This window comes from Bufo bufo, chromosome 8 (assembly GCF_905171765.1).
Source record: "Bufo bufo chromosome 8, aBufBuf1.1, whole genome shotgun sequence".
NCBI lineage: Eukaryota > Metazoa > Chordata > Amphibia > Anura > Bufonidae > Bufo > Bufo bufo.
This window is the reverse complement of record NC_053396.1, coordinates 184,630,397-184,866,517: the sequence shown is the minus strand read 5'-3', so window position 1 is coordinate 184,866,517 and position 236,121 is coordinate 184,630,397. Positions and strand designations below refer to the sequence as shown.

The following is a 236,121-nucleotide window of genomic DNA, read 5'->3' as shown; positions in this document are numbered from 1 at the left end:
GAAGGGGCCACTAAGTGACAGTGATGTGAATTCTCCTGGCCTCATGAAGCCGTAAAAGGCCAAGTAGATGGCATCTTTGAGTACTAAGCTTTGAAGAACCCCGAAAGGGCTTAGGTCTAACAAATCGGACATGCCTCTGAACACTGGGTCGGAAATGGGCTGTCTACGGGAGCTGACGCCTGGGGTACAGTTCTGTAGACCTTTCAACGTGGCCTTGACCACGTGACTGGAAAACAACGATGTTCTTTCTGGATGGGAGCGAGACAAATGATGTTGGACCCCTGACAGGTAAGTTTTGACGGTGCCATGTGAAAGGTGCATATGCCCATGACAGTACCCAATGAACGACAATATGAAGTCAATATGGTCAAGGCCGCCTCGGGGGTGTTCCTGCTGGAACTTGCAGTACAACCGCCAGCCAGTGTTGTACGCCCTGGTGGTATTAGCCGAGAGCGACCTGGCAAACAGCCCATGGGCCGTAGCTAAGTATTCGTTCAACTGGGAATGAGCGCGGTCGGATGAGGAGACGGGGTTCTCGATGTATCGTCTTCGGGGCAAACCTGAAAAAACAAAGAGTAATTCTGCTTAGCTAGTGCGTCAACTGCTACTACCTGCGCATCATGTATGAGGGAGCCACAGAACAAGAAATTGTGTAGGAGTGACAATTGTACCAGACGTCTCATCAAGGACATGGCCAGTTGAGACCTGGATTTGCCACTGTCAAGGATAGCCATGGTGGAGGGGCTATCAGAGACAAAGACCACGGTATGGCCTGTCCAATGGTTACCCCAAACATGCGCCGCTGCCACCACGGGATACAGGTCCCTAGCCTCCGTTGAGTGGGAAATTCCCGTGGCCTCGTAAATCTCCTCCGGCCACACCCCATTCAGCCAATGGGGGCCAAAAATAGCAGCGAAACCAGTGCTGACCCCGCTGCTGGAGAATATGATGGGGGAGTTGTGTGAGACCGCCGGGACAAACATGGACACGCCATTCCAATGACTCAAGAAGTGGTCCCACATGCTCAAATCCGCTTGCGCTTGACTGTCCAGGAACACTGGACTATCCTGACAGGGGGCTGCTGAGAGGAGTGGTAATAATCTGGCTACGAAAGACCTACCCTGAGGAATGAAGCGCATCACAAAATTTAACATGCCTAACAACGACTGCAGTTCTACCTTGGTGGTGACCCTACCAGTGACGAAACTGTGAATGACTGCCCGGACCCTAACCAACTTGTCTTCCGGCAACCTAGCTGACATGCTCTCTGTGTCCAACACGATGCCCAGGAAGGTGATGGTGGTCGCAGGACCATCCACTTTTTTGGGGGAAACGAGGATCCCTAATTGAGTGAAGCATGCTAACAGGCTCTGGAGATCGCGCCGCGAGCCCTGTGGAGATTCGATCAGCAAAAAATCGTCCAAGTAATGTATAACATGTTCGCAACCAAATCTATTCTCGAGGATCCAATGCAAGGCTTTCGCCAGCTGATCGAAAATCCAAGGGCTGCTACGGGATCCGAAAGTCAACTTTGTTGCGAAATAATAAAGGGAATTCCACTTGATCCCGTGCCACCGCCATAGTTCTGGCCTGATCGGCATCAACTTGAAAGCGTCTGATATGTCCGCTTTGGACAGGATCGCCCCAGGGCCTGTGGCAAGGATGAGTGCAATAGCCTGATCGATGGAGGCGTACACCATGCTGACCTCCTCCGCTGGAATGAGCGAATTCAGACTGGGTGTAGTTAACCCATGGGGCGCTGACAGATCGAAAATCAACCTTTCTTTGTGGCTGCTGCTGCCTTTGCGGAAAACGAGCAATGGTAGTCATAAAACCCGAACCCTCTGTACTTGTAGCCCAACTCAGTGACCCTGAACAGATACAGGTCCAACTCTTCTCTCCTATCTGGTCGTACTGAACAGATGATATCTCGGTAGAGACTAAAGGCGAGTACAAACTCCGGAATCGTTAACTTCCTGCTAAGCCTGAGATCGCGTCCCTTCAGGACGACAGAAACATCGCCGCATGCAATGACCCTATTGTCCGATAGGTCACGAGTGGCAATTAGGAGGGAGGCTAGGTTCACGTCTCTGCCATCGAGGATGTTCTTTTTGATATTTGCCGGAATGAAATGGGCTGGAGTGACGTTGGGCACTGTAACAAAGTTACCTGAGGTACTGGCAACAAGTGCCGTTGCTACTAGTAACAGAGTGGCGGGTGAAGATAAGCCAGCGACTCTAGCCTCCACCGACTCCAACCTGGATTGCACACCAGACATAGAGGAGGTGAGGCTATTCAGCATGACGTGGAGCTGCGTCAAGAAGGTCTGAACCGTGGCCATAGAGACCTCTCGCTGACTAGGTTCTGCAGGGGTGGACCCCAGCAGCCGATACAATTCCGCCTTCCGGGCAGCGGCCGGGAAAGGAATGCCTCTTTTGGTTAGTTCAGACATGAGTTTGGGCACAGTCCAATTGCGCAGAGACGGAATACTGCCGGATTCCGATGCCCTGGAACCCAAGTCTTCGCCAGAAGCATCCACGATATCTGACACATGAGACATGACCAGACTGTAAAACAAGCAAAAATGACGGACCGTCACTACCACTGTTCAGCCACAATTTGACTACCACCCGTGCCTTGACACCACCACCGCCACTGCAGAAACCGTCATGCAAAGGTAACTGACCCTGGTGACCACCTGACAGCTGAGGTACGGAGAAAGAGGAGACGTGTGACAGTGGAAAATAAATTGGAGCCAAAGAAGGAGGACCTTACCGGAAACAGGACACTATGCTGATATGAGAAGAACACAAGGAATCAACCGTGGAAATAGACCTGTCCGCATGAATTAAGCAGAATAAGTATTTTTTATTATTTTTTTTTTTTTTATTTTAACAACGCTTGCGCCTGCGTTCAAGTGGCCCGAAGCTGGGCGACGAGACACGATTGTCAGATTGCCGGGGTTCTCACGGAGTTGGCTGAACGGCTGACGGGCATATGCAAAAATAAAAACACAGCTATCTATGTAGCAAGCAAATTGCGACAAGTGTATGAAGACAGGCAAATGAGAAACCTGCCCATCTGAAACAGAACAATGAAATAAAATGCCATACAATGTGAAGGGTCTGGCGTGCCCCTGCTGGCCTACGTCTAGGGGCGCCTGTTACTAGGGGAACTACCCCCAACAACTCATCACCATCCCGCTGTATGGCATTAACCCCCTACCTAACTGACTTTGCCCCCCATACAACAGTCATGGTGATTTTTACAAAATTGGTCTTGACAGAAAAGTTAAAACAGCTAGGCTGTGATTGATCAGGCAGATTGAACATCCGCCCTCAAAGATTACCCTTCACATTGACATTCCCCCCCCCCCCGTCCTTACTCCCTTACAAGCCTCCCCCAATGCAGAAAGATAGAGCCTAATGCGAGTTGCCCCAGCAAATATACGAACGGAGTCCCGCTGACTCCTGCTACCTGCGTGCAAGTCACGTGGGAGCGGGGCGTGCTGCCAGACTGCCATTCCGGTGTGGGGATGTCCCTCTCATACCTTAGAGGGACCGACCCCACCGACCGGACTAACGAGCCGATACTGCGCTGAGGCAGGCAGCAGCTACTTACCCGCCGCACGAGGAGGAACAGGACGCCGGACTGCAGGAGGAAGCGCCGACCGGAAGTGACGCTCTGTCGCCTAGGAGATGCTGACGCCGCGGCTGTAACAGGAACACTGCTGCCGTCCGTCCCCTCTGGAGAAAGGTGCGTGCCAGATATAGGGCAGGGCGCCCCTCCCACAAATGCAGGCCAATGAATCGGCCTTGATACATGTCTCAGTCAGGCAGCATTACACACATGAACATACGGTGTGATGATGATGATATTGTACCCGCTGCTGCTTCCTTTGCTGAGTTGTCAGATACAAGTGAAGCGGTTGATGACGATGTGTCCGTGGATATAACGTGGGTGCCCGCTCGAAGAGAAGAAGAACAGGGGGAAAGTTCTGATGGGGAGACAGAGAGGAGGAGGAGACGAGTTGGAAGCAGGGGGAGGTCGTCGCAAGGAGCTAGTGGCACAGTCAGACAGCATGCATCGGCACCCGGGGTCAGCCAGACAGCACGCCAATCAACGCATGCTGTTGCCACCACCAGAATGCCGTCATTGCAGAGCTCAGCAGTGTGGCATTTTTTTTGTGTGTCTGCCTCTGACAACAGCGATGCCATTTGCAACCTGTGCCAAAAGAAACTCAGTCGTGGGAAGTCCAACACCCACCTAGGTACAACTGCTTTGCGAAGGCACATGATCGCACATCACAAACGCCTATGGGATCAACACATCTTCAGCCACGTCAACCACTGCTGTCCTCCTTGCCCCCTCTCAACCATCCGCCACTCCGTCTCTTGCCTTGAGCAGTTCCTGCTCATCTGCCCACAGTCAGGTGTATGTCAAGGACATGTTTGAGCGTAAGAAGCCAATGTCACAAAGTCACCCCCTTGCCCGGCGTCTGACAGCTGGTTTGTCTGAACTCTTAGCCCGCCAGCTTTTACCATACAAGCTGCTGGGGTCTGAGGCGTTCAAATAATTTGCAGTTATTGGGACACCGCAGTGGAGGGTACCCGGCCGAAATTTCTTTGCACAAAAGGCAATCCCCAACCTGTACTCGATTGTGCAAAAGGAAGTAATGGCATGTCTGGCACACAGTTTTGGGGCAAGGGTCCATCTGAGCACTGATACCTGGTCTGCAAAGCACGGTCAGGGCAGGTATATCACCTACACTGCGCATTGGGTAAACCTGCTGATGGCTGCCAAGCATGGAATGCATGGCTCTGCAGAGGAGTTGGTGACACCGCCACGACTTGCAGGCAGGCCTGCTGCCACCTCCTCTACTCCTCCTACTCCATCCTCTTCCATAACCTCCTCGGCTGAGTCCTCTTCTGCTGCTGCGTCTTGCTCCACATCAACTGCACCCCCCCAGCTCCCCAGGGGCTATTCCACATCCCGGATGCGACAGTGTCACGCCGTCTTGGGGTTGACTTGTCTGAAAGCAGAGAGTCACACCGGACCAGCAATCCTGTCGCACAGGTGGATCAGTGGCTGACTCCACACCAACTGGAGATCGGCAAAGTGGTGTGTGACAACGGAAGCAATTTGTTGGCGGCATTGAATTTGGGCAAGTTGACACATGTGCCGTGCATGGCACATGTGTTGAATCTGATCGTACAACGCTTTGTGCATAAGTACCAAGGCTTACAGGACGTCCTCAAGCAGGCCAGGAAGGTGTGTGGCCATTTCAGGCGTTCCTACACGGCCATGGCGCACCATTATTCAGCGGCGAAACAACATGCCAGTGAGGCGCTTGATTTGCGACAGCCTGACACGTTAAAATTCAACACTCCTAATGTTCGACCACCTGCTCCAACAAGAAAAAGCCGTCAACGAGTATTTGTATGACCGGGGTGCTAGGACAGCCTCTGCAGAGCCAGGTATTTTTTTGCCACGTTACTGGATGCTCATGCGCAATGCCTGTAGGCTCATGTGTCCTTTTGAGGAGGTGACAAACCTAGTCAGTCGCACCGAAGGCACCATCACCATCATTTTTCTGGTATTTCAGCGGCTGCAACAATACCTAATTTTTCAGGTATGTGTACATGCCTAATTTTTCTGGCCTCTGGTGCTGCACTGTGGCTGCAAAAACAAAACAAAAAAAAAGGCACATACATGTGTCAATTCCCCTTCGTGATCGTTACCTTGTAGTGGTGAAGGGGCTTGCGTATCACAATGAAACAATCACCTCTATGAGTGTGTTGGCAATGGCAATGTTGGCACACCCCAGATGATAAGGTCGTTGTTTCATTGTGAACAGACCAAAAGCGATCGGCTGATAATTTTGCATAGAAAAAACATTAATTTTCTTTGTGATCATCTAAGGTGATTATTAAAGCCTACTAGGCCAACAATGGGCCCACACTGCAGAATCATTGTTTTCTGCGTCACTTAAGTGTCACTGAACTACCTCCGCACGACCATAGGCTTTGAAAAACCGCCATCGCCTGCAATCTCCCAAACGTGCGCACGAGCACAGTCATCGCTACACCATGACTGTGCTCGTGTAGTGACTGTGCTCGTGTAGTGACTGTGCTCGGTGTAGTGATGACGAGCACAGTCATCACTACACCGCATAGAGGAATAAAATTTATGTCATGAGTGTGTCAACTATTGACAACTCTTTGCAGTTGTCTAAACTCTATTCGATACACGTCCCCTGATAGGGGACGTATCAGGGATTAAACTGATAGGAATAGTACTACTTAACATACCACTCATATAGGGTGGAACAGTACATTGCACGGCGCACGCGCAGTGCCCCAAATTGGAAGTAAGAGGACCAACCAAGCATCTTTTTCCATCTCCCGGTTCCTATAATCTATTTCATACACCGGCCCCTGATAGGGGACGTAACAGGGATTAAACTGATAGGAATAGTACTACTTAACATACCACTCATATCGGGTAGCACAGTAAATTGCACGGCGCACGCGCAGTGCCCCAAATTGGAAATAAGAGGACCGACCAAGCATCTTTTTCCATCTCCCGGTTCCTAAAATGTATTCCATACACCGGCCCCTGATAGGGGATGTAACAGGGATTAAACTGATAGGAATAGTACTACTTAACATACCACTCATATAGGGTAGCACAGTACATTGCACGGCGCACGCGCAGTGCCCCAAATTGCAAGTAAGAGGACCGACCAAGCATCTTTTTCCATCTCCCGGTTCCTAAAATCTATTCCATCCACCACACTGGCCCCTGATAGGGGACAAAACAGAGATTAAACTGGTAAGAACAGATTTATTTAATTTTAAAAAAAGAGGACAGCCTCTGCGGAGCTGGGTATTTTTTGGCCGCGTTACTGAACGCTCATGCACAATAGCTGTAGGCTCATGTGTCCTTTTGCAGAGGTGACAAACCTGGTCAGTCAAACCCAAGGAAACATCATCGACCTCATCCCATATGCATTTTTTCTGGAGCGTGCCCTGCGAAGAGTGCTGGATCAGGCCGTAGATGAGCATGAAGAGGAAGAGTTGTGGTCACCATCACCACCAGAAGCAGCCTTGTCGTTGCCCCTTTGGTAGAAGACAAGGAGTTCATCAAGATTACGAATGAAGAGTTTTTCAAGGACAACTCCAACAGTTGGGTAGCTCCATTACCCTTCCGAATACCAAGGCTTACTCTCCCTAACAATCGAGAACAAGCTTTAGCCAGATTTGCTGCACTTAAGAGAACTCTCTAGAGCAAACCTGAGATGCAAGAGCACTTTCTAGCATTCATGCAGAAAATTCTAGATAACCATCATGCTGAGCCAGCACCAGACCTTAAGGAAGGTGAAGAATGCTGGTACCTTCCATCCTTTGGAGTCTACCATCCTCGCAAACCGGGGCACATCAGAATCGTCTTTGACTCAAGTGCTCAGTCAAGGGAACCTCTTTAAACAACGTTCTTCTAACTGGTCTAAATCTAACGAACAGCCTTGTAGGAGTGTTGATGCGGTTCAGGAAGGAACCCATTGCAGTGACCGCTGACATCCAACAGATGTTCTACTGCTTCTTAGTCAAAGAAGACCACATAAATTATCTCAGATTCTTGTGGCACAGTCAGGGGAGGGCTGGCAGCCTTAGTCATGGGGGGCAAATCCAGTAAAGTGGCCCATTTTAGCCCGCCCATTATTAAAAGCCCCTCCTACATATAATAGGCCACTCCCAACAAACACTGTACAGCTGACATTCTATAGTTGAGGCCTGTCTCTACACATCATACGGAGAGGGGAGGCCTGTCCTGGCTGCACTGCCTGCTTCACATTATACAATAGACAGCAGGCTACAGCCAGGAAGCTCCTCCGCTCTCCTGCCTCCCCAGATCCTGCTCATTGCCTGTGGTTCCCCCCACCATCTGCCACCCGCCCGTGGCCTGCTGTCCCCCTTTGCCGTCCTCACCTAGCTCTGAATCCTCCTTCTGCAAATGGCAGGGGGAGGAGCCGGAGCATCTCCTCTCCTACATAGCACCACATATCTCTTACATCCAGTGATGTCACCTTTGTTGTAGACGTTCTCTTTCCTCATCTTCTCCATTCAGACTAGACCGCCATGATGATTTTTCTGCCATCTCCCGTCTCTGCAGAGATTGAGAAACAGACATTAGTTTCCCACATTTTCATCATCTTCACATCTTCTGAACACCCTTTCCTGCCACCCCCAATACTCTACTGCAGAAACAGTCCCCCTGGAAATACTACTACCACACAGATAGTGCCCCCAATACTGTGCCCGCTGTGCCCCCAATACTATACTGCAGAAACAGTCCCCCTGGAAATACTACTACCACACAGATAGTTCCCCCTTCAACAATTATTGGCACACAGTGCTCTAAAAAATAACTGCGCCCAGACACTAATAGTATAAAGATAATCTCCCCCAAAAATAATTGTGCTAAGCTGATACTATGCCAGGGTGCCCCCAAAGTAACAGTGCTCCCCAAAATTCCAGATACCCCATAGTGCCCCTCTCCCCTATAGTGCCCCCCATAATGTGCCAATAATTACAAAAAGTCCCTTTAGAGCCCCCAGATACCCCCATAGTGCTCCTCTCCCCCATGGTGCCCCCCATAATGTGCCAGTAAGAAATGCCCCCATAGTGCCAGCTCCTCCCATAGTGCCAGCTCCCCCCCATAGTGCCAGCTTCCCCCATAGTGCCAGCTCCCCCATAGTGCCAGCCCCCCCATAGTGCCAGCCCCCCCATAGTGCCAGCTCCCCCCATAGTGCCAGCTCCCCGCCATAATGCCAGCTTCCCCCATAGTGCCAGCTCCCCCATAGTGCCAGCCCCCGCATAGTGCCAGCTCCCCCATAGTGCCAGCTCCCCCCCCATAGTGCCAGCCCCCCCAATAGTGCCAGCTCCCCCATAGTGCCAGCTCCCCCATAGTGCGAGCTCCCCCATAGTGCCAGTTCTCCCCCCATAGTGCCAGCTCCCGTATAGTGCCAGCCCCCCTATTGTGGCAGCCCCCCATAGTGCCAGCTCCCCTCCATAGCCATAGTGCCAGCTCCCCCCCATAGTGCCAGCTCCCCCCCATAGTGCCAGCCCCCCATAGTGCCAGCCCCCCCAATAGTGCCAGCTCCCCAATAGTGCCAGTTCTCCCCCCATAGTGCCAGCTCCCCCCATAGCCTTAGTGACAGCTCCCCCCCATAGTGACAGCTCCCCCCCATAGTGCCAGCCCCCCAATAGTGCCAGCTCCCCTCTAGTGCCAGTTCCCCCCCCCATAGTGCCAGCTCCCCCATAGTGCCAGTTCTCCCCCCATAGTGCCAGCCCCCCCTATTGTGGCAGCCCCCCCATAGTGCCAGCTCCCCCCCCATAGACATAGTGACAGCTCCCCCCGCAAAGAAAGAAAAAAAAAACCACTAATACTTACCTCCATCAGCAGCGATGCGATGCAGGCCTCTTCCGGCCTGTGTCCCTGCTGTGTGCTGCCCGGCTCAGGCAGCGCGATGATAATGACGTCATCGCGCTGCCTGAGCCGGCCTCTGATAGGCCGCAGGCATTAGTGCCTGCGGCCTATCAGAAGAACAGGGGAGGGACACGCCTCTCCCTCCCCTGCCCCACAGCACAGCCATCTGTATCGCTGTCCTGAGGACGGCGATACAGATGAATATGGAGATGAGCGCTTCTACAGTGGAAGCGCTCATCTCCTACTGCACAGTAACAATGACATTAATGATCGGGTGGTAGATTATCGCATGAGAGTCCATGTCTTTGGCAATAGTCCTTCTCCTGCCGTGGCAACTTATGGACTGAGAAGAACAGCGCAGGAAGGTGAAAGGGAATTCGGATCTGACACCAGGCAATTCATTGAGAGAGATTTCTATGTAGATGATGGCCTGAAGAAGCAGTTAATCTGATAAAAAGAACTCATTAGCTCCTGTTGACTGCTAACTTAAGGCTTCATAAGATTGCATCTAATAGCAGTGAAGTAATGAGAGTTTTCAATCCAGAAGATCATGTTAAGGATTTGAAGGATTTGGACTTGGGAGTAGAAGCCCTACTCACGCAAAGGAGTCTCAGTCTTCTCTGGAATGTAACTTCAGACACATTCACCTTTCAGGTCTCTGACGCCAAGAAGCCATTCACCAGACGAGGAGTCCTGTCAACTGTTAATAGCCTTTACGATCCCCTAGGCTTCGTGACTCCAGTTACCGTCCAAGGGAGATCCATACTTCGCCAGCTTACTGAGAGAGTGACAGATTGGGATGCCCCTCTGCCAGTAGACCTACTGCCTAAATAAGAGAAATGGAGAAACTCCATGAAGGTACTGGAAGAACTTAATATCCCACGCTGCTATTCATCCACTTCAGTTTCAAGAAGTCTGAGGAAAGAGATTCACATCTTTTGTGATGCATCTACCGAGGCGATAGCGGCTGTGGCTTATCTCAAGATCATAGATCCTTCTGGAAGATCCCATGTCGGTTTTCTACTAGGAAGGGCTAAGATACCTCCAAAACCTGCTCACACTATTCCAAGATTAGAATTGTGTGGCGCAACCCTAGCTGTCGAAGTCGCAGAATTCCTGCAAAATGAAATACACTGAAATTGATCAGGTTAAGTACTACACTGACAGCAAGGTCGTACTTGGCTACATATGCAACAGTGTAAGGAGGTTCTATGTGTATGTGGCAAACAGGGTAGAACGTATAAGGAAAATCAGTAGACCTGAATAATGGAACCATGTCCCGACTGGTTTGAATCCCGCAGACATTGCTACGAGGTCAGTGCCAGCAGTTGTCCTCACGCAAACCATTTGGTTTTCAGGACCCAAGTTTTTAACGGACCGGTCTTCTAGAAACTCAGAAGAAGATATCGATTTCCACCTGGTGGATCCAGATACTGATCCAGAATTCCGCCCCGAAGTAATAACATTGAGTTCCAACATCTGTTCAAGAAGAAACTTGGAGGTGAGACGTTTTGAACGTTTCTCTTCTTGGAAAAGATTGGTGAAGACTATAGCAAGATTGAGTCATATTGCAGAGACTTTCAGCAAGTCGAATCAGACATCGTCTTGTCATGGATGGCACACCTGCAAGGAGTCACCTAATGCATTAGAGCAGTGGTAGGCAACCTCCGGCTCCCAGCTGTTGTGAAACTACAATTCCCAGCATGCTCCATTCATTTCTATGAGAGTTCTTAGAAGAGCAGAGCAAGTATGCATACTGGGAGTTGTAGTTTCACAACAGCTGGGAGCCGGAGGTTGCCTACCCCTGCATTAGAGTATGAGAAGGCAGAGTTATTCGTCATAGGTCGTGTGCAAGAAGAAGTCTTTGCAGAAGAGATTAAGTGCCTAAGAGGCAATAGACCAGTCTCAAAGGGTAGCCAACTATTCACACTGAACCCAGTAATCGACAATGATGGCATGCTTCGAGTCGGTGGACGGCTGAATAAGTCAAACCTGCTAAGAAGAGAACAGAACCCCTTGATAGTACCAAGAAGCCACCATTTGGCAACCTTGATTATCCGGCATTACCATGAGAAAGTCAGACATCAAGGAAGACACTACACAGAAGGTGCAATCAGAGTTGCAGGGTTCTGGACAGTTGGAGTGATATGGGCTTTGTTTTGTTGCTCTGTGCCTGAAGGATCGCGATATTTAGTGTTCCCGCTCATGCGCAGAGGTTGAATGGGGACGCTGATGAGACCGCGATGCTCCATGTGTGCAGTCTATCAGCTGATTTGTGAGTTTTTTAATTTACACTAAGGCTGCTTCTGGTGGTGATGGTGACCACAACTCTTCCTCTTCATGCTCATCTACGGCCTGATCCAGCACTCTTCGCACGGCACGCTCCAGAAAAAACGCATATGGAATGAGGTCGATGATGTTGCCTTGGGTTTGACTGACCAGGTTTGTCACCTCCGCAAAAGGACGCATGAGCCTACAGCCATTGTGCATGAGCGTTCAGTAACGCGGCCAAAAAATACCCAGCTCCGCAGAGGCTGTCCTCTTTTTTTTTTCTTAAAAAAATCTGTTCTTACCAGTTTAATCTCTGTTTTGTCCCCAATCAGGGGCCAGTGTGGTGTATGGAATAGATTTTAGAAACAGGGAGATGGAAAGAGATGCTTGGTCGGTCCTCTTACTTCCAATTTGGGGCACTGCGCGTGCGCCGTGCAATTTACTGTGCTACGATATGAGTGGTACTAGATATGAGTGGTATGTTAAGTAGTACTATTCCTATCAGTTTAATCTCTGTTACGTCCCCTATCAGGGGACGTGTATGGAATAGATTTTAGGAACCGGGAGATAGAAAAAGATGCTTGGTTGGTCCTCTTCCAATTTGGGGCACGGCGCGTGCGCCGTGCAATGTACTATGCAATCCCGATATGAGTGTTATGTTAAGTAGTATTATTCCTATCAGTTTAATCCCTGTTACGTCCCCTATCAGGGGCCGGTGTATGGAATAGATTTTAGGAACCGGGAGATGGAAAAAGATGCTTGGTCGGTCCTCTTACTTCCAATTTGGGGCACTGCGCGTGCGCCGTGCAATTTACTGTGCTACCAGATATGAGTGGTATGTCAAAGGGTTTCTACCACCTCGTTTTCACATAATTAGCTTTCAGACACTAGCGATCCGCTAGTGTCTGCTCTACCAAACAATGCTATTATAATAGCTTTTTGTGCAGCCGTTTCCCAAAAACCAAACTTATATTGATATGCTATCGAGCCTCTAGGTGCTATGCGGGCGTCTTTTTAGCACCTAGAGGTCTACTCACATAAAATGCCGCCCAGCGCGTCCCTCCAGCCTGCCCATCTCCTCTGGAATGCGATCCTCCCTCTGAGCCAGCGGACGAATTCTCGCGCCTGCGCCGTGCGCGTCTGTATTCGGCGCAGGCGCAGTGAATGCCTGACCGCTCCCTGCTCAGACATCTCCACTGTGCCTGCGCCGATGACGTCATAGTGCTCCGAGGAACAGGCGACGCCCGGCAGCAAGCAGAGGAGGAAGCATTGTGGACGATCGTCGCTGGATCTTTGGACTAGGTAATTATTTAGTGAGTTATAGTAGAAATATTTTCCACTTATACCACCAACGAATGAAGGGGTGATATTATAATATTAATAAAGAAATTATAAATGAAATTTTTTGTACTTTTCTTATTATAACCACTTTATCACCAACGATCTAAATATGAAAGGGGCATATATATATACATATATATATGACATATTAGGATTATATAAAGTTTTATATATATATATATATATATATATATATAAAGATGAAAAACGGACAGCACTCCAAGTAAAAAGTAGTGGTGTTTATTCACCCATGTGGAAGGCAACGTTTCAGCTCATACAAGAGCTTTTTTCAAGCAATGAACACAGTGCAACCCCTATATATAGTCCAACCCCTATTACATCACAATATAATCAATTAACAAAATTGTACAATAAAAGTGCACATAGTGCATATATTAAAAATCAGAATGCATATACACCAGTGTCATATTCATCAACGACAAAGCGCATCACTAATATATCCAAAATACAATATAAAGTGAGTACATTATATCATAAACATGTATTAATAAATCAATAGAAAATAGGTGCATAGAATGTGGGAGGGACAAAAACAAATGATGCTGCCAAAGGGAGGGGGGAGCGATGACATACCCGGTGCCGTTTCCCGCAACATACATGTCGAATACCGCCACGTCCGGCGTTCCGATTGAAGCAGTGCGCAGGCGCCAAGTCGCATACAAATCACAGCATAGCCTCATCGCCTGAAGTAGCCGGAGCATGCGCGCAAGGATGAAAACGCTTCGTCGGCCATCTTGGAAGAGGTGACGAGACTTCCCAATGAAGAAAAAGCGCAGGCATCACCGATGCGGTATAGTATATTGTCATCGCATGTAATAGCGAAAGCATGCGTAGACCGAAAAAACACTTAGTCAGCCATCAAAAAAAGGAAAAAGAATATAAAATAGAAGACAACCACTAGTGTGCGTGCGCATGGCCATGTAATAAATAGACAGGACAGCGCAACACGGAATAGCTGCCGTGTACCATAACATGTACCCATGAGGGACAGGGTAGAGGATGCAGCTTAATAAAGATGCAAACCCGCCACACAGATGAACATAATGTAGCAGTGACCGCAGTGAAATGCGCTGCGGACATACCACAATACGACAACAATCCCCAATGGGGACACATTCAATATAGGACACACAATAGGTGGCGTCAAATTGCTGGCATAACTAAAGAGTGAAAACAAAGCAAAAAACATCATCTACACTGAATCAAGACATGTAGGTAAATATGGGACACACCAGGTACGTCCTACTTCTCCAACCCGCAGCATCATTCTTATCTGTGAAAGTAAAAAAGAGAAAGAAAAAGAATGAAAAATGGCTTAATAGTGTTCATAGTACACTATGTAGCAACAGAAGAGAGACACATATCGCATAGAAAACAATGTAGGGCAAACTGCTCCTCTAAACATATATCCCCGGATTGTAATCCACATTGAGCCCATTGGGTCTCAAACTATTGAGAGTATAGATCCAAAAGAGCTCTCTCTTTCTAAGGATTAACACCCTGTTGCCCCCACGTCTCAGCATGGGTATATGGTCAATGGCCCAACATTTAAGGTCTTTCTCGGAGTGTTGAAGCTCCGTAAAATGTTTAGCAACAGGGAGGTCCTTCCTTTTTTTTGCGTATAGACAATCTATGGTTGTTCAACCGCGATTTGAGATCCGTCGACGTTTCACCCACATATAATAATTTGCACGGACAAATCAAAACATAAATAACATAATTGGAATTACATGTAAGGTGAAATTGGATCGGGTATGATGCTCCAGTGATGGGATGGACAAAAACACTGCCACTGCCCATATATTTACAATCAATACAACAAAGGCAGGGGAAGCTGCCCCTGCCATGTATGGTTAAGGAGGTTTGGACGGACTTGGACCTAGGTCCAATATCTGCTCTAACAAGTTGGTCACGCAAGTTTCTGGACCTGCAGTAAGAGAAGAGGGGAGGAGATCTAAATTCTGAAATCTCACTGTGGCAGCCACCCAAAATCCCCCAATGTCGCTTAATGATGCGATTGATTTCCTTGCTTTGTTCCATGTATTTGGAGATGAAGGGAATCCGAGTAGAAGACCTGTCGGACATCCCCTCTCCAAAATACTACTCCTGTCTAGACTAAGAACCTTGTTTTTGTGGGAATCGAGAAGTTGGACAGGGTACCCCCTTTTTTGAAATTTCCTGGCCATGTTGTCCAAAGCCAGGTCAACCTGTTCAGGTTCAGAGACTATGCGTTTGACCCTAAGGAATTGGGAAAAGGGGAAATATTTAAGCATACTACGTGGATGACCACTGTTGAAGCAAAGGAGAGTGTTTTTGTCCGTGGGCTTAGTGTATAGCCGTGTATGTAACTTGCCATAGCTATACATGACTGTAGTGTCTAAAAAGTTCAGTGCCAGAATGGACCAGGGTAAATTGGAGGTCCTTATTGACACTATTAAGGAACCCATGAATCTCATCCAGTTGGGCAACACTACCAGTCCATATGAGGAAGATGTCGTCAATGTATCTCCACCACCGCAGCAAATGGCTGCGGTGGTGTGACACATGGACGACATCCTCCTCAAAGCACCTCATGAAGATATTTATGTAGGTGGGTGCTACATTAGATCCCATCGCCACGCCCCTTTTTTGTTAAAAAAACGTGTCCTGAAACAGGAAATAGTTATGTCTTAGAATAATCTGTAATAAATCAACAATGAACTGCCTAGCAGCTGTAGAATAGGTTGAGAAACCAAGCATACGTTCAATGGCATCTATACCTAAACCGTGATCAATCGAAGTATATAAAGAGGTGACATCAAAAGATGCCAGATGGACCTCATGGACACCAATAAAATCAATCTTGTTCAACTTGCATAGGAAATCAGTCGTATCTTGTATATACGACTCAGCCCCTATAGCAAAGTCATGCAGAACCTTATCAAGGAAAATGGCAATGCAACTAAAGATGGAGTCCGAGCCGGAAACAATCGGACGTCCGGGCGGATCCCTAAGAGACTTGTGCTCTTTTGGAAGTATATATAGAACCGGCGTAACCGGATGGTCTACAGTGAGAAACGCGCACAAGTCATCATCAATAGTGCCTGCCAAAATGGCATCAGCCAGACATTCCCTGATTAGTCTAGCTATCTCAAATTTAGGGTCAGTCTGAAGGACAGAATAAACATCCTTATCATCCAGCTGACGTTGGATCTCACTTACATATTTACTGGTGTCCATGACGACCACTGCGCCACCCTTGTCCGCAGGTTTAATAGTGGATTGCAATCCGGGGATATATGTTTAGAGGAGCAGTTTGTCCTACATTGTTTTCTATGCGATATGTGTCTCTCTTCTGTTGCTACATAGTGTACTATGAACATTATTAAGTAGGGATGAGCGAACCCGAACTGTATAGTTCGGGTTCGTACCAAATTTTGGGGTGTCCGTGACACGGACCCGAACCCGAACAGTTTCGTAAAAGTCCGGGTTCGGGTTCGGTGTTCGTCGCTTTCTTGGCGCTTTTTGAAAGGCTGCAAAGCAGCCAATCAACAAGCGTCATACTACTTGCCCCAAGAGGCCATCACAGCCATGCCTACTATTGGCATGGCTGTGATTGGCCAGTGCAGCATGTGACCCAGCCTCTATTTAAGCTGGAGTCACGTAGCGCCCCACGTCACTCTGCTCTGATCAGTGTAGGGAGAGGTTGCAGCTGCTGTTAGGGCGAGATTAGGCAGTGATTTACTCAGCAAAAACACTTAATTCAGTGATCGATCTACAGCTGTAGATCATTGAACTGCTGCTATTTAATTGCTCACTGTTTTTAGGCTGCCCAGAGCGTTTTTATGTCACTTTTTTCTTGGGTGATCGGCGGCCATTTTGTGTCTTGTGGTGCGTCAGCACAAGCTGCCACCAAGTCCATCAATAGTGTGGTTATTTTTTTGCTATATCCTACATCAGGGGCTTGGCTGTGCTTGCTATTTTATTGAGGGGTAAAATAAAATTGCCAAAATAGCAGTACCCTAAATCTGGTGTTTCAGCTGTGGCTAGCCAATTGTAATACTGTCTGCTGTCTGGCAAAGGATATATTTTTGTTCTGGGTTGAAATACAATTCCCAAGTTAGCAATTCCCTAAATCTGTGGTTTCTGCTGTATCAGGCCAAGGTTTAATTCGATCCATAAAAGGGTATATTAGATTTAAGGTGCGATTTAAGGTGCGGATAGTGTCATCCTCAATAACTTCACACGCTACCGTGCATTTCCAAGTTTAATTCTGTCCGTAAACGTATACCTGTCACCCAGCGCCTAAATAATAGGCCTAAAATTTATATTCAGCTAAATCTGTGTTTATTGCTGAGGCTGGTCAATTCATTTAGTGTCCGCCAAAGCACAGTTTTTGTTCTGGGTTGAATACAATTCCCAACTTAGCAATTCCCTAAATCAGTGGTTTCTGCTGTATCAGGCCAACTTTAAATCTATCCATAAAAGCATATATTAGATTGAAGGTGCAAATAGGGTCATTCTCAAAAACTTCACACGCTACTGTGCATTTCCAAGTCTAATTCTGTCCGTAAACATATACCTGTCATCCAGCGCCTAAATAATAGGCATAAAATTTATATTCAGCTAAATCTGTGTTTATTGCTGAGGCTGGTCAATTCATTTAGTGTCCGCCAAAGCACAGTTTTTGTTCTGGGTTGAAATACAATTCCCAACTTAGCAATTCCCTAAATCAATGGTTTCTGCTGTATCAGGCCTACTTTAAATCTATCCATAAAAGGGTATATTAGATTGAAGGTGCGGATAGGGTCAATCTAAATAACTTCACACGCTACCGTGCATTTCCAAGTCTAATTCTGTCCGTAAACGTATACCTGTCACCCAGCGCCTAAATAATAGGCCTAAAATTTATATTCAGCTAAATCTGTGTTTATTGCTGAGGCTGGTCAATTCATTTAGTGTCCGCCAAAGCACAGTTTTTGTTCTGGGTTGAAATACAATTCCCAACTTAGCAATTCCCTAAATCAGTGGTTTTTGCTGTATCAGGCCTACTTTAAATCTATCCATAAAAGGGTATATTAGATTGAAGGTGCGGATAGGGTCATTCTCAATAACTTCACACGCTACCGTGCATTTCCAAGTCTAATTCTGTCCGTAAAAGTATACCTGTCATCCAGCGCCTAAATAATAGGCCTCAAACTTATATTCAGCTAAATCTGTGTTTATTGCTGTGCCTGTATTAGTGTAATACGGTACCTAAATAGATAGCCAGATAGTGTTAGGTGTCTGTAAAAAAAAGGCCTGAATTTGAATTCATTACATTGGGCCAAATAATTTTTTTCTTATTGTGTTGAACAGTAAAAATGAGGAAAACATCTAGCAAGGGACGCGGACATGGTCGTGGTGGTGTTAGTGGACCCTCTGGTGCTGGGAGAGGACGTGGCCGTTTTGCCACAGCCACATGTCGTAGTGAACCAACTACCTCAGGTCCCAGTAGCCGCCAGAATTTACAGCGATATTTGGTGGGGCCCAAAGCCGTTCTAAGGATGGTAAGGCCTGAGCAGGTACAGGCATTAGTCAATTGGGTGGCCGACAGTGGATCCAGCACGTTCACATTATCTCCCACCCAGTTTTCTGCAGAAAGCGCACAGATGGCGCCTGAAAACCAAGCCCATCAGTCCGTCACATCACCCCCATGCATATCAGGGAAACTGTCTGAGCCTCAAGTTATGCAGCAGTCTCTTATGCTGTTTGAAGACTCTGCTGGCAGGGTTTCCCAAGGGCATCCACCTAGCCCTTCCCCAGGGGTGGAAGACATAGAATGCACTGACACACCACCACTTATAAGTTACAGATAAAACAGAAAGTCAGTCCTGTGTCCCAACACGGACACTATTAGCGCTGCTGCTGGTCCCGGAGTAGTGCGGTAGGTTTCACACAGGTAAAATCAAAGTCAAATAGGTTTTGGAACCGCGCTGCAGGAAAATACGTATTCCGGTCCCAAATGGATGATGTACGGGTGTCAGCCCTTCTCCTCGACAATCAGAGGGTACGGTCCTCCCAGACCCCCTCCTCTACAAGATTTAAGGAGATAGGCAAGATAGTGAAGCACCCCTGAGAATGTTATATTAAAAGGTTTTATTCTACTTACAACAGGTCAGTAGACAAAAGGCATAAAATTACAAGATGATCGTCACGTTTCTGCCCGACCCGGGTTTCGCTACCTCGCTTCTTCAAGGGCGATGACTGAGCATGCTCTCACACGAGCCTTTTAAATAGCCCAGCTGTCTCATTATTCAAGCGGGTGTGGTTCCGATCCCAAAATAACAGTTTTAGAAATTCCATTCATACATTCATAAATACAATCACTTTTAAAATGTAAACATAAGATACATAAAATACACATACAATACACATTGATGTACATAGTCATTGCCAATTTATAAGTAAAACCCTTTCGAGTTGCCGCACATATCCAAAATCAATATATTCATTAGTAAATTCAGCCCCTTTCTCTGTATCCTCTCCCACAAGATCTTCTCATGTCCTAACATTTTCCACTCATTCTAATATAATGGTCCTATTACTCTATGCATGTTATCCACTCTTGCAACATTATACAGGTATCCTCCCCCTATTCCCGGAGCGTCATTCATCTAGTCTCCGCCCCCTCCTGAAGTGTCATTTCCTCAGACGTCATCCGATCCTGGCGCGTCATTCAGGTAGTCTCCACCCACTTTTAGCGCGTCATTAGAAAGAACGCTATCCGCTATGGTAGCGTCATTCGTGTGTTCTCGACCCCGCCTCCACCTGTGACGTTCCAGTCACGAGGCATCAAGGTCCAATGGAGCTGCCAGATAGCTGACGTCACCCAAAGGTCCTTAGGAGGCCCGGTAAAGAACAAAAGAAAGACGCCACCGGTAAGATCGTTTCACAATAAACATGGTTTTAGGTCAAATTCAATATTAAGCCCTCTGGGTTGTAGGGTTCCTAGCTGGTAAATCCACTCCACCTCTTTTTTATTTATTTGTGCCAGCGAGTCTCCTCCACGCCAGTGGGGATTAACAATTTCAACTCCTGCAAATTTTAACCCTTGCGGATTTTTTCCGTGCCTTAATTTGAAGTGTGCTGATACACTGTGGGTCATTAGGCCCTTTTTGATGTTACGTAAATGTTCTTGTATTCTGACCTTTAGCTTTCTAATTGTCCGTCCCACGTACTGGAGCCCGCAAGGACATTCCAATACATAAATTATGCCTTCATTTTCGCATGAGCAGTTACTCTTAATACGAAATTCGACCCCATTACTTTTAGACATAATGTGCTGGATATTTATTTGGCGATCTTTGGAATTCCGGTTCTTACAACCTGCACAGAATCCACACCAGGTGAACTTTCCTTCTTTTTTCACCTTTATACTAACTGGCGGTATGGCACTACGTACAAGTTTTTCTCTAATGTTAGTTGCTTTCTTAAAAATAAAAGAGGGATTCGCAGGTATCATTTTTCCTATTGTTGGATCGTTTCTCAAAACTCCCCAATTCTTTTTGACCATTTTCTTGATATCACCTGACATGGAGCAGAATTTAGTAACAAATGAAAATCTGTAGTCCCTTTTTTCTTTTTCCACTATTCTTTTTATATTCTCCTTTTTTCCCCTTGTTTCTATCTCTACATTCTGTATGCATGCTTCCAAATCAACCTCATCGTATCCTCTCTCCACAAATCTGCTTTTTAACACCCCACATTGTGATCTATACTCGCTCTGTTCTGTACAGTTACGGGACATCCTCTTAAACTGCCCTTTCGGAATGTTCCTGAGCCATGGGCCGTAGTGGCAGCTCTTCATATCGATGTAGGAGTTCACATCGGTTTCTTTGAAATGGGAACTAGTGAAAAAGCGCCCATTTTCTATCCGGATGCATAGGTCAAGAAAATTGACGCTGGTGTCACTAATTTCCCCCACAAATCGTAGATTCCAACTATTATGGTTCAATTGGGAGATGAATGACTCGAGTCCCTCCCTCCCTCCTTCCCACACTAGGAGACAGTCATCAATATACCTCCTCCAGAAGGTCAACTTGCCCCCTGGAGTGTCCGCTCCCAGTGTGGGAAGGATGAAGCTCTCCTCCCAAGCTCCCAAGCCCTATGTTTTCTGATGATGAGGACATGGGGATACCACCTCAGCACGTCTCTGATGATGACGAAACACAGGTGCCAACTGCTGCGTCTTTCTGCAGTGTGCAGACTGAACAGGAGGTCAGGGAGGAAGACTGGGTGGAAGACGATGCAGGGGACGATGAGGTCCTAGACCCCACATGGAATGAAGGTCGTGCCACTGACTTTCACAGTTCGGAGGAAGAGGCAGTGGTGAGACCGAGCCAACAGCGTAGCAAAAGAGGGAGCAGTGGGCAAAAGCAGAACACCCGCCGCCAAGAGACTCCGCCTGCTACTGACCGCCGCCATCTGGGACCGAGCACCCCAAAGGCAGCTTCAAGGAGTTCACTCGCATGGCACTTCTTCAAACAATGTGCTGATGACAAGACCCGAGTGGTTTGCACGCTGTGCCTTCAGAGCCTGAAGCGAGGCATTAACGTTCTGAACCTTAGCACAACCTGCATGACCAGGCACCTGCATGCAAAGCATGAACTGCAGTGGAGTAAACACCTTAAAAACAAGGAAGTCACTCAGGCTCCCCCTGCTACCTCTTCTGCTGCTGCCGCCTCGGCCTCTTCCTCCGCCTCTGGAGGAACGTTGGCACCTGCCGCCCAGCAAACAGGGGATGTACCACCAACACCACCACCTCCGTCACCAAGCATCTCAACCATGTCACACGGCAGCGTTCAGCTCTCCATCTTACAAACATTTTAGAGAAAGCGTAAATTCCCAGCTAGCCACCCTCGATCCCTGGCCCTGAATGCCAGCATTTCTAAACTACTGGCCTATGAAATGCTGTCATTCAGGCTGGTGGACACAAACAGCTTCAAACAGCTCATGTCGCTTGCTGTCCCACAGTATGTTGTTCCCAGCCGCCACTACTTCTCCAAGAGAGCCGTGCCTTCCCTGCACAACCAAGTATCCGATAAAATCAAGTGTGCACTGCGCAACGCCATCTGTGGCAAGGTCCACCTAACCACAGATACGTGGACCAGTAAGTACGGCCAGGGACGCTATATCTCCCTAACTGCACACTGGGTAAATGTAGTGGCGGCTGGGCCCCAGGCGAAGAGCTGTTTGGCACACGTCCTTCCGCCGCCAAGGATCGCAGGGCAACATTCTTTGCCTCCTGTAGCCTCCTCCTCCTACTCGACTTCCTCCTCCTCTTCTTCCACCTGCTCATCCAGTCAGCCACACACCTTCAACACCAACTTCAGCACAGCCCGGGGTAAACGTCAACAGGCCATTCTGAAACTCATATGTTTGGGGGACAGGCCCCACACCGCACAGGAGTTGTGGCGGGGTATAGAACAACAGACCGACGAGTGGTTGCTGCCGGTGAGCCTCAAGCCCGGCCTGGTGGTGTGCGATAATGGGCGAAATCTCGTTGCAGCTCTAGGACTAGCCGGTTTGATGCACATCCCTTGCCTGGCGCATGTGCTGAATTTGGTGGTGCAGAAGTTCATTCACAACTACCCCGACATGTCAGAGCTGCTGCCTAAAGTGCGGGCCGTCTGTGCGCGCTTCCGGCGTTCACATCTTGCCGCTGCTCGCCTGTCTGCGCTACAGCGTAACTTCGGCCTTTCCGCTCACCGCCTCATATGCGACGTGCCCACTAGGTGGAACTCCACCTTGCACATGCTGGACAGACTGTGCGAGCAGCAGCAGGCCATAGTGGAGTTTCAGCTGCAGCACGCACGGGTCAGTCGCACTGCGGAACAGCACCACTTTACCACCAATGACTGGGCCTCCATGCGAGACCTGTGTGCCCTGTTGCGCTGTTTCGAGTACTCCACCAACATGGCCCGTGGCGATGACGCCGTTATCAGCGTTACAATACCACTTCTATGTCTCCTTGAGAAAACACTTAGGGCGATGATGGAAGAGGAGGTGGCCCAGGAGGAGGAGGAGGAGGAAGAGGGGTCATTTTTAGCATTTTCAGGCCAGTCTCTTAGAAGTGACTCAGAGGGAGGTTTTTTGCAACAGCAGAGGCCAGGTACAAATGTAGCCAGCCAGGGCCCACTACTGGAGGACGAGGAGGACGAGGATGAGGAGGAGGTGGAGGAGGATGAGGCTGAATCATGTTCACAGCGGGGTGGCACCCAACGCAGCTCGGGCCCATCACTGGTGCGTGGCTGGGGGGAAAAACAGGACGATGACGATACGCCTTCCACAGAGGACAGCTTGTCCTTACCTCTGGGCAGCCTGGCACACATGAGCAACTACATGCTGCAGTGCCTGCGCAACGACAGCAGAGTTGCCCAAATTTTTTTTTTTTTGATTTTCAAATATTTTTTATTGAAAATTAAATCATTACATATGTTTAGTATGAAGAAATACATACTGGTATCAAATGAAGACATATGAGTAACATTAAATAACAAGTGGTATGACAGGATTTTACATCTATTCCATAGGATGGGCAGTACTATAAAGCATACAGACTCTCATCAGCATTTAGAATACATATAAGGGTTATGTTAGAGCGCAGTTCCATTAATTAGATTTTATTCCAGAAGGACATCAGATTAAGTGGTACTTGAAATGTTTATGTCTCTATAGGTGAACCATTTTTTCCATTGGGCCCTATATAAATGTATTCCTCTGCTTTCCCAGGCAGCGATTTCTTCAAATCTACATAGCTGGTCCATCTTCCCTATCCAATGAGATACGGAAGGAATTTCTTCGGATAGCCAAAATTTAGGTATCAGTAAACGTGCAGCACTTAACATAGTTTGGAATAGTTTAGTTGGTACTAATTTTGTTGTAGATGGGGGTGAGCCCAACAATGCTAGTTGAGGGGAAATAGGGATGTTTGCTTCACAGATCATGTTAGCTTTAGAAAAAAATTCTTTCCACCATTTTTGCAGTATTGGGCATGTCCACCATGTATGAAAGAATGAACCCTTTTCATTATTACATCTCCAGCACGTACTCGTGTTGTTTGGATTATAGCGGCAGGTGACCTCTGGAGTCTTATACCATCTTGTTAATATCTTATATCCGTTTTCTTGGGTACGGATGCACCTAGAGGATTTATGTGGTATTAATAATAGCTTTGAGATCTCGGCCTGGGTGAAACTACACTCAAGATCTCGTTCCCAGAGTCCCATAAAAGCTGGTTTAGTCATTGACACTGGTGTACTTAGTTTTTTATAGACTTGGGAGATTAGTTTAATGTGTTTAGAGTGGTCATTAAGTATACCCTCAAACCAGGTCAAGGGGCGTAATAAGTCATTCAAAGTGACATTTTTAGATATAAAGGAACTTATGAAAGACAGTAAGAAGGGGAATTGTTTGCATTCTGGAAAAATTATTAAGATATTTTCACTATTCAACACTTTTCCGTTTGCGTAAAAAAACGCGCAAAGAGACAATGTGGAGTTTCGGACTGAAATTGGTAGGCATTCTCTTAGTGTTGATGGGGCAAAGGCTATTATGTCCTTTACTTGTATCAGTGGTGAGGGCAGTGGAATTGCATATTGTGATTGTTGGAACCATTTCCATGTCTCAATCGTTGATTTGACCAATGGGTTAAGGGGCTTATCAAGGGGTGGGAAATATTTTGCTCCCACCAGGAGACCTGAAGGAAACGAACCCAGGTCGCCCCGCTCCATGGAGACCCAGGGCTTAGAGCTTGGATATGTCATCCAATCCACTAATCTAGATAGTATTACAGCTCTCCCATACAGTTCTGGGTTAGGTAAACCTATACCCCCGTTGGCCTTAGGTCTGCAAAGAACAGAGCGAGCTAGTCGTGCCCTTTTCCCGGCCCAAATAAATGCGCCAATATGTCGCTTAAGTTTGGTATAGTATGTTTTGGGGACTGGGATCGGTAAGACTTGTTGCAAATAAGTTAATCTTGGTAAGACCAATGAGGTTACGATATTTTTTCTTCCAAACCATGATAACATTGGATATTTAAACCCAGCTAGTTGATCAGACATAGACTGAAGGAGAGGAGAATAGTTAAGTCAAAAGAGAGAGGACGGATCCGGACTAATCTTGACTCCTAGGTATGTAATATATGGAGCGTCCCAATTAAAGGGGGAATTTGCCTTCAATGTGTCTCTAATTGAGTTTGGAAGGTCTATACTGATGATGTGGGATTTGCTCATATTGATTTTGAAGTTAGAGTAAGAGCTAAATTGTTCCAATAACTTATATATCAAAGGTAATGCTATGGTTGGATTAGTATTCATTATTAGCAGGTCGTCTGCGAAGGCTGCCACCTTATGTTCCAATTAATTTATCTTTATGCCCTCAATCCCTTTTTCCAACCTAATAGCCTGGAGCAGAGTTTCCATTATGAGAACAAATAGCAGGGGTGAAAGTGGACATCCCTGTCTGGTGCCATTTCTGATGTCAAAAGAGGGGGACAAAGTATCATTAATAATGATGGTTGCTGAAGCATGGGTATACAGGGAGAAGATAGCATTAATATACGGGTAAGGGATTTTTTATAGTTTTAAGAACTTCTCTCATATATTCCCAATTACCCTGTCAAAGGCTTTTTCTGCATCCGTGGTAAGGAGGATCAGAGACTTTTTAGACTTTTTTGCAAAGTAAATTGCATTTAACACCTTAGCGGTATTATCTCTGCCCTCCCTACCACGGACGAAGCCCACTTGGTCATTTTTGATTAAATATGGAAGGAAGGAGGACAAACGTGTGGCTAACATCTTGGCTAATAACTTCAGGTCTAGATTCAACAGGGAAATTGGGCGATAGTTAGAGCAGTGGTAGCTGTCTTTCCCCTCCTTCGGGATCAGTGTGATATGTGCTCTAGTCATATCTATGGATAATAGAACACCAGACAGGGAGCTATTAAATATGGGGATGAGATATGGACCTAATATATTCTGAAAAGTGCGATAATATAAGGCTGGATATCCATCAGGTCCAGGACTCTTTCCATTAGGGAGTTGTTTGATTGCCGACAATAACTCCTCCATCTTAAAGGGAGCCTGTAGTATCTGAGCTTGAGAGTCCGACAAGGTCGGCAGGGTAAGGGATTTCAAAAAGGGAGCTACTGATTCCTTTAGGGGGTGGGGAAGGGGGGTATCAGTTTCCTTATCCTCTTCTTTTATGTTGTATAGGGAGTAATAAAACTTTTGAAACTGTTTGGCTATCTCTGTTGTGGAGGATACTACTTCCCTCCCAGAACCTCTGATTTTGTGTATGTAATTCTGATATTTCCTTTGTTTAATACGCTGCATCATGAACTTAGAAGCTTTATCTGATGCTGCATTAAGTAAGTTCTTTAGTGTATTTTTCATATCTAGGAGCTCCTTCAAATGAGAGTCTAATAAAGATCTTTTATGTATGGCTTCTAGTCTATGGATCTGGTTTAAGAGATCTTCTACTTTTTTTTCTTTCTTTTTTAATTCTTGACCCCATATTAATAAACTGGCCTCTCATATAGGCCTTGTGTGTATCCCATAATACATGGGAGGAAGTCTCAGGGAGGGAGTTAAAGGAGAAGAATTCCTCCATAATCTTTTGAGTGCATTTTCTATTCTCTTCTGTGGAAATCAACTGTTCATTAAGTCGCCACCTGAAGGCTTTGGGTTCTAGTGAGGGGGCTTGAATTTTAATGAAAACTGGTGCATGGTCGGATAGGATTATATCCCCTATATAGGCTTGGGAACACAAATTAAGATGTTCTTTTGACATAAATATATAGTCGAGCCTTTGGTATGAATTGTGAGGGTGAGAAAAAAAGGTGTAGTCCTGCCTGGAGGGATTATGAATACGCCATATGTCATAAAGAGCACCTTGATGCAATTTATTCTTCAAATGTCTAATTGCTCTGTTAGAAAGGGCTGATTTTTTAGACGATGAGTCCAAAAAAGGGTCCATTGTTAAATTCTGATCGCCTCCAAACACCACTACCCCCTCCCTAAATGATTCCAAAAGTGTAAGCGTCTCACTCAGCCATGAAATCTGATTAACATTTGGAGTGTAGACATTTGCAAATGTATAAGTTTGGTTAGCCACCTTTACCTTTAACATTAAATACCTGCCATCTACATCCTGGACATGTGATATGTATGTAAAAGGCAGTCCCCTCTGGAACCCTATGCTCACGCCTCTGGATGCTGCTGAATTCGAGCCACAGTGGTACCAATGTGGGTACAAGGAATGGGATAGGTCTGGGTATTTATTAAGTTTAAAGTGCGTCTCCTGGAGCATTAAGACTGAACAGCCTTCTTTTTTAGCAAAGGAGAACACTTGACTACGTTTCGATGGGGCGTTAAAACCCTTAACGTTAAAAGAAGCAATGCACATGTCAGCCATCTGGTAATAGAATGACTTAGTGTGTACCGCTGAAAGTTTTTAACATAAGATGTGTATTTTTATGTGCTTTTGTTTTGTACTTAGCCATCCAGGGCGGAGTTACAGGGCCGCAGAAGTGCCCCTCTTCCTTCTGATGAAATAAGGTTGATTTCCTATGGTACCTGTCACGGAACCAACAATAAAATATAAACAACAGTGAGAACAGTAAGAAAAATTTATCAATTATTAAGATCAATAACATTAGAGTGAAATTACTCCAAGAGTGGTAAAGGGAGGTACATGTACACATTGTAATGTGACAAATTTCCGTTCCCTCATAGTTATTTTCTATTTGGCACTTAGTAAAGGTATACTTTAACTTAAAATAAAGTGTTATGCTCTACTTAGGGAGAAACTTTTCTTAGGTATTATTTAGGTGATAGAACTATACAAGATAATCATAATGCATATCAAGCAAAGCCCAAACTTAAGCCTTGAGTCCTTCATGCATCGTGAAGTGGGAGTCGTCTTGAAGTGGAGTGTCGGCCTCTCCTGGTTCTTTGAGGTTTGCCGGGACGAGGAGTTTCCCATAGGTCAGCAGATGGAAGTTCTGGAAGTGGGTTATTACTTTGGATGTAGTCCCAGTTCTCAATGGGTAGATTGTCGATGTGACGAAACCAACCTCGCCACTGGGTTTTGGAGAGGACTGGCTGCTGGCCTCTTGCCCCTGGATTATGGGCCATATACTAACTTTTAAACCCCTGAACCTATTCAAGTGAATTTTGGATAGGTTTGTCCCCAAGTTATACTGTTTAAATTGATGTAAGTTATATGTATGGCCAATGTAAACTCACAAAGTTGTAACAATTTATAATAAGTGTAACTTGTCAGCTTGGGAGGAAAATGCTGGGTGTGTTTCTATTGTGCCATTGTCCCATTGTGTGTTTAAATGGTGATGTCTGTTCTGTTGTCCTCACATGTGTATTGGCGATCTCCCTTTGTCCTCAGAGATAATTGGATTGCTCCTCAGGTTGTCTCCGGGACAGAGAGGATGAGACCATGATGCATTGTGGGGATATGTTGTCCTATGTCACAGTCTTCATTCTGGTCCTCTGGGGGTGTGAACGATTGGTTGCTGTAGTTACATTGTATGTGTTGTAAATTACTGATTGGTTGTATTTCAAACCCCTGTGGGCAGTACTATGTTTGTGGTTTATGAATAAAAGAGGCTGTACGTGAAGTACAGTCAGACCACTGCTTGACCCTCAACACGGAGCCTTGTCTCGTTATTGGGGGGATTCACTGTATGCTGTTAGAGGACCGATTGCCAGAAGTGTAAGCTGATTCCTGTTCGTCTGCTAGCAGCTATTCGTGAGGTTCCAGTTTGGAGTGCTATTTTGTATCCAGTTCGGGAGTTTGGTGTATCCTGCAGTAGCTGTGCCTGTCTCTCAGAAAGGGGCTTATCGCCTAAACGGATTTTAACCCCTCTTCTGCGGAAATGGTCAGTTACAGTCGACTTGTAGAATATCATATGCTTTAGGTAGGTCGGTGAAGGAAGATATAGAAATACGTTGCTGTGACGAAACCAACCTCGCCACTGGGTTTTGGAGAGGACTGGCTGCTGGCCTCTTGTCCCTGGATTATGGGCCATATACTAACTTTTAAACCCCTGAACCTATTCAAGTGAATTTTGGATAGGGTTGTCCCCAAGTTATACTGTTTAAATTGATGTTAGTTATATGTATGGCCAATGTAAACTCACAAAGTTGTAACAATTTCTAATAAGTGTAACTTGTCAGCTTGGGAGGAAAATGCTGGGTGTGTTTCTATTGTGCCATTGTCCCATTGTGTGTTTAAATGGTGATGTCTGTTCTGTTGTCCTCACATGTGTATTGGCGATCTCCCTTTGTCCTCAGAGATAATTGGATTACTCCTCAGGTTGTCTCTGGGACAGAGAGGATGAGACCATGATGCATTGTGGGGATATGTTGTCCTATGTCACAGTCTTCATTCTGGTCCTCTGGGGGCGTGAACAATTAGTTGCTGTAGTTACATTGTATGTGTTGTAAATTACTGATTGGTTGTATTTCAAACCCCTGTGGGCAGTACTATGTTTGTGGTTTATGAATAAAAGAGGCTGTACGTGAAGTACAGTCAGACCACTGCTTGACCCTCAACACGGAGCCTTGTCTCGTTATTGGGGGGATTCACTGTATGCTGTTAGAAGACCGATTGCCAGAAGTGTAAGCTGATCCCTGTTCGTCTGCTAGCAGCTATTCGTGAGGTTCCAGTTTGGAGTGCTACTTTGTATCCAGTTCGGGAGTTGGTGTATCCTGCAGTAGCTGTGCCTGTCTCTCAGAAAGGGGCTTATCCCCTAAACGGATTTTAACCCCTTGTCTGCTGAAACGGGCCGTTACAGTTGCCCATCATATAAAAACGACAGCCCGAAAGGGAATAGCCACTTGTATAGGATTTTTTTGTTGCGGAGCCAATCCGTAAGCAGTTTCAATGCCCTCCTTTTTTTTAAAGTGGATTGGGCTAGATCTTGATATATGGTGATAGGACTGTCCTCTAAATTTAGATGTTGCATATTTCTTGACTTGTTAAGAATCGAGTCTTTAACTGGATAGTGCAAAAATTTGCAAATGACATCTCTTGGAGGTTCCGCTGGTCTAGGCTTGGGTCTTAGTGCTCTGTGTGCCCTCTCAATGATGATTTCATGAGATGAATCCGGGCCAAGCAGTTGCAGGCAAATATTTATGACAGCTTCTGGGATCTCTTTTGGGCCTACAGACTCAGGTATGCCCCTGAACCTTAGGTTATTGCGTCTGCTCCTATTTTCATGATCTTCTAGGAGCGTATAGAGGGAGTTCATATGTGCCTGGTGCAGGGTCAGTGTGGAAGAGACAGCACTCTGGTGTGATATAATAGCAGACTGGTTGTCTTCAAGTGTCTCAACCCTCCTCCCAATGTGACGCATGTCCTTTTTTATTGAGGTGAGATCTGACCTGAGCAGTTCCAGTGCTTTCAACAAGGCATCTTTCAGGAATGCTCTAGAAATGGGTAGGGTATCGGCCTCAGGGGAGACCCCCCTTACCTTTTCAGCTGCCGCTGTATGTTTCTGTGCGCTCCCAGCAGCTTTCGGCGTTCCGGGCGCCATCTTGCTTTCTTTAGCCACATGTATCTGAGCGGCTTTTTTAATGAATTTATCCATAGATTCTCCACTGGTCTGAGCCTTGACGGTTCCCTGGGCTTCAGTGGGTCTGGGGCCACCTATTTTGACCATTTTCAAGCTTAAAGGGACACTGACAGGGCCAAAAAGCATATTAAGGTATATATATGACCGTACAGGTCTTATAAAGTGTATAAGAATCATGTAAGTATCCCCCCTGTCCACCTTATAACTACAGTAATGTGAAGTTTTATAACCTGCTGGAATCGGGTTCAATCTGCCCAAGGGGCGGTGTTTCACCTCAGCTTGCGCCCAGCCAGCCTCGCCACAACTGCCGTTTGAAGCGCAGCCCAGCTCATCAATATTCACTTCGCTGGGCGGCGCTGGGCGGCTACTAGTGTCCCCGGCTATCTTCAGCGCATGCGCCCGGCACTCTCACTGGCCGGGATCGCATCGCACCTGCGCACAGTCTCATTCTCTCTGAGAATGAGACTGTGCGCAGGCGCGATGCGATCCCGGCCAGTGAGGGTGCCGGGCGCATGCGCTGAAGATAGCCGGGGACACTAGTAGCCGCCCAGCGAAGTGAATATTGATGAGCTGGGCGGCGCTTCAAACGGCAGTTGTGGCGAGGCTGGCTGGGCGCAAGCTGAGGTGAAACACCGCCCATTGGGTAGATTGAACCCGATTCCAGCAGGTTATAAAACTTCACATTACTGTAGTTATAAGGTGGACAGGGGGGATACTTACATGATTCTTATACACTTTATAAGACCTGTACGGTCATATATATACCTTAATATGCTTTTTGGCCCTGTCAGTGTCCCTTTAAGTGCCGCTGTATTAAAGCTGAAAGGGATACGATCACAGCAGAGCCTCACTTAATGCTGCCTCACAGCTCCGGTGCAGGCTCCGCCCCCCCGAGTTGCCCAAATTTTAACGTGTGCGGACTACTGGGCTGCCACCCTGCTGGATCCACGGTACAAAGACAATGTGCCCACCTTACTTCCTGCACTGGAGCGTGATAGGAAGATGCGCGAGTACAAGCGCACGTTGGTAGACGCGCTACTGAGAGCATTCCCAAATGTCACAGGGGAACAAGTGGAAGCCCAAGGCGAAGGCAGAGGAGGAGCAAGAGGTCGCCAACGCAGCTGTGTCACGCCCAGCTCCTCTGAGGGCAGGGTTAGCATGGAAGAGATGTGGAAAAGTTTTGTCAACACGCCACAGCTAACTGCACCACCACCTGATACGGAACATGTTAGCAGGAGGCAACATTTCACTAACATGGTGGAACAGTACGTGTGCACACCCCTCCACGTACTGACTGATGGTTCGGCCCCATTCAACTTCTGGGTCTCCAAATTGTCCACGTGCCAGAGCTAGCCTTTTATGTCTTGGAGGTGCTGTCCTGCCCGGCGGCCAGCGTTTTGTCTGAACGTGTATTCAGCACGGCAGGGGGCGTCATTACAGACAAACGCAGCCGACTGTCTACAGCCAATGTGGACAAGCTGACGTTCATAAAAATGAACCAGGCATGGATCCCACAGGACCTGTCCATCCTTTGTGCAGATTAGACATTAACTACCTCCCCTTAACCATATATTATTGTACTCCAGGGCACTTCCTCAATCCTATTTTTATTTTCATTTTACCATTATATTGTGGGGCAACCCAAAGTTGAATAAACCTTTCCTCTGTCTGGGTGCCGGGGCCTAAAAATATCTGACAGTGGCCTGTTCCAGTGTTGGGTGACGTGAAACCTGATTCTCTGCTATGACATGAAGCCTGAATCTCTGCTATGGGACCTCTCTCCTCTGTCTGGGTGCCGGGGCCAAAATATCTGACAATAGACTGTTCCAGTTTTGGGTGACGTGAAGCATGATTCTCTGCTATGACATAAAGCCTGGATCTCTGCTATGGGACCTCTCTCCTCTGTCTGGGTGCCGGGGCCTAAAAATATCTGACAGTGGCCTGTTCCAGTGTTGGGTGACATGAAGCATGATTCTCTGCTATGCCGGGGCCTAAATATCTGACAATGGACTGTTCCAGTTTTGGCTGACGTGAAGCCTGATTCTCTGCTATGACATGAAGCCTGATTCTCTGCTGACATGAAGCCTGAATCTCTGCTATGGGACCTCTCTCCTCTGTCTGGGTGCCTGGGCCTAAATATCTGACAATGGACTGTTCCAGCTTTGGCTGACGAGAAGCCTGATTCTCTGCTATGACATGAAGCCTGATTCTCTGCTGACATGAAGCCTGAATCTCTGCTATGGGACCTCTCTCCTCTGTCTGGGTGCCTGGGCCTAAATATCTGACAATGGACTGTTCCAGTTTTGGCTGACGAGAAGCCTGATTCTCTGCTATGACATGAAGCCTGATTCTCTGCTGACATGAAGCCTGAATCTCTGCTATGGAACCTCTCTCCTCTGTCTGGGTGCCGGGGCCTAAATATCTGACAATGGACTGTTCCAGTTTTGGCTGACGTGAAGCCTGATTCTCTGCTATGACATGAAGCCTGATTCTCTGCTATGGGACCTCTCTCCTCTGTCTGGGTGCCGGGGCCTAAAAATATCTGACAATGGCCTGTTCCAGTGGTGGGTGACATGAAGCCTGATTCTCTGCTATGACATGAAGCCTGATTCTCTGCTATGGGACCTCTCTCCTCTGTCTGGATGCCGGGGCCTAAAAATATCTGACAGTGGCCTGTTCCAGTGTTGGGTGACGTGAAGCCTGATTCTCTGCTATGACATGAAGCCTGATTCTCTGCTATGGGACCTCTCTCCTCTGTCTGGGTGCCGGGGCCTAAAAATATCTGACAGTGGCCTGTTCCAGTGTTGGGTGACATGAAGCCTGATTCTCTGCTATGACATGAAGCCTGATTCTCTGCTATGACATGAAGCCTGATTCTCTGCTATGACATGAAGCCTGATTCTCTGCAATGGGACCTCTCTCCTCTGTCTGGGTGCCGGGGTCTAAATATCTGACAGTGGCCTGTTCCAGTGGTGGGTGACATGAAGCCTGATTCTCTGCTATGGGACCTCTCTCCAATTGATATTGGTTAATTTTTATTTATTTTATTTTTATTTTAATTCATTTCCCTATCCACATTTGTTTACAGTGGATTTAACTACATTTTGCTGCCTTTTGCAGCCCTCTAGCCCTTTCCTGGGCTGTTTTACAGCCTTTTTAGTGCCGAAAAGTTTGGGTCCCCATTGACTTCAATGGGGTTCGGGTTCGGGACGAAGTTCGGGTCGGGTTCGGATCCCGAACCCGAACATTTCCGGGAAGTTCGGCCGAACTTCTCGAACCCGAACATCCAGGTGTTCGCTCAACTCTACTAATCAGTTCAAAGACTTGTGTGTGTGTTAATGTATGGGAAATATTTATTTATGTCTGTGTGAGCGAAATCAGCTTTACTGATGGAATTATTACAAAAACACAGGGAGGTGTGTGTTTTTAGGTAAAAAAAAGGAGTGAAATTATTCTATTATGGATATAAAAAAACTAAAACAATGATGAACAGACATAGGGAAACTCACTATGTCTCTGGTTACTCTGTATCTTAAGTCAGGATGTCAGTCCCCTCAAGTGAAGGAGTACCCCCCTCCGTACACCCCCTCCCCCTTAGTCATGCCCAGGAGAGAGCAGTGGCCAGTCCAATTGATGCTTTTCTCTAGCCCTGAGTATTCCAAAGCATGATGAGTAATTTAACCTGTTCTGTTCAGAAATTCAGGGTCACAGTACTGCTGTGCTTACTCAGAAACATGGTGAACGTCAACGCCCAGTGGCATACTTCTCAGCTAGATCAGATCCTGTTGCTCGAGCGCCCCCTCCTGCATCAGGGCAGTCATGGCAGTGCAGGCAATGATTGAAAAAGCCTCAGAGGTAGTGTTGGTCTAGCCGGTGATTGTGCAAACCCCCCCATGACATAAAGGGCATTCTCACAGGTGTAACCAAAACATTTCTGTGGCTAGACATCTCAGACTCCAATGTGCCCTCCTCATGCCAGATAATATTTCTTTCAAAAGGTGTACTACTCTGAATCCTGCTACTTTGTTATCAATCACAGATTCAGAAATGGGGGAGGGTAGAACAGGTAGCCTTTTGTCTGATTTTGCTGAAAATGATCCTCATGTTTGTATACAGCTGATGCAACAAGAAACTTCTGTATTTTTCATGTGCATAAAAAGCCTCTTGATAATCCTGATGTTGAGTGTTTTGTAGATGGAAGCAGGTTTATGGGAGAGGATGGCCGGTTCCATACTGGATATGCAGTGGTCACACAGCATGAGGTAGCCGTTGCTGAACCACTCCCTCCACACATGTCTGCGCAGGAGGCAGAGTTGAAGGCACTCACTTAGGTGTGTAAAATGGCCGAAGGGAAGAAGGTGAACATCTACACGGACTCCAGGTATGATTTTGGTATTGCACATGACTATGGATCCATATGGCAGGCTAGAGACTTTTTGACTTCTGCAGGTCAGCCCATTAAAAACTCTGTGCTTGAACTAATGAACTCTTTACTGTTTCCAGAAGAAGTTGCTATTGTGAAAGTAAAGGCTCACACAAGGTGTACCACGGCAGAGGTAAAAGGCAATGACAGAGCTGATAAGGCAGCCAAGCTAGCTGTGTCCCGGCTACTGAATGCTGATGCCACCCCGGTAAGACCCTTAAAAACTGTGAATATATCCAAAGACACTCTGATAAAATTGTCTAAACAGGCCCTACCTGACAAAAAAGAACTATGGACTAAATAAGGGGCTGGGCCGGATGACCAAGGACTATGGAGAAACAAAGACAGAAATCTGCTTGCCAAGGCCTCTGTACCCGGTTATGGCTCAGGAGGCCCATGGGCCTACACATCTGTCAAAAGGTGCCATGGTAAGTGATGTGGTAAATATTGGCTAGATTGCTCCAGGGTTCTCTACAGTTGCAGCCATTTTGTGCAAGGAAGTATGGTCTGTGCATTGAACAACCCCGGCCAAGTGGTGAACACTCCAAGCAAGCACACCCCTAGGCCACTTTACCCGTTTCAGAGACTGCAGATAGACTACATACAACTACCAAAGGTAGGAGTGTATGAGTTTGTTCTTGTGTGTGTTGATCTCTTTTCAGGGTGGCCGGAAGCTTATCCCGAGTCTAAGGCAAATGCAAAGAACACCACAAAGAAACTGGTCACTTCAGTGAACTGATATGCAGGTATGGTGTTCCTGAAGTTATTGAGTCAGAGGTTCCCACTTTACAGGTGAAGAGATGAGAGAGGTTATGCAAGCTTTAGGGGTGACCCAAGCCTTCCATACAGTTTACCTCCCACAAAGCAGCGGCCGTGTAAAACACTTGAACGGGACAATAAAACAGAAAATTCAGAAAGCCATGCAGGAAACAGGTAGACCATGGACAGAGTGTTTGCCTTTAGCCTTGTACTCAATAAGAACCACACCAAACAAGAAGACAGGGTTGTCCCCCTTTGAGGTATTGTTTGGTAGTGCCCCAAGGCTAGCATTGTATTTCCCTCAACAGTTGCAGTTGCAGGCTGACAGTATGGTCAGTTACACGAAGGCCCTCACTGAAAGGTTAGATCACACTCATAAACAAGTGTTTGCTTCCATTCCAGATCCCGACTCAGTAGAAGGTACACACAGTCTTGAGCCTGGAGATTGGGTGGTGATAAAGAGGCACGCGAGGAAAACCTTTGAGCCAAGATTTGATGGTCCCTTCCAAGTCCTGTTGAAAACTGCAACCTCCATAAAGGTGAAAGGAAAGCTTAACTGGATTCACGCCTCACATTGCAAGAAAGTGCCAAACCCTGAGGATGGAGATCCTTTACACTGCTACTGTAGTGTCCCACTAGGTAAAGGTGGGCGCTACACAAGGTATAATATGTCTTTTGTATTAATGTGATGTTTAATATGCATTTCCCTGTGTTATCTGGGTGTCAGGCCTGTCAGGGTGCAGTTTAGCCTCCTAGACGTTAGAGGGAGCTAGAGAGCCCTAAGTATATATAGGTAGGCCCAGACAGGGGAGAGTTAGTGTATGCCAGGGAACTATAAGCGACACCTAGTCACCCTGAAGCTCCTGAGGCTAATCTAGCTCAGTAGAGATACCCCAGTAGCAGGACAGCACCTCCTGGGAGAAACCTGCAGCCACCTTTCAAATCCAGCAGTGAAGACAGCTAGGAAAAGAAGGTATTGTAACCTTAAGCAAGTGCCAATACTGGAGGAAGGATTTTTATACCAAGGATTTAAGCCAGCACTTAGGCATCCGGGCCTTGGGATCCAGCCAGCTAGAATAGCTGTGGGCATAGAGCAGCATTGCACTGCAAAGTATTAACTGTTTGCCCTCCAAGTATCTTGCAAGATTGAAACCTGCTGTGAAGTAAACCTGCTGTGCATTTGTACTGTCAAGGACTGCATTATCATCTACTGCAACTGCTTGTATAAAGTTGGACTGTTTCCTGAAGTAAAGCAACGTTTGGTTTACCAACTGTGTACTCTATTAATCCTCCTACAAATCGGTGTGCCACCGTTACAGGCACTGGCGTCGCGATTCTTAAAGGGACCTTGCCTCAGGCACTCAAAACACCTGCAACATCCAGGGCACCTCACCCAACATCAGGCCAGGTCTCTACATCCAGAGTGTGCCCCAGAGGAACTTGTGTCTACCTCTCATTCACTGCCGCATGCCTGCCCAGGGTTCTCCTCCAAAAAGTGAATAACCCTCGATTGCCCATACTGTGACCTCACTGTCACTATACCCTGCAGGTCTGGCGTGCTGCACTACTCCTGGCTCTGAACATCCAAGCTCTACATGTGACTGGGACAATGCTCTTATTAGGCATCATCAGGTCATGTTAAAGAATATGACAGATGCGGACACTTATAAAAACTGTTGGATCTATATTCACATTCCTGTGAGTTCAAAGACTATGTCTTATTTAGTGATCCCGGTGCCGTGGTTAGAGCTTGCTGACATAAACTGTAGAGACTTTTTATCCATTTGAAGATCAGAGAATGAAAGTGTAACCATTACTTCAGTTGCTTATATACTCTCCTTTATCATGTAACCTATAATTACACTCTTCATGGTGATCTATGTTTTGCTTGTGGAGTGGCAGCATATACGTGGATTCCACCTGGAGCTTCCAGAACCTGTACTCTTGTCCGACTGACTCCAGCCACATTTATACTGTCACATGATAAGCTTAATATAAATGCTGTGCCTAAACATACATTATATAAAGAGCTGCAGACAACAAACCCAGACCAAATAGGAAGCCTCATGAAGAAGAGATGAGTATTGCAAATAAGTTCTTTAGTACTCTGTTTATTTACCCAATGGTTATGCAGATGTGCGATAAGCTAGTAGTAGCAACAGATTATCTAGATGACCAGATATGGGATGTGCTAGGCCTTGTAAATCAAACTAACCATGTACAATCTCAGTTAATCATAGTCACTGACCAGCATACTTTAGTTCTGGATTATCTCCCTGCCAGGGAAGGAGGAATGTGTCAAGTGATAGGACCACCCTGCTGTCATTACATAGATCCACAAGGTAACCCCCAGATAAGGGCAGGTATTGAAAAGATGAAGGAAATGTGAGATAAGTGGTTGGATTAACATAATGCGGATAATGATTCTTGGTGGTCAGATACTTTCTCTTTCTTGAACCCAGCAAATTGATTCAAAAATATTGGTGGATGGCTTGTGGGTATAGTGCAGGGGATAATACAGATTTTGTTGATTATTGCACTTATTTACATCGTGATTAGGCTAGCATTAATGTGCTTGAGTAAAGTGTGTAACAAAGCCAGTAGTAGGAGAGATTATTAAAATGTATTGAGATTATCCCTCATGCAGGAACAGATATGCAGAATCTGGGAAACCAGCAGCAAAGGGAAATGTCCGGCTGAAGTACAGTATGTGTACCTGTTGCCTGCAATGAGTGAATATCTCAAAATTGGGGAATTGTGAGGAATTGCACCTTCATTTTGTATCCTGGGTTCCATTTTACTTTTCTGGTTTATTTTAGGTCAGAATTGAGAATTGCTGAGCCGTGTGTATTTAAGACAAACAAAGTTAATTGCTTATTAGTTCTCAAAAGTATGTGTGCCTGATGTTCTGGGAGTATAACTGGTGCTAGGTACTATTTAAGGCTAAGATAAGTTTTTTTGTAATCAAACATGCTTGACTTGCAAGGATCAAAAAGAAGTTATTATTATTATTATTAATCATGTGATGCTTACGTAAAATGACGATATCTGTGTTTGGCTTGAGCTCTAGAAAAAGGGTATAAATATTTTGTATCCGCCCAATAAAGATGAGAGAGATCATTCTGATACAACCTTGAGCCTCCCGAGTATACTCGTACTTTTATCTGATTTGGACCTCAGCACTTCATAGTGCATAGTGTGTAAATGTGACAGTGACTGCATAGTGTATAGTGTGTATATGTGACAGTGACTGTATAGTGTGTATATGTGACAGTGACTGCATAGTGTATAGTGTGTATATATGACAGTGACTATATTGTGTATAGTGTGTATATGTGACCGCGACTGCATAGTGTATAGTGTGTATATGTGACAGTGACTGCATAGTGTATATGTGACAGTGACTGTATAGTGTATAATGTGTATATGTGACAGTGACTGTATAGTGTGTATATGTGACAGTGACTGCATAGTGTATAGTGTGTATATGTGACAGTGACTGTATAGTGTGTATATGTGACAGTGACTGCATAGTGTATAGTGTGTATATGTGACAGTGACTGCATAGTGTATAGTGTGTATATGTGACAGTGACTGCATAGTGTGTATATGTGACAGTGACTGCATAGTGTATAGTGTGTATATGTGACAGTGACTGCATAGTGTATAGTGTGTATATGTGACAGTGACTGCATAGTGTATAGTGTGTATATGTGACAGTGACTGCATAGTGTATAGTGTGTATATGTGACAGTGACTGCATAGTGTATAGTGTGTATATGTGACAGTGACTGCCTAGTGTATAGTGTGTATATGTGATAGTGACTGCATAGTGTATAGTGTATAGTGTATATATGCGACAGTGACTGCATAGTGTATAATGTGTATATGTGACCGTGACTGCATAGTGTGTAGTGTGTATATGTGACTGTGTCTGTATAGTGTGTATATGTGACAGTGACTGCATAGTGTATAGTGTGTATATGTGACAGTGACTGCATAGTGTATAGTGTGTATATGTGACAGTAACTGCATAGTGTATAGTGTGTATATGTGACAGTGACTGCATAGTGTATAATGTGTATATGTGACATAGAAACATAGAAACATAGAAACATAGAAACATAGAATGTGTCGGGAGATAAGAACCATTTGGCCCATCTAGTCTGCCCAATATACTGAATACTATGGATAGCCCCCGGCCCTATCTTATATGAAGGATGGCCTTATGCCTATCCCATGCATGCTTAAACCCCTTCACTGTATTTGCAGCTACCACTTCTGCAGGAAGGCTATTCCATGCATCCACTACTCTCTCAGTAAAGTAATACTTCCTTATATTACTTTTAAACCTTTGCCCCTCTAATTTAAAACTGTGTCCTCTTGTGGTAGTTTTCCTTCTTTTAAATATGCTCTCTTCCTTTACCGAGTTGATTCCCTTTATGTATTTAAAAGTTTCTATCATATCCCCTCTGTCTCTTCTTTCTTCCAAGCTATACATATTAAGGTCCTTTAACCTTTCCTGGTAAGTTTTATCCTGCAATCCATGTACTAGTTTAGTAGCTCTTCTCTGAACTCTCTCTAGAGTATCTATATCCTTCTGGAGATATGGCCTCCAGTACTGCGCACAATACTCCAAGTGAGGTCTCACCAGTGTTCTGTACAGCGGCATAAGCACTTCACTCTTTCTACTGCTTATACCTCTCCCTATACATCCAAGCATTCTGCTGGCATTTCGTGCTGCTCTATTACATTGTCTTCCCACCTTTAAGTCTTCTGAAATAATTACTCCTAAATCCCTTTCCTCAGATACTGAGGTCAGGACTGTGTCAAATATTCTATATTCTGCCCAGTGACTGTATAGTGTGTATATGTGACAGTGACTGTATAGTGTATAATGTGTATATGTGACAGTGACTGTATAGTGTGTATATGTGACAGTGACTGTATAGTGTATAGTGTGTATATGTGACAGTGACTGTATAGTGTGTATATGTGACAGTGACTGTATAGTGTGTATATGTGACAGTGACTGTATAGTGTGTAATGTGTATATGTGACAGTGACTGTATAGTGTGTATATCTGACATGGACTGTATAGTGTATAGTGTGTATATGTGACAGTGACTGCATAGTGTATAATGTGTATATGTGATAGTGACTGCATAGTGTATAATGTGTATATGTGATAGTGACTGCATAGTGTATAATGTGTATATGTGACAGTGACTGCATAGTGTGTATATGTGACAGTGACTGCATAGTGTGTATATGTGAGCAGTTCAAGAGTATTAGGCTAGGGCTACACTGCGACTGATTGATTTTAACTATTGAATGACTGCTGCAGTCCATAAGATTGCATTCAACTGAACGCTTTGATTTGGACCGCAAACAACATGTATCAGGCAGCCTGCAAGATTTGGGGTTAATGTGACTCATTAACCCCCATCTTGCCAGTACCATGTTTTAAACACGATTTTGGACTGGACCCCATGTGCCTCACATTAATAGTAAGTGAGGGTTTTCTGTTTAATTCAATCAATGTTTTACGTTTAAATAATCAAAAGGTTTGTGTTTTATTTTAAAAAAATTCTGCGTGGTATCGAATTGGTATCGAAACAACCCTACTTGCTGCCAAGGAGGTAAGCATAAGTATTTTATTTTTTTTATATATATACAATACTTTTACTGGCACATTGGGGGGGGGGGGGGCAGTTATTACTGGCACATAATGGGGGGGCTGTTATTACTGGCACATAATGGTGGGGGCTGTTATTTCTGGCACATGATGGGGGGCTGTTATTACTGGCACATAATGGGGGGGCTGTTATTACTGGCACATAATGGGGGGGCTGTTATTACTGGCACATAGGGGGGGCTGTTTTTACTGGCACATAATGGGGGGCTGTTATTACTGGCATATAATGGGATGCTGTTATTACTGGCACATAATGGGGGGGGGCTGTTATTACTGGCACATAATGGGGGGCTGTTATTACTGGCACATGAATGGGGTGGCTGTTATTACTGGCACATGAATGGGGGGGCTGTTTTCACCAGAACATAATAGGGGGGGCTGTTATTACTGGCACATGATTGGGGCGGCTGTTATTACTGGCACATGATGGGGGGGCTGTTATTATTGGCACATAATGGGGAGCTGTTATTACTGGCACATAATGGGGGGGCTGTTATTAATGGCACATAAGGGGGGGCTGTTATTAATGGCATATAATGGGGGGGCTGTTATTAATGGCACATAAGGGGGGGGGCTGTTATTAATGGCATATAATGGGGGGGGGGGGGGCTGTTATTACCAGCACATAATGGGCGGGCTGTTACTACCGGCACATAATGAAGGGGGGCTGTTATTACTGGCACATAATGGGGGGCTGTTATTACTGGCACATGAATGGGATGATGTTATTACTGGCACATGATTGGGGGGGCTATTATTACTGGCACATGATTGGGGCGAGTGCTTTTATTACTGGCACATGATTGGGGGGTGATTTTATTACTGGCACATGATTGGGGGAGTGCTTTTATTACTGGCACATGATTGGGGGCACTATAGGGGCATCTACTGAGGCCACAAAGAAGGGGTATTTTATATGGGGGGGCTCTGTACAGTAGAATTTTATACTGGGACACTTTATGGTGGGTACTATGGGGAAGGGGGGAGAGGAGTACCATGGGGTCATCTACGGGGGGCACTAAGAAGGGGTATTTTATACTTGCAAATTATGGGGGACACTGAGGGAATCTACTGGGGCATTTTATACTGGTACATTATGGGGGGCACTAGGAGGAAGGGGGGAGAGGAGCACTATGGGGGCACTGTATAGGGGTATTTTATACTGGCAAATTATAGGGGCACTATTGGGACATTAGCTCAATTGGGGGCATTACAAGGGGGTATTTTTTGCACTGTCACATTATAAGAAGAATTATTTCTATTGGGGGGGGGGGCATTATGGTGGGCTTTATTACTCCCCCATGGTATGACCCCCTAGTAGCAGCACCAGCCTCTCCCTGCTCTGCTATCCCTCTGCCCCTTCTCCAAATCCTTATTATGAAATCTTTCTCATTAGGATAAAACACAACATCAGCTCCACCGAGCCCCCCAGCCAAGTGTTGAAGTGGTGTCCGAGATCCCCAAGGGCCAAGCCAAGTAACTGTAAGTTTTCATGTTGGATATGTTTGTTATACACATATAGCATACACTGTGCCACACAATATACAGTATACCTCTACACTGTGCCACACAATATACAGTATACCTCTACACTGTGTAGTCTGTTCTATAAGCACCATTATTTTGTGGCTGTGGACAGAAAATAATCTGGAAGTGCCCCTCCCGAGACCAGGCTCTGGATCCGCCACTGGGGCCACTGGGTGGTGCAGTGGTTGCTGCGTCAGGCTGTACTACTACAATAGTGCCACTGTTTTCCCAGGCCACTTAATGGTGACGCTGCATGTGTTGACGCAGGGCCATGGTTCAACATTGGCACCCTGGGCACACTTCACCTTCTGCCCACAGATTCTGCAAACGGCCATGCTGACGTCCTCTGGCAGCTTGATGAAAAATTGCCACACTCTCGAGTATGGCATTTCCCCTCCCACCACTCTATGCTTACTGCTTGCTACCACTTCCTCCATAAAACCCTGCACCGCTACTTCTTTCCAGACAGGTAGGCTCCTGCGTAGAGGGCGGTCTAGGCCGGGTAGGCTTGGCTTCCAACCTCCCACTGCTGCCACTCTGCTAATTCATGGGCATGCTACCATCCGGCTGGCTCATCCGATGCCTGTCACGCAAGCTGCCACCCTCTTCTCCTTATGATGATGAAGCCCCCTCTTCACCCAGCTCCCTTGTGTGATCGAAAAGATCATCTTCCACTAATGTCTGCATGTTACTGATGTTACCCTCACCACTCTTAGGGCTAAATGCCTGACCAATCGAAAACATTAGCTCCCGCGCAACTCTCATCATCACTACTTGCCCGTCTACCAAAGAAAGCAGCGGATCTCTCCTCCAGATCTTGGCTGGGCAGTATCTGCTGACTGTACTCTAGAATCTCGCCCTCGATGAGAAGTGGAGCCGAGACGATGGCATATACTACTTCTCGAGCTGTGGGAAAAGAAAAAGACAGAGGCACGTTTAGAACTGGTGGGGGAACACAGCTTATTCCTGGGCCATGCCAACTAAGTGTCATGTCAGAGGAACCCACTGTCCCCTGGCTAGGGGTGTCTGATGTCACTTGTGATGAAGTAGAAGACCGAGTCAACCATTCAAGGACCGCTGGGTTGCTGGTGAATAAATGAGAGCTAGATGAAACTGGCAGCTCAAGCCTGTCGCTGCAATTTCTGCTGCCACCCCCCTCCCTCTTCTGCAGATACTTCTGCCTGCTCCAAAAACATTTTGGTCACTGCCCATTCCTTTAGAAGGGTCTGTCACCTGTTTGTCCGACATACTGTAAATTAAAAGAAACTGCAAGGAGAAAAGAGCAATACTATCAGATGGCAATTTCACCCCAGAAGGATGAATGGAAGTAGTTATATATATGAAATAAATACACCCCAAAACTGTTTGTATCAGAGCACACTTTCAGCACAGAAGCAAGGGTGAATGGAAGTACTTATACATATCAAATTAACACATCCCAAAACTGCTTGTATCAGACTGCAAGGCTGGACCCCAGGCTTTGTCTCCGAAGCAATAAATAGGGGGAATAATTGAGGGATAAAAGAACAACTGGAGTCCAGACCTTGAGATGAAGTTCAATGACCGCTTTACTTTGCATAAAAGTTCTCCAAAATGGTTTAGGCTACTTTCACACTAGCGTTCGGAGCGGATCCGTCTGATGTTTCATCAGACGGATCCGCTCCGATAATGCAGACGTTTGCATCCGTTCAGAACGGATCCGTCTGCATTATTACTTAGAAAATTTTCTAAGTCTGAAAGTAGCCTGAGCGGATCGGTTCAGACTTTACATTGAAAGTCAATGGGGAACGGATCCGCTTGAAGATTGAGCCATATGGTGTCATCTTCAAGCGGATCCGTCCCCATTGACTTCCATTGTAAGTGTGGACGGATCCGCTCGCCTCCGCACGGCCAGGCGGACACCCGAACGCTGCAAGCAGCGTTCAGGTGTCCGCTCACTGAGCGGAGCGGAGGCTGAACGCTGGCAGACTGATGCATTCTCAGTGGATCCGCCTCCACTGAGAATGCATTAGGGCCAGACGGATGCGTTCGGGGCCGCTCGTGAGCCCCTTCAAACGGTGCGCACGAGCGGACACCCGAACGCTAGTGTGAAAGTAGCCTTAGAGTCTTTGTCTTGGTTCCAGCAGGCTTTAGTATGAAACTCTGCTGTACTGACAGGCTGGCTGTATAACTCAGCTCCTTATGCTGCACTTCACTTTGTATTCTGACTCTAGGTTATGCCAGGGAACTTTCCTCCTGGCTCCTGAGGCTTCAAGCTTTGGCCTCCATGGCCAGCAGAGCTTAAAGGGACACTGACAGGCCCAATAAGCAAATTTAGGTATATATATGACAGTACAGGTCTTATAAAGTGTATTAGAATCATCTAAGTATCCCACCTGTCCACCTTATAAATACAGTAAAATGAAGTTTTATAACCTGCTTGAATCGTCTTCAATCTGCCCAAGGTGCGGTGTTTCATCTCAACTTGCGCCCAGCCAGCCTCGCCCCAACTGCCGTTTGAAGCGCCGCCCAGCTCATCAATATTCACTTTGCTGGGCGGCTACTAGTGTCCCCGACGCAATATCCGGCGCATGCCCAATACAATCCTATGGGCATCGGCCTCCGGCTCATCTTCAGCGCATGCGCCGGCACCCTCACTGGCCGGTATCACATCGCGTCTGCGCACAGTCTGCATCTCAGAGGCCGATGCAGCCTTTGCTTTATGCGCATGCGCCAGGCACAGTTCATAGCAGCGCTTCAGAGCGCTGCTCTGTTACATCTCAAAAGGGGTTAATTAGTGCGCAGGCGCGATATGATTAGTGCGGATTAGTGCACCGCCCAGCGAAGTGAATATTGATGAGCTGGGCGGCGCTTCAAACGGAAGTTGGGGGAGGCTGGCTGGGCGCAAGTGGAGATGAAACGCCGCCCCTTGGGCAGATTGAAGATGATTCAAGCAGGTTATAAAACTTCATTTTACTGTATTTATAAGGTGGACAGGGGGGATACTTAGATGATTCTAATACACTTTATAAGACCTGTACTGTCATATATATACCTAAATATTCTTATTGGGCCTGTCAGTGTCCCTTTAAGGTGCTCTGGCTGGGGTGGACTCGTCCAGCAAAGATGTGCCCCTGCACACCTTTCCCCTAGCTGGGGGTAAACTAGACTGACTAGAACTTCTGCCCCACCCTTCCTGCAGGAAGTAGAACTCGCCCACCTCTCTCCAGAGGGGGTTTAGAATGGAATGGAAGGTTCTATTCTATCTAAGTACAGCTCTGACATATTTGCTGCCACCTGCTGGTGAACCAAGCATATTACATGTAATAAAACGATAACATTCAAAATGCACACTGTTCCAACAGCTCCATTGCACAGTGTGGAGGACCTGGAAAGACATATATAAGATTACATTATATTAGCCTATTAGAGATAGTAGCAGGGTGCAGTAGTGGTAACACCACTCTGGGGTGTTACATACAGTTTCCATAAACATGTACACCTGGCATCTTTCCTGAGTACACTGCGGAACGTGCAGTTACTGGGTACATTTTGTTTTGCACATCTTACTTGTTACAGTCCTTACCCACAAATATTATGAGAGCGTTGTCTGAAGTCACTCTTCTACCTACTCTGTGGGGGGTATTGTACATGTGCTGGTAAGGTTGGCACTGGCCTGCCGAGACTGTTCTGTAGGCATATCAAACAGCTCTAACTGAATGTAGAAGTCACTGCGGTAAACAAACTAAATATTGCTGACAATCTTTATAACCCTAAAAGAAAAAAGCAACTTATCGTGTCTACAATAAAAAAAAAAAAACATAAAGGTAAATATGGAAATAACCCACCACACCCACCTATAAAAGAACAGGTACATTGTGGGTCAAAGTAATGATGTATAAAAATGCAATCTTTATTGAGTTACATTATGCAAGACAGTAAAAATCACAAAAAAGCTGTACTAACCCCTTCAGGACCCACCCATTTTTTTTTACTCCCAGCCTTCCCAGAGCCATAACCTTTTAAGGTTACATACAGTGTATTGGGAAGTGGTATAAAATTCTAATGTGGTGGAATTATAAAACAAAAAATATAAATCACCAGTTTTATGGGTTTTTGCAGCGTTTCCTATGCTTTAAAACTGACCATTATTTCCATTCTCCGGGTCAACATATTTATCTACTTTTTCTTGTGTTTTAATACTGAACAAAAAAAATATTTTTTTCTTTGCATTGCCATAGTAAGACCCCCATATCTTTTTTTTAGTTATATGTCTATTGAGCTGTGTGAGTGATAATTTTTGGGCAATCTTCAGTTTTTATTGATACCATTTTGGAGTCTGTATAAATTTTTGATCACTTTTTATTACATTTTTTAGGAAGGTAAAGTGCCGAAAAAATGGTGAATCAGCGATTTTAATGTATTTTTCCATTCGCCATATGGGATAAAGATTTTTAGATTTTAATAGTACAGGTGTTTTTTTTTTTTTTTTATATTTTTTAAAACTTTTTGGGAACCTGAACAAGCAATCATTAGATTGCTTGTCTCATATACTCCAATGAATTAGCACTGGGGTCTATGAGACCCAGCACTAGGGATGAGCGAATCCGAATTTCAAGATAAATGTGATTTGCCACTAAGCCGAATTTCCTCGTGCTTTGCGGTAGAGAATCGATTTAACCTGATATAGTTTAAAAACAACAACAAAATAATAATACTTACCTGATCGATTTGCCTGCCGCCATCTTGCTTGAAGATCTCGGCCGAAATCCAGTGCGCATTGATGTATGAAGTCACCACGCCAGCCGGCTTTTTGATGTCATTTCAGGCTGCTCGATATTTCGCGCCAGACCTTCAAGCAAAATGGCGGCACCCGGCCCACCGCGAGCAAATGGATCAGGAAAGTATTTCATCTTTTAGTTTTCTTTTACTTTTACACTTTTTTTTTTACTTTTTTGTATATCAGATGGCATGATCATGTATGAACGTGGCATCTGAAGGGTACAATGAAAGGGGAGCAGTGCAATCGCCGCTTCCTGTCATTACACCCACTACTTACAAAGAAATGCGCTTTGTGACTCATCACGAAGCAGATTTTTTTGTAAAATTTGGCGAAGCATCCGAATCAAATTTTTCCAAATTTCACTCATCATTACCCAGGACCTAGAGACATCACAAACACATCACGCAGTGACACGTGCATGACGCTTTCACAGGGCGGCAGGTCAGAGTTTGAGAACATGAACACAAGAGCAGGACATTTGAATATCATTCCTTCAAACCCAAAGATATGCCGATTATCTTTCTAAGGGTAGGTTTACATCAGCATTATGGATTCCGATTTTGTTTTCCGCTATAACATGGTTATAATGGGGAAAAAAAGGAATCCATAAGACGGAAGTCAAAACAGACGCCTTTAAGAGGCATTCCGTTTAGATCCTTCATAATACAAGTCTATGGGCAGCATAACAGATCCTTTCTGGTTTCCATTATGTAGGAGTCCAGTCCTGCATAACGGAAACCAGGACTGATCCGTTGTGCTGCCCATAGACTTGCATTATGACGGAATGCAAAACGGAAGCCTTTAAAAGGCATTCCGTTTTGCTTTCCATCATAATAGAAGTCTATGGGAATCATAACAAATCCATCTGGTTCCCTTTATGCAGAAAGCAAAAAACTTTGTTTTACGTCCTGCATAACAGGAACCAGACGGATCTGTTATAATTGCCATAGACTTCTATTATGATGGATCAAAACGGAATGCCTCTTAAAGGCTTCCATTTTGACTTCCGTCTTATGGATTCCATTATAATCATGTTATAACGGAAAACAAAAATGGAATCCATAACACTGATGTGAGCCCACCCTAACAGAAGTAAGATAAGTTAATTTGCATTTAAATATTAATTTAAATATTTATTTCCCACAAACCCAAAGCAGAGTTGCCTGGCCTAAAATACTTCTCATGCGTACTAGGCGCTCTCCATAATGAGAACAAATACTAATCCTACAATGCACTCTCTCTCCTGTTTGGCTGTCTCTTTCTCTGTGTCTCTCCCTCTCTTTGTCTCTCTCTGTCTCTCTTTCTCCTCAACATTCTCTTTGAACAGTTTCAGTGTAGCTCTCGTCTTTCACCTACTATTCACCAATACAATAATAAAAGCAGCACAGACATAGTTAAGTAAACTGCAATGCTTGGATAAGTTTTTTGAAATGAAGCCATATTGACTGTTCTGAAAGAAGTGTAAGCACTTGCCAACCAATAGTCAGTTTGGAGAAAATGCTCTATATATTTTTTTTTCAACACAGAGGATGACCTCTGTTAACTATATAACCAGCTATCACTGTCTAACATAACACTGATGATCTAGTGGAGCAAGCATAACATACTTTGCTGCTATCAAAGATGACTCTTACCTTGGTTGAATCCCTTCTTCTGACCCTGATTATTTCAGCACTCATCTACTCTACATGGAATTCCTTATACCGAAGACGTAACTTGCCTCCAGGACCAACACCATTACCCATTGTTGGAAATGTCTTCCACATTAAGAGAGGAGAGATGGTCAAATCATTGATGGAGGTTAGTTTTGAAGAATAAGATCTGAATGATAGATGCACTATGTAGGCTGTGACTACACCTAGACATTTTGCAGCAGGTTCAATTGATTTTATCTATCAAGTAGCAGCAGCAGTCAAAAGTAATAAATTGATTTGTATGCTAACTATCTGCAACTGCAGATATCTAGAATCAATCAAATTTGCCCTAGCTTTAAATAGTTAGTGGGCTGAAAAAGACAAGTCCATCAAGTAAAACCTGGTATATTAACAAACCCCAGTTCACCCATAGGAAGGTGAACCTCGCTTAAATGTCATAGATCAATTTGTCAGACAAATATAAACCACCACAGGATTCTCTTATCTGGGGCAAATACTTGTCATTTTGAAAACTATTCTTCATAACTGAGATGTTTCATAACTGTTATAAAGCTGGTTCAATTGACTTTCATTGAACTTTTCTCCAGTTCTCTGATATCTTTTATGGACTGGATTGAATACTTGAGGAACGCTCACACCAAAGATTTATGAAGAGTTTTAAAATAATTATATATTTTTTACTTTACAAGCCACATACTTTTTAACATCAGCCTGATATTTTGTTAGCTTTTGATGCAGAAGACCGGCATTGGTTACTGTAGTTCAGTTTTGTTAACACCCAATAGAAGTCCAACTTATAACTACAATCATAATTTCTTCTGGCAGTACATATAGTGGCCAGTTTATTCTGAGCACCTACTTAATATTATATTAGGGCTTCTTTTACCCACGTCCATATATTATGTCCAGCATTTTATGGCACTTTGAGAACCTGGGACAGGATCCCTTATCTGTTGTGTATGTTCGACGCCCGTTTACCTGTACAAGTCTAGAAACTCTATTCTCAGCCCCAGTATCTAATAACAAATTACTAGCACAGTTATTACATTCTGTCACAGTCTTTGTCCACCTTCTGAAAACTTTCACAAAAGCTGCTCTTGAACAGCTTTCTAGCTCATAATCTGAAAAGTCATTTCTATGGAGATGGGCATGCTTCAATGTGATATCTGTTGCCCATGGGATAGTATTTTTCCATGAAATTCCCCTAGCTGTCCTTCTCGGATAACGGAGAACACAAAATGAAACAGAGTCATCATCCTTCTGCTTTGCAGGGTCTGCAAGTATTCTTTAGATGTTGTTACCCCGCCAGTAGATTTAGTAGACAAAAGTCAAAAGTTTGTCTATGCTTTTCAACAGAACTGTGCCTGCCACATCTATACAATTAGAAGGGTTTCACCAAAAATGCTATTTATGAGACACCAGAAGACTGTTATGACAACTTTTTTTGATTAATAGAGGGGATGGCAAATATAACTATTTTTTACTAGTTCCTCTACTTTTCATATAAGAAACGTGGTGGTAAAGAATGGAATGTTCAACTAAAAATGACTGATCTTGACATGAAGAAATGTGCCAATGTTAATAAATCTTTACTCGCACAGAGTGACGGAGGATCCAGATTAATGGCTTAATCACTTCTTGCAGCAATAAAACAAATAACCTGTAAATTCTTATCAGTTGTAGCACAGGATTTACTAAAGGAAAGGGCGAATCTTTATATCTTTAAAACATTGTGTATTTTTTTAAGGTAACGTTAACTTTTAATTGCACAAACAGTATAAGTTAAATATAAAGTGTAGTATTGAGCTAATCGAAGTTAAAAAAGTAGAATTTGATCCAAATTTCAGGAAAAATTAGATTCGCCACAAATCAGTATTTCTTGGTGCTTCGTGGTAGCAAATTCATCTTTCCTGAAATGGCGGTAAAAAAAAACTAACAAAAACATATTAACCTCAACCATTTGTTCGTGGAGAGGCCGTCGCTACCATCTTCATTGATGAAATCGAGCCAAATCTAGCATGCGCTGCCGTAAATACTCATCAAATGGATGAGGTGAGTTTGTATTTTTTTTAACCCCTGTTTAACTCTAAAAGGCTTCAATGTGACTCTTAGATCAATCCGCGTTGAACAAGGTATCTGAGAGGTTCAATGACGGGAGGGGGGGGGATGATGCCGGAACAATCCCCATTCCTTGTCATTACTCCCGTTACATACAATGAAATGCAATTTGTGACAAAACAATTTTGAATTTCTTAAAAACTTTGATCATCACTAATTATGTGTAATTCGTTCACCCTAGCTTAAAAAATAAAAAAAGGAAGGAAAAGTGCACTAGCAATACTCCTAGTACACTCAAGAGAAAAAGGACAGAGCTGTATTGAACAAGATAGCTGGCTCCCAAAGCATAACATGTAAACAGAGTCACCATGCAGTAGAAAGATATATATAAGATAGAAATGTAAATAACATGAAAATAAATGCAAAGCAAACACACAATACAGTAGGTTATGTGCAGGGAACAACACAGAATAAAATCAAATGTTAAAATACTGTAAGAAGGAGATACCGTAGGCTGCTGAACCCTGGCCACAAATGCATAGATTACATATGGTATTGTCCATTAAGTGTTGTAGGTGTTATTTAGCCCTAAAATTAATTAAATGGACCCAGTTTAAATAACTGACAACCATTTTAGGAATACAGTAGCTTTGTAATCATAGATGATAGTTCATAAATTGTATTGTATAAGCGATATGTGGCTTTGGAGGTAATCCATAGCTCACCCGCCGAAGTCAATGTCACTTGACAATATATACTCACTGTTCGCATCAACATTGTAGACACAGTTATACAGTATGTACTCACTGTTCACAGCAGCAGTATAGGCACAGGTATACAGCATATACTCACTGTTCACAGTGGTGTGGTGTAGTGTTGAGTGCGAATATTCGATTTGCGAATTTTAATCGTGAATATCGCCACTTCGAGAATTCGCAAATATTAAGGATCTAGTGCTATATATTGGTATTCGCGAATAGTGTTGATTGCGAATATTTTAAATCGAGAATTTATTCTGAATTTATTATGAATATCGGCACTTAGCAACATTCCTAGCAACCAATAGAAAAGTTGCCTACCCCTTACTGTTGATCGCAAATATTCTAATCATGAATTTTTATCGCGAATATACAACATTGCCTATTTTGCAATCAAGTGAATAATGACTGGAGAGCATGAATTCTCGAATTTGCGAATTTATGGCGAATATTCGGCCAAAAATTAGCAAAATATCGCGTATTCGAATATTTCCTATGCCGCTATTGTGGTGTAGCGCTAGCCATTTTGTATAGAGACACTAGTGTAAAACGTGCTCCAATGGTCTGCATGCGAACTAAAAACAATAATTTCTGGAAAATACCACGTGGAATCTACTAATTTACTGCAATGGTCCAGCAGCCCACATACATAAACTCTACAGAATTTTTATATTTGATTTTATAGCATCTTCATCCCATTCATCTTTTTGTCTAATCCTATTTTGTGCCTTGTTTTTTTTCCACAGTTTTCAACAATTTTGGCTTATGTTTTGAATACAAATTATTCCAGCTCCAAGAGGATATAGAATATGGTGTAATATTCTGTGATAGTATAAAGACCTGTGGTGCTATGTGCAGCAAATAGTGTTTTTTTTTTTTTTTTGGTGCATTGTTTCATCTTCCTTTCACCACTTTATAAAACAACATCACAGATTTAGATACGTTTAACAAACCAAATAGGAAATTTGACGCAAATTAAAAATTGAGCAGGCACAATATTCTGATGCAAAATAAACCTCCACCACTTGAGGATCAGCACTGTACATGTACAACAGACATCAACACTTCATAGATGGCGCCCGCTTGTTAGAGCAATGGGCGCCATAGCCACCAGATTTCTGCTGTTTCAAACAGCAAAAGTTCGAGACTAATATCTTCGATTGACCATAAGGCTGATCACAGACATTTAACCCATCAGGTGCTGTGGTCAGAGGAGACCATGACATCTAAGTGGTGAAAATATGGGAGCTGTGCTCTCCCGCTCCAGTAACAGACTCCCCCCAGCTGAGACTGGGGAAGCTGTTACATTGCAGGGATAGCCTGGAGCCTGATTAGGCTCCAATACCTATCACTGGTATTTTCCAATACAGAACAACTTCAAAATAAACATTTATGGTCATCTCACCTTGATTTCTTAGTCCCCAAACTAGAAACCTGAGGGCAAGGAGACAATCCTGGACTGGAAACGGGGTATCCATAGTTTTTGCTAATGCCATGATTAGGGAATAGACTTCGTAAGCCTGAAATATTTTGGCTACTAATTGCTATCAAACAATGTGTTTTTAATCATAACATAATAAGGAAGATGTTTTACAGAAGTACTGGAGAAGGGGATGTATTTTACTGAATAATTCTAATACAGGATTGCAGGTAGCAGCACTGCATTGGAATATGCTGAATGCTGCACTCTAGAAATATTTCTGAATACAATTGGTATTCTAATGTTTGCTTGTTATAGTCACCTAGGGTGACAAAAAAAAGAGAAAAAAGTTTTAAAAAATAAAAAAAATTAAAAATTGAAATCACGGCCTTTCCTTAAAATTAAAAAATATATATATATTTTTAAATTGGCATTGCCTTCTCTGAAAATGCCCATTCTATTAAAATAAAAAAATTCTAAATGGCCAACTCCCACAAAAAAATGAATAAAAAGGGATCAAAAAGTCATCCCAAAGTGGTATCAATAAAAAGTACAGGTCTCCCCACAAAAAAAAGCCTTCACACAGCTCCAGAGATGTAAATATAATAAAATTAAGGGGAATAGCTTGGGAGCAGGCTATCTATTTTATTACAAAGAAGATTTAATAGGTTACCCTAGTAGAAAATGCTTGGCTCCAAATGGGGCTTTTTTTGGGTGGACCTTTAGGCCCATTATTGTGGCAGTAGCCACTAGCCACTGGGCGCTACTCCAGTACTGTGGTGTCCAAGTTGGTGGTATGGATCATGCCTGGAATGAGAGTTGATACTGTGACAGAATTGTCTGGTGGATGAAGGCTCTTGTTCTGACAATGGTATTATAATGATATGAGAGAGCCTTATATAGCAATGTATAATGGATAATATGTTTTAATATTTTCACATTTTATGCTTTCCTACAGTTAAAAGAGAAATATGGCTCAATATACACTGTGTATTTTGGACATTATCCTATAGTTGTCTTGTGTGGTTACGACACTGTCAAAGAAGCATTAATTGACCGTGCAGAAGAATTCGGGGGCCGGGGAAGGCTTCCCACGCTTGATCAGTTTGTGAAAGGATATGGTAAAATTGTCTATACTCTATACTATTACTTGTTTTACGCTCAGTAAAATATACCGTACACACATTGGTTGTTTTTTTTTCTTTTTTTTCTTTCAGGGGTCGTTTTTAGCAATGGGAGTAGATGGAAGGATTTGCGCAGATTTTCCCTTACAACCCTAAGAAATTTTGGCATGGGAAAGAAATCCATTGAAGAAAGGATCCAAGAAGAAGCCCATTTTCTTATAGCAGAGATCAAATCACAAAAAGGTATTTATATACCCACTATCCAACATGACCAAATCATAGTATAGTGTAACCATTATAGACCAGCAATGCTATATGAAAAGGTAAATGCACTAAAGAGGTTGTCCGACCTTGGAGCTGACAACTAGAGATGAGCGAATCGAAAATGATTAAGTGGAATTCAATCCGAATTTCAGGAAAAATTTGATTTGCACCGAATCAGAATTTAGTCACTCTTCGTGTTAAAGAATCACATTTGTTTCTTAAAATGGCTGCTGCCCGTGTTAAGACATGGGGCAAGGAATTCTGGGAAGGTGGGATAACCCATAATGCCATGTATGAAGCCAATCAGCAGTCAGCCAGCCCTGTGATGTCACAGCCCTATAAATAGCCTCAGCCAGGGGCGTTGCTAGAGTCTGAAGAGATCTGGGGCATGAGCGCACGTGAAGCCATGCCCCCACCCCATGAAGCCACGCCCTCATCACCACGGGGGGGTGGCTTCACAGTAGTTATTAACCCCTTTCATCAGTCCCCCCTTCACTGAATGGGGGACTGCTGAATGGGGTTAATAACTACAGAGAAGGGCCTAGTCGTCTGGGCAACCCCGCAGATCATCCATAACAGTGCCATCCACAGATCCCCCATAAGTGCTATCCACAGATCACCCATAAGTGCCATCCACAGATCCCCCCATAAGTGCCATCCACAGATCCCCCCACAAGTGCCATCCACAGATCCCCCAAAAGTGCCATCCACAGATCCCCCCACAAGTGCCATCCACAGATCCCCCCATAAGTGCCATCCACAGATCCCCCCATAAGTGCCACCCATAGATCCCCCCATAAGTGCCACCCACAGATCCCCCCATAAGTGCCATCCACAGATCCCCCCATAAGTGCCATCCACAGATCCCCCCATAAGTGCCATCCACAGATCCCCCCATAAGTGCCATCCACAGATCCCCCATAAGTGCCATCCACAGATCCCCCCATAAGTGCCATCCACAGATCCCCCCATAAGTGCCATCCACAGATCCCCCCATAAGTGCCATCCACAGATCCCCCCATAAGTGCCATCCACAGATCCCCCCATAAGTGCCATCCACAGATCCCCCCATAAGTGCCATCCACAGATCCCCTCCCCGCCCAGCGCCTCCTCCTAGCTAATTTATTCACTTCACTTGCCTCTGTGTAATCTCGCACAGGCGCACTGGCAGAGGCATCGTCGAACGAGGTGCGCTGGAAGACGGCACATGCGCACTTCGATCGACGATGCCTCTGCCGGTGCGCCTGTGCGAGATTACACAAAGGCAAGTGAACTGAATAAATTACCTAGGAGGCGGCGCCGCGGGCTCCTGCCGGCCCTGCATTTGGGGCACTGGTCAAAACATCCGGGGCTCCAGCCATTTACCAGTGTACTTAGTGCAGGGAGAGACGTCTGCAGGCGCTAGGGACAGGGAAAGGAAACATAGTAGCATAGTGAAGCACACAGCAGCTCTCACCTTCCCCTCCACCAACCGAACACGGATGACGCACCTGCATGCGTTACGATAAGTCAGGAAAAGTAGAAATATCCAGCTCGAGGATGATGAAAAATTGTAGCTTTATTGTGGTATAAAATCGTCGACATACAGGACAAGTTCAGTAACGCGTTTCAGACCATAAACAAATAGCAGTCCTTCCTCATGACACATCGAACTTCTGAGAAAACCGTACCTTATGGGCTGTTCACACAGCTGACCATGCAATCAACCGGTCACATGATCATGGAAAACAGCACACATGGTCAGATGTGTTTGATTGCGCCATCTGTGCTGTTTTCCATGATCATGTGACCGATTGATTGCATGGTCAGTCGTGATGATCGAGCATGCTCGGCCGAGTATCGGTTTGGTTCGAGCATCACTATGCTCAGCAGATCCGAGCGCTCGGCCGAGTACCACATGTGCTCGAGTGCCATGCTTGAGTCTCCTCCTCGCACGTTTGGCGCCTTCTAAGCAGCCACTAAACATGCTGGTAAGTATTGCCATCACTGTAATGCCAGTAGCCATGTTTTCTACTGGCATTTGAGTGATTGGCTGGCCGGAACACGTCATCGGGTGCTATATAGCACCCCGTCACGCGGATTCGGCTCATTGCGAGTCAGGGAGAGCTGCTGTTAGGAAGGGTCAGACAGTGTAGGGAGATTGGGATGGCAAATCACTTTCTTTATCAAGACGTTTCAAAGACCCAAAAGTCCTTTTAAGGACTACTGTGTGTGTTGGCAGCAATTTAAAGTGCAGATTTGCACTTTTTTTTTTGTTTAAAATTAAAAAAAAAATGTCTTCATTGGCTGTCTTAATAGAAGGTGTCTGCAGTGACTTCAGACATCTGTGCAATACCTTCTGTGTATCAGGGGCATAGATAGGAAGAATATCAGTGAAAACAGCACCCAGTTTTTTTGTCTGCGGCAGAAACCGTTTATCACAGCGCATTGCTTTTCTATACCATCTGAGTGTTCAATCCCATATATTGGGAAAAAGTGAAAACCAATATATATACAAATTTCACTGAATCTGCACACAGTTTTGTTGTCTGCGGTAGAAACCATTTATCGCAGCGCATTGCTTTTCCATACCATCTGAGTGCTTCAATCCCATATATTGGGAAAAAGTGAAAATCAATATACAGGTTCTTCTCCAAAAATTAGCATATTGTGATAAAGTTCATTATTTTCTGTAATGTACTGATAAACATTAGACTTTCATATATTTTAGATTTATTACACACAACTGAAGTAGTTCAAGCCTTTTCTTGTTTTAATATTGATGATTTTGGCATACAGCTCATGAAAAACCAAAATTCCTATCTCAAAAAATTTGCATATTTCATCCGACCAATAAAAGAAAAGTGTTTTTAATACAAAATAAGTCAACCTTCAAATAATTAAGTTCAGTTATGCACTCAATACTTGGTCGGGAATCCTTTTGCAGAAATGACTGCTTCAATGCGGCATGGCATGGAGGCAATCAGCCTGTGGCACTGCTGAGGTGTTATGGAGGCCCAGGATGCTTCGATAGCGGCCTTAAGCTCATCCAGAGTGTTGGGTCTTGCGTCTCTCAACTTTCTCTTCCTAATATCCCACAGATTCTCTATGGGGTTCAGGTCAGGAGAGTTGGCAGGCCAATTGAGCACAGTAATACCATGGTCAGTAAACCATTTACCAGTGGTTTTGGCACTGTGAGCAGGTGCCAGGTCGTGCTGAAAAATGAAATCTTCATCTCCATAAAGCTTTTCAGCAGATGGAAGCATGAAGTGCTCCAAAATCTCCTGATAGCTAGCTGCATTGACCCTGCCCTTGATAAAACACAGTGGACCAACACCAGCAGCTGACATGGCACCCCAGACCATCACTGACTGTGGGTACTTGACACTGGACTTCAGGCATTTTGGCATTTCCCTCTCCCCAGTCTTCCTCCAGACTCTGGCACCTTGATTTCCGAATGACATGCAAAATTTGCTTTCATCCGAAAAAAGTACTTTGGACCACTGAGCAACAGTCCAGTGCTGCTTCTCTGTAGCCCAGGTCAGGCGCTTCTGCCACTGTTTCTGGTTCAAAAGTGGCTTGACCTGGGGAATGCGGCACCTGTAGCCCATTTCCTGCACACGCCTGTACACGGTGGCTCTGGATGTTTCTACTCCAGACTCAGTCCACTGCTTCCGCAGGTCCCCCAAGGTCTGGAATCGGTCCTTCTCCACAATCTTCCTCAGGGTACGGTCACCTCTTCTCGTTGTGCAGCGTTTTCTGCCACACTTTTTCCTTCCCACAGACTTCCCACTGAGGTGCCTTGATACAGCACTCTGGGAACAGCCTATTCGTTCAGAAATTTCTTTCTGTGTCTTACCCTCTTGCTTAAGGGGGTCAATGATGGCCTTCTGGACAGCAGTCAGGTCGGCAGTCTTACTCATGATTGCGGTTTTGAGTAATGAACCAGGCTGGGAGTTTTTAAAAGCCTCAGGAATCTTTTGCAGGTGTTTAGAGTTAATTAGTTGATTCAGATGATTAGGTTAATAGCTCGTTTAGAGAACCTTTTCATGATATGCTAATTTTTTGAGATAGGAATTTGGGGTTTTCATGAGCTGTATGCCAAAATCATCAATATTAAAACAAGAAAAGGCTTGAACTACTTCAGTTGTGTGTAATGAATCTAAAATATATGAAAGTCTAATGTTTATCAGTACATTACAGAAAATAATGAACTTTATCACAATATGCTAATTTTTTTTAGAAGAACCTGTATATACAAATTTCACTGAATCTGCACACAGTTTTGTTGTCTGCGGTAGAAAGTGTTTATCACAGCGCATTGCATTTCTATACCATCTGAGTGTTCAATCCCATATATTGGGAAAAAGTGAAAAACAATATATATACAAATTTCACTGAAACTGCACACACTCTTGTTGTCTGCGGTAGCAACTGTTTATCGCAGCGCATTGCATTTCTATACCATCTGAGTGTTCAATCCCATATATTGGGAAAAAGTGAAAATCAATATATACACAAATTGCCCTAAATCTGCACACAGTTTTGTTGTCTGTGGTAGAAACCGTTTATCGCAGCGCATTGCATTTCTATACCGTCTGAGTGCTTCAATTCCATATATTGGGAAAAAGTGAAAATCAATATATATATGCAAATTTCACTTAATCTGCATACAGTTTTATTGTCTGCGGCAGAAACCTTTTATCGCAGCAAATTGCATTTCTGTACCGTCTGAGTGCTTCAATCCCATATATTGGGAAAAAGTATAATTCAATATATATACAAATTTCACAGAATCTGCACACAGTTTTGTTGTCTGCGGTAGAAACCATTTATCGCAGCGCATTGCTTTTCCATACCATCTGAGTGCTTCAATCCCATATATTGGGAAAAAGTGAAAATCAATATACAGGTTCTTCTCCAAAAATTAGCATATTGTGATAAAGTTCATTATTTTCTGTAATGTACTGATAAACATTAGACTTTCATATATTTTAGATTCATTACACACAACTGAAGTAGTTCAAGCCTTTTCTTGTTTTAATATTGATGATTTTGGCATACAGCTCATGAAAAACCAAAATTCCTATCTCAAAAAATTTGCATATTTCATCCGACCAATAAAAGAAAAGTGTTTTTAATACAAAATAAGTCAACCTTGAAATAATTAAGTTCAGTTATGCACTCAATACTTGGTCGGGAATCCTTTTGCAGAAATGACTGCTTCAATGCGGCATGGCATGGAGGCAATCAGCCTGTGGCACTGCTGAGGTGTTATGGAGGCCCAGGATGCTACGATAGCGGCCTTAAGCTCATCCAGAGTGTTGGGTCTTGCGTCTCTCAACTTTCTCTTCCTAATATCCCACAGATTCTCTATGGGGTTCAGGTCAGGAGAGTTGGCAGGCCAATTGAGCACAGTAATACCATGGTCAGTAAACCATTTACCAGTGGTTTTGGCACTGTGAGCAGGTGCCAGGTCGTGCTGAAAAATGAAATCTTCATCTCCATAAAGCTTTTCAGCAGATGGAAGCATGAAGTGCTCCAAAATCTCCTGATAGCTAGCTGCATTGACCCTGCCCTTGATAAAACACAGTGGACCAACACCAGCAGCTGACATGGCACCCCAGACCATCACTGACTGTGGGTACTTGACACTGGACTTCAGGCATTTTGGCATTTCCCTCTCCCCAGTCTTCCTCCAGACTCTGGCACCTTGATTTCCGAATGACATGCAAAATTTGCTTTCATCCGAAAAAAGTACTTTGGACCACTGAGCAACAGTCCAGTGCTGCTTCTCTGTAGCCCAGGTCAGGCGCTTCTGCCACTGTTTCTGGTTCAAAAGTGGCTTGACCTGGGGAATGCGGCACCTGTAGCCCATTTCCTGCACACGCCTGTACACGGTGGCTCTGGATGTTTCTACTCCAGACTCAGTCCACTGCTTCCGCAGGTCCCCCAAGGTCTGGAATCGGTCCTTCTCCACAATCTTCCTCAGGGTACGGTCACCTCTTCTCGTTGTGCAGCGTTTTCTGCCACACTTTTTCCTTCCCACAGACTTCCCACTGAGGTGCCTTGATACAGCACTCTGGGAACAGCCTATTCGTTCAGAAATTTCTTTCTGTGTCTTACCCTCTTGCTTAAGGGGGTCAATGATGGCCTTCTGGACAGCAGTCAGGTCGGCAGTCTTACTCATGATTGCGGTTTTGAGTAATGAACCAGGCTGGGAGTTTTTAAAAGCCTCAGGAATCTTTTGCAGGTGTTTAGAGTTAATTAGTTGATTCAGATGATTAGGTTAATAGCTCGTTTAGAGAACCTTTTCATGATATGCTAATTTTTTGAGATAGGAATTTTGGGTTTTCATGAGCTGTATGCCAAAATCATCAATATTAAAACAAGAAAAGGCTTGAACTACTTCAGTTGTGTGTAATGAATCTAAAATATATGAAAGTCTAATGTTTATCAGTACATTACAGAAAATAATGAACTTTATCACAATATGCTAATTTTTTTTAGAAGAACCTGTATATACAAATTTCACTGAATCTGCACACAGTTTTGTTGTCTGCGGTAGAAAGTGTTTATCACAGCGCATTGCATTTCTATACCATCTGAGTGTTCAATCCCATATATTGGGAAAAAGTGAAAATCAATATATACACAAATTGCCCTAAATCTGCACACAGTTTTGTTGTCTGTGGTAGAAACAGTTTATCGCAGCGCATTGCATTTCTATACCGTCTGAGTGCTTCAATCCCATATATTGGGAAAAAGTGAAAATCAATATATATATGCAAATTTCACTTAATCTGCATACAGTTTTATTGTCTGCGGCAGAAACCTTTTATCGCAGCAAATTGCATTTCTGTACCGTCTGAGTGCTTCAATCCCATATATTGGGAAAAAGTATAATTCAATATATATACAAATTTCACAGAATCTGCACACAGTTTTGTTGTCTGCGGTAGAAAGCGTTTATCGCAGCACACTGCATTTCCATACCATCTGAGTGTTCAATCCCATATATTGGGAAAATGTGAAAATCAATATATATACAATTTTCACTGAATCTGCACACAGTTTTGTTGTCTGCGGTAGAAAGTGTTTATCACAGCGCATTGCATTTCCATACCATCTGAATGTTCAATCCCATATATTGGGAAAAAGTGAAAAACAATATATATACAAATTTCACTGAAACTGCACACAGTCTTGTTGTCTGCGGTAGCAACTGTTTATCGCAGCGCATTGCATTTCTATACCATCTGAGTGTTCAATCCCATATATTGGGAAAAAGTGAAAATCAATATATACACAAATTGCCCTAAATCTGCACACAGTTTTGTTGTCTGTGGTAGAAACCGTTTATCGCAGCGCATTGCATTTCTATACCGTCTGAGTGCTTCAATCCCATATATTGGGAAAAAGTAAAAATCAATATATATATGCAAATTTCACTTAATCTGCATACAGTTTTATTGTCTGCGGCAGAAACCTTTTATCGCAGCAAATTGCATTTCTGTACCGTCTGAGTGCTTCAATCCCATATATTGGGAAAAAGTATAATTCAATATATATACAAATTTCACTGAATCTGCACACAGTTTTGTTGTCTGCGGTAGAAAGTGTTTATCACAGTGCATTGCATTTCTATACCATCTGAGTGTTCAATCCCATATATTGGGAAAAAGTGAAAATCAATATATACACAAATTGCCCTAAATCTGCACACAGTTTTGTTGTCTGTGGTAGAAACCGTTTATCGCAGCACATTGCATTTCTATACCGTCTGAGTGCTTCAATCCCATATATTGGGAAAAAGTAAAAATCAATATATATATGCAAATTTCACTTAATCTGCATACAGTTTTATTGTCTGCGGCAGAAACCTTTTATCGCAGCAAATTGCATTTCTGTACCGTCTGAGTGCTTCAATCCCATATATTGGGAAAAAGTATAATTCAATATATATACAAATTTCACTGAATCTGCACACAGTTTTGTTGTCTGCGGTAGAAAGTGTTTATCACAGTGCATTGCATTTCTATACCGTCTGAGTGTTCAATCCCATATTGGGAAAAAGTGAAAATCAATATATACAGTATATACAAATTTCACTGAATCTGCGCACAGTTTTGTTGTCTGCGGTGGAAACCGTTTATCGCAGCGCATTGCATTTCTATACCATCTGAGTTTTCAATCCCATATATTGGGAAAAAGTGAAAATCAATATATTATATACAAAAATTATCTCTATGCACCAAGTACGTGTGTTCAGAGATATATCACACCTCTTATAAACTTATTTACCACATGTGGACTGAGTATAAATAAAATTTAACTTTTACTATAATATTATTTAAAAAGCAATGGTGGTAACAGTGAGACAAGGACAAAAAAATAACATACATTCATATAAACACTTATTTTACCACTATCTAGAGTTGCGGTAAGGTAGTAGTGGGTGGGTCTTACCCCGTCCTGTAGACACACGACCAAGAATGGTGGGTGGCGTCAATACTCCAGTGTGGTAAACGGGCACTGGTGTCCAATTACTTTGTTGGTATGGCAATCTGGAAACCCCTATAATGCCCTGGTCTAGAGCCCTCCCTATATGGATGATCAGGGGCTACTCTCATAGACCTGCCTCAACGACACGGAGCACCCGCCCCGACAGGGGCGACCCCATACGGAACCTGTCCCTAGATGGGGCCTATTCCCTGTAAGTCCCTTACTGTATGGCCCTACATGCCATGTTTCGTTCCATTAAAAATGGAGCTCATCAGGGGATCATTCAAATCAGAAGGTTTCTATGAAAAACACACAGAAAAAGATATACACAAAAAGTGATCACTATAATGTGCCTATTTTGATATACATATAAACAACATTATCAGGTATGTAGTCTCAACTTACTATTTCAGTAGAGAGTTTCTTGTAAATACAAAAGCGATATGGACGGTCAGTGGTACACGTCCCTGCCGGGGTGTGGGGAAATGTTCCCAACGATACCCTCGCCTCACCTCACCACTGAATGATGGCAGTGTGGGAGCTCAGCCTATTCCACTGCATAGCCTTTTAAAATCAGCGCCTCCAGCTGTTTACGCTCTCCTGCTCCACCCTCCTACGGTGGAACGCATATGGAACGCACGTCGTTCCCATGCGCTCCATTCCACCGGAAGTTGGTGTCACGTGATCGCTCGGGCTGCCGGAAGTTCCATACAAATGTGTCTGAGCGTCACCCGTCGCCAGGCAACCGGATGACGCGCAGGCACTGCACTCTAATAAGCCGTCTCAGATGTCGGACGGTAACTTTATATAATACAATTGTTTAAAGATGGATTTCTCTCACTGGACGCAGAAAAAGCGTTCGACAGGGTGGAGTGGGCATACCTCTGGAATATAATGCGTGAACTAAATTTGGGGGAAAAATTTATTAGCTGGGTGCAACTACTTTACCAACATCCGAAAGTAAGGATTAAAATCAATGGAGAGACATCTGAATCGATAACATTGCAAAGGGGAACCAGGCAGGGGTGCCCCCTTTCCCCATTATTGTTTGCCATATTCGTCGAACCGTTAGCATGTAAGGTGCGATCAGATGATAACATCAGGGGGTTTGGGAGTAGGGGCGCTTCAGATAAAATGTGTTTATACGCGGATGATGTCTTGTTTTTCTTGAAAGGGGGGGCGACGACGGTTCCATACCTGATGCGAACTGTAAATCAATTTGGCCAAATTTCTGGCTTTAGGGTGAATTGGATGAAATCAGTGCTACTCCCAATTGGCTATGAAACCAGGAGAACGGATATTAATGTTAAAATATTAAAACCCACAGATGCACTGGAATATCTTGGAATAAAAATTAGTGCGAGGATCCAGGAATATATAGAATTGAATTTTGCCCCTCTGCTTAAAAGGGTTAAAAATAAAATAAGTATCTGGCAAAAAATACTGATAAGACAGGCAGATCGCATCGCTATTATTAAGATGATTTTGCTACCGCAGATCCTTTATGTTATATCCTCATGTCCTGTTTGGATAGGTGACCACCTTTTCAACGTACTGGAAGGATTGATAAATGATCTTATATGGGGGAAAAAAAGGGTCAGGCTCAAACAAAAATATTTATGGCTCGATGAAGAAGATGGTGGTTTGTCCGTGCCCTGCTTCAGAGGCTACTATTACGCATCCCAGCTACAATGGTTAATGTCAGAGTATGACAGATTACGGCAGTACCTAGTGGGTGAGTTTGTAGGTCTCCAATATAATATTTTTAGTGTCTTGGAAGCCGGGATATTAAAATTAAAGGGTAAGAAGTGCCCTATTAGTAATATGATGCACTTGATATGGGTGAACCTTAAAATATTATTGGGGATAAATTATTCATTAAAGATTACCCCTCTATGGGGGAATATAAACTTAGGCGAGTTTCAGAAGTTAGATGATTATGTATTTTGGGAAAAAAATGGTATTAAGTTTATTTCACAGATTGAGATAAAAGGAAAGCTCAGGACATTAGAAGAATTAGGGCTTAGCATAAAACTAGACACCCTCACACGTTTTAGATATTTTCGGTTAAAACACGCATTCGACACTACTGAGAATAAAGAGTATTTAATCACCAAACAATCAGAATTTGCAGAATTTTGTTGTCTCAATAAGGGGACCAAAATATCAATATCACAGATATATAAAAAAATTAAAAGGGGTTTAGGGGGAGTGATAAAGTTTAATAGCGAACAAAAATGGGCACTTGAAGTGGAACCTAACGCTCTAGATTGGAGATGTATCTATAAAAGTATAAAAAGAAGTACAGTATCGAGTAATTTTCGACTGATACAGTTCTTTATTGTCCATCGTACCTACATCACCCCACGGGTGCTGAGTAGGATGTATAAAACAAGGGACGCTAAATGCTGGAAGTGCAGGATGGATAACGCGGATTTCACCCACTTGATCTGGTACTGCCCCCTAATGCAGGATTATTGGAGTCAGGTTTTTCGGCAGCTGACCAGATCGACTGGGTGTTCCGCTCCACTGGAGATCTCTATAGCGGTGCTTGGATATACCAGGAAAATAGGTCTCGATAGAGAAATAGAAATGAAATGGGCCAAAGGATTAATGCTGGCGCGGGTTGTAGTGGCTAGAGAGTGGGGGGCGGACACACCACCAAATATCGAAGAATGGAAGAACCTATGTGGACGGGTACGTAGATACGAATATGCCGGTACCCATAAATAAATAGAGGAAAAAGGAAAAAAAAAAAAACTGATATGAGATCATGAAATCAATCTCTTCTTTTTGGTTTTGATTTTTCTATTTGCGGTAACCATCAAGACAACTATGGGGGGTGGAAGGGGGGGGGGTTATATTGGCTTTTTTGTAAATGTATGACATGAGAAAAGAAACAGGACAGGGATACATTCCTGATGTCTAAGGATAATGCGAGTAACAAATGTATGTGTATATACAGGAAATATCTTCGTGTATGTCCTGTTGTATTATTGTTTATTGTCATCTCTTGTTTCTGAATTTTTTATATGATGAAAGGGAAAAATAAAAATATTCTAAACAAAAAAGATGGATTTCTCTGGCAGGTTCTCATCCATACTTATTCCCACATGCAGTTAGTCATGCGGTGCAGATGTGTAGGACACAAAAATGAGTTCTTACACCAGTACAGAGGTTATCAAAATGGCAAAAAATCATATTTTACATTGTTGGATCTTAACAAGGTTCCAAGTAGAGCTTCAACATGCAACAAGAAGAAATGAGAGTGAGACAAAACATTTTTTGAGCATTCAATTAATTGAAAGTAACGATGAAAATTAAACAAGCTGTTTTTCAGCTGATCAAAATTTTAGGACCACATGCCTTTAAAAGTTAAAATCTGTGCAAAGATGTGGATTCATTGTCATTTTCTGTCAGGTATTCACATGTTGTGATGGCAAAGGCAAAAAAACTCTCCCTTTTTGAACATGGTCGGGTTGTTGAACTGCATAAGCAGGGTCTCTCACAGCGCGCCATCGCTGCTGAGGTGGGACGCAGTAAGACAGTCATTTGGAATTTCTTATTGAACAAAAAAGTCAAGTGGAAGACCCAAAACAATTTCACCAGCACTGAGCCGGAGGATCCAATTGGCTGTCCGTCAAGACATTGCACGATCCTCGACCCAAATTAAGGCCCTTACTGGTGCTGACTCCAGCCCCATAACCATCAGACGGCATCTGAGACTGAAGGGCTTCAAAAACAAAAAACTTCTTCAAAGATCTTGTCTCCTTGAACGCCACAGAACTGCTCGTTTGGACTTTGCAAGAGGGCACCAAACATGGGACATTCAAAGGTGGAAGAAAGTTTTATTCTCTGATGAGAAAAAATTTAACCTTGATGGTCCTGATGGTTTCCAACATTACTGGCATGACAAGCAGATCCCATCTGAGATGTTTTCTACGCGCCACAGTGGAGGGGGCGCCATAATGGTCTGGGGTGCTTTTTCCTTCAGTGGAACAATGGAGCTTTAGGAAATGCAGGGGCGACAAACGGCCGCTGGCTATGTCCAGATGTTGCAGAGAGCATTCCTCATGACTGAGGGCCCTCGTCTGTGTGGTAACGACTGGGTTTTTCAACAGGACAACACTACAGTACACAATGCCCGCAGGACAAGGGACTTCTTCCAGGAGAATAACATCACTCTTTTGGCCCATCCTGTGTGTTCCCCTGATCTAAATCCAGTTGAAAACCTTTGGGGATGGATGGCAAGGGAAGTTTACAAAAATGGACAACAGTTCCAGACAGTAGATGCCCTTCGTGCGGCCGTCTTCACCACTTGGAGAAATGTTCCCACTCACCTCATGGAAACATCAAGCATGCCAAAACAAATTTTTGAAGTGATCAACATTAACGGCGGAGCTACTCATTACTGAGTTCATGTTTGGAAGTTGGATTTCTGTTTTGGGGGGGTTATATATTTTTTTGGAGGTGTGGTCCTAAACTTTTGATCAGCTGAAAAACAGCCTGTTTCAGTTTATTCGTTGTTTTCATTAAATTGAATGTCAAAAAATGTTTTGTCTCCCATTTCTTCTTGTTGCATGTTGAAGCTCTACTTGGAACCTTGTTAAGATTCAGCCATGCTAAATATGATTTTTTTGCCATTTTTCAAGTGGTCTTAATATTTTGATCAGGACTGTATATTGGGAAAAAGTGAAAATCAATATATATATACAAATTTCACTTACCACAGTCATTTGAATGCAAGCGCAAATACCCACCCACCCACAGGCCATAGCACTTAATTGCCAACTTTCAAAATTACTGGCCCTTGAAATGTTGCCATATAGGCTTGTGGACACTGAGGTCTTCCGCAGCCTGATGTCGGCCGCGGTCCCTCGGTACGCAGTCCCCAGCCGCCACTATTTTTCACGGTGTGCCGTGCCCGTCTTACACCAGCATGTGTCCCAGAACATCACCCGTGCCCTGACTAACGCAATTACTGGGAAGGTCCACTTAACCACGGACACATGGACAAGTGCTGGTGGCCAGGGACACTACATTTCCCTGACCACACACTGGGTGAATGTGGTGGAGGCCGGGAGTGAGTCGTACCCTGGGATGGCACAGGTGCTACCCATGCCCAGGATTGCGGGCCCTACGTCCATCAGGGTCTCCGCAAGCATGTTACTGGCTCCAACCCCCACTTCTCCTCCTCTTCTGCCTCATCCTCCTCCACTTCCACCTCCAGCAGCCATCAGCCCTCAGTCGCTAGCTGGAAGCAGTGTAGCACTGCTGGTGGTAAGCGTCAACAGGCCGTGCTGAAGCTGATCTGCTTAGGGGACAAGCAGCACACCGCCACAGAGCTTTGGCAAGGTATAAGGGACCAGACCGAGCTTCTCCACTTAACCTACAACCAAGCATGGTTGTGTCTGACAATGGCCGTAACTTGGTAGCAGCATTGGAGCTCGGCAACCTAATACACATCCCATGGCTAGCCAACGTCTTAAACTTACTGGTTCAGCAGTTTATCAAAACATACCCCAATTTGCCAGAGCTACTAGTGAAGGCGTGCCGCGTGTGTGCCCATTTCCTCAAGTCATCCACAGCTTCTGCCGGCCTGTCAACGCTGCAGCAGTGCTTACGGCTTCCAGCTCACCGACTGTTGTGCGACGTGAGCACGCGCTGGAACTCTACGTTCTATATGTTGGCCAGGCTTTGTGAGCAGCAGAGGGCAGTTGTGGAATACCAGCTGCAACATGGTCGTCGCCTTTCAAGTCAACTGCCACTATTCACAAGTGAGGAGTGGGCATTGATGTCAGACCTGTGTGAGGTTTTAAAAAACTTTGAAGAATCCACATAACGCTATTATCAGCGTAACCATCCCACTGCTGTGTCTACTCAAACTATCACTGCTCACAATTAAGGACGACGCTCTGAATGTGGCAGACGAGGAACTGGGGGAGGACATCTCACAGGGTGATACCCAGACCACCCACAATTAGTCTTCTCAGCAAAAATTAGACCAAGAAAGAGGAGGAGGAGGAGATGGAGACTGATGCCTTTGCTACTGAGGCTAGTACCCTTGGAACTTTAATTCCATCTGTTCAGCGTGGATGGGCCCAAGAGGAGGAGGAGGAGGAAATGGAGAGTCATCCTGATGTTGACATGTTGCCTGTTGGTACTCTGGCGGCTCACATGGCTGAATTCATGTTAGGCTGCCTTACCTGTGACCCTCGCGTTATACGCATTTTAGATAACACGGATTACTGGGTGTTCACCCTTCTCATCTCTCATTCCTGTGGTGGAGAGGACGAGAAAAATGGTGCAATACCAGAAGGTACTTGTTGAGAGATTGCTCCGGAATTTTCCATCTTACAACGCTAGCGGCAGAGTCCGTACTTCATAGAGACATAGAAACATATAATGTGTCGGCAGATAAGAACCATTTGGCCCATCTAGTCTGCCCAATATACTGAATACTATGAATAGCCCTTGGCACTATCTTATATGAAGGATGGCCTTATGCCTATCCCATGCATGCTTAAACTCCTCCACTGTATTTGCAGCTACCACTTCTGCAGGAAGGCTATTCCATGCATCCACTACTCTCTCAGTAAAGTAATACTTCCTGATATTACTTTTAAACCGTTGCCCCTCTAATTTAAAACTTTGTCCTCTTGTAGCAGTTTTTCTTCTTTTCTTTTTTTTCTTCTTTCTTCCTTAGGCAACCGGGGAAGGGAGACAGTGGGAACACACATCAGTTCCAACAAAGGCAGGGCAACACTCTCCAAGGCATGGGACACTTTCATGACACCCCGCCAGAAACCTCACCCTGAAGCACGGCCTAGTGGTACAAGGAGGGAAAAGTTTTGGAAAATGGTGAAGGAATAAAGGAATACATAGCAGACCGTGTCAGCGTCCTAAATTATCCTTCAGTGCCTTACAACTACTGGGTGTCCAAGCTGGACACGATTCACGAACTTGCGCTCTACGCCTTGGAGGTGTTGGCCTGCCCTGCCGCCAGCATTTTGTCTGAGCGTGTATTTAGTGCTGCTGGTGGCATTATAACAGATAAGCGTATCCACTTGTCCACTGGCAATGCTGACAGGTTGACTCAGATAAAAATGAACAAGGCCTGGATTGCCCCTGACTTCTCCACTGCACCAGAGGAATGCTCAGCTAATTAGGAACAAACACGCAAATTAAATGTATGCTTTACAATGTACTCAATCCCCAAAATTCAGATGCACCCTTTTCACCTCCAAAAAAGGGTATATGTTTGAATCTTGCTTACTCATCCTCCTACTCCTCCTGTACTATACAGTATATATGCTCTCACTACAGCTGTAGGCCCTCACTCCAATGTTTCATACGGTCTGCTCAGCTGTAGGCCCTCATTATAATGTTTCATATGGTCTGCTCAGCTGTAGGCCCTCACCTCCAATGTTTCATACGGTCTGCTCAGCTGTAGGCCCTCACTACAATGTTTTATGGGGTTCGCTCCCCTGTAGGCCCTCACCTCCAATGTTTGATTTAGTCTGCTCAGCTGTAGGCCCTCACCTCCAATGTTTCATACGGTCTGCTCAGCTGTAGGCCCTCACCTCCAATGTTTCATACGGTCTGCTCAGCTGTAGGCCCTCACTACAATGTTTTATATGGTCTGCTCAGCTGTAGGGCCTCACTACAATGTTTCATATGGTCTGCTCAGCTGTAGGCCCTCACTACAATGTTTTATGGGGTTCGCTCACCTGTAGGCCCTCACCTCCAATGTTTCATACGGTCTGCTCAGCTGTAGGCCCTCACCTCCAATGTTTCATACGGTCTGCTCAGCTGTAGGCCCTCACTACAATGTTTTATGGGGTTCGCTCACCTGTAGACCCTCACCTCCAATGTTTCATTCGGTCTGCTCAGCTGTAGGCCCTCACCTCCAATGTTTCATACGGTCTGCTCAGCTGTAGGCCCTCACCTCCAATGTTTCATATGGTCTGCTCACCTGTAGGCCCTCACTACAATGTCTTATGGGGTTCGCTTACCTGTAGGCCCTCACTTCAATGTTTCATACGGTCTGCTCAGCTGTAGGCCCTCACTTCAGTGTTTAATATGGTCTGCTCAGCTGTAGGTCCTCACTACAATGTTTCATACGGTCTGCTCAGCTGTAGGCCCTCACTACAATGTTTTATGGAGTTCGCTCACCTGTAGGCCCTCACCTCTAACGTTTCATACGGTCTGCTTAGCTGTAGGCCCCTGACTACAATGTTTTATGGGGTTCGCTCACCTGTAGGCCCTCACCTCCAATGTTTCATACGGTCTGCTCAGCTGTAGACCCTCACTACAATGTTTCATACGGTCTGCTCAGCTGTAGGCCCCCACTACAATGTTTCATACGGTCTGCTCAGCTGTAGTCCCTTACCTCCAAGGTTTTATGGGGTTCGCTCACCTGTAGGCCCTCAACTCCAATGTTTCATACGGTCTGCAAATTTTGCTCTATATTCTTTTTTTTTTTGAATATTCGCTATATTGCTATATATTCTTGTTTTAGAATATTACGAATATTCGAAAAAACGAAGTTATAGCAATATAGCGAATATTCGAAAAAAAAATAATAATATAGAGCAATTTAGCTAATATAGTGCTATAATCTTTTTTTTAATAGTTGTCATTTTTTTTTCCAATCTGAACTTCAGATGAGAAAAAAATTACAACTATTAGACAAAGAGGAATATAGCACTATATTAGCTAAATTGCTCTATATTCATTTTTATTCGAATATTCGCTATATTGCTATATATTCTTGTTTTAGAATATTACGAATATTCAAAAAAACGAAGTTATAGCAATATAGCGAATATTCGAAAAAAAACGAATATAGAGCAATTTAGCTAATATAGTGCTATTATATTTTTTGTCAAAAAGTTAAAAAATTCGCAATAAAAATTCGAAAATTCGAAAATTCTAAAACAAAAATTCATATATTACACTATCATTACCTTGCCGATTTTTTGAGTAAAAAAAATCGTAGAATATAACGAATATTCGAATTTGCGAATATTCGACGAATATTCTACGAAATATTTGCGAAATATCGCGAATTCGAATATGACCCCTGCCGCTCATCACTACTGACTACAATGTTTTATGGGGTTTGCTCACCTGTAGGCCCTCACCTCCAATGTTTCATACGGTCTGCTCAGCTGTAGGCCCTCACTACAATGTTTCATACGGTCTGCTCAGCTGTAGGCCCTCACTACAATGTTTCATACGGTCTGCTCAGCTGTAGGCCCCCACTACAATGTTTCATACGGTCTGCTCAGTTGTAGTCCCTCACCTCCAGGGTTTTATGGGGTTCGCTCACCTGTAGGCCCTCACCTCTAATGTTTCATACGGTCTGCTCAGCTGTAGGTCCTCACTCCAATGTTTCATACGGTCTTCTCAGCTGTAGGCCCTCACTACAATGTTTCCTACGGTCTGCTCAGCTGTAGGCCCTCACTACAATGTTTTATGGGGTTCGCTTACCTGTAGGCCCTGACCTCCAATGTTTCATACGGTCTGCTTAGCTGTAGGCCCTCACCTCCAATGTTTCATACGGTCTGCTTAGCTGTAGGCCCTCACTACAATGTTTTATGGAGTTCGCTCACCTGTAGGCCCTCACCTCCAATGTTTCATACGGTCTGCTCAGCTGTAGGCCCTCACCTACAATTTTTTGGGGGGTCAGCTGGTATATTATATTCTATTTTTCAGATTTGGAACGAAACATCATTTGGTTTCCTTCAGTGGTGAATCTTTCACGCATGTGTTCTTTACAGGATTCTGTTTTTTTATATAGTGGCACAGGAGTAAAAATGTCTTTTTTTTTTTTTTCTCTGTCAGGCTTCACTCCATTTTCTCCTCTCTCAATTGCAGATGCCCTTTTCAGGAGATATTAGACCGTTTCACATTTGGGGCCTGGTGGAATTACAATTATATTAATTTTTTTCATTGTATGTGCCACTTTCCCTAGATCCTTTTTTGGGGTAGACAATAGAATTCCAAGATAGTCAGATAGCTGCTTGTAATTGTGATACAGTTACATAATGTAAAGATGCAACAAATGCTGACCACCATTCCCTGCGCTAACTCTGCTATGTGACGTTCTCTGGAACCCAAAGGAACATTAAAATTAGAAATTGGTCATTCTTTCTTGGTAGCCTGTGCTGACCGGGTCAATTAACTTCTTAGGTGTTTAGATCAGCAGGCCTTTGCTCCTAATGTTTTTGAGGGTCACCAGCAGGCCATCAATGATCATTTTTAAAGGGTGTGTATGATGCCCTCCTTTATGTGTAATAAAGGGTGCATTGTAGTGCCAGTTCCTTGTAATTTGTGGCAGCCCTTTCAATTAGTGCATAGGCTTTATGAGTGTAGGAGTCCCACTACCTGAACAATTGTAGCACCATGTGAATGAGGCCCTCCTTTATGTGATATACAGGCTGTATCTCTTCTTCCTTGTAATTTTTGGCAGCACTTACACTGTACATGCAATTGAATCTACAGGAAAGAATGTTTCCTAACATTTTTTCATCTAAAAAGCATTTTTTTTTGTGGGGGTGGGGTTTTGGGCGTTTTTTCGTCAGTCTGTAAAAGTGGCGTACAACTCGGACAACATGGTTTCCAGCAGCAACATTGGTGTCCAAGCTGCATCTAGACATGGTCCCCCTGCTGTTCCTGATCGAATTCAGAGGTGTTTCCATCACTTTCAGACCTTTTCTTATGAACCAGACACCCTCCCCTCATCAGAGCAGGGGATGCCTGGTCGCCTCCCATTGTCTTCCATTATACTCGAGTGCTCAGCCGAGCGCACGAATATCGCGATGTGTTCGGACTGAACACCAGAACACACAAACACTTTGGTGCTCGCTCATCACTAATGGTCATGGTCATCTGTGTGAACAGGCCATAAGGTGTGGTTTTCTCAGAAGTTCGATGTGTCATGAGGAAGGACCGCTATTTGTTTATGGTCTGAAATGCGTTACTGAACTTGTCCTGTATGTCGATGATTTATACAGACGATACAGGACGATTTAAATGTCAAAATACATATGTCCACCTTGGAAAAATTGCTTTTAAAGGAGTTGCGTACATGGTGGGATGCTACCTCTCTCCAGAAATATTTGGATAAACAAATGATACCCAGAGGGTTAACAATTAAAAAGAAACCCACCACCATTTACTCCGATCCTTTTATTTCTCAATGGCAAAATATTATCTCCGAATGTTCTTCAAAATTAATGGAATTAATCGTTCAGCAAAAACAAGTTGTTCTGTCGAACCTAAGAGAAGAAATTAAATCTACACAGGATCTTTTGTTACCCTAGGTTGATACTTCAGGTTTTGTGGAGCTGGATAATAAGCTCAAAGATAGCTTGAACAAATTAGAAGATGACCTAATAAAGTTCAAACAAACCAAATACAACAGAGACTTAATGGACTACAGTTCTAACACAGTGTACTCTTGGGCAGAAGCCCGTACAGAAACTGCACGATCGATAATAAGAAAATCCAGAAGGAGGGCCAACTCCAGAGTTTCATTCAGCTCAATTGAACTTGATTCAACGGATTCTGCACCTGAGAGCAAAGATTTGTGTCCTGTCTCTGGAGATGCGATAACGGGTTCCAGTGTGAACATGGAAGGTTCCCATAAGAAACCGGCAAAAAAAGGAGGGCCGGCAGGCGGCACAGGAGGAGCCCGCCGATATCCATCCCGCAACAAAAAGGAGCAGAGGACATTCAGGTCATAAATCTGTCGGCATCGACTATCACTGAAGATCAGGTTGGTGTATTATATAAGGGGTTGTCGTTTTCCCCCACACACCACTTTGATCTGTATGCTACTATTCTCGATGTCAACAGATTTGCCCACAGTCTCACACTCAAGAGACATTTTCATGATTCTGTGTCTGATTTAACTGCTAAAGTTGATAACAATGTTTCCTGTAATAACACTCTTTTTTTCAATCCTGTTTTGTCGCAGTCCAGCATGAGTTTTCAGGAACTGGTTCATGTAAATTTTCTGCAGGATTCTTGGACTAGGCAAGATAACCATAATAATATTAAAATATCTTCATTTAAAGTCTCTAACAGAGATTTTTATCCGGTACAATCTAAGTCCAAGATCTAGTGTAAAGGGATCTTTGTTCACTGCATGATTCCACTAGAGATGTGGAACATGGTATACAACATCGTAGGTATTGGAATCTATCATGCAATGAACAGAAGGCTCTTCAGAGCTTAAAAGATATGAAAAACATAGTTATTAAGGAGGCTGACAAGGGAGGGGCGGTTGTCATTTTGGATATCAGTGTATACAAATCTCAGGTATTGACTATGCTGAGTGATTCCGGTACTTATAGACTTTTACATGGCAACCCTCTCCTCCCTTTTCAGTCAAAAATTATCAACATTCTTACTTTGGGGTTAGAAAAAGGTTTCCTCCCCAAAAATGAATATGATTACATTTATGTACAACATCCAGTTGTGTCGATTTTCCATGCGCTCCTGAAAGTACACAAGGGGATTTTTCCTCCCCCTTTACAAACTATTGTGGCAGGAATCGGTTCTTTCTCTGAGCGACTTTCGGAGTGGATCGATTCCTTTTTGCAGACTCTCATTCCGCACATACCAGACCAGGGACACTGGGTCTGTGCTGCAGGCATTTTCGGATTTCAAGTGGGGGGCCAGCTATGCCTGGATCACTGCAGATATCACTGCTTTATACACCAGTATTCCACATGATTTAGCTTTGGTATCACTTTGCTGGTTCCTTGACAGGTATAGCGACTATTCGGATGAACTTCAAGAATACATGGTTATAGTGGTGGAGTTCCTCCTCCAGCATAATTTTTTCATGTTTGATTCTATTTTTTATTTACAGATTGCAGGGGTGTCGATGGGGGCAAAATTCTCTCCCTCCATAGCCAATATTTTTATGGTGTGGTGGGAGGGGCGTTTTCTCCTCATCAACACCCACCCTTATGGTGGTCTGGTGCAGTGGTATGGTCGCTACATCGATGACCTGCTGTTAGTGTGGTCGGGTGATGTGTGACCATACCACTGTTCCTTGACTACATTAATTCATGTGTGGAGTCTATCTCTTTTAGCCTCCAATATCACAGTTCACGCATATGTTTTTTAGATTTGTGCTTGGAGGGGGACTGCACCTCTTCCCAGGTCACTACCACTACATATAGAAAGGAATTGCCTGGCAACACGATTTTGCATGCTTCTTCGTGCCATCCACCACATACAATAAGTAATATCCCGAAGGGTGAATAAATTAGTGCCCGCCGTAATTGTTCTGACACAAGAAGCAAAGAACATTACAGATACATTGATTGGCAGGGCTTATTCACATAGACGTATTGCATCTTTTGTTTCTGAAGTGTCAGCTATTAATAGGGACTCTCTGGTTTTTCCGAAAACAGGATTAGAGCCCCAGGTGGGTGCTCCATCTAAGTTTCACCCCTTTTGTGACACAATATACAGGGTGGGCCATTTATATGGATACACCTTAATAAAATGGGAATGGTTGGTGATATTAACTTCCTGTTTGTGGCACATTAGTATATGTGAGGGGGGAAACTTTTCAAGATGGGTGGTGACAATGGCGGCCATTTTGAAGTCGGCCATTTTGAATCCAACTTTTGTTTTTTCAATAGGAAGAGGGTCATTTGACACATCAAACTTATTGGGAATTTCACAAGAAAAACAATGATGTGCTTGGTTTTAACGTAACTTTATTCTTTCATGAGTTATTTACAAGTTTCTGACCACTTACAAAATGTGTTCAATGTGCTGCCCATTGTGTTGGATTGTCAATGCAACCCTTTTCTCCCACTCTTCACACACTGATAGCAACACCGCAGGAGAAATGCTAGCACAGGCTTCCAGTATCCGTAGTTTCAGGTGCTGCACATCTCGTATCATCTGAAGGCAATCGTCTATGCTGTGAAGATACGAGATGTGCAGCACCTGAAACTACGGATACTGGAAGCCTGTGCTAGCATTTCTCCTGCGGTGTTGCTATCAGTGTGTGAAGAGTGGGAGAAGAGGGTTGCATTGACAATCCAACACAATGGGCAGCACATTGAACACATTTTATAAGTGGTCAGAAACTTGTAAATAACTAATGAAAGAATAAAGTTACGTTAAAACCAAGCACACCATTGTTTTTCTTGTGAAATTCCCAATAAGTTTGATGTGTCACATGACCCTCTTCCTATTGAAAAAACAAAAGTTGGATTCAAAATGTCCGACTTAAAAATGGCCGCCATGGTCACCACCCATCTTGAAAAGTTTCCCCCCTCACATATACTAATGTGCCACAAACAGGAAGTTAATATCACCAACCATTCCCATTTTATTAAGGTGTATCCATATGAATGGCCCACCCTGTAGTTGGGAATACGATCGCATATGTAAGATTATCAAGAAATACCTTCCATTGCTTCCACTGTGAACATACTAGAACAAAAAGGAATTTTAAATCTACCGCTAATAATAAGGAATATGCCATACAGTCATATTTGAACTGTAACACGAAATTTGCCGTATATTTGATAACTTGCGAATTTTGTAAATCACAATATGTGGGTTGCACCACAAACGAAATAAAAACCAGAATACGAAAACATATTTCTGACGCGTCCCACATTTAAAAAATTGCAATGTGTCTGCTGTCAGTACACACTTTGTGGTTTTGCATGGCGGTGATACTTCCAATCTAGTGGCACAGGGGATTGAAAGGGTCTATCTTTCAACTAGAGGGGGTGATCATAGGAGAAAACTTTTAAATCGGGAGGCCTATTGGATTTTACAGCTTGGTTCGAGACAACCTCTAGGCCTTAACAAAAGACACGATTAAATTCTACATTATTAGGGTAGTTATTATTTGCCCAGGTATATCTTTATATATCTCTGTGCATGAGCATTACTTAACTTGTCCTGTATGTCGACGATTTTATACCGCAATAAAGCTACGATTTTTCATCATCCTCGAGCTGGATATTTCTACTTTTCCTGATAGTAACATAGTATATAAGGCCGAAAACTTATATTTCGCTCAATAGAAGTTCAGGGAAAGAGCATTAGAAGTGTAGGGAAAGGAAAGATAGGAATTATTACACAGTATTGAAGCAGAACAGGGTTCAGTAGGGGAGTTTACAGCCTGGGTAATAGGAACAATCCTATTACACCTTGCTAGACTGTCTGCAGATCCAAATTGCCATTATACAGCTCTGTAATTCCAGCATTCTTGTTATTGGGGTGCAATTGCTGTTTGATACAGCTATTAACAGTGTTTATTACAAGGAAATATTTCTACGTCTTATTTGCCCTTGTGCGGTGCAGTTATATGTTCTAAAGCTTTTTTTGGCTTGTATTATGTGGGAAAAAAGGGCTTATTAGCTATTGTGTGGTAAAGTGAGAAAACGACAGTACTTATTGACGTGTATGAGTGGCTAAAAAAATATATATATTATTTGACGTTCAACCGTGCAGTTATATGTTCTAAGGCCCTTTTTGGTGTGTATTAGTGGAAAAAATATATATTATTTGCTGTTCAGCGGTGCAGTTACATGTTCTAAAACCCTTTTTGGCGTGTATTATTGGCACAAAAAAAAGTATTTGCCGTTGTGTGGTGAAGTAAGAAAACTACAGCCCTTTTTGGCGTGTACTGTATTAGTGGCAAAAAAATATGTATTTGCAGTTTAGCGGTGCAGCTATATGTTCTAAATCCCTTTTTGGTGTATATTAGTTGCTAATAAAAATATATATATTATTTGCCATTCAGAGGTGCAGTTATATATATTATTTGCCATTCAGAGGTGCAGTTCTAAAGCCTTTTGTGGCAAGTGGAAAAAAAATAAGGGCCTATTTGCTGTTTAGCGGTTCAGTTATATGTTCTAAAGCCCTTTTTGGCATATATTAGTGGCTAAAAAAATATATATATTATTTGCCATTCAGAGGTGCAGTTATATGTTCTAAAGCCTTTTGTGGCAAGTGGGAAAAAAAAAGGGCCTATTTACCGTTTAGCGGTTCAGTTATATGTTCTAAAGCCCTTTTTGACGTGTAATAGTGTCAAAAATATATATATTATTTGCCGTTCAGTGGTGCAGTTATATGTTCTAAAGCCCTTTTTGGCGTGTACAGTATTAGTGGCAAAAAAATATATATTATTTGCCATTCAGCGATGCAGTTATATGTTCTAAAGCCTTTTGTGGAGTGTATAAGTTGAAAAAAGCAAGGGCCTATTTGCCGTTCAGTGGTGCAGTTATATGTTCTAAAGCCCTTTTTCACGTGTATTAGTGGCACAAAAAAAGTATTCGTCATTGTGTGGTGAAGTGAAAAAATTACAAACCTTTTTGGCGTGTATTAGTGGCAAAAAAATATATATTTGCCGTTCAGCAGTGCAGTTATATGTTCTAAAGCCCTTTTCGCATGTATTAGTGGCACAAAACAAGTATTTGTCGTTGTGTGGTGAAGTGAGAAAATTATAGTCCATTTTGGCGTCTATTAGTGGCAAAAAAATATATATTTGCCGTTCAGCAGTGCAGTTATATGTTTTATAGCTCTTTTTTCCGTGTATTAGTGGCAAATAAATATATATCACTTGACGTTTAGCAGGGTAGTTATATGTTCTAAAGCCTTTTTTGGTGTGTATTAGTGGCAAAAAAATATATATTATTTGCATTTCAGCGGTGCATTTATATGTAGTGATGTACGGACATCGGCAGGACGATTCACGAACACAAAAGCGCGTTTCCGATCAAATGTCCGTGAACCGCGCATTCGCTGCGGGCACCATTCACTTTAACCCCTTAAGGACACGGCCATATTTCACCTTAAGGACCAGGCCATTTTTTGCAAATCTGACCAGTGTCACTTTATGTGGTGATAACTTTAAAACGCTTTTACTTATCCAGGCCATTCTGAGATTGTTACATATTGTACTTCATAACAGTAAAATGGAGTAAAAAAAAATTCTTTTTTATTTATAAAAAAATACCAAATTTACCAAACTTGCAAATTTCCAAGTTTCAATTTCTCTACTTCTATAATACATAGTAATACCTCCAAAAATAGTTATTAGTTTACATTCCCCATATGTCTACTTCGTGTTTGGATCATTTTGGGAATGCCATTTTATTTTTTGCGGACGTTACAAGGCTTAGAAGTTTAGATGTAAATCTTGAAAATTTTCAGAAATTTTCAAAAACCCACTTTTTAGGGACCAGTTCAGGTCTGAAGTCACTTTGTAAAGCTTACATAATAGAAACCACCCAAAAATGACCCCATTCTAGAAACGACACCCCTCAAGGTATTCAAAACTGATTTTACAAACATCTTTAACCCTGTTCACCAAGAGTTGATGGCAAATGGAGATGAAATTTCTGAATTTCTATTTTTTGCCAAATTTTCCATTTTAATCCATTTTTTCCAGTAACAAAGCAAGGGTTAACAGCCAAACAAAACTCTATATTTATTGCCCTGACTCTGCGGTTTACAGAAACACCCGATATGTGGTCGTACACCACTGTACAGCCCACCGTCAGGGCGTAGAGGGAAAGGAGCGCCGTGTGGTTTTTGGAAGGCAGATTTCGCTGGACTGGTTTATTTACACCATGTCCCATTTGAAGCCCCCTGATCCCCTGATGCACCCCTAGAGTAGAAACTTCAAAAAATGAACCCATTTTGGAAACTACGGGATAAGGTGGCAGTTTTTTTTGTACTATTTTAGGGTACATATGATTTTTGGTTGCTCTATATTACACTTTTTGTGAAGCAAAGTAACAAAAAATTGAAATTCTGAAATTTCATCTCCATTTGCCATTGACTCTTGTGGAACACTTAACCTCTTGCCGCGGCGGCGCTCCCAGGCAACACTAACGCCGATTGGCGTCACCTCGCGTGAGCCGAGATTTCACAGGATCGGAAGGTAAGCGAGTGGATCTCCAGCCTGCCAGCGGCGATCGTTCGCTGGCAGGCTGGAGATGCGATCTTTTTAACCCCTAACAGGTATATTAGACGCTGTTTTGATAACAGCGTCTAATATACCTGCTACCTGGTCCTCTGGTGGTCCCTTTTGTTTGGATCGACCACCAGAGGACACAGGTAGCACAGTAATATGTAGCACCAAGCACCACACCCCCCTGTCACTTATTAACCCCTTATTCACCCCTGATCACCCCATATAGACTCCCTGATCACCCCCTGTCATTGATCACCCCCCTGTCATTGATCACCCCCTTGTAAGGCTCCATTCAGAAGTTCGTATGATTTTTACGGATCCACTGATATATGGATCGGATCCGCAAAACACATACGGACGTCTGAATGGAGCCTTACAGGGGGGTGATCAATGACGGGGGTGATCACCCCATATAGACTCCCTGATCACCCCCCTGTCATTGATCACCCCCCTGTCATTGATCACTCCCCTGTAAGGCTCCATTCAGACGTCCGTATGATTTTTACGGATCCACTGATACATGGATCGGATCCGCAATACACATACGGACGTCTGAATGGAGCCTTACAGGGGGGTGATCAATGACGGGGGTGATCACCCCATATAGACTCCCTGATCACCCCCCTGTCATTGATCACCCCCCTGTAAGGCTCCATTCAGACGTCCGTATGATTTTTACGGATCCACTGATACATGAATCGGATCCGCAAAACACATACGGACATCTGAATGGAGCCTTACAGGGGGGTGATCAATGACAGGGGGGTGATTACCCCATATAGACTCCCTGATCACCCCCCTGTCATTGATCAGCCCCCTGTCATTGATCACCCCCCTGTAAGGCTCCATTCAGATGTCCGTATGTGTTTTGCGGATCCGATCCATGTATCCGTGGATCCGTAAAAAACATACGGACGTCTGAATGGAGCCTTACAGGGGGGGTGATCAATGACAGGGGGGTGATTACCCCATATAGACTCCCTGATCACCCCCCTGTCATTGATCACCCCCCTGTCATTGATCACCCCCCTGTTAAGCTCCATACAGAAGTCTGTATGTGTTTTGCGGATCCGATCCATGTATCCGTGGATCCGTAAAAAACATACGGACGTCTGAATGGAGCCTTACAGGGGGGTGATCAATGACAGGGGGGTGATCACCCCATATAGACTCCCTGATCACCCCCCTGTCATTGATCACCGCCCTGTAAGGCTCCATTCAGACATTTTTTGGGCCCAAGTTAGCGGAAATTGTTTATTTATTTTTTTCTTACAAAGTCTCATATTCCACTAACTTGTGTCAAAAAATAAAATCTCACATGAATGATGGGGGTGATCACCCCATATAGACTCCCTGATCACCCCCCTGTCATTGATCACCCCCCTGTCATTGATCACTCCCCTGTAAGGCTCCATTCAGACGTCCGTATGATTTTTACGGATCCACTGATACATGGATCGGATCCGCAAAACACATACGGATGTCTGAATGGGCCCAAAAAATATTTTACATATACCCATGCCAACTTTGTATAAAAAAAATGGGAAAAGTTGTTTTTTGCCGAGATATTTCTCTCACCCAGCATGGGTATATGTAAAAAGACACCCCAAAACACATTGCCCAACTTCTCCTGAGTACGGCGATACCAGATGTGTGACACTTTTTTGCAGCCTAGGTGGGCAAAGGGGCCCACATTCCGAAGAGCACATTTAGGATTTCACCGGCCATTTTTTACAGATTTTGATTTCAAACTACTTACCACACATAAGGGCCCCTAGAATGCCAGGGCAGTATAACTACCCCACAAGTGACCCCATTTTGGAAAGAAGACACCCCAAGGTATTTCGTGATGGGCATAGTGAGTTCATGGAAGTTTATATTTTTTGTCACAAGTAAGTGGAATATGAGACTTTGTAAGAAAATTTTTTTTTTTTTTAAAAATCATCATTTTCCGCTAACTTGTGACAAAAAATAAAAAGTTCTATGAACTCACTATGCCAATCAGCGAATACCTTAGGGTGTCTACTTTCCGAAATGGGGTCATTTGTGGGGTGTTTGCACTGTCTGGCCATTGTAGAGCCTCAGGAAACATGACAGGTGCTCAGAAAGTCAGAGCTGCTTCAAAAAGCGGAAATTCACATTTTTGTACCATAGTTTGTAATCGCTATAGCTTTTACCCAAACCATTTTTTTTTTTTACCCAAACATTTTTTTTTAATTAAAGACATGTAGAACAATAAATTTAGAGAAAAATTTATATATGGATGTCGTTTTTTTAGCAAAATTTTACAACTGAAAGTGAAAAATGTCATTTTTTAGCAAAAAAATCTGTAAATTTTGATTAATAACAAAAAAAGTAAAAATGTCAGCAGCAATGAAATACCACCAAATGAAAGCTTTATTAGTGAGAAGAAAAGGACGTAAAATTCATTTGGGTGGTAAGTTGCATTACCGCGCAATAAACCGCTAAAATTGTGGAGTGCCGATTTGTAAAAAAGGGCCTGGTCACTAGGGGGGTATAAACCTGTGGTCCTTAAGTGGTTAAAGGGTTAACAAAGTTTGTTAGTTTACAATCAGTTTTGAATACCTTGAGGGGTGTAGTTTCTTAAATGGGGTCACTTTTTGGAGTTTCTACTCTAGGGGTGCATTAGGGGGGCTTCAAATGAGACATGGTGTCAAAAAACAAGTCCAGCAAAAACTGCCTTCCAGAAGCCATTTGGCATTCCTTTCCTTCTGCGCCCTGCCGTGTGGCCATACAGCAGTTTACGACCACATATGGGGTGTTTCTGTAAACTAAAGAATCAGGGCAATAAATATTGAGTTTTGTTTGGCTGTTAACCCTTGCTTTGTTACGGGAAAAAATGGATTAAAATGGAAAATTTGGCAAAAAATAGAAATTCTGAAATTTCATCTCCATTTGCCATCAACTCTTGGTGAACAGGGTTAAAGATGTTTGTAAAATCAGTTTTGAATACCTTGAGGGGTGTCGTTTCTAGAATCGGGTAATTTTTGGGTGGTTTCTATTATGTAAGCTTTACAAAGTGACTTTAGACCTCAACTGGTCCCTAAAATGTGGGTTTTTGAAAATTTCTGAAAATTTTCAAGATTTACATCTAAACTTCTAAGCCTTGTAACGTCCGCAAAAAAATAAAATGGCATTCCCAAAATGATCCAAACACGAAGTAGACATATGGGGAATGTAAACTAATAACTATTTTTGGAGGTATTACTATGTATTATAGAAGTAGAGAAATTGAAACTTGGAAATTTGCAAGTTTGGTAAATTTGGTATTTTTTTATAAATAAAAATGATTTTTTTTTTTTACTCCATTTTACTGTTATGAAGTACAATATGTAACAATCTCAGAATGGCCTGGATAAGTAAAAGCGTTTTAAAGTTATCACCACATAAAGTGACACTGGTCATAACATAGTAGTAGTAGTAGTACATAAGGCCGAAAAAAGACATTTGTCCATCCAGTTCGGCCTGTCATCCTACAAGTTGATCCAGAGGAAGGCAAAAAAAAAAAACCCTGTGAGGTAGAAGCCAATTTTCCTCACTTGAGGGGAATAAAAAATTCCTTCCCGACTCCAATCAGGCAATCAGAATAACTCCCTGGATCAACGACCCCTCTCTAGTAGCTATAGCCTGTAATATTATTACACTCCAGAAATACATCCAGGCCCCTCTTGAATTCCTTTATTGTACTCACCATCACCACCTCCTCAGGCAGAGAGTTCCATAGTCTCACTGCTCTTACCGTAAAGAACCCTTTTCTATGTTTGTGTACAAACCTTCTTTCCTCCAAACGCAGAGGATGTCCCCTCGTCACAGTCACAGTCCTGGGGATAAATAGATGATGGGATAGATCTCTGTACTGCCCCCTGATATATTTATACATAGTAATTAGATCTCCCCTCAGTCGTCTTTTTTCTAACGTGAATAACCCTAATTTTGATAATCTTTCAGGGTACTGTAGTTGCCCCATTCCAGTTATTACTTTAGTTGCCCTCCTCTGGACCCTCTCCAGCTCTGCTATGTCTGCCTTGTTTACAGGAGCCCAGAACTGTACACAGTACTCCATGTGTGGTCTGACCAGTGATTTGTAAAGTAGTAGGAATATGTTCTCATCACGGGCATCTATGCCCCTTTTGATGCAACCCATTATCTTATTGGCCTTGGCAGCCGCTGCCTGACACTGTTTTTTGCAGCTTAGTTTGCTGTTTATTAAAATTCCTAGATCCTTTTCCATGTCAGTGTTACCGAGTGTTTTACCATTTAGTATGTACGGGTGACTTGCATTATTCCTTCCCATGTGCATAACTTTACATTTCTCAGTGTTAAACCTCATCTGCCACTTATCTGCCCAAGCCTCCAATCTATCCAGATCCCTCTGTAGTAGTATACTGTCCTCTTCAGTGTTAATTACTTTACACAGTTTAGTGTCATCTGCGAAAATTGATATTTTACTATGCAAGCCTTCTGGTCAGATTTGCAAAAAATGGCCTGGTCCTTAAGGTGAAATATGGCCGTGTCCTTAAGGGGTTAAAGTGAATGGTGCCCGCAGCGAATGCGCGTTTCACGGACATTTGATCGGAAACGCGCTTTTGTGTTCGTGAATCGTCCGGCCGATGTTCGTACATCACTACATATAAATGCACCCCTGAAATGCAAATAATATATATATATTTTTGACAATAATAAACGCCAAAAAGGACTTTAGAACAACATATAACTGCACCGCTGAACAGCAAATAATATATATTTTTTTGCCACTAATACACACCAGTTTTTATTTTTTATTATTTACAACGTTCATCTGACAGATTAGATCATGTGCTATTTTTATAGAGCAGGTTGTTACGGACACAGGCATACCTAATATGTTTACTTTTTTAAATTTATTTAAGTTTTACAAAATAATATCATTTTTGAAACCAAAAAATCATTTTAGTGTCTCCATAGTCTGAGAGCCATAGTTTTTTTTAATTTTTTGGGCGATTGTCTTAGTTAGGGTCTAATTTTTTGCAGGATGAGATGACTGTTTTAATGGTATGATTTTGGGGTGTGTATACCTTTTTGATTGCTTGCTATTACACTTTTTGTGATGTAAGGTGACAAATCATGGCATTTTTGACATTTTTATTTTTTATTTTTACGTTGTTAACCTGAGGGGTTAGATCATGTGATATTTTTATAGAGCAGGTTCTTACGGACACGGCAATACCTAATATGTTTACTTTTTTAAATTTATTTAAGTTTTACACAATAATATCCTTTTCGAAACAAAAAAAGATCATGTTAGTGTCTCCATAGTCTGAGAACTATAGTTTTATTTATTTTTTCGTGCCATTGTCTCATGTAGGGGCTCATTTTTTGCGGGATGAGGCGACGGTTTGAATGGTACTATAAGACTTTTTTTATCACTTTTATTACCTTTTTTGGGAAGTAAGGTGGGCAAAATTTCAATTTCATCATAGTTTTTATTTTTATTTTTTTATGGCGTTCACCGTGCGGGGAATGTAACATAACCGTTTTATAGATCAGGTTGTTACAGACACGGTGATATATAACATGTGTAGGGAATTTTATTTTTTTAATTTTTAATCAGGGATAAATGTGTTCACTTTTTTAACATTTTTTTTTTACCCAGACCCACTTGGTTCTTGAAGATCCAGTGGGTCTGATGTCTGTATAATACAGTACAGTACACTATATAGTGTACTGTACTGTATTTCACTTACACTTTGTCTGAACAGATCTCTTCCTTTAGCACAGATCTGTCCAGCACCATGGACAGCAGGATGCCTGAGTCCTTGAGGGGTTAATGGCACAACATGGACAGTGATATACCAGAGGTGGATCATTGGCAAAATTTCCCACAAAAAATATGTATTTTTATCAGGGAAGAAAAGGGGGTTAGTCAGCACATCCCAATGAGCAGGTGCACGCTGCCATGGCTAAAAACATAGAGCATAAAAGACAATGCAACAGCACTCTGCAAACTAGATAAAGTACATCGGCTTGGCATCAGGCCCGTCGCTAACAGACAGGCAAAACAAGCAATTGCTTGGGGCCCCGAGCTGGTTGGGGCCCCGAGCTGGCCCGGGGCCAAGCAGAGCCGGTGCTTGTTTTGCGGCTGAGTAACTCAGAAGATCCGATGGTATATTCTAACCCCCTGGCGTTCCCATGGTGACGGGGACGCTTGCCTGGGGGTTAAAATATACCATCGGATCAGAGTTTTACGAGCTCAGTAAGATCGTAAAAACTCAAATCCGATGGTATATTCTAACCCCCAGGCGTTCCCATGGTGACAGGGACGCTTGCCTGGGGGTTAGAATATACAGGGCCACGCCGCTCACAGCAGTATATTTATAAACTAATCAGTAACTACTTTAACTTTAATCATTGCTCATTGCTGAGCTCTTTACTTGGATTATAATTTATTTGGATATGGGATATCTTGCTTTGGAGGGGGGATCTGTGGATGGCACTGTTTAGGGGGGATCTGTGGATGGCACTGTTTAGGGGGGATCTGTGGATGGCACTGTTTAGGGGAGGGGGGATCTGTGGATGGCACTGTTTAGGGGAGGAGGTATCTGTGGATGGCACTGTTTAGGGGGGAGATCTGTGGATGGCAATGTTTAGGGGAGGGGGGATCTGTGGATTGCACTGTTTAGGGGAGGATCTGTGGATGGCACTGTTTAGGGGGGGGATCTGTGGATGGCACTGTTTAGGGGGGGATCTGTGGATGGCACTGTTTAGAGGGGGATCTGTGGATGGCACTGTTTAGGGGGGAGATCTGTGGATGGCACTGTTTAGGGGAGGGGGATCTGTGGATGGCACTGTTCAAATTTCATGCACATTAAATGCAACAGCAGTATTTGCACTGTAAACCTCCTTTTTTATTTATATAAAGTGTGGGTGAACTTAAACTGTATGGCTATACTGTGGTTCCTGTAGGCTTTGCGTGCGTAAGGTGGGGAGGGCGTGGAGGGGGGGGGCCTCCATGTCTATTTTGCTTGGGGCACCCAAATTCCTTCAAACGACCCTGCTTGGCATGCATGTTAGTACCTGCATCCCTTGGAAGCAATGGAGGCCATTATGACACCAAAAATGGTAAAAGGCAGAGTGGACCCAGCATACATGTGGAACCAACACTTCCTGAACATTATGGCGGCCATTATGGCGCATAACACGTTCGGCAGACGGGCTCAAATGGTTTAGTACAAAATGCATTTGCCAAGCATCTCACTTTATAAAAAGGCGTATCGTTAGCACTATAATAATTTTTGTGACTATGGCATTATTGTACTTTATCTGGTTTGCAGAGTGTTGTTGTGCTGTTGCATTGTCTTTTTTGCTCTATGTTTTTAGCCATGGCAACGTGCAGTGCACCTGCACATTGAGATGTGCTGACTAACCCCCTTTTCTTCCCTGATAAAAATACTTATTTTTTGTGGGAATTTTTGCCAATGATCCCACTCTGGTATATCACTGTCCATGTTGTGGGACTATTTGTCTTTTTTGCTCTATATTTTTATCAGGTGCCATTTTTATGCGTCTTAACAGGAAACTCTCTAAAATATGCCCTGCTGGAGCCTATAAAAAAATTATTTTAGGCCACGGGACAGGAATACGGGCCCCAAAAATTAGGCATTCAACTCACAGAAAAGAACTTGTGATTATGTGGCTGGAGGTATATTATGCGGTCACTGGCTAAAAATGTTACTGTCGGCCAGTACAGGCCCCAAAAATTAGGCATTCACCTAACAGAAAAGAACTTATGATGATGTGGCTGGAAGTATATTTGGTGTTCACTGGATTAAAATAGAACTGTAGGCCACTGGATTATAGGCCCCAAAAATTAGGCATTTATCTGACACAAAAGAACTTGCGATTCTATGGCTGCAGGTACATAAAGCGGTCACTGGATAAAATTTTAATGTAGGCTACTGGAGTACAGGCCTCAAAAATTTGTAATTCACCTGACACAAAAGAATTGTGATTCTGTGGCTGTAGGGACATTAGGCGGTCACTGGATACAATTTTTACAGTAGGCCACTGGAGTAGAGGCCCCAAAAATTAAGCATTTACCTGAAACAAAAGAACTTATGATTCTGTGACTGGAGGTACATTAGGCAGTCACTGGATCAAATTTTTACTGTAGGCTACTGGAGTACAAGCCCCAAAAATTTTGCATTCACCGGACAGAAAAGAACTTGTGATTCTGTAGCTGGAGGTACATTAGGCGGTCACTGGATAAAACTGTTACTGTAGGCCACTGGCGTATAGGCCCCAAAAATTAGGCATTCACCTGACACAAAAGAACTTGTAATTCTGTGGCTGGATGTATATTAGGCGGTTACTGGATAAAAATAGAACTGTAGGCCACTGGAGTAGAGGCCTTGAAAGTTTGGCATTCACCTGAAACAAAAGAACTTGTGATTCTGTGGTTGGAGGTACATTAGGCGGTCACTGGATAAAAATATTACTGTAGGCCACTAGAGTAGAGGCCTTAAAAATTAGGCATTCACCTGAAACAAAGGAAATTGTGATTCTGTGGCTTGAGGTACATTAGGCGTTCACTGGATAAAAATTTTACTCTAGGCCACTGGAGTAGAGGCCTTTAAAATTAAGCATTCAACTGACACAAAAGAACTTGTGATTCTGTAGCTGGAGGTACATTAGGCGGTCACTGGATAAAACTGTTACTGTAGGCCACTGGAGTATAGGCCCCAAAAATTAGGCATTCATCTTACACAAAAGAACTTGTGATTCTGTGGCTGGAGGTATATTAGGCGGTTACTAGATAAAAATAGAACTGTAGGCCACTGGAGTAGAGGCCATGAAAATTTGGCATTCACCTGAAACAAAAGAACTTGTGATTCTGTGGCTGGAGGTACATTAGGCGGTCACTGGATAAAAATTTTACTCTAGGCCACTGGAGGAGAGGCCTTAAAAATTAGGCATTCACCTGACACAAAAGAACTTGTGATCCTGTGGCTTGAGGTGCATTAGGCGGTCATTGGATTAAAATAGAATTGTAGGCCACTGGAGTATAGGCCCCAAAAATTAAGCATTCACCTGGCATAAAAAAACTTGTGATTATGTGCCTGGAGGTACATTTGACAATCACTGGATAAAAAGTTTACTGTAGGATACTGAAGTACAGGCCCCAAAAATTTGGCATTCACCGGATAGAAAAGAACTTTGGCTGATGTGGCTGGAGATACATTTGGCGTTCACTGGATAAAAATAAAACTGTATGCCACTGCAGTACAGGCCCCAAAAATTTGGCATTCACCGGACAGAAAAGAACTTTGGCTGATGTGGCTGGAGGTACATTAGGCGGTCACTGGATAAAATTTTTACTTTAGGCCACTGTAGAACAGGCCCCCAAAAATTTGGCATTCACCTGACACAAAAGAACTTGTGATTCTGTGGTTGGAGGTACATTAGGCTGTCACTGGATAAAACTGTTACTGTAGGCCACTGGAGTATAGGCCCCAAAAATTAGGCATTCACCTGACACAAAAGAACTTGTGATTCTTTGGCCGGAGGTACATTAGGCGGTCACTGGATAAAAATAGAACTGTAGGCCACTGGAGTATTGGCCCCAAAAATTAGGCATTCACCTGACACAAAAGAACTTGTGATTCTTTGGCCAGAGATACATTAGGCGGTCACTGGATAAAAATAGAACTGTAGGCCACTGGAGTATAGGCCCAAAAAATTAGGCATTCACCTCACACAAAAGAACTTGTGATTCTTTGGCCAGAGGTACATTAGGCGGTCACTGGATAAAAATTTTACTGTAGGCCACTAGAGTACAGGCCCCAAAGAATTTGGCATTCACCTGACACAATAGAACTTGTGATTCTGTGGCTGGAGGTACATTAGGCGGTCACTGGATAAAAATGTTACTGTAGGCCACTGGAGTAGAGGACCCAAAAATTAGGCATTCACCTAACACAAAATAACTTGTGATCCTGTGGCTGGAGGTACATTAGGCGGTCACTGGATAAAAATATTACTGTAGGCTACTGGAGTACAGGCCCCCAAAAATTTGGCATTCACCGGACAGAAAAGATCTTTGGCTGATGTGGCTGGAGTTACATTAGGCGTTCACTGGATAAAATCTGGATAAAATTTTTACTGTAGGCCACAGGAGTACAGGCCCCAAAAAATTTGGCATTCACCTGACACAAAAGAACTTGTGATTCTGAGGCTGGAGGTACATTAGGCGGTCGCTGGATAAAAATAAAACTGCATGCCACTGGAATATAGGCCCCATAAATAAGGCATTTACCTGACACTAAAGAACTTGTGATTCTGTGGCTGGAGGTACATTAGGCGGTCCCTGGATAAAACTTTTACTGTAGGCCACTGGAGTACAGACTCCAAAGAATTTGGCATTCACCTGACACAATAGAACTTGTGATTCTGTGACTGGAGGTACATTAGGCGGTCACTGGATAAAACTGTTACTGTAGTCAACTGGAGTAGAGGCCCCAAAAATTAGGCATTCACCTGACACAAAAGAGCTTGTGATCCTATGGCTTGAGGTACATTAGGCGGTCACTGGATAAAAATAGAACTGTAAAAAACTGTTACTGTAGTCAACTGGAGTACAGGCCCCAAAAATTATGCATTCACCTGACACAAACAGAATTGTGATACTGTGGCTGGAGGTACATTAGGCGGTCACTGGATACAAATTTTACTGTAGGCCACTGGAGTACATGCCCCAAAGAATTAGTCATTCTCCTGACTCAAAAGAACTTGTGATCCTGTGGCTTGAGGCACATTAGGCAGTCACTGGATAAAAATAGAATTGTACGCCACTGAAGTACAGGCCCCAAAAATTAGGCATTCACCTGACACAAAAGAACTTGTGATTCTGTGGCTGGAGCATTAGGCGGTCACTGGATAAAAATTTTACTGTAGGCCACTGGAGTACAGGCCCCAAAGAATTAGTCATTCTCCTGACTAAAAAGAACTTGTGATCCTGTGGCTTGAGGCACATTAGGCGGTCACTGGATACAAATAGAACCGTAAACCATTGGAGTACAGGCCCCAAAAATTAGGCATTCACCTGACTCAACAGAATTGTGATACTGTGGCTAGAGGTACATTAGGCGGTCACTGGATAAAAATATTACTGTAGGCTACTGGAGCACAGGCCCCAAAAATTTGGCATTCACCGGACAGAAAAGAACTTTGGCTGATGTCGCTGGAGTTACATTAGGCGTTCACTGGATAATAATTTTACTGTAGGCCACTGGAGTACAGGCCAAAAATTTGGCATTCTCCTGACTTAAAAGAACTTGTGATCCTGTGGCTTGATGCACATTAGGCAGTCACTGGATAAAAAAAGAACTGTAGGCTACTGGAGTATAGGCCCCAAATATTAGACATTCACCTGACACAAAAAAACTTGTGATTTTGTGGCTGGAGGTAAATTACGCGGTTACTGGATAAAAATATTACTGTAGGCCACTGGAGTATAGGCCCCAAAAATTAAGCATTCACCTGACATAAAAGAACTTGTGATTATGTGCCTGGAGGTACATTAGACGTTCACTGGATACAAATTTTACTGTAGGGTACTGAAGTACAGGCCCCAAAAATTATGCATTCGCCTGTCACAATATATCTTGGGAATCTGTGGCTGGAGGTACATTAGGCGGTCACTAAATAAAAATATTACTGTAGGACACTAGAGTGCAGGCCCCAAAGAATTTGGCATTCACCTGACACAAAAGAGCTTGTGATCCTATGGCTTGAGGTACATTAGGCGGTCACTGGATAAAAATAGAACTGTAAACCACTGGAGTACAGGCCCCAAAAATTAGGCATTCACCTGACACAACAGAATTGTGATACTGTGGCTAGAGGTACATTAGGCGGTCACTGGATAAAATTTTACTGTAGGCCACTGGAGTAGAGGCCCCAAAAATTAAGCATTCACCTGACACATAACAACTTATGATTCTGTGGCTGGAGGTACATTACGTGGTCACCGAATAAAAATATTACTGTAGGCTACTGGAGCACAGGCCCCAAAAATTTGGCATTCATCGGACAGAAAAGAACTTTGGCTGATGTCGCTGGAGTTACATTATGCGTTCACTGGATAAAAATTTTACTGTAGGCCACTGGAGTACAGGTCCCAAAAATTTGGCATCCATCGGACAGAAAATAACTTTGGCTGATGTGGCTGGATGTACATTAGGCGTTCACTGGATACAAATTTTACTGTAGGCCACTGGAGTACAGACCCCACAAATTTAGCATTTACCGGACAGAAAAGATCTTTGGCTGATTTGGCTGGAGGTACATTAGGCATTCACTGGATAGAAATGTGACTGTAGGCCACTGGAGTACTGGCCCCAAAAATATGGCATTCACTGGACAGAAAATAATTTTGACTGATATGGCTAAAGGTACATTAGGCGTTCACTGGATAAAAATTTTACTGTAGGCCACTGGAGTACAGGCCAGAAATTAGGCATTCTCCTGACTCAATAGAACTTGTGATCCTGTGGCTTGAGGCACATTAGGCAGTCACTGGATAAAAATAGAACTGTAAGCCACTGAAGTACAGGCCCCAAAAATTAGGCATTCACCTGACACAAAAGAACTTGTGATTCTGTGGCTGGAGGTACATTAGGCGGTCACTGGATACAAATTTTACTGTAGGCCACTGGAGTACAGGCCCCACAAATTATGCATTAACCTGTCACAAAAGATCTTGTGAATCTGTGGCTGGAGGTCCATTAGGCGGTCATTGGATAAAAAAATTACTATAGGACACTAGAGTACAGGCCCCAAAGAATTTGGCATTCACCTGACACAATAGAACTTGTGATTTGTATATAGATCGCTGAGTTAGATTCTCTCCTATTCTCTCCCTGAAATCACCAGTCCAGCAGCATCCTCTCCCTACACTTGTAACAGCAGAGTGACGTGCAGTGCTGCGTGACTCAAGCTTATATAGAGCCTGAGTCACATGCTGCTCTGGCCAATCACAGCTATGCCATTAGTAGGCATGGCTGTGATGGCTTCTAAGGTCAGACAGTTAAACGCTTGTTGATTGTCTGCTCTGCAGCCTTTCAAAAAGCGCTGAGAAATCGCCGAACACCGAACCCGAACTTTTACTGAAATGTTCAGGTTCGGGTCCGGGGTCCAAAAATCATAAAGTTCGGTACGAACCCGAACTTTACAGTTTGGGTTCGCTCAACCCTATTTATAATGTACTCAATCTACTGTAGTGTATTCCCATACACCTTTTCCACCACAAAAAAAGAGTATATGGTTGAATCTTGTTTTCTCCTCCTCCTCCTCATCCAGATTGTATCTATTCCCTCCACTCAAATTTTTTTATAGGGTCAGCTCACAAGCAGGCCCTCGTCCCAAATGTTTTAGAGGGTCAGCTCAGCAGCAGACCGTCGCCCCTAATATTTTAGAGGGTCAGTTCAGCAGCAGGCCCTCTCCCCTAATGTTTTAGAGGGTCAGGTCAGCAGTAGGCCCTCGCCCCTAATGTTTTAGAGGGTTAGTTTATCAGCAGTCCCTCGCCCCTAATGTTTTAGAGGGTCAGTTCAGCAGCAGGCCCTTGCCCCTAATGTTTTAGAGGGTCAGCCCAGCAGCAGGCCCTCGCTTATAATGTTTTAGAGCGTCAGCTCACCAGCAGGCCCTCGCCCCTAATGTTTTAGAATATGAGCTCACCAGCAGGCACTCGCATATAATGTTTTAGAGCGTCAGCTCACCAGCAGGCACTTGCATATAATATTTTAGAGCGTCAGCTCAGCAGCAGGCCCTCGCTCATAATGTTTTAGAGGGCTACTTTAGCAGCAGGCCCTCCCCTCTAATGTTTTTGAGGGTCAGCTCAGCAGCAGGCCCTGGCATATAATGTTTTACAGGGTCAGCTCACCAGCAGGCCCTCACCCCTAATGTTTTAGAGGGTCAGCTCAGCAGCAGGCCCTCGCATATAATAATGTTTTACAGGGTCAGCTCACCAGCAGGCCCGCACCTAAAATCTTTTACTTGGTCAGCTCACCTGCAGGCCCGCAACTCAAATCTTTTACAGGTTCAGCTCACCTGCAGGCCCGCAACTCAATGTGAATGAGGCTCTCCTTTATGTGATATACACGTTGTATCGGAGTGCCTCTTACTTGTAATTTTTGGCAGCACTTGCACTTTATATGCAAGTAAATATACAGGAAATAATGTTTTCAATCAATTTTTCCTATAACATCGATTTTTTACTTTGGTTTTGTGCGTAAATTAATTAGATTGTTGGCCTGGTGACCACTTTAAGCCCTTTTAAGCTGCATCAGCAGCAGCATGGTGATAAAAATGAGTGGCATGGGTGGCATGGTGACATGGTGTGGAGATGGCAGCATGAGGAGGCCACACAGATTGCTTAGAAAGATGCAGATTGAAACAATCTGTGGAGCTGTATCACAGTCACCAGCAGATTAATGCAGCCATCAAATTCAAGTTGGGTTTGCCGGTTCCACCTTAGCTCACCAGCAGGCCCGCACCTAAAATCTTTTACTGGTTCGGCTCACCTGCAGGCCCGAAACTCGATTCTTTTACTTTGTCAGCTCACATGCAGGCCCGCGACTTAAATCTTTTACAGGGTCAGCTCACATACAGGCCCTCGCATAGTACCTTTTAGAGGGTCAGCTCAGCTGCAGGCCATCGCATAAAATGTTTTACAGGGTCAGCTCACCCGCAGGCACTAGCATATAATATTTTACAGGGTCAGCTCACCAGCAGGCCCGAACCTAAAATCTTTTACAGGGTCAGCTCACCTTCAGGCCCGCAACTCAAATATTTTACAGGGTCAGCTCACCTGCAGGTCCGAAACTCATGCTGCCTTGCTTTGAATAAGTAGCGGTAGCCATTTATCAGGCTCCCTCTCCGAAATCGAACAATGATTCCCTGTTACCAGTGTTCACCATGTTAGACACATAAAAGAACATCAAAAGTTCATAGGTAAGATATCCAAATGGATCGTGGCCGTCACGGGGACGTGCGATCAGGCAGAAGTTATCTATAGTCAACAAAGCGACAGCAGGGCTTCCGCTGTATAACGTTTCCTCATCCAAAATACCGCAGTGACATTCCCTGTAATTTTTTATTACTCATTCAAATAACAGGGCATCTTAAGAGTCCTGTATTGTTATTTATCGTCACTACCTCCACGAGTCGGGAGTGGGTAATTGCCACGCGCCTTCTGCCTTCCTTCGATTTTTCTGCTATAATAACTTGACCCACCCTCTCCACGCAATCAGATTTCATCCACTGACCTACCTTGGATGTGGTATCCTTTTCTCAAGATCCATCTATGGCATGGAATCCTGATTCCCCGTTACCTGTGATCACCATGGTAGGCGCAGAAAAGAACATTGAAAACTGATAGGGCAGACATCCGAATGAATCGTCGCCGTCACGGGACGTGCAATCGCCCAGAGGTTATCTAGAGTCACCAGTGCGGCAGCAGGCCCACGCCCCTAAGGTTTTAGATGGTCAGATCAGCAGGCCCTTGCTCCAAATGTTTTTGAGGGTCACCAGCAGGCCATCAATCATAATATTTCAAGGGTGTGTATGATGCCCTCTTTTATGTGTAATAAAGGGTTTATTGGAGTGCCGGTTCCTTGTAATTTTTGGCAGCCCTTTCACTTAGTGCATAGGCTTTATGAGTGTAGGAGTCCCGCTACCTGAACAATGTACCACAATGTGAATGAGGCCCTCCTTTATGTGATATACAGGATGTTTTAGGGAGCCTCCTGCTTGTATTTTTATTGTAGCACTTGCACTTTATATGCAATTGAATATACAGGAAAGAATGTTTCCTAACAATTTTTCCTGTAAAATAGATTTTTGGGGGGTTTTGTGCGTATTTTCGTCAGTCTGTAAAAGTGGCGTACAACTCAGACAACATGGCTCCCAGCAGCAACATTGGTGTCCAAGAAGTATCCAGACATCGTTCCCATGATGTTCCCGATCCATTTCGGTGGTGTTTCTGTCACTTTCTGACCTTTTACAATGGACCACGCACCCTCCCCTCTTCAGAGCAGGGGGTGCCTGGTTGTCTCCCATTGACTTCCATTATACTCGGGTGCTCGGCCGAGCACACAAATATATCAATGTGTTCGGGCCGAACAACCGAATACTTTGGTGCTCGATAATCACTATATGACAGTACCAGTTTGAAGTGATTACTATGGTTTAAACTCTGGGGATTCTTTACCTCTGAGCTCCTATCCATCAAGCAGATTTGATGGAAGCCACTTGTGTAGACTTTGTAGTACTTCAAGGGTAGCTTGTCAAAATCTTGCTCCCTGTTAAAATAAGGAGAAGCATGTCTCCCACTATGGAGGTCCAACTGAGAAAATGAACTTTTTATACAATATGCAAATGAGATTGCAAGTGGTCAGCAGTGGGTCCCAAACCCAGCAAGTGTCCAGGCACCTCCATACGGCAAAGACATAATACAGTCACTAATGGAAAAGCTTATAGAAGGGAAACTACTGTGCATGTGCAGTCGCCATGCATGTGTTACAGCGCCATGAAGGTTTAGCAGTACCTTGCAGCTTTAGGGTCCTGATTTTGAATCCGATCAGGGACACCATGAATGCGAGGGTTTCCTCTGGATACTACATTTCCCTCTCACATTCCAAAAATAGGAAAATTGGCTTCCTATAAAACTGATCGTAGAATGCTTTGAGGTCAAGCTCTTATATGATAGCCACTGATTTACCAGGGACTTGCCCCAGCCACACAACTATCCCTGTGCTTTGAGGGAAAAGTGTATTATGAATGATTGTCATTGATTTCAGTGCTGGAGATTAAGACTGTGGGCTGTGGAACCGGTTCAGAGTCTAATTGCTGTAACAGTACTAAAGAATACAGGATGAGATCAGAAACAATAGGTGCAGCAATCGGGAGAGGCATGATCAGCAGCCAGAGTTAGGTATAAAAGCGGGATTAGAAAGAAACATACACAGAAAGAAACAAGTTCAGTACACAGGTATCAGCAATGATTTTAGCACAGGATGAAATCAGACCTAGACTAAGATAATAGTGCAACAATCTAACAAGGGGAAAGTCCTATGGTCAAATTTGAATTAGAAGTCCAAGAAAACAAGGCCTAGAAACTCAAGCGACAAGAACTGTCCTAGACAATAGATTCAGTGAAAGAGAATAACCTGTAGTTCATTGAGAAGAGTTATTTCCTAAGAGACAGGAGTCTTTGGGTTTGAATTCTGACTCAGGACCGCTCATTGTGCAGTTGCAAGCTCACTTGCTTTGTATCCAAGTTTGTTTTTTCGGTTTATGGACCTCGTGTATGGACCTCTGTCTAAGGACACAAAAATATACTTGTACAGTACCCCAGACCTGGGGGTAACTGCAAATATATTGCATATAGTTGTGTATTATAACTTTATGTATTTTATGTATTGGTCGAGCATCCCAGCAGGGAAGACATGGATGGCAAAGGTTGTCAGGAATAGGCCTAACCACCCTCTTCCTCCCCTCTTGGTCGGAGTGGGCTAGTCCCATTTCCTGCCAGGTGGGGGGAATTCCTGAGTAGCCTTAGAAGGGAGAGGAAGCACACTGCGGAGCTCCTGCTCCTTGGAACAAGTCCCTAGGGAGACCAAGTAAGGCTACTTTCACACTTGCGTTCAGAGCGGATCCGTCTGGTGTCTGCACAGACGGATCCGCTCCTATAATGCAAACAATGGTATCCGTTCAGAACGGATCCGTCTGCATTATATTTCAGAAAAAAAAAATAAGTGTGAAAGTTAGTCAGACGGATTCGTCCAGACTTTGCATTGAAAGTCAATGGGGGACGGATCCGTTTGAAATTGCACCATATTGTGTCATCTTCAAACGGATCCGTCCCCATTGACTTACATTGTGAGTTTGTTTGGCTCCGCACGGCCAGGCGGACACCCGAACGCTCAAACGGAACTCACAAGCGGAACCCCGAACGCAAGTGTGAAAGTAGCCTAATCCTACCTCAAGAAAACACAGAGACAAAACAGCAAAACCCTGAATTACAGGCAATGCTGCAAGGAGAAGAATTACAGCTCAGACACCCACCACCCAAAACTGCCACTAGGCCAAGTAAAGCTCAAGTCTGAACTTTACAGTGGACACTTATACCCGCAAATGCTAAATTGCAGCCATCAAACCTGTATCCATATCTCCTCAATTGAAATTGGTGCCATAAACTGCTCTTTGAATTTGCTGCTGTTAGATATACCATAAGTTATATTTTTCACTTAGTAAAAATAGACAGTTAATCGTTCACTTCTGGTCTCATTCTTCAAACTACCTTTCCACTGCACCGATCCCCAAAGAACAGCCTTAGGGTGTACACCGTGCCACAACATCTCATCAGAGCTATTACCACTCCTACTGTATCTTCTACACTGGCTCCTCAGCGGCTGCTGTATTTGTAATACTGTTAGCCCACTACCCACACTGGCAGTGTGGGTAGTGGGCTAACAGTCTTACAAGTACAGACACTGGTATTAGTTTTATAGAAAGAAATGAGCTTTAAAGTAAAGTGGAGGTTAACCTAAGGATGCATTAGAACTACCATTCCTCCCTTTCTCAATCTCATCCTTCCTACCTTCATTCATTCCTTCCTTTCTTGTCTGCTTTATTATTATGTGGAAAAAACCAACAACACACTATTATTATTATTTTTTTATGTTGTTTATACAGAACAATTTGTCGACCCGACCAGATTTCTAGCCCAGTGTGTTTCAAATGTAATTTGCTCCATTGTGTTTGGAAACCGCTTTGAATACAGTAATGATAGCTTCCAGAAGCTCCTGGGCATGTTTAATGCTGTATTTATGGATATGAGCGGTGTGTATGGACAGGTAAGTGCAACACTTTCAACGTTATACACTAGACAGCCACATGGTATTTAATCAGTAGCAAATCTACCCTTTGGACAAATATTTTTCTCTCGGCAACCGATTTAGTACCCTCTTATTAAGAGAAATGTACATGTAACTGTAGGGGGAAAAGAGCTTTCAGTAACACCTCAGCTCTGGCATCTAAAAGGCACCAATAACCCTCTGCTAAAATACTAATACTATAAATAGCATGTGATATTTGGGTACGTTGGGCAAATATACATTTTTCATTAGGACCCAGAAGTAAAGATGAGCGAATTTCTTGAAATTAGTTTGGGTCCAATTCTAACAAATGAGTCAATTGGATATTGGTGTATGACACACTGAGTTCTTGTAGCACTCGTAATTTTCTCTCATATTTATGTCTTTCTTTTCCTCCCCCTTTCAAACTCTTTAACTGAAAGACAGCAGTAGTTAATAATGTCAAAATGATGCTGACATATATGGCTATCGATAAATACACCCTTAAAAAAATATGATTGCTGGCCTGCTGGTGACCCGCAAAAACATTAGGAGCAAGGGCCTGCTGGTTACCCTCTAAAACATTAGGGGCGAGGGCCTGCTGCTGATCTGACCATCTGAAAAACTAGGTGTAAGGGTCTGCTGCTGAGCAGACCCTCTAAAACATTAGGGGCGAGGTCCTGCTGCTTATCTGACCATCTAAAAAATTAGGGGTGAGGGTCTGCTGCTGAGCTGACCATCTAAAAAATTAGGGGTGAGGGTCTGCTGCTGATATTACCATCTAAAACATTAGGGGTGAGGGTCTGCTGTTGATCTGACCATCTAAAACAATAGGGGTGAGGGTCTGCTGCTGAGCTGACCATCTAAAACATTAAGGGCGAGGGCCTGCTGCTGATCTGACCATCTAAAAAAATAGGGATGAAGGTCTGCTGCTGAGCTGACCCTCTAAAACATTAGGGGCGAGGGCCTGCTGCTCACCTGACCATCTAAAAATTTAGGGGTGAGGGTCTGCTGCTGAGCTGACCATCTAAAAAATTAAGGGCGAGGGCCTACTGATGATCTGACCATCTAAAAAATTTGGGGTGAGTGACTGCTGCTGAGCTGACCCTCTAAAACATTTGGGGTGAGGGCAGCCTAAAGAGCATGTTGATAAGATGGAGGAGGGCGAGGGAAGGAAGATTGAACCACATACCCATTTTTGTGGTGGGAGGGGTGAATGGGAATACAGTGTATTCAATATACCATAAAAGTGCCTTTATGTTTAGCCACTTTCCTCTGGTGGAGTAGAGTGGTCAGGGGCAATCCAGGCCTTGTTCATTTTGATAAGAGTCAACCTGTCAGCATTTTCAGTTGGCAGGCGGATGCGCTTATCAGTTATTATGCCCCCAGGAGCACTAAATACCCGCTCTGACAAAATGCTGGCGGCAGGGCAGGCCTGCACCTCCAAGGCATAGAGAGTCAGTTCATGTCACGTTTCCAGCTTGGACACCCAATAGCGTAGTTGTAAGTCACAGAGGTATCACTTAGGACGCTGACAAGTTTTGCTATGTACTCCTTCACCATCTTCCAAAACTTTTCCCTCCTTGTGACACTAGGCCGTGCATCAGGGTGAGGGTGCTGGCGGGGTGTCATGAAACTGTCCCAGGCTTTGGAGAGTGTTGCCCTGCCTCTGTTGGAACTGCTGTGTGTTCCCCTCTTCTCCCCTCCTTGGTTGCCCAAGGAACTACGTACTCTGACGCCAGCATTGTCAGCTGGACATTTTTGGAACAATTATTCCACAAGGACCATCTGCTATTTCACCATTTTGCTAGTCCTCTCCACCACAGAAATGACAGATGAGAAGTCCTCTCCACCACAGGAATGAGAGATGAGAAGTTCTCTTTGTATCGGGGGTCGAGAAGGGTGAGCAACCAGTAATCGGTGTTGGCCAATATGCGTATAACGCGAGGGTCACAGGAAAGGCAGCATAACATAAAGTCAGCCATGTGTGCCAGAGTCCCAACAGACAAGACTTTGCTGTCCTCATCAGGAGGCTGACTCTCAATCTCCTCATACTCTTCCTCCTCTTCGGCCCATCCATGCTGAACAGATGGAATAAACCTCCTATGGGTACTACCCTCTATAGCGGAGGCAACCGTCTCCTGCTCCTCCTCATCATCATCACCATCCAATTTGCGCTGAGAAGACGAACAGAGGGTGGTCTGGCTATCATCCTGTGTACTGTCTTCTCCCATTTCCACCTCTTCCACATGCAAAGCGTCGGCCTTAATTGTGAGCAGCGAGCGTTTTAGTAGACACAGAAGTGGGATGGTTATGCTGATAATAGTGGCATCGCCGCTCACCATCTGTGTTGATTTCTCAAATTTGCGTAAAACCTCACAGAGGTCAGACATCCATGCCCACTCCTCGCTTGCGAAAAGCGGAAGCTGAATTGAAAGGCGACGTCCATGTTGCAGCTGTTATTCCACTACTGCCCTCTGCTGCTCACAAAGCCTGGCCAACATGTGTAATGTGGAGTTCCAGCGCGTGCTCACGTCGCACAACAGTTGGTAAGCTGGCAATTGCAAGCACTGCTGCAGCGTTGCCAGACCGGCAGCAGCTGTAGATGACTTGCGGAAATGTGCACGCACGCGGTGCACCTTCACCAGTAGCTCAGGCCAAATTGGGGTAGGTTTTGAGAAACTGCTGAACCACAAGTTGAACACATGGGTTAGGCATGGTATGTGTGTGAGCTCGCCGAGCTCCAAAGCCGCCACCAAGTTATGGACATTATCAGACACAACCATGCCTGGATCTAGGTTAAGTGGCTAAAGCCACAGCTCAGTTTGGTCTCTTATACCCTGCCTACAGCTCTGCGGTGGTGTGCTGCTTGTCATCTAAGCAAATTAGTTTCAGCACAGCCTGTTGCCGCTTCCCCACTGCAGCGCTACACTGCTTCCAGCTACTGACTGATGGCTCACTGGTGCTGCAATATGATAATTCAGAGGTGGAAGTGGAGGAGAAGGTGGAGCACGAGAAGGGGGAGTTGCAGCCACTAATGTAGGTGGTGGCGGAAATCCTGATGGAAGTAGGGCCTGCAATCCTTTGCATCATTGGCACCTGTGCCATCCCAGGGTATGACTCACTCCCGGCCTCCACAACGTTCATGCAGTGTGCCGTTAGGGAAATGTAACATCCCTGGCCAAAAGCACTTGTCCTTGTGTCAGTCGTTAAGTGGACCTTCCCAAGAACTGCTTTGGTCAGGGCACTGGTGATGTTATAGGACACATGCTGGTGTAAGGATGGGACGGCACACTGTCAAAAATAGTGACGGCTGGGGACTGAGTAACGAGGGACGGCCTCCGCCATCAGGCTGCGGAAAGCCTCAGTGTCCACAAGCCTAAATGGCAACATTTCCAGGGCCAGCAATTTGGAAAGGTGCACATTTAGTGCTATGGCCTGTGTGTGGGTGGCTGGGTATTTGCTCTTTTGTTCAAAGGCCTGGGGTATGGACAAGTGTACGCTGCGCTGGGACACAGAAGTGGATATGCTAGCTGATTGTGCTTGCGAAAGGTCTAGGTGCAGGGCGGGAGGCTTCCACGCCTGCGTCATGGACAGGGGATATTGCAAGCACTTAACACAGAGTAAGAGGAGGCAGTGGTGTGACCCTCAGACACTGATTATGGACCCAGGCATTCGGCCCACCTATTAGGGTGCTTTGATGCCATGTGGTTGTTAATGTTGGTGGTGGTGAGGTTTCTAGTGTTAACGCCCCTGCTTATTTTGGTATGGCACAGGTTGCAAATGACAATTCTATAATCGTTCGCATTTTCCTCAAAAAAGGGCCAGACTGCGGAACACCTACCCCTTGGCAAGGGAGGTTGCCGCAAGAGGGTGCTCCGTGGAACAGTTGCGGGCCTGTTTGGTGTGGACCGCCTTCTCCTTTTTGCCACCCCACTGCCTCTTCCAGCCTGTTGCGGTGCTGTGGATCCCCCTTTGTACTGCTGTCCTCGCTCAGCTTGCCACCTTCCCAGGTTGGGTCAGTGACTTCAACGTCCTCCACCTCCTCTTCCACTTATTCACTCTGGTCATCCTCCTGACTTGTTGACCTAACAAGAACCTCACTTATTGACAACTGTGTCTCATACTCATCATCAACCTCTTGAGACTCTAATTTCTGTTGACTTATTGGCAACTGTTTCTCATCATTATCATCCACCTCGTGAAGCACTATTTTCCGTTCCCCACCGTCATCTTCTTGTGACTGTGGATGCTCAAGAGTTTGGGCATCAGTGCACACCATCTCCTCATGTCCCTCTTCATGCGGGCTTGGCAAGAGGCTCAAATCAAGGAATGGTGATGAAAAGAGCTCCTCGGAATATCCGAGTGTGGGATCACTTGTTTGGCAAGACTCTCCATGTGGGGGGAAGGATGATTAGGGTGAGGATTCTGTTGACCAGACTCTTGGCTACTGAGACTGGACTTTGTGGAAGGGTGGTGCTTAACCGACTGGAAGCACTGGTCTGACTTCGAGACCCAGTGTGCCGTCAGGGAAATGTAGCGTCCCTGGCCACAAACACTCATCCATGTATCAGTCCGTAAGTGGACCTTCCCAATAACTGCATTGGTCAGGGCACGGGTGATGTGACGGGACACATGATGGCGGCTGGCGGCTGGCGACAAAGTATCGAGGGACCGCCGCTGCCATCAGTCTGCGGAAAGCCTCAGTGTCCACAAGCCTAATTGACAACATTTCCAGGGCCAGCAATTTGGAAAGGTGCACATCTAGTGCTATGGCCTGTGGGTGGGTGGCTGGGTATTTGCGCTTTCGTTTAAAGGCCTGGGGTATGCACATCTGTACACTGCGCTGGGACACAGAAGTGGATATGCTAGCTGATGGTGCTTGCGAAGGTCCAAGTGCAGGGCGGGAGGCATCCACGCCTGTGTCTTGGACAGGGGATTAGCCAACACGTAACACAGGGGAAGAGGAGGCAGTGATGTGACCTGCAGACACTGATTGTGGACCCAGGTGTTCGGCCCACCTATTAGGGTGCTTTGATGCCATGTGGCGGACCATGCTGGTGGGTGTGAGGTTGCTAGTGTTCACGCCCCTGCTCATTTTGGTATGGCACAGGTTGCAAATGACAAATATTTTATCGTCCGCACTTTCCTCAAAAAAGCCCCAAACTGCAGAGGTCCTACCTCTTGGCAAGGGAGGTTGCCGCAAGAGGGTGCTCCTGGAAACAGTTGCGGGCCTGTTTGGTGTGCCCCGCCTTCTCCTTTTTGCCACCCCACTGCCTCTTCCAGCCTGTTGCAGTGCTGCGGATCCCTCTCCCTCTGTACTGCTGTTTTCGCTCGGCTTGGCTGGACTGGACTTTGTGGAAGACTAGGTGGTGCTCAACCGACTGGAAGCATTATCTGCTGCAATCCAACTGACCACCTGGTCGCACTAGTCTGACTTCAAGAGTGGTGTCCTGCGCCGCCCTGCAAACTGGGACATGAAGCTAGGTATCGTGGATGAGTGTGTTTCTTGTGCTCTGGCAGCAAGCACAGTTTCCCTCTGCGTGCACCTTCAGCAGAATGGCTACTTTACCGTCCCTTTCTGCTCGCCTTGAGCATATTAAATGGTATATATGCTTGCAAGTATGTCACACTTACAATAGCGCAGGTTTTGTAAGTGTATGTGCAAATAAATTACACTGAATGTCACAGATATTTAGGATGCGCAAACGTTATACAGGAGATGTAGCGCAGGTAATGTCCCTGTCACCCTTGGCAAAAAAATTTGACTGAATGTCACAGATATTTAGGATGCACAAATATTATACAGAAGATGTAGCGCAGGTAAGGTCACTGAAACCAGCGTGAAAAAAATTTGACTCAATGTCACAGATATTTAGGATGCGCAAACGTTATACAGGAGATGTAGCGCAGGTAAGGTCACTGTCACCCGCAGGAAAAAAATTCGACTGAATGTGAAAGATATTTAGGATGCGCAAATGTTATACAGGAGATGTAGCTCAGGTAATGTCACTGTCACCAGCAGGGAAAAAATTATACTGAATGTCAAAGATATTTAGGATGCGCAAACATTATATAGGAGATGTAGTGCAGGTAATGTCACTGTCACCAGCGGGGAAAAAATTTGACTGAATGTGACAGATAATTAGGATGCACAAACATTATACAGGAGATGTAGCGCAGGTAATGTCACTGTCACCAGCGGGGGAAAAATTAGACTAAATGTGACAGATATTTTGGATCCGCAAATGTTATACAGGAGATGTAGCACAGGTAAGGTCACTGTCACTAGCGGGGAAAAAATTTGATTGAATGTGACAGACATTTAGGATGTGCAAACATTATACAGGAGATGTAGCGCAGGTAATGTCACTGTCACCAGCGGGGAAATTTTTTTAAATGAATGTCACAGATATTTAGGATGCGCAAACGTTATACAGGAGATGTAGCGCAGGTAATTTCGCTGTTACCAGCGGCCAAACAATTGCGCTGAATGTCTCAGATATTTTGGATGCCCTAATGTAACACAACAGATGTAGCAGAGGTTGTGTCACTGTCAGCAGTGGATATTCTTCAGAACTACAGTCTGCTGCTACAGTCTGCTGGTTGACCAGCAACAAAAGCTTCACAGATCCTGCTTCAAGTGGGGGAGAACAAGTTTGGAACATGACAGACAAGTCAGGAGATGTGTGTCTGTGTAAAGGTTTCAATAGTGGCAAGACAGTAGATGTGAGGCTGTGTAGAGGTAGTAGTGGTGGCAGTAGAGTAGTAACAGCTGCAGTAGCGTCAGCAATATAGTATGGAACGTGATGGACAGGCAGACAGAAGCAGTGGCATGATGGGGCCAGCGATAAATTGCCAAGGGCAGCAATGACAGACCTATTCTCTGCCATTAGCCAGCCTTGTATAAAACTCCTCCCAGAACCATACCTGATTCATTTTCACAAATGTTATGCGTTCTACATTTGTGGATAACAATGTTGTCCACTTCAGTGCGATGATTACACCTACGATGCTGAATACATCCTCTTAAAGTACACTGGAGGCTGCAGAAGACAGAACACACATAGCAAACATAGCAAGTCGTGGCCACTGTTCCAATCTGCCTAACCAAAAGTCCATGAATCAGGCAAGCAAGATGTGGAAGCTGTTCTTCCATCATCTCTTGTTGCATTAGCTTGAGTGTTTTCTTTAAATATCAGGTGGATAATAGCTAATGTTACTGTGTTCCCTACTGACAAATCTGGTGACCTCTTTGAAGAGCCTGAGTATGCGACATGCATCCCTGATGAGCTGCCACTGCCTGAGCTCTAAATAACACGTTTCCTCTGTGGTGGTTTCATGCATGATGTTATCATTGACCGATTTATGCTGCTTGTACAGATAGTCCAGCAAATGCAAGCTGGAATTCCAGCAAGTTGAAACATTATGAATCAAGCAGTGCAAAGGCAGATTGTTCTGGCAAGGAGACATCCTGTGGAAAATGTTCCTTTTGATGCACATTAGCAATTGATCCGCTGTGTGGCTTCTTGTCCATCAGATCTAAGACAGCATGGCAACATTTCAGTTTACACATATGAAATGAGGGAGGTGGAGGGGAAACAAAGCAAGGACTTCGAGGGGGATGGCTAAGCATCTGGTGTGAAAACTAGACTGGCCAAATATGATGTCAATACAACTTGATCTTGTTGCTGTGGTGCACCATTGCTATGCAAAACATTGACCTAGTAGTCCATGAATAACATGTATTGGCCATAACAGCTGCCCTGAGTGTCAATTGTGGTGTGCCCATTGCTGCACAGCAACAGTTTCAAGGAGCAGCCCAATTTCGACACTACGTGAGAGTACAAGACAGGAATGTCAATGACAATTTCAACAACTTTTTTTGTGCCCAAGAAGCCAATTCTTCGCACGTCTATAAAGTTGAGACAATTAATATCATTTTTTTTTTTTTTTAAAGTTGCAGTTGGACAAAATCCAATACAATCTATGTGAGGTCAGGTACATGACTGATAAATGGACTTTTTTTTAAAGACAAAATAAAATTAGCATGTGGACAATGCAGAGATTGCAGACTGCGATGGTTTGGTGTTTGCAGCCACACGGGAAAAAGTGGATTTCTTGGGAAACAAGACAATTTTAATCCATTTTGGAAAAGACAAGAAAATCAAAGGCAATTTTCAGGAAATGCTTTAGAAAAAAAAAAAATTCAGTTGGACAAAGTTGAGCTTGTAGAAAGCAATGGTTTGATATATGCAAGCACTGTGGAGTTTGAATTTTTTCGAGACGAACATTTTCAACTATTTTTGGAAACAAAAATTCTCAATTGGGCAAAGTCTACAACAATAAATGATTGGTCAGGTATGCAACAATTTTCATAAATATTTGTTACCACCTGCTGCCATTCATTTACCCACAGACATATATGTCACTGTCACTTAGCATTAAAGAGCTTGAGATGGGTTGGATACAGGCCTAGGATCTCCCAGAGTGTGGTATATGACTTTGCAGAGCGATCAGGGTATTTTCATTGGGAATAAAATCAATAAATTTATTAAGCCTGATTCAAATCAGACAGCGGATTCTATTGAATTGGGCCCAGAATAAATCTGGGGAAATTTACTTATCTTTATTACACATGAACACATTAATAGTGATGAGCGGCAGGGGCAATATTCGAATTTGCGATATTTCACGAATATTTGGTAGAATATTCATCATATATTCGTGAATTCTCAAATTTGAGATTATTTTCTTTATCGCAAAAAAATCGGCAATGTAATATTCAAGTTACATAGTAAAATAGTATAAAGCCGAAAAAAGACATTTGTCCACCAAGTTCGGCCTGTTATCCTGCAAGTTGATCCAGAGGAAAAAAAAACTGTGAGGTAGAAGCCAATTTCCCCCACTTAAGGGGGAAAAAAATTCCTTCCCGACTCCAATCAAGCAATCAGAATACCTCCCTGGATCAACGACCCCTCTCTAGTAGCTATAGCCTGTAATATTATTACACTCCAGAAATTCATCCAAGTCCCTCTTGAATTCTTTTATTGTACTCACCATCACCTCCTCCTCAGGCAGAGAGTTCCATAGTCTCACTGCTCTTACCGTAAAGAATCCTTTTCAATGTTTGTGTACTAACCTTCTTTCCTCCAGACGTAGAGAGTGTCCCCTCATCAGAGTCACAGTCCTGGGGATAAATAGATGATGGGAGAGATCTCTGTACTGACCCCTGATATATTTATACATAGTTATTAGATTTCTCCTCAGTCGTCTTTTTTCAAAAGTGAATAACCCTACTGTTGATAATCTTTCTGGGTACTGTAGTTGCCCCATTCCAGTTATTACTTTAGTTGCCCTCCTCTGAACCCTCTCCAGCTCTGCTATGTCTGCCTTGTTCACAGGAGCCCAGATCTGTACACAGTACTCTATGTGTGGTCTGACTAGTGATTTGTAAAGTGGTAGGACTATGTTCTTATCACGGGCATCTATGCCCCTTCTGATGCAACCCATTATTTTATTAGCCTTGGCAGCAGCTGCCTGACACTGGTTTTTACTGCTTAGTTTGCTGTTTATTAAAATTCCTAGGTCCTTTTCCATGTCAGTGTTACCGAGTGTTTTACCATTTAGTATGTACGGCTGACTTGCATTATTCCTTCCCATGTGCATAACTTTACATTTGTCAGTGTTAAACCTCATCTGCCACTTATCGGCCCAAGCCTCCAATCTATCCAGATCCATCTGTAGCAGTATACTGTCCTCTTCAGTGTTAATTACTTTACACAGTTTAGTGTCATCTGCAAAAAAAAAATATTTTACTGTGCAAGCCTTCTACAAGATCATTAATAAATATATTGAAGAGAATAGGGCCCAATACTGACCCCTGAGGTACTCCACTAGTGACAGTGACCCAATCTGAGTGTGTACCATTAATAACCACCTTCTGTTTTCTATCACTCAGCCAGTTACTTACCCACATAAAGACATTTTCTCCCAGTCCAAGCATTCTCATTTTATATACTAACCTTTTATGTGGTACAGTGTCAAATGCTTTGAAGAAGTCCAGATATACGATATCCATTGATACGCTGCTGTGAAGTCTAGAACTTACCTCCTCATAGAAACTGATCCAATTAGTTTGACATGACCGATCCCTCATGAAGCCATGCTGATATGGCGTTATTTGCTTATTTTCATTGAGATCCTCCAATATAGCATCTCTTAGAAAACCTTCAAACAGTTTACCCACAACAGATGTTAAACTTACCGGCCTATAGTTTCCAGGCTCTGTTTTCGGACCCTTTTTGAATATTGGCACCACATTTGCTATGCGCCAATCCTGTGGAACACTCCCTGTCAGTATAGAGTCTGTAAATATCAGAAATGAGGGTCTGGCTATGACATTACTTAATTCTCTTAGGATATGGGCGTCAGGGCTCCAGACTAAAAATAAATATCAAGGAGCCATTGGCTCCTAACCTGAAAAATTTAGTCGCCATAATTTAAATTTTTAGTCGCCATATTTAAAATACATATAATTTACGGTATAATAAAAAAAAACACACATGTCTTACCTAGGGTTATTACGATACCAAAATTCTGACTCTATTTCGATACCATAAAAAAGCATTGTGATACTCAATACCACGTGAAAAAAATAAAACACCAAAAAAGCCGCTTGCATTCCACATTTTATGGAACATCTGGACCATAATAGAACAGTCCTAACCTAATTTTTGTTGGGACAAGGTGAATAAAAAATGGCAAATTGTTACGGCGTTCACCGCATAGGAGATATTTTTAAATATTTTAATAGTTCGCACTTTTTCGGGTATGGCGATATGTAATTTTTTTTATTGTTTATATATTTTATACGTAAAATTGGGCAAGGGAGTGATTTAAACTTAATATTTTGGTGTTTTTTTAACCTTTTTATTTTTTTACTTTTTATTAGGGTTGAGCGAACCCGAACTGTAAAGTAAGTTCGGGTTCGTACCGAACATTAGGATTTTTGGACTCCGGACCCGAACCCTAACATTTCAGTAAAAGTTCGGGTTCAGTGTTCGGCACATTCGTGGCGCTTTTTGAAAGGCTGCAGAGCAGCCAATCAACAAGGGGTTAACTGTCTGACCTTAGAAGACATCACAGCCATGCCTACTAACGGCATGGCTGTGATTGGCCAGAGCAGCATGTGACCCAGGCTCTATATAAGCTTGAGTCACTCTGCTGTTACAAGTAGGGAGAGGATGCTGCTGGACTTGTGATTTCAGGGAGAGAATAAGAGAGAATCTAACTTAGCGATCTACAGAGAAATAGTTGTGTGGGTGCAAGGCACAATCGTTTTACCCTGCCCTGAGCCCATTGACCAAAAAAAAAAACCTTTTATTTTTCTGTTAGTTAGGTGGGCGGCGGCAGAGGCCATTTTATGCAAGTTCAGTGCACCAGCACTGCATCTGAGCTTTTGGGACATTGCAAATCACAATTTTTTGGGCAAACTACAACATCTTGATTAGTCAGTGTACAATTTAAGCTAGAAATACACCCATCATTTTCTGGGGTTTAAAAAACACACTTATTTTTTAAAAAAACTGTATTTTTCTGATCTGCAAGTGTTAAATTCAAGTTTAATATATACAGTTTTCATATTCTGTTACCAAAAATCACTATTTTGGCAATCTACAACATCTGGATTAGTCAGTGTGCAATTTAAGCTAGAAATACACCCATCATTTTCTGGGGTTTTAAAAAACACACTTTTTTGACAAAAAACACTATTTTCAGGCCTTGTAGCATCAGCACGTGTGAAATTACAGGCTTATTTACTGCTGTCAAATTCAGTTGTTAAACAAACACTTGTTTGGGCACAAAAAATTTAGTTGGCAGCCTTTGATGCAGATGTCATTGTGAGATACACCCTTAATACATTTGGGTTACATTTAGAGCAGGGCTTTTTTTCTGGCGGAACGCACCGGAACGGCGTTCCGCCACCTTTTGACATCGCAAGCTGAGATGTATCAGCGGGGAGGGACTAGGAGGAGGAGCTGGGGGCCGGTGCGTTCACTGTGCTCCGGCCCCGCAGCTCCAGTAGAGACTTATAAAATGTTTAATTAAATGAATAATGATTCCTGCTGCCCCTCAGTAGTATAACATTCAATGTATTGTACTCACAGCCGGCTACTGACATCGTAATCCAGGCCGGCCGGGCAGACGAGCGGCAGCGTCACTGACTGACGTCACCTGCCTGGGCCGCCTGCTTCATTCATAAAGTAGGCGGCGCACTCACGTGACGTCAGTCAGTGATGCTGCCGCTCGTCTGCCCGGCCGGCCTGGATTACGATGTCAGTAGCCGGCTGTGAGTACAAATACATTGAATGTTATACTACTGAGGGGCAGCAGGAATCATTATTCATTTAATTACACATTGTATAACTGTACTGGAGCGGCAATGGGGGTCTGTGGATGACACTGTTATGGGGTGGGGGGGGGTATATGGATGGCACTGTTATGGGGTGGGGGGGTCTGTGAATGGCACTGTTATGGGGTGGGGGGGGTCTGTGGATGGCACTGTTATGGGGTGGGGGGGGGTCTATGGATGGCACTGTTATGGGGTGGGGGGGTCTATGGATGGCACTGTTATGGGGTGGGGGGGTCTGTGAATGGCACTGTTATGGGGTGGGGGTGTCTGTGGATGGCACTGTTATGGGGTGGGGGGGTTTGTGGATGGCACTGTTATGGGGTGGGGGGGTCTCTGGATGGCACTGTTATGGGGTGGGGGTGTCTGTGGATGGCACTGTTATGGGGTGGGGGGGTTTGTGGATGGCACTGTTATGGGGTGGGGGGGTCTCTGGATGGCACGGTTATGGGGTGGGGGTGTCTGTGGATGGCACTGTTATGGGGTGGGGGGGTCTCTGGATGGCACTGTTATGGGGTGGGGGGGTCTGTGGATGGCACTGTTATGGGGTGGGGGGTTTGTGGATGGCACTGTTATGGGGTGGGGGGGTGTGGATGGCACTGTTATGGGGTGGGGGGGGTCTGTGGATGGCACTGTTATGGGGTGGGGGGTCTGTGGATGGCACTGTTATGGGGTGGGGGGGTCTGTGGATGGCACTGTTATAGGATGGGGGGGGGGTCTGTGGATGGCACTGTTATAGGATGGGGGATCTGTGGATGCCATCCCCAGATCCTCCACCCCATAACAGTGCCATCCTCAGATCCCCCCATTAACAATGCCATCCCCAGATCCAGTGCCATCCCCATCTGGGGGGTTTCTTTGCTGGGCTGGACTTTTATAGCCCCCCCCCCCCCCCAAATTTTACTTGCGGTCCTAGGGTTAAGTAGAGGGGGCGGTCCTAGGGGTGGGTAGGGGGCGGTCTTAGGGGCGGGTAGGGGGGCGGTCCTAGGGTTGGGTAGGGGCGTAGCCAGGGGAGGGGGGGTGAGTTCCACCACCTTTTCTCTGAGAAAAAAAGCCCTGATTTAGAGATTTTAAATACCGCCATTTGGTGCACCAATATTGAATTCAGGCCTACACTAGTTCAGGCCCTGTGAGATACCGCCTCTACATACAGGGGTTTGTTTTTAGGCATTTGAAATACAGCCATTTGAAATACAGCCATTTTGGACAAAGAAATATTTAATTTAGGCCTACACTGGTTCATGCCCTTTGAGATACTCCTTCTAAATACAGGGGTTGGATTCATGCATTTGAAATACAGCCATTTGAAATACATCCATTTTTTGCAAAGAAATATATAAATTAGGCCTACACTGGTTCATGCCCTGTGAGATGCCCCCTCTACATACAGGGGTTTGATTCAGGCATTTAAAATACAGTCATTTTGGGCAAAGAAATATTTAATTTAGGCCTACACTAGTTCAGGCCCTGTGAGATACCCCATCTACATACAGGGGTTTGATTCAGGCATTTGAAATACAGCCATTTGAAATACAGCCATTTTGGGCAAAAAAAAAAAAATTTATTTAGGCCTACACTGGTTTATGCCCTGTGAGATAACCCCTCTACATACAGTGGTTTGATTCAGGCATTTGAAATACAGCCATTTGAAATACATCCATTTTGTGCAAATAAAAATTAAATTTAGGCCTAAACTGGTTCATGCCCTGTGAGATACCCCCTCTACATGCAGGGGTTTTATTCAGGCATTTGAAATACAGCCATTTGAAATAAAGCGATTTTGGGCAAAGAAATATTTAATTTAGGCCTACACTGGTTCAGGCCCTGTGAGATACCCCCTCTACATACAGGGATTTGATTCAGGCATTTGAAATACATCCATATGAAATACATCCATTTTGGGCAAATAAATATTTAATTTAGGCCTACACTGGTTTATGCCCTGTGAGATAACCACTCTACATACAGTGGTTTGATTCAGGCATTTAATATACAGCCATTTGAAATACATCCATTTTGTGCAAAGAAATATTACATTTAGGCCTACACTGGTTCAGGCCCTGTGAGGTACCCCCTCTACATACAGGGGTTTGATTCAGGCATTTGAAATACAGGCATTTGAAATAGAGCCATTTTGGGCAAAGAAATGTTTAATTTAGGCCTACACTTGTTCATGCACTGTGAGAAACCCCCTCTACATACAGGGGTTTGATTCAGGCATTTGAAATACAGCCATTTGAAATAAAGCGATTTTGGGCAAAGAAATATTTAATTTAGGCCTACACTGGTTCAGGTCCTGTGAGATACCCCTTCTACATACAGGGGTTTGATTCAGGCATTTGAAATACATCAATATGAAATACATCCATTTTGGGCAAATAAATATTTAATTTAGGCCTACACTGGTTTATGCCCTGTGAGATAACCACTCTACATACAGTGGTTTGATTCAGGCATTCGAAATACAGCCATTTGAAATACATCCATTTTGGACAAAGAAATATTTAATTTAGGCCTACACTGGTTCATGCCCTGTGAGATACCCCCTCTACATACAGGGGTTTGTTTCAGGCATTTGAAATACAGCCATTTGAAATACATCCATTTTGTGCAAATAAAATTTTTATTTAGGCCTAAAATGGTTCATGCCCTGTGAGATACCGCCTCTACATACAGGGGTTTGATTCAGGCATTTGAAATACAGCCATTTGAAATACATCCATTTTGTGCAAAGAAATATTTAATTTAGGCCTACACTGGTTCAGGCCCTGTGAGATACCGCCTCTACATACAGGGGTTTGATTCAGGCATTTGAAATACAGCCATTTGAAATACATCCATTTTGGGCAAATAAATATTTAATTGAGGCCTAGTCTGGTTGAGGTCGTGTGAGATACACCCTTTACATACTGTCGCTCTATTCTTCTATTAATTAAACACCCATTTAGGGCAAGATCCTAAATTGGAAAAATATGAGGGGAGTGTCAAATAAGGGACGTGGCCCAGGTCGTGGTGCTGCTGGTGGAGCTCCTGTTGCAGGGAGAGTACATGGTCGATCTGTGCCAGCTACACGCACAAGTGAAACCCCTTCCTCAGGTGTGAGTAGGCGACAGAACCTGCAGCGGTATTTGGTCGGGCCTAATGCGGCTCTACGAATGGTGAGGCCTGAACAAGTACAGGCGATAGTAGATTGGGTTGCTTACAGTGGATCCAGTTCCTTCACATTGTCTCCCACCCAGTCTCCTGCTGAAAGACCACAGTTGGCACCTGCAGCCGATGTCCATCAGTCTTTCACCTCACCCCCTTGCAAATCAGCAAAGCATTCTGAGCCCCAAGTCATGCAGCAGTCTCTTCTGCTTTTTGATGACTCTGTTAGCAGGGTTTCCCAGGGCCATCCACCTATCCCTGCCCCAGAAGTGGAAGAGATTGAGTGCACCGATGCCCAACCACTTATTTTTTAAGATGTGTACATGGGAGAACAATCGCAGCACGTCTCGGATGATGACGAAACACAGGTGCCAACTGCTGGGGTGTTTTCGAAAGTGTGCAGACCGACAAGGAAGGCAGGGGTGAAGACTGGGTAAAAGAAGATGTGGTGGACGATGAGGTCCTCGACCCCACATGGAATCAAGGTCATGCGAGTGACCTATGTAGTTCGGAGGAAGAGGCAGTGGTCGCACAGAGCCACCAGTACAGCAGAAGAGGGAGCAGGGTGCTAAAGCGGAGCGGCCGTCCTCTAGACAGTACGCTTCCTACTGCCCACCGCAGCAAGGGACCGAGCACACCAAAGCCAGCTCCAAGGAGTTCCCTGGCATGGCAGTTCTTGAGACAATGTGCTGACGACAAGACACGAGTGGTTTGCACGCTGTGCAATCAGAGCCTGAAGCGAGGCATAAACGTTCTCAGAATACAACAGTATAGATAATTATTAGAGACCACCTGAATCAAACAGAAATTATAGAATAAGTGATCAATTATTAAAACTTAACGTTTAATATAATAGACATAGAAAATTGGTCCCACGATAATTGGATACAAAAAATACAAAAAGAGGAAGCAATGTGGTGGTTCACTACGTCGGTTATAATGGTACTAACAAACAAAACACATTAATGAAACAAGAGGTGCTCGGCGGCACCAAAAGGTAACCATGTGGTCCTACCGCTCTGATGAGGTGCTCCTTGGTACAACAAGTGCCCAGCTGGTGTTAATAGATGTGCATACCGTTGCTGAAGGCAGTTGTGAAACACAGGGTTAAGAGTGCTAGGTATGCTGGCCCTAGTAATGCCCTAGGGACGTACAATGACCTAAGTGACCTGACCACGGATCCCAGTGACCAGTCACCCGCAGGAACCTAACCCTGGAATTTGTGCGCCCTAGAAAGCCCTAGCCTGCCTGATCCCTACACGCATGTTTCGCTGAAAGGATGAGTAAAAAGCTCATCAGGGGAAACACGGGAGCTTGGGCTGAAAACTGTGCAGGGCACACTGACAATGATATCTAATGTGTGCTCTGCACAGAGGCAAAGTGTGACCACGATCCTGATGTGGAAAAGGGTGGTCAAACTAACTAGAATAATAGGGGGAAAAAACTGATGCTAAGCCCCTTTCCTACTAACAAACTTATGGCGCATGGGTTGATTTAACCTGAGGTAGCGCAGAAAACCGCCACCTTTTAAAGAAGAAGCCAGCCTCAGAACGAGACTTGGCTAGGACACTCCTACCTGACCCGCAAGACGCGGTGCGTCTGCGCATGCGCGAAGAAACGGATCGCATGGAGAGAGGGGGAGGTCACTGAGCGGACCCATGTGACTGGGATGACGTCAAAACGTCCAATCTCGTGTGTTCACGCGAGATCACGCAACAGTTGCCAGGGAATCGGGACGCTATTCCCTGACACTGTCGGACAGCACAGCTCCGGATATGCAACTGCGCTTTAACAAAGTATATGGCATTAATGGCAACAATGATAGTAATAGAATCATGAGTATAACGGCAGTATACGGACACATGTGACAAGGAAAAGGGGCGGCACAGTCAGATAACAACCAGGAGGGGGGGGGGGGGGGGGGGGGGAAGAGAGAGGAAAAGGGAGAGAACAAGAGGCAGAGAAATAGATAAATATACAACATATGTTAGCAAACTAAAGATATCACGAACACACGAGATTGGACGCGGTGACGTCATCACACTCACATGCGTCCGCTCAGTGACCTCCCCCTCTCTCCATGCGATCCGTTTCTTCGCGCATGCGCAGATGCATCACGTCTTCCGGGTCAGGTAGGAGTGTCCTAGCCAAGCCTCGTTCTGAGGCTGGCTTCTTCTTTAAAAGGTGGCGGTTTTCTGCGCTACCTCAGGTTACATCAACCCATGCGCCATAAGTTTGTTAGTAGGAAAGGGGCTTAGCATCAGTTTTTTCCCCCTATTATCCTACAGTTAGTTTGACCATTCTTTTCCACATCAGGATCGTGGTCACACTTTGTCTCTGTGCAGAGCACACATTAGATATCATTGTCAGTGTGCCCTGCACAGTTTTCAGCCCAAGCTCCCGTGTTTCCCCTGATGAGCTTTTTACTCATCCTTTCAGCGAAACATGCGTGTAGGGATCAGGCAGGCTAGGGCTTTCTAGGGCGCACAAATTCCAGGGTTAGGTTCCTGCGTGTGACTGGTCACGGGGATCCGTGGTCAGGTCACTTAGGTCATTGTAGGTCCCTAGGGCATTACTAGGGCCAGCATACTTAGCACTCTTAACCCTGTGTTTCACAACTGCCTTCAGCAACGGTGTGCACATCTATTAACACCAGCTGGGCACTCGTTGTACCAAGGAGCACCTCATCAGAGCGGTAGGACCACATGGTTACCTTTTGGTGCCGCCGAGCACCTCTTGTTTCATTAATGTGTTTTGGTTGTTAGTACCATTATTACCGACGTAGTGAACCACCGCATTGCTTCCTCTTTTTGTATTTTTTGTATCCAATTATCAGGGGACCAATTTTCTATGTCTATTATATTAAACGTTATGTTTTAATAATTGATCACTTATTCCATAAACGTTCTCAACCTGAGCACAACCTGCATGACCAGGCATTTAAGTGCAAAGCACGAGCTGCAGTGGGGTAGACACCTCAAAAACCAAGAAAGGTCTCTGGCTCCTCCTGCTTCCTCTTCTGCTGCAGTCTCGGCCTCTTCATCCACCTCTGGAGTGACAGTGCCACCTGCCACCCCGCAAACAGAGGATCTGCCAGCAACACCAACACCTGGGTCACCAAGCATCTCCACAATGTCCCACGGAAGCGTTCAGCTCTCCATCTCCCAAACGCTGGAGAGGAAGAGGAAGTAATCCCCTACCCACCCGCGATCCCTAGCACTGAATGCCAGCATTTCTAAATTACTGGCCTTTGAAATGCTGTCATTCTGTCTGGTGGAGACGGATAGTTTTAAAGGCCTTATGGCGGTGGCTGTCCCACAGTACGTCGTGCCGAGCCGCACTACTTTTCAAGACGAGCCATCCCTTCCCTGCAAAACCAAGTAGTGGACAAAATCAGGTGTGTACTGTGCAACGCCATCTGTGGCAAGGTGCACCTGACTACGGATTTGTGGACCAGTAAGCTCGGTCAGGGACGTTATATCTCCATAACAGCACACTGGGTAAATGCAGTGGTGGCTGGGCCTGAGGCGGATAGCAGTTTGGCGCATGTCCTTCCTCCACCGAGGATTGCAGGGCGCTTCAGTTTGCCTCCTGTTGCTTCCTCCTCCTACTCTGCTTCCTCATCCTCTACCAGCTCCTTATCCGGTCAGCGTAACACCTTCTCCACCAACTTAGTACAGACAGGGGTAAACGACAGCAGGCAGTTTTAAAACTTATCTGTTTGGGGGACAAACCCCACATTGCGCAGGAGCTATGGATGGGCCTTGAACAACAGACCGATGAGTGGTTGGTGCCAGTGAGCCTAAACCCCCGGCCTGGTGGTGTGCGATAATGGGCGAAATCTCGTAGCAGCTCTGGGACTAGCCGCTTTAACGCACATCTATTGCCTGGCGCATGTGCTGAATTTGGTGGTGCAGAGATTCCTTAAAAATTACCCTGATATGTCAGAGCTGCTGCATAAAGTGCATGCCGTCTGTGCGCGCATTCGGAGTTCTCACCCTGCTGCTGCTCGCCTGTCAACGCTGCAGAGTAACTTCGGCCTTCCCGCTCACCGCCTCATATGCGACGTTCCCCCAAGGTGGAACTCCACCTTGCACATGCTGGCCAGACTGTGCGAGCAGCAGCAGGCAATAGTAAAGTTTCAGCTACAGCACGCACGGGTGAGTCGCTCGGGGGAACAGCACCACTTCACCACCAATGACTGGGCCTCCATGCGAGACCTGTGTTCCTTGTTGTGCTGTTTCGAGAACTCCACCAACAGGGCCAGTGCCGATAACGCCGTTCTCAGCGTTACTATCCCACTTCTATGCCTCCTTGAAAAAACGCTCCTGGCGATGATGGAAGAGGATGTGGCACAGGAGGAGGAGGAGGAAGAGGGATCATTTCGTAGGGTTTCCGGCTAGTCATTCCCAAGTGGCTCCGAGGGTGGGTTTCTGCACCCACAAACCCAAGGTACACAATTGTCCAGCAAGGGCACAGTTCTGGAGGATGAGGAGGTGGAGGATGAGGAGGAGGAGAAACCATGTTCACAGCAGGGTGGCATCCAGACCAGCTCAGGGCCATCACTGGTGCGTGTATGGGGGTTACAGAGGACACAGACAATACACCTCCCACAGAGGACAGCTTTTCGTTGCCTCTGGGCAGCCTGGCACACATGAGCGATTACATGCTGCAGTGTCTCCGCAACGACCGCCGAGTTGCCCACATTCTAACTTGTGCTGATTACTGGGTGGTTACTCTGCTGGATCCCCGTTACAAGGACAACGTACCGTCCTTAATTCCGTCACTGGAGCGTGATCGTAAAATGCGCGAGTACAAGCGCACGCTGGTAGACGCGCTGCTGGTGGCATTCCCACCGGGGGCACAGTGGAAGCACAAGGCGAAGGCAGAGGATGAGGAAGAGGTCGCCAACGCAGCTGGGGCACCGCCAGCTCCTCAGAAGGCAGGGTTAGCATGGCCGAAATGTGGAAAAGCTTTGTCAGCACGCCACAACAACCAGCACCACCAGCTGATATGGAACATCTTAACAGGAGGAAGCATTTCACCAACATGGTGAAGCAGTATTTGTGCACACACCTACACGTACTGAGTCTCCAAATTGGGCACATGGCGTGAGCTTGCCCTTTACGCCTTGGAGGTGCTGGCCTGCCCTGCAGCCAGTGTATTATCTGAACGTGTGTTTAGCACGGCAGGGGGCGTCATCACAGACAAGCGCAGCCGCCTGTCCACAGCCAATGTGGACAAGCTCACGTTCATTAAAATGAACCAGGCATGGATCCCTCAGGACTTGTCCTGTTGTGCCCTTTCATAGGTAAATGCATTGATATCCAATTCAATCTAGTCAAGATGGATGTTCATTACCTTTAAGAGCCATGCTCGACTATAGTTGCAATTTTGTATGTCTTGAGTAGGCCGAAGTAAGGTCACACAAAGGTTTCTGCTTTCTAGTGTTATTCTTCTCATGAATGTACCAGTCTGAGAAGAATCCTTCTTCTCTACTTTTAAATTTATGACGGGAGATAAAGATAAGCTCTATGCAGCTGGTGATAATTACCTATACAATTAGGCATTTATTAATAAAGCAAAATATATAATATGCATGTATTCATTTAATGAGCCTTAGTTACTCCTTAGCATAAGACAATCAGTAGGACATATATCTATATATTACTTTATATTATATTGTTATATGTTACGAAGACAACATGTATCCACTATATTATATACACTCACCTAAAAAAATTTAGGAACACCATACTAATACGGTGTTGGACCCTCTTTTGCCTTCAGAACTACCTTAATTCTACGTGGCATTGATTCAACAAGGTGCTGATAGCATTCTTTAGAAATGTTGGCCCATATTGATAGGATAGCATCTTGCAGTTGATGGAGATTTGAGGGATGCACATCCAGGGCACGAAGCTCCCGTTCCACCACATCCCAAAGATGCTCTATTGGGTTGAGATCTGGTGACTGTGGGGGCCATTTTAGTACAGTGAACTCATTGTCATGTTCAAGAAACCAATTTGAAATGATTCGAGCTTTGTGACATGGTGCATTATCCTGCTGGAAGTAGCCATCAGAGGATGGATACATGTTCTCATTCTGTTTACGCCAAATTCGGACTCTACCATTTGAATGTCTCAACAGAAATCGAGACTCATCAGACCAGGCAACATTTTTCCAGTCTTCAACAGTCCAATTTTGGTGAGCTTGTGCAAATTGTAGCCTCTTTTTCCTATTTGTAGTGGAGATGAGTGGTACCCGGTGGAGTCTTTTGCTGTTGTAGCCCATCCGCCTCAAGGTTGTGCGTGTTGTGGCTTCACAAATGCTTTGCTGCATACCTCGGTTGTAACGAGTGGTTATTTCAGTCAACGTTGCTCTTCTATCAGCTTGAATCAGTCGGCCCATTCTCCTCTGACCTCTAGCATCCACAAGGCATTTTTGCCCACAGGACTGCCTCATATTGGATGTTTTTCCCTTTTCACACCATTCTTTGTAAACCCTAGAAATGGTTGTGCGTGCAAATCCCAGTAACTGAGCAGATTGTGAAATACTCAGACCGGCCCGTCTGGCACCAACAACCATGCCACGCTCAAAATTGCTTAAATCACCTTTCTTTCCCATTCTGACATTCAGTTTGGAGTTCAGGAGATTGTCTTGACCAGGATCACACCCCTAAATGCATTGAAGCAACTGCCATGTGATTGGTCGACTAGATAATTGCATTAATGAGAAATAGAACAGGTGTTCCTAATAATTCTTTAGGTGAGTGTATATTTCTCATTAGGAGAATATTCGTCTCTAAAAGAGTGTCTGTAAAGATGTGTGTTTTGTAACAATTAATCACATCTTTGGTGTGACAGGAGGTACTGATATCTCTGTGAGAAAACAAAGCCATTCATACTATCATGATCCATAAATCAACAGTGTGAGAAACATTCAGAGTGACGCCTAGAGGTCTGTCTCTAATTGCTACAAGTGTCAGAATTAATCCCTATGTCTTTGAATTAAAGCTTTGAAGGTCAAAATGTATGGAATACGTTTTATTCAGACTTACATAAGTTAACCCTTTATACTATGATGCAAATAGCTTATACAGCAGTGCCACCTAGGTATCAGTAGGTGACATTACAACAGTAGCAAAAGTGCATTCTGGGTAAGGTTATGATGTCACAATATTTATCAATGGTCATGCCCATCCGACAATGATTGGAAAGTTCCAAACTAGGAATGTGTGTCTAACTGATAAGTTTGTGATCATAAACCATACACAGAAGGTAGAAGGAAGGAGAAAAAAGAGAGGAGAGAGAGGAAGAAGAGAAAAGTTGAGCTCTCTAGAGGGGTCTATCAAGATGAAAGCCATGGTGAGATGTGCTATGATGGACCACCCAGCTTTCCTAGGAGCAGAAGTGAGATTCCTACTAGGAATTTGTAAGAGACACAGAAAATGATATTTCATTTTATTAAGACTAATTTGATAGTGTGGGTGAAATTATACCATCCAGATTGGCGAATAAATAAATGATTAAATTAATTGATCATCTCCATATTGAGATGTAGTCTTAGGATATTGTGAGGCTTCATTCTATCTGCAGAAGAATCTAGACTCATAATCTAGCAAAGCATTAAATAATTGCTTATATATACACTGCTCAAAAAAATAAAGGGAACACAAAAATAACACATCCTAGATCTGAATTAATTAAATATTCTTCTGAAATACTTTGTTCTTTACATAGTTGAATGAGCTGACAACAAAATCACACAAAAATAAAAAAATGGAAATCAAATTTTTCAACCCATGGCGGTCTGGATTTGGAGTCACACTCAAAATTAAAGTGGAAAAACACACTACAGGCTGATCCAACATTGATGTAATGTCCTTAAAACAAGTCAAAATGAGGGTCAGTAGTGTGTGTGGCCTCCACGTGCCTGTATGACCTCCCTACAACGCCTGTGCATGCTCCTGATGAGGTGGCGGACGGTCTCCTGAGAGATCTCCTCCCAGACCTGGACTAAAGCATCTGCCAACTCCTGGACAGTCTGGAGTGCAACATGACGTTGGTGGATAGAGCGAGACATGATGTCCCAGATGTGCTCAATTGGATTCAGGTCTGGGGAACGGGCGGGTCAGTCCATAGCATCAATGCCTTTGTCTTGCAGGAACTGCTGACACACTCCAGCCACATGAGGTCTAGCATTGTCTTGCATTAGAAGGAACCCAGGGCCAACCGCACCAGCATATGGTCTCACAAGGGGTCTGAGGATCTCATCTCGGTACCTAATGGCAGTCAGGCTACCTCTGGTGAGCACATGGAGGGCTGTGCGGCCCTCCAAAGAAATGCCACCCCACACCATTACTGACCCAATGGCAAACCGGTCATGCTGGAGGATGTTTCAGGCAGCAGAACGTTCTCCATGGAGTCTCAAGACTCTGTCACGTCTGTCTCATGTGCTCAGTGTGAACCTGCTTTAATCTGTGAATAGCACAGGGCGCCAGTGGCGAATTTGCCAATCTTGGTGTTCTCTGGCAAATGCCAAACGTCCTGCACGGTGTTGGGCTGTAAGCACAACCCCCACCTGTGGATGTCGGGCCCTTATATCACCCTCATGGAATCTGTTTCTGACCGTTTGAGCAGACACATGCACATTTGTGGCCTGCTGGAGGTCATTTTCCAGGGCTCTGGCAGTGCTCCTCCTGTTCCTCCTTGCACAAAGGCGGAGGTAGCGGTCCTGCTGCTGGGTTGTTGCCCTCCTGCGGCCTCCTCCACGTCTCCTGATGTACTGGCCTGTCTCCTGGTAGCACCTCCATGCTCTGGACACTACGCTGACAGACACAGCAAACCTTCTTGCCACAGCTCGCATTGATGTGCCATCCTGGATAAGCTGCACTACCTGAGCCACTTGTGTGGGTTTTAGACTCCGTCTCATGCTACCACTAGAGTGAAAGCACCGCCAGCATTCAAAAGTGACCAAAACATCAGCCATGAAGCATAGGAACTGAGAAGTGGTCTGTGATCACCACTTGCAGAACCACTCCTTTATTGGGGGTGTCTTGCTAATTGCCTATAATTTCCACCTGTCTATCCCATTTGCACAACAGCATGTTAAATTGATTGTCACTCAGTGTTGCTTCCTAAGTGGACAGTTGGATTTCACAGAAGTGTGATTGACTTGGAGTTACATTGTGTTGTTTAAGTGTTCCCTTTATTTTTTTTAACAGTGTATATATATATATATATATATATATATATACACTGCTCAAAAAAATAAAGGGAACACTTAAACAATACAATGTAACTCCAATATATATATACACTGCTCAAAAAAATAAAGGGAACACTTAAACAACACAATGTAACTCCAAGTCAATCACACTTCTGTGAAATCAAACTGTCCACTTAGGAAGCAACACTGAGTGACAATCAATTTCACATGCTGTTGTGCAAATGGGATAGACAACAGGTGGACATTATAGGCAATTAGCAAGACACCCTCAATAAAGGAGTGGTTCTGCAGGTGGTGACCACAGACCACTTCTCAGTTCCTATGCTTCCTGGCTGATGTTTTGATCACCTTTAAATGCTGGCGGTGTTTTCACTCTAGTGGTAGAATGAGACGGAGTCTACAACCCACACAAGTGGCTCAGGTAGTACAGCTTATCCAGGATGGCACATCAATGCGAGCTGTGGCAAGAAGGCTTGCTGTGTCTGTCAGCGTAGTGTCCAGAGCATGGAGGCGCTACCAGGTGACAGGCCAGTACATCAGGAGACGTGGAGGAGGCCGTAGGAGGGCAACAACCCAACAGCAGGACCGCTCCCTCCGCCTTTGTGCAAGGAGGAACAGGAGGAGCACTGCCAGAGCCCTGCAAAATGACCTCCAGCAGGCCACAAATGTGCATGTGTCTGCTCAAACGGTCATAAACAGACTCCATGAGGGTGATATGAGGGCCCGACATCCACAGGTGGGGGTTGTGCTTACAGCCCAACACCGTGCAGGACGTTTGGCATTTGCCAGAGAACACCAAGATTGGCAAATTCGCCACTAGCGCCCTGTGCTCTTCACAGATGAAAGCAGGTTCACACTGAGCACATGTGACAGACGTGACAGAGTCTGTAGACACCGTGGAGAACGTTCTGCTGCCTGCAACATCCTCCAGCATGACCGGTTTGGCATTGGGTCAGTAATGGTGTGGGGTGGCATTTCTTTGGAGGGCCGCACAGCCCTCCATGTGCTCGCCAGAGGTAGCCTGACTGCCATTAGGTACCGAGATGAGATCCTCAGACCCCTTGTGAGACCCTATGCTGGTGCGGTTGGCCCTGGGTTCCTCCTAATGCAAGACAATGCTAGACCTCATGTGGCTGGAGTGTGTCAGCAGTTCCTGCAAGACGAAGGCATTGATGCTATGGACTGTCCCGCCCGTTCCCCAGACCTGAATCCAATTGAGCACATCTGGGACATCATGTCTCGCTCTATCCACCAACGTCACGTTGCACCACAGACTGTCCAGGAGTTGGCAGATGCTTTAGTCCAAGTCTGGGAGGAGATCCCTCAGGAGACCGTCCGCCACCTCATCAGGAACATGCACAGGTGTTGTAGGGAGGTCATACAGGCACGTGGAGGCCACACACACTACTGAGCCTCATTTTGACTTGTTTTAAGGACATTGCATCAAAGTTGGATCAGCCTGTTATCATGACCGGCGTGCCGATCACATACGTGACGCAAAGGGAGGGAAATGGGAAGGCCCTGTCCAAGGGAGAGGGAAAGGTGGTGACCCCTAACTCACCTTGAGGCTGGCACCTGACTGCCCTGACGTCCCTAGACGGGTTCCTCACCCGTACGCCGATCACGTGCCTAAACCCTGGCTTTCCCAAAAATGAGCCCTACGTAGTGAATAGGGCGGTGGGAACACTAGTCTGCACCACTAACATTAAAGGAAAACACCAAGGAGAGGACAGACAATACAGACAAAACATATAATCCCAGGTGGGCGACAACAGCAGACAACAAAGCCCAACAGGGATCCAGAGGGTAACGCTCTGGAACAACAACCAGGAATCACAGCTACACAGCTCCAGTGGGCCAGTATAGAAGTCCAGGCAGGAAGCTCTATATCTGGCAACCAGAGAAGTGGGAGAGGGGAATATAAGGAGGTTGGGAGTGCTGGACAAGAAACAGCTGAGGAGAAGAAGCTACGGATCCCTGAGTGAGCCAAAAAGGATTGCAAGGCAAACCCAGAAAGCTATCATTAAGAAACAGCACTATCTTTATACATAGAGCGCGCAGCCACCCGCTGCGACTTCCTAACCCCGGGTATAACGGAGTCAGACGTGGCTCTTGACACACTTGTGACAGTAAACCCCTCTCCACGAGGGGCCTCCGGACACTCAGGACTAGGTTTCTCAGGATGAGAGGCATGAAAAGCCCGAACTAACCTGTCGGCGTTTACCTCAGACGCTGGAACCCACATTCTTTCCTTGGGACCGTAAACCCTCCAATGCACCAGATATTGAAGAGAGCGGCGGACCCGACGAGAATCAACAATTTTGGATATTTGAAACTCTAGATTACCATCCACAACAGGAGGGGGTGGCAGCGGTGACGGTTCTAGAGGTGGAACATACTTTTTGAGTAACGACTTATGGAAGACGTTATGGATTTTAAAATTCTGAGGTAGCTCCAGGCGAAAAGCCACGGGGTTAATGATGGCTACTATTTTGTAAGGACCAATGAACCTAGGACCCAGTTTCCAAGAGGGAACCTTTAATTTAATATTCCTAGTAGATAACCACACATAGTCATTCACTCCTAGGTTCGGACCTGGCGACCGTTTCTTATCAGCCATGCATTTATATTTACCTCCCATATTTTTCAAGTTAGCTTGCACCTTCTGTGATACAGATGAAAGAGATGACGAAAACCATTCCTCTTCGGGAACTCCAGAAGACCCCCCCTCTTTGAAAGTACAGAATTGGGGATGAAAACCATATGCACCAAGAAATGGTGACTTGCCAGTGGATTCCTGACGGCGATTATTTATAGCAAACTCGGCTAACGGTAAATATGATGACCACACCTCTGGGTTTTCAGACACAAAACACCTTAGATATGTCTCAAGGTTTTGGTTGGTACGCTCAGTCTGTCCATTCGACTGAGGATGGAAAGCTGAGGAAAAGGACAAGTGTACCCCCAAACGGGAACAAAAAGCTTTCCAAAATTTAGAAATAAACTGGGTTCCCCGATCCGAAACAACATCGGAGGGGACCCCGTGAAGCTTCACGATTTCACTGATGAATACCTGAGCAAGAGTCTTAGCATTAGGTAGGGCGGGTAACGCAATGAAGTGTACCATTTTGCTAAACCTGCCTACTACTACCAAGATAACTGTTTTACCCGCAGACAAAGATAAGTCAGTGATGAAATCCATTGACAGATGTGTCCATGGCCTATTGGGAATGACAAGTGGCAATAAAGACCCTGCAGGACGTGTATGAGATACTTTTGCGCGTGCACAAGTAGAACAAGTAGACACAAAATCCATTACATCCTGACGCAACCTTGGCCACCAAAAACGACGAGACAATAGCTCCAAGGTTGCTTTACTACCCGGGTGCCCAGCAAGTGCCGAATTATGATGTTCCTTTAATAATTCGAGACGCAGGTTTAATGGTACAAACAATTTCTCTGAGGGACAAGAGACCGGGGCGTCCCCCTGGGCCTCTAACACCTTCCCCTCCAGAACAGAGTGTACAGTAGAGACAACCACTCCTCTTTGTAGAATGGGTACCGGATCACCCACATTACCACCTCCAGGGAAACTATGAGATAATGCATCTGCCTTGGTATTTTTTGCCCCAGGACGATAGGTAATAAAAAAGTTAAACCTGGTAAAAAAATAGCGACCACCTAGCTTGTCTCGGGGTGAGGCGCTTAGCTGATTCGAGGTACAGAAGGTTTTTGTGGTCTGTAATCACCGTGACAGGGTGGATTGCCCCCTCTAAAAAGTGACGCCATTCTTCAAACGCTAGTTTAATAGCTAATAGTTCCCTATTGCCAATATCATAGTTCTTCTCCGCTGCAGATAGTTTTTTAGAAAAGAAAGCGCAAGGACGCCATTTGCCAGGAGACGGACCCTGAGACAGTACAGCCCCCACTCCCACCTCTGACGCATCTACTTCAACAATAAAAGGCTGGGAGACATCAGGTTGGATTAGTACAGGTGCCGAGGTAAACCTCTTTTTTAGAGAGGAAAATGCAATTTTAGCAGCGTCAGACCATTTAGAAAAATCAGTCCCCTTCCTAGTCATGTCAGTAAGGGGTTTGACAATCACCGAATAATTTTTAATGAACTTTCTATAGAAATTTGCGAAGCCCAAGAACCGTTGCAGTGCTTTAAGGTTCTCAGGAAGATCCCAATCTAAAATTGCCTGGACCTTCCTAGGATCCATACGGAAACCTGAAGCAGATAATAAATATCCCAGGAACTGTATTTCCTGAACGGCGAAGACACACTTTTCAATTTTCGCATATAATTTATTCATCCATAGGACCTGCAGTACCTGTCTGACATGTACCTCATGTGTTTTCAGATCAGACGAATAAATTTAAATATCATCTAGGTATATCACCACAAACCTGCCGATAAGATGACTAAAAATGTCATTAACGAAATGTTGGAAGACAGCAGGAGCATTGGTCAGACCGAAAGGCATGACTAGATTTTCATAATGCCCCTCAGGGGTGTTAAAAGCTGTCTTCCACTCATCCCCTTCCTTGATACGAATCAGATTGTAGGCCCCCCTAAGATCAAGTTTGGAGAACCACCTAGCACCAGCAATCTGGTTAAACAGGTCAGGAATGAGAGGAAGAGGGTATGGGTCTCGGATGGTTATCCGGTTTAGTTCGCGGAAATCTAGGCAAGGACAAAGAAAACAAAGAAAAACCCTGCAGCCACGGGTGAAGAAGAGGGTCTGATGTGTCCCTTAGCCAAGCTCTCGGAGATATAATCTTTCATGGCTTGTCTCTCGGGACCCGAAAGATTATATAACCTGGTCTTGGGTAATTTTGCACCGGGAATCAGGTTAACCGGGCAATCATAAGGTTGGTGAGGTGGTAACTTCTGACAACCCTTTTCAGAAAAAACGTCCTCAAAGTCCGAAACAAATGTAGGTAGAGTAGCTACGAAGGCGACTAAGCAATTGCTATTTAAGCAATTTTCTCTGCAATGCTCACTCCACTCCAATATCTCCCTGGCCTGCCAATCCACCACTGGATTGTGCGCTACCAACCAGGGAAGACCCTATACCACAGGAGTGGGAAGCCCCTCCAGAACATAACATGAAAGACACTCGTTATGGTGGTCCCCTACCCGAAGGTGTAAGTTATGGACAATGTGAGTGAGGTTTCTCTGAGACAGAGGAGCAGAATCAATAGCGAATATGGGAATAGGTCTCTGTAGCGGACAGAGAGACAAACCCATAGTGCGGGCAAAATGGGCATCTATCAAATTTACCCCTGCTCCACTGTCTAGAAAGAAAGAAATAGTCTCCTTCTTAACACCAAAAACAACAACTGCTGGCAACACAAATTGAGACGTTCGAATGGAGGAAACGTATACCCCCCAGGTGACATCCTCCACACAGCCTGGGGTTAGTAGTTCCGACGGTCTTTTGTTTTTGAGAAAGGAAGGACAGACATTAATAAAAAGACCCCTCCCCCCACAGAAAAAACAAACCCCACGCCTACGGCGAGCCTCAGGAGGACGGACCTGACGAGTAGTTCCTCCTAGCTGCATAGGCTCTTCTAGGTCCGTACAGACTAACTGCTGCTTCGGAGGGGTTACCAATTGCTCAGGATTTTTCAATCTGTCCCTAAGACGTCTATCTATTCTGATAGAAAGGGACATAACAGCATCAAGGGAAAAGGGGGTCTCATACAGCGCAAGTGCATCCTTAACCCTTTCGGATAACCCAGAGCAGAACTGACTCCTGAGAGCCGGGTCGTTCCACTGGGTATCCGTAGCCCACCTACGAAACTCTGAGCAATACTCCTCTGCTGGCCGCTCTCCTGTAGTAGTCTCCGTAATTTCGACTCAGCCAGGGCGACTCGGTCAGGGTCATCATATATGAGACCCAAGGCCCCAAAAAATTAATCCACTGACCGGAGAGCCTGGGAATCAGTGGGTAAAGAGAACGCCCAGGATTGCGGGTCCCCCTGAAGCAGGGAAGTAACAATCCCCACCCGCTGTTCTTCATTACCAGAGGAGTGAGGGCGCAGCTTAAAATATATCTTACAGGCCTCACGGAACGTCACAAATTTGTCCCTTCCCCCCAGAAAATCTGTCAGGAAGAACAACCTTGGGTTCCGCAGCAACCTGGTTATCCATAGCAACCGCTGGGCTTGCGGTCTGCTGCAATTGCTGCTGTTGCTGGAGGACCGACGCCCTCAATCCTGCCACCTCCAAAGACAGGCCTTGAAGTTGCTTTGTCAAAGCAGCAATAGGATCCATGCTGGATTCTAAATAGGCAGAAAGAAAAAGTAATTTTATTTTTTTTTTTCCTTCTACCTACACAAAATAAGGGCCAGATATAATATCATGACCGGCGTGCCGATCACATACGTGACGCAAAGGGAGGGAAATGGGAAGGTCCTGTCCAAGGGAGAGGGAAAGGTGGTGACCCCTAACTCACCTTGAGGCTGGCACCTGACTGCCCTGACGTCCCTAGACGGGTTCCTCACCTGTACGCCGATCACGTGCCTAAACCCTGGCTTTCCCTAAGATGAGCCCTACGTAGTGAATAGGGCGGTGGGAACACTAGTACGCACCATTAACACTAAAGGAAAACACCAAGGAGAGGACAGACAATACAGACAAAACATATAATCCCAGGTGGACGACAACAGCAGACAACAAAAGCCCAACAGGGATCCGGAGGGTAACGCTCTGGAACAACAACCAGGAATCACAGCTACACAGCTCCAGTGGGTCAGTATAGAAGTCCAGGCAGGAAGCTCTATATCTGGCAACCAGAGAAGTGGGAGAGGGGAATATAAGGAGGTTGGGAGTGCTGGACAAGAAACAGCTGAGGAGAAGAAGCTACGGATCCCTGAGTGAGCCAAAAAGGATTGCAAGGCAAACCCAGAAAGCTACCATTAAGAAACAGCACTATCTTTATACATAAAGCGCGCAGCCACCCGCTGCGACTTCCTGACCCCGGGTATAACTGAGTCAGACGTGGCTCTTGACACCCTCGTGACACTGTAGTGTGTTTTTCCACTTTAATTTTGAGTGTGACTGCAAATCCAGACCTCCATGGGTTGAAAAATTTGATTTCAATTTTTTTATTTTTGTGTGATTTTGTTGACAGTACATTCAACTATGTAAAGAACAAAGTATTTCAGAAGAATATTTAATTAACTCAGATCTAGGATGTGTTATTTTTGTGTTCCCTTTATTTTTTTGAGCAGTGTATATATACACTCACCTAAAGAATTATTAGGAACACCTGTTCTATTTCTCATTATTGCGATTATCTAGTCAACCAATCACATGGCAGTTGCTTCAATGCATTTAGGGGTGTGGTCCTGGTCAAGACAATCTCCTGAACTCCAAACTGAATGTCAGAATGGGAAAGAAAGGTGATTTAAGCAATTTGAACAATATGCTCAGTTACTGGGATTTTCACGCACAACCATTTCTAGGGTTTACAAAGAATGGTGTGAAAAGGGAAAAGCATTGAGTATGCGGCAGTCCTGTGGGCGAAAATGCCTTGTTGATGCTAGAGGTCAGAGGAGAATGGGCCGACTGATTCAAGCTGATAGAAGAGCAACGTTGACTAAAATAACCACTTGTTACAACCGAGGTATGCAGCAAAGCATTTGTGAAGCCACAACACGCACAACCTTGAGGCGGATGGGCTACAACAGCAGAAGACCCCACCGGGTATCACTCATCTCCACTACAAATAGGAAAAAGAGGCTACAATTTGCACGAGCTCACCAAAATTGGACTGTTGAAGACTGGAAAAATGGTTTCTTGAACATGACAATGAGTTCACTGTACTAAAATGCCCCCCCCACAGTCACCAGATGTCAACCCAATAGAGCATCTTTGGGATGTGGTGGAACGGGAGCTTCGTGCCCTGGATGTGCATCCCTCAAATCTCCATCAACTGCAAGATGCTATCCTATCAATATGGGCCAACATTTCTAAAGAATGCTATCAGCACCTTGTTGAATCAATGCCACGTAGAATTAAGGCAGTTCTGAAGGCAAAAGAGGGTCCAACACCGTATTAGTATGGTGTTCCTAATAATTCTTTAGGTGAGTGTATATATTGATAGAACATTCTTCACCAAGCTAAGTGATGGATTCCCACAGGAAAGAATTGTTTCAAGTCCTTCCCATTTAAGATCCTAGATCCCTGTTATTTGTCTTAATATTCTTACTTTAATGTCGGATGGTAATAATTCAATTAAGAATTATTAATTATGATCATAAAAATAATTAACCATAAAAAAAAATTTTTAATAAAATTTGTCATAAATTCTTAAAATCATGACCTGGTGAATTGTAGACAACCTAATTGATACAATTCACATCTGAGTCCGACTATTACCTCAGATAAATAAGTTATTTTTGACGTGAGATGACATTAATGATAAAATGTAGTTCTGCATTATACAATAATTCACAGGTATCATAAATATATGCAGATTTATTGGTTACAAGGTTATAAACATATATAAGTAAATAAATACAATGATGCATGCAAATGAATATATATAGCATTAATATAAAGTATTACAAGTAGGGATGAGCGAACCCGAACTGTATAGTTCGGGTTCGTACCGAATTTTGGGGTGTCCGTGACACGGACCCGAACATTTTCGTAAAAGTCCGGGTTCGGGTTCGGTGTTCGGCGCTTTCTTGGCGCTTTTTGAAAGGCTGCAAAGCAGCCAATCAACAAGCGTCATACTACTTGCCCCAAGAGGCCATCACAGCCTTGCCTACTATTGGCATGGCTGTGATTGGCCAGTGCAGCATGTGACCCAGCCTCTATATAAGCTTGGGTCACGTAGCGCTGCACGTCACTCTGCTGATACAAGCGTAGGGAGAGGTTGCTGCTGCGACGTTTGGGGCGAGATTAGGCAGATTAACTCCTCCAAAAGACTTAATTCAGTGATCGATCTCCAGCTGTGGATCATTGAAGTGCTGATATTGAATTGCTCACTTTTTTTAGGCTGCCCAGAGCGTTTTTATATCACTTTTTTCTGGTGTGATCTGCGGCCATTTTGTGGCTTGTGGTGCGCCAGCACAAGCTACCACCAAGTGCATTTAACCATCAATAGTGTGGTTATTTTTTGCTATATCCTACATCAGGTGCAGGCTGAGCCTGTGTCACCCAAGTGCATTTAACCATCAATAGTGTGGTTATTTTTTGGCCATATACTACATCAGGTGCAGGCTGAGCCTGTGTCACCCAAGTGCATTTAACCATCAATAGTGTGGTTATTTTTTGCTATATCCTACATCAGGGTCAACCTTCATCAAGTGCATTTAACCATCAATAGTGTGGTTATTTTTTGGCCATATACTACATTAGGTGCAGGCTGAGCCTGTGTCACCCAAGTGCATTTAACCATCAATAGTGTGGTTATTTTTTGGCCATATACTACATCAGGGGCAAGTTGAGCCTGTCACCCAGCGCCTAAAAAATAGGCCTGACAATTCTATTCCTCCAAATCTGTCATTACTTGTGTGCCTGTATTAGTGTAATACGGTACCTAAATAGATAGCCAGACAGTGTTACTGTTTAAGCTGGTCAAATTATTTGTAGTGACCGTAAAAGCACAGTTTTTGTTCTGGGTTGAAAAACTATTCCCAAATTTGCCATTCTCAAAATTAGTAGTTTCTGCTATATCAGGCCTACTTTAAATCTATCCCAAAAAGGATATCTTAGATTGAAGGGGCTGATAGTGTCATTCTGAAAAACTTAACACACACGCTACAGTGCAGATACAAGTCTAATTCTGTGATTAAAGGTATATCTGTCACACAGCGCGTAAAAAATAGGCCTCACATTTATATTCAACCAAATCTGTACTGTTTTAGCTGGTAAAATTATTTGTAGTGACCGTAAAAGCACAGTTTTTGTTCTGGGTTGAAAAACAATTCCCAAATTTGCCATTCTCAAAATTAGTAGTTTCTGCTATATCAGGCCTACTTTAAATCTATCCCAAAAAGGATATCTTAGATTGAAGGGGCTGATAGTGTCATTCTGAAAAACTTAACACACATGCTACAGTGCAGATACAAGTCTAATTCTGTGATTAAAGGTATATCTGTCACACAGCGCGTAAAAAATAGGCCTCACATTTATATTCAACCAAATCTGTACTGTTTTAGCTGGTAAAATTATTTGTAGTGACCGTAAAAGCACAGTTTTTGTTCTGGGTTGAAAAACTATTCCCAAATTTGCCATTCACAAAATTAGTAGTTTCTGCTATATCAGGCCTACTTTAAATCTATCCCAAAAAGGATATCTTAGATTCAAGGTGCTGATAGTGTCATTCTGAAAAATTTAACACACACGCTACAGTGCAGATACAAGTCTAATTCTGTGATTAAAGGTATATCTGTCACACAGCGCGTAAAAAATAGGCCTGACATTTCTATTCCTCCAAATCTGTACAGTTTTAGCTGGTCAAGTTATATTTAGTGACCGTAAAAGCAAAGTTTTTGTTCTGGGTTGAAAAACAATTCCCAAATTTGCCATTCTCAAAATTAGTAGTTTCTGCTATATCAGGCCTACTTTAAATCTATCCCAAAAAGGATATCTTAGATTGAAGGGGCTGATAGTGTCATTCTGAAAAACTTAACACACACGCTACAGTGCAGATACAAGTCTAATTCTGCGATTAAAGGTATATCTGTCACACAGCGCGTAAAAAATAGGCCTGACATTTCTATTCAACCAAATCTGTACTGTTTAAGCTGGTCAAATTATTTGTAGTGACCGTAAAAGCACAGTTTTTGTTCTGGGTTAAAAACCATTCCCAAATTTGCCATTCTCAAAATTAGTAGTTTCTGCTATATCAGGCCTACTTTAAATCTATCCCAAAAAGGATATCTTAGATTGAAGGTGCTGATAGTGTCATTCTGAAAAACTTAACACACACGCTACAGTGCAGATACAAGTCTAATTCTGTGATTAAACGTACACCTGTCACACAGCGCCTAAAAAAATAGGCCTGACATTTATATTCAGCTAAATCTGTCATTACTGGTGTGCCTGTATAGTGTAATACGGTACCTAAATAGTTAGCCAGACAGTGTTAGGTGTCTGTAAAAAAAGGCCTGAATTTTAATTCAATACATTGGCCCGAATAATATTTTTCTTATTGTGGTGAACGGTAACAATAAGGAAAACATCTAGTAAGGGACGCGGACGTGGACATGGTCATGGTGGTGTTAGTGGACCCTCTGGTGCTGGGAGAGGACGTGGCCGTTCTGCCACAGCCACACGTCCTAGTGTACCAACTACCTCAGGTCCCAGTAGCCGCCAGAATTTACAGCCATATTCGGTGGGGCCCAATGCCGTTCTAAGGATGGTAAGGCCTGAGCAGGTACAGGCATTAGTCAATTGGGTGGCCGACAGTGCATCCAGCACGTTCACATTATCTCCCACCCAGTCTTCTGCAGAAAGCGCAGAGATGGCGCATGAAAACCAAGCCCATCAGTCTGTCACATCACCCCCATGCATATCAGGGAAACTGTCTGAGCCTCAAGTTATGCAGCAGTCTCTTATGCTGTTTGAAGACTCTGCTGCCAGGGTTTCCCAAGGGCATCCACCTAGCCCTTCCCCAGGGGTGGAAGAGAGAGAATGCACTAACGCACAACCACTTATATATCCTGATGATGAGGACATGGGAATACCACCTCAGCACGTCTCTTATGATGACGAAACACAGGTGCCAACTGCTGCGTCTTTCTGCAGTGTGCAGACTGAACAGGAGGTCAGGGATCAAGACTGGGTGGAAGACGATGCAGGGGACGATGAGGTCCTAGACCCCACATGGAATGAAGGTCGTGCCACTGACTTTCACAGTTCGGAGGAAGAGGCAGTGGTGAGACCGAGCCAACAGCGTAGCAAAAGACAAAGAGGGATCAGTGGGCAAAATCAGAACACCCGCCGCCAAGAGACTCCGCCTGCTACTGACCGCCACCATCTAGGACCGAGCACCCCAAAGGCAGCTTCAAGAAGTTCCCTGGCATGGCACTTCTTTAAACAATGTGCTGACGACAAGACCCACATAGTTTGCACGCTGTGCCATCAGAGCCTGAAGCGAGGCATTAACGTTCTGAACCTTAGCACAACCTGCATGACCAGGCACCTGCATGCAAAGCATGAACTGCAGTGGAGTAAACACCTTAAAAACAAAGAAGTCACTCAGGCTCCCCCTGCTACCTCTTCTGCTGCTGCCGCCTCGGCCTCTTCTGCTGCTGCCGCCGCCTCGGCCTCTTCCTCCGCCTCTGGAGGAACGTTGGCACCTGCCGCTCACCAACACCACCACCTGTGTCACCAAGCATCTCAACCATGTCACATGGCAGCGTTCAGCTCTCCATCTCACAAACATTTGAGAGAAAGCGTAAATTCCATTTCTAAACTACTGGCCTATGAAATGCTGTCATTTAGGCTGGTGGACACAGACAGCTTCAAACAGCTCATGTCGCTTGCTGTCCCACAGTATGTTGTTCCCAGCCGGCACTAATTCTCCAAGAGAGCAGTGCCTTCCCTGCACAACCAAGTGTCCGATAAAATCAAGTGTGCACTGCGCAACGCCATCTGTGGCAAGGTCCACCTAACCACAGATACGTGGACCAGTAAGCACGGCCAGGGACACTATATCTCCCTAACTGCACACTGGGTAAATGTAGTCGCGGCTGGGCCCCAAGCGGAGAGCTGTTTGGCGCACGTCCTTCAGCCGCCAAGGATCGCAGGGCAACATTCTTTGCCTCCTGTCTCCTCCTCCTCCTACTCAGCTTCCTCCTCCTCTTCTTCCACCTGCTCATCCAGTCAGCCACACACCTTCACCACCAACTTCAGCACAGCCCAGGGTAAACGTCAGCAGGCCGTTCTGAAACTCATATGTTTGGGGGACAGGCCCCACACCGCACAGGAGTTGTGGCGGGGTATAGAACAACAGACCGACGAGTGGTTGCTGCCGGTGAGCCTCAAGCCCGGCCTGGTGGTGTGCGATAATAGGCGGAATCTCGTTGCAGCTCTGGGACTAGCCGGTTTGACGCACATCCCTTGCCTGGCGCATGTGCTGAATTTGGTGGTGCAGAAGTTCATTCGCAACTACCCCGACATGTCAGAGCTGCTGCATAAAGTGAGGGCCGTCTGTTCGCGCTTCTGGCGTTCACACCCTGCTGCTTCACGCCTGTCTGCGCTACAACGTAACTTCGGCCTTCCCGCTCACCGCCTCATATGCGATGTGCCCACCAGGTGGAACTCCACCTTGCACATGCTGGACAGACTGTGCGAGCAGCAGCAGGCCATAGTGGAGTTTCAGCTGCACCACGCACGGGTCAGTCGCACTGCGGAACAGCACCACTTCACCACCAATGACTGGGCCTCCATGCGAGACCTGTGTGCCCTGTTGCGCTGTTTCGAGTACTCCACCAACATGGTCAGTGGCGATGACGCCGTTATCAGCGTTACAATACCACTTCTATGTCTCCTTGAGAAAACACTTAGGGCGATGATGGAAGAGGACGTGGCCCAGGAGGAAGAGGAGGAAGAGGGGTCATTTTTAGCACTTTCAGGCCAGTCTCTTCGAAGTGACTCAGAGGGAGGTTTTTTGCAACACCAGAGGCCAGGTACAAATGTGGCTAGACTGGGCCCACTACTGGAGGACGAGGAGGACGAGGATGAGGAGGAGGTGGAGGAGGATGAGGATGAAGCATGTTCACAGCGGGGTGGCACCCAAAGCAGCTCGGGCCCATCACTGGTGCGTGGCTGGGGGAAACACAGGACGATGACGATACGCCTCCCACAGAGGACAGCTTGTCCTTACCTCTGGGCAGCCTGGCACACATGAGCGACTACATGCTGCAGTGCCTGCGCAACGACAGCAGAGTTTCCCACATTTTAACGTGTGCGGAATACTGGGTTGCCACCCTGCTGGATCCCCGGTACAAAGACAATGTGCCCACCTTACTTCCTACACTGGAGCGTGATGGGAAGACATGAAGACTGATTCTGTGCTGACATGAAGCCAGATTCTCTGTTACGGGACCTCTCTCCTCTGTCTGGGTGCCAGGGCCTAAATGTGTGACAGTGGCCTGTTCCAGTGGTGGGTGACGTGAAGCCTGATTCTCTGCTATGACATGAAGACTGATTCTGTGCTGACATGAAGCCAGATTCTCTGTTACAGGACCTCTCTCCTCTGTCTGGGTGCTTGGGCCTAAATATGTGACAGTGGCCTGTTCCAGTGGTGGGTGACGTGAAGCCTGATTCTCTGCTATGACATGAAGACTTATTCTTTGCTGACATGAAGCCTGAATCTCTGTTATGGGACCTCTCTCCTCTGCCTGGGTGCCTGGGCCTAAATATGTGACAGTGGCCTATTCCAGTGGTGGGTGACGTGAAGCCTGATTCTCTGCTATGACATATAGACTGATTCTGTGCTGACATGAAGCCAGATTCTCTGTTACGGGAGCTCTCTCCTCTGTCTGGGTGCCAGTGCCTAAATATGTGACAGTGGCCTGTTCCAGTGGTGGGTGACGTGAAGCCTGATTCTCTGCTATGACATGAAGACTGATTCTGCGCTGACATGAAGCCAGATTCTCTGTTACGGGATCTCTCTCCTCTGTCTGGGTGCCAGGGCCTAAATGTGTGACAGTGGCCTGTTCCAGTGGTGGGTGACGTGAAGCCTGATTCTCTGCTATGACATGAAGACTGATTCTGTGCTGACATGAAGCCAGATTCTCTGTTACGGGACCTCTCTCCTCTGTCTGGGTGCCTGGGCCTAAATATGTGACAGTGGCTATGACATGAAGACTGATTCTGTGCTGACATGAAGCCAGATTCTCTGTTACGGGACCTCTCTCCTCTGTCTGGGTGCCAGGGCCTAAATGTGTGACAGTGGCCTGTTCCAGTGGTGGGTGACGTGAAGCCTGATTCTCTGCTATGACATGAAGACTGATTCTGTGCTGACATGAAGCCAGATTCTCTGTTACAGGACCTCTCTCCTCTGTCTGGGTGCTTGGGCCTAAATATGTGACAGTGGCCTGTTCCAGTGGTGGGTGACGTGAAGCCTGATTCTCTGCTATGACATGAAGACTTATTCTCTGCTGACATGAAGCCTGAATCTCTGTTATGGGACCTCTCTCCTCTGCCTGGGTGCCTGGGCCTAAATATGTGACAGTGGCCTATTCCAGTGGTGGGTGACGTGAAGCCTGATTCTCTGCTATGACATGAAGACTGATTCTGCGCTGACATGAAGCCAGATTCTCTGTTACGGGATCTCTCTCCTCTGTCTGGGTGCCAGGGCCTAAATGTGTGACAGTGGCCTGTTCCAGTGGTGGGTGACGTGAAGCCTGATTCTCTGCTATGACATGAAGACTGATTCTGTGCTGACATGAAGCCAGATTCTCTGTTACGGGACCTCTCTCCTCTGTCTGGGTGCCTGGGCCTAAATATGTGACAGTGGCCTGTTCCAGTGGTGGGTGACGTGAAGCCTGATTCTCTGCTATGACATGAAGACTGATTCTCTACTGACATGAAGCCTGAATCTCTGTTATGGGATTTCTCTCCTCTGCCTGGGTGCCTGGGCCTAAATATGTGACAGTGGCCTGTTCCAGTGGTGGGTGACGTGAAGCCTGATTCTCTGCTTTGACATGAAGACTGATTCTCTGCTGACATGAAGCCTGAATATCTGTTATGGGACCTCTCTCCTCTGCCTGGGTGCCTGGGCCTAAATATGTGACAGTGGCCTGTTCTAGTGGTGGGTGACGTGAAGCCTGATTCTCTGCTATGACATGAAGACTGATTCTGTGCTGATATAAAGCCAGATTCTCTGTTACGGGACCTCTCTCCTCTGTCTGGGTGCCGGGGCCTAAAAAAATCTGACAGTGGCCTGTTCCAGTGGTGGGTGACGTGAAGCCTGATTCTCTGCTATGACATGAAGACTTATTCTGTGCTGACATGAAGCCAGATTCTCTGTTACGGGACCTCTCTCCTCTGTCTGGGTGCCAGGGCCTAAATGTGTGACAGTGGCCTGTTCCAGTGGTGGGTGACGTGAAGCCTGATTCTCTGCTATGACATGAAGACTGATTCTGTGCTGACATGAAGCCTGATTCTGTGCTGACATGAAGCCAGATTCTCTGTTACGGGACCTCTCTCCTCTGTCTGGGTGCCAGGGCCTAAATGTGTGACAGTGGCCTGTTCCAGTGGTGGGTGACGTGAAGCCTGATTCTCTGCTATGACATGAAGACTGATTCTCTGCTGACATGAAGCCTGAATCTCTGTTATGGGACCTCTCTCCTCTGTCTGGGTGCCAGGGCCTAAATGTGTGACAGTGGCCTGTTCCAGTGGTGGGTGACGTGAAGCCTGATTCTCTGCTATGACATGAAGACTGATTCTGTGCTGACATGAAGACTTATTCTGTGCTGACATGAAGCCAGATTCTCTGTTACGGGACCTCTCTCCTCTGTCTGGGTGCCAGGGCCTAAATGTGTGACAGTGGCCTGTTCCAGTAAAGGGTGACGTGAAGCCTGATTCTCTGCTATGACATGAAGACTGATTCTCTGCTGACATGAAGCCTGAATCTCTGTTATGGGACCTCTCTCCTCTGCCTGGGTGCCTGGGCCTAAATATGTGACAGTGGCCTGTTCCAGTGGTTGGTGACGTGAAGCCTGATTCTCTGCTATGACATGCAGACTGATTCTCTGCTGACATGAAGCCAGATTCTCTTTTACGGGACCTCTCTACTCTGCCTGGGTGCCTGGGCCTAAATATCTGACAATGGACTGTTCCAGTGTTGGGTGACGTAAAGCCTGATTCTCTGCTATGACATGCAGACTGATTCTCTGTTGACATGAAGCCAGATTCTCTGTTATGGGACCTCTCTCCTCTGTCTGGGTGCCAGGGCCTAAATGTGTGACAGTGGCCTGTTCCAGTGGTGGGTGACGTGAAGCCTGATTCTCTGCTATGACATGAAGACTGATTCTGTGCTGACATGAAGCCAGATTCTCTGTTACAGGACCTCTCTCCTCTGTCTGGGTGCCTGGGCCTAAATATGTGACAGTGGCCTGTTCCAGTGGTGGGTGACGTGAAGCCTGATTCTCTGCTATGACATGAAGACTGATTCTCTGCTGACATGAAGCCTGAATCTCTGTTATGGGACCTCTCTCCTCTGCCTGGGTGCCTGGGCCTAAATATGTGACAGTGGCCTGTTCCAGTGGTGGGTGACGTGAAGCCTGATTCTCTGCTATGTCATGAAGACTGATTCTCTGCTGACATGAAGCCTGAATCTCTGTTATGGGACCTCTCTCCTCTGCCTGGGTGCCTGGGCCTAAATATCTGACAATGGACTGTTCCAGTGTTGGGTGACGTAAAGCCTGATTCTCTACTATGACATGCAGACTGATTCTCTGCTGACATGAAGCCAGATTCTCTGTTACGGGACCTCTCTCCTCTGCCTGGGTGCCGGGGCCTAAATGTATGACAATGGACTGTTACAGTGGTGGGTGACGTGAAGCCAGATTCTCTGCTATGGCATGAAGCCAGATTCTCTGCTGAAGTGAAGCCAGATTCTCTGCTATGGGACCTCTCTCCAATTGATATTGGTTTATTTTTATATATTTTATTTTTATTTTAATTCATTTCCCTATCCACATTTGTTTGCAGGGGATTTACCTACATGTTGCTGCCTTTTGCAGCCCTCTAGCTCTTTCCTGGGCTGTTTTACAGCCTTTTTAGTGCCGAAAAGTTCGGGTCCCCATTGACTTCAATGGGGTTCGGGTTCGGGACGAAGTTCGGGTCGGGTTCGGATCCCGAACCCGAACATTTCCGGGAAGTTCGGCCGAACTTCTCGAACCCGAACATCCAGGTGTTCGCTCAACTCTAATTACAAGCTTAACAATACATGTGAGTGGAAATAACTTATCACATTATAACCAAGCTATTTTTAGGTTAGGATATCAAAGTAGGAACATAAGTTATATACATCACTTCTGTTCAGAGAAAACCTCATGATATCAAGATGGGCATGTCTAATCTTAGACATCAATATAGAATGCTAAATACATTCTTTTCCCCCTAACCAACTACACATCACATGGCTTCAAGATGGGCACTTCCATCCAAGGATATAACTTAGAAGATATAACTGTATCCTTCTGCCCCATCCTGGACTATTTTCACATATATGACTTTGGTAAGACTATTAAGACAAATAACAGGGATCTAGGATCTTAAATGGGAAGGACTTGAAACAAGTCTTTCCTGTGGGAATCCATCACTTAGCTTGGCGAAGAATGTTCTATCTATATATATATATATAAAAGCAATTATTTAATGCTTTTCTAGATTATGAGTCAAAATTCTTCTGCAGGTAGAATGAAGCCTCACAATATCCTAAGACTACATCTCAATATGGAGATGATCAATTAATTTAATCATTTATTTATTTGCCAATCTAGATGGTATAATTTTACCCACACTATCAAATTAGTCTTAATAAAATGAAATATCATTTTCTGTGTCTCTTACCAAGTCCTAGTAGGAATCTCACTTCTGCTCCTAGGAAAGCAGGTGGGTCCATCATAGCACATCTCACCATGGCTTTCATCTTGATAGACCCCTCTAGAGAGCTCAACTTCTCTTCTTCCTCTCTCTCCTCTCTTTTTTCTCCTTCCTTCTACCTTCTGTGTATGGTTTATGATCACAAACTTATCAGTTAGACACACATTCCTAGTTTGGAACTTTCCAATCATTGTCGGATGGGCGTGACCATTGATAAAAATTGTGACATCATAACCTTACCCAGAATGCACTTTTGCTACTGTTGTAATGTCAACTACTGATACCTAGGAGAAGTATATGGTGGGCTCAGCGTGCATGTTGGTACTTGCATCCCTGGATCCGATGAAAGCTGTAATGGCACCGGACGGGGTTAAAAGCAGAGTGTGCTTGGCTTGCATGCTGACCTGCATTCCCTGGACTTTGTGTGGCTGTCATGGTCCATAAACAGGTAGGAACTAGTGTTAGGGATTACTCAAATGAGGCGACCTTGACGTGGTGAGTGGCTTATTACGCTTTGGCCAAAATGTACACCAATGTCTCATCCAGCATGGAGGCAGGGCAGAATGCTGGATGTAGAGTGCGATCACATTTGCATTTTCCGTCTGTATATGTATTTTCGCCATAGTGATGTGCACCTACATACAGGTTGTGCTGACCCAATCCCCCACATTTTTCTTTGTAGTATATATTGGAGGCGTGGCGATCTCCTTGGAGTCATGCACACCTAACCAGTCAATCTGTCCTGGAGGCTGGTTTTAAAGTCAGTATAAAACTGAGTCTGCTTATATAGAACCTACCAGTAGACATTTGGCTCCAGGAGAAGTATATGGTGGGCTCAGCGTGCATGTTGGTACTTGCATCCCTGGATCCGATGAAAGCTGTAATGGCACCGGACGGGGTTAAAAGCAGAGTGTGCTTGGCTTGCATGCTGACCTGCATTCCCTGGACTTTGTGTGGCTGTCATGGCCCATAAACAGGTAGGAACTAGTGTTAGGGACCACTCAAATGAGGCGACCTTGACGTGGTGAGTGGCTTATTACGCTTTGGCCAAAATGTACACTAATGTCTCATCCAGCATGGAGGCAGGGCAGAATGCTGGATGTAGAGTTCGATCACATTTGCATTTTCCGTTTGTATATGTATTTCGCCATAGTGATGTGCACCTACATACAGGTTGTGCTGACCCAATCCCCCACATTTTTCTTTGTAGTATATATTGGAGGCGTGGCGATCTCCTTGGAGTCATGCACACCTGACCAGTCAATCTGTCCTGGAGGCTGGTTTTAAAGTCAGTATAAAACTGAGTCTGCTTATATAGAACCTACCAGTAGCCATTTGGCTCCAGGAGAAGTATATGGTGGGCTCAGCGTGCATGTTGGTACTTGCATCCCTGGATCCGATGAAAGCTGTAATGGCACCGGACGGGGTTAAAATCAGAGTGTGCTTGGCTTGCATGCTGACCTGCATTCCCTGGACTTTGTGTGGCTGTCATGGCCCATAAACAGGTAGGAACTAGTGTTAGGGACCACTCAAATGAGGCGACCTTGACGTGGTGAGTGGCTTATTACGCTTTGGCCAAAATGTACACTAATGTCTCATCCAGCATGGAGGCAGGGCAGAATGCTGGATGTAGAGTTCGATCACATTTGCATTTTCCGTTTGTATATGTATTTCGCCATAGTGATGTGCACCTACATACAGGTTGTGCTGACCCAATCCCCCACATTTTTCTTTGTAGTATATATTGGAGGCGTGGCGATCTCCTTGGAGTCATGCACACCTGACCAGTCAATCTGTCCTGGAGGCTGGTTTTAAAGTCAGTATAAAACTGAGTCTGCTTATATAGAACCTACCAGTAGCCATTTGGCTCCAGGAGAAGTATATGGTGGGCTCAGCGTGCATGTTGGTACTTGCATCCCTGGATCCGATGAAAGCTGTAATGGCACCGGACGGGGTTAAAATCAGAGTGTGCTTGGCTTGCATGCTGACCTGCATTCCCTGGACTTTGTGTGGCTGTCATGGCCCATAAACAGGTAGGAACTAGTGTTAGGGACCACTCAAATGAGGCGACCTTGACGTGGTGAGTGGCTTATTACGCTTTGGCAAAAATGTACACCAATGTCTCATCCAGCATGGAGGCAGGGCAGAATGCTGGATGTAGAGTGCGATCACATTTGCATTTTCCGTTTGTATATGTATTTCGCCATAGTGATGTGCACCTACATACAGGTTGTGCTGACCCAATCCCCCACATTTTTCTTTGTAGAATATATTTGAGGCGTGGCGATCTCCTTGGAGTCATGCACACCTGACCAGTCAATCTGTCCTGGAGGCTGGTTTTAAAGTCAGTATAAAACTGAGTCTGCTTATATAGAACCTACCAGTAGCCATTTGGCTCCAGGAGAAGTATATGGTGGGCTCAGCGTGCATGTTGGTACTTGCATCCCTGGATCCGATGAAAGCTGTAATGGCACCGGACGGGGTTAAAAGCAGAGTGTGCTTGGCTTGCATGCTGACCTGCATTCCCTGGACTTTGTGTGGCTGTCATGGTCCATAAACAGGTAGGAACTAGTGTTAGGGATTACTCAAATGAGGCGACCTTGACGTGGTGAGTGGCTTATTACGCTTTGGCCAAAATGTACACCAATGTCTCATCCAGCATGGAGGCAGGGCAGAATGCTGGATGTAGAGTGCGATCACATTTGCATTTTCCGTCTGTATATGTATTTTCGCCATAGTGATGTGCACCTACATACAGGTTGTGCTGACCCAATCCCCCACATTTTTCTTTGTAGTATATATTGGAGGCGTGGCGATCTCCTTGGAGTCATGCACACCTAACCAGTCAATCTGTCCTGGAGGCTGGTTTTAAAGTCAGTATAAAACTGAGTCTGCTTATATAGAACCTACCAGTAGACATTTGGCTCCAGGAGAAGTATATGGTGGGCTCAGCGTGCATGTTGGTACTTGCATCCCTGGATCCGATGAAAGCTGTAATGGCACCGGACGGGGTTAAAAGCAGAGTGTGCTTGGCTTGCATGCTGACCTGCATTCCCTGGACTTTGTGTGGCTGTCATGGCCCATAAACAGGTAGGAACTAGTGTTAGGGACCACTCAAATGAGGCGACCTTGACGTGGTGAGTGGCTTATTACGCTTTGGCCAAAATGTACACTAATGTCTCATCCAGCATGGAGGCAGGGCAGAATGCTGGATGTAGAGTTCGATCACATTTGCATTTTCCGTTTGTATATGTATTTCGCCATAGTGATGTGCACCTACATACAGGTTGTGCTGACCCAATCCCCCACATTTTTCTTTGTAGAATATATTTGAGGCGTGGCGATCTCCTTGGAGTCATGCACACCTGACCAGTCAATCTGTCCTGGAGGCTGGTTTTAAAGTCAGTATAAAACTGAGTCTGCTTATATAGAACCTACCAGTAGCCATTTGGCTCCAGGAGAAGTATATGGTGGGCTCAGCGTGCATGTTGGTACTTGCATCCCTGGATCCGATGAAAGCTGTAATGGCACCGGACGGGGTTAAAAGCAGAGTGTGCTTGGCTTGCATGCTGACCTGCATTCCCTGGACTTTGTGTGGCTGTCATGGCCAATAAACAGGTAGGAACTAGTGTTAGGGACCACTCAAATGAGGCGACCTTGACGTGGTGAGTGGCTTATTACGCTTTGGCCAAAAAGTACACCAATGTCTCATCCAGCCTGGAGGCAGGGCAGTTTGCTGGATGTAGAGTGCGATCACATTTGCATTTTCCGTTTGTATAAGCCATTTGCATCATAGTATAAAGGGTTAACTTATGTAAGTCTGAATAAAACGTATTCCATACATTTTGACCTTAAAAGCTTTAATTCAAAGCTATAGGGATTAATTCTGACACTTGTAGCAATTAGAGACAGACCTCTAGGCGTCTCTCTGAATGTTTCTCACACTGTTGATTTATGGATCATGATAGTATGAATGACTTTGTTTTCTCACAGAGATATCAGTACCTCCTGTCACACCAAAGATGTGATTAATTGTTACAAAACACACATCTTTACAGACACTCTTTTAGAGACAAATATTCTCCTAATGAGAAATATATATAATATACTGGATACATGTTGTCTTCGTAACATATAACAATATAATATAAAGTAATATATATATATATATATATATTGTGGGGATCCGCTCTGGTAGGCAGTGGTAGCGAGTGCAGTATAGAGGCAACACAGACCGGTCTTGGTGTAAAACACAATGCTTTGTTTATTCACACGGTGCATATTTGTGAAAGACGGTGCAGTTCATAGGGAGGGTGGTCACACACCACAGCAAAATAATAGTTCAAACACAGCAAGTCCCTGCTGCAGGCTACTTGAGGCCTGTTTCAGTCACATAAAGCAAAGTCTATTTAAAGCCAGGAGTAATGTCACCTTTTCTCCTTGGTGAAGTAAGTCCATGGGTCCGGCTCCTAGCCACAGGACATGGATCCCTCCTGGATTCAGCTGCGGGTCCCTGCACACTCCTTTACAGGCCTCAGCACGCAGCCCAGCTCACCTCCACTCCTCACTCTCACAGCCAGAGAACACAGAAGCTCCACACTGAGAACCACACCCTTGTTGCTGGTCAGGTTTTAACCCTTCCCTGCAAAACCTGGCCTGGACCGTGGGGAGACAGGCACCCGCCCGCATATCTGCCTGCTCCCAATAAGAGCCGGCCCGGATCCGTTGTTAACAGCGTAACCGCTGCAAAATGCACTTTTCCGGCTCTTACTCCAGCGGGGCCAGGACCCCCGCTGGCACGTACCTCCCGTTTACCACCACCCCAGGTACTCTCCTACAATATATATATATATATATATATATATATAAAAATACAAAGAAAGGGCAGCAGCACTACTTGCAGATGAAGCCGGGTGCAAAATCCTCTGACCTTAGGCTGTTGGGTCAAATTGTTGTAGGTATTTCAAAGAAGAGGCAGCACTCCAGAGTACGATGAAAAAACGACCCGCTTTATTTCCCCTGTGCAACGTTTCAACTGCTCATTGCAGTCTTTCTCAAGCAAGAGAAAGACTGCAATGAGCAGTTGAAACGTTGCACAGGGGAAATAAAGCGGGTCGTTTTTTCATCGTACTCTGGAGTGCTGCCTCTTCTTTGAAATACCTATATATATATATATATATATATATATATTTATGTCCTACTGATTGTCTTATACTAAGGAGTAACTAAGGCTCATTAAATGAATACATATTATATATTTTGCTTCATTAATAAATGCCTAATTGTATAGGTAATTATCACCAGCTGCATAGAGCTTATCTTTATCTCCCGTCATAAATTAAAAAGTAGACAAGGAGAATTCTTCTCAGACTGGTACATTCATGAGAAGAATAACACTAGAAAGCAGAAACCTTTGTGTGACCTTACTTTGGCCTACTCAAGACATACAAAATTGCAACTATAGTCGAGCATGGCTCTTAAAGGTAATGAACATGCATCTTGACTAGAATGAATTGGATATCAATGCATTTACCTATGAAAAGGCACAACAGTCCGTACCTTGTCCAGAATAGACATGTATACCGGCACTAACCAGTCATTGTTATTCTGCAGCGCAATTGAAGTGTGAAGTACCCCTCCTCTACCTAGTTGACACCTTAATAAATTTCAATAATTTTTATTTTACATTTTCGGGTGACAATAAACAATTGTTTTCTGTCATAGACCCCTGCTCTACCAAGTAGATAGGTTAATTAATTTCTGTAAATTTTCTGTTACATTCTTGGGTTGACATTATACAATTTTAGACGTGAATAAACCCCTGCTCTGCATAGGTGACAGGGAATAACATTTCTGAAATGCTTCTTTAATCGATGTGCGCCACCTCCTTTGATTCAATGCTTAAACTTAAACAAGTTGTACCACATTAAAGCTTCAATACTTGTTCCCACATTTCCGCTATACTCTTTTGGACAATATTTGCGCCTCAATAACTTTTCTCTTAATTCCGCTTGACTCTTTTAGCCCACATTTGGGCTTCTGTAAGTTGTCCCACATTTGCGCCTCAATAGCTTTTTCCACATTTCTGCTCGATCCCAATTTTTTTTATACATTTATCTCCCTTAAATTTGGTCTCTTTCTCACGCTCCCTCTCCGGCGTGGAACCCTGATTCCCCGCCACCAGTGATCACCATGGTAGGCGCATAAAAGAACATCGAAAGTTGATAGAGCAGATATCAAATTGGATCGTGAACATCACGGGGACGTGCGACATGGTGGAGCAGTAAGTATGCACACACCTACACGAACTAACTGACAGGGGTCAGCCCCTGCAACTTCTGGGTCTCCAAATTGGGCACATGGCCTGAGCTTTCCCTTTACGCTTCTGAGGTGCTGGCCTGCTCTGCAGCTGGTGTATTGTCTGAACGTGTGTTTAGCACGACTGGAGGGGGTTATCACAGGTTATATTTCCTAATGTTTTGGGGTGTACCCTAATTAAAAAAATAAAATAAAAAATTTAAACCAAAAAGCAGTGTAGGCTACCTCCTCCTCCTCCACCACCACATCCACCGCCTCCTCAACCTCCTACTCCATATGGACCTGGTCTTCCTAGATCATTATTATTATTTATTATTTTTAAGTATTTTATGTTATTTTAAGTCATTTCCCTATCCACATTTGTTTGCAGAGCACTTGCCATGCTCCTAACCACATTTTGACGACATTTGCAGCCCTCTAGCCCTTTCCATGACATTTTTACAGCCATTTTAGTGCTCAAAAGTTCGGGTCCCCATTGACTTCAATGGGGTTTGGGTTCGGGTCAAGTTCGGGTCCCTAACTCAAACTTTTTTCCTAAGTTCGGGCGAACCCGAACATCAAGGTGTCCGCTCAACTCTACTTTTCATTTAATACCTATTGATTGGTGCACTATGTATTGTTGTGAACTTGTGACAGCACTATGTATGTATGTACGTACGTATGTATGTATGTATCTAGCATACATACATACAGCACTATGTATGTAGCATGTATGTATGGACAGCAGAACCATATATATCACTATCTAACCTACACTGACTATCTACCACTAACTATCTGTATTAGATATATGAGCTAACTAACTAACTAACTATCTAATGTAATGACACAGGAAAGCAGAGAGCACAGCAATAACACTGCTGTCTTTCTCAGATCTGTAAAATACTGCATACAACGGCTGCTGGGGAGGTTCTTATATAGTAAGGGGTAGGCAACTTTCCTATTGGTTGCCAGGGATGTTGCTAAGTTCAGACAAATACATTGCAGCCTTTTCATTGGCCCACAAGCAAGAAGGGAAGTTACTGATGAAAAAAAAATCTAGAATATTCAAAATTACGAATATATATCACTATATTCTAAATATTCGTGAATTCTCGAAGTGCCGATATTCGCGATTAACCATACACATTAACCATAATGAGAGTGAAGAAAGGGTAGAGGAAATTCATTCAAATAAGGGCAACTGAATTCACTGTAACAAGTCAGGCAATGTTTATTTCAAGTAATGTACATGTCGATGACTTTTGATAATATTGTCCCAGTTATCTTGGTAACAATATTACCACTTATTTTAATTGAATATTTAACATTTTATTATTCTACCTTTCTTTACTCAGTTTCTGGACATGCTGCCAGCAGTCATGAGTTATATACCAGGACCACACCAGAGAATAAACAAAAGCATGGAAAAACTCACCGATTTCATCAAGGAACGAGTAGAAATGAATAAGGAGTCATTTGATCCCAACTCACCCAAGGATTTCATTGATTGCTTCCTCTTAAGACAGCAGCAGGTATCTAAATAAGTGTTAAGAAAGGGGTGCAGTGGAGATGAGGGGTGGGATAACCTGTATTTGGCTGGTGTGGGATCCAGGAGACTATCATTACCAGTAGATAGTATACCCTGCGGGTAGGTTTGGCCCTTTTTGTTCTCCATCTAATTCAAAAATTAATTTTGCATGGAGGGATAAAATGACGCTTGTACCAGTGGTAGTCAACATGCTATCAGTAAAGGAAAGAAGGGAAGAGAATGCAGTGATGTTTGATGTTACTATGGCAAAGCCTATAAAAGAAAGAACTTTTGTTCCTATCCTTTTCTTCCTTTAAGATGGCGGTGGGATATTTTGGGCATGTCATGGGAACATACTCTACCATATTCAGGGTCATAGCGGAAGGATCATGGATCCTTGTGCAAAAGTTCAGATTGTCCCCTTTTGTGCCTTCACAAAGTAAATGTTCACCCAGAAATCTATAATGTCCTCCTGCATTGCCCCCCATCCCTTTAAATATGTGTCTGTGTCCCCTTTCTTCTACTCCCTCTGTGTCCTGTCTTGCATGTAGGATAATCATGAGATGCACACTAAAACACTGGACCTCCAGGGAGGAGATGTCGTCGTCATACAGGGTCATCCTCAGGTGGTCATCAAGGAGTTACCACTTGGTGCTTTGTTATTGCTATTGCATAAGTGAGGCATCCTCAAACTGAGGCCCTCCAGCTGTTGTAAAACTACGCAGTTTGAGGATGCCTGGCTTAAGTTATAGAAGAGTGAATGCATCCCTCAGGACGACATAACATGTGTTATCTGGGGAGTAGAAACTAACCCAATGGATCACTTGGAGCATGAAGCCATGGGTCACCCCAAAGTAGATGATTATAAGTGGCAGGACATTAGCAGCAGCATCATTGGGAAGGGTGATGGAGCAGAAACCACTACACAAGGTAGTATCAGTGTCATCATGGAGATGGCCCCTTGTGGAACTATACATGGGAAAAGGCGAAATGAGGCTGTGAGCTCCTACTGTTGTTTCGTTGGATCCAGCCACTGTTAGTATAGTGTTGGTGTCCCCTGTGTCCCAATTGCAACTGCTACACTATAGCTATGCCACTGGCTGCATTTATGAGCATAATGGTGCCTTCCCTTTCCCATCCCTCCTCCAGTATTCACACACACAACTGTAATTTGAGCAGATTGTGACATCTGTTTCAGGACAGTAAAGACCCAATTATCTTTAAATCACCATAGTCTATGTCGTGACTACAACATTCACAGTTTTTTCTATACTACTGAGCCTGAGATATTTTTTTTTTTTTCAACAATGTTGCTCCAAAATGGAACATCCCTTTAAAGAATAATGCTACATTTGTGTCTTCAGGAAAAGGACAATCCTAACTTTGACAGGGAGAACATGATAATGACCATACTCAACATGTTTTTTGCTGGGACTGAAACAGTCAGCAGTACCCTAAGACATGGACTTATGATACTTATGAGGTACCCTGAAATACAAGGTCAGTATTACACCAGTAGCCCGCCTTGGTTAACTTTCTTGTTAGAAAGATCCCTTGAGGATTAATTGATCACAAAGTGTCAACTTCTGGCTTTCCTGTTGGTTGGTTGTAAACTGTACCTGTCAGCAACAAAATGTATTTGACAAGAATCTCAAATTTACTAAATAAGCGTAGCGTTAGCATTTGAATACTTCTTGTACTTTATTTGGTTTGCAGACTGCTGTTGCATTGTATTTTTTTTTCTTTGTGTCTCTAGCCATGGCAGCGTGCACCTGTGCATTGGGATGTGCTTACTGACCCCCTTTTTTCTTTGCAGTCCGCAAGAGTTCTCTATCTCTTTCATCCTAGAGTCTTTTCAGAACAAAATCTAACTACTAGGAGACCAGGGAGTATAATAAACCAATATCCAGGGCAACTGGAGCATATTTTATTTGACAACGTTGTGATAGGTAAGCTGTGAGATGGTTCCAGTGCATACTGGAGCGCCACAGCCTCTTCAAACAGCTGATCGACAGGATACCGAGTGTCAGATATTGATGATCTATCTAGATTATATTCATAAATATTGAATTCCCAGAAAAACCCTTTAACTTAAACTTTGCAGAAAGCAACTTCTGGGTTTTGAAAAACTGGAGCACTGTTATGAATTTTAAAATGAAATATAACAAAAGAAAATATATTCACAAGTTTAATCTCCCGTCACTTCCATCACCAAGCTCCAGCACACCCTGCTAGTTCTTGTTAAAGGGGTTCTCCAGGCTTTTAATAGTGATGACCTATCTTCAGGATAGGTCATAAATATCAGATCGGCGGAGGTCCGACACCCGGCAGCCCTGCCGATCAGCTGTTTGAAGAGGAGGTGCGCGCAGTGCCAGCGCTGACTCCTCTTCACTGTTTATCTTCTCACTGTCGCCTCTGCAGCGGTGAGCAGGTGTAATTACACCTAACCATCCCATTCATTTCAATTGGACGGCTCGTTCCCATACACTTGTATAGGAGCGATCCATCCCATTGAAATTAATGGGACGGCTTGAGTGTAATTACACCTGCTCACCGCTGCAGAGGCGACGGCGAGAAGGTAAACAGTGAAGAGGATATAGGGCTGTTACGGTGCGGGCCTCCTCTTCAAACAGCTGATCCTGAGTATAGGTCATCAATATTAAAAGCCTGGAGAACCCCTTTAACATGACTGCAGAGGTGACAAATCCACGTACCCCCCAATATTTGGCCTCAGCAGTCTCATGTTATCAACCTCTGAGGCCAGTGATTGGCTGCAGCGATTATATGGGGTACATGGTCTTGTAAGTGATGCAGCCATATAAACAAGGACCGGCAGGAGGACTGGAGCATGGCTCTGTAACTGGTCGGGCTACTTTTTTTAATAAGACATAAAACCCTTTTTAATGAATTCCGTACCTGTATGTTCATTTTAGGCGTAGTTCTGCTGCACAATGCAGCACAAAGGTTACTTTCTCACAGTTGCTACAAATTAAATGGAGGTACAGTGCTGACATTCTTTGAACAGTCCATTCTACCTCGTTCCAGAGATCCCCTTAAAGATTGAAATCAGGCCATGGGGCAAAGAACATGCGCTGTCATGTTCCTGGAAGTAATTGATGACTATATGACCCTTGTGGCATAGTGTACATCAAAACTTCACCTCTATAATACTGAACTGTTGACACCTAACAGAAAGCAGTCATCAATTCATGCTGCTTGCACCAAATTAAGACCCTCCCATCAGCATAGTGCAAAATAAATCTTGATTCGCCTGATCTAGGAAATGTTCATTGTTCATTAATCCAATTTTTGTACTCTCTTGCCCCCTGGTGTCCTTCCTTATTTCCTTCCTTCCATTATTCCGTCCTTCCCTACCTCCCTCCCTTTCACTTGAAGGTATACTGTTTATTCATCAGAATAATTCCTGACATCCTCCTCTGTCCCCTTTCATCAATGAGATGTTTATGTCCGGAGGATCCCCTATCGCTAAAGGTTTTTTCTTCACTCATTCCCGATATAAATTGCACTGTTCCACCAGAAAACCCCATAAGGTTGCCAGTTTTTGAAATAATGGCTCTGCCTGGTGTAGTACTGATCACTGGTGTTCATCAAGCACCAAAGTGCCCGGGTGCTCGAGTAGAACACCTCGGGATGCTTGGGTGGTCTACCGAGCACCCTTGCACAATGGAAGTAAATGGGAGAACCCAAGCATTAAACCGGGCACCCCTTGCTCTGAAGACGGGAGTGTGTCTGGTTCACATGAGAAGGTGAGAAATTGATGGAAACACCATTGAAATGGTTCGGGAACAGCAGAAAGAGGATGCCTGATGTCTCTTGGACTCGCAGGTCGCTGCTGGGAACAATGTTGTCCGAGTAGTACGGCAATTTTACAGATTGACAATAATATGCACAAAACCGAAGATAAAATCGATTTTAGAGGAAAAATTTGTTAGGAAACATTCTTTTCTGTATATTTACTTGTATATAAAGTGAAAGGGCTGCAAAAAATTGCAAGAAACCGGCACTCCAGTACACCCTTTATTACACATAAAGCAGGGCATCATACATGCCCTTGAAAAATTATGGTTGATGGCCTGCTGGTGACCCTCAAAAACATTAAGACGAAAGGCCTGCTGCTGATTTGACCATCTAAAACATTAGGGGTGATGGTCTGCTGCTGAGCTTACCATCTAAAACATTAGGGGTGAGGGCCTGCTGCTGAGCTGACCATCTAAAAGTTATGGTTGAGGGTCTGCTGATGAGCTGACCCTCTAAAACATTAGGGACGAGGGCCTGCTGCTGATCTGACCATGAGAAAAATTATGGTTGAGGGCCTGCTGCTGAGCTCACCATCGAAAAAATTATGGTTGAGGGTCCGCTGGTGAGCTGACTGTCTAAAATATTAGGGGCGAGGGCCTGCTGCTGATCTGACCATGGAAAAAATGATAGTGGAGGGCCTGTTGCTGAGCTGACCATCCAAAAAATGATGGTTGAGGGCCTGCTGCTGAGCTGACCATCGAAAAAAATTATGGTTGAGGGCCTGCTGGTAAGCTGACTTTCTAAAACATTAGGGGCAAGTGCCTGCTGCTGATCCGACCATCTAAAACATTAGGGGTCAGGGTTTGCTGCTGAGCTGACCATCTAAAACATTAGGGGGGAGGGCCTGCTGCTGAGCTGACCATCAAAAAAATTATGGTTGAGGGCCTGCTGCTGAGCTGACCATCGAAAAAATTATGGTTCAGGGCCTGCTGCTGAGCTGACCATCGAAAAAATTATGATTGAGGGCCTGCTGCTGATCCGACAATTGAAAAAATTATGGTTGAGGGCCTGCTGCTGAGCTGACCATCGAAAAAATTATGGTTAAGGGCCTGCTGCTGAGCTGACTATGAAAAAAATTATGGTTGTGTCACCGCCAGTTCTGTGAGAAGATCTGGCAGAATTTCTTCTCTACCTCTTGTATGATTTTGGTTTCGCTTTCTTATCTCCTTTCCTTTTGCCAGGTGTCACTTATTTCGACTAATTGTCTTCCTTTATAATCCCTCCCATACTGCCTCACTTTGCGGTTTATACTACTTCCTGGATGAGATGTTCACTGCTGGAGGCTGCTTCTGCTGTTTGTTCAGATAAGTCATTTACTTTATTGTGTTTCCTTGCTGGCTTGATTCTAGGTGACCCTGACTCCGTCCGTATTAAGTGCAGGGAGCCGGTGGTCGTGTCCCCTCACTATTATAGGGTTTTCAGGTGTCACACAGTATTAGGTACGCGGTCATGCAATCGTCTACCATACAGCCCCTTGCATGTGCATAGCAGTCAGTGAGAACTCTTAGGGTTTTATAGGGCTCACCTATAAGCTCCTTAGTTTGGGATCAAGCCAGTCGCTCGTTTATTTAGATGTTACAGCTATCTGCTAACTTCATCTGTGACATTATAAACCGCCATAACCGTTTTAAGCATGGATCCGGTTTCAGCCTTGATTGACCGCATGCAAGGTCTTTCGCTGGAGGTGGCAGATCTCCGTAAAACTATGTCTCAGTTTCTGGTTACCGGTTCTGCTGGCGTTCATGGAGTTTGTTCCGAGCCTAAGATCTCGCTTCCGGATACGTTCTCCGGGGATAGTGAGAATTTTGTTCGCTTTAGAGAGATTTGCAAACTCCATTTTCACCTACTTCCCCATTCCACTGGTGATGAGGAGCAGAGGGTGGGGATCATCATCTCGCTGCTCAGGGATAACGCTCAGTCTTGGGCCTTTTTGCTGCCGGTGGGGGCACGGCCCCTCTAATCGGTGGATGAATTTTTTGTAGCCCTGGGGCAGATATATGATGACCCGGATCGTATTGCTCTGGCTGAATCTAAACTGCGTCTTTTATGCCAGGGTAAACAGTCCGCAGAGATATATTGTTCTGAATTTCGGAGATGGGCAGCTAATACTGGTTGGAATGATGCTGCACTCCGAAGTCAATTTTGCCATGGTCTTTCGGAAAGATTGAAAGATGCATTCGCTTTTCATGAGAGACCAGTGTCGTTAGAGTCAGCCATATCTCTATCTGTTCGTATTGACAGGCGTCTTATAGAGAGAGAGGAGACTACTCTTTCCTGTCATATTCAGCCCAAGGACAGTGGGGCTGTCTCATTCAGTGTACAGGGGTCTCAGTCTGTCTCAATCCCCTCTGAGGAGAAGCCATGCAGCTGGGTTTGCTTGCCTCTGATAGTAGAGGATTCAGCTCACAGAGGAGGGTTTGTTTTTGTTGTGGGGGTATAAATCATTTGGCTAATGTTTGCCCCTCTAAGAGATTCATGGCAATTTCTGAGGGTAATAAAAACAAAACAAAAAAAAAAAAAACCTCTAAAAACTTTCCATTTGCTACTATTGGCAAGGTTGATGCGGAAATTGAAGGCTTGCCGTTTGCTTGTAGTTCCCGTTTTCTCCTACCTGCCAGGGTGGCTCTAGATCAAGAACATTGTTTTTGAGATTTTTGTAGATAGTGGAGCAGCTGTCAATCTCATTCATAATCAATTTGCAACAACGCATGGTTTCTAAGTATGTACTTTGGAAAAGGATATACCTGTTTTTGCTATCGATTCCGCTCCACTTTTTCAAAGATCGTTAAAGGGCATAGTTCACAATATCCATTTGACTGTGGGTGACGCTCATATTGAGGATATGTCATGTTTCATCTTAAGCGGATTACCTACTACTCTAGTGTTGGGGCTACCCTGGCTCACTAAACATAACCCCACAATTGATTGGCAAGCAAGGCAAATAAATGGTTGGAGTGAGTTTTGCAGAGAGAATTGCCTAACGGCGTCTCTTTCAGAGGTTTCTACCAAGACTGTGCCATCACCGGGAGTACGACTGCCCTATTAATCTCATCCCAGGCGCCAAGCTGCCAAAATCACGACTATACAATCTCTCCCAACCTGAAAGAGTCGCTATGCATACTTATATCTCTAAGAGCCTGAGAAAGGGACACATCCGACCCTCGAAGTCACCTGTTGCTGCTGTTTTTTTTTTTTTGTTAAGAAAAAAGATGCTTCTTCAAGACCTTGTCTGGATTTCAGGGAGCTGAACTTTATCACGATTTGTGACCCATATCCGTTTCCTCTGATCCCGGACCTGTTTAACCAGATTGTTGGGGCATACAACCTAGTCAGGGTCAGGGAAGGGAACGAATGGAAGACGGCCTTCAATACCCCTGAGGGTCATTTCGAGAATTTGGTTATGCCCTTTGGTTTGATGAATGCTCCGGCCGTCTTCCAACTTTTTGTGAACAGCATTTTTTATAATTTAATGGGGAAATTTGTACTGGTGTATCTAGATGACATTTAGATTTTTTCTCCTGATTTCAAAACTCATCGGGACCTCCTATGTCAGGTCTTGCTGATTCTGCGGCAGAATAAATTATACGCTAAACTGGAAAAATGTGTGTTTGCGGCTCCGGAGATTCAATTTCTTGGTTTTCTTCTCTCCGCTTCTGGTTTTCGGATGGACCCTGAGAAGGTCCGCGCTGTGCTTGATTGGGAGCTTCCTGAGAATCAGAAGGCGCTGATGCGGTTTTTGGGTTTTGACAATTATTACAGAAAGTTCATTTTGAATTATTCCTCTGTTGTTAAGCCACTCACTGATATGACTAAAAAGGGGGTGGATTTTTCCTCGTGGTCGGTAGATGCGCTTAAAGCCTTTTCTAGTATTAAAGAGAGTTTTGCTTCCGCTCCCATTTTGGTACAACCTGATGTCTCTCTACCTTCTATTGTTGAGGTGGATGCTTCTGAGGTGGGTGTGGGTGCGGTCTTATCTCGGGTCACTCTCCTGCCAAATGGCGACCGTGTGCCTTTTTCTCAAGGAAACTCTCCTCTGCAGAGAGAAATTACAATGTGGGAGATAGGGAGTTGTTGGCCATCAAATTAGCTTTTGAGGAATGGCGCCATTGGTTAGAGGGAGCCAGACACCCTATTACCGTGTTTACCGACCATAAGAATCTGGCCTACATGGAATCGGCCAAGCATCTGAACCCGAGACAGGCCAGATGGTCTTTGTTCTTTTCTAGGTTTAATTTTGTTGTTACGTTCCGCCCTGGGGTTAAAAATGGGAAGGCGGATGCCCTGTCACTTTGTTTTCCAGGAGGGGAAAACTTTGAAGACCCGGGTCCCATATTGGCTGAAGGGGTGGTCGTCTCTGCTCTTTATGTTTATTTAGAGGCAGAGGTTCAGGCAGCCCAGGTAGAGGCTCCTGATCTTTGTCCTCCTGGGAGGTTGTTTGTGCCTCTCGCTTTACGACACAAGGTTTTTAAGGAGTACCACGATACTGTCCTTGCTGGGCACCCGGGGAGTAGAGCCACAGTGGATCTCATTGCTCAGAGATTCTGGTGGCCGGCTCTTGTGGCAGCCTGCAAGACCTGCGTTCGTGCCAATGTCCCTCATTCACGGCCATCGGGATCTCTCCTCCCGTTACCCATTCCTTCCCGTCCTTGGACGCATCTTTCCATGGACTTCATTATGGACCTGCCGCGTTCCTTGGGGAAGACTGTGATTCTGGTGGTAGTGGACCGTTTTAGCAAAATTGGCAAATTTAATTCCCTTTCCTGGGTTACCCAATGCTAAGACGCTGGCGCAAGCGTTTGTTGATCATATTGTTAAATTACATGGCATTCCTTCAGACATAGTTTCTGATAGGGGTACGCAATTTGTTTCCAGATTCTGGAAGGCCTTCTGTTCTCGCTTGGGGGTTTGGTTGTCGTTCTCTTCTGCTTTTCACCCACAGTCGAATGGTCAGACCGAACGCGTCAATCAGAATCTGAAGACATATCTGCGCTGTTTTGTGGCGGAGAATCGGGAGGATTGGTATTCTTTTTTGTCCCTTGCTGAGTTTGCTTTAAATAACCGTCGCCAGGAGTCCTCTGATAAGTCACCATTTTTTGGTGAATATGGGTTTCATCCGCAGTTTGGGACATTCTCTGGAGAGGGGTCTTCTGGTTTACCTGATGAGGAGAGATTTTCCTCGTCTTTGTCATTTATTTGGTAAAAGATTCAGGGTAATCTGAAGAGAATGAGTGAGATATAAGCGTGTGGCGGATAAGAGACGTGTGCCTGGTCCGGACCTGAATGTTGGTGATCTGGGGTGGTTGTCTACAAAGAATATCAAACTGAAGGTTCCCTCCTGGAAATTGGGTCCTAAGTTTATTGGGCCTTACAAGATCTTGTCCGTCATCAATCCCGTTGCCTTCCGTCTTGATCTTCCTCAGACTTGGAAGATCTATAATGTTTTTCACAAGTCCCTATTAAAACCTTATGTCCAACCCACTGTACCCTCCTCTTTGCCTCCTCCTCTGATTATAGTTGATGGTAATCTTGAATTTCAGGTCTCTAGGATTGTGGATTCTCACATTATGCACGGTTCTCTTCAGTACCTCGTTCATTGGGAGGGTTATGGTCCTGAGGAGAGGATGTGGGTCCCAGTGGCGGACATTAAGGCCACCCGTCTCATCAGGGCTTTCCATAGGTCTCATCCTGAGAAGGTGGGCTCTGAGTGTCCTGAGTCCACCCATAGAGGGAGGGGTACTGTCACCGCCAGTTCTGTGGGAAGATCTGGCAGACGTTCTTCTCTACCTCTTGTATGATGTTCTTTGTTTTGGTTTCACTTTCTCATCTCCTTTCCTTCTGCCAGGTGTCACTTATTTCGACTAATTGTCTTCCTTTATAATCCCTCCCATACTGCCTCACTTTGCGGCTTATACTACTTCCTGGATGATGTGTTCACTGCTGGAGGCTGCTTCTTCTGTTTGTTCAGATAAGTCATTTACTTTATAGTGTTTCCTTGCTGGCTTGATTCTAGGTGACCCTGACTCCGTCCGTATTAAGTGCAGGGAGCCGGTGGTCGTGTCCCCTCACTATTATAGGGTTTTCAGGTGTCACACAGTATTAGGTACGCGGGCATGCAATCGTCTACCATACAGCCCCTTGCATGCGCATAGCAGTCAGGGAGAGCTCTTAGGGTTTTATAGGGCTCACCTATAAGCCTCTCAGTTTGGGATCAAGCCAGTCGCTCATTTATTTATATGTTCCAGCTATCTGCTAACTTCATCCGTGACAGGTTGAGGGTCTGATAGTGAGCTAACCTTCTAAAACATTAGAGGCTAGTGCCTGCTGCTAATCTGACCATGGAAAAAATTATGGTTGACGGCCTGCTGCTGAGCTGACCATCGAAAAAATTATGCTTGAGGGCCTGCTGCTGAGCTGACCATAGAAAAAATTATGGTTGAATGCCTGCTGCTGAGCTGACCATCGAAAAAAATTATGGTTGAGGGCCTGCTGCTGAGCTGACCCTCTAAAATATTAGGAGCGAGGGAAGCCTAATAAGCATGTTGATATGATGGGGGAGGAGGACGAGAAAATAATATTGAACCATATACCCTTTTTTGTGGTGGAAGGGGTGCATGGGAATACAATGTGTTCAATACACCATAAAAGCCACATTTAAAGTGCCTTTATGTTCAGTTGCTTTCCTCTGGTGGAGTAGAGAAGTCAGGGGAAATCCAGGCCCTGTTAATTTTTGAGAAGAGTCAACCTGTAAGCATTTTCCATTGACAGACGGATGCGCTTATCAGTTATTATGCCCCAAGCAGCACTAAATACCCGCTCTGACACAACGCTGGCAGCAGGGCAGGCCAGCACCTCCAAGGCGTAGAGCGCCAGTTCGTGCCATGTGTCCAGCTTGGACACCCAATAGTTGTAAGACACAGAGTAATCATTGAGGACTCTAACACGGTTTGCTGCGTACTCCTTCACCATCTTTCAAAACTTTTCTCTCCTTGTGACATGAAACAGTCCCAGGCCTTGGAGAGTATTGCCTTGCCTCTGTTGGAACCCCTCGTCTCCCCTCCTCGGTTGCCCAAGGAACTACGTACTCTGCTGCCAGCGATGTCAGCTGGAAATTTTTGGAGCAATTTTTCCACAAGGACCTTCTGGTATTGCACCATCTTGCTAGACCTCTCCACTACAGAAATGATAGATGAGAAGTTCTCATTGTAGCGGGGGTCGAAAAGAATGAACAACCAGTAATCAGTGTTGGCCAAAATGCGTATAACGCAAGGGTCACGGGAAAGGCAGCATAACATAAAGTCAGCCATGTGTGCCAGAGTCCCAACAGACAAGACTTTTCTGTCCTCATCAGAAGGATGACTCTCAATCTCATCATCCTCTTCCTCCTCTTCTGCCCACCAACGCAGAACAGATGGAATTGAACTTCCATGGGTACTACCCTCTGTAGCAGAGGCATCCATCTCCTGGTCCTCCTTTTCCTCATCATCATCGAATTTGCGGTGAGAAGATGAATGGAGGGTGGTCTGGCTATCAACCTGTGTACTGTCTTTACCCATTTCCACCTCTTCCACATGCAAAGCGTCCTCCTTCATTTTGAGCAGTGAGCGTTTCAGTAGACACAGAATTGGGATGGTTACGCTGATAATAGTGGCATTGCCGCTCACCATCTGTGTTGATTCCTCAAAGTTGCGTAAAACCTCACAGAGGTCAGACATCATGCCCACTCATCGCTTGTGAAGGGCAGAAGCTGACTGGAAAGGCGACGACCATTTTGCAGCTGGTATTCCACTACTGCCCTCTGCTACTCACGAAGCCTGGAACTCATGTGGAACGTGGAGTTCCAGCGCATGCTCATATCGCGCAACAGTCGGTAAACTGGCAATTGCAAGCACTGCTGCAGCGTTGACAGACCTGTGGTAGCTGTAGATGACTTTTGTTAATGGGCACACAAGCGGCGCACCTTCACCAGTAGCTCAGGCAAATTGGGGTAGGTTTTGAGAAACTGCTGAACCACTAAGTTGAACAAGTGGGCCAGGCATGGTATGTTTGTGAGCTTGCCAAGCTGCAAAGCTGCCACCAAGTTACTGCCATTATCAGACACAACCATGCCTGGTTATAGGTTGAGTGGCGAGAGTCACAGCTCAGTCTGGTCCCTTATACCCTGCCCACAGATCTGCAGCAGTGTGCTGTTTGTCACCTAAGCCAATTAGTTTCAGCAGGGACTTTTGCCGCTTCCCCACTAAAGTGCTACACTGCTTCCAGCTACTGACTGATGGCTGACTGGTGCTGCAAGATGATAATTCAGAGGTGGAAATGAAGGAGGAGGTGGGGGAGGAGAGTGGGGAGTTGAAGCCACTATTGTAGGTGGTGGCGGAAATCCTGATGGAAGTAGGGCCTGCAATCCTTGGCGTCGGTAGCACCTGTGCCATCCCAGGGTACGACTCGCTCCTGGGCTCCACAAAGTTCACCCAGTGTGCCGTCAGGGAAATGTAGCGTCCCTGGCCACAAACACTCACTCATCCATGTATCAGTCCGTAAGTGGACCTTCCCAATAACTGCATTGGTCAGGGCACGGGTGATGTGACGGGATACATGATGGCGGGGACGGCACACCGGGAAAAATAGTGGCGGCTGGCGACAAAGTAACGAGGGACCGCCGCTGCCATCAGTCTGCGGAAAGCCTCAGTGTCCACAAGCATAATTGACAACATTTCCAGGGCCAGCAATTTGGAAAGGTGCACATAGTGCTATGGCCTGTGGGTGGGTGGCTGGGTATTTGCGTTTTCGTTGAAAGGCCTGGAGTATGGACATCTGTACACTGCGCTGGGACACAGAAGTGGATATGCTAGCTGATGGTGCTTGCGAAGGTCCAAGTGCAGGCCAGGGCGGGAGGCATCCTGCGTCTTGGACAGGGGATTAGCCAACACGTAACACAGGGGAAGAGGAGGCAGTGATGTGACCCGCAGACACTGATTGTGGACCCAGGTGTTCGGCCCACCTATTAGGGTGCTTTGATGCCATGTGGCGGACCACGCTGGTGGGTGTGAGGTTGCTAGTGTTCACGCCCCTGCTCATTTTGGTATGGCACAGGTTGCAAATGACAAATATTTTATCGTCCGAACTTTCCTCAAAAAAGCGCCAGACTGCAGAGGTCCTACCTCTTGGCAAGGGAGGTTGCCGCAAGAGGGTGCTCCTGGAAACAGTTGCGGGCCTGTTTGGTGTGCCCCGCCTTCTCCTTTTTGCCACCCCACTGCCTCTTCCAGCCTGTTGCAGTGCTGCGGATCCCTCTCCCTCTGTACTGCTGTTTTCGCTCGGCTTGGCTGGACTGGACTTTGTGGAAGACTAGGTGGTGCTTAACCGACTGGAAGCATTATCTGCTGCAATCCAACCGACCACCTGGTCGCACTAGTCTGACTTCAAGAGTGGTGTTCTGCGCCGCCCTGCAAACTGGGACATGAAGCTAGGTATAGTGGATGAGTGTGTTTCTTGTGCTCTGGCAGCAGGCATAGTTTTACCACGCCCAGGGCAACGACCTCTGCGTGCACCTTAAGAAGCAATGCTAATTTCCCAGTGGGAAAATTTTTTTTACTGAATGTGACAGATATTTAGGATGCGCAAATGTTATACAGGAGATGTAACGCAGATAATGTCACTGTCACCAGCGGGGAAAGAAATTAGACTGAATGTCACTGATATTTATGATGCGCAAACGTTATACAGGAGATGTAGCGCAGGTAATGTCACTGCTGTCAGCAGCAACTAATAAAAAATTACAGGGAATGTCACAGCTATTTGGGATGCGCAGGAGATATAGCGCAGGAAATGTAACTGTCCGCAGTGGACACGTCTATGTAAAAAAGGACACTGGATGTCACAGATATTTTTATTATGCGCAGACGTTAAACAGGAGATGTAGCATAGATAATGTCGCTGTCCGCAGCGTCTATGGAAAAAGTACACTGGATGTCACAGATATTTTTAGGATGCGCAAACCTTATACAAGAGATGTAGCACAGGTAATGTAACTGTCCGCAGCGGACACCGTCTATGTAAAAAGTACACTGGATGTCACAGATATTTTTAAGCTGCTTGTACATTACACAGGAGATGTAGCGCAGATAATGTCACTGTCTGCAGCGTCTACGGAAAAAGTACACTGGATGTCACAGATATTTTTAGGATGCGCACACATTATACAGGAGATGTAGCACAGGTAATTTCGCTGTCTGCAGCGGCCAAACAATTGCAAGCTATTTAGCTCAGGTTGCGCTAAAAATATATATTGCTGCCAGATGCAACTTTTGGGTCTCTAACACCGACACTGCCTAACCAAAATTTTTTATTCAATTCCCTACACTATCTGTCCCTTCTACAGCACAGCTCTCCCTGACTAAGACTGGCCGAATCATGTGTCATCGGGTGTTTTCTAGCACCCGATGACACGTTCCGGCCAGCCAATCACTGTAATGCCAGTAACCAACATGGCTATGGCATTACAGTGAGTGGCAGTACTTAACTGCACTTTTATTGGCTGTGTAGCAGCCAACAAACGTGCGGGGAGGAGACTCGAGCATGTCCATTCCTATTCTAGATTGTTTTGATCTCTCAATTTTCTCATTCTTCTGTGGATCAATTTCTGTGTGAATCCAGATTAAAGCATTTCATGGATTTTATGCCACAATAAAGTCTCCAATAAAGTGGCTATTCAGTGGCTATTATCCCTCATTAATATATACTGTTTATTCTGCCTATGCAGTATGATGTACACTCACCTAAAGAATTATTAGGAACACCATACTAATACGGTGTTGGACCCTCTTTTGCCTTCAGAACTGCCTTAATTCTACGTAGCATTGATTCAACAAGGTGCTGATAGCATTCTTTAGAAATGTTGGCCCATATTGATAGGATAGCATCTTGCATCTTGATGGAGATTTGAGGGATGCACATCCAGGGCACGAAGCTCCCGTTCCACCACATCCCAAAGATGCTCTATTGGGTTGAGATCTGGTGACTGTGGGGCCATTTTAGTACAGTGAACTCATTGTCATGTTCAAGAAACCAATTTGAAATGATTCGAGCTTTGTGACATGGTGCATTATCCTGCTGGAAGTAGCCATCAGAGGATGGATACATGTTCTCATTCTGTTTACGCCAAATTCGGACTCTACCATTTGAATGTCTCAACAGAAATCGAGACTCATCAGACCAGACAACATTTTTCCATTCTTCAACAGTCCAATTTTGGTGAGCTCGTGCAAATTGTAGCCTCTTTTTCCTATTTGTAGTGGAGATGAGTGGTACCCGGTGGGGTCTTCTGCTGTTGTAGCCCATCCGCCTCAAGGTTGTGCGTGTTGTGGCTTCACAAATGCTTTGCTGCATATCTTGGTTGTAACGAGTGGTTATTTCAGTCAACGTTGCTCTTCTATCAGCTTGAATCAGTCGGCCCATTCTCCTCTGACCTCTAGCATCTTCAAGGCATTTTTGCCCACAGGACTGCTGCATACTGGATGCTTTTCCCTTTTCACAATATTCTTTGTAAACCCTAAAAATGGTTATGTGTTGAAATCCAAGTAACTGAGCAGATTGTGAAATACTCAGACCGGCCCGTCTGGCACCAACAACCATGCCACGCTCAAAATTGCTTAAATCACCTTTCTTTCCCATTCTGACATTCATTTTGGAGTTCAGGAGATTGTCTTGACCAGGACCACACCCCTAAATGCATTGAAGCAACTGCCATGTGATTGGTTGACTAGATAATTGCATTAATGAGAAATAGAACAGGTGATCCTAATAATTCTTTAGGTGAGTGTATATCTTCATATGTAACTTACACTCTTTTTTTCCTCCCACCATTTTGCCCAGCAAAACTACATGCGGAAATAGACCATGTTATTGTTGAAAGTCGCATCCCAAACCTTGAGGACCGCAGCAAAATGCCATATATGGAAGCCGTAATACACGAGATCCAGAGATTCGTTGATATTCTCCCACTGAATGTTCCCCACGCAACAACAAAAGATGTTGACTTCAAGGGATACACTATTCCGAAGGTAATAAAATAGACAATGCATTTTTTGACCCAGACTTTCTAAAAAGAGTGGAATCTACACTGAGCAAAAATATAAACGCAACACTTTCGGTTTTGCTCCCACTTTGCATGAGCTGAACACAAAGAGCTGAAACATTTTCTACATACACAAAAGACCCATTATTTTTAAATATTATTCACAAATCTGTCTAAATCTATGTTAGTGAGCACTTCTCCTTTGCCAAGATAATCCATCCCAACTCACAGATGTGGCATATCAAGGTGCTGACAGCATGAATATTGCACAGGTGTGCCTTAGACTGCCCACAGTAAAAGAATACTCTGAAATGTGCAGTTTGATCACACAGCACAATGCCACAGATGTCTCAACGTTTGAGGGAGCGTGCAATTGGCACTGCAGAAATGTCTACCAGAACTCTTTGCCCGTGCAATGAATGTTCATTTCTCTACCATAAACCGTCTCCAAAGGCGTTTCAGAGAATTTGGCAGTACATCCAACCGGCCTCACAACCGCAGACCAAGTGTAACCACACCAGCCCAGGACCTCCACATCCAGCATGTTCACCTCCATGATCATCTGAGACCAGCCAGCCGGACAGCTGCAACAACAATTGGTTTGCATAATCAAAGAATTTCTGCACAGACTGTAAGAAACCATCTCAGGGAAGCTCACCTGCATGCTTGTCATCCTCATCGGGGTCTGGTCCTCACTGCAGTTCGTCGTCGTAACCAACTTGAGTGGGCAAATGCTCACATTCAATGGCGTCTGGCACATTGGAGAGGTGTTCTGTTCATGGATGAGTCCCGGTTTTCACTGTTCAGGCCAGAAGGCAGACAGCTGATCCATAGCATCCCAAACATGCTCAATGGGTGACATGTCCGGTGAGTATGCTGGCCATGCAAGAACTGGGATGTTTTCAGCTTCCAGGAATTGTGTACAGATCCTTGCAATATGGGGCCGTGCATTATCATGCTGCAACATGAGGTGATGGTCTTGTATGAATGGCACAACAATGCGCCTCAGGATCTCGTCACGGTATCTCTGTGCATTTAAAATGCCATCAATAAAATGCACCTGTGTTCATTGTCCATGACATACACCTGCCCATACCATAACGCCACCACCACCATGGGCCAATCGATCTACAAAATTGACGTCAGCATACCACTCACCCACGCGATGCCACACACGCTGTCTGCCATCTGCCCTGAGCAGTGTAAACCGGGACACATCCGTGAACAGAACTCGTCTCCAACGTGCCAGACACCATTGAATATGAGCACTTGCCTACTCAAGTCGGTTATGATGCAGTCAGGTCCAGACCCCGATGAGGGTGACGAGCATGCAGATGAGCTTCCCTGAGACGGTTTCTGACAGTTTGTGCAGAAATTCTTTGGTTATGCAAACCGATTGTTGCTGCAGCTGTCCTGGTAGCTGGCCTCAGATGATCATGGAGAAGAACATGCTGGATGTGGAGGTCCTGAGCTGGTGTGGTTACACTTGGTCTGCACTTGTGAGGCCGGTTGGATGTACTGCCAAATTCTCTGAAACGCCTTTGGAGACGGCTTATGGTAGAGAAATGAACATTCATTGCACGGGCAACAGCTCTGGTAGTCAGCATGGCAATTGCACGCTCCCTCAAACATTGCGACATCTGTGGCATTGTGTTGTGTGATCAAACTGCACATTTCAGAGTGGTCTTTTACTATGGGCAGTCTAAGGCACACCTGTGCAATATTCATGCTGTCTAATCAGCACCTTGATATGCCACACCTGTGAAGTAGGATGGATTATCTCTGCAAAGGAGAAGTCCTCACTAACATAGATTTAGACAGATTTGTGAACAATATTTGAGAGTAATGGGTCTTTTCTGTATGTAGAAAATGTTTCAGATCTTTGAGTTCAGCTCATGCAAAATGGGAGCAAAACTGAAAGTGTTACTTTTATATTTTTGCTCAGTGTAGAAAGAGAGAGTTTTCTAGGCAATAAGGGGACATTCGATTCAGATCAAACTTATAAAGACTTAGATGACTCACATTTAATTTTAAGAATTTTGCTCATCTCTACCAGTGACTAATATACATGAACCTGGTGAATTGACAGAGTTTGTAGAAAACTCTCGGACAATAATATATTTTTTGTTAGAATGCTTTCACCAGTCATAAGTTGATCACACATTGTACTGCTGCTACAACTGTCAGTAATCAACTAGGATTCGCTCCTAACTTTGCGAGTTTTTCACTGAAGTTCGTGTTCAACTATAACATGGTTACAATGGAAAATAATGGCATTCTTAATACAGAATGCTAAATAAAATGTCCATTGAGGAGTTAAAACTAATAAAAAAAACTCATCTCATCTACTTGATCGCATGATGAGCGTGGTGACGTCATTGCAGGTCCTTTTGCAGGTCCTGCAGAAAAAAGAGGATACCGGCTGCGCAATCAAGTGAATGAGGTGAGTTTTTTAAATTATTTTTAACCCCTCAATGGACATTTTATTTAGCATTCTGTCTTAAGAATGCTATTAATTTCCATTATAACCATGTTATAACGGAAAACAATAAAGTGAAGTTCGGGTCCCCATTGACTTTAATGGGTTCCAGGTTCGCGGTCAAGTTCGGGTCAAGTTTGGGTCCTGAACCCGAACTTTGACCTGAAGTTTGGCCGAACCCGGCAAACCTGAACTTCCACAGGTTCGCTCATCCCTAACTAGGATCTGTGGAGAAACCAAATGTTCTATTTCCATGCAGCACCACCACAGGGGTAATGAAGTATTGCATGGTGCCAACTGAGATCCAGAAATAGACTGTCTATTTAACACTGAATTGATGTGCTGGGTCCTTAAGAAAAAGCTGTTTCTCTAGCTAATATATAAGGGTCCTCAAATCAAAACCAGACAGTGAAAGCTAAATTGTAACTGAATTGTTCAGTTTCTTGAAATTCATCCTCTCACATGCCCCCTTTTCCCATTTCAAATATCACACAATTTGCTATAATCTCTCTGTCCCTTCACTTTGGGGGATGCAATGCCTGCACTCATCTGGTTTATAAATCATGGAGGTCATTTATCAAAGACCAGAATTTTATGCCAATCATTGATATCCCCGCACTTCTGGGAGGATGCGCATAATTTATTACAAGGAGCAGACCTCATCATAAATTAGACATATTCTTCGACAGTCCTGGCATCTAGACTAAAATCTAATCCAGCTCTTAGCTGGAGTAGATTTCAGTCACAATTCACACCAGTTAATAATTGGAGCAAATAATAGTGACTGTGCCCACACCAAACCCCCGACACTCCTCCTTTTCAGAAAGCTTAGAAACGCCACTTGCTCCTAAGTTTAGTTAGATAGTGCCAAAAAAAAGTTGCAAATTTAGTGTGTGAGTCATGTGTAGAGTCATTTTACCATTACATTTTACCTTTTTACTAAATGTCATTCCCTTGTGTGTCTAGGGCACAGATGTCTATCCATTGTTGTGTTCTGTTCTTAAAGACCCTACAAAAATTATCTGCCCCGAAAATTTTGATCCTACCCATTTCTTAGATGACAAGGGATGCTTTAAGAAAAATGAGACCTTCATGCCATTCTCTGCAGGTAATAATAACAGTGTTTATATGGGTTCAGCCTAAACTCAATGTCTAAAATAATGGTCACTATAGTGTCTCACTGTTTCCTATTGTATATGGTGGGGGGAAACACAGGAGGGGATAATAGACAGTCAAGCTCCACAAATGCTATAATATCAAGGGTGAAAGAGTATGCCTTGATTAGCATGAATACCAGTAATAATTTTTTTCAATTGGTCTTTATTAAAAATATTGAGCCACTTTCTCTGTACAGCCTTGATATTCTCTATTTGCATGCTCTGTATTTATGTTTCTCATCAGGCGGCTCAGCTGACATCTCCTTATGTCTGACCTTACTAACACCCATTATAGCTCAATTCTTATCTTACTAATAAGAATGTGGCTTAAGGTACTTTCACACTTGCGGCAGAGGATTCCGGCAGGCAGTTCCATCGCGGCAATCCGGACGCAAACTGATGGCATTTGTCAGATGGATCCGGATGTGGATCCATCTGACAAATACATTGAAATACCGGATCCGTCTCTCCGGTGTTATCCAGAAAAACAGATCCAGTATTATTATTATTCTTTTGCTTTTTTAAAGGTCTGCGCATGCGCAGACCAGAAAGCCGGATCCGTTTTGCAGGTACACTTAATGCCGGATCCGGCAGCAATACTCTTCAATGTAAATTAATGCCGAATCTGGTATTCCGGCAAGTGTTCAGTATTTTTGGCCGGAGGGAAAATTGCAGCATGCTGTGGTATTTTTTCCGTCCAAAAAAAACGTAAGAGGGACTGAACTGATGCATCCTAATGCATCCTGAACGGAATGCTCTCCATTCAGAATGCATTAGGGTAAAACTGATCAGTTTTTTTCCAGTATTGAGCTCCTGTGACGGAACTCAATACCGGCAAACAAAAATGCTAGTGTGAAAGTACCCTTAGGCTACTTTCACATTAGCATTAGGTTTGTGGTATTTGTCCGGCCACTTCTCAGCATGTTTGCCGTGCTGTGGCTGGATCTCCAGCTCGTCCACATTTAACTGAATGGGGCCAGGCCAGACTTCCAGCAGCACAAGTGTGCAAGCGTTAATACCCATGCTCAAAAAGCCTTCCCTTCACCTGTCTTCTTTGTCTAGTTTTAGCCCCATATCATTTCTCTCATATGCCTCAAAGCTACTTGACCAACATGTCCACTTTGACCTGTCCTCTCATCTCTCTTCCTGCTCACTCTTTGACTGGCTTGAATCTGGCTTCCGACCCCACCACTCAACTGAAACTGCCCTTACCAAAATCACTAATGACCTGGTAACTGCCCTGTTAACTGACCTGCTAAAAAACAAACATTCTGTCCTCCTCCTCCCTCACCAGTCCTCTGCCTTTAACAATGTCGACCACTCCTTTCTGTTACAAACTCTTTTATCGTTTGGCATCACGAACTTGGTCCTGTCCAGGATCACATCATACCTCACAGACCTCCTCGTATCATCCTTTCTCTGTTGGTGTCCCTCAAGGCTCTGTCCTAGGATCCCTGCTCTTCTCAATCTACACCTTCGGTCTGGGACAGCTCATAGAGTCCCATGGCTTTCAGTATCACTTTTATCCTGATGACACACAAATTTACCTCTCTGGTCCAGACATCAGCACCTTACTATCCAGAACCCCACAATGTCTATCTTCTAGCTTCTCCTTTTTCTCCTCTCGCTTTCTAAAATTTAACATGGATAAAACAAAATTTATTATCTTTCACCCATCTTACTCAAAACCCCAAACAGACCTATCTATCATGATCAATGGCTGCACACTCTCCACGGTCAACCAAGTCTGCTGCCTTTGAGTAACCTTGGATTATGCCCTGTCCTTCAAACCGCACATTCATGCCCTTTCCACCACCTGCCGCCTTCAACTCAAAAATATCTCTTGCATCTATGCATTCCTCAATCAGGAATCCACAAAAAAGCTTGTACATGCCCTCATTATCTCCCTCTCTAACACCCTCTGATGTGGCCTTCCATCTAGCACCCTCGCACCCCTCCAATCTATCCTCATCTCTGCTGCCCTAATATTCTGCCTTCCACCCTGTTACTCTTCCGCCTCTCCTCTCTGCCAATCCCTTTCCTGGCTTCCCATTGCCCTGCGAATTCAGGTTAAAATACAAACAAATACATATAAGGCTGTCCACAACCTGTCCTCTTCATACATCTCTGAGATACTTTCCCAATACATCCCCACATGTAATCTCCGATCCTCACAAGACCTCCTTCTTTCTTCTCCTCATATCACCTCTTCCCAAAATCGCCTCCAAGATTTCTCCCGTGTTTCCCCCTTACACTGGAACTCTATACCCCACTGAATGGCACTTTAATAAATAATAATAATAATAATAATAATAATAATAATAATAATATCAATTGAAAAAAAGTTTTTTTTAGCCCACAATGAGTAAAATTCAGTCAAAAAATTGCCCTGAAAGTTGTAGCCTTTAAGCCACATACTGTACATGGGCACCTGTGTGCCCACTCACTGCTATCACATCCCCACCCGGCTAGTGAAAGTACATAGGCTATCTGTTAGGATAGTAAGGAACGTTTGTGTCATAAAATCAGTTATATGCATGTACTGGTGCTACACCCTTACTAAATCAGCGTGCCCTGTGTTAGAGGGACAGTTTAAATGTGTCCTTGAGTAAACCTAAGGGTACGGCCAAACGGTCAGGTTTCTGCATGTAGTTTTGGAAATAAAAATCAAGAGTGGATCACAAAAGAACAAGTGTAAAGGACAGACATGACGTCTACGCTTTTTTAGACTCACTCCTGATTTTGGTTAAAAAACTGCTTTAGGAAATTAGACTACACCCTAAGGCCTCATGCACACTGCCGTTGTTTGGGTCCGCATCCGAGCCGCCTTTTTGGCGGCTCGGATGCGGACCCATTCACTTCAATGGGGCCGCAAAAGTTGCGGACAGCACTCCGTGTGCTGTCCGCATCCGTTGCTCCGTTCCGCGGCCCCGCAAATTTTTTTTAACATGTCCTATTCTTGTCCGCAAAACGGACAAGAATAGGCAGTTATATCAATGGCCGCCCGTTCCGTTCCGCAAATTGCGGAAGGCACAGCGGCGGCTTCTGTTTTTTGCGGATCCGCGGTTTGCGGAACGCAAAAAATGGCACGGTCGTGTGCATGTAGGCTAAAAGTGTGAAGTAAGGCACTGTGTTAGTTGTATAATGCATAGATTACTGCTGCCTAGCTGACCACTAGCCTAGCAAGCTGTAGACCACACTGGAGGCTCTATTGGATTGCTTGTACTGTTCAGTGTGTTTTACTACACAATATTCATGTGTAATCAAAAGCAATTTGAGACTACCAATAAAAAAAGCATTAGTTTCAGCACCCACATCTGACATGACTGGCGCTAGTGTGGCCTTGAAGTGACTGCGGAATTCTACCAATTTAAAATGAGCAACTGTGGTTTTGGTTTAAAGAGTCTTCTATCAAAGCTGTAACTGAGCGGAACTAAGGAGAGTCTTCAGCGTTTTACTGAGCACTAAAGATTCCTGTGTGTAACAAGTCAGATAGTGAGGGTGATGGACAGTGATATACCACATATCCATAGTCAGGGACCGAGGTAGTGACAAGAGGTGTCTGGAAGCCCCTGTATGTTACACACAGGCATCTTCAGCGCTTAGTAGAACTTAAGACTGAGGACAGACTCTCCATAGTAATGCTCAGTTACAGCTTTGCTAAGAACAGTCTTTGCACCCTGTTTTCTAGTCGAAAGAAACATATTTCCTCACAAAGGACATTGAAAAATGTGTCCCTACACAATATCAAAAATAAACTGAAACAAAAATTACACTTTAAGGGTGAGGCACCTCCCCTAATAGGAGCCAAGCCCACGCAACAGTGTGAAAAGCACTATAGCACATGTACTTTTGTCAATGTTGATTGCTGGGAACTACTGTACATAAAAGTGATCATCATTATCGAAACGGAGGGATCATGAAATGTCATGTACTGAGTAAGACAAGCATGGCACGATCTATTAAACGTCAATGTTATGGTGAAAATGGAGGCAGAATTTGTAGTTAATGATCTTTTCCTCACATTAGGGAAACGGGTATGTGCCGGAGAAGGTTTGGCCAGGATGGAGCTGTTTCTTTTCTTTACAAACATCCTACAGCACTTCAAGTTAACTCCAGAGAGAGAATTCACGGACAATGATATCAAACCCCTGATGGCTGGTTTTTCAAATATTCCCAAATTTTATCGGATGTCGTTCATCCCGCGGCTTTAATTTTGAATAAGGATGGCATGTAGTCTTACTTCAGATGCATCAAATAAGCTTCAGATGTGTGATCCTTTCTTTCAGGGGGGCTGGGTCTTGCAAATCGGGTCGTAGAAGAAAAAAAGACACAAATCAAGTCTTCTGGAAATTCTATGCAATAACTAATTATGTGTAACACGTGTTATGTAACATGGGCAAATGTATAATGCATGTGACCTTGATTATTCAGAAAGTCAACATATTCAAAGTAAAGCTAAGAAAATCATTGTATTAGTCTCTATCAAGTGTTCATTGGCGATTTCTAGCGGGCTGCACTAACGTGCAAAAAATCCTTTCAAATCAGCAGTTGAGAAACATGGCACCCATTAACCCTTTAATATCACACATATTTCACTACAAAGGGGTATTCCAGCCAGAAGCAGTTACTATCTGTTAGATAGCATAAAAATTCTAGGAGGAAGTCCAACCACTGGGAACTACACTGGTCCCCAGTTATGCTGCACCCTCAGCCATAGACTTTGGACGGAGCAGCAGGCTATATTCTCAACCACCCCTATTTAAATTCCTCCTAGCCACAGCTATGTGCCCTGAGGCAAAAGGGGACCGGGGACCACTGTTCTGGTGATCGTCGGGGGTGCCAGCAGTTAGAACCCCACGAACAAACATTTATAACATGTGCAGTGGATAGGTGACATATGCTTCATTGTGATTCACCACTTGTGCTGCTTAAATGGTTGTTTCTTTATTATGCTAATAAAATGTGTTATTCATCTTTTTCTGCATGACATAGAAGGCAATTATTTTTTGCCAATTTCACACAAATGCCACGTGATAAAAAAAAAAGTAATATTTTTAATCGAACTTTTAGTATGTTATAAATGGTTTTAACAATTTACTTTAATTTTTGAAATACAGATATTGGGGACATTTATCAAATCAGTTATATCAGTTTTGTGGTTATAAAATGTTGTTATCTTATTGCATCTGTGCCATTTTCTGCACCATTTGGTCAATTTTAATTTTCAAAGTCCTCTATGTTTAAAGGCTAAAAGTGAGATAAGACCTGGATTATGACTCATTAACTAAGTGCGACTTTTGCAAAAGTTGTAACCTACGCCAGGCAACCCCCTGGTGTACTTTTACATATATAGGGGTAAACCACATTGCATCCACTCCAAATATATTGTTAAGGTACACTATTTTATAAATTTGAAGCGGGCACACAAAGCAAAGCAAGACATAAAACTGACAAAAACAACGACAAATGATAAATGCCCCCCATTGTTTTTTATTACATAGCAAAACTTCAGAAAATGGAGTTTCCAGGGATTATGCCCACCATTGAAGTGCACATACGAGGTGGATGGGAGCTGCTGCTCTTCTCTGACTATGCACGACCCCACGGTTCCAGCCACCAAAGAGGCCAGTGCTTTTTCCAATAGTAGACAAGCATAGCCATAGGTGCCTTTTATTAACTTTGTCTACATAATAAATGCCATTTACAGTAGTGAGACCACCCCTTTAAAAGCTATGTTTTTTTAATTAGTGATTATTCAAAATTTTCAGCTGTTCTCTAACACAGGGTTAGCTGTTTGTCTAGCTGTGTGAATTTTACTTTTGCTTTCACTTTGTGCTGGTCATCTTAGAAACCGTATCTTTAAATTACTACAAGGTCATAAACACTTAGGCTACATAACAGTGAACAAAATGGCCATGAAAAACGGCAGACAACCAGTTTTTCATCTATTCATCTATTTTCTGGCCATGTTTGATGTCCATTTTGCATCTGGTTTAACAGCCCAATCCCTGTAGTATATATAATGTCCCCCATAGTGGCCCCCAATATCCCCGATACGCATTCACTTGAGGCAACCGCTCTCCAATATGACGGTGACGTCATCACGCTTGAGTGCAGGTCCTTTGGCAGGTCCTTCAGCATCAAGAGAGGAGTGACTGCTTCTGCACGTGCTAGTGAATGAGGTGAGCTTTTTTTAACTCCTGAAAGGCCATTTTGCGCTAGTTAACCCATTTTTAACGGCCATTAAACAGGTGCACTTTTGTCTAACAGCTGATAAAACAGTCCCATTGATTTCAATAAAGACCATCTGGCCTTTTAGAGGTTAACCTCATCCACCTGCATGCGCAGAAGCAGTTGCTTTAAGAAATATGGCCATGTGAATAGCCCTATTGACTTTAATTTGTTCTAAAAACGGCCTTGTGACGGACCGTTTTACAATTGCGTGAATAAGATAAGAATTGAGCTATAAGGAGTGTTTTGGAGATCAGAGATATGGAGCTGTCATTTGAGCTGCCTAATAGGAAACAGTAAACATACAGAGCTTGCTACTAGATAATCTTGAGGCTGTACAGAGAAAGAGGCTCAGCATTTTTAATAAAGATGAACTGATTTTTTTTGTTTAGCTGAAAATGACTCATGTAATAATTAAAAAATGCCCCAAAGGTGTACATACAGTAGCTTTCAAAATCTAATTTTAATTAAAGACTTTTGGATAACATTATGTTTATTTAGATATTAAACATATTAAAACATTAAACAAGATAAACAGCTTATTTAGATATTAACATGCAATAGTTAGACCCAATCAGTAGTGTCTGCTGACAGTTGTCCTGGTAATCACATGATTAGCTGTTTGCAGCAGCCGCCATGCTGGAATTAACATGGAGCACAATTTAGTGGCTGTGCCAGGTTCCTGCACACCCACTACAAAGAGAAGAAAGCTGTTTGCTTCTCCTCCATTTTCAAGTTTCAGCAGCATGACTGCCATAAACAGCTGTTTAGTGGAGGTGCCAGGTGTTGAATCCCCATGGATCTGATATTGATAATTTATGCTCTGCACAGATCATTGATATTGGTAGCCAAGAAAACCTTTTTAAATACGTATAAACCCGTAACTTTATGGACACTTTGCTTTATTATTACATAGAACTTTGATTCATTATGCAAATATGCTGGCAAATGCCCCTAGGTTGGATTCCAGCTCAAGAAGTGCTGTACAGCAGTACAGTAATCATCATAAATGAATATTAAAGTTTTTTTTCTCACTAAAACAACCTCATATACCATATTACCCTAGTTTGGAACTCCCCTTGTAGACAAATCTACAAATTGTTAAATCAGACAAATTGAATTGCTCAACTCTACCAGCAGATAACAAGGAGTTTAATACTCAGGTAATTAGGATATCAAAAAATAAAACCGCAAATAGCCTTGTCTACAGGGAATATATACTAAGACATACATAAATACTTTTATCCATGATCCTGTCAGGCACCTTTTGTAGACATGGCTTGCCTATTATTTTGGACCTTTTTCTTTAGGCAAAATTCCTGCTGAAACCGCATCTCCATACATGCATGGCATGATCCACACAGCTTGTAATGTACTTATTACTGAGTCCTGTCCCTGCTCCCAGCTTCATTGGTCTCACTTGCTGGCCACATGACCTGCAAAATATTGGTAAACCGGGGTTCTTTTCACAAGTTATGGCAAGTTGTTATTTTACCAAGTTAGGATCACCGGTGAGTAAAAGTTTTAACTCGGATAACCCCTGTAGCCAAGTAGTTGTTAGCAAGTCCCTGTAAGAATGATTAAACCTGAGAACCTAGTGGGTCCCTAAGAGAAACTGACAGCAACTACAGACAGTTACATAGTTACATAGTTAATATGGTTGAAAAAAGACATAAGTCCATCCAAGGGATAGGTGGGGACGTGAATCCCATGCTATCAAAGCTATCTTCTTAGCCCACGACAAGCCCAGCAATTCAACCATTGAGACATAAGGAGCCACGGCATCTGGATTAAAAGAGTGATGTGTAGGGTTGAGCGAACCCGTGGAAGTTCGGGTTCGCCGGGTTCGGTCGAACTTCAGGTCAAAGTTCGGGGGACCCGAACTTGACCCGAACTTCACCCCGAACCCGGACCCCATTTAAGTCAATGGGGACCCTAACTTCACCATGTTATAACAGAAAATAATAGCATTCTTAAAACAGAATGCTAAATAAAAAGTCTGTTGAGGACCTTCTATCTTCATTCAGCAGGACCTGCGGTGACGTCACTGCGCTCACCACGTGGTGAGTGCGGTGACGTCACCGCACGTCATTTTGCATGTCCTGAAGAAAAGAAGATACCGGCTGCGTAATCAAGTGGATGAGGTGAGTTGTGTTTTTTTTTAACCCCTCAATAGACATTTTATTTAGCATTCTGTTTTAAGAATGCTATTATTTTCTGTTATAACCATGTTATAATGGAAAAAAATAAAATCATCCAAACACCGAACCTGAACTTCAGTAAAAAAGTCTGGGTTTGGGTCCCGAACTTTGCAGTACGGGTTCGCTCAACTTTAGTGATGTGTGGATGAAAAATGTATAATACACACTGTTGTTTCAACATAGAAGCTAAAGGTTAAATTGGGATGTACGTTGGGATATCTTTGCTGCAGTATGACAGAGAATTACAAATAAGAACTATTGTTTCTGTTGCCATCAACCAACAGAGTGGCAACAATACAACCGGATCAATGGCTTGCCAGCCCCTTTGTGTACAAGGGCTGCAACACAAGAAAAAGTGATGCAATATAATAACACATATGATTATAAAAGGAACACAACTTAAAGACACTTACATCAATATATCCTGCTTCTGAGCTGGAGTGGACCGAAGCAATTAATTAGACCGCCAGTCCCATGAAGTGGTAGTGACAGTTCCAACTACTTCTTCGGAGGCATCTCTTTTTGTTAGGTGGATGTGCCTCCCCCACTTAGGTCTCATGGACAAGACCCTTTTTTGTGGACAACACATGGATCCATTAATTTATATGCGTTTACAAAAAAATGCAGGCAGCACACGGATGTCATCTACGCGCTGTCCGTATCCCTGTTCAACAATTTATAGACAAGCATAGCCAGTTCTATTAGAAAAATGTGGCATGCACACGCTCAGTATCCATATTTTTTTGTATCCATGGTATCTGGATACAAAATGGATATGGTCGTGTGCATGAAGCCTTAAACACAAACAGGCAGCTAGATGTTATACTGTACAACCCCTAAAGACAAGCTATACTATATGTCACCTAGAGACAAGAAGCCATGTTACTGAAGGGAATACACAGTGAAGTAGTTGCAGCAATAGCCATTATAGTAAAAGATCATAATTCCATGATGATATGTCTCTAAGTAAGCCAAGCAATAGTAGGCATAGGGTTAGACAACAGTGTCTTTCCCTGCATCACATTTATTATACAGACAGAGCCCCTGTGATCAATATGGTGCAGGGCTAGAAAGCCTGTCTGAGGGGGTAATATATAAACACTTTCTTCAGGTAGAATAAATTCATACCCAAATTGAATTTCTTAGCCGATTCAGACAAATCAGATCAAAATGCATTTTAGCTAATTTGTTATTTGTGAGTAATGTTCCACTTTTTGCAAAAAGTCGTAATGATAAAACTGACTAAAAATATAGCTCTGTGCACAAAACATGTGCCTTCCCCCTAGTAAGTACAAACCACCTTAAAATGGCAGAATACGTCCTGCTCCACTGACAAAACAGGCAAAATTATTCAACTTTTCTTTTGCAAGGCACTTGATACATTAGTCCTTAAGTGAATACCATCTGCCCCTTTTTGTGTTTATTTGCTGCACAACGTGGCTCTGCTCACACTACTTCAATACAACTCACTGTCGACTGGATGAGAGTGGTATTCCAAGTGAAAGCTCTAAACAGTTCACTAGACTCTGGTCCTCAGTTGTGGGTTATTTGAGGTGAGGTAACGTTTTTATCAACAGAATTGAAATGAAGCAACTCTAAGATAGCAGCAGAATTTGAGAAGAACATAGAACACTCAAATCAATGTCCCTAAAGCTCCTCAAACTGGTTCTAGTGGGATCACTGAAGCATAAGGTGAGGAGTCGGACGAGTTATTGAGTTTTTTTTTTCATATTTATAGTTTTTCAACCCCTCTGAGGTTCTTCTGCTATTTGATCTCTTGACATTCTTTTGTTCATTAGAACTTGAATACTTGGCTGGATCTGCAGCTGTAGTGGACTCTCCCTGTTCCTCTCAGTGGTAGTTAACCCTTTCTGTTCCTCTGTCTGCTCAATTCTTTCCTCTACACTACACTAATATGTCATGTATAGAGTTGAGCGAACACCTGGATGTTCGGGTTCGAGAAGTTCGGCCGAACTTCACGGAAATGTTCGGGTTCGGGATCCGAACCCGACCCGAACTTCGTCCCGAACCCGAACCCCATTGAAGTCAATGGGGACCCGAACTTTTGGGCACTAAAAAGGCTGTAAAACAGCCCAGGAAAGAGCTAGAGGGCTGCAAAAGGCAGCAACATGTAGGTAAATCCCCTGCAAACAAATGTGGATAGGGAAATGAATTAAAATAAAAATTAAAAAAATAAAAATGACCCAATATCAATTGGACAGAGGTCCCATAGCAGAGAATCTGGCTTCACGTCAGCAGAGAATCAGTCTCTTCATGCCATAGCAAAGAATCTGGCTTCATGTCAGCACAGAATCAGTCTCTTCATGCCATAGCAGAGAATCTGGCTTCATGTCAGCACAGAATCAGGATTCATGTCATAGCAGAGAATCAGGCTTCACGTCACCCACCACTGGAACAGGCTACTGTCACACATTTAGGCCCCGGCACCCAGACAGAGGAGAGCGGTCCCGTAACAGAGAATCTGGCCTTATGTCAGCGCAGAATCTGTCTTCATGTCATAGCAGAGAATCAGGCTTCACGTCACCCACCACTGGAACAGGCCACTGTCACACATTTAGGCCCCGGCACCCAGACAGAGGAGAGAGGTCCTGTAACAGAGAATCTGGCCTTATGTCAGCACAGAATCTGTCTTCATGCCATAGCAAAGAATCTGGCTTCATGTCACCACAGAATCAGTCTCTTCATGCCATAGCAGAGAATCTGGCTTCATGTCAGCACAGAATCAGTCTTCATGTCATAGCAGAGAATCAGGCTTCACGTCACCCACCACTGGAACAGGCCACTGTCACACATTTAGGCCCCGGCACCCAGACAGAGGAGAGCGGTCCCGTAACAGAGAATCTGGCCTTATGTCAGCGCAGAATCTGTCTTCATGTCATAGCAGAGAATCAGGCTTCACGTCACCCACCACTGGAACAGGCCACTGTCACACATTTAGGCCCCGGCACCCAGACAGAGGAGAGAGGTCCTGTAACAGAGAATCTGGCCTTATGTCAGCATAGAATCTGTCTTCATGTCATAGCAGAGAATCAGGCATCACGTCACCCACCACTGGAACAGGCCACTGTCACACATTTAGGCCCCGGCACCCAGACAGAGGAGAGAGGTCCTGTAACAGAGAATCTGGCCTTATGTCAGCACAGAATCTGGCGTCATGTCAGCACAGAATCAGTCTCTTCATGCCATAGCAGAGAATCTGGCTTCATGTCAGCACAGAATCAGTCTTCATGTCATAGCAGAGAATCAGGCTTCACGTCACCCACCACTGGAACAGGCCACTGTCACACATTTAGGCCCCGGCACCCAGACAGAGGAGAGAGGTCCCGTAACAGAGAATCTGGCCTTATGTCAGCGCAGAATCTGTCTTCATGTCATAGCAGAGAATCAGGCTTCACGTCACCCACCACTGGAACAGGCCACTGTCACACATTTAGGCCCCGGCACCCAGACAGAGGAGAGAGGTCCTGTAACAGAGAATCTGGCCTTATGTCAGCACAGAATCTGTCTTCATGTCATAGCAGAGAATCAGGCATCACGTCACCCACCAGTGGAACAGGCCACTGTCACACATTTAGGCCCCGGCACCCAGACAGAGGAGAGAGGTCCTGTAACAGAGAATCTGGCCTTATGTCAGCACAGAATCTGTCTTTATGTCATAGCAGAGAATCAGGCATCACGTCACCCACCACTGGAACAGGCCACTGTCACACATTTAGGCCCAGGCACCCAGGCAGAGGAGAGAGGTCCCGTAACAGAGAATCTGGCCATATGTCAGCGCAGAATCAGTCTTCATGTCATAGCAGAGAATCAGGCTTCACGTCACCCACCACTGGAACAGGCCACTGTCACACATTTAGGCCCCGGCACCCAGACAGATGAGAGCGGTCCCGTAACAGAGAATCTGGCCTTATGTCAGCGCAGAATCAGTCTTCATGTCATAGCAGAGAATCAGGCTTCACGTCACCCACCACTGGAACAGGCCACTGTCACACATTTAGGCCCAGGCACCCAGGCAGAGGAGAGAGGTCCCGTAACAGAGAATCTGGCCTTATGTCAGCGCAGAATCAGTCTTCATGTCATAGCAGAGAATCAGGCTTCACGTCACCCACCACTGGAACAGGCCACTGTCACATATTTAGGCCCAGGCACCCAGGCAGAGGAGAGAGGTCGCGTAACAGAGAATCTGGCTTCATGTCAGCACAGAATAAATCTTCATGTCATAGCAGAGAATCAGGCATCACGTCACCCACCACTGGAACAGGCCACTGTGACACAATTAGGCCCAGGCACCCAGGCAGAGGAGAGAGGTCCCGTAACAGAGAATCTGGCCTTATGTCAGCACAGAATAAGTCTTCATGTCATAGCAGAGAATCAGGCTTCACGTCACCCACCACTGGAACAGGCCACTGTCACACATTTAGGCCCCGGCACCCAGACAGAGGAGAGGTTCATTCAACTTTGGGTTGCCCCTCAATATAATGGTAAAATGAAATTAAAAATAGTATTGAATGAGGAAGTGCCCTGGAGTAGAATAATATATTGTTAAGGGGAGGTAGTTAATATCTAATCTGCACAAGGGATGGACAGGTCCTGTGGGATCCATGCCTGGTTCATTTTTATGAACGTCAGCTTGTCCACATTGGCTGTAGACAGGCGGCTGCGTTTGTCTGTAATGACGCCCCCTGCCGTGCTGAATACACGTTCAGACAAAACGCTGGCCGCCGGGCAGGCCAGCACCTCCAAGGCATAAAAGGCTAGCTCTGGCCACGTGGACAATTGGGAGACCCAGAAGTTGAATGGGGCCGAACCATCAGTCAGTACGTGGAGGGGTGTGCACAGGTACTGTTCCACCATGTTAGTGAAATGTTGCCTCCTGCTAACACGTTCTGTATCAGGTGGTGGTGCACTTAGCTGTGGCGTGTTGACAAAACTTTTCCACATCTCTGTCATGCTAACCCTGCCCTCAGAGGAGCTGGGCGTGACACAGCTGCATTGGCGACCTCTTGCTCCTCCTCTGCCTACACCTTGGGCTTCCACTGGTTCCCCTGTGACATTTGGGAATGCTCTCAGTAGCGCGTCTACCAACGTGCGCTTGTACTCGCGCATCTTCCTATCACGCTCCAGTGTTGGAAGTAAGGTGGGCACATTGTCTTTGTACCGGGGATCCAGCAGGGTGGCAACCCAGTAGTCCGCACACGTTAAAATGTGGACAACTCTGCTGTCGTTGCGCAGGCACTGCAGCATGTAGTCGCTCATGTGTGCCAGGCTGCCCAGAGTTAAGGACAAGCTGTCCTCTGTGGGAGGCGTATCGTCATCGTCCTGTGTTTCCCCCCAGCCACGCACCAGTGATGGGCCCGAGCTGCTTTGGGTGCCACCCCGCTGTGAACATGCTTCATCCTTATCCTTCTCCACCTCCTCCTCATCCTCGTCCTCCTCGTCCTCCAGTAGTGGGCCCTGTCTGGCCACATTTGTACCTGGCCTCTGGTGTTGCAAAAAACCTCCCTCTGAGTCACTTCGAAGAGACTGGCCTGAAAGTGCTAAAAATGACCCCTCTTCCTCCTCTTCCTCCTGGGCCACCTCCTCTTCCATCATCACCCTAAGTGTTTTCTCAAGAAGACATAGAAGTGGTATTGTAACGCTGATAACGGCGTCATCGCCACTGGCCATGTTGGTGGAGTACTCGAAACAGCGCAACAGGGCACACAGGTCTCGCATGGAGGCCCAGTCATTGGTGGTGAAGTGTGTCTGATCCACAGTGCGACTGACCCGTGCGTGCTGCAGCTGAAACTCCACTATGGCCTGCTGCTGCTCGCACAGTCTGTCCAGCATATGCAAGGTGGAGTTCCACCTGGTGGGTACGTCGCATATGAGGCGGTGAGCGGGAAGGCGGAAGTTATGCTGTAGCGCAGACAGGCGAGCAGCGGCAGGGTGTGAACGCCGGAAGCGCGAACAGACGGACCGCACTTTATGCAGCAGCTCTGACATGTCGGGGTAGTTGCGAATGAACTTCTGCACCACCAAATTCAGCACATGCGCCAGGCAAGGGATGTTCGTCAAACCGGCTAGTCCCAGAGCTGCAACGAGATTTCGCCCATTATCGCACACCACCAGGCCGGGCTTGAGGCTCACCGGCAGCAACCACTCATCGGTCTGTTGTTCTATACCCCGCCACAACTCCTGTGCGGTGTGGGGCCTGTCCCCCAAACATATGAGTTTCAGAATGGCCTGCTGACGTTTACCCCGGGCTGTGCTGAAATTGGTGGTGAAGGTGTGTGGCTGACTGGATGAGCAGGTGGAAGAAGAGGAGGAGGAAGCTGAGTAGGAGGAGGAGGAGACAGGAGGCAAAGAATGTTGCCCTGCGATCCTTGGCGGCAGAAGGACGTGCGCCAAACAGCTCTCCGCCTGGGGCCCAGCCGCCACTACATTTACCCAGTGTGCAGTTAGGGAGATATAGCGTCCCTGGCCGTGCTTACTGGTCCACTGGTTACTGGTTGCGCAGTGCACACTTGATTTTATCGGACACTTGTTTGTGCAGGGAAGGCACGGCTCTCTTGGAGAAGTAGTGGCGGCTGGGAACAACATACTGTGGGACAGCAAGTGACATGAGCTGTTTGAAGCTGTGTGTGTCCACCAGCCTAAATGACAGCATTTCATAGGCCAGTAGTTTAGAAATGCTGGCATTCAGGGCCAGGGATCGAGGGTGGCTAGGTGGGAATTTACGCTTTCTCTCAAATGTTTGTGAGATGGAGAGCTGAACGCTGCCGTGTGACATGTTGAGATGCTTGGTGACGCAGGTGGTGGTGTTGGTGGTACATCCCATGTTTGCTGGGCGGCAGGTGCCAACGTTCCTCCAGAGGCAGAGGAAGAGGCCGAGGTGGCGGCAGCAGCAGCAGAAGAGGCCGAGGCGGCGGCAGTAGCAGAAGAGGCCGAGGCGGCAGCAGCAGAAGAGGCAGCAGGGGGAGCCTGAGTGACTTCCTTGTTTTTAAGGTGTTTACTCCACTGCAGTTCATGCTTTGCATGCAGGTGCCTGGTCATGCAGGTTGTGCTAAGGTTCAGAACGTTAATGCCTCGCTTCAGGCTCTGATGGCACAGCGTGCAAACCACTCAGGTTTTGTCGTCAGCACATTGTTTGAAGAAGTGCCATGCCAGGGAACTCCTTGAAGCTGCCTTTGGGGTGCTCGGTCCCAGATGGCGGCGGCCAGTAGCAGGCGGAGTCTCTTGGCGGCGGGTGACCTGATTTTGCCCACTGCTCCCTCTTTTGCTACGCTGTTGGCTCGGTCTCACCACTGCCTCTTCCTCCGAACTCTGAAAGTCAGTGGCACGACCTTCATTCCATGTGGGGTCTAGGACCTCATCGTCCCCTGCATCGTCTTCCACCCAGTCTTGACCCCTGACCTCCTGTTCAGTCTGCACACTGCAGAAAGAAGCAGCAGTTGGCACCTGTGTTTCGTCATCATCAGAGACGTGCTGAGGTGGTATTCCCATGTCCTCATCATCAGGAAACATAAGTGGTTGTGCTTTAGTGCATGCTATCTCTTCCACCCCTGGTGAAGAGCTAGGTGGATGCCCTTGGGAAACCCTGGCAGCAGAGTCTTCAAACAGCATAAGAGACTGCTGCATAACTTGAGGCTCAGACAGTTTCCCTGATATGCATAGGGGTGATGTGACAGACTGATGGGCTTGGTTTTCATGCGTCATCTGTGCGCTTTCTGCAGAAGACTGGGTGGGAGATAATGTGAACGTGCTGGATGCACTGTCGGCCACCCAATTGACTAATGCCTGTACCTGCTCAGGCCTTACCATCCTTAGAACGGCATTGGGCCCCACCAAATATCCCTGTAAATTCTGGCGGCTACTGGGGCCTGAGGTAGTTGGTACACTAGGACGTGTGGCTGTGGCAGAACGGCCACGTCCTCTCCCAGCACCAGAGGGTCCATTAACACCACCACGACCATGTCCACGTCCGCGTCCGCGTCCCTTATTAGATGTTTTCCTCATTGTTCCCGTTCACCACAATTTTGAGAATGGCAAATTTGGGAATAGTTTTTCAACCCAGAAAAAAAAGTGTGCTTTTACGGTCACTACAAATAACTTGACCAGCTAAAACAGTACAGATTTGCTTGAATAGAAATGTGAGACCTGTTTTTTTTTGCACTGTGTGACAGGTTAAGGTTTAATCTCAGAATAAGACTTCTATCTGCACGGTAGCGTGTGTCTTAGGTTTTTCTGAATGACACTATCAGTACCTTCAATGTAATATATCCTTTTTGGGATAGATTTCAAGTAGGCCTCAAATACCAGAAACTAGTTATTTTGAGAATGGCAAATTTGGGAATAGTTTTTCAACCCAGAAAAAAAAGTGTGCTTTTACGGTCGCTACAAATAGCTTGACCAGCTAAAACAGTACAGATTTGCTTGAATAGAAATGTGAGACCTGTTTTTTTTTGCACTGTGTGACAGGTTAAGGTTTAATCTCAGAATCAGACTTCTATCTGCACGGTAGCGTGTGTCTTAGGTTTTTCTGAATGACACTATCAGTACCTTTAATGTAAGATATCCTTTTTGGGATAGATTTCAAGTAGGCCTCAAATACCAGAAACTAGTTATTTTGAGAATGGCAAATTTGGGAATAGTTTTTCAACCCTGAAAAAAAAGTGTGCTTTTACGGTCGCTACAAATAACTTGACCAGCTAAAACAGTACAGATTTGCTTGAATAGAAATGTGAGACCTGTTTTTTTTTGCACTGTGTGACAGGTTAAGGTTTAATCTCAGAATCAGACTTCTATCTGCACGGTAGCGTGTGTCTTAGGTTTTTCTGAATGACACTATCAGTACCTTCAGTGTAAGATATCCTTTTTGGGATAGATTTCAAGTAGGCCTCAAATGCCAGAAACTAGTTATTTTGAGAATGGCAAATTTGGGAATAGTTTTTCAACCCAGAAAAAAAAGTGTGCTTTTACGGTCACTACAAATAACTTGACCAGCTAAAACAGTACAGATTTGCTTGAATAGAAATGTGAGACCTGTTTTTTTTTGCACTGTGTGACAGGTTAAGGTTTAATCTCAGAATCAGACTTCTATCTGCACGGTAGCGTGTGTCTTAGGTTTTTCTGAATGACACTATCAGTACCTTTAATGTAAGATATCCTTTTTGGGATAGATTTCAAGTAGACCTCAAATACCAGAAACTAGTTATTTTGAGAATGGCAAATTTGGGAATAGTTTTTCAAACCAGAAAAAAAAATGTGCTTTTGCGGTCACTACAAATAACTTGACCAGCTAAAACAGTACAGATTTGCTTGAATAGAAATGTGAGACCTGTTTTTTTTTTTGCACTGTGTGACAGGTTAAGGTTTAATCTCAGAATCAGACTTCTATCTGCACGGTAGCGTGTGTCTTAGGTTTTTCTGAATGACACTATCAGTACCTTCAATGTAAGATATCCTTTTTAGGATAGATTTCAAGTAGGCCTCATATACCAGAAACTAGTTATTTTGAGAATGGCAAATTTGGGAATAGTTTTTCAACCCAGAACAAAAAGTGTGCTTTTACGGTCACTACAAATAACTTGACCAGCTAAAACTGTGCAGATTTGGTTGAATAGAAATGTCAGGTCTATTTTTTAGGCGCTGGGTGACAGGCTCAACTTGCCCCTGATGTAGTATATGGCCAAAAAATAATCACACTGTTGATGGTTAAATGCACTTGGGTGACACAGGCTCAGCCTGCACCAGATGTTATATATGGCCAAAAAATAATCAGACTGTTGATGGTTAAATGCACTTCGGTGACACAGGCTCAGCCTGCAGCTGATGTAGTATATGGCCGAAAAATAAACAGACTGTTGATGGTTAAATGCACTTCGGTGACACAGGCTCAGCCTGCAGCTGATGTAGGATATAGCACAAAATAACCACACTATTGATGGTTAAATACACTTGGTGATAGCTTGTGCTGGCGCACCACAAGTCACAAAATGGCCGCCGATCACCCCAGAAAAAAAGTGATCTAAAAACCCTCTGGGCAGCCTCAAAAAAGTGAGCAAGTCAATACTAGCACTTCAATGATCCACAGCTGCAGATCGATCACAGAATGAAGTCTTTTGGAGGAGTTAATCACTGCCTAATCTCGCCCTAACGTCGCAGCTGCAACCTCTTCCTATGCTTCAATCAGCAGAGTGACGTGCAGCGCAACGTGACCCAAGCTTATATAGAGGCTGGGTCACATGCTGCACTGGCCAATCACAGCCATGCCAATAGTAGACAATAGTGTTGAGCGCGAATATTCGAATATCGAATTTTTTTCGCGAATATCGGCACTTCGCTAATTTGCGAATATTTCGAATATAGTGATATAAATTCGATATTTCGAATATTCTTTTTTTTTTTTTTTATTCTTTTTTTTTATTGTTATATTTTTTCCTTTCCCACTTCCCTAAAGTTGTTCTTACCTGTCCTTTGGATTCCTGGCTTCCTGGCTGCTCCAGTCAGTGCCCGTTGCCGCTTCTGCCGACTTCCGTGCTCATGGAGCGTCCCCATCACCATGGGAACGTCTCCATATACTAGAATGTACTGTCGGATTTGAGAATTACGTGAAAAATCGCAATTCGATTATTTCAAGTTATAATAATCGAATTTTGATTTTAACTTAGCACTGCTATATTTAATTCTAGCCTAATATGGAATATAGCAGTGCTAAGTTGAAATCGAAATTCGATTATTATAACTAGTGTTGAGCGAACAGTTCGAGCATAGTTCGGGTCCGTACCGAATTTTGGGGTGTTCGTGACACGGACCCGAACCCGAACTTTTTCGTAAAAGTTCGGGTTCGGGTTCGTCGTTCGGCATGTATTTTGGCGCATTTTCAAAGGCTGCAAAGCAGCCAATCAACATGCATCATACTACTTGCCCTAAGATGCCATCGCAGCCATGCCTACTATTGGCAAGGCTGTGATTGGCCAAGTGCAGCATGTGACTCAGCCTCTTTATAAGCTTGTGCGCACGTCGGGACGTGCTCACTCCCGATGTGAATAGAACAGGGATAGACGCAGCTGATGCTAGGGCGAGAATAGGCAGGGATAATTGAATAACTGGAAGCAAATTTCTCTCCTCCACCTGTGATTCATCTGAACAACTGCAGCTGAGCTGCTTTTTTGATAGGGATTGGCTATTTTTAGAGTGGCCAGAGTGATTTTTCCATCCACATGTACCTGGGCTGACCGCCGGCCGCCATTTTGCGACTTGTAGTGCTGCAGCAGAAGCTGCCACAGTGTGCATTCCAAAGCTCCAAACAAGTCAGACATCTACACCTGGGATTCAGACCAATAGCGATTTAGCAGCACAGTCCAAGGCTATTTTTTTTAAAGGTTGTGCAGACCATTTTGTGGCACATGTTACTGGGCTGATAGGCGGCGGCCATCTTGGGACTAGTGCTGCAGCACAATCTCTCCCAACGTCCATTAATCACTTGTAATAGTGGTCTGTGCCATAGAAATCCTACATCAGGGACTTGGGTGTGCTTGTGTCACCCCTACTAATACCAGTCCACCTGTAATCCATACAGTGAAAAGCCATAAAGTATTCCAGTGAGGGAATTTTTTTTTTATTTAAAAAAGGCCAAGTTAGTTTATCTGGCGTTCAATATACTAGATACAGTTAGGCCTGCGTTTCATACATCTGGAATTAGCAAACTAATGTGCTGGGGTTGGGAAAACATATATGTACCCATACTAGAATCTGTCAAAGAAAGCGGTACTCACATATAACAGTCATTCCATCTGTAATCCATACAGTCAAAAGACTGAAAGTATTCCAGTGAGGGGATTTTTTTTATTTAAAAAAGGCCAAGTTAGTTTATCTGGCGTTCAATATACTAGATACAGTTAGGCCTGCGTTTCATACATCTGGAATTAGCAAACTAATGTGCTGGGGTTGGGAAAACATATATGTACCCATACTAGAATCTGTCAAAGAAAGCGGTACTCACATATAACAGTCATTCCATCTGTAATCCATACAGTCAAAAGACTGAAAGTATTCCAGTGAGGGGATTTTTTTTATTTAAAAAAGGCCAAGTTAGTTTATCTGGCGTTCAATATACTAGATACAGTTAGGCCTGCGTTTCATACATCTGGAATTAGCAAACTAATGTGCTGGGGTTGGGAAAACATATATGTACCCATACTAGAATCTGTCAAAGAAAGCGGTACTCACATATAACAGTCATTCCATCTGTAATCCATACAGTCAAAAGACTGAAAGTATTCCAGTGAGGGGATTTTTTTTATTTAAAAAAGGCCAAGTTAGTTTATCTGGCGTTCAATATACTAGATACAGTTAGGCCTGCGTTTCATACATCTGGAATTAGCAAACTAATGTGCTGGGGTTGGGAAAACATATATGTACCCATACTAGAATCTGTCAAAGAAAGCGGTACTCACATATAACAGTCATTCCATCTGTAATCCATACAGTCAAAAGACTGAAAGTATTCCAGTGAGGGGATTTTTTTTATTTAAAAAAGGCCAAGTTAGTTTATCTGGCGTTCAATATACTAGATACAGTTAGGCCTGCGTTTCATACATCTGGAATTAGCAAACTAATGTGCTGGGGTTGGGAAAACATATATGTACCCATACTAGAATCTGTCAAAGAAAGCGGTACTCACATATAACAGTCATTCCATCTGTAATCCATACAGTCAAAAGACTGAAAGTATTCCAGTGAGGGGATTTTGCTTATAAAAAATAATATATTTCATTGTGGTGCGAGTTGAATCGCAACAATGAAGAAAAATACTATTAAGGGACGAGGACGCGGTCGTGGTGGTGTCCGTGGAGCCTCTGTTGCTGGTAGAGGACGTGGCCGTTCGGCCCCAGGCGCACACAGTAGGGAACGAACTCCCTCAACTAGCCGGCAGAATGTACCGCAATATCTCGTGGGGCCCAATGCCGCTCTTAGGATGGTAAGGCCTGAGCAGGTACAGGCATTAATCGATTGGGTGGCCGACAGTGCTTCCAGCACGTTCACCACATGGTCTTCCACCCAGTCTTCTGCGGAAAGCGCACAGGTGGCACCTGAAAACCAAGCCCATCAGTCTGTCACATCACCCCCAAGCATATCAGGGAAACGGTCTGAGCCACAAGTTATGCAGCAGTCTCTTCTTCTGTTTGAAGACTCTGCTTCCAGGGTTTCCCAGGGGCGTCCACCTAGCCCTTCCCCAGTGGAGGAAGACATACCATGCACTGACGCACAACCACTTAAGTCTCCAGATGAAGAGGACATGGGAATACCACCACAGCAGAGTCACCGACTCTCTGATGATGACGAAACACAGGTGCCCACTGCCGCGTCTTTTTGCAGTGTGCAGACTGAACAGGAGGAGGTCAGGGAGGGAGACTGGGTGGAAGACGATGCAGAGGACGATGAGGTCTTAGACCCCACATGGACTGAAGGTCGTGGCGATGACTTTCACAGTTCAGAGGAAGAGGTAGTGGTGAGACCGAGACAACAGCGAAGCCAAAGAGGGAGCAGGGGGCCAAAGCAGACGAGCCGCCGCCCCCAGAGTTCGCCTGCTACTGGACATCGCCAACAGGGACCCAGCCCCACAAAGGCAGCTTCAAAGAGTTCCCTGGCATGGCACTTCTTTAAACAATGTCCTACCGACAAGACCCGAGTGACTTGCACGCTCTGCCATCAGAGCCTGAGGCGAGGCATTAACGTTCTGAACCTCAGCACAACCTGCATGACCAGGCATCTACATGCAAAGCATGAACTGCAGTGGGGTACACACCTTAAAAACCAGGCACTCGCTGAGGCTCCCCCTGCTCCCTCTACCGCTGCTGCCTCGGCTTCCGCCTCGAGAGGAATGTTGCCACCTGCCGAGCAGCAAACAGAGGATGTGCCACCGACACCACCACCACCGCCACCGTCAACTAGCGTCTCCACTATATCACACAGCAGCGTTCAGCTCTCAATATCTCAAACCTTAGAGAGGAAGCGCAAATTCCCCCCGAGTCACCCTCGAGCCCTTGGCCTGAACGCCAGCATTTCTAAACTGCTGGCCTTTGAAATGCTGTCATTCCGGCTGGTGGACACAGACAGCTTCAAACAGCTGATGGCCATGGCTGTCCCGCAGTATGTGGTTCCCAGCCGCCACTACTTCTCCAAGACAGCCGTGCCTTCCCTGCACATGCAAGTGTCCGATAAAATCAAGTGTGCACTGCGCAACGCCATTTGTGGCAAGGTCCACCTAACCACAGATACGTGGACCAGTAAGCACGGCCAGGGACGCTATATCTCACTAACTGCACACTGGATGAATGTAGTGGCGGCTGGGCCCCCGGCGGACAGTTCCTTGGCGCACGTCCTTCCGCCCCCTAGGATCGCAGGGCATCATTCTCTGCCTCCTGTAGCCTCCTCCTCCTACTCGGCTTCCTCCTCCACTGCTTCCACCAGCTCATCCGGTCAGCCACACACCTTCACCACCAACTTCAGCACAGCCCGGGGTAAACGTCAGCAGGCCATTCTGAAACTCATATGTTTGGGGGACAGGCCCCACAGCGCAAAGGAGTTGTGGCAGGGTATTGAACAACAGACCGACGAGTGGTTTCTGCCGGTGGGCCTCAAGCCAGGCCTGGTGGTATGCGATAATGGGCGAAATCTCGTGGCAGCTCTGGGACTAGCCGGTTTGACGCACATCCCTTGCCTGGCGCATGTGCTGAACTTGGTGGTGCAGAGGTTCATTCACCACTACCCCAACATGTCAGAGCTGCTGCATAAAGTGCGGGCCGTCTGTGCGCGCTTCCGCCGTTCACATCTTGCCGCTGCTCGCCTGTCTGCGCTACAGCGGAACTTCGGCCTTCCCGCTCACCGCCTCATATGCGACGTGCCCACCCGGTGGAACTCCACCTTGCACATGCTGGAGAGACTGTGCGAGCAGCAGCAGGCCATAGTGGAGTTTCAGCTGCAGCACGCTCGCGTCAGTCGTACTGCCGAACAGCACCACTTCACCACCAATGATTGGGCCTCCATGCGAGACCTGTGTGCCCTGCTGCGCTGTTTCGAGTACTCCACCAACATGGCCAGTGGCGATGACACTGTTATCAGCGTTACAATACCACTTCTATGTCTCCTTGAGAAAACACTTAGGGCAATGATGTTAGAGGAGGTGGCCCAGGTGGAGGAGGAGGAGGAGGATGAGGGCTCGTTTCTAACACTTTCGGGCCAGTCTGTTCGAAGTGGCTCAGAGGGAGGTTTGTTTAAGCAGCAGAGGACAGGTTCACAAGTCGCCAGCCAAGGCACTGTACTGGAGGACGAGGAGGATGAGGAGGAGGAGGTGGAGGGGGACGAGGATGACGCAAGTTCACAGCGGGGTGGCAGCCCAGGCCCATCACTGGTGCGTGGCTGGGGGGATACGGTGGACGATGACGATACGCCTCCCACAGAGGACAGCTTGTCCTTACCCATGGGTAGCCTGGCCCACATGAGCGAATATATGCTCCAATGCCTGCGCAACGACAGCAGAGTTGCCCACGTTAAAACGTGTGCAGACTACTGGGTGGCCACCCTGCTGGATCCCCGGTATAAAGACAATGTGCCCACTTTAATTCCTGAACTGGAGCGCGACCGTAAGATGCGCGAGTACAAGCGCACGCTGATAGAGGCGCTCTTGAGAGCATTCCCACATGTCACAGGGGAACAGGTGGAAGGTGAAGGCAGAGGAGTGGCAAGAGGTCGCCAACGCAGCTGTGTCACGGCCAGCTCATCTGAGGGCAGGGTTAGCATGGCAGAAATGTGGAAAAGTTTTGTCTCCACGCCACAGCTATCTGCACCGACACCTGATACGGAACGTGTTAGCAGGAGGCAGCATTTCACTAACATGGTTGAACAGTATGTCTGCACACCCCTCCACATCCTGACGGATGGTTCGGCCCCATTCAACTACTGGGTTTCGAAATTGTCCACGTGGCCAGAGTTAGCATGTTATGCCTTGGAGGTGCTTTCCTGCCCGGCGGCCAGCGTTTTATCTGAACGCGTATTCAGCACGGCAGGGGGCGTCATTACTGACAAGCGCAGCCGCCTGTCCACAGCCAACGTGGACAAGCTGACCTTCATAAAGATGAACCAGGCATGGATCCCACAGGACCTGTCCCTCCCTTGTGCAGAGAAGTCCTTATTAACTGCCTAAAACATGTCTTGTTGTGCTACGGGCCACTTCTTTATTTGATACAAATTTTATGAAACCCACAGTTGAATGAAACTCTTCTCTGTCTGGGCGCCGGGGCCTAACCAGATGAAAGTGGCCGGTTAAACTAACGGGTGACATGAAGCCATAACCTCTGCCATGCTACCTCTGTCTTCTGTCTGGGTGCTGAGGCCTAAGTCAAATAAAGCGGTCTTCTGCTGTGCTGGGGGATATGAAGCTAATCTCTGACCTCTCTCCTCTGTCTGGGTCCAAAGGCCTAAATCACTGAAAGAGGCCTTCTCCTGTGGTGTGTGATATGATGCCAGAATATGTGCTGTGGGGCCTCTCTCCTCTTCCTGGGTGCAGGGGTCAAATAAACTAAATTGTGGCCTACTCCTGTGGTGGTTGATATGATGCCTGATTCTCTAATGTGGAACCTCTCTCCTCTGTTTGGGTGAAGGGGTCAAAGTAACTAATTGGTGGCTTCTCCTGTGGTGGCTGATATGATGCCAGAATATGTGCTGTGGTGCCTCTCTCCTCTTCCTGGGTGCAGGGGTCAAAGTAACTAAATGGTGGCTTCTCCTGTGGTGGCTGATATGATGCCAGAATATGTGCTGTGGGGCCTCTCTCCTCTTCCTGGGTGCAGGGGTCAAAGTAACTCAATGGTGGCTTCTCCTGTGGTGGCTGATATGATGCCAGAATATGTGCTGTGGTGCCTCTCTCCTCTGTCTGGGTCCAAAGGCCTAAATCACTGAAAGAGGCCTTCTCCTGTGGTGTGTGATATGATGCCTGAATATGTGCTGTGGTGCCTCTCTCCTCTTCCTGGGTGCGGGGGTCAAAGTAACTCAATGGTGGCTTCTCCTGTGGTGGCTGATATGATGCCAGAATATGTGCTGTGGTGCCTCTCTCCTCTTCCTGGGTGCGGGGGTCAAAGTAACTCAATGGTGGCTTCTCCTGTGGTGGCTGATATGATGCCAGAATATGTGCTGTGGGGCCTCTCTCCTCTTCCTGGGTGCAGGGGTCAAAGTAACTCAATGGTGGCTTCTCCTGTGGTGGTTAGTATGATGCCAGAATATGTGCTGTGGGGCCTCTCTCCTCTTCCTGGGTGCAGGGGTCAAAGTAACTCAATGGTGGCTTCTCCTGTGGTGGCTGATATGATGCCAGAATATGTGCTGTGGTGCCTCTCTCCTCTTCCTGGGTGCGGGGGTCAAAGTAACTCAATGGTGGCTTCTCCTGTGGTGGCTGATATGATGCCAGAATATGTGCTGTGGGGCCTCTCTCCTCTTCCTGGGTGCAGGGGTCAAAGTAACTCAATGGTGGCTTCTCCTGTGCTGATTGATATAAAGCTGATGGTTGTGCCATCTGACATGGTTGCCAGGGTCTGATTCAATGGGGGCCTACTCCTGTGGTGGGTGATCTAAATGCCTGATTCTCTGTTGTGAAACCTCTCTCCTCCGTCTGGGTGTAGGGGTCAAAGTCTTTCAAAGTCGCCTTCTCCTGTGCTGATTGATATGAAGCTGATGGTTGTGCCATCTGACATGGTTGCCGGGGTCCCATTAAATTGTGGCCTACTCCTGTGGTGGTTGATATGATGCCTGATTCTCTGATGTGGAACCTCTCTCCTCTGTTTGGGTGAAGGGGTCAAAGTAACTAAATGGTGGCTTCTCCTGTGGTGGCTGATATGATGCCAGAATATGTGCTGTGGGGCCTCTCTCCTCTTCCTGGGTGCAGGGGTCAAAGTAACTCAATGGTGGCTTCTCCTGTGGTGGCTGATATGATGCCAGAATATGTGCTGTGGTGCCTCTCTCCTCTTCCTGGGTGCGGGGGTCAAAGTAACTCAATGGTGGCTTCTCCTGTGGTGGCTGATATGATGCCAGAATATGTGCTGTGGTGCCTCTCTCCTCTTCCTGGGTGCGGGGGTCAAAGTAACTCAATGGTGGCTTCTCCTGTGGTGGCTGATATGATGCCAGAATATGTGCTGTGGTGCCTCTCTCCTCTTCCTGGGTGCAGGGGTCAAAGTAACTAAATGGTGGCTTCTCCTGTGGTGGTTGATATGATGCCTGATTCTCTGCTGTGAAACCTCTCTCCTCCATCTGGGTGTAGGGGTCAAAGTCTTTCAAAGTCGCCTTCTCCTGTGCTGATTGATATAAAGCTGATGGTTGTGCCATCTGACATGGTTGCCAGGGTCTGATTCAATGGGGGCCTACTCCTGTGGTGGGTGATCTAAATGCCTGATTCTCTGCTGTGAAACCTCTCTCCTCCGTCTGGGTGTAGGGGTCAAAGTCTTTCAAAGTCGCCTTCTCCTGTGCTGATTGATATGAAGCTGATGGTTGTGCCATCTGACATGGTTGCCGGGGTCCCATTAAATTGGGGCCTACTCCTGTGGTGGGTGATCTAAATGCCTGATTCTCTGCTTTGAAACCTCTCTCCTCCGTCCGGGTGTAGGGGTCAAAGTCTGTCAAAGTCGCCTTCTCCTGTGCTGATTGATATAAAGCTTATGCTTGTGCCATCTGACATGGTTGCCGGGGTCTGATTCAATGGTGGCCTACTCCTGTGGTGGGTGATCTAAATGCCTGATTCTCTGCTGTGTAACCTCTCTCCTCCGTCTGGGTGTAGGGGTCAAAGTAACTAAATGGTGGCCTACTCCTGTGGTGGGTGATATGATGCCTGGTTCTCTGCTGTGGGACCTCTCTCCTTTGTCTGGGTGCTGTGGTCAAAATAATAGTAAGTGACCTTCTCCATTGGTGGGTGACTTGAAGCCTGATTCTGTGCTATGGGACCTCACTCCAATTAATATTGTTTAATTTTTATTTATTTTATGTTAACTCATCATTTCCCTATCTACATTTGTTTGCAGGGGATTTAACTACATTTTGCTGCCTTTTGCAGCCCTCTAGCCCTTTCCGGGTGTGTTTTACAGCCTTTTTAGTGCCCAAAAGTTCGGGTCCCCATTGACTTCTATGGGGTTCGGGTTCGGGATGAAGTTCGGGTCGAGTTCGGATCCCGAACCCGAACATTTTTCGAAAGTTCGGCCGAACTCGTCGAACCCGAACATCCAGGTGTTCGCTCAACTCTAATTATAACTTGAATTTTTTTTTTTTTTTTTTTTTATATTTTTTTCTTTCCCACTTCCCTAAAGTTGTTCTTACCTGTCCTTTGGATTCCTGGCTTCCTGGCTGCTCCAGTCAGTGCCCGTTGCCGCTTCTGCCGACTTCCGTGCTCATGGAGCGTCCCCATCACCATGGGAACGTCTCCATATACTAGAATGTACTGTCGGATTTGAGAATTACGTGAAAAATCGCAATTCGATTATTTCAAGTTATAATAATCGAATTTCGATTTTAACTTAGCACTGCTATATTTAATTCTAGCCTAATATGGAATATAGCAGTGCTAAGTTAAAATTGAAATTCGATTATTATAACTTGAATTAATCGAATTGCGATTTCAACTTGGACATGGTTTACTATGGTTGGCTTGGTAGAATTAGCGAATATAACGAATGTATTCGTCATATTCCACAAAACGAAAATAACGAAGTATTCTGCATCTTCGTTTTAGCTACCTATTCATCAACTTCGCTAATTCTAGCAATCATATAGGAAAGTTTACTATAGAGACAGCTAAGTTTAATTCGCTATGCGATTATATGACTGCTTTTTTTAAAAAATAAATAGAAGAATTATAATACCTGATAATTATTATAATTATTCTATTTATAAAAAAAAAGCAAAGTAATATAATCGCATAGCGAATTAAACTTAGCTGTCTCTATAGTAAACTTTCCTATATGATTGCTAGAATTAGCGAAGTTGATGAATAGGTAGCTAAAACGAAGATGCAGAATACTTCGTTATCTTCGTTTTGTGGAATATGACGAATACATTCGTCATATTCGCTAATTCTACCAAGCCAACCATAGTAAACCAGGTCCAAGTTGAAATCGCAATTCGATTAATTCAAGTTATAATAATCGAATTTCGATTTTAACTTAGCACTGCTATATTCCATATTAGGCTAGAATTAAATATAGCAGTGCTAAGTTAAAATCGAAATTCGATTATTATAACTTGAAATAATCGAATTGCGATTTTTCACGTAATTCTCAAATCCGACAGTACATTCTAGTATATGGAGACGTTCCCATGGTGATTGGGACGCTCCATGAGCACGGAAGTCGGCAGAAGCGGCAACGGACACTGACTGGAGCAGCCAGGAAGCCAGGAATCCAAAGGACAGGTAAGAACAACTTTAGGGAAGTGGGAAAGAAAAAAATATAACAATAAAAAAAAAAAAATAAAAAAAAAATTTAAGTTATAATAATCGAATTTCGATTTTAACTTAACACTGCTATATTCCATATTAAGCTAGAATTAACGAATATGGAATATAGCAGTGCTAAGTTAAAATCGAAATATGATTATTATAACTTGAATTAATCGCATTGCTATTTCAATAGGAGAGTAGCCTTTAAGTTAAAATCGCAATACACGATTATTTAAATCACATATTAATCGCGATAACAAGAATAATGACGAATATTCGATTTCGACGAATATAAAACGAATATTCTATCGAATATTCGCGAATTTCGTCGAAATCGAATATGGCACCTGCCGCTCATCACTAGTAGACAAGGCTGTGATGGCCTCTTGGGGCAAGTAGTATGACGCTTGTTGATTGGCTGCTTTGCAGCCTTTCAAAAAGCGCCAAGAATGCGCCGAACACCGAACCCGAACACGGACTTTTACGAAAATGCTCTGGTTCGGGTCCGTGTCACGGACACCCCAAAATTCGGTACGAACCCGAACTATACAGTTCGGGTTCGCTCATCCCTAGTCATGTATGAAAGGTATTTTTGCTTTTATCTCCATGATGAGCTTTATTTTTCCTCTAGTTTATAATGCATTAAGCCTCTACTCTTCTCCTATACAATTTATACATTAAACCATTATAGTTATGTGTTCTTCCTCACATAGATCTTGACTTGGATCACTTCTAACCATGAGACTTCACACCATGAATTAAAGGGAGGTCTTGTTCGTTGATCTCAGCAGAGTACACACAGATGCATACCAGTTTGGTTTAAGGGGTCTTCTAGGATTGCAAAAATATAGCTCCTTTTTTCCAAAATCAGTCCATGCTCATCTGTAGGTATTGCAGTTCAGCTCCAGTAAAGTAAATGAGGCTGAGATGCACCCACGCAACCTGTAGAAAGAAAAAAGCCTGAACAATCTGCAGTGGGAGTGAAATTTTGAGCCAGGATTCAGCAGTAGTGATCACTATATTGCTATATATTAGTTTTTTTTAGAATATTATGAATATTCTAAAAAATGAATATAGTGCAATATAGCGAATATTATGTAATAATTATATAGTAAGTCAGTGATAATATCTGATACTGGAAAAGCTGGGTAATAAAGTGTAGATCGTGAGTTATTACCCAGCTTTCCCAGTTCTCAGATTTTATCACTGAGTTATTTATTACCCAGCTTTCCCAGTGTCAGATATCATCCTAGTGTAGATCGCGAATATTCTAATCGCTAATTTTTATCGCAAATTTTTCATGCAAAAGGCTACACTAATAAGCTTGTCATAAGACTCAGTCTCAAATTCTTCTCAGAAGACTATGAAACCAATAGATGGCGCTAATGAGTTATGAACAGCGCCCTCTATTGGTTTCTTAGTCTTCTGACAAGAATATTTGTCTTGTCATAAGACTGTGAAACCAATAGAGGGTGCTGTTCATAACTCAATAGTGCCCTCTATTGGCTTTTGGCATACATAGAGCAGCAGGAAATGCTAGCAGAATGCTTGGGTGTATAGGGAGAGGCATTACTAGTAGAAAGAGGGAGGTGCTCATGCCGCTCTACAGAGCACTAGTGAGACCTCATTTGGAGTATTGTGCGCAGTACTGGAGACCATATCTCCAGAAGGATATTGATACTTTGGAGAGAGTTCAGAGAAGAGCTACTAAACTAGTACATGAAAAACAAGACAGATTCTGCTCATTTGCATGTCTTTCCCATATGCCCATGTTTATGCAAATGAGTTTTTACATGACAAACTGTATAGAAAGGTTATTGAATATTATGTTAGGACAATCGGAAAACTTTTTGTCGCCCTAATTATATTGATCTAGGTGTGCAGGTCCACCCAAGCCATCTAACAGATGCAAAATAACTTTGAGGTTTACTGGTTCTAGTGTCAGATGAGAGATGATTTGGAATATCTCATAGTGCACAAGACTGCCATTGTAAGGTATGCTGACTAAGCCTGTCATATGTCTCATGGATAGATTGATGGCTTGCACATACCTGGCTTTTGGCATACAGCCTTTGTGTGGTTGTATGTTGTACATAATAGAAATCTAATTATGTACAATCTCATAAAAAAAAAAATCTAAACATTTTATTTCCTTGAACTCCTTTCACAATACATTGTGGTGGATTCCAGAGTAGCCGGCTGCTATAGCAATCCTTCGGCACCGCACCATCCCTTCAAGAGGCCAGCTATTGGAGTGACAGCGAGAGCTCCCCCCTTCCCTTCTCCCACAGTACTATCTACCAGGCATTGAAGAGGTTAAACTGCCTGAATTAGAGTTATCTCAGATCCCAGCCAATGCTGCAGGATAGTGATGAGCGAGCACCAAAGTATTCTGGTGTTCGGCCAGAACACATTGCTATATTCGTGTTCTCGGCTGATCACCCAAGTATAATGGAAGTCAATGGGAGACAACCAGGCACCCCCTGCTCGGAAGAGAAAAGGGTGTCTTGTTTATATAAAAAAAAGGTTAGAAATTTAAGGAAACCCCATCAAAATGGTTTGGAAACAGCATTAAGAGGATAGCTGGATGTATCTTAGATTCCTATTATGTACAACATACAATAGACAACCACACAAAGGCTGTATACCAAAAGCCAGGTATGTGAAAGCCATCAATCTATCCATGAGACAGATGACAGGCTTAGTCAGCATACCTTACAATGGCAGTCTTGTGCACTATGAGCTATTCCAAACCGGCTCTCATCTGACACTAGAACCAGTAAACCTCAAAGTTATTTTGCATCTGTTAGATGGCTTGGGTGGACCTGCACACCTAGATCAATATCATTAGGGCGACAAAAAGTTTTCCGATTGTCCTAACATAATATTCAATAACCTTTCTATACAGTTTGTCATGTAAAAACTAATTTGCATAAACATGGGCATATGGGAAAGACATGCAAATGAGCAGATTCTGCCTTGTTTTTCATGTACTAGTTTAGTAGCTCTTCTCTGAACTCTCTCCAAAGTATCAATATCCTTCTGCTGATATGGTCTCCAGTACTGCGCACAATACTCCAAATGAGGTCTCACTAGTGCTCTGTAGAGCGGCATGAGCACCTCCCTCTTTCTACTGGTAATGCCTCTCCCTATACACCCAAGCATTCTGCTAGCATTTCCTGCTGCTCTATGTATGCCAAAAGCCAATAGAGGGCACTATTGAGTTTTGAACAGCACCCTCTATTGGTGTCACAGTCTTATGACAAGACAAATATTCTTGTCAGAAGACTATGAAACCAATAGAGGGCGCTGTTCATAACTCATTAGCGCCCTCTATTGGTTTCATAGTTTTCTGACAAGAATTTTAGACTGAGTCTTATGACAAGCTTATTAGTGTAGCCTTTTGCATGGAAAATTTGTGATTAGAATATTACACTAGGATGATATCTGACACTGGGAAAGCTGGGTAATAAATAACTCAGTGATAACATCTGACACTGGGAAAGCTGGGTAATAACTCACGATCTACACTTTATTACCCAGCTTTTCCAGTGTCAGATATTATCACTGACTTACTATATAATTATTACATAATATTCGCTATATTGCTCTATATTCATTTTTTAGAATATTTGTAATATTATAAAAAAAACTAATATATAGCTATATAGTGATCACTACTGCTGGATCCTGGCTCAAAATTTCTCTCCCACTGCAGATTGTTCAGGCTTTTTTCTTTCTACAGGTTGCATGGGTGCATCTCAGCCTCATTTACTTTACTGGAGCTGAACTGCAATACCTGATAAAACCTACAGATGAGCATGGACTGATTTTGGAAAAAAGGAGCTACAGTCATGTGAAAAAATTAGGACACCCTTTGAAAGCATGTGGTTTTTTGTAACATTTTTAATAAATGGTTATTTCATCTCCGTTTCAACAATACAGAGAGATTAAAGTAATCCAACTAAACAAAGAAAACTGAAGAAAAGTCTTTTCAAGATCTTCTGTAAATGTCATTCTACAAAAATGCCTATTCTAACTGAGGAAAAAGATAGGACACCCTCACATGTATTCCCTCTTAAATTGGCTCAGATCTCACACAGGTATATCACACCAGGTGCACATAATTAGTAGATCGTTACTCTGCATGTTGAATGAGGCTTGCCCTATTTAAACCTCAGACATTTAGTTTGGTGTGCTCCTGACTGTTGAAGTGAGAGTGAGCACCATGGTGAGAGCAAAAGAGCTGTCAGAGGACTTCAGAAAAAAGATTGTAGCAGCCTATGAGTCTGGGAAGGGATTTAAAAAGATCTCAAAAGATTTTGAAATCAGCCATTCCACTGTCCGGAAGATAGTCTACAAGTGGAGGGCTTTCAAAACAACTGCCAACATGCCCAGGACTGGTCGCCCCAGCAAGTTCACCCCAAGAGCAGACCGCAAGATGCTAAAAGAGGTATCCAAAAACCCTAAAGTGTCATCTTGAGAACTACAGCAGGCTCTGGCTACTGTTGATGTAGAAGTACATGCCTCTACAATCAGAAAGAGACTGTACAAGTTTACCTTGCATGGGAGGTGTGCAAGGAGGAAACCTTTGCTTTCCAAGAGAAACATCGAGGCCAGACTGACATTTGCCAGCGATAAAGTTGACAAAGACCAGGACTTCTGGAATAATGTTCTTTGGACAGATGAGTCCAAAATTGAATTATTTGGACACAACAGCAGAGGACATGTTTGGCGTAAACCAAACACAGCATTCCAAGAAAAGAACCTCATACCAACTGTGAAGCATGGAGGTGGAAGTGTCATGGTTTGGGGCTGCTTTGCTGCAGCAGGACCTGGTCAGCTCACCATCATAGAATCCACGATGAATTCTACTGTGTATCAGAAGGTGCTTGAAGAACATGTGAGACCATCAGTTAGAAAATTAAAGCTGAAGCGGAACTGGACCATGCAACATGACAATGACCCAAAACATACTAGTAAATCAACCAAAGATTGGCTGAAAAAGAAGAAATGGAGAGTCCTGGAATGGCCAAGTCAAAGTCCAGATTTGAATCCCATTGAGATGCTGTGGGGTGACTTGAAAAGGGCTGTACGTGCAAGAAACCCCTCAAACATCTCACAGCTGAAAAAGTTCTGCATTGAGGAGTGGGGTAAAATTTCCTCAGACCGATGTCGAAGACTGGTAGATGGCTACAAGAACCGTCTCACTGCAGTTATTTCAGCCAAAGGAGGTAACACTCGCTATTAGGGGCAAGGGTGTCCTATCTTTTTCCTCAGTTAGAATAGGCATTTTTGTAGAATGACATTTACAGAAGATCTTGAAAAGACTTTTCTTCAGTTTTCTTTGTTTAGTCGGATTACTTTAATCTCTCTGTATTGTTGAAACGGAGATGAAATAACCATTTATTAAAAATGTTACAAAAAACCACATGCTTTCAAAGGGTGTCCTAATTTTTTCACATGACTGTATATTTTTGCAATCCTAGAAGACCCCTTAAACCGAACTGGTATGCATCTGTGTGTACTCTGCAGAGATCAATGAACAAGACCTCCCTTTAATTCATGGTGTGAAGTCTCATGGTTAGAAGTGATCCAAGTCAAGATCTATGTGAGGAAGAACACATAACTATAATGGTTTAATGTATGAAATTGTATATGAGAAGAGTAGAGGCTTAACGCATTACAAACTAGAGGAAAAATAAAGCTCATCATGGAGATAAGAGCAAAAATACCTTTCACACATGACATATTAGTGTAGTGTAGAGGAAAAAATTGAGCAGACAGAGGAACAGAAAGGGTTAACTACTACTGAGAGGAACAGGGAGAGTCCACTACAGCTGCAGATCCAGCCAAGTATTCAAGTTCTAATGAACAAAAGAATGTCAAGAGATCAAATAGCAGAAGAACCACAGAGGGGTTGAAAAACTATAAATATGAAAAAAAAAAACTCAATAACTCGTCCGACTCCTCACCTTATGCTTCAATGATCCCACTAGAACCAGTTTGAGGAGCTTCAGGGACATTGATTAGAGTGTTCTATGTTTTTCTCAAATTCTGCTGATATCTTAGAGTTGCTTCATTTCAATTCTGTTGATAAAAACATTACCTCACCTCAAATAACCCACAACTGAGGACCAGAGTCTAGTGAACTGTTTAGAGCTTTCACTTGGAATACCACTCTCATCCAGTCGAAAGTGAGTTGTATTGAAGTAGTGTGAGCAGAGCCACGTTGTGCAGCAAATAAACACAAAAAAGGGGCAGATGGTATTCACATATCAAGTGCCTTGCAAAAGAAAAGTGCAAAAATTTTGCCTGTTTGTCAGTGGAGCAGGATGTATTCTGCCATTTTAAGGTGGTTTGTACAATTTTTGTCAGTTTGTACTTACTAGGGGGAAGGCACATGTTTTGTGCACAGAGCTATATTTTTAGGCAGTTTTATCATTACGACTTTTTGCAAAAAGTGGAACATTACTCACAAAGAACAAATTAGGTCAAATTTATTTTGATCTGATTTGTCTGAATCGGCTAAGAAATTCAATTTGGGTATGAATTTATTCTACCTGAAGAAAGTGTTTATATATTACCCCCTCAGACAGGCTTTCTAGCCCTGCACCATACTGATCACAGGGGCTCTGTCTGTATAGTAAATGTGATGCAGGGAAAGACACTGTTGTCTAACCCTATGCCAACTATTGCTTGGGTGACTAAAATAATAGATGGCGGAGGTGCAGTAGACATCGCTTATCTAGACTTTAGTAAGGCTTTTGATACTGTCCCACATAGAATGCTTATATCAATAAATTGCAGTCTTTGTGCTTGGACTCCCATATTGTTGAATGGATTAGGCAGTGGCTGAGGGACAGACAACAGAGAGTTGTAGTCAATGGAGTATATTCAGACCATGGTCTTGTTACCAGTGGGGTACCTCAGGGATCTGTTCTGGGACCCATATTGTTTAATATTTTATCAGCGAAATTGCAGAAGGCCTCGATGGTAAGGTGTGTCTTTTTGCTGATGACACAAAGATTTGTAACAGGGTTGATGTTCCTGGAGGGATACACCAAATGGAAAAGGATTTAGGAAAACTAGAGGAATGGTCAAAAATCTGGCAACTAAAATTTAATGTTGATAAGTGCAAGATAATGCACCTGGGGCGTAAAAACCCAAGAGCAGAATCTAAAATAAGTAATACAGTCCTAACCTCAGTATTTGAGGAAAGGGATTTAGGGGTCATTATTTCAGAAGACTTAAAGGTAGGCAGACAATGTCATAGAGCAGCAGGAAATGCTAGCAGAATGCTTGGGTGTATAGGGAGAGGCATTACCAGTAGAAAGAGGGAGGTGCTCATGCCGCTCTACAGAGCACTAGTGAGACCTTATTTGGAGTATTGTGCGCAGTACTGGAGACCATATTTCCAGAAGGATATTGATACTTTGGAGAGAGTTCAGAGAAGAGCTACTAAACTAGTACATGGATTGCAGGATAAAACTTACCAGGAAAGATTAAAGGACCTTAACAGGCATAGCTTGGAAGAAAGACGAGACAGAGGGGATATGATAGAAACTTTTAAATACATAAAGGGAATCAACAAGGTAAAAGAGAAGAGAATATTTAAAAGAAGAAAAACTTCGACAAGAGAACATAGTTTTAAATTAGAGGGGCAAAGGTTTAAAAGTAATATCAGGAAGTATTACTTTACTGAGAGAGTAGTGGATGCATGGAATAGCCTTCCTGCAGAAGTGGTAGCTGCAAATACAGTGAAGTAGTTCAAGCATGCATGGGATAGGCATAAGGCCATCCTTCATATAAGATAGGGCCAGGGGCTATTCATAGTATTCAGTATATTGGGCAGACTAGATGGGCCAAATGGTTCTTATGTTCTATGTTTCTATGTTTCTATCCTACTGCACATGTAGATGTCTGGGAAGAAGTTGAGATGCCTAATTTCTACAAAAACTTCGCCCAACAAAGCATCCACTCCATCAAAAACAAAATAGTCCTAAATCTCTATCTACAGAACAATCCAGAATCTCAAATTAAAATGGAGAGATGGATCAAACTTCAGGCAGAAAGTAGAGTAATTGGAGAAGTACATGACTTCCTCACCAGTGGAAGAACACCTGAGAGAATCTGCAGAAGAAATGCAGACCCAGAACTGTTGAAGCCGTGGAGACACCGAAAACATCTCTTTCTGCAGAAGGGCCTACTATTGAGAAGAAGCCTGGATCCAGTTACCTATGACAGAGTATACCAAATCCAGATCCCCAGTTGGGATGCAAGCATCTTTCTTGAGATGTACCATAACAAATCAGGACACTTTGGCGTTCAGAAGACAGAAGCTACCGTCCGTAGATGATTCTATCGGATTGGAATGCGAGAAGACATTGAGAAGTGGTGTCGAGAGTGTTCCGCCTATGGACGAGGTGAAAAGCCTGACCAAAAAGCACCCTTACATTCTATTGTAAGCCAAAAACCATTGGAGATCGTTGCAATTGACCATGTGAAGCTGGAACCAAGTCGCTCAGGCTATACATACGCTATGACCATCATTGACCACTACACCAAATTCATTAAGGACTTGACCGCTAAAACAACTGCAGATACCTTCTGGAAACATTTCCTGTTACCATACGGATGTCCAGAGAAAATTCTTACAGATCAAGGATCTGCCTTTGAGTCGCAACTCTTCAAAGAACTATGTTCACTTCACAATTGCCAGAAAATCCGAACAACAGCTTACCATCCCCAAGGTAATGGACTTTGTGAAAAAATGAACCAGACCTCAATAGAAATGCTAAGAGCTGTGCCACCTGCTACCAGGAATGATTGGCCTACTCTTCTACCTCAATTGATGTATACCTATAATAATACCATTGACTGTTCCACAGGGTATACACCTTACTATCTCATGTTTGGCCAACAAGGTAAACTACCTGCTGACCATACTTTGGATGTACAAGTGCCTGATGCCATCAATCCATTGCCAAAAACTGATTGGGTGAGTGAGCACTAAAGACGTCTAGCTGATGCACAAGAAATTGTTCACCACCGCATGGAACATGCTTACAAAAAGCAGCAAATCAATTATGACCAATCTGCCAAATCAGAGCCTCTTGAAATTGGTGATTATGTGTGGCTCAAGAGTAATCATCGCACCAGCAAGTTGGAAAGTAAGTGGGAAAGAGTTCTCTACATCGTTTCAGCTATCCCTAATCCAGCAACTGACACCTATGAGATCACCAGAGAAAACAAATCACGTCAAATAGTTCATCGCAATCGCTTGAAACTGTGTAACAAGGAGAAAGATACTCCAGGAGTCCTTCCAGGTGAGACTGTTAAAGAGGAACATCAACCTCCAATTCAAGCGCCTGAACTACCAGTTAAGTCAGTAGAGCCTATGCAAACTGTTGAAAAACTAATGACGGAAGAAGATCCCCTAAAATGGTTCCTTACACTATGGTTAAACATTGCTGTGAGTGCTCCAGTCAGTACAGTGTCACATCAGCCAGAGGAACCACCGCAAGAAAAGAAGCTTCAGTAGTGCAAGAAACTCCAGAAGTACCAAGTCCCCTTGCGCCAAGGTCAGAAGAACCGCCACTTCACAGATCCAGTCGGATTACAAAGGGACAACCACCTGCTCGTTATAGGGAGAATTTAATTTAGAATCAGTGGAGCATGCTTCCAGCTATCCCAGTTTAATGTGGATTACAAATTTTGCTTCTTGGTGAGACTACAGAGCCTGAGTAAGAGATTTCATGACTCTGATGATTTGCCTTACTCCAAGGACTCTCTACAGTCTTCTTTGTTTTGTTGCCACAATGTTCAAGCCTGTGCCCGAAGATAGACTCAAGCGTACCTGAGCCTCTGTGTTGTTCATTGTATTTATACCCCTATGCTCAGGGAACGGACTCATGCCCTGTAACCATCCTGATTTTCACCCATGTTCATTATTTCCCCATTATGGACTATCCTATTATTATTGTTCCGCTGTGCCAGGTCATCGCCCCTGTTCATCAATCTTCCGAGAGAAGAAACAACGCCCCTTTTCACTTGTTTACCACCATTCTTAATGTTTGCCTGTTATTTACAATTGTGCCTAACCAATTGCTTTTCAGATCTCAAGAAAAAGTATTGATATGGGTTATGGTACTGTTCTTCATGCCTGCAGGATTGTTCTCTTTTTGTATCTTTCAGGAGACCTTCATCTTCGTGTCGAGGGCGACACAGGTTAAACAAGGGTGTATGCAGTGTCCCACTACCCTCGTGTGTACTGCAAAGTTGTTGCATTATCCTTTTTATGCCTTATATAGCCTGTTTTTACACTCCAATGTGTATGTAACTGCATTACACTGAGCCTACCCTTAGGGGGAGATCATACCTCCCATATATATATATATATATATATATATATATATAGTCAAGCTCAGGCCTAGCCAGTTAGGACCAGTTCCAGTAGCAGTTAACTGCAGTCTAGCAGTGTGTGGTGTGTGCTGTCTGCAAACTTGAGCTCTCAGCCAGTTTTCAGCCCAGAGCTGAAGTGCTCCAATTTACTCAGAAAATACTAAGGAAAGAGCCCCCCAAAGGGTTATGGCCATTTCTTACTAGTCCCTTAGGACCTTTGGATTCCCAAGTGAAGGAGTCACGAGCCTCCGGCAACTTCGCAAGCCTGCACCGTGTTCACTAGGACCAGCCCTGAAGTCCTCTACCCGTAAGGCTACAATTTCATTACATTCAATAGCTAGAGAGGGACATTTACACCTGTCAGCAGAGAACTTGCAGCAGTGTTACCTCTGTACCAAGAGACTGTTTAATACTTTGAATGTACTGTTATCTGGAGTTATCTTCAGTAAAGTTCTACCCTGCATTTCATCCTGCTTGTCTTAGTCTCAAGTTCCTCCATTAACACTACAGTAAATGGTTGTACCTCCATACAAAAGGTACTGGCGTCACAACTACAACGGACCTTGCCACACGCACATTAATACAGACCACCAAGGGCACTTTGAATCACCATCTGGCCAGTGTCCCTTACACCAGAGTGTGCCCTAGAGAATCCTTGTGCAGTTCTCCTTTTCACTTATGCGAGCCTGCGCAGGGACAACGTAACCGTGAGTAACCAGAACTGTATTTACCTCGGCCCACCTATTGCTCACACCGTGACCTCACGCATAATTCCCCTGTAAGGTCTGGCATACCGCACCCCTGAGGAGGTACACGTAAAGCGGGCTAATAAGGCTTTCAGGGTCAAGCCTGATTCTTTCAACCCAGCTCCAGACTCCTCTGACACTGATTCAGATGGAATATATGAGGGCATCTCCGATGACGAGACGATTTTGTGGAAGAAGGGCCTGAGAACCCTGTACTTTTGGACGGGTCAGGTACACCTTATGATAAAACATCCCAGATCTGGGGAGTGGGTCCCCCATCCACAAGTTTCCAAATTTTTATCCTTGTAGCTAAAATAGCCGTTGGACAGAACGGCTAGAAACAAATTGCATTCTGAATGCCCCAGACCCAATCTCCCACTAAATATAGCAGACACCCCAGAGTTGGACCCAACTTGAGTAAAATTTCTATCTAAGACTAAGAACCCCAAAAAAGGGGTGGATAATTCCTTCAAAATCATCTAGGATAGACTCCTTGACGTGATAGGCCCATTATCAAAAATCCTGGACCTCTCTGAGACCGCCTCTACCGCCGGTGAATCTATTGATCTCCTGACCCTTAAAGGTGGACCAAGAGGGCAGTTTGTCTGTTAGGGAATGCCAATGCATCCATTTGCGCTGAAAGGAAGAGGTCAATCCTCATGCGCCTGGATCCACAACTGATCCCCCTGGCCACTTCTGACATTCCTCCCCCATCCAATGGCTCTCTCTCTTTGGAGATAGCTTTGTTAAATAAATTAACAAATATGTAGGGCTGTTTTCATCCTTGAAAAAGGCTCAGACATCTTTGAAACATGTATTTCAAGGACATGTTTTTGGCAGGGCTGGGAAACGAAGGGGCCGGTTTCCCAGTCGCCATCCCCAAGGAAGCCAATATTACCGTGCCCTCCCATGCAGATAAATTCCCTCTCCCATCTGCCTCCTATAAAACAATTCCTTTCTTCCCCACCAGAGGACTCCCATGGAGGGCAAGAGGACAGAGGGGCTTCTCAAGGTCCAGACCCGCTACAGGTTAGCAAGTTTCTTCTTTCAGTTTTTTTCCCCATCTTCCCTTGGGAGGCCGAATCACTCATTTTATCCACGTTTGGGCTATGATAACCACAGACTCCTGGATTCTAAACACTGTAGTGGGTTATCAAATAGACTTCATATGTCCTCCAGTACAAACACTGAGATCCCATCCTATATTTTTCTCAAAAATAGGCTGAGATCTAAGATCGGAAATAAGATAACTGAGTTCCAAAGACGCGATTACACAAATCCCTGGGCAATCCCAAGGTTATCTGAGCAATATTTTTCTTGTCAAAAAGAGAGACCAGTCATCAACCTAAGAGCTCTCAACAATTTTGTTTTCTACCGCCACTTCAAAATGGAGGGCATTCATCTATTGAGAGACCTACTAATATAACACGATTGGCTTGCCAAGGTAGACTTGAAAGATGCCTACCTCACGGTGTCTATGCACCCTCTATCTCAACCCTACCTCCAATTCATATGGAAAGGTCGGAAATTCCAATTATCAAGTCTACCATTTGGTCTTTCTTCGACTCCCTGGTGCTTTACTAAGCTATTAAAACCAGTGGTCGCCATGCTCAGGTCCCGAGGCGTTCGTTTAATTATTTGCCTAGATGACATTCTCATCAAGGCTTATTTTCGGTCAATAATTCTACTCCATATCCAATGGACTCTATCTCTCCTGATAAACCTGGGTTTTCTTATAAATCCCGAAAAATCCATTTTGAATACCTTAAAAGAGATAGAATTTTTGGGGTTCCTGTTCGACACTCGATCAGCCATCCTAAGCCTTCCATCCAGGAAGTTGAAGATCATCCGTAGAGAAATCCGGTCTTAACTCAACAAAAAATTTGTATCTCTGCGAGCTATCGCTCTGGTAGTGGGCCTGTTGTCAGCTTTAATCCAGGACATATTTCCTGCACCACTACACTACAGAGCTCTTCAACGTTTGAAGACTTGCCACTTATGAGAGGGTTTACTGTATTCGGATGAGATAGCCCTAACCCCAGACACCAAGGAAGAACTCCTGTGGTGGTTACAGCATATCCAGGCCTGAAATGGGAAGGCTATCTTCAATTCAATACCGGACATGATAATAGAGTCAGACGCCAGTCTCCAGGGATGGGGGGCTCGTTGCGGCTCCCTTTCCACAGGAGGGAAGTGGTCAGCAGAAGAGGCATCTCTTCATATCAATTGTCTTGAACTACTGGCCGGATCCTTTGCCCTCAAGAGTTTTGAGAGGGACAAGTCACACTGTTGCATTCTCCTGAGGATGGACAACATCTCAGCAGAGAAATATGTCAATCGCCTTGGGGGCACCATATCAGAGCGTCTGGCCAACATTACCAAGGAATTCTGGCACTTTTGCCTAGACAAGAACATCATTCTCAATGCGGAATATCTTCCGGGCCTTTCCAATTCTTTAATATGATTTAATGTTGACAGAAATAGTGTTGGTTACTTAACACCACTGCTTGTCTCCAATTCAGAGGCTTAGTATTAGTGTTATTGCTGAGTATGCCTTTTTTATTAAAAAGTAACTTTTATTTGTCTTAGATTAAAATTCAATAAAGATCAGGTAGTAGTGAATGATTCAGAGCACTGAGAGGAATATAACGGTCTTGGCTATTACTCTCATGAGGCAAGGGTCTGCTGAATATTGCAGTCACCTATCTAATACATTAGCCTAATAGAGCTTTCACTAACAACCCTAGTCGTCAGGGGAATAGCTAGCTGGCTGTATGTCGGAGCACCCGCCCTGGAAAGAGCGACCCCCAGCCTCAGGATACCTCGGACCTAACGGGGGATAGAGCCTACATAAGGATAAGTTCATTTATTGAATTTACTCCCGTGTCTCATAGGGCGTAAATTATAGGGCTCACCTAATTCTGCTATTTTTACATTGGAGGGACGGGTAGTTAGATAAATGGCTTAAAGGAAAGCACCTCATTCAGTCCATCTGGTGCCGTGGATTGCATGTTAAAGATCCACCCAGTCACTTCCTCTTTTCATCTGTAGGATATGCACAATCCCCAGAAATGTAATGCAGTTTGTGTCCCCGCAGTGCACCATATTTATATGCCTTGCAAGGGATGTGTCTTTTTTATTAAGGATGTCATTATAGTGGTCACGGATACGGTGGTGCACTGTGGGGACACAAACTGCATTACATTTCTGGGGATTGAGCATATCCCACAGATGAAAATAGGAGGTGACTGGGACAATAAAATCCTGAGGAGAGAGGCAAGGTGGATCTTTAACATGCAATCCACGGCACCAGATGGACTTAATGAGGTGCTTTCCTTTAAGCCATTTATCTAACTACCCGTCCCCAATGTAAAAATAGCAGAATTAGGTGAGCCCTATAATTTACGCCCTATGAGCCATGAGAGTAAATTCAATAAGGCACCACAGCAACTTTCTTTGCTATTGTGTCCTGCAATGGCCTCCCTATCCCAAATCTGTATTAATGGCACTAGACAATACTATAATATGGTGATTACTGTACTTTGATCAGTGATATATCCCCCCTGTCTCATCTAATAGAATCAGCTGAATGAGCAGCAGGCTAACATTTACCATAAGCATTTATGGAGGATGTGATCTGTGAGTTAGATATAATATACATTCATATTGTGAACAGCCTAAGTGGTGAGCAATCATGAGGCTGATTGACTTTATTATATTTTGCTGAGATGAGCCCTGTGTTCTGTCTTACAGGATCGCCTCGATGTCTGCACACATATAGTTAAATGAAGGAGACAGCATAACTCAGCCTGCTGGGGACGCGCAGTCAGATTTCCATGACAACAGGCACGCCGCCATACGTCACGTCTGACACAGCAGGCAATCGTAGGCAAGCGAGCACAGTAGTAGTAATTTACTCTGTGACCCGCCCCGGACTACCCAGACATGACGACACAGGAGGAAAAGGCTTCCGTATATCCCTTTATAAGGTCAGTTGGTGCATTGTTACCTTGCCACTGCCGGAGAATGACTAAATGCCTAACCTAGATCTACTGCTTTCTGAGGAGGCCTATGAATATAGGTGAAACGCGTTGAAGCTATCTAGGGCAATTTAATGAGCAGGAGATAAGGGAATTGAAGTTAGGTCCGAGGTATCCTGAGGCTGGGGGTCGCTCTTTTCAGGGTGGGTGCTCCGACATACAGCCAGCTAGCTATTCCCCGTCTGAAGACTAGGGCTGTTAGGGAAAGCTGAATTAGGCTAATGTATTAGATAGGAGACCGCAATATTCAGCAGACCCTCGCCTCATGAGAGTGATAGCCGAGATTGTTATATTCCTCTCAGTGCTTTGAATAATTCACTACTACCTGACCTTTATTGAATTTTAATCTAAGACAAATAAAAGTTACTTTTTAATAAAAAAAAGGCATACTCAGCCTTTCCAATTCTATTGCAGATTGGAATTCCCGATTCCTGGCCGACAACAGCGACTGGAGACTGGATCCTCTCCTCAAGCATCTTCAATCTCTTTGGGGTCCTTTTCAGATGGATCTTTTTGCATCCCGTCTGAATAGGCAACTCCCACAATTCTTCAGCTGGTGTCCAGATTCAGAAGCTCTAGGCACCGATGGTCTCCTCCAAATTTGGCCCTTGTGCACTTTGTATGTGTTCCCTCCTTTTGCCTTAATCCCATGAGTCATTCTTCTGACAAAAATTCAGAAGGCAACCCTGATGTTGATCACTCCTTTATGGCCGACCCAGACCTGGTTTCCACAGATCTTGGAGATGGCGGTAGAATTTCAGCGCATCCTTCCATCTCATCCTTCCATTCTTCTAGACCTATTTGGGAATCCACACTCCCTGGTTCAAGCAGAGACCTTGTCCCTTGTTGCTTGGCTCATCTCGGGACCAACAAACTCTGATTTCGAACTTTCACACGTTACTCAGAGAATCCTCTCTGACACCTGGGCTTCAGGTACCCAATCTTCTTATGGATCAGCCTGGAAAATGTGGTCTGATTGGTGCAATCAACGGGATATGGATCCCGTACATGCACCTCTAATCCAAGTATTAAATTTTCTTTCCGCTTTTTTGAAGCACGGAAAGCCTACCAAACGATTAACGTCTATCGATCCGTTATCTCTTTCTAACATTCTCCCATTCAATCTTTACCCATGGGCAAACACCCCTTGGTCCGTAAACTGATGAAAGGAATTTGATTCCGTAGACCTCCTTTTCCTAGATATCAGTCCACATGAGATGCCAGTCTTTTGTTCAATCTATTTAATTCCTGGGAGAATAATGATTCTCTATCCCTAAAATGTATGTCATTCAAACTCGCTATGCTCCTATGCCTAAGTTCTGTTAAAGGGGTTATCCGGGATCAGAGCTGAACCCGGACATACCCTTATTTTCACCCAGGCAGCCCCTCATGCTCTGACGCGCTCCCTTGCCCTGCGCTAAATAGGGCAAGGGCTCTTTTGTTTTCAATAACACACGGCCGGTCGGAAACTTCCACCCGGCAGTGTGTTTGGTGACGTCACCGGCTTTGATGGGCGGGCTTTAGCGCTGCCCTAGCCGTTTTACTGGCTAGGGCAGCGCTAAATCCCGCCCATCAGTGCCGGTGACACTGGGGTTCCTGGCAGCCCCATGGAGAGCCCCGGTACGTCACCGGATCTCTAAAAAATGCCTTTGCACTGTGCGATTTAGCACAGGGCAAAGGAGAGCATGAACTGCTCCGATGCTCAATTCAGGGGGGCTGTTGGGGTTAAAATGGAGGTATGTCCGGGTTCCGCTCTGAACCCTGAAAACCCCTTTTAAGCGAGTTTCAGATGTTCGTGCCCTAGATATTGCTCACAGACAATACTTACCTCAGGGAGTAAAATTCTCTATTGTCCGTCGCACCAAGACCAATATTTCTTCAGTGTTCTACCTGATGTTTCCCCAACAAGAGAAATTGTGTGTAGTCCGCTGCTTACGATTCTATGAGGAGAGAACTCTTCCTCTTAGGAATCCATCATGCTCACAACTCCTTATCTCTTGCTGCAAGCCCCATGCTCCGGTTTCTGCTTCTACTTTATCCCGATGGATATCTCAGACTATGTCTCTAGCTGGTATTGATACTTGCATCTTTAGAGACCACTCCACCAGGGGCGCTATGTCCACTAAAGTCAGGCAGGCAGGAAGCTCTCTTGCTGATATTCTGAAAGCAGCCAACTGGGCTTCTGAATCTGTCTTCAGAACCTTTTATTTCTGCGCCGACCCTCATGTGTCCATGGTGTTATTTGACTGATGCTAGTCTTATGTTATCTTACCTAATGGAAGTCAGAATCTGACTTCATCAGCCACGTGGGACGCCACCGTGTGCTATAGTCAGACGGTATTTTGCAAGAGTCAGTGTGCATTTCGTTTTGCCATACAGGGAATATCGACTGAATATTATATAACCGATAGAATAACTACAAGTTTATATCGAATTTCAGTCTGGACATTCATTCGAAAATTTATTTTCCTATTTATTCGAATATTTATCTTCTCACAGTCGAAAATTTTAGTCTGGACATTCATTCGAAAATTTTCATATTTATTTGAATATTTATCTTCACACAGTCGAAAATTTATTCTTATAGTGTCGAATAATCCAATATCGATTCTCTTGTTTTTTCCAATTAGGACATATCCCTTTTATTCAAGTTGCATATATTATCCTTTTGTATACCACCGCCATTCAAGTATTTATGCTTTTTATCTGAACAATTTGAACAATTTTAACATTATTCTTAATGTGTATTTTCATTGTATATTTTGTTTTATTGTTATTCTGTTTTTAGATCTATATATTGGTGTAATAAATCTAATAATTTTTGAATAGTCTTTGTGTGGTCCATTGGGAGAGTGCTCAGCCTCTCTGTATACATTATTAATCTTTTTGACTGGGTGAGTCATTAGGCTTAGTAGCACCCACTCATAGTTATAGGCGATAGAGAGCCACCATACTCTTTATATTATACTGACTACACCTTGTTTGCATATTTATGTAATTTTTTTCTGTGACACCTTTAACTATTCTGCTGCTAGGAGTAAAAGAAAGATTTATTGATTTATTAGCATAATGTTTGTCTCCTGTCTTTCATAACATCTATATTTCCCTTCACTGAAAGCTAGTAAAATCTTCAATTATGTAGATGTTTGTGTGATGAGATCCTGCTTTATATCATCATGCCAACAGCAACCTAGGAACTGATCAAGATAGCTTTATTTATAACATACTTAGAATGAGTGACCTAGGAGTTTGCCAAGCTCTTTCGAAATTCTTCAACATCCCATTATCAATTAATAGTTGAAATACCATATACAATGTACAAGTACTGTAGTCCTCCTTCACAAAATTGAAGTTGGTTGCTTCATCTCTACAAGGCTGATATTAAAAGGGTTCTCTGAGAATTAAGAAAATGAAAATAATTAAATATTACTTTATTATAAATATATTCCCTAATATCTTTCATTGTTTATAATGGCTTGTTTTGTCTAGGGAGCAATCATCTGGAGAAATAAAATGGCCGCCGTCCTATTAGTACACACAAAACCTGCCCTAATCCCATAGCAGGACAACACTAAGCTAAATAGCTGCCTCATCCTCCTCTCTGCTCTGCTTGTCAAGGATTATGATCCTGAATACAGCTGATAAGATCTTCAGCTGAATCTCTGTAGGAATGGAATTCATGAGGAGACATGAAGTACAGAGAGGATGGACAGGACACACTGATGTTGGGCTGTAGTAATAAGGACTGCATACAAGAGCTGCGGCTGCTTATTAGCCACATTCCCACACTCCTCTCTGTGCTTCATGTCTCCTCATGAACTGTTTACCTCAGTGTTCTGAAGTAACTTGTCCTCCTATGTGGTTAGGACAGGTTTTGTGTGTACGAATTGAATATTGGCCATTTTATTTTTCCTGATGCTCCCTAGAAAAAAAGAGCCATTATAACTAATGAAAGGTATTTGTGAATATATTTATAAAAAAGAAATATTTAAGTATTTTCATTTTCTTACTTCCCGGAGAGCCCCTTTAAGGGAATATGGGTTTATCAGTAAATTTCTCTACAGGATTAAGAAATCAGTGCTTAACTTCTAAGGATGTTGTCTCAGAATAGACAACTCAGACATCTCTTTTGGATATCTATTTGTTTCAAAACGGTTAATGAAATGGCAGTAGTGAGCTCTGATCAGCTTTCATTGGAGAATGTATGTTTGGTCCACTATAGTCTATGACTTGACACCCAGAAGATGAGGGGAAGCAATTGAAAATGGGGTGGCAAGGTACACCATTACCACTTTCTCCTAGTAATCAGTCAGAGTTAGTCAAACTGTTCGGAAATTCCTATGCCTGATAATCCCAGCAACTCTCCATATCCATAATTTTGGTATGAAATAACATTACCCAGAGATCATCCTGTTCCTTCCATGCCAGCTGTATAGTGTTCCACAGGATTGGTGCTTAGCAAATGTGGTGCCAATATTAAAAAATGGTCCAAAAACAGAGCCTGGAAACTATAGGCCAGTAAGTTTAACATCTGTTGTGGGTAAACAGTTTGAAAGTTTTCTAAGAGATGCAATCTCGGAGTATCTCAATGAAAATAACACAATATCTGCATGGCTTCATGAGGGATCGGTCATGTCAAACTAATTTGATCAGTTTCTATGAGGAGGTAAGTTCTAGACTTGACAGTGGTGAATCAATGGATGTTGTATATCTGGACTTCTCCAAAGCATTTGACACTGTACCACATAAAAGGTTAGTATATAAAATGAGAATGCTCGGACTGGGAGAAAATGTCTGTATGTGGGTAAGTTACTGGCTCAGTGATAGAAAACAGAGGGTGGCTATTAACGGTACATACTCAGATTGTGTCACTGTCACTAGTAGAGAACCTCAGGGGACAGTATTGGGCCAAAGTCTCTTCAATATATTAATAATCTTGTAGAAGGCTTGCACAGTAAAATATAAATTTTTGCAGATGACACTAAACTATGTAAAGTAATTAACATGGACGCGGACAGTATATTGTATACTGTATATACTACAGAGGACAGTATACTGTATATATACTACAGAGGACAGTATACTGCTACAGATGGATCTGGATAGATTGGAGGTTTGGGCAGAGAAGTGGCAGATAAGGTTTAACACTGACAAATGTAAAGTCATGCACATGGGAAGGAAAACTACATGTCACCAGTACATACTAAATGGTAAAACACTGGGTAAAACTGACATGAATAGGACCTAGGAATTTTAGTGAACAGAAAACGAATCTTTAGAAACCAGTGACAGGCATCTGCTGCTACAGCCAATGAGATAATGGATTGCATCAAAAGGGGCATAGATGCACGTGATGAGAACATAGTCCTGACGATTTACAAATCACTAGTCAGACCACACATGGAGTACTGTATACAGTCATGGGCTCCTGTGAACAAGGCAGACATAGCAGAGCTGAAGAGGGTTCAGAGGAGGGCAACTAAAGTAATAACTGGACTAGGTGTACTACAGTACCCTGAAAGATTATCAAAAATAGACGATTAAGGGGAGCTGAAATAACTAGAGTTGAGCGGACTCCTGGATGCTTGGGTTCGACAGGTTCGGCCGAACTTCGCAAAAAAGTTCAAGTTTGGGACCCGAACTTGACCCCGAACCCGAATCCCATTGAAGTCAATAGGGACCCGAACTTTTGAGCACTAAAATGGCTCTAAAAGTGTAATGGAAAGGGCTAGAGGGCTACAAATGCCAGCAAAATGTGGTTAAGAGCATGGCAAGTGCTAAGCAAACAAATGTGGATAAGGAAATGACTTTAAATAACATAAAATACGTAAAAATAAAAAATAATAATCTTGATCTAGGAGGACGAGGTCCATATGGAGTAGGAGGTTGAGGAGGGAGTGGATATGGCGGTGTAGGTGGAAGCGGCAGTGGAGGAGGAGGTAGCCTACGCTGCTTTTTGGTTTAAAATTTATTTTAATTTTTTTAAATTAAAGTACACCCAAAAACAATAGGAAATATAACCTGTAATAACCCCCTCCAGCCTTGCTAAACACACGTTCAGATATTACACTAGCTGCAGGGCAGGCCAGCACCTCCAAGGCGTAAAGGGCAAGCTCAGGCCATGTGCCCAATTAGGAGTCCCAGAAGTTGCAGGGGGCAGACTCGTTAGTCAGTTCGTGTAGGCGTGTGCGTACTTACTGCCCCATTATGTCGCACGTCCCCTTGATGTTCACGATCCAATTGGATATCTGCTCTATCAACTTCCGATGTTCTTTTCTGCGCCTGTTATAAAACAATCGTAGCAAAAAACACTGGAGAGCGCCAATCCTAGACACAGATCCGGGGGTGAAGGGGATTTAGATTAATTAAACCATAGGCTAAATGGACAGATGGTGGTGTATCAATTTGTGATGTACCAAAAAGTTATAAATAGTGATGAGCAAAGTCCGGGTTCGGGTTCGGTGTTCGGCGCTTTCTTTGCGCTTTTTGAAAGGCTGCAAAGCAGCCAATCAACAAGCATCATACTACTTGCCCCAAGAGGCCATCACAGCCATGCCTACTACTGGCATGGCTGTGATTGGCCAGTGCAGCATGTGACCCAGCCTCTATATAAGCTTGAGTCACTTAGCGCTGCACGTCACTCTGCTGTTACAAGTGTAGGGAGAGGTTGCAGCTGCGACGTTAGGGCGAGATTAGGCAGTGATTAACTCCTCCAAAACACTTAAGACAGTGATCGATCTACAGCTGTGGATCATTGAACTGCTGCTATTCAATTGCTCACTGTTTTTAGGCTGCCCAGAGCGTTTTTCAGTCACTTTTTTCTGGGGTGATCGGCGGCCATTTTGTGGCTTGTGGTGCGCCAGCACAAGCTGCCACCAAGTCCATTTAACCATCAATAGTGTGGTTATTTAAATCTATCTCTAAAAGGGTATATTAAATTCAAGGTGCTGATAGGGTCATTCTCAATAACTTCACACGCTACTGTGCATATCCAAGTCTAATTCTGTCCGTAAACGTATACCTGTCACCCAGCACCTAAATAATAGGCCTCAAATTTATATTCAGCTAAATCTCTGGCTATTGCTGTAGCTGGTTAAGTTATTTAGTGTCCGTCAAAGCACAGTTTTTGTTCTGGTTTGAAATACAATTCCCAAAATAGCAATTTCCTAAATTTGTGGTTTCTGCAGTATCAGGCCTACTTTAAATCTATCCCTAAAAGGGTATATTAGATTCAAGGTGCTGATAGGGTCATTCTCAATAACTTCACACACACGCTACTGTGCAGATCCAAGTCTAATTCTGTCCGTAAACGTATACCTGTCACCCAGCGCCTAAATAATAGGCCTCAAATTTATATTCAGCTCAATCTGTCATTACTGCTGTGCCTGTATTAGTGTAATACGGTACCTAAATAGATAGCCAGATAGTGTTAGGTGTCTGTAAAATAAGGCCTGAATTTGAATTCAATACATTGGGCCAAATAATATTTTTCTTATTGTGGTGAACGGTAACAATGAGGAAAACATCTAGTAAGGGACGCGGACATGGTCGTGGTGGTGTTAGTGGACCCTCTGGTGCTGGGAGAGGACGTGGCCGTTCTGCCACAGCCACACGTCCTAGTGTACCAACTACCTCAGGTCCCAGTAGCCGCCAGAATTTACAGGGATATTTGGTAGGGCCCAATGCCGTTCTAAGGATGGTAAGGCCTGAGCAGTTACAGGCATTAGTCAATTGGGTGGCCGACAGTGGATCCAGCACGTTCACATTATCTCCCACCCAGTCTTCTGCAGAAAGCGCACAGATGGCGCATGAAAACCAAGCCCATCAGTCTGTCACATCACCCCCATGCCATGCATATCAGGGAAACTGTCTGAGCCTCAAGTTATGCAGCAGTCTCTTATGCTGTTTGAAGACTCTGCTGGCAGGGTTTTCCAAGGGCATCCACCTAGCCCTTCCCCAGCGGTGGAAGACATAGAATGCACTAACGCACAACCACTTATGTTTCCTGATGATGAGGACATGGGAATACCACCTCAGCACGTCTCTGATGATGACGAAACACAGGTGCCAACTGCTGCGTCTTTCTGCAGTGTGCAGACTGAACAGGAGGTCAGGGATGAAGACGATGCAGGGGACGATGAGGTCCTAGACCCCACATGGAATGAAGGTCGTGCCACTGACTTTCACGGTTCGGAGGAAGAGGCAGTGGTGAGACCGAGCCAACAGCGTAGCAAAAGACAAAGAGGGAGCAGTGGGCAAAAGCAGAACACCCGCCGCCAAGAGACTCCGCCTGCTACTGACCGCCGCCATCTGGGACCGAGCACCCCAAAGGCAGCTTCAAGGAGTTCCCTGGCATGGCACTTCTTCAAACAATGTGCTGACGACAAGACGCGAGTGGTTTGCACGCTGTGCCATCAGAGCCTGAAGCGAGGCATTAACGTTCTGAACCTTAGCACAACCTGCATGACCAGGCACCTGCATGCAAAGAATGAACTGCAGTGGAGTAAACACCTTAAAAACAAGGAAGTCACTCAGGCTCCCCCTGCTGCCTCTTCTGCTGCTGCCGCCTCGGCTTGATCTGCTGCTGCCGCCTCGGCCTCTTCCTCCGCCTCTGGAGGAACGTTGGCATCTGCCGCCCAGCAAACATGGGATGTACCACCAACACCACCACCTGCGTCACCAAGCATCTCAACCATGTCACACGGCAGCGTTCAGCTCTCTATCTCACAAACATTTGAGAGAAAGCGTAAATTCCCACCTAGCCACCCTCGATCCCTGGCCCTGAATGCCAGCATTTCTAAACTACTGGCCTATAAAATGCTGTCATTTAGGCTGGTGGACACAGACAACTTGAAACAGCTCATGTCGCTTGCTGTCCCACAGTATGTTGTTCCCAGCCGCCACTACTTCTCCAAGAGAGCCGTGCCTTCCCTGCACAACCAAGTATCCGATAAAATCAAGTGTGCACTGCGCAACGCCATCTGTGGCAAGGTCCACCTAACCACAGATACGTGGACCAGTAAGCACGGCCAGGGACGCTATATCTCCCTAACTGCACACTGGGTAAATGTAGTGGCGGCTGGGCCCCAGGCGGAGAGGTGTTTGGCGCACGTCCTTCCGCCGCCAAGGATCGCAGGGCAACATTCTTTGCCTCCTGTTGCCTCCTCCTCCTACTCAGCTTCCTCCTCCTCTTCTTCTACCTGCTCATCCAGTCAGCCACACACCTTCACCACCAACTTCAGCACAGCCCGGGGTAAACGTCAGCAGGCCATTCTGAAACTCATATGTTTGGGGGACAGGCCCCACATCGCACAGGATTTGTGGCGGGGTATAGAACAACAGACCGACGAGTGGTTGCTGCCGGTGAGCCTCAAGCCCGGCCTGGTGGTGTGCGATAATGGGCGAAATCTCGTTGCAGCTCTGGGACTAGCCGGTTTGACGCACATCCCTTGCCTGGCGCAAGTGCTGAATTTGGTGTTGCAGAAGTTCATTCGCAACTACCCCGACATGTAAGAGCTGCTGCATAAAGTGCAGGCCGTCTGTTCGCACTTCCGGCGTTCACATCCTGCCGCTGCTCGCCTGTCTGCGCTACAGCGTAACTTCTGCCTTCCCGCTCACCGCCTCATATGCGACCTGCCCACCAGGTGGAACTCCACCTTACACATGCTGGACAGACTGTGCGAGCAGCAGCAGGCCATAGTGGAGTTTCAGCTGCAGCACGCACGGGTCAGTCGCACTGCGGAACAGCACCACTTCACCACCAATGACTGGGCCTCCATGCGAGGCCTGTGTGCCCTGTTGCGCTGTTTCGAGTACTCCACCAACATGGCCAGTGGCGATGACGCCATTATCAGCGTTACAATACCACTTCTATGTCTCCTTGAGAAAACACTTAGGGCAATGATGGAAGAGGAGGTGGCCCAGGAGGAGGAGGAGGAAGAGGGGTCATTTTTAGCACTTTCAGGTACAAATGTGGCCAGACAGGGACCACTACTGGAGGACGAGGAGGACGAGGATGAGGAGGAGGAGGATGAGGATGAAGCATGTTCACAGCCGGGTGGCACCCAACGCAGCTCGGGCCCATCACTGGTGCGTGGCTGGGGGGAAACGCAGGACGATGACGATACGCCTCCCACAGACGACAGCTTGTCCTTACATCTGGGCAGCCTGGCACACATGAGCGACTACATGCTACAGTGCCTGCGCAATGACACCAGAGTTGCCCACATTTTAACGTGTGCGGACTACTGGGTTGCCACCCTGATGGATCCCCGGTACAAAGACAATGTGCCCACCTTACTTCCTGCACTGGAGCGTGATAGGAAGATGCGCGAGTACAAGCGCACGTTGGTAGACGCGCTACTGAGAGCATTCCCAAATGTCACAGAGGAACAAGTGGAAACCCAAGGCGAAGGCAGAGGAGGAGCAAGAGGTCGCCAACGCAGCTGTGTCACGGCCAGCTCCTCTGAGGGCAGGGTTAGCATGGCAGAGATGTGGAAAAGTTTTGTCACCACGCCACAGCTAACTGCACCACCACCTGATACGGAACGTGTTAGCAGGAGGCAACATTTCACTAACATGGTGGAACAGTACGTGTGCACACCCCTCCACGTACTGACTGATGGTTCGGCCCCATTCAACTTCTGGGTCTCCAAATTGTCCACGTGGCCAGAGCTAGCCTTTTATGCCTTGGAGGTGCTGGCCTGCCCGGCGGCCAGCGTTTTGTCTGAACGTGTATTCAGTACGGCAGGGGGCGTCATTACAGACAAACACAGCCGCCTGTCTACAGCCAATGTGGACAAGCTGACGTTCATAAAAGTGAACCAGGCATGGATCCCACAGGACCTGTCCATCCCTTGTGCAGATTAGACATTAACTACCTCCCCTTAACCATATATTATTGTACTCCAGGGCACTTCCTCATTCAATCCAATTTTTATTTTCATTTTACCATTATATTTAGGGGCAACCCAAAGTTGAATGAACCTCTGCTCTGTCTGGGTGCCGGGGCCTAAAAATATCTGACAGTGGCCTGTTCGAGTGGTGGGTGACATGAAGCCTGATTCTCTGCTATGACATGAAGACTGATTCTCTGCTGACATGAAGCCAGATTCTCTGCTATGGGACCTCTCTCCTATGCCTGGGTGCCTGGGCCTAAATATCTCACAATGGACTGTTCCAGTGGTGGGTGACGTGAAGCCTGATTCTCTGCTATGGGACCTCTCTCCTCTGCCTTGGTGCCTGGGCCTAAATATCTGACAATGGACTGTTCCAGTGGTGGGTGACGTGAAGCCTGATTCTCTGCTATGACATGAAGACTGATTCTCTGCTGATATGAAGCCAGATTCTCTGCATTGGGACCTCTCTCCTCTGCCTGGGCCTAAATATCTGACAATGGACTGTTCCAGTGGCGGGTGACGTGAAGCATGATTCTCTGCTATGACATGAAGACTGATTCTCTGCTGACATGAAGCCAGATTCTATGTTATGGGACCTCTCTCCTCTGTCTGGGTGCCGGGGCCTAAATTATATGACAATGGACTGTTCCAATGTTGGGTGACGTGAAGCATGATTCTTTGCTATGACATGAAGACTGATTCTCTGCTGACATGAAGCCAGATTCTCTGCTATGGGACCTCTCTCCAATTGATATTGGTTAATTTTTATTTATTTTATTTTTATTCATTTCCCTATCCACATTTGTTTGCAGGGGATTTAACTACATTTTGCTGCCTTTTGAGGCCTCTAGCCCTTTCCTGGGCTGTTTTGCAGCCTTTTTAGTGCCAAAAAGTTCGGGTCCCCATTGACTTCAATGGGGTTCGGGTTCGGGACGAAGTTCGGGTCGGGTTCGGATCCCAAACCCGAACATTTCCGGGAAGTTCGGCCGAACTTCTCGAACCCGAACATCCAGGTGTTCGCTCATTTCTAGTCATGACTAATCTTTGATGTGTTTTGATGTATTCTTGAGAGGGAAACTTTCGCTTTCTCTAGATGTTGGAGGTATTTAGGGCTTGTATAAACAAGCAGTGAAATTTCTTTATTAAGAAATGTGCTTAAGAGGCGTCTAAGACAATCCTAATCTTCCTAAATACCATGTCAACAGCAACCATAGCCATAGTCACAAAGAAAAGAGGAAAGAAGCTCAGAGTACCAGAAGTAACAATAGAATAAATATTTTATTAAATCAAAAACATGATTAAAAACACACATACAATTGATGCCAAGGACAGGGTAGGGGGAACAGGGGAGGAGAAAACAAGCGCCACCCTGGATGAACACACTGGTCACACAGTACATGTAAAAATAGTATTGGGGTCATGAGAAAAATAAATATATAAGGTACAATAACCAACTCATGAATCCAGTATAGCAAAGTGTATATTAAGTGGTATAAGGTAAGTATGGATCAGTAAGAGAACCAACCGTGGCTATAGTGCATGGTATGCTGACCAAAATACAAAAATAATAATATAGAGTCAGCAGAGCAATAAATAGAAGCCAAGTGAGGAATCTCATTATCGGCAGCATAAAGCCCTGGGAGGGAGACTATGATCAAGAGCTTACCAAAGGTGAACCAAGTGTGGACGCAAGAACCAGGATGGCGCTACCCCAACGCGCGTTTCGGCGTTCCTTCGTCAGGGGGTGCCATAGTCACTAGTGCAGATAAGAAACCAAAGTTAATATGGTATTTGTTAATTATTCACTAGTGTTGGGCGCGAATATTCGAATCACGAATATTAATCGCGAATATCGGCACTTCGAAAATTTGCAAATATTTAGAATATAGTGATATATATATTCGTATTTTCGAATATTCTAGATTTTTTTTTCATCTGAACCCATGATCCCTCCCTGCTTCTTGCTTGTAGGCCAATGAGAAGGCTGCAATGTCTTTGTCTGAGCTTAGAAATAGTGATGGACGAACATCTGCTGGGACAGTTCGCGAACGCGATCGCGCAAACGTGATCAATCGGCTGTGATTGGCCAGTGCAGCATGTGACCAATCCTCTATATAAGCTTGGGTCACGTAGCGCTGCACGTCACTCTGCTGTTACAAGTGTAGGGAGAGGTTGCAGCTGCGACGTTAGGGCGAGATTAGGCAGTGATTAACTCCTCCAAAACACTTAAGACAGTGATCGATCTACAGCTGTGGATCATTGAACTGCTGCTATTCAATTGCTCACTGTTTTTAGGCTGCCCAGAGCGTTTTTCAGTCACTTTTTTCTGGGGTGATCGGCGGCCATTTTGTGGCTTGTGGTGCGCCAGCAGAAGCTGCCACCAAGTCCATTTAACCATCAATAGTGTGGTTATTTAAATCTATCCCTAAAAGGGTATATTAAATTCAAGGTGCTGATAGGGTCATTCTCAATAACTTCACACGCTACTGTGCATATCCAAGTCTAATTCTGTCCGTAAACGTATACCTGTCACCCAGCACCTAAATAATAGGCCTCAAATTTATATTCAGCTAAATCTCTGGCTATTGCTGTAGCTGGTTAAGTTATTTTGTGTCCGTCAAAGCAGTTTTTGTTCTGGTTTGAAATACAATTCCCAAAATAGCAATTTCCTAAATTTGTGGTTTCTGCTGTATCAGGCCTACTTTAAATCTATCCCTAAAAGGGTATATTAGATTCAAGGTGCTGATAGGGTCATTCTCAATAACTTCACACACACGCTACTGTGCAGATCCAAGTCTAATTCTGTCCGTAAACGTATACCTGTCACCCAGCGCCTAAATAATAGGCCTCAAATTTATATTCAGCTCAATCTGTCATTACTGCTGTGCCTGTATTAGTGTAATACGGTACCTAAATAGATAGCCAGATAGTGTTAGGTGTCTGTAAAATAAGGCCTGAATTTGAATTCAATACATTGGGCCAAATAATATTTTTCTTATTGTGGTGAACGGTAACAATGAGGAAAACATCTAGTAAGGGACGCGGACATGGTCGTGGTGGTGTTAGTGGACCCTCTGGTGCTGGGAGAGGACGTGGCCGTTCTGCCACAGCCACACGTCCTAGTGTACCAACTACCTCAGGTCCCAGTAGCCGCCAGAATTTACAAGGATATTTGGTAGGGCCCAATGCCGTTCTAAGGATGGTAAGGCCTGAGCAGTTACAGGCATTAGTCAATTGGGTGGCCGACAGTGGATCCAGCACGTTCACATTATCTCCCACCCAGTCTTCTGCAGAAAGCGCACAGATGGCGCATGAAAACCAAGCCCATCAGTCTGTCACATCACCCCCATGCCATGCATATCAGGGAAACTGTCTGAGCCTCAAGTTATGCAGCAGTCTCTTATGCTGTTTGAAGACTCTGCTGGCAGGGTTTTCCAAGGGCATCCACCTAGCCCTTCCCCAGCGGTGGAAGACATAGAATGCACTAACGCACAACCACTTATGTTTCCTGATGATGAGGACATGGGAATACCACCTCAGCACGTCTCTGATGATGACGAAACACAGGTGCCAACTGCTGCGTCTTTCTGCAGTGTGCAGACTGAACAGGAGGTCAGGGATGAAGACGATGCAGGGGACGATGAGGTCCTAGACCCCACATGGAATGAAGGTCGTGCCACTGACTTTCACGGTTCGGAGGAAGAGGCAGTGGTGAGACCGAGCCAACAGCGTAGCAAAAGACAAAGAGGGAGCAGTGGGCAAAAGCAGAACACCCGCCGCCAAGAGACTCCGCCTGCTACTGACCGCCGCCATCTGGGACCGAGCACCCCAAAGGCAGCTTCAAGGAGTTCCCTGGCATGGCACTTCTTCAAACAATGTGCTGACGACAAGACGCGAGTGGTTTGCACGCTGTGCCATCAGAGCCTGAAGCGAGGCATTAACGTTCTGAACCTTAGCACAACCTGCATGACCAGGCACCTGCATGCAAAGAATGAACTGCAGTGGAGTAAACACCTTAAAAACAAGGAAGTCACTCAGGCTCCCCCTGCTGCCTCTTCTGCTGCTGCCGCCTCGGCTTGATCTGCTGCTGCCGCCTCGGCCTCTTCCTCCGCCTCTGGAGGAACGTTGGCATCTGCCGCCCAGCAAACATGGGATGTACCACCAACACCACCACCTGCGTCACCAAGCATCTCAACCATGTCACACGGCAGCGTTCAGCTCTCTATCTCACAAACATTTGAGAGAAAGCGTAAATTCCCACCTAGCCACCCTCGATCCCTGGCCCTGAATGCCAGCATTTCTAAACTACTGGCCTATAAAATGCTGTCATTTAGGCTGGTGGACACAGACAACTTGAAACAGCTCATGTCGCTTGCTGTCCCACAGTATGTTGTTCCCAGCCGCCACTACTTCTCCAAGAGAGCCGTGCCTTCCCTGCACAACCAAGTATCCGATAAAATCAAGTGTGCACTGCGCAACGCCATCTGTGGCAAGGTCCACCTAACCACAGATACGTGGACCAGTAAGCACGGCCAGGGACGCTATATCTCCCTAACTGCACACTGGGTAAATGTAGTGGCGGCTGGGCCCCAGGCGGAGAGCTGTTTGGCGCACGTCCTTCCGCCGCCAAGGATCGCAGGGCAACATTCTTTGCCTCCTGTTGCTCCTCCTCCTACTCAGCTTCCTCCTCCTCTTCTTCTACCTGCTCATCCAGTCAGCCACACACCTTCACCACCAACTTCAGCACAGCCCGGGGTAAACGTCAGCAGGCCATTCTGAAACTCATATGTTTGGGGGACAGGCCCCACATCGCACAGGATTTGTGGCGGGGTATAGAACAACAGACCGACGAGTGGTTGCTGCCGGTGAGCCTCAAGCCCGGCCTGGTGGTGTGCGATAATGGGCGAAATCTCGTTGCAGCTCTGGGACTAGCCGGTTTGACGCACATCCCTTGCCTGGCGCAAGTGCTGAATTTGGTGTTGCAGAAGTTCATTCGCAACTACCCCGACATGTAAGAGCTGCTGCATAAAGTGCAGGCCGTCTGTTCGCACTTCCGGCGTTCACATCCTGCCGCTGCTCGCCTGTCTGCGCTACAGCGTAACTTCTGCCTTCCCGCTCACCGCCTCATATGCGACCTGCCCACCAGGTGGAACTCCACCTTACACATGCTGGACAGACTGTGCGAGCAGCAGCAGGCCATAGTGGAGTTTCAGCTGCAGCACGCACGGGTCAGTCGCACTGCGGAACAGCACCACTTCACCACCAATGACTGGGCCTCCATGCGAGGCCTGTGTGCCCTGTTGCGCTGTTTCGAGTACTCCACCAACATGGCCAGTGGCGATGACGCCATTATCAGCGTTACAATACCACTTCTATGTCTCCTTGAGAAAACACTTAGGGCAATGATGGAAGAGGAGGTGGCCCAGGAGGAGGAGGAGGAAGAGGGGTCATTTTTAGCACTTTCAGGTACAAATGTGGCCAGACAGGGACCACTACTGGAGGACGAGGAGGACGAGGATGAGGAGGAGGAGGATGAGGATGAAGCATGTTCACAGCCGGGTGGCACCCAACGCAGCTCGGGCCCATCACTGGTGCGTGGCTGGGGGGAAACGCAGGACGATGACGATACGCCTCCCACAGACGACAGCTTGTCCTTACATCTGGGCAGCCTGGCACACATGAGCGACTACATGCTACAGTGCCTGCGCAATGACACCAGAGTTGCCCACATTTTAACGTGTGCGGACTACTGGGTTGCCACCCTGATGGATCCCCGGTACAAAGACAATGTGCCCACCTTACTTCCTGCACTGGAGCGTGATAGGAAGATGCGCGAGTACAAGCGCACGTTGGTAGACGCGCTACTGAGAGCATTCCCAAATGTCACAGAGGAACAAGTGGAAACCCAAGGCGAAGGCAGAGGAGGAGCAAGAGGTCGCCAACGCAGCTGTGTCACGGCCAGCTCCTCTGAGGGCAGGGTTAGCATGGCAGAGATGTGGAAAAGTTTTGTCACCACGCCACAGCTAACTGCACCACCACCTGATACGGAACGTGTTAGCAGGAGGCAACATTTCACTAACATGGTGGAACAGTACGTGTGCACACCCCTCACGTACTGACTGATGGTTCGGCCCCATTCAACTTCTGGGTCTCCAAATTGTCCACGTGGCCAGAGCTAGCCTTTTATGCCTTGGAGGTGCTGGCCTGCCGGCGGCCAGCGTTTTGTCTGAACGTGTATTCAGTACGGCAGGGGGCGTCATTACAGACAAACGCAGCCGCCTGTCTACAGCAATGTGGACAAGCTGACGTTCATAAAAGTGAACCAGGCATGGATCCCACAGGACCTGTCCATCCCTTGTGCAGATTAGACATTAACTACCTCCCCTTAACCATATATTATTGTACTCCAGGGCACTTCCTCATTCAATCCAATTTTTATTTTCATTTTACCATTATATTTAGGGGCAACCCAAAGTTGAATGAACCTCTGCTCTGTCTGGTGCCGGGGGCCTAAAAATATCTGACAGTGGCCTGTTCGAGTGGTGGGTGACATGAAGCCTATTCTCTGCTATGACATGAAGACTGATTCTCTGCTGACATGAAGCCAGATTCTCTGCTATGGGACCTCTCTCCTATGCCTGGGTGCCTGGGCCTAAATATCTCACAATGGACTGTTCCAGTGGTGGGTGACGTGAAGCCTGATTCTCTGCTATGGGACCTCTCTCCTCTGCCTTGGTGCCTGGGCCTAAATATCTGACAATGGACTGTTCCAGTGGTGGGTGACGTGAAGCCTGATTCTCTGCTATGACATGAAGACTGATTCTCTGCTGACATGAAGACTGATTCTCTGCATTGGGACCTCTCTCCTCTGCCTGGGTGCCTGGGCCTAAATATCTGACATCGGACTGTTACAGTGGTGGGTGACGTGAAGCATGATTCTCTGCTATGACATGAAGACTGATTCTCTGCTGGCATGAAGCCAGATTCTATGTTATGGGACCTCTCTCCTCTGTCTGGGTGCCGGGGCCTAAATTATATGACAATGGACTGTTCCAATGTTGGGTGACGTGAAGCCAGATTCTCTGCTATGACATGAAGACTGATTCTCTGCTGACATGAAGCCAGATTCTCTGCTATGGGACCTCTCCTCCAATTGATATTGGTTAATTTTTATTTATTTTATTTTTATTCATTTCCCTATCCACATTTGTTTGCAGGGGATTTAACTACATTTTGCTGCCTTTTGCAGCCCTCTAGCCCTTTCCTGGGCTGTTTTACAGCCTTTTTAGTGCCGAAAAGTTCGGGTCCCCATTGACTTCAATGGGGTTCGGGTTCGGGATGAAGTTCGGGTCGGGTTCGGATCCCAAACCCGAACATTTCGGGGAAGTTCGGCCGAACTTCTCGAACCCGAACATCCAGGTGTTCGCTCATTTCTAGTCATGACTAATCTTTGATGTGTTTTGATGTATTCTTGAGAGGGAAACTTTCGCTTTCTCTAGATGTTGGAGGTATTTAGGGCTTGTATAAACAAGCAGTGAAATTTCTTTATTAAGAAATGTGCTTAAGAGGCGTCTAAGACAATCCTAATCTTCCTAAATACCATGTCAACAGCAACCATAGCCATAGTCACAAAGAAAAGAAGGAAAGAAGCTCAGAGTACCAGAAGTAACAATAGAATAAATATTTTATTAAATCAAAAACATGATTAAAAACACACATACAATTGATGCCAAGGACAGGGTAGGGGGAACAGGGGAGGAGAAAACAAGTGCCACCCTGGATGAACACACTGGTCACACAGTACATGTAAAAATAGTATTGGGGTCATGAGAAAAATAAATATATAAGGTACAATAACCAACTCATGAATCCAGTATAGCAAAGTATATATTAAGTGGTATAAGGTAAGTATGGATCAGTAAGAGAACCAACCGTGGCTATAGTGCATGGTATGCTGACCAAAATACAAAAATAATAATATAGAGTCAGCAGAGCAATGAATAGAAGCCAAGTGAGGAATCTCAATATCGGCAGCACAAAGCCCTGGGAGGGAGAGACTATGATCAAGAGCTTACAAAGGTGAACCAAGTGTGGACGCAAGAACCAGGATGGCGCTACCCCAACGCGCGTTTCGGCGTGCCTTCGTCGGGGGTGCCATAGTCACTAGTGCAGATAAGAAACCAAAGTTAATATGGTATTTGTTAATTATTCACTAGTGTTGGGCGCGAATATTCGAATCACAAATATTAATCGCGAATATCGGCACTTCGAAAATTTGCAAATATTTAGAATATAGTGATATATATATTCGTATTTTCGAATATTCTAGATTTTTTTTTCATCTGAACCCATGATCCCTCCCTGCTTCTTGCTTGTAGGCAATGAGAAGGCTGCAATGTCTTTGTCTGAGCTTAGAAATAGTGATGGACGAACATCTGCTGGGACAGTTCGCGAACGCGATCGCGCAAACGTGATCAATCGTTCCGCGAACCGCTGGTTCGCGGCGGGGTCCCATTCATTTTAATGGCAGGCGAACCTGAAAAACCTCCAGGTCATATTTGCAGCCACAAAATACTTGCTAGATGTGCACACATAGTCCCACAACATGGACACTGACATACCAGAAGTATTAGGGTCCATTCACACGTCCGTAATTTGGGTCCGCATTCGTTCTGCAATTTGCGGACCCATTCACTTTCAATGGGGCTGGAACGGATGCAAATCCACATTTCCTGGATCCGCATCCGTTTTTTTCGGTATCCGCATCCGTTTTTTCAGGATCCGTTTTTTCGGGATCCGCAATTTCGTTCCTGGAAAAAATAGAACATGTCCTATTCTTGTCCGCAATTGTGGACCAGAAAAGGCATTTTCTATTATAGTGTCTGTGATGTGCGGATTCGCAAATTGCGGATCGCACATTGCAGGTGTCCGTGTTTTGCGGATCCGCAATTTGTGGATCCGCAAAACACTTACGGACATGTGAATGGACCCTTAAAGGGGTTGTCCGAGTTACATTTATTGATGATCTATCCCCCACCGATCCGCTGTTGGAAAAGGAGGCGCGCACTGTGCCAGCGCTGCCTCCTCTTCACTGTTTACCTTCTCACCGTTGCATCTGCAGCGGTGAGCAGGTGAAATTACACCTAACCGTCCCATTCATTTCAATGAGACAGATCGCTCCTATACACTTGTATAGAAGCAATCCGTCCCATTGAAATAAATGGGACGGCTTGGGTGTAATTACACCTGCTCACCGCTGCAGATGCAACGGCGAGAAGGTAAACAGTGAAGAGGAGGCAGCGCTGGCACGGCGCGCGCCTCCTCTTCAAACAGCTGATCGGCGGGGTCAGACCCCTGCTGATCTGATATTGATGACCTATCCTCAGGATAGGTCATCAATAAATGTAACTCGGACAACCCCATTAATACTTCTGGTATGTCAGTGTCCATGTTGTGGGACTATGTGTGCACATCTAGCAAGTATTTTGTGGCTTTAAGCAAATCTGCGATCTACAAGCATTATTTTTTATATGCGAAATTTCAGCAAAGTATCAATCGCAAGAGCACATGCGCTAGGAAGGCTTGGCCTACAGCAACTGGTTCGCACCGACTAGAAATTAAATGGTTGCAATGGTTGGAACCAAGTTCAGCGACGAAGAGGAAGAACTCCTGGTGACAGTAAGTAATCTTACATTAAAGTAGTGTATTTGATTACATTTCACCTGCATGTCTGAACAATCGCTTTATATGCATAAAGAGTGTTATAAAAAAATCGCCAGTGCGAACTTCTGCGATTCAAATTTTTCTTAAGTGCACAAAACTTCACATTTTATAAGG

At 44.7% G+C, this 236,121-nt stretch overlaps 1 protein-coding gene across 1 annotated transcript; it reads left to right on the top strand.

Annotated features, from left to right (window-relative positions):
- The first annotated feature begins 49,460 nt into the window (after positions 1-49,460).
- Positions 49,461-176,269, top strand: LOC120978242 (cytochrome P450 2G1-like). Its single transcript, XM_040406479.1, has 9 exons — positions 49,461-49,705; positions 54,755-54,917; positions 55,014-55,163; positions 100,399-100,559; positions 151,594-151,770; positions 153,131-153,266; positions 167,451-167,638; positions 171,098-171,239; positions 175,318-176,269. The coding sequence occupies exons 1-9, from the start codon at positions 49,529-49,531 to the stop codon at positions 175,500-175,502; spliced, it is 1,479 nt and encodes a 492-aa protein (XP_040262413.1). The 5' UTR covers positions 49,461-49,528; the 3' UTR covers positions 175,503-176,269.
- The last annotated feature ends 59,852 nt before the right edge of the window (positions 176,270-236,121 follow it).

Coding starts and splice junctions, on each gene's coding strand:
- LOC120978242 (XM_040406479.1), top strand. CDS start 49,529: ATGACTCTTACCTTGGTTGAATCCCTTCTTCTGACCCTGATTATTTCA. Junction 49,706..54,754: donor TGGTCAAATCATTGATGGAG/GTTAGTTTTGAA, acceptor GCTTTCCTACAG/TTAAAAGAGAAATATGGCTC. Junction 151,771..153,130: donor TCCTCTTAAGACAGCAGCAG/GTATCTAAATAA, acceptor TTGTGTCTTCAG/GAAAAGGACAATCCTAACTT.